The sequence below is a fragment of the Scardinius erythrophthalmus genome (genome assembly GCF_964197995.2).
Source record: "Scardinius erythrophthalmus genome assembly, chromosome: 9".
Taxonomy (NCBI): Eukaryota; Metazoa; Chordata; class Actinopteri; order Cypriniformes; family Leuciscidae; genus Scardinius; species Scardinius erythrophthalmus.
In genome coordinates, this window is record NC_138229.1 from 49356091 (window position 1) to 49613887 (window position 257797).

Consider the following 257797-nt stretch of genomic DNA (forward strand, 5'->3'; position numbering starts at 1 on the left):
TAAGCAGAACTTAAAAAAATTGATGTAACTCGTTGCCTCAATTTTTTTAAATTCATGAACTTAAATAAAAAAATATTTCTAAGGTTAAATATTTGGATTACATGCTACATAAACATTTTAATTACAGTTAAATTAAAACTTGTTATAAAATCAACTTAAATATTTTCAGTTATAGTGACTCAAAAAATTTACTTAACCACTCTCATGGTATTAAGTTAACATTACCAAAAAAAATAAGTACACAAAGAACCATTTTTAAGTAGCATCAACTCAATATTTATTAGTCTTTGTGATATGTTTTACAAGTACAAATAACTCAAAACCTTTGACACACAAGACTCAAAATCGTATGCCTCAAAACTTAAAATTTTTGTTGTAACTCGTTGCCTCAAATATTTTGAGTTCAAACAACTTCAACAGTTTAAGTTACAGTGAGTTACACTGAATTATTGCCATCTTCTATTTAACACTGCAGTGTTAATTTAAAAGACAGAAACATAAAACAATCCAGAGATGCACTAGGCTAAAACCTGAACACCAGATTAAAATAGCACCTCTAAAATTACAAATTTATGAACCTGCATGAAACTTTCTGATAAATCTCTACATGCGCATCAAGTCATTTTTGAGACTCTAACTTGGGTGACAGTTTCCCATCGTCAAGACCAAGTAAAATCTTCTGAACGAATTCAAAAGTGTTGGTCAGTCCCCTGGGATAGCTGAGGTGTAGTGCATAGATCAGTCCAAACATTACCAGGAAGGCATCAGCAAATCTGGGGAGGTTGCCCACAATCTCGCTTTCAATGACAACAGAGATTTTCACAGGCTGGAAGTGAACTGGACTTGTGTCATTATCTTTGACGACTGTGAGGAGGGCCACTGAAACATCTAAAAGCTCTGGCTCATCAGATGTGTCCTGTAAAATAAAATGGATATAAAAGGATTAAAGATTTTTTTATTAACCACATAAACGTACTCGGTTACTAACGTAACCTCGGTTCTCTCTAGAAGAGGGAACGAGTATTGCGTAAGTAGCTTACGCATCGGGAAAGTCTTCTTTCTTCGAGATCTGAAGCCAAAAAATTATCCTTAATTTTGTATTCATTGTCAACGCAGTGCAGCAGCCGACAGACCTAGGCAGGCTGTATAAGCGTGCTCATTGGCTGCTCGGCTGCAACTGCTTAAGCCTATCGGTGAGCGCTCTGAACGCGGCAACCAATGAGGGCGCTTCGCGCCCTCCACACCCTTCTAACCGTCAGAATGGGTGTGGCCAGCGTGTATATATTCAGCGCTCACAGGCTAAAATTCTGGTTTTCGCAGTCTGAAGCGCAAAAGCTCGTGGCGCGACACGGCAGGTTACGCAATACTCGTTCCCTCTTCTAGAGAGAACCGAGGTTACGTTAGTAACCGAGTACGTTCTCTTACGAGAGGTTCTCTCGTATTGCGTAAGTAGCTTACGCATCGGGAACCCTTTGTCAACGCCGTGTGCGCCGAGCATCCAGCCCATGAATCCCAGGGGAACCGGGGAAAACACTCTGCTGGGAAATGTGGCCGGTCGGAGAGACGGGCTAGCGTAGTACATGCACTTCATGCAGCATATGAAATAGAGCGGCGCGGCCGGTCTATAAACATAGCAGTAAAAACAGTAGGGCCGGCGGAGCGAGCCCATACAGTACATAAGCACTCATAAGGGTAGGAGAAAACGACATAGTCGGTCTCACATGAAGAGAAAAATTCCCGTGCGGCAGAAATAAATGCGGGCGGCCAGCAGCGCGGGCCAGCACCGATAACAGCGCGTAACGGGAAATAGGAAACAGAACGGATCAGCCGGTCTGAGTCAAACACTTCACCCTGAGTAGTTACCAGAATAGCGCCAGCATATGAACGTAGTCTGCACACGGGAGCTGGGCAGAGCATACATGTCACTTATACCGACAATATTTTTGCCTGTAGGGCAGGAACTTCCAGGTTATAAAACCTCACGAATGTAGACGGGGAGGCCCAGCCCGCCGCCATACAAATGTCGTGGATAGAAATTCCGCTGGACCAGGCCCACGACGAGGCCATGCCTCTAGTGGAATGGGCTCTGATGCCCAGAGGGCACTGCAGGTGTTTGGAGGCATAAGCTGCTGCTATCGCGTCCACTATCCACCTGGACAAGCTCTGCTTCGAGGCGGCAAGACCTTTGGTGCGTCCGCCGAAGGAAACAAAGAGCTGCTCTGAACGCCTGAAAGCGGCGGAGCGCGTGATGTAAACTCTCAGCGCCCGGACAGGGCATAGGAGGTTATCACTGTCCCCACTATCGGATGCTGGCAGAGCCGAGAGGGAAATAACTTGTGCCCTAAACGGGGTTCCAATCGCTTTGGGGATGTAACCGTGTCTCGGTCTGAGAATGACTTTCGAGTCATTCGGCCCGAACTCGAGACATGCAGGGCTAACAGATAGCGCGTGCCAATCACCCACTCGTTTGACTGAAGACAGAGCTATCAGAAAAACGGTTTTAAGCGACAGATACTTTAGATCCGCGGATTCAAGTGGTTCAAAGGGAAAAGCCTTTAGGGCCGCCAGGACCAAGGACAGATCCCACGAGGGAACCGAGGGGGGCCGCGGGGGGTTCATCCGTCTAGCTCCTCTGAGGAAGCGGATAATGAGCTCATTCCTTCCCATTGCCCGGCCGAGCGTCGTCTCAGCGAACGCTGTAATAGCGGCCACATATACTTTGAGCGTGGAAGGGGATCTGCCCTTTTCCAACAGCTCTTGCAGGAAGGAGAGCACCCGCGGGACCCCGCATGCGCGCGGATCCAGGTTTTGAGTAGCGCACCATTTAGAAAACACCGACCATTTAGACGCGTAGAGCCGTCTCGTGGAGGGGGCTCTAGACTGCGTGATCGTGTTCACGACCCCTTCAGACAGGTCAACGGGTATCCGTTGATCGCCCATGCATGCAGCGACCAGCGCTCTGGATGGGGATGCCAGATCGATCCAGCGGCTTGGGAGAGGAGATCCTTTCTCACCGGGATCGGCCATGGGGGTGAGTGCGACAGCCTCACTAGCTCTGGGTACCAAGTTTGGTTTTCCCAACGCGGGGCTATAAGCAGCACTGAGTGGTGCGTTTCTCTGATCCTCGAAATGACCTGTGGCAACAGGGAGATCGGAGGAAAAGCATACAGCGGGAGGCTGGGCCATGTCTGGGACAGCGCGTCCTCGCTCTTCGAATAAAACTTCGGGCATTGAGCATTGTCTTTCGACGCAAAGAGGTCGATTTCCGCTCTGCCGAATAGGCGCCAGAGAAACTGGACTGTCTGGGGGTGCAGAGACCATTCTCCCGGGGGAATGTTGTCCCTGGACAGTCTGTCTGGACCGACATTCAGGTGGCCCGGTACGTGCGCGGCTTTCAGCGAGCGCAGCGAGCGGTAAGCCCACACGAGGAGGCGTTCTGTCAGCCTGCACAGGTTCCTGGATCTGACACCGCCCTGTCGGTTCACATAGGATACCACGGACATGTCGTCCGAGCGGACTAGCACATGGTGATCCTGTATGAATGGGAGGAAGCGCCTGAGCGCGTTCTCGACCGCTATCATCTCCAAACAGTTTATGTGGAGGCATTTTTCCCGGTCTGACCACAGGCCAAAAGCCGGTTTGCCCTCGAACAGAGCGCCCCAGCCTGAGGTGGAAGCGTCCGTCGAGATAACTTTGCGGTGTGAGATAGCTCCCATTGTCACTCCCCGCTGGTACCAGTCGGCCGCTAACCAGGGCTTCAGAGCTGAAACGCAGCTCTGAGTCACTCTGATGCGGATACCGCCGGAAGCCCATGCTCTGTGAGGCACTCGGGCATTCAGCCAGCGTTGTAGCGGGCGCATTCGTAAAAGACCCAGCCGAAGCACTGCTGCGGCTGAGGCCATACAACCTAGTAACCTCTGAAATATTTTGAGAGGTACGGTGCTGCCCGGCCGGAGGGACGCGGCCAGGCATCGAATGCAGCGCGCGCGCTGTGTCGACAGGCGGGCCGTGTACTGATATACCTGACCGTCGAAGGCGAATCTCAAGAATGGCCTGTGACGGGGTATTATCAGGATCTGAAAAGCACGCGTCTTTTAGATCGAGAGATATAAACCAGTCCCTCGGGCGAATTTGCGCGAGAATTTGTCTGGTTGTGAGCATTTTGAAAGGTCTTCTCATAAGAGCCTTGTTCAAACATCTCAGATCCAAAATTGGTCTGAGAGCTCCGTCCTTCTTGGGAACGAGGAAATAACGGCTGTAAAAGCCCGACTCGCTCATGGAAGGGGAAACCGGTTCTATAGCCCTTTTGCACAGAAGTGTAGCTATTTCTGCTCGAAGTAGATGTGCTACTTCCCCATTCACTCTGGTCTCGATACGCACTTGAAAGCGCGGAGGGCGGCGAGCGAACTGCAGAGTATAGCCCTGTTTTACTGTGCTTAGCACCCGTTCTGATGCGCCTGGAATAGTTTCCCACGATTTTGCGTGTGCAGCCAGGTGCAGAATGGCCTCCGGGCTCCGATCGCCGCGCATCGCGGGCTCGAGAGCTCGAAACGGAGGGGCGGGCGCGGCGCGCGCGCTCTTGGTGCTTAGATACGGCGGATCGCACGCAGCGATAGCTGGCCGTTTTACACACAGTGTCCCGGTGGCTTTAGACGGGGAACATAAAGTGTGAGGCGCGACGCGCGATGGCGGCGTCGGGGGCGAAAATGTTCGTTAGTATGTGTGAGCGCTCGAGGGCGGGCACAGGACATACATTCAGGGGCGGGCGCGGCGCGCGCGCTCTTTGTGGTTAGATACGGCGGATCGCACGTAGCGATAGCTGGCCGTTTTACACACAGTGTCCCGGTGGCTTTGGACGGGGAACATATAGGGTGAGGCGCGACGCGCGACGCGCGATGTCGGCGTCGGGGCGAAAATGTAGTTAGTATGTGTGAGCGCTCGAGGGCGGGCACAGGACTTACATTTAAAACATGACCGGTCATGCGAGGCCGTGTGACAGAGCGGGCAGTGAGTAGGTGTGGGCACGGAGAAGTGGACACGTGACCTACTTTTAACACTAAAGCGGCTTTTGCCTGCTTCATGGGAGTGGGCTCTGTGAGAGACACGGGATGTATAGTGCTTGTGTACAGGGGTGAGCACAGAACGTGGGCACATTCACTGTACTAGAAACACATACGGCGTCAGCCGTGCAACCAGACATATGCTCTTTTGAAATTTTTCTGGGTTGCCGTGAGAACGGCGGATGCGCGCAGGCGAGCGGGTAGATACCGGCTCGTTGACTGCGGGGTAAACAGCTGCAGTAGCCGTGGCAACGGGGACTGACAGAGCGTTAAGCTTCGACGGTGGTCCAGCCGCAGGGCTGCGGGATTTAACCGTCTTTTCTTCTCTCGTGTTTAGACGCTCAAAAATACTCGAGCACCCTGAGAAGGTGTGGTGCGAGAGGCGGGTTCGCTTTCTGTAAGTAAGAAAGACTGGCCGCGAGCTCGGAGAAGCAAGCAGCATAAATTTTTAACTTCCCCGAGAGCTGGGATCGAACGCGGATCTCTCGCATGAAAGCGTATGATTCTGCCACTGAGCCACAGGGGAAAACACATAAGCTTTCAGTAAGCGCGACCTCATGTGTCGCGTCGGCGTTTGTTTGCAGGCGTGCGTGTGTTTAAAACAGGCTCGTTTACTGCAATAGTAATATTTCCAGTCGCCTGAACTTAAGAGGGGACTGAGAAATGTGTGAGGATTGGCGGTTGTCCAGCTGTAGCGAGACTAACACACTCTCTTCTCTTTTCGCCGGTGAGTGAGGCGCGCACGCTGAACGCTGCTCGTGACTGTCCGCTTTGTCATCCCTTGAACGGCGCAATCTGCGCGGCCCAACGAGGGAGAGAGCGGGCTTGTTTTCTGTATGTAAGAAAAACTGGCCGCGAGCTCGGAGAAGCGAACAGCATAAACTTTAACTGCCGCGAGAGCGGGGATCGAACCCCGGTCTCTAGCTTGACAGTCTAGGATTCCGCCACTGAGCCACAGGGGAGAATACATTAGTACTCGGTTAGCGTCATCATGTCTTGTGACGGCGTTTGCTTGCAGGCGAGCGTGTATTTATAACAGGCTCGTATACTGCAATGGTAACAATTCCAGTCGCCTGACTTAAGAGGGGACTGAGAAATGGAGGTTATAGTCCAGGCCACGGCGGGACGAAAACACTCTGTTCCCCTTTCACCGGTGAGTGACGCGCGAGGACGGAGTAGCTTTCTTGTAACGTAAAGAGAGCTCCAAGACCGTCCGCTCCTGCCATCCCTTGTGAGCGGCGCAGTTTGCGCGGCTCGAACAGAGGGAGAGGAAACTCGCTCCGAGACCGTCCGCTCCTGCCATCCCTCGTGAGCGGCGCAGTTTGCGCGGCTCGAACAGAGGGAGAGGAAACTCGCTCCGAGACCGTCCGCTCCTGCCATCCCTTGTGAGCGGCGCAGTTTGCGCGGCTCGAACAGAGGGAGAGGAAACTCGCTCCGAGACCGTCCGCTTCTGCCATCCCTTGTGAGCGGCGAAGTTGCACGGCTCGAACAGAGGGAGAGTACGGGTATCTATCACATTCGCCTCATCTCCTTACGCGGCGGCGGCGTGGGCGAGAGCCGGCGGTTGAGCGGCCGGGAGGGAGAGGGCGAGAGAGAGCTCGAGGGAGAGGTTCCGGCGAGCTCCTCAGTCACAACAGTCTCCGGTGGTCGCTGCGAGCGGCGCTTCTTATTGCGCGGCCCGGCAGGGACAGGCGGAGCGACAGCTTGGTCGAAAGCTTCAAGTCGAGCCCGCAGGGTCGACATTGAAAGCTCTTCGCACTCGGAGAGTGCGGTGGCGGCGTGCCCGCGGCCCAGGCGGAGAGCGCAGAGAGGTGGCGGTCTCCGTTGCTGAGCGGGGCGCGGCACGAGCCGCAAAAACGAGGCGTTTTTACAAAAACGCCTCGTGCTCTTTTAGAGTACACACAGAAACAGTAATAATGTAAAGGATATGTCGCCGGATAGCGTAGCAGGCACGGATGGCTGAAGGCGGCGAAGACGGCCGGCTTCCTCAGGCGCTGTCCTAAGCTTGCTGGTCGCTGGTTTCAACGGCGGCGGCTCTCAAGATCCAGCGATGCGAAGAGCGTCGCTGAAGACAAGAAAATCAGAATTTTAGCCTGTGAGCGCTGAATATATACACGCTGGCCACGCCCATTCTGACGGTTAGAAGGGTGTGGAGGGCGCGAAGCGCCCTCATTGGTTGCCGCGTTCAGAGCGCTCACCGATAGGCTTAAGCAGTTGCAGCCGAGCAGCCAATGAGCACGCTTATACAGCCTGCCTAGGTCTGTCGGCTGCTGCACTGCGTTGACAATGAATACAAAATTAAGGATAATTTTTTGGCTTCAGATCTCGAAGAAAGAAGACTTTCCCGATGCGTAAGCTACTTACGCAATACGAGAGAACCTCTCGTAAGAGAACTCCACCGACCCGGTACCGGGATCGAAAATCTTTGTTATGATGTTCGTACGTTCTTTTAATAAACTTCCTTATATGGTATTAGACAATTCATGGTATCATTTGAAAGCTTAGAATCTAAGCTTTACAAAGAATACCATCACTTTAGTTTTCATGATACATGTTGAATGAAATATTAGCTTAAATATGCATTGGTCCCAGGCAAAAAATTCCACTTTATGATTGCGAAGAAATATTTCTACAAATTTTTTTTTATATATATTTCACAAAACAGTCAAGTCATACATCACAAGAAAGCTCTCATTCTAAGGAATTTGACGATGTAGATTATTATATTGTGAGACAATCATAGACCGAAATATCTTCAAAAGAATCGCGCAGTGAAATAAAATCAAACAGAGATGACAGATAAAAGTATCACATTCCTGCTCCGATGACGGCTTCAGTCAGCCGCAAACAGCCACATAATCTATATCACCTTTTAGATTAGGATGTTATCTTTCAAATGAGACCATTTTCACGTTTCTGTGAGCTTTCCTTGGTAAGAAAAACCTTTTCGAATGAACTGAGAGAAGACGCGCTCTGAGCGCAGGACACTGGATCTCCATGCCATCTGTACAGGCGCGAGCCTTACTCACAAAGCTACTGCTAAGGCAAGCATTTAGTATATATATCTAACCGGAACTAATCTCGCGTCGCATATCTGTTGACGGACCTTTCACAAAAGACGCGAGTTCAAGAGAGTCGGATGCGCTTCCTTGATCACTTCCGGGTGAGCGCGCGAGCTCTCTTGTTTTGAGTAAGATATCCGCGAGTTTGCGTGTGTTATTATAGTTTATGAACTGTTTTGATTTTTAAAATTGCATCTAGAAAGATACAAGCATAAATGTCATTGATAAAAGCGATCTTTGGAAGTGCAACTGGTTTCTAAATGGACGATTTGGAGTTGGAGAATGCGCATTCTCCAGACTCTCCAGAGCTTTTGGGTACGTATAACCTTATGGTTTTTCAGCATTTACAATGTTTATATACATTTTTTGATTAAGTTATTGTTAGTTTGAAATGTGAAAGCACAGCAAACAATCTGATAAACTATCACTTGAAAATAAATGTAAAACGTTTTGATTATGGAAAGTATGATTGCGCAATAGTTTACAACTTTGCATAAGTGGAATAAAATGGTCATTTCAGTAAATCTACATTTTGATATTGTGAAATGGATATTATTACAGTGCAGAAACTATGTATAAATAGTGTTTTTCTTTGTTTCATGTTCTGTTGAAGATTGGCACTGTTGGCACAGCTGGCACAGCTGGCATCAGATCTCCTGGAGGCTGGCTGGTGATGTTGAGGTGATGCACAACACAGGTGACAAATCTGATGCCCATATAATGAATGATATAAATCTGGAGGATGAGGATCCTGTTCTAGATTGTAATAGACCACAGATTTTAGGCAAATAATTTGTAAAATAATAAGTCTTGTATCTTCTGAAAGAATAAAATGATAAAAATCATAAAGCGCCTATTTTTTTCTTTCTGTTTATTATATCACAGACACCATATACTATAATATTTATCACATCCAGCAGTGTTTTATATAATTTCAAAGGGTTTTCTGTAAAATGACACTGGAATATTGCATATATTCTACTGTATATGGGTATGAGCAGAGTTTAGATTTGGGTAGGTGGATATTACATAAAAAAAAGTAATATTCCTCCCTTCAGATTAATATGCACATCTTTTTCATTTTTTAGTGTAGAGAAAAAAATCTTTTTTCCAGAGTTTTCTGGCATCTAGAGGAAACAGCCATAAGTGTCTGCATGTTGCTAGACCCCACAGGGCCTGAGTTACACACTTTCAAAAATGAATTTAAAATTAAAAATTCAAAAAGCGCCTATATTTTTTTGGTTTTATTACAGCTCAGACAACATATACTTAAATGTTTATCACTTTTAGCACTGTTTTATTAATCTGCAAAGGGTTTCCTGTAAAATGACACCAAAATTGTCTATTTTGGAAAAAATATGTGGAAATGGGAGGCTTTTCAATTTCAGTAGGAAAATCCAGGCGGAAATCCCCAAAAATGGTCGAGGAGTGTAAGAGGTTAAGATTTTTGTCAAAAATATTTACAGCAGATTTAGTGCAAAGATAAAGTCATTTAGTTAGTCATGAGATTTAACAAACAATATTGATTCAGACCAACTGACAGAAAGTTGTGTGAACAAACTACAGTATGACGATTTTAAACAGAAGATCAGTGTTCTACAGGACCCAGCTAAGCTACCAGTAAACAAGAAATTGATACTATGCTAAAAAAAAACTATAAAAACGCTTCATTTTGTTTAAAGCAATCTAGTACCAAAGTTTTTTTTTTACAGTGAGGTTAAAGAAAACAAATCGCTTCAAATCTCTTCAAATCACACAAACTATGTGATTTGAAAGACTGAGCAAGGGTAAGCGTGTAAGTATATCTGTATTCATATGAACCGTTTACTTAATATGGTCGTGAGATTAAAAAAAAAAAAACTCACTATGCAGGTCTTGAAAAACTCAGAGACGTCCTCACGTAGAAACACAGGAAGAGCATGAAGAACAGTAACACGCTTGGTGTGTATGTCATGAAACTCCTATAACGATAAAAACAGAATTGTAAATAACTTATTTAATGTTAAACAATACAATCAGATATACAAACATCAGACAAATACCAAAAAAGTGGACAAGTTGTTGTATTCAAAGCTTATTTGAATCAAACTTTTCAAATGTTTTCCAATGTTCCTCTTTTAATTAAGAATTAGACCTACAGTATAAAATAGGTATAACAATATTTGTACCTGTGCATCATGGATTTTTAGGATTTCAGTCAAAGCATCTGATGTCTTCCCGGTTCTGCCTGCCTTCTGTCTGAACAGGGTCATCAGTTTAGGAAGATGTCGGTCAAGCTCAGAGTAGAATGTGTTGGGCAGGTTCTGGTTTGTAATCCGTTGGAACTCTGCATACACCTACATTTTAAAACAAAGACAGACAGACAGACAGACAACACAGCCATATTAACTATGTGAATCTGGTAAATGTACTACCCTTCCATAAGGCAGAAAACAGCCCCTGAATGTGGTATATGTTGTCAAAAAAAGAAATAACAGGAAAAAGTGCTTCTACATTACCTCAGATTCCATTTTGAGTGCAGGCCAGAGTTCCATGAGCTCTTTCACTGGTGTGCATGTCTTCACTATGGTTTGTCGCCGCAGAACTGTCTGACGAAACACTTGCTTGGTGTGATCTACTTTTATGAGAATTGAATGAAGAGTACACATTTGTGGTAAAGCTACTATCCTTATATGGGCAAGCCACTGTTTCATGATTTCTTAAATGCCTTCTAAGATGGCAGAAAAGAACAGATTCAGAAAATTGCTGCTGAAATGGGCATAAAGGGCATTTAAATAACAGAGCCTGCTGAGAGTGTTCTCCACTACTGCCAAATTGGCGAGTATGACATCTTGACAAATGAGTTCTAAGACTATTAAGTGTCTTAAATGTACACATGCAATCATTATAGATGCATGGAAGGGGGCTTACACTGGAAAAGTGACTGTGCTGCAGTCTGTAGTGCTTAAATATTTGCAATCTGTAAAAGAAGCTGAGCACAACTTACAATGCCAAATCATACTGTAGCCAACAACCTGAAAGAAAAACAAAATTAATGTTAGAAAGTGTATAGCTCCATCAAAATAGTTTAATTATTAAGTCAACTAACAGGTTACATGATCATGACCAGAGAATACAACTAACACTGTTCTCGTTATAATGTGTTTTTTCATGTGTACAGATAGAAAAATGTATGTTAATGTTACACCGAACATAGAGGGGAGTACTATATAATAGACAAGCAGGAAAATGATAAATGTGGACCTCTTCATATAGACATCTCAGCGCTGTTTTATATTTAGAAACAGACGTCATCAGTCAATACTTTAACACATAACGGCTAACGTTATATTATTTTGCCAAATTACAGGCAATGGCATGCTCTCCAGTTCCCTAGTTTGCGTATCAGTGGCACGCCAACACATTGGGAAAAGTATATTCTTAGTTATCTAGTTTTGTGCACACCAGCCAAAATTAACAATGGATGCTTTTTTAATTGCACGTCACACATTGGACATAATCTCAGCGCCTAATGTCAATAAAACACATGTAACGTTAGGCTAAATCGTACACGCGGAATTATAGACTATGGTCCGTTTAAAAAATTATAAAAGTTAGCTGATGTGTAACATATGCTTCGTCGTTCATTGTTTTTATTAGGCCTATTTCGTCAGTTATTCCTTGCTAGACATCCATGAATTTTGAGTGTAAATATAACTGACGAACGCTGTTTAAAGTTTTGTCTTGATTAAACTGCTGCAACTGTTCACTAGATAAACCCCTGTTTAAAAACACACTTAACACTTACCGTGACACCGAAGTTGCTGATAACTGCCGACAGCTTGAAGCTTACATCCTCCTCATTGCAGTTACTTGTGGCGCCAACGTAACTTAAAAACTATCCACGTGTTCGTGTTGCGCGTTCCCACAACGTCGCAAGTCTCACGTTGACCTTGGGGCACGTGAGCCTCGCAAGCCAATAAAATGATCATCCTTACGTCAACCGAGTCGTAACTTTTTAATCAAACATTTTTAATTGCTTACGTTATTATCTTAAGCAGTGATTCCTTAATATTCTTTGTGCTCACATTAAACCAGCTGTAAATGTACAATTAGTGCTTAGAGTGAATTGAAAATTTTTCTTGATAAAATCTTTTACAGCTGAATTTATGAAGACCCAACCATTATTAGGAAAATTAAGTATTTTTTTTTAAATATTAACTTATTTAAATAAATATAATTTAATTAAAAATGTCAAACAATTGGTTACACACACAAACACACACACATGCAAGCACTACACACAAGGTTGAAACAACAAGAAATAAGTGCAGTTAAATTATACACCTAAGTGACACTTACTTAATAAGCAAATTGTTTAAGTTAATTAAAAATAATCAGTTTAATTCACTCAAAACTATAAAAAAGTCACATAAACTCAAAATATTTAGGTTAGTAGAACTGTTTCAGAAAATTAAGTTTATGCTACTCAATAATTTTAATTATTTTGAGCATTTGGGTTTACAGTGTACTATGCTGCGAAATGCCAACCAGCACAGTTACACCAGCAGATCAGCAGTCCTCCGTGGTGCGGCGATCTTGACCTGGAAGACCCGAAAGATCACCCCGTAACCTCGGACTTCACCACAGAGGAGATATCAAGCGTGCTCTGCAGCCTCCCGAACAACAAAGCATGTGGGGCAGACGGTGTGACTTATGAAGTACTCAAAGCAACAAAACAATTTTCAATAGTGACACTCACTCAGATTTTTAATGTCTGCTTAAACAACTGGAAAGTTCCCGATTCCTGGAAAGGGACTATTATCTACAGGATCCCCAAAAAGAACAACATTCCTGAGGACCCTTCCACTTGGAGAGATATATCGCTGCTTCCCACTATATATAAGGTATTTATGAAATGTATTTTATGCCGAATTTTACCCTGGCTGGTGGAACCGGGAACATTGACAACAAAACAAAAAGCATACATAGAGAGGCAAGGAATGAATGAGCATGTATTCTGTTTGAAAACTGCCATCGATGATTTTAAACATGAATCCTCCCGCTTTTATGCGGTATTCCTTGACTTTCGAGACGCTTTTGGCTCTTTACCACATAGTGTAATGCTTCATTCTTTAGAGGAAATAAGTTTGCTGGAACAGTATATACATATAATTAAGAATGTATATGATAATTAATTTCTACAAGTCATTTGCGGACATCAATTAACAAAACCGGTTAAACTTGAAGTTGGGATTAAGACGGGGTGTCCCTGGAGTGCTGTGAATTTTGTACTGGCCTTAAACCAGTGGCTGAAATGATTATGTCCCCTTGCCACGCCTGGCATTACATCTCCAAACCCAGTTCAGGCCTTTGCCGATGACGTCCTCATAGTATCAAGAGAGGAGAACGTCATTACTAACATGCTGTCATACACCAATCGCTTTCTACAATGGTCTGGACTTGAAGTTAAGAACAACAAATGTGCGGTGTTCTATGAACTACGCAGCGGTGGCAATAGATGGTATAGGGCCAAGTATGATCAGCCTCCATCATTCACAATTGCCGGAAGCACAATTAGAGTTTATTCAAGACATGAATCATACAGTTATTTAGGACACATGTTTAATGTTGCAGGAGAATGGCAAGAGCAAGTGAGCGATATCTGCAAAGAATACTCCAGCAGACTAGACCTGATTGACCAGTGTCCGCTACCGATCTGCATGAAACTCCAGGCGGTTCGGGATATCGCTTTATCGAAGATCCAACATCTGTTTGCCAACGTCCACATCGCTAAAAAACATCTGATGGAGCTGAACAATAAGACCGTGCAGCTCGTAAGAAAATGGTTAAATCTTAGTACACACACGACAAGAAGTATTCTCTTTATGAGCAAATCCGAAGGAGGACTGGGGATCCCCAACATTGAATGGATCTATACAGCCACCAGAGTAAAGCATCTACTGCATATGTTGAATAACGACGACCTTACAGTTCGCGAAGTGGCCCGGCGCTCACTGCTGCTGGATCTGAGCAAACGTAAGGTCCCCTTTGCTGCAGACGGAGAACCAGGCTTTCTCGGCTACCGAAAGAAACCTATCGGAAAGCTGGACACCAGGGCTAAGGGATTCGGAGTACGTTCGGATTGGCCCGATCTGAATGACTTGTGCAGCAACAATAATATACAGTTGAACTGGGCACATACTGGCGGGGAGAAGGTGAATATCAGCCAGGGGCAGATTATGGATCTAAACGTGCATGCTGAGGCGACTATTCATCACGGTAAGAAGATGAGCAGCCGGACGTGCAGGTATGAAATCCTTCAGTACTTTCAAGCACAACAGCGCGATTACTGGGTTAACCTGCGCCTTCAGGGAAAACTCGCATGCCTGCAGAGCGCGGATCATGTAGTCTCACACTCTGCGTTACAAAACTCAGCCGTAAACGAAGGGATCTTAAAATTTGTTATTAAAGCTAGGCTGCAAACTCTCCCGACCAAATACAATCTTTCTTTGTGGTTCCCAAAACATCACGAACCATTCTGCTTATTACACAGCGATAAGATAATGGAATCTACAGCGCACATAATGAACGGGTGTCCTGCGTTTAAAGGACTTTGCCACGATCGCATCGTAAACACAATGGCTCAAGAACTGCGCAAAGTTTCTGGACAAAGTGTGATACATACAAACAAGACTGTACAAACCAGTTGGTTTTTAAATTTGAATGATAATAATATAGACGGTCTTAAAAGTGTTCTTAGGGAACACCCTAATACTCCAGACATTGTGGTCATCAATGAACATTCTAAGAACATTCTGATTCTGGAAGTGGGCTGTTGTTTTGATGCTTACATGGACTTGTGTTTTTCTGAGAAAATGTTAAAGTATCAGTCATTAACAAACGCTCTAGCAGTGTGTGGCTACAGGACCAAACTAATCATTCTTATTTTTGGTAGCTTAGGACATGTCCATAGATTATGCGTCAGAGGCTTGCAGATTGCTAGACTGAGTAAAAAGACCTCTAAGCAAATAGCCAGATATTGCTCTGTGTCAGCAATCATAGGCAGTCTGCATGTGTGGAGAAGGCGATGTCACCTCTATCCATAGCCTATTTATTTATGGGGTTGTGACTATTTGCATTGTCTGTATTGTGAGGTTAAACATGAAAAGCTCTTTGTGAATATTTGGATGCTGTGTTGTTTTAATCAGTATTTGTCATTCCAAATAAAATAATCAAATGTGTGTGTGTGTGTGTGTGTGTGTGTGTGTTATTAAACATGATTCCTCTGCTGTGGGTTGTGTGTGTGTGTGTGTGTGTGTGTGTGTGTTATTAAAGATGCTTCTGCTGTAATATAGTGTGTACTGTACTAAACCTGTTAGTGGGGGTTCTGGACTGATCTTTATCTGTTTATTATTATCTTTATTTTCTCTCTTTTATTCTGACTCTATTGCTGTGAAAATAAGACATATTCAAGAGAATGAATCAATATCACAGTTTGTTGATCAGTGAATGTGTGTGTGAAGGATCTCGTGATTCTCTGTGGAAACTGATCATACTGTAAACACTTGATCAATTATTGTAATATAACCCAGTTTACTCTAAATAAACCTCCTCCTGAACAGAAATGAAAGCGTAAGCGAAAGTTCTACTAGAAAGACTCTACTGTCACGTCATTAATTCACAATTACACGCTACCAATCACAGCCTGACAACAAATATAAAAGACTGTTCTTACCGTCCCATTTTGTTGCCTGCAGGTGTCGTAGTAAAGTTTCCCCCATCCTCCCCACCACCACCAGAATGGCTCCCGTCCACTCGTCGGGGGGTAGGCTCCGCCCCTGCCTCTATCATCAGGCAGGACCTACAAGCTAACTTTCAGACCCGGACGGAGGACGGGGCCTACGCCAAAGAACTGAGACGGAGCTTGTCGTGCATCTATATTTATTTTTTCTGTAAAACCTTTCATAAAATAAATTCTATTTCATTCGAGAATCCTCCTGAGTCTTTTTGGAAGAACTGAATTACTGACCTGCTGTTATTGATCAGATGTCTTATCTTGAACTATGATTTTGGTCATATTGCCAATCTCACAATGACACATAAAATAAACTTTTCTTTATTAATTCATACTCTATTTTAACATGTATATTTAACTTGTTAACAACATTTGTAACTATTTGCTTATTAATACTGTAATATCTGGTATAAATGGTTTCTGCACCCAAACATTACAGTTTTGCCTATTAGACAGAATCTCACACTCTTTCATTGCCAGAGTTATTAATATTTTTTTGGATGCAAAAGAAAAACAGCATCATGTGAACAGGACTTTTATTTTGGTCAGGGTGTGTGATGTCATCAGGCTGCGCCGTGCTCCTGCGTCTGTTGGGATTCAGCATAGACAATAAAAGAAATGGACACAGCCCGTCTGTCTTCTAGTAGCTGTGCCGAGAGAAATCTGAATCATTCCCTTCCGAATCTCACAGAGACGGAGAGTGTGAGTAGGAGCTGTCCATGAGCTGGAGCAGGAGACACGTTTGCTAAGTATTCTGATTAATTATTTTGTCACTTTGCCTCCACGTCCCCCCCGATCGCCCGCGAGCTTCTCCTCCCGTCTATACGGTAATCTCTCTACTGTGCGACAGAGAGTCGTGTGGTTATGATGCAATCGTTAGCCTATTTTTACAAAAATGTAAATTTTGGAAGTCACGTGGTGAGGTACCAGGGAATGGCCGCGCCGTAGCAAAGCTCCGAACCCCGTCAACCTAATACTGGTTTTAAACAACTTAATCTCCCCCAAACAACACGTTACTGAACGGTGGTAACTTCTTAAGTCACTAATCTTGATATCGATGTAAAACATATCCATGGGGTTCAAGAAGAAGAGTGTACAAACTCGTTTGCCTACAGTTAGGGTGGGTGATGCTAATGTTAGCTCTGCAACAGCTAGTAATACTAACGCTAATGTCACAGGTCGGGGTGGGGCGCCAGCGGGCCGCCCACCCCTCCGCTTGCGTGCCGCCCCTGAGGAGCTGACCGTGGGCACAAAGGAGACAGACACAGAATTAAAAAAATAAATGTTCTTTATTAAATAAATAAAAACAGTTCTCTTCAGCATTTGGCAGGCTCTTCCAGCATTAGCAGGCTCTTCCAGCATTAGTAGGCTCTTCCAGCATTAGCCGGGTCTTCACTAGCCTCAAACAGAGAGTGGAGAATACGTATTACTCACAGCATTAGCAGGCTCTTCCAGCATTAGCCGGCTCTTCCAGCATTAGCCGGCTCTTCCAGCATTAGCAGACTCTTCACTAGCCTCAGGCAGAGAGTGGGAAATACGCGTAACTCACAGCATTAGCAGGCTCTTCCAGCATTAGCAGGCTCTTCCAACATTAGCAGGCTCTTCCAGCATTAGCCGGCTCTTCCAGCATTAGCAGACTCTTCACTAGCCTCAGGCAGAGAGTGGGAAATACGCGTAACTCACAGCATTAGCAGGCTCTTCCAGCATTAGCAGGCTCTTCCAACATTAGCAGGCTCTTCCAGCATTAGCAGGCTCTTCCAGCATTAGCAGGCTCTTCCAGCATTAGCAGACTCTTCACTAGCCTCAGACAGAGAGTGGGAAATACGCGTAACTCACAGCATTAGCAGGCTCTTCCAGCATTAGCAGGCTCTTCCAACATTAGCAGGCTCTTCCAGCATTAGCCGGCTCTTCCAGCATTAGCAGACTCTTCACTAGCCTCAGACAGAGAGTGGGAAATACGCGTAACTCACAGCATTAGCAGGCTCTTCACTAGCCTCAAACAGAGAGTGGAGAATATGTTTAACTCACAGCATTAGCCGGCTCTTCCAACATTAGCAGGCTCATCCAGCATTAGCAGGCTCTTCCAGCATTAGCAGGCTCTTCCAGCATTAGTAGGCTCTTCCAGCATTAACCAGGTCTTCACTAGCCTCAGGCAGAGAGTGGAAAATACGCGTAACTCCCAGCATTAGCAGGCTCTTCACTAGCCTCAAACAGAGAGTGGAGAATACATATAACTCACAGCATTAGCCGGCTCTTCCAGCATTAGCAGGCTCTTCCAGCATTAGCAGGCTCTTCCAGCATTAGCCGGGTCTTCCAGCATTAGCCGGGTCTTCCAGCATTAGCAGGCTCTTCCAGCATTAGCAGGCTCTTCCAGCATTAGCCGGCTCTTCCAGCATTAGCCGGGTCTTCCAGCATTAGCAGGCTCTTCCAGCATTAGCTGGCTCTTCCAGCATTAGCAGGCTCTTCCAGCATTAGCCAGCTCTTCCAGCATTAGCCGGGTCTTCCAGCATTAGCAGGCTCTTCCAGCATTAGCCGGCTCTTCCAGCATTAGCCGGGTCTTCAAGCATTAGCAGACTCTTCACTGGACTCGGCAGAGAGAGGAATGGATAATGGTATTTCCCAATGCAGCTGTAACTTCACAGGGCTTAGGTAGAGAAGAGGTTAATGAACAGCTGTGACTGCGAGTGAACAGCAGAAACAATTCCCACACTCGCATATCCACCACACACTGCAAGGCTTCACTCGTGCTCATTTCCACAATAGAACTGCAATTCAACAGACTCACGGTGCAACCAAGGCTTCCACCCGCAATCCAGCCGAAGTTTTCTCTGTCTCTCTCTCTCTCACGGCCTCCCTCCGCGGCCGCTCACGTGCTGCGTGTCTCACCTCTCCTCTCTCTCCTCGTGCCTCCTCCTCCTTCACGACTGCTGCATCTCCCTCCTATACTCTGTTTTCTTGGAAACCACATCCCAATTGCCGCTTAAACTCTCCTCCTCTCACACCTGTCCGCAATTCCACTCATCAATAGCCCTGATCGGCCATAGCACACGGGGAAAACCGGAACCGGCCTGGTGTCGCACCGGAAGCATTCCGGCGGGGAAACCTCCTCATAACAAATGGTTCCGCCTTTCTCTCGTCACCCCGTGACACTAACCAAGAAGAAACTCCGAAGATGGACATAAGCGTTCTGTTTGCAGAAATGACTAAAATGGGAGCTATTTTGAATGGTGTTGCAGCAGATGTATCTTTTATTAAGTCAGACATGACAGAATTAAAAAACGCTGTGACTGCGACCCAAATACGGATGAGCGAGGCTGAGGGGCGCATTTCGGATGTGGAAGACAAGGTGAGAAGCATGGCTGCAGACAACGGCAAATGTTCTAAACAACTCAAGCAACTCTGGGCTCGTGTTGACGACCAGGAAAATAGAAGTCGCAGGAAGAATATTCGGCTTATTGGTGTGAAAGAAGGCATGGGAAGAGGTGGCAATATGAGTGATTTTGTGAAGAAGATACTCGCTGATGGCCTGGGGCTGCGTGGAGACGAGTTTGAAATTGAAAGATGCCACCGTAGTTTGAGACCTCGCCCGGACCCTGGGCAGCCCCCTCGGTTTATTCTTGTGAGATTTCTTCGTTACTCTGCACGACAGAAAGTTTTGGCTGCCGCAAAAAAGAAGAAAGGCATAAAGGAAGACACACACCGTCACACACACACACACTGATGTCTACATGAGGAAGACACACACCGTCACACACACTGATGTCTATATGAGGAAGATACACACCGTCACACACACTGATGTCTATATGAGGAAGACACACACCGTCACACACACTGATGACTATATGAGGAAGACACACACCGTCACACACACTGATGTCTATATGAGGAAGACACACACCGTCACACACACTGATGACTATATGAGGAAGACACACACCGTCACACACACACACTGATGTCTATATGAGGAAGACACACACCGTCACACACACACTGATGACTATATGAGGAAGACACACACCGTCACACACACTGATGTCTATATGAGGAAGACACACACCGTCACACACACACACTGATGTCTACATGAGGAAGACACACACCGTCACACACACTGATGTCTATATGAGGAAGACACACACCGTCACACACACACACTGATGTCTACATGAGGAAGACACACACCGTCACACACACTGATGTCTATATGAGGAAGATACACACCGTCACACACACTGATGTCTATATGAGGAAGACACACACCGTCACACACACTGATGACTATATGTGGAAGACACACACCGTCACACACACTGATGACTATATGAGGAAGACACACACCGTCACACACACTGATGTCTATATGAGGAAGACACACACCGTCACACACACACTGATGTCTATATGAGGAAGACACACACCGTCACACACACTGATGACTATATGAGGAAGACACACACCGTCGCACACACTGATGTCTATATGAGGAAGACACACACCGTCACACACACACTGATGACTATATGAGGAAGACACACACCGTCACACACACTGATGTCTATATGAGGAAGATACACACCGTCACACACACTGATGTCTATATGAGGAAGACACACACCGTCACACACACTGATGACTATATGAGGAAGACACACACCGTCACACACACTGATGTCTATATGAGGAAGACAAACACCGTCACACACACACTGATGTCTATATGAGGAAGACACACACCGTCACACACACTGATGACTATATGAGGAAGACACACACCGTCACACACACTGATGTCTATATGAGGAAGACACACACCGTCACACTCACTGATGTCTATATGAGGAAGACACACACCGTCACACACACTGATGTCTACATGAGGAAGACACACACCGTCACACACACTGATGTCTATATGAGGAAGACACACACCGTCACACACACTGATGACTATATGAGGAAGACACACACCGTCACACACACTGATGTCTATATGAGGAAGACACACACCGTCACACACACACTGATGACTATATGAGGAAGACACACACCGTCACACACACTGATGACTATATGAGGAAGACACACACCGTCACACACACTGATGTCTATATGAGGAAGACACACACCGTCACACACACACTGATGTCTATATGAGGAAGACACACACCGTCACACACACTGATGTCTATATGAGGAAGACACACACCGTCACACACACTGATGTCTATATGAGGAAGACACACACCGTCACACACACTGATGACTATATGAGGAAGACACACACCGTCACACACACTGATGACTATATGAGGAAGACACACACCGTCACACACACTGATGACTATATGAGGAAGACACACACCGTCACACACACTGATGTCTATATGAGGAAGACACACACCGTCACACACACTGTTGTCTATATGAGGAAGACACACACCGTCACACACACTGATGTCTATATGAGGAAGACACACACCGTCACACACACTGATGTCTATATGAGGAAGACACACGCCGTCACACACACTGATGTCTATATGAGGAAGACACACGCCGTCACACACACTGATGTCTATATGAGGAAGACACACGCCGTCACACACACTGATGACTATATGAGGAAGACACACACCGTCACACACACACTGATGTCTATATGAGGAAGACACACACCGTCACACACACTGATGACTATATGAGGAAGACACACACCGTCACACACACTGATGACTATATGAGGAAGACACACACCGTCACACACACTGATGTCTATATGAGGAAGACACACACCGTCACACACACTGATGACTATATGAGGAAGACACACACCGTCACACACACTGATGTCTATATGAGGAAGACACACGCCGTCACACACACTGATGTCTATATGAGGAAGACACACACCGTCACACACACTGATGTCTATATGAGGAAGACACACGCCGTCACACACACTGATGTCTATATGAGGAAGACACACGCCGTCACACACACTGATGTCTATATGAGGAAGACACACGCCGTCACACACACTGATGACTATATGAGGAAGACACACACCGTCACACACACACTGATGTCTATATGAGGAAGACACACACCGTCACACACACTGATGACTATATGAGGAAGACACACACCGTCACACACACTGATGACTATATGAGGAAGACACACGCCGTCACACACACTGATGTCTATATGAGGAAGACACACGCCGTCACACACACTGATGTCTATATGAGGAAGACACACGCCGTCACACACACTGATGACTATATGAGGAAGACACACACCGTCACACACACACTGATGTCTATATGAGGAAGACACACACCGTCACACACACACTGATGACTATATGAGGAAGACACTATATGAGGAAGACACACACCGTCACACACACACTGATGTCTATATGAGGAAGACACACACCGTCACACACACACTGATGACTATATGAGGAAGACACACACCGTCACACACACTGATGACTATATGAGGAAGACACACACCGTCACACACACTGATGTCTATATGAGGAAGACACACGCCGTCACACACACTGATGTCTATATGAGGAAGACACACACCGTCACACACACTGATGACTATATGAGGAAGACACACACCGTCACACACACTGATGTCTATATGAGGAAGACACACGCCGTCACACACACTGATGTCTATATGAGGAAGACACACGCCGTCACACACACTGATGACTATATGAGGAAGACACACACCGTCACACACACTGATGAATATATGAGGGTTTATTACACAGTTATTCTGACATGATATTTCAGGTACAGAAGTTCAGCTGTTATTAATGTAATGAAGAGACAATAAGAGACTCTAGAGCATCATCTCACTGTCACTGATTTATCATGAAGCTCAAAGCATTATGGGTAGAATCTCTCTACAGGCTTTTCTCATTCATCAACAGTTTCACTGATGATCCATACTGAACCCCAAACCCCGGATAGAGCGGCTGAGTGAATGTGGTGTTCTCTGTGTGGAGGAGGCTCATTGTGTCTCCGTCGATGTTGTAGAAGGACAGAGTTCCTGCACTGGGATCCACATACACTCCCACTTTACGAATGCTGCTGGACTCTACAGGGAGTTTAGTCTCTATGTTATTGTGCCAGAATGAGTAACCGGAGGGAGTGCAGCACAAGCTCCAGGACTGATCATTCCATCCAAACACACACTCTTCATCCCCGTCCTTCCTGCAGATGCTCTTATATGACACTGATATTAGCACAGCACGTGGACCACCACTCCACTCAACCTCCCAGTAGGAGCGTCCTCTCAAACTCTTTCTACACAACACCTGATATTCATCAAATCTGTCTGGATGATTAGGATACGGCTGACGCTCTAGGTAAGTGCCAGTAATCACTCTGTTCCCCTCAGACAGACGGAGGTATCTATTCACTGTGTTCAGATCCAGAGTGAGCTGACGGTAATCTGATGGAGATAAAACACATCAAAATCAGGAGTCATGAATCTGATCTTTTAATGTCTCTGAACTCTTCATGTTCAGTATATCAGCAGTGTCTCAGTGCAGTGTAATCATCATTCACATGATCAACTCTAAAACTCTTCTGTCATGTGTTCTTTCAGCTTCTCCAGGAAGAACATGAACACAATCAGTGAGTTTCTCTGCTTGTTTTCTGACTTACATTGAAGGAACTCGCTCCTGGTCTTGGGAACAGGGTCTGTGGAAATCAACAGACATGAAGAGAGTGATTATCATGTGGAGAGAAAGTGATCCTGCATCCACTGCTAACACATGCAGAAATCCTCCAACACAGAAGATATTTAGAGATGTCTCTGCTGTTTACTGAGCCCAGATCCTGACACAACCACTGCTGAGGGTTTGATATTAGTGACATGGCACCATATTTGATTTGGCTTCTGTAGACATGAACTGAGCACAGATTTGATCAGAGGAATTATGGTTAATCATATTAATCATATACAGAATAATCATATCGCTTCATAAGACTTGGATTAAACCTCAAACCTCCATTTTATTATTTTTCAAAGAGACATCAATTGATCAATACATGTCTAATGCTCAATCATTTCAATCACTCTACTGCTTATTATGAGAATTTCTGTAAATACATGAAAGCCACATTTAGTTCTAATTATTAAAATCATAAACATGCATCATTGATGTTTGGTTTTAAATGCTGATATCACAAAATCATATCTCTTAAATTCTTAAAAACATATTGTTAGCAGATATTCATTCAACTTTTGGCATCAATAGGATCAGCAGTATTTAAATGTGTGATTGTAACAGTAACTATCAAAAGTTTCCTTCATGTTCATAAATGCATTGCTGTCATCAATAGTGTCTACTTAAAGTCACAGAGTATGGGGATTTAATGTCAGATATACTGGTTTTAATTATTGGCTTAAAGCACGTTCAACTCTATCAAGTATTTGCAATAAGACAAGCTGGCAACAGAGAATACGGTGAGTTGTGTTGTCTGTAATATTGCTGTCATGATGCGGTGAACTAATTCATACAGTATATTAAGATTTAATCTGCTAAAATATTGAATCTGTTCTTGTCTTTCTCATTTTATCATTGAACAGCCTGGTTCCACTGTTAATACGTAGGTATTAATACGTATGTTTTTTGTACATGTGGATAGATGCTAAAATGTATAATGTGGACGTATCTGCAACATTTAAACATAGCGTTATTACGCTTTTACAGCTACAGAACGTCACATATTTACAAATCTTCCATAGCATAAAGATATCTGTATAATTTTCCTTTTACCTAAACATGCCCTTTTTATACAGAATTTAAACAGAATAAAACGTAATGAACAGAGATGTGGCGGAATTTGGAAAATTACAATTTTAGAAACAATATAGCATTAAAAAGATGTTTTGAGCTGCTAGGTTAGGCCGCTACACCTAACACATAACCATTTCTTCAAACTACGTAACGTTATGAAGAAAAACATAACAGACAGACAAGTGTAATCACAATCATTTATTTATTGTGAAAATGTCAAAAGTGCCACCAAAAGTCGTTCATATGACGATGTGTCAGTCGCAGTATGGATTCTAAAGATTTGGATTACAGCGAGCGAATACAATTGATGTCTTTTGTGAATTTCTGTTGTGTTTTGGTGTTATACGAGCGTATGGGACGCTCAGAGGGTTCGGGTAAGCACTAGTAGAAATGGTGGTGGGAGTTCTCTTACGAGAGGTTCTCTCGGATTGCGTAAGCTAGCTTACGCTACGGGTTAAGTTGTCTTTTCTCGAGATCTGAAGCCAAAAAATTATCCTTAATTTTGTATTAATTGTCAACGCAGTGCGGCACCCAGCAGACCATAGCAGGCTGCATAAGCGTGCTCATTGGCTGTCCTGCGGCAACTGCTGCATTCTACCAATGAGCCCCGTGTGACGTCACGCCCAGTGGGGGCGCTTCGCGGCCTCCACACCCCTCTAACCGTTAGAATGGGTGTGGCTAGCGTGTATAAAGGAAGGGGTCACAGGCAGGAAATCTGATTTTCATGTCTTCACCGAAGCTCTACGCATCGCTGGACTCTGAGAGAAGCCGCCACCGTTGAATTCAGCGACCAGCAAGCTTAGGACAGCGCCTGGAGAAGCCGGTCATCTTCGTTGCCTTCAGCCTGCCGTGCCTGCTACGCTATCCGGCGTCATATCCTTTATCTGCTGCGACACACATTCTGTCTAAAAGAGAAATTTCCTCCGAGGCGTTGTTTCAAATGCCTCGCACCTCTCTCCCCGCTCTCTCCCTCCCTCTGTTCGAGCCGCGCAACTGCGCCGCTCACAAGGGACGTTAGAAGCGGACGGTCACGGGGCTAGCCTCCTCGCATTCTCGCCCTCTGTTCGAGCCGCGCAAGCTGCGCCGTTCACAAGGGTTGGCAGAAGCGGACCGTCTGAGCTAGATTCCTCGCGCTCCCCCTCTGTTCGAGCCGCGCTATGGCGCCGCTCACAAGGGATGTCAAAAAACTTTACGTTACAAGAAAGCTACCCCGCTGGCGAAAGGAGAAAAGAGTGTTTTAGTCCCGTCGAGGCTGGACCAACCTCCAGTTCTCACATATTTCTCAGTCCCCTCTTTAGCTCAGGTCACTGGTAATACCATTATTGCAGTTAACAAGCCTGTTATATTACATGCACGCCTGCAAACTAACACTGACGCAAAACACGCGCTCTCCCCCTCTGTTCGAGCCACGACGCCACTCACAAGGGATGTCAGAAACGGACGGTCGCGGGCTACCTTCCTTTACTTTACAAGAAAGCTACCCCGCCCCGTTCGCACGCGTCACTCACCGGCGAAAGGCCGGAAAGGAGGAAGAGAGAGTGTTTTAGTCCTGCCAAGCCTGACCAACCTTCAATTCTCACACATTTCTCAGTCCCCTCTAAGTTCAGGTGACTGTAAATACTAATATTGCAGTAAACGTGCCTGTTATAATACACGCACGCCTGCAAACGAACGCTGACACATAACATGACGCTCTCTTATATGCTCGCGCTACCGAAAGCTTATGTGTTCTCCCCCTGTGGCTCAGTGGCAGAAACTTAGTTTTTCGCGCCAGAGACCCGTATTCGAATCCGGGTCTGATGGCAGATAAAAGTTATGCTGTTCACAGGATGGTGCTTGAGTATTTTTGAGCGTCTAAACATATGAGCCGTCAAAGCATTTCGCTCTGTCAGTCCCCTTAAAAAGGCGACTGCAGACGTGTATTTTGCAACCAACAAGCGCGTTATATAACCCGCCTGCCTGCACCCAAACACCGTCTTTACGGCACCCCCAAAAAAAAACAAAAAAAAATGCTCTGTCAGTCCCCGTTGTCATGGCTACTGCAGATGTTTACCTCGCAGCCAACAAGCCGGTAAATCAACCCGCTCGCCTGCACACAACTGCCGTTATCACAGCGACTCAGAAAATTAAAAAAAAAACTGAAAAATCTCAAAAAGGAGTATAATGTCTGGTTGTACGGCTCACGCCGCATGTGTTTCAAGTGTAGTAAATGTGCCCACTTTTCTGTGTTCACCCCTACACACAAGCACTATAAATCCCGTGTCTCTCACAGAGCCCACTCTCATAAAGCGGGCAAAAGCCGCTCGAGTGTTAGAAGTAGGTCACATGTCCACACCCCTGTGCCCACACCTACTCACTGCCCGCTCTGTTACACAGCCTCTTACTACCGGTCATGTTTCAAATGTAAGTCCTGTGCCCGCCCTCGAGCGCTCACACATACTAACAAACATTTCGCCCCCGACGCCGGGGAAAGTAGCACATCTACTTCGGGCAGAAATAGCGACACTTCAGTGCAAAGGGGCTATAGAACCGGTACCCCCTTCTCTGAGCGAGTCAGGCTTTTACAGCCATTATTTCCTCGTTCCCAAGAAGGACAGAGCTTTCAGACCGATTTTGGATCTGAGATGTTTGAACAAAGCTCTTATGAGAAGACCGTTCAAAATGCTCACAACCAGGCAGATCCTTGTGCAGATTCGCCCGAGAGACTGGTTCATCTCCCTCGATCTGAAAGATGCTTACTTCAGATACAGATAATAACCCGTCACAGGCCATTCTTGAGATTCGCCTTTGACGGTCAGGTATATCAGTACACCGTCCTGCTGTTCGGCCTGTCTTTGGCACCCCGTACATTCACGAAGTGCATGGACACGGCTCTCGCTCCCCTGACAGGTCAGGGAATGCGAATTTTAAACTATTTGGACAATTGGCTGATTCTAGCACAGTCAGAGGAATAACTTATCGCTCACAGAACAGTGCTTCTCAGCTACCTGGAAAGCCTGGGTCTCATGGTCAACTGGACCAAGAGCTCATTACTGCCCAGTCAGTCAACCTCTTTTCTGGGTTTGGAACTGGACTCTGTGGCATTGGCGGCCCGACTGTTGACACAGCGCGCGCGCTGTATCTGACACCTGGCTGTGTCTTTCCAGTCGGGCAGCACCACACCTCTCAAAACATTTCAGAGGATGCTGGGTTGTATGGCATCAGCTGCAGCAGTGCTTCAGCTGGGTCTACTGCGTATGCGTATGCGATGCGTATGCGAAATACTGCGTATTTCAGCACTGAAGCCCTGGTTAGCGGCCGACTGGTACCAGCAGGGAGTAACAATGGGAGCCGCCTCGCACCGCAAAGTTATCTCGACGGACACATCCAACTTAGGTTGGGGCGCTCTTTTCGAGGGCAAACCGGTCTTTGGCCTGTGGTCAGACCAGGAGAAATGCCTCCACATAAACTGTTTGGAGATGATAGCGGTCGAGAACGCGCTCATGCGCTTCCTCGCACACATATGGGATCACCATGTGCTAGTCCGCTCGGACAACATGTCAGTGGTGTCCTATGTGAACTGACAGGGCAGTGTCAGATCCAGGAACCTCTGCAATCTGACACAACGCCTTCTCGTGTGGGCTCATCACTCGTTGCGCTCGCTGAGAGCCGCGCACGTGCCGGCTAACCCTAACCCATCTGAACGTCGGCCCAGACAGACTGTCAAGAGACATCATTCCCCCGGGAGAATGGTCTCTGCACCCTCAGACAGTCCAGTTACTCTGGCGCCTATTCGGCAGGGCGGAAGTCGACCTCTTTGAGTCAGGAGACAACGCTCACTGCCCGACGTTTTTCTCAAAGAGCGAGGACGCGCTGGCCCAAACCTGGCCCAACCGCCCGCTGTATGCTTTTCCTCCAATCTCCCTGTTACCACAGGTCATCAAGAGAATCAGGGAAACACACCACTCAGTGCTTCTCGTAGCCCTGCGATGGGAGAACCAAATCTGGTACCCAGAGTTAGTGAGGCTGTCGCACTTAGCCCCATGGCCGATCCCGGTGAGAAAAGATCTCCTCTCTCAAGCCGGTGGCATCCCCATCCAGAGCGCTGGTCTCTGCATGCGTGGATAATCAACGGATACCCGTTGACTTGCCAGAAGGGGTCGTAAACACGATCATGCAGTCTAGAGCTCCTTCCACGAGAAGGCTCTACGCGTCTAAATGGTCTGTGTTCTCTAAATGGTGCACTATTAAGAGCCTGGATCCATGTACATGCGGGGTTCCACGGGTGCTCTCCTTCCTACAAGAGCTGTTGGACAAGGGCAGGTCCCCCTCCACGCTCAAAGTGTATGTTGCGGCTATTGCAGCGTTCGCAGAGACGGCCGTGCAATTGGAAGGAACGAGCTTATCATCCGCTTCCTCAGAGGAGCCAGACAAATGAACCCCCCGCGGTCCCCCTCGGTTCCTATTTGGGATCTGTCCTTGGTCCTGGAGGCCCTGAAGGTTTTCCCCTAGAACCACTAGAATCCGTGGATTTGAAATACCTCTCGTTTAAAACCATTTTTCTGATAGCTCTGTCTTCAGTAAAACATGTGGGGGATCTGCACGCGCTGTCTGTTAGCCCCGCATGTCTCGAGTTCGGACCGAATGACTCCAAAGTCATCCTCAAACCGAGACACGGTTACATCCCCAAAGCGATTGGCACCCCCTTTGGGGCGCAGATCTTCTCCCTGTCGGCTCTGCCAGCATCCGATAGCGAGGGCAGTGAAAACCTCTTATGCCCCGTCAGGGCGCTGAGAGTTTACATCACACGCCTTTAGGCGTTCCGAGCAGCTCTTTGTTTCGTTTGGTGGGCGCACCAAGGGTCTCGCCGCTTCGAAACAAAGCCTGTCCAGGTGGATAGTGGACGCGATTGCAGCAGCTTATGCCTCCAAACACCTGGACTGCCCTATGGGCGATCGTTTCTCTAGATTAGACTCTTATTTCTCGACTAAATGGTTGTGATGAGTCTTTGAAGCGGCATTGAGACGAACATTTGAACCTTCAAACCATTGGTTGCCATTGAAGTCCATTATATGGAGAAAAATCCTGGAATGTTTTCCTCAAAAACCTTAATTTCTTTTCGACTGAAGAAATAAAAGTCATGGATATCTTGGATGACATCGGGGTGAGTAAATTATCAGCAAAACCTTTTTTTTTTAAAGTGAACTAATCCTTTAAGAGTCAACAGTTTTTGTGTTTTAAGTTGATTATTTGTTTTTGTGTGTGTGTTTTGTTTATGATTGTTGTTGTTTATTTATTTTATTTTTATGTCAGCTATATCATCTGGTGCTCTTTGGTCTGTTTTAGTTAAATTGTCTGTTTTATTTTTATTTTTAAATCACAGCTTCATCAGAATGGTACGAAACCTGGTGACTTTTATGGCATTTGTAATGTGAACACACAAAAAAATTGAGGGCATGGTTCGAGCAGGCTAAGTGGTCATAAAAAATGTAGTCACACTTGTGCCTAAAACATCAATAGTGCAAAACAGATCCACCCACGCACACACACACACACACACACACATTTTTCTTACCCCATTGACGGATCATGTTTTGCTTGTTTTAAGCAAAAACTCAATTTTAAGTCTTTCACTCAATTTTAAGATATTAAGTCTTGTTTTCTGGGGAGATAAAAAAAAAATCCCCTGAAAACAAGACTTAATAGCTTATGTCATTTTACCACTTTGTTAAAATAACGTTATGCATCTTTAAGAAATGTTTGATATTTGGACTGGAAACAAGACAAAAATACTAAGTAAGAAAAGCATTTTTTGCAGTGTAATTGTAATAACTGAACTTGTAACAGTTTTATTGCAAAGAACAATATTATGGTGAAATTATAGATCTCGTGTTTGAGTTAAAACCGAATTATTGTTAAGCATAGCAAGAATCATAGGAAAAAGGCTAACAAATAAGAGTTATACCCACCAATTGCCCCTTCATGACATGGATACCGTAATCATACAAAGAAAACATAGTTGCATACCTTTATCTTTCGCTCGTTTCTAAATTGGGCACCTGATGGCTGTCGACCTTTCTTGTCCATCTCTTATTTGGCGCTTGACATCGACAATCAACAGATTTCCCCTGATCCCCCCCATACCAACTGACACTCACGAGTCACGACCAGAAGTCAAGACTAAACCAATTCACCTTGGTGGTGGTGACCAAGTAATGGTTTTGTATGACCTATTTTTATTAGCCATTCAGACCATTCAGAAAAACAAAAATGTGCAGGAAATATAGAGGCCTGTATTTATAATATTATGAATGAAATGTGCGTTATTTGGAAGAAAGTCGAGGTGTGACTGACTTAGATAACTATATGGATCCCCCTCCTTGTCCGTTCCATTTGGGAGAGACCCAGAGGTGAACTGTCATCAGCGCCCGCGCCTCCGCCGCGCCCCCTCCCTTTTCCCCTTCTCAAACAAACAGCTTCTGTGCACGGCATCTTCTTAGTAAGCAAAGGGCGCCTGCAGCTTCAGGGGGCGCAAATTTGCTAATTCCCCACACAGTGAAATGATAGATAATAGAAAACTGTTTCGCGGCGCAGATTTTTTTTTTTTTTTTTTTTTTTGCTCGTGCCGGCGGCGCCGCCCCCCCAAAAATGCCGCCCCGGGCGATTGCCCGGTTCGCCCGTGCCTAAAACCGCTACTGAGCATTCCTGTTTATTTTTGTTACATTTTTATTTTATTGTTATGTGTAACAAAATGTCTCTGTATTCAGGTTTGGCTATAGTTATGATAATGCAAAAACTTGTACACTTCAAATCGACATTAAAAAAAGTATTATTTGAGAATTTCTTTAAAAAAAAATAATAATTCAAATCCACATCTTAAAAGTAAGTAATTTTGTCCAAAAACTACTAAAGAATTCACAAGCCTCTCCATAGAGAGCTATACAGGCATCTTGTGGTAACACCATGAAATGACAACAGATGGCGCTAATCTGCCTTCAAAAATTGATTTAAAAGGCCTAGTCTCTATTAATCTGAAATACTGCATTAATTGAAAAAATATTTAAAATGATTTGAATTTGTTTTTAAATTATTTTCAATGGCAAAAATAGACCATAATTATTGCATAAACATGAATAATTACCATCAAATCCTCTCAAAATACAATTTTACATTTTACAAATTTGACAAAATAAAAAAAAAATTCAGGTGTCTGGTCACTTTTGACCACGAAGAGAATAAGAGTGACTCCCAAATGAGGAGCACCAGAGGGTTTTAAATGTCCTATTGGTTTTCATACAGAGAAATGTACGTGTCACTTGTTCAAGGCTTTGTATTGTTTATTGTGAATGTCATATGATTAAGTACACTAGCCTACATTAGACATCAAATACACACTATACTCTGCGTCTATAAGGACTATTTGTAACAACATGAACAAAGGAAATAATACGTTCATATATACAGTCAAGTGGGAAACACTTTACAACATGTTACACATTTAATTATAGCCACACATGTTAGGAAATATGGTTGTCAATGCAAACATTGACTGAGAATGAAGCGAAATATAAATCTTTTTTAAAAGATAAAGATTAATGCAAAAAAAAAAAAAAGTGCATATAACACTTACCTGAAGACGGTATGGGGCCGATAGTGTCACTGGCTTCACTCACTCCCACTTTACCCACTATCCTGTAGCGGATCGAGTACTGCTTTCCAGACTCCAATCCAGTCAGATTAAAGACTTCATCAGCGGTGTTTATGATAATCCACTGTTCCTCAGCACCAGAATCTGCTTTCACCTGCTGGTACTCCACTCTGAACTGCACAGTTTCTCCAGTTGGGGACTTCTGCAGTTTCAGGGTCACACCGCGCTCCAGGATCTTCATCACTATTAGTGGAGGAGGCTTGGACACGGGCTGGAACTGTGTGTCCGTCAGGTTCCCTGATTCATACAGATAGATAGAGGAGCCAGGATTGGAGGGATCAGAGATGGCAGAAATAATGAATCGATATCTTTTTTCATCTTTATTAGCCTCAAAAAAAATTCTTAAAACAGATAAGTTCTTTCTCATCTTTGAGATGATAGCACGATCGGTGAACCACTTTCTGACAGATGATAATGTGCTAGAATTGTGTTTCATTCCCACATCTAGCCCTTTAAACTCATCAGATTCCAGAAACTTCTTCATGGCTGAAAGGTCTGGGTCTTCATACTTCAGAGATGTGAAGGTCAAGCACACCACAACATCAATATTAGGATCAAGGAGGATGGTGTTGAGACGGTTTGAGTCTACAGTATCGATTTCCTCCAGCCTCATGGTTTGAGAACTCAAGCGCCTAAGTTCAGCCTTTCCATGTTCTAACCACTGGTTAAGCATGCTAGCATTAAAGGGGGAGCTGTAGTGGATCTTCAGGATGTCTTCCAATGAATTTAGCTCCTTCTCTCCTCCTCGTATAGCAGGCAAGACCCTGGCCACTGCTTTCAGGAGCACCATTTTGTAAGTGCTAAGAGAGCCCTGAAATAAATGGAGCCTCTCTTTGATGTCTTTAAAAACATTTACCAGTGTTTTTCTGGAGAGATCGTTGCATGTCCTCTCTACTTCTCCCAGCCCCTCTATTATATCTTCAGTGTTGGAAATCAGACTTGTGCTAATTTCTCTCTCCAACTGAGCTGCTTTTGTATCCAGTAGAGAAAGAGGATAGAGATTGACTTTTATTGGAACTGCACTCTGTGGATTCTTCTCCAGTATAGTGGGGAGCTTCTTGTACACCTCTAGGGCCTCTCTGAAAGTGGTGGGGTTTTGATCAAGGCGGACGTCACCATAAAATGTGCAGGCAATATTCTCAGCCACTTTCTTTTGAGCATCTGTCATATCTACAGCTCCTTGTCCCTCAATGGAAAATTGAGAAATATTCGTGACCATGATATTCAGTTCTCCCTCAATCTCCTGCTTGTCTTCCTCTTCTGTAAATGTCCGATCAAACACCATGATGGCCTGAGCTCCGTATAGAACACCTGTGACCACATGAGTTGCAGTTTTCTGGTCAAAGACCGGAGGGTAGGTGATCTGTCCCAGCTGAGTCATAGTGAGCTGTTCGAATCTAGAGGTTTCACTGTAATACATTGTAACTCTGGACTGTTGGTTTGAGGATTTGGTGTCACGCAGGAACTTGGCAGATCCTCCCACCTCCACCAGCCCTGCCAAGAAGCTGGCCTTCAGGGAAGCACTCACATCCAGGAGACTGGACTTACTGGAGAGAGAGTCGGAGGTACTGAACTTCACATCTGTCCTGGGCTGTGGACGACTGTCCAAATCTTCTCTCAATGATTTCTTATCCCACAGAGTGACAGCTGAAATGAGAAAATACTTTTAGAGTTACTAGTGCAAAATACCCGTGCAAAATCAGTTTTTGTGTGTGTTTTTAGTAATTGTTGGTTTGGTGTGTTTGAGTGCTCATTGTTACAATTACACAGCAAAAGTTCAGTGACATTTTTATTTGTGCATGGTAGAAAGCAAATACTGATACTGACATAATGACATACAATAAATGGGGAAAGTTTAACCCTCTGGGGTCTAAGGTGTTTTTGGGGTCCTTGAGATGTTCTGACATGCCCTGACATTTTTGCTTTTTTCAGTTGCTTATAAACATATTAACCCTTAGAGGTCGGAGATCACGCCGGCGTGATCTGCTCGCTTTTTTCCTTATGAGTTGAATTGAGACCTGAAATACTCTTTTGACTTTGATTTTACAAAACAAGTTTCATACATCAATCGATTCTGTTAAATGTGTATTATTTTTGTGTATACTCACAATAAAAACAAAGTGTTGTGCTTTTTGCCAAATAAAGAAAAATAAACGTGATGCGAGTTCTGCCTTCTCTCTGCCAGTGTAGTCCATTCTGAAACGCGTCCGAAAATGAACTGTAACTCAGCGAATACTTAGTCAAACAGGCATACAGACACACAGGCATGAAGCTTGAATTCTCTTCTTTTAAATGAAGTAATTTATATAAAAAACAAATATTCTCATCTTGTGAAATCTGTATTAAAAGAGAGCGATTCCAGTCGAGCTCATTACAGCTGATTCAAATGTAATGTGACTCCGCCTACGGAGAGCGCGCGCTATTCAAACGCAAATTACTGAGGCAATCCACGCAATCCTGTGAACGCCCCCATATCAGCTCGAGAAACACAAGTTTATTCAGAACATTACTTGTTTACACCATCTCGCAGCGCTGTGAGGAATAATAATAATAATGGAAAAAGTCCCTCAGAAGTGCGGGTATATCGAGGAGCGAGCTAAGGAATACTAGTAAGTGTTTTTTCCTTCTCACGTTCTTCACGTGGGTTTCTGTTTATGATGAATGAACGGCAGAGATGCGCGCTGTTTACCACAACTGGCAAAGACAGTTTAAATTTAAATCGCGTGTGTGAATGAATGATGATGTTTTAGCAAACTGTATTGCTATACTGTATTGCTGTATTGCTATAATGAGTAAAAATCGACTGAAATATGTTGAAATAAAATGTAGGCTATTTGTATAAGCAACGTATTAAACTGCAAATGAACAATATGCCCTAATATTTCATGAAAACAACGTTACAGTCAGGCGAAATATGAAAGACAACATCTTGTTGACTAGATTTGGGTATAGTTTTTACTGTACTGTATACTAATTTTGTCAAAAATAAAGTCATCAACTAAGATGTTAGCTGTTCCAATGTTGATTATATTCAAACTAATGAATACAGATAAAATGTAGGCCTATAATCTTTTTTTTTTTACAAAGAAAGAGTACACTTGAAATATTGTTGAAATTGTAATTATTGTTGTAATTGTAACCTTTTTAATAAAATAGCAAAACATATTTACAAGATAGATGTAAGCAAAATCTTAAATGGTCAATATAAGTCTTCTTCTAAATATATCTTTTGCCCTTGCATTGTGGCTCAGTCAGTTATCACACCTGTGTGAATGGCTCATCATTATACAGAGTCATTATGCAGAGTCATTATGCAGAGTGGGATGGGACATTGTAATTTCAGGTGTAAACCACTCCTCGTTCACGCCCCTTCGCATACATACGATGTTTTACATCAATTTAAATCAATGTATGGTTTTATTTGAATGATAAAGCAAGACTATTTTCACATAATTTTGAAGAAAATACTATAGGCGACGACATCCATTAGTCAAAAGTCTTATTGACACATATTTACTATGTGTTTTGTGGCCTTATTTCAGAAATTTTAGTTTTTAGTTTTTTCAATATCCACGCATAAACATTATTCTCTCAAAAATGAAAACATGTACATACACGTGGCTCACATATTATGGTAGCCCTGTTTGTGCTTTATAGAGTGAATTTACACCTTTGCCATTAATATGTTTATAAGCAACTGAAAAAAAGCACAAATGTCAGGGCATGTCAGAACATCTCAAGGGCCCAGAAAACCGCTCAGACCCCAGAGGGTTAATGGCAAAAAAAAATTACACACTATTTAGCACAAACAGGGCTACCATGAAATGTGAGCAACAAGAATGTACATGTCTGCATTTTTGAGAGAATAATGTTTATGCATGGTTATTGAAAAAAATAAAAAATAAAGTTTCTAAAATAAGGCCATAAAACACATTCCAAATATGTGCCAATATGACTTTTGTCTAAAAGATGTCATCGCCTAGTGTTTTTTCTTCAAAATGAAGTGAAAATCACCCTGCCTTATCATTCACACAACACAATACATTGATTTGAATTTTGCAAAGCACTTTCTGTTTGGAAAGGCCATATGCGGAGTGGGCGTCAACGGTCATGCATATATAGTGGTTCACACCTGAGGAGACAATGGGGCCTGCATACATAATTAGCCATTCATTCAGGTGAGTCACTGAGCCACAAGAATGCAAGAGCAACAGTTGGAAGCATCTGTTTAATTACTGAAGTATTTTCAGTTTTGGAATATTTATCCTCTCCCCAAATTTGTCAATAATAAAACACAATAAAAGTTATTTAAAGAAAAGGCTTATATTTACCTTTTAATAGTTTGTTTAGATCTACCTTGTAAATATATTTTTTGATTAAAAAGGTTACAATTACAACAACAATTCAAGTGTAATCTTTCTTTGTAAAAACTAAAGTATACATTTTATCATACATATTTCAAAGTTAAGGATTTGATTGATTATTTGATAACTTTATTTTTGACAAAACATATTATATTTAACATAAGCAAATATTGGCAAACAAAAGCTTATTTGAGGTGGCAGATATTTTACATATTTAACATAAGCAAATATTGGCAAACAAAAGCTTATTTGAGGTGGCAGATATTTTACATCCCCTCCTTGAACTGCCACCTTACCGTGGTGGAGGGGTTTGAGTACCCGAATGAACCTAGGAGCTATGTTGTCTGGGGCTATATGCCCCTGGTAGGGTCTCCCAAGGCAAACAGGTCCTAGGCGACGGGTCAGACTAAGAGCGGTTCAAAACCCCCTATGATGCCCAAAAAAAGGAGGACCGTGACGTCGCCCGGTATGGCGCAGCCGGGGCCCCACCCTGGAGCCAGGCCCGGGGTTGGGGCTCGTATGCGAGCGCCTGGTGGTCGGGCCTCCCCCCATGGGGTCCGGCCGGGCTCAGCCCGAAGGAGTGACGTGGGGCCACCCTCCCGTGGACCCACCACCTGCAGGAGGGACCGTAAGGGGCCGGTGCTAAGTGGATCGGGCGGCAGTCGAAGGCGGGAGCCTAGACAACCTGATCCCTGGACGTGGAATCTAGCTCTAGGGACATGGAATGTCACCTCTCTGGCGGGGAAGGAGCCTGAGCTTGTGCGTGAGGTTCAGAGATTCCGACTAGAGATAGTTGGGATCACCTCCACGCACGGCTTGGGCTCTGGAACCACACTCCTCGAGAGAGGATGGACTCTTCACCACTCTGGAGTTGCCCATGGTGAGAGGCGGCGGGCTGGTGTGGGTTTGCTTATAGCTCCCCAGCTCAGCCGCCATGTGTTGGAGTTCACCCCGGTGAACGAGAGGGTCGCTTCCCTACGCCTTCGGGTCGGGGATAGGTCTCTCACTGTCGTTTGTGCTTACGGGCCGAACGGCAGTGCAGAGTACCCGGCCTTCTTGGAGTCTCTGGGAGGGGTGCTGGAAAGTGCTCCGACTGGGGACTCCATCGTTTTACTGGGGGACTTCAACGCCCACGTGGGCAGCGACAGTGACACCTGGAGGGGCGTGATTGGGAGGAACGGCCCCCCTGATCTGAACCCGAGTGGTGTTCTGTTATTGGACTTCTGTGCTAGTTACAGCTTGTCCATAACGAACACCATGTTCAAGCATAAGGGTGTCCATCAGTGCACATGGCACCAGGACACCCTAGGCCGGAGGTCGATGATCGACTTTGTGGTCGTTTCATCCGACCTCCGGCCGTATGTCTTGGACACTCGGGCGAAGAGAGGGGCGGAGCTGTCAACTGATCACCACCTGGTGGTGAGTTGGATCCGATGGCGGGGGAGGAAGCTGGACAGACTCGGCAGACCCAAACGTACTGTGAGGGTCTGTTGGGAACGTTTGGCCGAATCTCCTGTCAGAGAGATCTTCAACTCCCACCTCCGGCAGAGCTTCGACCAGATCCCGAGGGAGTCTGGAGATATTGAGTCCGAGTGGACCATGTTCTCCACCTCCATTGTCAACGCGGCCACTCGGAGCTGTGGCCGTAAGGTCTCCGGTGCCTGTCGAGGCGGCAATCCCCGAACCCGGTGGTGGACACCGGAAGTAAGGGATGCCGTCAAGCTGAAGAAGGAGTCCTATCGGGCCTGGCTGGCTTGTGGGACTCCTGAGGCAGCTGATGGGTACCGACGGGCCAAGCGGACTGCAGCCCGGGTGGTTGTGGAGGCAAAAACTCGGGCCTGGGAGGAGTTCGGTGAGGCCATGGAGAAGGACTATCGGTCGGCCTCGAAGAGATTCTGGCAAACCGTCCGGCGCCTCAGGAGGGGGAAGCAGTGCCCTACCAACGCTGTTTACAGTGGAGGTGGGCAGCTGTTGACCTCGACTGGGGATATCACCGGACGGTGGAAGGAATACTTCGAGGATCTCCTCAATCCCGCCGTCACGTCTTCCATTGAGGAAGCAGAGGCTGAGGGCTCGGAGGCGGACTCATCCATCACCCAAGCTGAAGTCACCGAGGTAGTCAAGAAACTCCTCGGTGGCAAGGCACCGGGGGTGGATGAGATCCGCCCTGAGTACCTCAAGTCTCTGGATGTTGTGGGGCTGTCTTGGCTGACACGCCTCTGCAACATCGCGTGGCGGTTGGGGACAGTACCTTTGGACTGGCAGACCGGGGTGGTGGTCCCTCTTTTCAAGAAGGGGGATCGGAGGGTGTGCTCAAACTATAGGGGGATCACACTTCTCAGCCTCCCTGGGAAAGTCTATGCCAGGGTACTGGAGAGGAGAATCCGGCCGATAGTAGAACCTCGGATTCAGGAGGAACAGTGTGGTTTTCGTCCCGGTCGTGGAACACTGGACCAGCTCTATACCCTCTACAGGGTGCTGGAGGGCTCATGGGAGTTTGCCCAACCAATCTACATGTGCTTTGTGGATTTGGAGAAGGCATTCGACTGTGTCCCTCGCGGCGGCCTGTGGAGGGTGCTCCGGGAGTATGGGGTCCGGGGCCCTTTGCTAAGGGCTATCCGGTCCCTGTACGACCGGAGCAGGAGCTTGGTTCGTATTGCCAGCAGTAAGTCAGACTTGTTCCCGGTGCGTGTTGGACTCCGGCAGGGCTGCCCTTTGTCGCCGGTTCTGTTCATAATTTTTATGGACAGAATTTCTAGGCGCAGCCAGGGGCCGGAGGGGGTCGGGTTTGGGGACCACACGATTTCATCTCTGCTCTTTGCGGATGATGTTGTCGTGTTGGCCTCATCAGACCAGGACCTCCAGCATGCACTGGGACGGTTTGCAGCCGAGTGTGAAGCGGCTGGGATGAAAATCAGCACCTCCAAGTCCGAGGCCATGGTTCTCAGTCGGAAAAGGGTGGCTTGCTCGCTTCAGGTTGGTGGAGAGCTCCTGCCTCATGTGGAGGAGTTCAAGTATCTTGGGGTCTTGTTCACGAGTGAGGGAAGGATGGAACGGGAGATTGACAGGCGGATCGGTGCAGCTTCTGCAGTAATGCGGTCCCTGTACCGGTCTGTCGTGGTAAAGAAGGAGCTGAGCCGCAAGGCGAAGCTCTCGATTTACCAGTCAATCTACGTTCCTACTCTCACCTATGGTCATGAGCTGTGGGTCATGACCGAAAGGACAAGATCCCGGATACAAGCGGCCGAAATGAGCTTTCTCCGCAGGGTGGCTGGGCGATCCCTTAGAGATAGGGTGAGAAGCTCGGTCACTCGGGAGGAGCTCAGATTAGAGCCGCTGCTCCTCCACATCGAGAGGGGTCAGTTGAGGTGGCTCGGGCATCTTTTCCGGATGCCTCCTGGACGCCTTCCCGGGAAGGTGTTCCGGGCATGTCCCACCGGGAGGAGACCCCGGGGAAGACCTAGGACACGCTGGAGAGACTATGTCTCCCGGCTGGCCTGGGAACGCCTCGGTGTCCCCCCGGAAGAGCTGGAGGAAGTGTCTAGGGAGAGGGAAGTCTGGGCATCCCTGCTTAGACTGCTGCCCCCGCGACCCGGCCCCGGATAAGCGGTAGAAGATGGATGGATGGATAGATATTTTACATTAAAAATGTATAATCTATCCAAAACTAATCAACGAAATGTTGTCTTTCATATGTCTGTAACATAGGTCTTTCATTTTTATTATAAGAAATATAAATGTTAATTTGCAGTTTAATACGTTGCTTATACAAATACATTTTATTTCAACATATTTTAGTCGATATTTACTGAGTGTAGCAATACAGTTTGCTAAAACCGAAACATTCATACACAAACAGAAACGCCTTACTGTAACGTTGTTTTTATGAAATATTAGGGCATATAAATGTTAATTTTCAGTTTAAAACGTTGCTTATACAAATAGCCTACATTTTATTTCAACATATTTCTGTCGATTTTTAATCAACTCAGTACAGCAATGCAGTTTGGTAAAACATCATCATTCATTCACACAGAGACGCAATTTAAATTTAAACTGTCTTTTTGCGAGCTGTTGTAAACAGCGCGCATCTCTGCCGTTCATTCATCAAAAACAGAAACCCGATTCACGTGAGAAGAAAAAAAAAACTTACAGTATTCCTCAGCTTGCTCCTCGATATACCCGCACTTCTGAGGTACTTTTTTCATTATTGTTATTCCTCACAGCTGTCATGGTGCGCTCAACAACGCCACCTCCTGGTTTCTCTAGATCACTCTCCCCTGAATTCTAGAACTCATCACACTCATCACCTTCCATCCCTGTCTGATCCTCATCATCACTGCCACCTGTTCTCACTCAACTTCCCTTTATCAGGACCCCGCTCCCTTCTGTTCCCTGCAAAGTCTTGTTTCTGCCACGGCGTACAACTCTGAGCATTCTACAGCCTTTCACAAGTATTTCCTGGTTCTAGATCTTAGCCCGTTTCCAAGGACATTTTTATGAACGTTTGCTGCCTGCCCCGACCCTTGCCTGTTATCGACTACGAGTTCTGGACTTCCCCTGGGTGCTTCTGCATTACCGTGTCTGTTTACTGTTTATTTGTGTGTTCCAATAAAGTATCTGCACATGGATCCGAATGTCTCTGCCTCGTCATCACAGAAGACTTCGCCAGCAAAGGATCCAGCAGCCATGCATCAACTAACCACAGAGGTCTCCAATCAAGCTTCAATTCTGGTAACCCATCAACGGCAGCTTGAGAAATTAACCACACTTACCGAGGAACTGGTGAGATCCATGCGGGCTCTCTCAACTCAATCCGCCGCTGCTGCTCAACCCGCTGCACCTCCAGTTCAACCGTCTCCTAGTGTGAGTACATCTTCCAATAATCCTCGCCTATCCCTTCCGGATAAATACGATAGCTCATCGGCAACATGTAAAGGGTTCCTGCTACAATGCACTCTGTATATAAATCAACAACCCAACCTCTTTTCTAACAATGACGACGCCCGTGTGTCTTTCATATGTTCGTTGCTGACTGGAAGGGCCCTGGAATGGGCGACAGCGCTTTGGGCAGGAGGAAATCTTGCTTTCCCCTCTTACGACAACTTCCTCGCCCAATTCAGAGAGGTCTTTGAGCATCCTGCTGGCGGAAAGGAACCGGGCGAGCTGCTATTGTCTTTACGTCAGGGAGGATCCTCCGCGTTGGATTACACTCTCACCTTCCGCACTCTCGCGGCACAGACGGGCTGGAGGGATGATCCGTTGAGATTACTCTACCGCAAGGGGCTCAATTCAGATCTGCAGGGGGAACTTGCTTGCCGGGATGACGGAAAATCTCTCAGTCAACTAATGGATCTTGCTATTCGTTTGGATAACCTCATGCGTGCGCGCCGCACACCGCTCAAACCCCGAGTGGGTGAATATCCATCCGCCAGTTCGGAACCAGAGCCCATGCAGATCGGCTTTACACGCTTAACTTCAGAGGAGCGGGAGAGAAGGAGACGCAACAACCTCTGTCTATACTGTGCTCAACCTGGCCACTTGAGGGCGACATGCCCTGTGAGACCCACTTCAAGAGACTCTGCTGCGGTGAGTTCCTGTGTTCCCTCTTCCAATTCTCTCACTTTAGAGGTTTCTCTCAGGTCTGATAAAGAGATTGTTAATATAAATGCTTTGATTGACTCAGGGGCAGCAGGAAATTTTATTGATCTCGCTTTTGCTAAAGCTCATTTTTCTCTTATTCCATGTGAATCCCGGGTGGCAGTGGCAGCATTAGATGGACGACCCTTGGGAACTGGCAAGATTCAATATATCACTCAGCAGTTAACCCTCAATACTGGCACTCAGCACTCGGAAACCATTCAACTCTTCACCATAAATTCACCACAACACCCTGTGATTCTGGGTTTTCCCTGGCTGGAGAAACACAACCCCTACATTTCCTGGTCCGAGAGAAAGGTAATTCAGTGGTCCCCTCTCTGTTTAACTAACTGTCAGCCCGCTGTCCTTGGTTCTGATTCTGGTTCCAGCCGTTCCGAAGATCCCGATCTCCTGGGTGTACCTACAGTTTATCATGATCTCGCTCAGGCTTTCAGTGAAAGAGAGGCGTCTCAACTTCCACCACACAGACCTGGGGATTGTGCCATTGAACTTCTTCCTGGAGCTGTACCGTCCCGTGGGAGAGTCTATCCGTTATCCCAGCCTGAGACCGACGCTATGAGGTCTTACATTGATGAACAACTCTCAAAGGGCTTCATCACTCCTTCCACTTCTCCTGCTTCTGCTGGGTTCTTCTTTGTGAAGAAAAAAGATGGAGGTCTCCGCCCCTGTATAGACTATCGCAGTCTTTACGAAATCACTGTCAAGTACCGCTATCCTCTGCCACTGGTCCCCGCTGCTCTGGAGATGCTCCGCACCGCCAAATATTTCACCAAGCTAGACCTGCGGAACGCCTACAACTTAATTCGTATTCGAGAGGGTGACGAGTGGAAGACGGCTTTCTCCACGACTACTGGTCACTATGAATACCGGGTGATGCCTTTCGGCCTTTCCAACAGTCCTTCTGTCTTCCAGGCCTTCGTAAACGAGATCTTCCGTGACATGCTGAACCTGAGAGTCATTGTCTACATTGACGACATTTTGATTTATTCTGATACCCTCGAAACACACGTCCAGGATGTGCGAGTTGTACTTCAGCGGCTCATTGACAATCAGTTGTATGCCAAGGTCCAGAAGTGTGAGTTTCACCAGACTCGGATCGCGTTCCTGGGGTATGTTATCAGTGCTGAGGGAATCATCATGGATGACAGTAAAGTGAGAGCAGTAGTGAACGGGCCTCGACCCACCACCGTGAAGGAGTTGCAGCGTTTCCTGGGCTTTGCCAATTTTTATCGAAGGTTCATTCGGAATTTCAGCATCACTGCCGCTCCTCTCACATCCCTCCTACAGGGGGGGGGGCAGCATTTGAAGTGGTCACCGGAGTGCACTTCTGCGTTCGAACGGCTCAAGGAGAAGTTTACTATGGCCCCTATCCTCCATCATCCAGACCCCGAATGTGAGTTCATCGTGGAGGTGGATGCTTCTAATTCAGGAATCGGAGCCATTTTGTCGCAGCGGCATGGTACTCCTGCTAAAATGTTTCCCTGCGCCTTCCATTCTCGTAAGCTCACTCCTGCTGAACGTAACTACGACGTGGGTGACAGGGAGCTTCTGGCCATGAAGGCTGCCTTTGAGGAGTGGAGGCATTGGTTGGAGGGTGCTCGTCAGTCTTTTACGGTTCTCACTGATCATCGCAACCTCGAGTACATCAAATCAGCTAAACGTTTGAATGCCCGACAAGCCAGATGGTCTCTTTTTTTCTTAAGGTTTAACTTCAAGATCACGTATCGCCCAGGATCCAAGAATGGAAAGGCTGACGCTCTGTCTCGCCAATTTGATGGTACCTCTGATCATTTCAAGCCTGAGTTCATTCTGCCATCTACCCTCATCGTCGCTCCTGTCCAGTGGGACATCATGTCTGAGATTGCAGCTGCCCAAAGAGATCTTCCGACTCCTCCTGATTGCCCTCCTGATCGACTCTTTGTACCTTTGAACCTCCGCACTCGTGTTCTTCAGTGGGTACATTGCACACCTAGTGCTGGTCATCCTGGGATTTCAGCTACATTACAACTAGTCACTAACCGTTTCTGGTGGTCCACTCTCCACGCAGATGTAATCAAGTTCGTTCATCAGTGTACCACATGCAATATCGTAAAGGCTTCCCACTTAAGGCCTGCCGGACTTCTTCAACCACTTCCTGTTCCTCAGCGGCCATGGTCCCACATTGCAGTGGATTTTGTCACTGATCTGCCTCGTTCTCAGGGTTTTACCACCATCCTCTCAGTAGTTGATCGATTCTCCAAGACATGCAGGTTTATCCCCTTGGCCGGGCTGCCCACAGCTCTTCAAACCGCTAAGGCCCTCCTCCATCATGTTTTCCGTTTGTATGGTTTACCCGAGGATATCGTCTCAGACAGAGGATCCCAGTTCACCTCCCGGGTTTGGAGAGCTCTCTGCAGTCAACTAAACATTAATGTCAGTCTGACTTCTGGTTATCACCCGCAAGCGAATGGACAGGTGGAGAGGCTGAACCAGGATCTCACTCGCTTCCTCCGAACGTACTGCCACCGGAATCAGCAGGACTGGAGTCGGTTCCTTGTGTGGGCAGAATATGCACAGAACTCTCTTCGCAAGCCATCGACCGGTCTCACGCCCTTCCAGTGCGTGCTGGGATTTCAACCTCCTCTGTTCCCCTGGTCAGGTGAGCCTACGGATCTCCCAGCAGTGGACACATGGTTACGGAGGAGTGAGGAGACCTGGAACACCGCCCATGTTCATCTCCAACGTGCGGTACGTCAGTTCCGGCTGCAGGCTGATCGACGCAGAAGAAGCGGCCCCGTCTTCAGACCGGGCCAGTGGGCATGGTTGTCTACCCGAGATCTGCGTCTCCGTCTCCCTTGCAAGAAGCTGTCTCCCCGTTTCATTGGACCCTTCCGAATCCTGAGACAGATCACCCCTGTCTCATACAGGTTAGCACTCCCTTCCTCATACCGCATCTCACCCACTTTCCATGTTTCCCTTCTCAGACTCGCTGCTACACCCAGAGGAGAGGACGACCGGGAGGAGGTTGCGACGAGGAGTGCTCCCCCCATCGACATCGGAGGCGAGGAGGCTTACCGGGTGCGTGAGATCCTGGATTCCAGGCGCCGTGGCGGGGTTCTTCAGTATCTTATCGACTGGGAGGGGTACGGCCCTGAGGAGCGCTCCTGGGTGAGGTCCCAAGACATTCTGGACCCGGCTCTGCTCACCACCTTCCACCAGGATCACCCTGATCGCCCAGCTCCCAGGCCCCGTGGGAGACCCCGTCGTCCAGGCCCTCGCTTCCGGAGCCGCTCGCAGGGGGGGGGGCTCTGTCATGGTGCGCTCAACGACGCCACCTCCTGGTTTCTCTAGATCACTCTCCCCTGAATTCTAGAACTCATCACACTCATCACCTTCCATCCCTGTCTGATCCTCATCATCACTGCCACCTGTTCTCACTCAACTTCCCTTTATCAGGACCCCGCTCCCTTCTGTTCCCTGCGAAGTCTTGTTTCTGCCACGGCGTACAACTCTGAGCATTCTACAGCCTTTCACAAGTATTTCCTGGTTCTAGATCTTAGCCCGTTTCCAAGGACATTTTTATGAACGTTTGCTGCCTGCCCCGACCCTTGCCTGTTATCGACTACGAGTTCTGGACTTCCCCTGGGTGCTTCTGCATTACCGTGTCTGTTTACTGTTTATTTGTGTGTTCCAATAAAGTATCTGCACATGGATCCGAATGTCTCTGCCTCGTCATCACAACAGCGCTGCGAGACGGTGTAAACAAGTAATGATCTGAATAAACTGATATGTGGGCGTTCACAGGATTGTGTGGATTGCCTCATTAATTTGCGTTTGAATAGCGCGCGCTCTCCGTAGGCGGAGTCACATTACTTTTGAATTAGTTGTAATGAGGTCGACTGGAATCGCTCTCTTTTATTACAGATTTCACAAGATGAGAATATTTGTTTTTTATATAAATTACCTCATTTAAAAGAAGATAATTCAAGCTTCATGCCTGTGTGTCTGTGTGTCTGTTTGAATGAGTATTCGCTGAGTTACAGTTCATTTTCCGACGCATTTCAGAATGGACTACACTGACAGAGAGAAGGCAGAACTCGCATCACGTTTATTTTTCTTTATTTGGCAAAAAGCACAACACTTTGTTTTTATTGTGAGTATACACAAAAATAATACACATTTAACAGAATCGATTGATGTATGAAACTTGCTTGTAATATCAAAGTCCACAGAGCAAAATTAATTTCTTTTGAACTGAACTGAAAAAAAGCGAGCTGGTATCGCCGGCGATACCGTCGACCCCAGGGGGTTAAGTACACAGCTGTGCTCACTCAGTGTCAGTGTGAGAGGGGCCAGCTGTGCTCACTCAGTGTCAGTGTGAGAGGGGGAGGGGCCAGCTGTGCTCACTCAGTGTCAGTGTGAGAGGGGGAGGGGCCAGCTGTGCTCACTCATTAGGTGTGTTCGACATCGGCTGCGGCTGGATGTATCCACAGGGGGGGCTCAAGCCCCTGCCCCTTTTGTCTCAAGTCAAGTCAAGTCATCTTCATTTATATAGCGCTTTTAACAATGTAGATTGTTAACCGGGAACACTTCCCATAAATCCTGATGTACTCGTTACATCATAAGAAGAATGGCATCTACGCTAATTTTAGTGTCTGTGTTTATCCTGAGGTTTTCCTGCAGCCTGCCGGATCCAGGCCGTATCCAGATCTGATGAAGGACCTTCGCCTGGACCGATGACAACGCAGTGCTGAAGTGCCAACTAGTCTCTCCCTATGGAGGATCCCTCTACCACTATACAGATAAGGCGTTGTCGGGAAAATTAGTTTCGCGTTCCTACCCCAAAGCAACAAAACAAAATAAAATTCTTTATTAAAATTTATAAGGAAAGACAAGTACTTTGTTTAGGCTTGGCTTGTAGGGAATTCCAAACCTGCGTATTTTCAAACGCACATAACTATAGAACCCATTCTAAATGCGCATGTGAACGCCATCAGTGTTTCTCACAGGTTCGCGTTTAAAGTCTGTGAAGAGGTAATGGTGTCGTCTTAGCGCCCCCTAATTTAATAACAAATGATCGTTGCGATGGAAGCGAATCAATCAAAACTAACTTTAGCTGGAAAATAACTTAACTCTGCTATAAAGCCAAAACAATCTCTGTTACCTTAAATTATACGCTTATCTCTGTAAAGCTGCTTTGAAACTGTCATCTGCTTTGAAACTGTCATCTGGTCATCTCTCAACTGGTCTCTTCCTTCTGTTTGTTTACCTTCATTCACACACGTGCACACACATACAGCTGATTCCTATTTTTTCAGCGCTTGCGCTGCGCACACACTCTAATCATTCCCATTCATGTTTCTCCTCCTCACCTCTCTCGCAGATGTTTCCCATTAGAATCAACACCTACACTGATTATCTCTCACCTGATCCTTTTCTCTCTCTAATTCTCTCGGCTACTTCTAGTCACTGTTTGCTCTGTCTCTTTGTCGGATTATTGTTGAACGTTGAGCTTTCGCTCTGTCTCTTTGTTACAATCTCATCAGCATTTACTCTCTTGAGTAATACCCTGTCTTGTCTTGTCTTGTCCTGTCCTGTTGATACGTGAGTAAGAGTTGGAGATTCACCTTTGTTCTCTGCCCAGTTCACCTTCTGTCTGTGGACCTTCACTCACCTGCCGTCTGCAAGTCATTTGTACCGGGCACGAGGACGGAGGACTGTTGTTGCTCGTTTATCTCCTGGCACTGGACCCTGGTTCCTATCATCTGTCTGTCAAGGATCTTCATTTTTGTTATTCACAGATCTGCGTCTGTTGACGGCAGTCTCCTTGTTTGAGATTATTGAACAATAAACTGTACTGCATAACCTCTGCTTTTGGGTCCTCTATTCGAACTCCGACAGAATAATCCGACCAGGATGGACCCAGCGGGGGAAGGACCGTTTCGTGCGGCTATTGAGGTGCAGGGAGTTGTGCTGGGCAGGCACGATGCAGAGATTTCTGAAACTCGTCGCTCCATGGAAAGCCTGACTGCGCAGGTTGCTGACTTAACCGCACGTCTTCACCGCTATCAGCTTGAGGCTTCCGCTCCTCGCGGGAGTTCTGCTGAACCCAGGATTAACAACCCTCCCAGCTATGCCGGTGAGCCCACACAATGCCGTGCTTTTCTCACTCAATGCGAGGTTGTGTTCTCCTTGCAGCCAGCCACCTATGCACAGGATCGAGCACGCATCGCCTACATAATCTCACTACTAACCGGCAGGGCACGTGAGTGGGGAACCGCCGTCTGGGAGACGAATTCCGACCTGACTAATCGTTTCCAGCTGTTCAAAGAGGAGATGGTCAAGGTGTTTGACCGTTCAGTACATGGTCATGAGGCTTCCCGCCAGCTCGCTGTGCTTCAACAGGGAAGACGTTCGGTGGCTGATTTTGCTATCGAGTTCCATACTCTAGCTACCTCATCAGGCTGGAATGAACCTGCTCTCATTGCTCACTTCCTTGAGGGTCTCAATTCCAATTTTAAGGACGAGATTTATGCCCGCGAGATTCCTGAGCAGTTTGATCAGTTAGTGGAGCTGGCAATCCGTCTGGACAAGCGCTTTGAGATGCGTCATCACTCTCGCGGTCTGAGAACCGAGCGACCAGTAACTCCGCCCACACCCTCTGTTCCTGTTCGGAGCGATCATGAAGCGGAGCCTATGCAGCTGGGTGGTATTCGGATCTCGACGGCTGAACGTCAGTGACGGATAGTAAACCATCTCTGTCTCTACTGTGGCTCTGATGGCCACTTTGTGTCCACCTGCTCTGTAAAAGCCAGAGCTCGCCAGTAACCAGGGGAGTTCTGGCGAGCGCAACTTCTCTTCTCCCCTCGTCCAAGATGCGCACTACCCTCCCGGTGACTCTCCGCTGGTCCACCTTTTCTGCTTCGGGTTTGGCTCTCATTGACTCTGGTTCAGAAGCAAGTTTCATTGATGAGAAATGGGCACGTGAACATGACATTCCTTTAACTGACCTTGAAGATTCCACCTCTGTGCTTGCTCTGGATGGTAGTGTCATTTCTAAGGTTCGTCGCACCACCCGACAGGTGAGTCTCACCATCTCAGGGAACCATCAAGAGACCTTTTTTTTATATATTTTTCAATCTCCTTTTATACCTATTGTTTTAGGCCACCCCTGGTTAGCTAAACAAAATCTCCATATTAATTGGACTAATGGTTCTATCTTGTCTTGGAGTCTTTCGTGTCATGTTGATTGTTTAGTGTTTGCTATTCCTCCTGTTTCTTCTGTTTCTGTGTTTCAGAAGGAGGCTGGGGATTTGTCTGGAGTGCCGGGGGAGTACCTCGATCTGCGAGAGGTTTTCAGTCGCTCCCGGGCCACTTCTCTCCCTCCCCATCGACCTTACGATTGCGCAATCGATCTTCTTCCTGGTACCACTCCTCGCGGTCGGTTGTATTCTTTGTCTGCGCCCGAACGCGAGGCCTTAGAGAAGTATCTCTCAGAGTCTATTGCGGCTGGTACTATCGTTTCTTCCTCCTCTCCCGCTGGTGCTGGATTTTTTTTTTTTTTGTGAAAAAGAAGGACGGCTCCTTACGTCCCTGCATAGATTATCGGGGGCTGAATGACATCACTATTAAGAACCGCTATCCTTTGCCTCTCATGTCTTCAGCCTTCGAGATCTTGCAGGGGGCGAGGTTTTTCACAAAATTAGATCTACGCAATGCGTACCATTTAGTTCGAATCAAAGAGGGAGATGAATGGAAGACCGCATTTAACACGCCCCTCGGTCACTTTGAATACTGGGTTCTTCCTTTCGGATTGGTCAACGCTCCTGCTGTATTTCAGGCTGTCATTAATGATGTCCTGAGAGATATGCTTAACGTCTTCGTGTTTGTTTACCTTGACGGCATACTTATTTTCTCACCCTCCCTCCAAGTGCACGTCCAGCATGTTCGTCGTGTCCTGCAACGTCTCTTAGAGAACCGCCTTTTTGTAAAGGCTGAGAAATGCATATTTCATTCTCAGTCCGTTACGTTTCTGGGATCTGTCGTTTCCGCTGATGGAATAAGTATGGACTCATCCAAAGTTCAAGCCGTCATTGATTGGCCAGTACCTGATTCCCGAGTCGCTCTTCAGCGCTTCTTAGGTTTTGTACATTTTTATAGACAGTTTATTCGAAATTTTAGTCAAGTGGCTGCTCCACTTACTGCGCTCACCTCGGTCAAGTCCCGTTTTACTTGGACCGAGGCGACCCAGTCTGCGTTCTACCGTCTGAAGACATTATTTACCTCCGCTCCTATTCTTAACAATCCTGATATCAAGAGACAATTCATCGTCGAGGTCGACGCGTCGGATGTGGGGGTGGGGGCGGTACTTTCACAGCGCTCTCCTTCGGATGATAAGGTTCACCCGTGTGCATTCTATTCGCATCGTCTCTCTTCCGCGGAGCGCAATTATGACGTGGGTAACCGCGAGTTATTGGCCATTCGACTGGCGTTAGGTCAGTGGCGCCATTGGTTAGAGGGCTCATCACAGCCATTCATTGTCTGGACAGACCACAGGAATCTGGAGTATATTCGATCCACTAAAAGGCTCAACACTCGTCAGGCTCATTGGGCGCTTTTTTTCTGTCGATTCAATTTCACGATTTCCTATAGACCTGGTTCTAAGAACATCAAGCCTGATGCTTTATCTCGCCTGTTCGGCTCCTCAGAGGATGCCTCAGCCAAGGAGAACATTCTCCCCCGGGAGTGTGTGGTTGGGGCTACCGTTTGGGGGGTTGAACGGATAGTCAAATAGGCTCTTAACCGCGCTACCACTCCACGACTATGTCCGAAGCAATTACTATTCATCCCCGAACCCGTCCGTCCGGCAGTTCTCCGTTGGGGGCATTCGTCTAAATTGTCTGTTCATCCTGGTGTCAGGGGTACGCTCGCCGTCATTCGTCAAAGATTTTGGTGGCCTACTAGAGAACGTGATATCCGCCGTTACGTATCCGCATGTCCTGTCTGCGCTCAGACTAAATCTGGCAATTTACCTCCCGCCGGTTTACTTCGACCCCTTCCGACTCCGTCACGTCCTTGGTCGCATATCGCCTTAGACTTCGTTACGGGCCTCCCTCCTTCAATGGGGAACACCGTCATCCTCACTGTGGTGGACCGATTTTCTAAAGCCGCCCACTTCGTTCCGCTTCCCAAATTGCCCTCCGCTAAAGAGACTGCTCAGGCGGTAGTAAATCATGTCTTCAAACTTCATGGCCTCCCTACAGGTGTTGTTTCTGATAGGGGTCCGCAATTTATCTCTCAATTTTGGAGGGGTTCTGCCGGCAGATTGGTGCCACCGTCAGTTTGTCGTCAGGTTATCACCCCCAAACTAACGGGCAGGCCGAACGGGCTAATCAGATTTTAGGTTGTATGCTCCGCAGTCTAGCATTGCAGGCTCCTTCATCCTGGTGCGAACAGTTGCTGTGGGCAGAGTATGCGCATAATTTGTTACCGTCTTCTGCCACGGGGCTTTCTCCTTTTAATTGTTGCCTAGGCTATTAACCCCCGCTTTTCCCCTCTCAGGAGCTCGGGGTTTCCGTTCCGTCGGTTGAGGCATTCATTCAGAGATGCCATCGTACCTGGAGGAGGGTAAGATCTGCTCTTTGTCGGACCAAGGCTCGCTCTCGCCATGCAGCCAACCGTCGTCGCGTTAAAGCCCCAAGATATATTTGCGGCCAGCGAGTCTGGTTATCCACCATTAATCTTCCTCTGCAGTCCAGCTCCCGAAAACGCTCGCCTCGGTATATAGGACCTTTTTCCATTATTTAGGTTCTCAACCCTGTTACTGTCAAACTCAAACTTCCTCCTAGTCTTCGACGTATCCATCCCGTGTTTCATGTATCTTGCTTAAAGTCCGTTATTCGTATGCCCGCCCGCCCTGTCCCTCCGCCCCCTACCCTTGTTGAGGGTTCTCCTATTTATACCGTCCGCAGGCTTCTTGATGTTCGCCCTCGTGGTCGCGGTTTCCAGTATCTGGTCGATTGGGAGGGATACGGTCCTGAGGAGAGAAGCTGGATTCCATCTCGGGACATCCTGGACCGCTCGTTCATCGAGGACTTTCATCGCTCTCGCCAGACTTCACCTTTGGGAGCGCCAGGGGGCGCTCGTTAAAGGGGGGGTACTGTCATAAACTGGTCTCTTCCTTCTGTTTGTTTACCTTCATTCACACACGTGCACACACATACAGCTGATTCCTATTTTCTCAGCGCTTGTGCTGCGCACACACTCTAATCATTCCCATTCATGTTTCTCCTCCTCACCTCTCTCGCAGATGTTTCCCATTAGAATCAACACCTACACTGATTATCTCTCACCTGATCCTTTTCTCTCTCTAATTCTCTCGGCTACTTCTAGTCACTGTTTGCTCTGTCTCTTTGTCGGATTATTGTTGAACGTTGAGCTTTCGCTCTGTCTCTTCGTTACGATCTCATCAGCATTTACTCTCTTGAGAAATACCCTGTCTTGTCTTGTCTTGTCCTGTCCTGTTGATACGTGAGTAAGAGTTGGAGATTCACCTTTGTTCTCTGCCCAGTTCACCTTCTGTCTGTGGACCTTCACTCACCTGCCGTCTGCAAGTCATTTGTACCGGGCACGAGGACGGAGGACTGTTGTCGCTCGTTTATCTCCTGGCACTGGACCCTGGTTCCTATCATCTGTCTGTCAAGGATCTTCATTTATGTTATTCACAGATCTGCGCCTGTTGACGGCAGTCTCCTTGTTTGAGATTATTGAACAATAAACTGTACTGCATAACTTGATTGTTTCAAAGCAGCTTTACAGAGATAAATGTATAATTTATACGTTACACTGCTTCAAGTCAGCCGCTGATCGGTCTGCGCAGAGCTGCATGAAGTCAAACAAAACTTGAGTAAGCACAGCTGGCCCCTACCCCTCTCACACACACACTGAGTGAGCACAGCTGGCCCCTACCCCTCTCACACACACACTGAGTGAGCACAGCTGGCCCCTCCCCCTCTCACACACACACTGAGTGAGCACAGCTGGCCCATCCCCCTCTCACACACACTCTGAGTGAGCACAGCTGGCCCCTACCCCTCTCTCACACACACTGAGTAAGCACAGCTGGCCCCTCCCCCTCTCACACACACACTGAGTGAGCACAGCTGGCCACTCCCCCTCTCACACACACACTGAGTGAGCACAGCTGGCCCCTCCCCCTCTCACACACACACTGAGTGAGCACAGCTGGCCCCTCCCCCTCTCACACACACACTGAGTGAGCACAGCTGGCCCCTCCCCCTCTCACACTGACACTGAAGGCTTGTTCGACTTCATGCAGCTCTGCGCAGACCGATCGGCGGCTGACTTGAAGTAGTGCATGCCGGTTAGAAATTTTGTCCGACTTGATCCAGTGCTGACACTCCCCCCTCAGTGTGAGAGGGGGAGTGGCCAGCTGTGCTCACTCAAGGTGTGTTGGACATCGGCTGCGGCTGGATGTAACCGATCGGCGAGAGTAGCCGCGTACCGGTGGGGAGGAGCTGCAGACGGAGACGTGAAGTCGGACACTTTCTGGTTCCCGTAGTTACCGCTCACGTGGTGTTTGCATACTTTACCACAGCTGAAGTGAAATACATGCAATATTTGCCTAATAATACACAGATGTTTCAGAGACATTTTCATTCAATATTTTATGTACTGCTTCATACAGGTCTGTTTGAACAAGAATAAAGTTCAACATAAGCTTCTATCAATGAAGTGGAGTCTACGTTTTTTAATCAGTTTTAATTTGATAAACATGACACAATATAACATGACAACGACATCAAAAGAGTGTTTACTGTTCTAAAAAACTGATTTGTGAACTTTAGAGGAACTAAAGGTGTTTGAATAAACACGAAACACACGTGATCGTTGTCATGCGGTGAATCCGGCCAATCGTGGAACAGCTGTGTCGTCATCAGCCAATCGTGCAGCCGCTCTTGAGAAGCTGCGCTGGCTGAGTTCTCCGGCTACTCTCGAGTCGCTCTCGCGGTGCTTTGATGGCATACGTCACAGTCACGTGGCGTCGGTGCTGGATCAAGTCGGACAAAATTTCTAACCGGCATGCACTGCTTCAAGTCAGCCGCCGATCGGTCTGCGCAGAGCTGCATGAAGTCGAACAAGCCTAGTGTCAGTGTGAGAGGGGGAGGGGCCAGCTGTGCTCACAGATATATTTTACTATATCTTTGCATTTCTAATCCAAACAACGTCAAATTTGGAACTGCACTTACTCTTTGCCCATAGCAAGACACCTGTCAAGTTTGAAATCCATTGGACTAACTCAGAGAGATCGTTCGAGAGATATGCGAATAACACACACACACACACACACACACACACACACACACACACACACACAGATGCACACACGCACACACACACACACACACACACACACACACACACACACACACACACACACACACACACACAGACTGACTGACAGACAGACGTTGCTGTAATTTATATATAGATGTATGAGGACGTGATGTACTGTTGAAGAAACGTGCAGGTTTTATAGTGTTGTTAAACAAGGATTAGTAATTAGTGATGCAATATTTGATGAAGAGGGGAAAATAAACTTTTATCTATTTATATATTTTAGGTTTGTAAAGCACCTGGAATGAAGGTATCCTTGCGGCAGTCATACAGCATACCAGGAAACAGAGGTCTTCCTAGAGCTGCCACTTCAATGGTCTGTGATGCCAGGGCTGCAGTAAATAACAAATAAAAGGGATAATTTATACTTAGAATATTTATCATATATTAACAAAATTGTATCTGATGGTAATTGTCACGGGTGTACTTTGTATTATCTTTTCTGCCGTGTGTGTGTGTGTGTGTTTGTGCTCCCCCCTACAGGTGCGCTGCGGAGCTGTGTGGTAATCAGGTGGATTGGGTGCACCGGTGCACAGGTGTGCCTATCGATAAGAGCTTCCTGTTTGGCGTGCTCAGGGAGCATTTCTTCTTGTCACATCGATCTCTGGCCAGGACCGAGATGTTGATCGGCGTTGCGGCGTATTAATAGAGTCTGGAGACAGACTTTTTTATGAAGAATGGAAAATAAAGAGAGGATTGTAACCGCCGAAAACGCTTCCTCCTCCTTCATTGTTGCTCCCTAATAAGGGCGTAACAGTAATGAATACTATTTAACTCTTTACCCGCCAGCATTTTTGAACAAAGTTGCTAGCCACTGCCAGCATTTTTGATCATTTTCACAAAATTTTCATGACCCCCAGAATATTTTGTTGGGTGAATATCTCAAACATGCAAAATTTCAAAATAAAGAGCACACCCTCAGCTTTAAAAAACAAAAAGGTTTTATTCTAGCTTTATGCATTTCCTTTTTAAGTTCAATCTGAGCAAAAAGCTGAAAAAATCACGTTTTTGTCAAAGACTACATCTAGATCTAATTCAGAATGATGATCAAAACATAGATGGATAGAGTAGATTGAGTAAAAAAAATATGGACGTAGTGTCCGTGACGTCACCCGTAGGTTTCTGAAGAGCATTTTTGAAGGCTAAAGTGGGCGGAGCCGGCCGTAGCCATCTTGGCCTTGCGTCACTCCCGGATAACAGAAAATGGGCAAAGAGGCGGGGCGTGAGTGGAGCTGAGGAGCTCAATTAAAAGTTCCTATTTTTGCCCTTCGAAATATTATAATAGTTAAAAGACATGGCTACAAGTGAGACTGTGTATCGTGATTCTGTACTATTCTGCTAGTTGAAAATGCATTATGCAGTAACGATCTCGGTTACTTAGCTGTAACCTTGTTCCCTGAGAAAGCGGAACAAGATGCTGCGCTGCTCAGCGCATTGGGAACGTCTTTAGTCGTGACCAGCTGTGAATATTGTGTGTAACACGTCGATAGAATTGACCCGGAGGTAATATAGCCTCGGTCGATGACGTCATCGGCGCGCACCCGCAACACGAGGCTATAAATAGATGAGCCACAGGTGCATCGTCAGGATATTATGTATTATATCTTATGAATGTGTGCGGAGAGGACCAAACTGCCGCATCACAAACCTGTTGTAAGGGGGCACCTCTTGCCAAAGCACTAGAAGAGGTGACCCCCCTGGTGGAGTGAGCCCTAAGACCTCTAGGCGAAGCTTGACCGCGCGCCTCAAAAGCAAGAGCAATAGCATCCCTGACCCAATGAGACATGGTCTGCTTGGTGGCAGCTGCTCCCCTGTTACTACCACCATAACAGACGAACAATTGCTCTGACTTACGCCACTGGCTAGTGCGGTGGACGTAAGCCTGAAGAGCACGGACTGGACACAGTCTGTGAGATTTCTCCTGCTCCGGCGTTGCGAACGGTGGAGGACAGAAGGCTTCTAGAATGACCGGATGTACAGCCGAAAATGGAACCTTAGGCAGGTAATCAGGATGAGGATGCAAAATCACTTTCACCATTCCTGGGGCAAAGTCTAAGCAGGATGGAGAGATAGACAGAGCCTGCATATCCCCAATTCTCTTCAAGGAAGTTATTGCCATTAGAAAAACCATTTTTAGAGTCAGAAGTTTATCAGACGCTGATTCTATAGGTTCAAAGGGGGTGTCAACCAGACCCTCGAGAACTGTAGCTAAGTCCCATGAAGGGATCTTGGTTTTTACTGGAGGCCTCAGTCGCCTGGCCCCACGAAGGAAGCGAGAGGGCAGAGGGTGTCTCCCGAGCGGTGCCCCGTCTACCAAGGCGTGGCAAGCCGAAAGAGTGGCCACATAAACCTTAAGAGTAGCAGGGCATGTGCCCGTTGATAATTTCTCTTGCATGAAGTCCAGAACTGAAGCAACCTGGCAGTTGACTGGATCTACATTGTGTACAACACACCATCTTTCAAAAACACCCCATTTATTGGCATAACTTTGTCTAGTGGAGGAAGCCCTAGCACTTAGAATGGTCTCAATAACGGCAGGCGAAAGCCCAGTGTCCCTCAGTTGGTTCCCATCAGGGGCCAAACGTGAAGATTCCACAGGTCGGGCCTGGGATGGAATATCGTGCCCTCCGCCTGAGACAGAAGGTCCCTCCTCTCCGGAATCGCCCACGGCGAGCCGTCGAGGAGAGATATTATCTCCGAGAACCACACTCTGTTCGGCCAACGTGGCGCTATCAGCAAGAGGCAAGACCCTTGTTGGCGAACCCTGGCTAGAACTCCCGGGAGCAGAGAAACTGGAGGAAACGCATACAGGCGGATCTTGGGCCATGTGTGCGCCATCGCATCCAGACCCAGCGGAGCTGGGTGACTCAGAGAGAAGTAAAGGGGACATTGCGCTGTCTGTTGTGAGGCGAAGAGGTCCATCTCCGCTTTGTAAAATTTGGTCCAAATCTGTTTCACTACTTCCGGGTGGAGTTTCCATTACCCCGTCGGTAGTGTCTGTCTGGACAGTAAATCTGCTCCCACATTCAAATGCCCTGGAATGTATATTGCCCTGAGTGACAGGAACTTGTCCTGGGCCCAGAGAAAAATCTGCCTCGCTATTCTGTTCAGATTGCGTGAGCGCAGACCTCCCTGGTGATTTATATAAGAGACTGCCGCTGTGTTGTCCACCCGCACTAGGACATGACAGCCTCTCAATTGATGGAGAAAATATTTCAGAGCCAGAAATACAGCCATCAGCTCGAGGCAATTGATGTGCCAATCGAGCTGATGGCCCTCCCATTCCCCTTGAGCTGGACGGCCATCTAAGACCGCTCCCCAGCCCATCAGGGAGGAGTCTGTCGTTAGCAATCTGCGACGACACGGCGCCCCTAGAGTGGGACCCAAGGTGAGGAACCGGGGTCTGAGCCACGGAGATAGTGTACGAAGCCTGTGGGGCGTCACTTTTATTTGCCTTTGAGGATTGGCTCTTGGATGAAATCCTCTGGCTTTTAGCAGACGGCCCCTCCGCTTGAGTGCGGCGAGGAAGGAATTGAACGAATGCTTCTTCGTGTTTCTTCACCTCTTTAAATCTGGTCACTACGGTGTTAACTGAGTCGCCAAATAAACCAGAGGGAGAAACAGGGGAGTCTAATAGAAACAGACGATCCTTCTCTTTAATGCCTGTCAGATTCAGCCACAGGTGCCTCTCCGTGCTGACTAAAGCACTCATTGAACGGCCGATGGCACGGGCCGTTTGCTTGGTCGCACGGAGAGACAGGTCTGTGGCTCGACGAAGCTCAGAGAACGCTTCCTCGTCGATCGTACTGCCCACACTCAAATCCTTCAATAGGTAAGCCTGGTACGCCTGTAACACTGCCATAGTGTGCAGCGCACCACCAGCCTGACCTGCAGCTTGGTAAGCTTTACCCACCAGTGAAGGTGTAGGCATCTCCGTATACCCCCGCGACTTCGCACCCACGATAGTCGAAAAAGTCGACGTCGAAGGCACAAAGACACGAGAAGTATACGGTTTACTCCATGACTTAGACAGCTCATCATGGAGGTCCTCGAAAAAGGGAAGAGACTGATGTTGTGGTCTCTCCCCCCTGCCACCGGACAGAAACCTATTCTCTAGCTTACTACGTTTGGGGGTCTCTTGTTCGTGTGGCCAGTCAAGCTGTAACCTGGCCACCGCGCGAGTAACCACCTCTAGCAATTCCTCGACAGATTTCTTTTCGCGAGAGGAATGCTCAGAGGCTGGATGCTCGCGATCTGAGGAACCAAGAGATATCTCATCCCCCTCGTGAACCGAAGAAGCACTGGAGCGCGCTTCGAGATCACGAGAAGGGATGTTAGGATCTGGTGACGCAGCAAGCGAAAGGGACGGACCCGTCTCTTGCTCGTAATTCAGATCCATACGAGAGCCCCACGATGGTAATGCGGGTGCGGACTGGATATAGTTCAGACGGCAGCGAAGCATCTTAACTGTGAGCTGGTCACAATGCTCGCACCCGCCTTTCTCTATAGCCAGAACCGTGTGCTCTTCCCCCAAACAAACAAAACAGTAATAGTGTGTATCCAGCTCAGACATGGGACGGGAGCATGGAGGAACACAACGCTTACTGATTTGTTGGCTCATTTCTCTTTCTTTTTTTACTTTTTAAACTCTTTGTTGTAACGTGAGAGAAAAAGACTTGAGAATGAGAAATTTCTGCACACTGCCTGACAAAACTAACTCCTAACACAGATCTGTAGTCAGATAAGAGGTAGAGAGTGTTTGCGTACACACATGCACAGAATGGTCTGAAGACAAAAGACCTGACGATGCACCTGTGGCTCATCTATTTATAGCCTCGTGTTGCGGGTACGCGCCGATGACGTCATCGACCGAGGCTATATTACCTCCGGGTCAATTCTATCGACGTGTTACACACAATATTCACAGCTGGTCACGACTAAAGACGTTCCCAATGCGCTGAGCAGCGCAGCATCGATTGTAGCTTTCGAAAGGGAACTTAATATTACTCTGAGACGTGTGTGTGTGAGACAGTGATTTATGTGCATACATGTCAGTCACTCTTTTTTATAGTCTATGGTCCGTCAGCGCGGCATCGCTCGTCAAGTTCGTAGAGAGCTTATTCAGTTCATTTTAAATTCTGATTTTGGCCACCTCTCCATAGATATATTGCCTATGAAGTTCAAGTAAATGCGCTAGAAAATCCGCGCTCATTCAAGGATGTGCATTTATAGCATGAACAGAGAAAGCGCCGACGCCTGCAGGATTTCATCTGACAGTACATAAGCATATTATAATCTATCTGTTCCGTGAGAGCAGAACGAATGAGCCTTTATTGACGTTTTTAAATCTGAAAACTCCAAAAAGCAACGAAATTGTAAGACATCCATTAGTGCATGTTCACAGAGGAAAACAACTGACATACAGCGCTGGTTGTTCTCTCGAATGATACTCGACGACAACGACGGAACCCAAAGCCGTGGGCGAAGTAATGGGTGTTTTAAATTGTATGAAATAATCCCGAAAAAAAGCACAAAACACTGCAGAGGTGGCAAGTTCAGCAGCTAAAATTTGCTGACAATCCACCTGTCACTCAAGTGGCCACACCCTTGCAGAACTTTAAATATTAATCAACTACACGGAAGAGTTATAAAAAAATTCACCCCCCGTCACAGTTGTCATGAAGGGCAAAATTAGCTGTATAGACCAAAGCCACATACAGACACCAGGCTGTAAACATGTTTTTTTCTGCAGTAAAGTTGGTCATTTTAACATGGGGGAGATACAGATTTGACTCACTTCTGACAACAGCCTCAAGTGGCCAGTCAACGAATTGCAGTTTAACTCACTTCCGTGTTTGTTTCAAGAGAGAGACAGGGAGGTTGCCGCTTGGTCAACACCCTCAAAGTTTGCATAGTCCTATAGCTTGTCCTGGGTCGACTTTTCATTCGATAACATTAGGCAGTTTGATTAATGTGATGTTTAATGTTGATGAATGAATGTGCAGGAGATTCGGTACTCTTTCAGAAGATAAGTAATAGTGCCCCCTACCGTAAAACAGTGAAAACATGAAATCAGCCTCTGAACCAATTTTGGGTTGACCTCGTCAAGTTTGCGACACCATAACTTTTGAACAAAGATGAATTAAAAACATCTGTTCAGTCATTTCTGTGCGGCTCAGTCCAAAGATCATTTGAGCAAATTTTGGACAAAATTGGACAAATTTTGAAGGAGGAGTAGCAAAAAAACTGCATACTGTACTTTTCAAAATGGCCACTACTGTAATGGGCGGAGTCTTAATGTAAGATATTGATTGTGATCACCATAATGAGTGGAATCAGGTGTACTAACTTACTTTTTCTAGATCAAAGGGATCAAAAGTTATAACCATTTCAATGTTGAATTTTTGAACTGGTGGTGGCATTATAGAGTTGGTCCTAGAGACTCAAAAATTGGTCCAATTACTATTCATTACCATCACTAGAAGTGTACCAAATTTCATCATTTTCCTATGTTCTGTTGATAGGGCTGCCATTGACTCCCATTCGGGAAAAAGTAATAATAAGTAAACTAACAATTTTTGCTGCATACCCTAATAATAAAGGGTTATTATTATTATAAAGGTATTATAATAATAAAGGTATTATTGCTGCATACCCTAATAATAAAGATGCAAGCAGCAATATGGGGTCAAGCAAGCACTGAATCCATAGCAAGCACATGGCATGGCAAATAAAATGGTCATAGGAAATACAGAATTAAACTTTTGACCTTCAGGTCAGTATAATTACATAATTTAAAATGTTTTTAAAATACGCTTTTATCCAAAGCAACTTACAATAGAGTGTCTTACATCAATCACCAGACCCAGATAGCAGACGGATGTGGGCCACTTCAGGCAATGATGCGGCACTGCTGGCCTACTTATGGCCCGGACCAAATGTGTCTGAGCCTGAAGTGGCCCACATGTAAAATGGCAAATATGGCCCAAATATGTTAAATCACATGTGGGCCTTTTTAGGCAAAGATGCGACACTCATGGCAATGTGTAATCTGAATGTGAGCCTAAAGTGGCCCATATGATAAACAATGAATATGGCCCAAATATCACAAACCAAATGTGGGCCACCTATGGCAAAACCGTGGCACAATCGACAATGACTAATCTGGATGTAAACCAAAAATGGCCCACATATGTTTCAGCAAATGTGGCCCAGTTTTCTTAAAACATATCTGGGCCAGTTTGGGCAAAGATATGGCACAGTGGCACTGTCTCATCTGGGTGTGAGCCAAAAGTGGCCCACATATGATGCTTCAAATGTGGCCCAGTTATCTTAAAACACATCTGGGCCAGTTTTGGCAAAGATATGGCTCAGTGAGCACTGGCTCATCTGGGTGTGAGCCAAAAGTGGCCCACATATAATGCTGCAAATGTGGCCCAGTTATCTTAAAACATATCTGGGCCAGTTTGGGCAAAGATATCCCTCAGTGAGCACTGGCTCATCTGGGTGTGAGCCAAAAGTGGCCCACAAATAATGCTGCAAATGTGGCCCAGTTATCTTAAAACACATCTGGGCCAGTTTTGGCAAATATATGGCTCAGTGGCACTGTCTCATCTGGATGTGAGCCAAAAGTGGCCCACATATGATGCTTCAAATGTGGCCCAGTTATCTTAAACCATATCTGGGCCAGTTTTGGCAAAGATATGGCTCAGTGAGCACTGGCTCATCTGGGTGTGAGCCAAAAGTGGCCCACATATAATGCTGCAAATGTGGCCCAGTTATCTTAAAACATATCTGGGCCAGTTTGGGCAAAGATATGCCTCAGTGAGCACTGGCTCATTTGGGTGTGAGCCAAAAGTGGCCCACATATAATGCTGCAAATGTGGCCCAGTTATCTTAAAACACATCTGGGCCAGTTTTGGCAATGATATGGCTCAGTGAGCACTGGTTCATTTGGGTGTGAGCCAAAAGTGGCCCACATATGTTTCAGCAAATGTGGTCCAGTTATCTTAAAACACATCTGGGCCAGTTTTGGTAAATATATGGCTCAGTGGCACTGTCTCATCTGGATGTGAGCCAAAAGTGGCCCACATATAATGCTGCAAATGTGGCCCAGTTATCTTAAAACACACCTGGGCCAGTTTTGGCAATGATATGGCTCAGTAAGCTCCGGCTCATTCGGGTGTGAGCCAAAAGTGGCCCACATATGTTTCAGCAAATGTGGCCCAGTTATCTTAAAACACATCTGGGCCAGTTTGGGCAAAGATATGGCTCAGTGAGCACTGGCTCATCTGGGTGTGAGCCAAAAGTAGCCCACATATAATGCTGCAAATGTGGCCCAGTTATCTTAAAACATATCTGGACCAGTTTTGGCAATGATATGGCTCAGTGAACACTGGCTCATCTGGGTGTGAGCCAAAAGTGGCCCACATATAATGCTGCAAATGTGGCCCAGTGATCTTAAAACACATCTGGGCCAGTTTGGGCAAAGATATGGCTCAGTGAGCACTGGCTCATCTGGGTGTGAGCCAAAAGTAGCCCACATATGATGCTGCAAATGTGGCCCAGTTATCTTAAAACACATCTGGGCCAGTTTTGGCAATGATATGGCTCAGTGAGCACTTGCTCATCTGGGTGTGAGCCAAAAGTGGCCCACATATGATGATCCAAATGGGGCCCGGTTATCTTAAAACATATCTGGGCCAGTTTTGGCAATGATATGGCTCAGTGAGCACTTGCTCATCTGGGTGTGAGCCAAAAGTGGCCCACATATAATGCTGCAAATGTGGCCCAGTGATCTTAAAACACATCTGGGCCAGTTTGGGCAAAGATATGGCTCAGTGAGCACTGGCTCATCTGGGTGTGAGCCAAAAGTGGCCCACATATAATGCTGCAAATGTGGCCCAGTTATCTTAAAACACATCTGGGCCAGTTTGGGCAAAGATATGGCTCAGTGAGCACTGGCTCATCTGGGTGTGAGCCAAAAGTGGCCCACATATAATGCTGCAAATGTGGCCCAGTGATCTTAAAACACATCTGGGCCAGTTTGGGCAAAGATATGGCTCAGTGAGCACTGGCTCATCTGGGTGTGAGCCAAAAGTGGCCCACATATAATGCTGCAAATGTGGCCCAGTGATCTTAAAACACATCTGGGCCAGTTTGGGCAAAGATATGGCTCAGTGAGCACTGGCTCATCTGGGTGTGAGCCAAAAGTGGCCCACATATAATGCTGCAAATGTGGCCCAGTTATCTTAAAACACATCTGGGCCAGTTTTGGCAATGATATGGCTCAGTGAGCACTGGCTCATTTGGGTGTGAGCCAAAAGTGGCCCACATATGATGATCCAAATGGGGCCCGGTTATCTTAAAACATATCTGGGCCAGTTTGGGCAAAGATATGGCTCAGTGAGCACTGGCTAATTTGGGTGTGAGCCAAAAGTGGCCCACATATAATGCTGCAAATGTGGCCCAGTTATCTTAAAACACATCTGGGCCAGTTTTGGAAATGATATGGCTCTGTGAGCTCTGGCTCATCTGGGTGTGAGCCAAAAGTGGCCCACATATAATGCTGCAAATGTGGCCCAGTTATCTTAAAACACATCTGGGCCAGTTTTGGCAATGATATGGCTCAGTGAGCACTTGCTCATCTGGGTGTGAGCCAAAAGTGGCCCACATATGATGATCCAAATGTGGCCCGGTTATCTTAAAACACATCTGGGCCAGTTTTGGCAAAGATATGGCTTAGTGAGCCCTGGCTCATCTGTGTGTGAGCCAAAAGTGGCCCACATATGATGATCCAAATGTGGCCCAGTTATCTTAAAACACATCTGGGCCAGTTTTGGCAAAGATATGGCTCAGTGAGCACTATCTCATCTCGATGTGAGGCAAAAGTGGCCCACATATGACATGGCAAATATTGCCCAAATAATTAATTACATTTTGGGCCACGTTTGGGAAATATATACGGCATATCAACGTGGCAAATATTCTTTGTGTTTCCCAAAAATTAAAACCTACGTGGTAAGTACATTTCTGGATTGGATGCAACAATTCTGAAAATGGCTAATTTAGCTTAAAAGGGACAAAGTTTGAAACTGTAATGGCCTGAATAATTTTTTTTTTTTTAATTTAACAACATTTAACAATATTTTTTTGGTATGGATGGAGCAGACACTTAGGCTGGATGTGAGGCTACATGTACTTACATCTATGACATATATGCTATTGCTAACATATGTTTTGTAGGTAGAGTGTCTAGAAAAGTTCAAGTGTCTAGGTTCAAAGTTATGAAGACTTTTTATGGTTTTGGGATGTGCAAGAAGATACTTTAGTTGCTGTTTGTGCAAAGCTTGGGGCACAATGATTTTGCCAAGTACATGCTCCTGTATAAATATATTTTGTTGTAACATACATGTAACATGTAACATTTTGTAGCAATAACATTCCTGTCCATAAAAATAGTCCTAACCCTAACCCTAATCAGAGGGAAATTATAATAACATTGATCTAAAAGCATGGTTGTAAGCCTAAACTTGACATAACTGCAAACTTCAAATCTAATTGGTCGAATGCTGTTCCAGGATCAACAAAGATGTTGAGCCAGGGACATGTTGTAGCCTACTCGGTGTAACCTTGCTTATCTTGCTAGCAGTGCCATCTAACTTCTAGAGCAGACCTGGACAAACTTCCACTGGGGCCTCAAGATGACTTAAAATTATGACAAAACTATTATTTGGCTATTTTTATAACAAATGTACAGGATTTGTTGTGGAGAATATAAGGGGACATTGAGGTTGCGATTCACTGTTCCTAGGTGTGTCAAAGTGGCCCCACAAAGGGTAATATTTTAAACTCCCTTAAAATATTTAAATATGTAAAATATTTTATATATATCTTCATCTTCATTTAATTGTATTTCATTTTATATATATATACACACACATATATATATATATATATATATATATATATATCTTCATCTTCATTTAATTGTATTTCATCACTTATAGTGTCAATTAGTATTATAATTATATATATATATATATATATATATATATATATATATATATAGCCTATATATATATATATATATATATATATATATATATATATATATATATCAAAAATATTTTATTCTAAATAAACCTTACATTTTTCTTACATTTCTGGCTAAATATAATTTACATTTATACAACTGTCATCTTTAGGCTATAAACAATCTTTATTAAAGATTAAAAAATTATAATACTAATTGACACTATAAGTGATGAAATACAATTTAATGAAGATGACAAATCAGCAGAACCTGCTATGAGAAAATATTATTTTGATATTTTTTCTTGAATACTTTTTCAAAGCCCTGCATTCATGACAAAATGTTCCCACTTTTTTGCTGATTAGAGATCTATTATGTTTAAATATAATATTTACTGCATTTGTAGTTGTCTGTGAAGAAAAAAAAAATCTAACGGACGATTTTCCAGTTCACGGCCCTTTAAATTTAAACGTTGCCGGAAAGCGCGAAAAAGGCGCTGAAAACCAAAACGTCAGAGGATTGTCAGGACAGAGGACGGAGGACGGATACCGGTACTGCAAAAAGTCAAGGTAAGACATAATAGAAATGTTTATTTTTGTTAGCGATTACTTCGTTATATCAAGTTGGAGTCTGCATGTTGTGTTATATAGAGTCGATGGAATCATTTCTATTCGAAGTTACATTATTTTGGCAGTTCAACTCTAAGCTAGATCGGTTGTCACGAATGCGAAATGAACAAGTATCGATTGCTCGGCGCGCCTTTAACGTTACATTTAGATTGGCTCATGTTGCTCCCTATCACTCTCCCAACCTTTAGTCAGTTCTGCACGGTTAAAGTATTTAACTCGTGTCTTATTTTGGCACAACAATGAAAAGATAAATATATATTATAGTGTAATTTGACATTCATACATTGGACATAATACTGCACTAGTTGTATTACTTTGTGACAGCAATGTTTCATTAACCCTAGGAATAATGCACAAATTAAAAAAAAAAAACTACATGCTTTTTCTTACAATAAAAGCTTTTATGAGATGATTACAAAGTAACAATAATAGATGTTTTGGGTTCAGGTAGACTATTTAAAAGTTGGTTCAGGTATTAGGCTATTCCTCTATGTATTTCACATTTTTATTATACCCTAGTAATTATAAAATTAACGTTAGGTGGCCTGCTTTATGTTTTTTTTTTTTTTTTTGTGTCATTTACTGTTTTGAGTCAGGATGTTTTCACCTTAATAACATGTGTCAATGTGATTTGCTACAGAAAACTGCTGGTGGGAATAAAATAGCCTACAGTTTAAAACACATCTAGTGCATTTGCTGCCAAAAAGCCCCTTTTTTTGTTTCATCTGACCATAGAATCCGGTCCCTTTTGAAGTTCCAGTCATGTCTGACAACTGAATATGCTGGAGTTTAATTTTAGCGGAGCGAGGAGGATTTTTCTTGAAACCCTCCCAAACAACATGTGGGGATGTAGGGGTTGTTTGATTTTATTTATTTTTTTTAGGCTTTCTGACCCCAAGACTCAACTAATCTCTGCAATTCTCCATCTGTGATACTTGAAGAGTCTTTGGCCACTCAAACTCTCCTCCTCACCGTCCATTAAGACAATATAGACACACGTCCTCTTCCAGGCAGATTCGTAACATCATTAGTTGATTATAACTTCTTAATTATTGCCCTGATGGTCAAAATGGGGATTTTCAATTCTTTAGCTATTTTCTTAGAGGCACTTCTAGTCACCCTGTTGTGCTAAAAAAGATAAATATTAATGGGAATATACTTCTGAGATATTTTACTCGTAAACAAAATCTAGAGGTGCCAATAATTGTGGCCAATGTGTTTTGGAGATAAACATTTATTTCAGAATGTGATTTCCATTTTTTGACGCAGTCCGATCTTCCTAGCAGGCATCAAACTTGTTCCTTTTGGACATCTGGAAGCAAAGAGTGTCCTTGGCCATGGCCAAAATGTTCTTTACATTGGCGCTGGCTAGCTATGCATTAACTATGCGCTAATGCTTGTGTTACCTAATTGGGTCCTAAGATTTTAAAAGTTGTGTAGTCCATCCTTGCATTTACAATGTTATATTTTTTTAGGAACTGTCAGAAACAACAGACTGACAGCTGCGGCCACCGATCAAGAGATCGAATCATTTATTAAAAAATGGCTTCATCTTGCAAGTGACCGAGACGGAGGGAGAAGAGAAAGAAAAACGGAGGAGGGTCCAAGACACCAGTAAGTCAGTTACATTGTGTTTTTGCTATTGTGTATAATACCATGGTCTGTCTGAATACTTTATTCTGATTGGCTGCAAGGTGTAGCCATTTGTAACACTTTACAAGTTAACATTAGTAACTACTTAAGTTAACATGTGGCATGAACAATTCTTCTACAGTATTTATTAGGGGTGGAACGGTACATGTATTCGTATTAAACCGAAACGGTACGGGCGTCATGGTTCGGTGCATGAATATACACAGAGAATACACGGTATAAAAATAAATAAAACTTGCGTGCAAATTAATTAATGTAATGCGGAACTACTGTTAGATACGCGGGTTATTTAGGGACACCTAATCTGTAGCTCCGCCTTAGCTCTGAAGCTCTGTGGCTATAATGAACAGGCTGCGATGTCAAGATTGCAATGCTGGAATATGTTGTGTGCGTGCGTGTGTGAGAGAGAGATCGAGGCGTGGGCGCGATCGAACAGTGGAAACATAAAAACATACTCCATCATTTTGTTCATACAGGACATCATTCAAACTGCAAAGTGTTTACTTATATTTGTGTACACTCGCAATAAAACACAACATTGTGCTTTCGTCAAACTATAAACTCTTGTCAAACTGTAACCTACAACTGTCACCCAACCAAAATCTCTCTCTCTCTCTCTCTCTCTCTCTCTCTCTCTCTCTCTCTCTCTCTCTCTCTCTCTCTCTCTCTCTCACACACTGTTTAAAAGCAAAAAATATTTATCCAACCCCATTTAAAAACAGTCTGTGGGTGCCATCTTTTGGACATTCATCATATTGCATTGGTTTTCATTTCTTGTCCTAAAAATAAACAGAGCAGTAATCCGTTTATTTTTAAGTTAAACATTCTACATTGATTAAAAAAAGAAAATCAAATGTGTTTTTAATGGTAGTATTATTTTATACAGAAATAAATTATGTATAATTAACTTAGTTAGAATAACTTAGAATAAAGTTTGTGTTCATTAAAATTTTAAGGAAAACAAATATATTGATCTGAAATGTAGCAAATTTATTTTAAATTCATTCAGGTACAATTACAAAACACATCTCAAGTTCTTTTTGTCTTTTTATTAATTTAATTAATAAACTAATTATATAAAACTATTGTCAATGCACTACAAATAAACTGGTTCTATGCCTTTACTTTATTAATAAAACATTTAAAAAAAAAAATACAAGGCTTAAAGGAGAACTCCGGTCAATTTTAACATTGAACTCATTTTTTTGTAAATTTGGAGTGCTGTCAATACAGAGAACAACAACAAAAATCGGTGTTGCCTACACCGTGTTATCCTCTTTAAAATTTGCACCCTGTTGACTTAAATGGGGCAAGTACTAAACCTGCTTTTAGCCTCTTAACATCCTTGATGTGTCATTACAAGTGCACAGTCATGTGAGTGATTCCTTCAGAGTGAACACGGGTGAATCTGACTGCAGTAGATGAGAAAGATATGAATAAAAGTGATTTTAATTCAGCCAGCGCACATACCTGTATTTACATCCTGTTTTCGGTCGAAGTCCACAGTAGTCGATTGTCGAGTTCACACGCGTGATCATAGGTAACTAAGCAACAGTGGAGAATAAATTCACTCTGAATAAAATCACTCACATTGGCTGGTGCACTTGTAATGACACATCAAGGATGTTAAGAGGCTAAAAGCAGGTTTAAAACTTGCCCCTTTGAAGTCAACAGGGTGCAAATTTTAAAGAGGATAACACGGTGTAGGCAACACCGATTTTGTCGTTGTTCTCTGTATTGACAGCACTTCAAAATTACAAAAAAAATGAGCTCAATGTTAAAAGTGACCGGAGTTCTCCTTTAAGACATTTATTTTCCTTTGGTGGTACAGCCTACAGACATGCACAAGAAAAAAAAAATTGCTTTCTACATTTTTGTTTTGCTTTTCCCTCCATTGTACCGAACTCGTACCGAACCGTGATGTCCGAACCATGACTTCTGTGTACCGTTCCACCCCTAGTATTTATTAATCGTAATTAATGCTAATTGTGATGCTTACTAATGCATTACTAAAATCAAAAGTTGTATTTGTTAACATTAGTTAATGCACTGTGAACTAACATGATCAAACAATGATTGACTGTAACTTTAAGAAAGCTTAATACATAATGTAGTTAATGTTAGTTAATACTAGTTAATACATTAACTAATGTTAACAAATAAGACCTTACAGTGTTACCAAACCGTTTAATGCACTGGTAGTTCCAGTCCATTTATTCACCATTCAGTATTAATGTGCTGCTTTGATTAAAGCACAGAGACAGCCGTTTTTAAAGTTTTTAAAACTTGCAGCTTCACTATTAGTAAATAGACGGTGTATAGACGCAGGTAATTCCTGAACGCATCTCTCACTACAGTGCGGTGCCTGCTTTTTTTGTTTTGTATTTATTTATTTTATTTTTTAATTATATTTTGTTTAGGGCTTTTTTATTTAATTTGGCTTCTAAGTAGTTGTGTGTGTGTTTGTTTTGTACTTCAACACTATTGTATTATCAGCGTACTGTTACTGATTCAACAGTTTTTGTTTTCATTTGTGTATCCAATAAAGGCTTGCAAGATTGCCATGATGCAGATGGGCCCAGTCAAGGAGGTCAAATTCTATCATTTTGGATGGATCAATTTGCCAAATTTTTGTAGTGTGTTAACTTCTGTGTTTGTCTGTTTGTTTGTTTTTTGGATGACCAAGGCTACTGGAAACATGTTTTGTTTTTATTTAGTTTTTACTATGCTTTCTATGCATATATTGTGTTTGTTTATTGTTGGTGTTTTTTTTTTTGTTTAGATTGCTTTCCAGTTTTGAAAATGTGGGTTGGGTTGTTCTTTGGCAATATTAATAAATGATGCAAATGTTTTCAGAAATGTGTTTGAATCATCTGTTGTAACTTATCTTAACATAAAGAGGGACCATTTTTACATTTCTCTTTTCTGTATGTTGGATATTGTTGATGCAGAGTTCACTTAGTGTCAGTGATATTCAGTCACTGAGTTTCCCAAAGTTTAAATGGCACAGCATGCACACACAAAAACACACATTTAAGGCTTATTTAGTTAATTCTTGGCTAAAATGTGGCTGAACAAATGGCCTGCTTGTGGCCCAGATCTGTTAAACAGGAGTGGACTACCCAAGTGCTATCATTTCAGGTATACATACAAGGTGTCGAATCTGGGCCCGAATTAAAATGAACTGTGGCTCAGATATGGGCCAGTTCTGCTTCATTTGTTTTGTTTATGGCTGACATGTGGCATTGCTATGGCTTAATTGTGGCCCAAATCTGGCAAACAAGAGCGGACCGCCCAAGTGCCATCATTTTCATCTGGCCCACATACCGCGTGGAATGATGGCACTTGGGCGGTCCGCTCTTGTTTGCCAGATTTGGGCCACAATTAAGCCATAGCAATGCCACATGTCAGCCATAAACAAAACAAATGAAGCAGAACTGGCCCAGACACCAAAGTTGCTGTGGCCCAGATCCGGCCCACACTTGACACTTTCATCTGGCCCACATACCGCGTGGAATGATGGCACTTGGGCGGTCCGCTCCTGTTTGCCAGATGTGGGCCACAATTAAGCCATAGCAATGCCGCATGTCAGCCGTAAACAAAACAAATGAAGCAGAACTGGCCCAGACACCAAAGTTGCTGTGGCCCAGATCCGGCCCACACTTGACACTTTCATCTGGCCCACATACCGCGTGGAATGATGGCACTTGGGCGGTCCGCTCCTGTTTGCCAGATGTGGGCCACAATTAAGCCATAGCAATGCCACATGTCAGCCATAAACAAAACAAATGAAGCAGAACTGGCCCAGACACCAAAGTTGCTGTGGCCCAGATCCGGCCCACACTTGACACTTTCATCTGGCCCACATACCGCGTGGAATGATGGCACTTGGGCGGTCCGCTCCTGTTTGCCAGATGTGGGCCACAATTAAGCCATAGCAATGCCGCATGTCAGCCGTAAACAAAACAAATGAAGCAGAATTGGCCCATATCTGGCCCAGACACCAAAGTTGCTGTGGCCCAGATCCGGCCCACACTTGACACTTTCATCTGGCCCACATACCGCGTGGAATGATGGCACTTGGGCGGTCCGCTCCTGTTTGCCAGAGGTGGGCCACAATTAAGCCATAGCAATGCCGCATGTCAGCCGTAAACAAAACAAATGAAGCAGAACTGGCCCATATCTGGCCCAGACACCAAAGTTGCTGTGGCCCAGATCCGGCCCACACTTGACGCTTTCATCTGGCCCACATACCGCATGGAATGATGGCACTTGGGCGGTCCGCTCCTGTTGGCCAGATGTGGGCCACAATTAAGCCATAGCAATGCCGCATGTCAGCCGTAAACAAAACATATGAAGCAGAACTGGCCCATATCTGGCCCAGACACCAAAGTTGCTGTGGCCCAGATCCGGCCCACACTTGACACTTTCATCTGGCCCACATACCGCGTGGAATGATGGCACTTGGGCGGTCCGCTCCTGTTTGCCGGATCTGGGCCACAGCAACTTTGGTGTCTGGGCCAGATATGGGCCAGTTCTGCTTCATTTGTTTTGTTTACGGCTGACATGCGGCATTGCTATGGCTTAAATGTGGCCCACATCTGGCAAACAGGAGCGGACCGCCCAAGTGCCATCATTCCACGCGGTATGTGGGCCAGATGAAAGTGTCAAGTGTGGGCCGGATCTGGGCCACAGCAACTTTAGTGTCTGGGCCAGATATGGGCCAGTTCTGCTTCATTTGTTTTGTTTACGGCTGACATGCGGCATTGTTATGGCTTAATTGTGGCCCAAATTTGGCAAACAGGAGCGGACCGCCCAAGTGCCATCATTCCACGCGGTATGTGGGCCAGATGAAAGTGTCAAGTGTGGGCCGGATCTGGGCCACACCAATTTTGCTATCTGGGGAGCGAGCTGTGCTTGCACCTCCTATTCAGACAGGCACAGCAGTTCCTGCTTTTGGCAGAAACCAAACTGCTCTTCCAGAGGGCAGTTTACTTTCTGGCTGAAGATTTGGAAACTTTGTCTTGTCCCTGAAAGGTAACAACAGCTCATAGATTCTGATCTCTCAACTGAGGATGTTGAGACACTTTTGACTTACAGAGCTCCCACCACAAGAAAATTGTATGACTTAAAATTGCAGAGTTCCATTGTAGGATCTTTCTGTGGTCCTGGAAAGTTTTTTTTTTTTATTAAAGGCTCTATTTATATATTATAACCTCATTGCATCTGCACATGCAAATATTTTGTATATTTTGTGTAAATCTGCTTTGTATTTTATATTGTAATTTATTGTCTTGCAACCTATGATTGAACGTGCTATACAGGACTCCCTTGTAAAAGAGACTGTGTCTCAATGGGACTTTTCCTGTTTAAATAAAGGTGTTATATATATATATATATATATATATATATATATATATATTTATTTATTTGAGCCCTTAGAGTCAGCCTTCTCACTTTTAAGGTGGCTCTACTATTTGCATTGACATTGCTCAAAAGAGTAGGAGATCTGCAGGCCCTGTCAGTAGACTTTGCCCCAGGTATGATCAGAGCTATTTTGCAGGTTGGAGTAATGAGCATGACAAAAGGTTGGGGCATGCCAAATGGTAGGCGCGCGTAGAAGGGTCTTTATTATTGGTCACGAAAGCTGTCGACCAAGGTGTGCGGCAGGGTTAGTTTCTGATCCCATCGGATTATAGATGCGATCGCTCTGTCCTATGAGGCTCTCGTAATGGCTTTGCCTCTGGAAATCCACAAGGAGTATAGCATCTTCTATAGCTCTATCTAGGGGTGAGCCCTTACATAAGGTTTGTGCTGCAGCCGGCTGGCCCTCTCCACACACATAACTCAGGATTTACAGTCTGGACATGGGCTCAACCCCACCCAGGGTCACAGGTCCTTCAGGGTTTACCAAGTCATGTCTGCATTCAACAGTTGTCTGTGCCAGTATTACACAGCCTTGTTGAGCAGACAATCTTCCTCAGTGTGGCAGCGTTGGTAATGACATTCCCATAGTGTCAATGCCATGACAGAGTTGAGTTCCGAAAGGGAACGTTTCCGGTTACGCATGTAACTTGGTTCCCTGAAAGGGGATCTAGATGCTGTCATGGTTTTCACACTATGGAAATGTCATTACCAACCCCTCTTAGGGAACCAAATTATATACGTAACTTGAGACAATTTTTCCTTCAAATGATATTGAATCTGTCCAGTGATATTTTTAATAGCACATTCATATTTTGTAACAACATTTCAATCTTACCTGGATGTTTTATGTTTCCTTCGTCTGCTAAGAAATAAAGTCCTCTGGTGTCTTTATTTGAAATCTGAAGTTCATCAGGTTTGGGTTGTAACACTTCCTATTTTTGAAGGAATGGTTCATCATAAAAAAAAAGTAAAAAAAAAACTTTTTTTATCCTTAATCTCATGAAATACATCTGCACATTTTGTCTGAGGGAGTGCACTTACCTGTGCATTCACCACAGCTAGGGTCGCCAACCATAGATATGTACAGTAGATGTAGCTCGGCTGCTTCAGGTACGTCAAAAGGCCCACCATCTTGGAATCGTCAACAAGGAGACCTGTTTCAATGTGAAGGAGATGCCTGTCATGACCTTGTCTTGTTTAGTCTCATTGTCATATTCTGCTTAGTTTTCCCTGTCACCATTTGTTCTCGTTCTTTGTTTGTTGTTTCTTAAGTGTTCCTTTCTAATTATTTATAGTTATAGGCTGCCTGCATTTTTCTTATAAAATAAAGGTAAAATTATTATTATTATTTTAATTACTATATTATATTTATTCTTAAATACTGTAATTTGAAAATAATGAAATAGTGCAACCCTACAAGTAGGCACAATGTGAATGTTAAATCGCAATTTTAACCAGAATTTAACCAGATTTCCCCCCTAAACTATGCAGCCTTAGTTGCTCCTGATTTCAGTATGTTCACAGTTGTTGTTTTTTTTTTACAGGGACCAGATGCCACTGACGAGTCCTGCTGACTCCTCCTAACCTTCTCTGATCAAGTAAAGTCAACCTTTATTTTTATAGCATATTTAAAAACAACAGAGTTGACCCAAAGTGCTTTACAGATCAAGCAAGTATATATATATATATATATATATATATATATATATATATATATATATATATATATATATTTTTTTTTTTTTTTTTTTTTAAATACAACATCATACATTCTATCAGCTTCAAAAACCCATTTCATGATCTATTCAAAGCCAAAGAAAACAGATATGTTTTTTTAAAATGGCTAGCGATGAAGATAACCTCACATGGAAAGGAAGACTATTCCATAATTTCGGACCCTTCACCGAAAAGGCACGGTCCCTCTTAGATTTATAACAGCAACGAGGAACCGTCAATAGCAATTGGTCAGAAGACCTGAGTGCTCTAGTTGGAGAGTAAGGCTGGGCATACACTGTGCGATTTTCGTCCAATTTTGAGCCGAAATCTGACTCGTGCGACTCTTTTTTGGGTCGGGACGATTTTCAGCTTTCGTGCAGCTTCCAGTGTTCGTGCAGTGTACATGCTGAAATGAGAGGCGATAAACCTCTCCCGACCAGCAATCGGATGGTCGGATGAATTTCTGGCATGTCAGCTCAAGTGAAGAATTCTCTTCGAAGTATGAACTATTAAAGGTGCCTTGTGTAAAAATTGAGGTAAAAATATAAAAAAAATGAGCTACACGCATCAAAAGAATGAGAAGAAATAAGGGCGATGATGTCATTAAAAAAATGACAAGTTATAGTGCTGCGGAGATATCAACCTAAATTAGCTTTAGCATTACTAGCCACGGCCCGACAGATGTCGTAATACCAGTTTCGGCCATGGGAGGCGGTATGCGGGCAACATAAACACCAGCCAACCTGCAATACACGAATAACTCGCACGGCTTGTGGGCGTACTTGAACCTGATGTCAATCAAGTGGAAAGTACAGCCCACTACTTCGTTTCAGTTCAGGGAAGAGAGCGGAAAAATGTCTGAAGCCCTAGGCAAGAGACCATTACCACCACCACAACCACCCGCGGCAGGGAAAAAACCGCGCTCGGAGTCACAAATACAATCAGATAAAAAACGGAACAGAACTAGAGTTAACCTTGGGACTGCTTTCCATCGCTGGAGGCAACTGCTGGACACGGAAGAAATGAGGTTCTACTCCGAACTTGCAACATTTCTTTTGGATTGGTAAGTAAGATGCTGTTAGTATTTCGCTAGAAGTTTGTTTTATATGTTTGTGTAGTTTTTTCGGGAAGTTATAACATGACTTGCGCGAGAGTTGGCAGCTCTGGTTACGTTGGCGCTAGCTTGGTCAACATCAGCGAATGCTGTCTGTCAAATTAATGTAATTCAAACTAACAATAAAAATGTAATATGAACAAAACGAATATGAACATATTCACTGGTAAAGGTGAAGGGGAGTAGCTTGAAGATGTCATAATTCAAAATCACTTGACACTAACCAACTCTACAGTCAAAACGTCCTCTATTGGGAGTGGGCTCGGCTTCGGCTATGGCTCTAGGGTGGTTGTGAAGGTAGGGGCGGAGCATAGAGACTATGCCGTTACTCGGTTGTTACTCTAGAGTAGACCAACTCACTTTCTGGAGGTATACTGCCCCCATCTGGTATGGAATGTGGAGTATGAACTGATTTTTTTGACGGACATTACACAAGGCACCTTTAAGTGCTACTCAGGTTATGAACTCTTTCACCTGTTGCTTGGATGCCAATGAACATCTTAGTATTTTTAATAATAACTGTTTAAATATCTTAAATTCTATTGCACCACTAAAGGCGAAAAAACGTAAGCATAACTCAGTATTTTGGCATAATGATACTACTCGTTCCCTTAGAAAGGCTTGCAGAAAGGCAGAACGAAAGTGGAAAAAAGACAAATTACAAGTTTCGTATGAAATCCTACGGGACTCTCTTTCTGCCTTTCAGCGAGCCGCGAAGGCAGCAAAGTATAAATATTTCTCAGAGTTAATAACACAAAACAGCTATAAGCCAAACATTTTATTTTCTGCCATTGAGACTGCACTTCATCCAAATGTTAATCTTTTTCCTGAGGTATCTGTCACTCTATGCGAGAATTTTGCTGTTTACTTTACTGATAAGATTTCTGAAATAACAGCTGCTTTGTCACTGTCATCATACAAATTGTTTGATGTTCCATAATCTGATTCTATTTGGTCTGAATTTGAGTCTGTGAACCTGAACACCTTGATCAGAATTATGTCCAGTCTGAAATCCAAAATGTGTTCCCAGGATGTTATTCCATCACGCTTTCTCAAGCAGATTATTGACACTGTTGGCTCTAATCTGTTATTAACCCCCTGAGGTCGGCTATCGCGCCGGCGCGATAGGCTAGTTTTTTTCCGTATGAGTGCAAAAAAATAATAAAATAAAAATATTAATTTTTATCTTATATGCTTGTTTTGTACATCAATCTATCCTGTTAAGTGTGTATTATTTTTGTGTACACTCACAATAAAAACAAAGTGTTGTGCTTTTCGCCAAATAAAGAAAAATAAACATGATGCGAGTTCTGCCTTCTCTCTGCCAGTGAAGACCATTCTGAAACGCGTCCGAAAATTAACAATAACTCAGCGAATACTCAGTCAAACAGGCATACAGACAGACAGGCATGAAGCTTGAATTCTCTTCCTTTAAATGAAGTAACTTATATAAAAAACAAATATTCTCATCTTGTGAAATCTGTATTAAAAGAGAGCGATTCCAGTCGACCTCATTACAACTAATTCAAAAGTAATGTGACTCCGCCTACGGAGAGCGCGCGCTATTCAAACGCAAATGAATGAGGCAATCTGCGCAATCCTGTGAACGCCCACATATCAGTTTATTCAGATCATTACTTGTTTACACCGTCTCGCAGCGCTGTGAGTAATAACAACAATGAAAAAAGTACCTCAGAAGTGCGGGTATATCGAGGAGCGAGCTGAGGAATACTGTAAGTTTTTTTTCTTCTCACGTGAATCGGGTTTCTGTTTTTGATGAATGAACGGCAGAGATGCGCGCTGTTTACCACAGCTCGCAAAAAGACAGTTTAAATTTAAATCGCGTGTGTGAATGAATGATGATGTTTTAGCAAACTGTATTACTATACTGAGATGAGTAAAAATCGACTGAAATATGTTGAAATAAAATGTAGGCTATTTGTATAAGCAATACATATTAAAGGGATAGTTCACCCAAAAATGAAAATTCTGTCATCATTTACTCACCCTCAAGTTGTTCCAAACCTGTATGAATTTCTTTGTTCTGCTGAACACAAAGGAAGATATTTGGAAGAATGTTTGTAATCAACAGATTTCGGTCACCAATGACTTCCATAGTAGGAAAAAAATATACTATGGTAGTCAATGGGGACCGAGATCTGTTTGATTACAAACATTCTTCCAAATATCTTCCTTTGTGTTCAGCAGAACAAAGAAACGCATACAGGTTTGGAACAACTTGAGGGTGAGTAAACAATGATAGAATTTTAATTTTTGGGTGAACTATCCCTTTAAACTGCAAATTAACATTTATATGCCCTAATATTTCATAAAAACAACGTTACAGTCAGGCGAAATATGAAAGACAACATTTTGTTGACTAGATTTGAGTACAGTTTTTACTGTAGAATATACTGCCACATCAAATAAGCTTTTGTTTAGCAATTTTTATAGGCTATATATATAAAATAAAGTCATCAACTAAGATGTTAGCTGTTCCAATTTTGGCTATATTCAAACTAATGAATACATAGATAGGCCTAAAATGTAGGCCTATAATCATTTTTTTTTTACAAAGAAAGAGTACACTTGAAATATTGTTGAAATTTTAATTATTGTTGTAATTGTAACCTTTTTAATAAAATAGCATAACATATTTACAAGATAGATGTAAGCAAAATCTTAAATGGTCAATATAAGTCTTCTTCTAATTTTTTGTCCTTGCATTGTGGCTCAGTCAGTCAGAGTCACACCTGAATGAATGGCTAATTATGCAGAGTCATTATGCATAATGGGTGGGACATTTTGTATTCCAAGGTGTAAACCACTCCTCGTTCACGCCCACTCGCATATTGGCTTTCCAAGCAAAACCTGTTTTACATCAATTTAAATCAATGTATTGTTTTATGTGAACGATAAAGCAAGACTATTTTCACGTAATTTTAAAGCCAGAACATGAAGGAAGAAGATCCATTAGTCAAAAGTCTTATTCATGCATATTTATTATGAGTTTTGAGGTCTTATTTCAGCAACTTTCATTTTTATTTTTTTCAATAACCATGCATAAGCATTATTCTCTTAAAAATAAAAAAATATACATGCATGGTGATCACATATTTTGGTAGCCCTGTTTGTGCTATATAGAGTGAATTTACACCTTTGCCATTAACATGTTTATAAATAACTGAAAAAAGCACAAATGTCAGAGCATGTCAGAACACCTCCAGGGCCCAGAAAACACCTCAGACTCCAGAGGGTTAATAATCTATCTATCTTTATAACTAATGTAAAAACAATGGGTCGTACATTAATATTAATATTAGCTCAAATGATCTATAGGGAATTTTAATAATTATTCATGAATATGATTAATATTTTGTATGTTACAGTTACATTAATTTATCGCAGCTGTACTAGATTGATATATGAACGATTACCATAACGGGTTATGGTTCGTCATTAATACATCAATTGTTCTTATTTCAGCTCGAAGTTATGGGATAACTTTAATGGAATTAATTTAGTTATCAAACAATCTGTTTGTCCAGCGAACAGATTGTACGTAAGATTAAATTAACTCTCAAGGAAAATTATCCTTCTTACAAACACGAGAAAGAGTATCTTTTCCAGGCCTTGAAAAGACACTCTCGGTGTTTGTAGACTAAAATTAGGTTACTTAAATCGTAGCCAAGGTAAAGCATATAGCTAAGATCGAACATTTCAGGGACTAAGTAACATGGGCAATTAAATCAGAGTCAGTCAAGGGCATATGGAATTTAATAATTGGACTAATACATCGACCTAAGGAATATATCAAACTACACAATACACACGGATTATATGTCTATGTACATAAAATACAGTTAAACAATACAAGATAACGAATAACAGTGAGAGAGAATAAAATGATCAGAATTAGAAAAAGATAGAATGACAGAAAAGGATGAGAGAGAGAGAAGGATGGGAGACGAGATCGGAAGTGAAAGCAAAAATCTGTGATCAGAGATCGCAGTTGGCTATGGCAAAATCACAGACAGTAACCCTTAAGACACAACAAATAAATCACATCATAAGTTCAATTCAATAATCGATACTTGCATGGCATGGTTCTCTTTGTATGAGGTGTGTAGGACCGCAGGGTTCTGCGTGTCTTTAAAAGCAGCGCGAGTCGTCTGAGGGGAGGCGTGCGCGTGCTGTCTTTCGGCGCGCGTGCGAGCGCGGGAGCTTCAAAGAATCTTCCTTTGTGGTGAAGTTGCCGGGAATGATTCAGGCTAAGTTCATTCAGCTCGTGAATGAACAGAGGCGAAGAGGAAAACGAAACTAGACTATAGAAAAACATAAAAGAAATAAATAAAAAGAAAAGAGAAGCAGGCCGAAGCCGGTCCGGACTTGGGTTTTGGAGGAGGAAGGAGAGAGCGTAGGCATGAGAGAGAGAAGGGTTTTCTGAGTCGGTCTTTTATGGACAATATGGGTTGACGCCTCTGTTCGCGCGAACAACCAATGAACGTCCAAAGGTCTGAAGCGGGAAAAATGTCTTTGTCTTAGTTCCCAGTTTAATTTGCATGTTTTATGGCAGCGTTATTATGTGATCAGTTATAATCTAACGAGGGTAAAAATAGTATCATACATTTTACCAGATCCTGATGCATACATTTGGTTCCAGTACAAGGAGAGCTTTACGTGGATACCGAATTAGATATGTTTCGAAGGTACACGTCGAGATAGATTATTATTCTGTAAAAATAAGCTTAAAAGTTAAACTAACAACCTAGGAATAAAATGAACCCAACATGTGGTGTACATCGATAAGTGGGCATTGAAGATTGGACTTTAGAAAGATCCACATGGCATATCTATGATTGAAAAAGGGTGCACATCTGAAACATTATTCCTTTACGGTTTACAAGAATACAAAAACCCATCACAGAGAAGAACAATCATGAAAAAGAGAAATTACATTCAGGCTTACATATTTCTTCAATGGTTATACATATAAAATATCTAGGATGAACACCTAATTCTGCTCTTCTGGCTAACATTCCGTTAGGTAATAAAACACAGTTCCACACAGGGGGGAAGGGATTGCCAGAGAATGTTAGCGAACCCTCTCTAACTAAAACACTATTGATTAAAGAATACATTTCAAAACCACACCTCTAGAAAATCATAATTATATGGTCAAACGAATTAATAAAACATGCGTACAGGAAGATCAAACCCAAATCTGAGTTACATACATTAAAACTATATTTCTATAGGAGGATGTTGTGTGTGTGTGTGTGTGTGTGTGTGTGTGTGTGTAGAAGGTTTCAAGTTTCGTTATCTCTCTGTGGTCCAGAGAGGGGAAAGGGGGGGTTTGGAATGTCTCTGAGGTGACATTAGTGTCGTAAAAGTCAATTGGTTCCAATCTTTATGGAGCCAAAGCCTGATTTGCACTCACGAGTTCAAAGTGCACCAGCTTTTGTATTCAGGAAGAAATGTTTTTAGCAACACAGAGTATTTGAATTTGTTAATTCAAACCAACGACGAATGATTCGATAGCCAATGTTGTTACACTAATTTAGGCTATCTATCTTTCTTTCTTTATAACTAATCTATCTATCTTTCTAACTTATCTAGCTTTCTTTCTTACTAATCTATCTCTTTCTAACTAACTTATCTATCTTTCTTTCTTTTTAATAAATCTATCTATCTTTCTAACTAACTAACTTATCTATCTTTCTTTCTTACTAATCTATTTACCTTTCTAACTAACTTATCTATCTTTCTTTATTTCTTACTAATCTATCTATTTTTTCTAACTAACTTATCTTTCTTTCTTTCTAACCAATCTGTCTATCTTTCTAACTTATCTATTTTTCTTTCTTTTTAACTAATCTATCTTTCTTTCTAACTAATCCATCTTTCTTTCTTTCTCTTTCTTTCTTTCTTTCTTTCTTTCTTTTTTCTAACTAATCTTTCTTTCTTTCTAATTTTTTTCTTTCTCTCTTTATTTCTAACTAATCTATCTTTCCATATATTCTAACTCCATATATTCCACTAATTCTATTTCTTTCTTTCTTTCTTTCTTTCTTTCTTTCTTTCTTTCTTTCTTTCTTTCTTTCTATCTATCTTTTTTCTAACTAATCTTTGTTTCTTTCTAATATTTTTTTCTTTCTCTCTTACTAATCTATCTTTCTTTCTAACTAATCAGTCTTTCTTTCTTTCATTCTAACTAATCTATTTTTCTTTTTTTTCTTTTTAACTAATCCATCTTTCTTTCTAACTAACTAATCCACCTTTCTTTCTTTCTTTCTTTCTTTCTTTCTTTCTTTCTTTCTTTCTTTCTTTCCAACTAATCTTTCTTTTTTTTCTTTCTTTCTTTCTTTCTTTCTTTCTTTCTTTCTTTCTTTCTTTCTTTCTTTCTTTCTTTCTTTCTTTCTCTTCCAACTAATCTTTCTTTCTTTCTTTCTTTCTTTCTAACTAATCTTTCTTTTTTTCTATCTTTCTTTCTTTCTTTCTTTCTTTCTAACTAATCTTTCTTTTTTTCTATCTTTCTTTCTTTCTTGATTTCTTTCTAACTAATCTTTCGTTCTAATATATCTTTCTTTCTAACTAATCTTTCTTTCTTTTTCTTTCTAACTAATCTTTTTTCTTTCTTTCTAACTATTCTTTCTTTCTAACTAATTTATCAATCTAAACTACTTTAAACTTCAAACTACTTCAAACTTCTAACTACTTTTAACTTCTTCAAACTCTCTGGTCAGGCTATCTCAAGCCAACTTAAAGTTTGTCTCAACAAACTTTTTTTTCTAGTTATTAATAAGTGTCTCCGAACTGGGACTGTTCCCCATGATTTCAAACTATCTACAGTGAGACCTCATCTTAAAAAAAACAAATCTTGACTCCACACTGCTGTCTAACTTCTGTCCCATTTCAAATTTGCCTTTTTTATCTAAAATCCTTGAGAAAGCTGCTTTAAACCAACTTCAGTCATATTTGTCTTATAATTCTATTCACGAAAAGTTTCAGTCTGGTTTTAAATCTTGCCATAGCACAGAGTCATTAATACTTAAGTTAATTAATCAATCAACAATACTATTGATCAGCATTATCAAACATGGATGTTTTACACTAGAAACAAACACTGATGTACTATTTTATTTAATACTGTGAAGCTGCTTTGATACAATCTGTATTGTGAAAAGCGCTATATAAATAAAGTTGACTTGACTTGACTTGACAGAGTCAGCCCTATTACGAGTTTTAAATGATGTCATGTTGACTACGGATTCTGGCCAGTTTATGGATTTGGTTTTGTTAGACCTCAGCTCTGCCTTTGATCTGGTCAACCATAACGTTCTAATTTCTCGTCTTGAAACTTGCGTTGGTTTACGGGGCAAAGTATTAGAATGGTTTAGGTCGTATCTTATTGATAGGAGGTTTGTGGTCAATATTGGGCCCCATTTCTCTTCCAAGATACAGTTAAGATCTGGTGTAGCTCAGGGATCGATTCTTGGTCCAGCGTTGTTTTCTCTTTATCTGCTTCCATTGGGGTCTATCTTTAGTAAAAATGGGGTCTCTTTCCATCTGTACGCAGATGATACTCAGATTTATATTCCTTTAAAGCGTGGTAATAAGAATGCCTTTAAGCCCATTCTGGATTGTCTGGAGGAGCTAAAACTTTGGCTGGCAACAAACTTCTTGAGCCTCAATGAGAGTAAAACTGAATTCATTGTGTTTGGTCCAACTGAACAATACATATACGATTTCGATAGTACATCTCTGTCACCGTACAGTACCTCATGTGCAGTGACCCTAACCTAACCTAACCTAACCCTAACCCTCTAACCCTAACCCTAACGCATTGTGTTTGGTCCGACTGAACAATGCATATACGATTTCGATAGTACATCTCTGTCACCGTACAGTACCTCATGTGTCAGAAATTTGGGTGTTTTGTTTGACAATAACCTCAAATTTGATCAGCAGATAAGTACAGTGGTTAAGTCTTGTTTTTACCATATTCATCTTCTTTCAAAAGTAAAGCCATTTCTATCTCTAAAGAAGCTTGAAATAGCTATGCACGCATTTGTAACATCTCGGCTCGACAACTGAAACTCTTTGTATGTCGGTGTTTCTCAGTTTTGTGCTTCTCGCTTGCAGTTAGTCCAAAATGCAGCAGCCCGGCTTCTCACAGGAAAGCGCAAATACGAGAATATTACGCCGGTTTTAATTTCACTTCATTGGTTGCCAGTTAAGTATAGAATTGATTACAAAATCTTAATGTTTGTTTTTAAATCTTTACACAGTCTGGCCCCACAGTACTTAACTGATTTGTTACAGCCTTACATTCCATCAAGATCACTCAGATCTACTAATTCTAATGTGTTGCAAGTGCCTAGGACAAGACTAAAAACCAGAGGTGACCGTGCCTTTTCTGTTGTTGGTCCAAAGTTATGGAACGATCTCCCGCTTTACATCAGAACTGCCCCAACCTTGTCTGTTTTTAAATCAACTCTTAAAACCTATCCGTTTTCCTTGGCGTTTAACATCCCTTGAACTATTGCTCTGTGTTTCTGGCCTTAGGAACCTCGCCTGTGTTTACAGCTTGTATGTTATTATGTTTTATAAATTTGTGTCTTTCTTACTGTGTATTTATTTGTAGTATATATAGTGTAAAGCACTTTGGTCAACTTCGGTTGTTTTTAAATTGTGCTCTATAAATAAAGATTGTATTGTAAATAAAGTTTGTAATGAAGAACATTAGAAAAGATGTTGAAAGAGGATGCATAATATAATTTTGATTGTTGAAGTTTAAGTTCTGTGCTTACATGTTACCATCGTTGGTATAAAAGAAATTGTATAATTGTGTCATCTTTGGACATAGTGTCTCAGTTGTAAAAGGGGTTAGGCAAAATAAGCCTGACTTCAGCCTAAACCCCTTCGGTCAGGCATTATTTAGCATTTAAATTCCTAATGTACACATTTTGTATTTTTCTTTTTAATGTACACATTTTTTTTTCTTTCTTTTTTTTTTTTTTTTATTGTTTTATGTACAGGATCTTTGAATTACATGTGACCTAAGATTTAAATGTTCATAATGACCGAAGAAATAAACTACTACTACTACTTTATTGCACCTTGGAGGATAACTAGAAAAACACATTCCCTTAGCTTTGCAAAGTCGTGCAATCCCAACCTCCTTCCTCTCTGCACCAAAGAGATAACGAAACTTTCAATAGACATTCCGAACACACAAAACTTACCTTACATTTAATTCAGAATGATTCAGAACCTAAGATGATATATTAAGGCCTACATGTTTGGTTAGCCCTTTCATGCCATAGTCATGATTTTCTGATTTGTAACTTGGAAGTGTTTCTCCTAAGTAACTGTCTCAAATAGAATCATGGTCTTGTAACCTAACCCCCCCTGCTCTCTCTATATATGACATTCCAGACTGAGAAGTCACCTCACACACATACATACACACACACACACACAAACCTTTGTGTGTAACTTAGGATAGAAATATCCTTTTAATATATGTACAATTCCATTATGCATGTGTGGTTAGTTTGCTTTATAATAGAGGTGTGGTTTGCTAGTGTATAGTTTTGAATTCTAAGTGTTTATTGAAAGAATGTTCCCCAATAGTGTCTTGTAACCCGACCTCGGACGAGGTCATAAACTTTATGACTCCCAAGCTGCAGCTCATCCAGCTCATCTATTTGAAGGAACAAACCTTAAAATGCTTGTAATATGCATGTCTTATGTAATTTTGTATTCCTATGTATTGTATTCCTATCTTCATATGACGTGTGTGATATCTTTGAAATTCTAACGGAATTTAATTCCTATCGGAATTTAAATCTAACGGAGTCGAATTCCGATAGCAGAATGCAGTAATGTATATTATTTTACAAGTTTCATATTTCTGGAGCCGAACGGCTCAGTCCCATTTCCTCATGACTCATTCCAGTGGACGTTGCCTACAGGACAAAGGAACTTCTTCCCGCTCTGAAATCTCTGAAGGTGATTGGTTCATGTACGCGAAGTAGGCGTGAACCCATCGTCTCCATAAGAGACTGACACCGAAGTTTCTCAGTGAGCACTTTTTCTGTGAGAGGTTTTCAAGATCCATGGCTCCTTTAGGAGCTTTTCTCCATTTCTCTTTTATTTTTCTTTAAGTATTTTCTTTATTTTCGTCTTTGGACTCTCCCTACGTTCAGTGAAGCGAACGTAGCCGGCAACTTCAACTCAAAGAAAAGAACTCTGTTGAATTTCCCGCGGCTCAGCTCCTCTTCCTTAAGGACGCACGCACAAGCACTCCGTCTGCACGAGAACTTCCGGTTCCATGGCTCTTTAGGGAGCTCTCATCTCCTTTTTATTTTCTTTACTAAGTTTTATTTTCATATTCGCCTCTCCCTCACGAGAACTCTGAATTGTTTCGTTGGTAACTTCACGTACCTTTAAATCTTCCTGGGAGTCTGCTTGCCCCAGAAGACACGACGGAACATGCACGCTGCTCTTAAGGACACACGCACGAGCACGACTCTGCGTTCTTCAGCAACAAAGAGAACCATTTTGCAAGTATAGTTTTATGGAACTTTTAATGTGATTTGATTTCTTGTTGTCTCTCTCAAAGGTTACCTGGTCTGTGATTTCTGCCATACTGTGATCTCTCTTGGATTGCACATTTTGCTTTCACTTTCTCTCGCTCACCCTTTCATCCTCTCTCACTCATCTGTTACCCGTTTTGTCTTGTATTGTTTTTACTGTTTGTACTGTTAAATGCATACTCGTGTAAATTGTAGAATTTGTATTATATGACCATTTAATGCTTGATTGTCTCTGTTTTAAATGCTCATATAACCAAGTCAATGAGATGTTTCGATCTTAAGCTACAAAGCCGATTTGTTACTTTTCAGTAACCTTAATTTTATAAGGACAGGAGAATAGTTTCACGGCCAGAAACTGTTCTTCCTGATATTATAAGAAGTGATAACTTTATTGAGAAGTTGATAAGTTAATCTTACGGCTGTTTGCGGGACAAACAGATTGTTCGATAACTAAATTAATTCCATTAAAGTTTATCTCATATAATCGATCTGAAATAAACCATTGATATATGAATGAGGAATTATAATTCGTTGTGTTTGATTATTCATATATGCAATTGATCTATTTTCAACTTCGATAATTTAATGTAACTGTAATATGCAAATATAAATTAATCATATTCCTGATTAATTAGTAAAATTCCCTATATATCATTTGAGCTAATGCGTTTACGTTACATGCTAGTTTTGGCAATATCTCTGGATACATGATATCATGGTCTATTGGCGCAAACCGGCACGGTGGTTTATCGCACATATTTCACACGTATAGTGTGAGCAGTCAAGTCACAGCTCGATGATCGGACTATATAGTGTGAGCACATAAAACGTGAGCTTTGGCTTTACATCTACTCATTCAGTTCAAATCGCGCAGAATTCGCACAGTGTATGCCTGCCTTAAGAGTGTAAAAGGTCACTAATATATTTGGGTGCGAGACCAAACAAAAGTCACAATTTTAAAATCCACCCTGAATTTCACCGGGAGCCAGTGTAGAGATACCAAAACTGGAGAAATATGATCCCTTTAATCCTGGATGCCCCCCATACATTCTAAACGATTTAAAAGACTATCATGGTCGATTGTATCGAACGCAGCACTGAGATCTAACAAAACTAGGACAACAGGCGAACCATGCAGTCCATGGAGACTAGAATATCATTTGTGACCTTCAATAATGCAGATTCAGTGCTGTGCAACACATCTGAAACCAGACAGAAATGCTATCCAAAATGTTAAATGTATTTATTTAGGAGTAGAGCTGGGAATAAACAACTCTCTTCCAAAATCTTTGACATGAAAGGCAGTTTGGAGATCGGTCTGTAGTTGTCATGTATTGCCCGATCCAGAAAAGGTCTTTGTAACAAGGGATGTAAGATTGCGTGTTTAAAACTGCTAGGAACAATTCCACTTGCTAATGAGCTGTTAATTATAGCTGTCACACTGGTACCGAAAGTCATAAAAACTTCTTTAAAAAGATGTGTAGAGGGAGAGGTCATGCGTCGCGTCTGAACGTGTTGTTGTCTTTGGAGCTCCATCGATTGATTTATAATTCTTGATTTCTCTTTAAACTCACTTACAACGAACATTTTCTACTTTTCCTCACCTCATAGTCACAACGCGGACTGTTGAGCAGACGCGTCTCAAGCCTAGTGATCCAACGCTGGATACTCTTATAGGTTACGTCCGTGGATCACGGCTGAACGCGTCTTCTCCACACTCACTTACAAACAAACATTTTTTCGCCTATCGTGCGTCTACTCCACACCCGTACCACTAAAAAGACGGATTACATCCAAGACTTAAGCCATAAATTAGTATTAATATTGATAGCATCACTGGTAGCGTTGTTGCTAATTTAACTTACTGTCCATCTGTTAAAATGGCGAATATATCAGATGTAAGTAGTCTACCTTTTGGTGCAGGTGAGGACACATTTGAGCTGCACGCGGTACAGTCTGAGCTTGAAGCTGTTGAGAAACAGATCCACGACCTTTTAGTGAGACAAGCTGAGCTGATAGACCGGCGTTTGGCTCTTGAAACATCACGCGCCGATGCACAAAAATCAGTGATTAACGTTACTAACCCGCTGACTCCGACCTCGTCTACTCCATGCGTTTCTCAACATCGGTCCCGAGCGTCGAGGTCGCAATCAGCCATGGTCTCGTTCACTCCGGCTCCAACATGAAGCCTGGATATTTCCGCAGCGGAAGACGCGAGTCAGGTCTAGACCAAGAAAACTCTCTCCGACCCTCACGGTTTTCGAGATATCCACACAAAACCGCTTCTCCCCTCTTCGCGAAACAGAACGCGATGCTGTGATCATCGGCGATTCCATCGTTCGACACGTACACGCAACGTTAAATAAAAGTAAGGTGCATAGTCACTGTTTTCCTGGTGCTCGTGTTTCTGAAATCGCTACTCACGTTCCCGAGATTCTGAACGAGCGCGTCGGAACTGTTGTCCTGCACGCGGGAGGGGCAGACATCAGACTGCGCCAGACGGAGGTTCTGAAGAAAGACTTCAGGAATCTGATCGATACGGTACGCAGCACATCGCCTGATATAATGATCATTGTGTCAGGACCGCTTCCCACGTACCGACTAGGTCATGAAAAGTTTAGTAGATTATTCGCGCTAAATGAATGGTTAATGTCATGGTGCAATGAGCAGAAACTGCTCTTTGTAAATAATTGGAATCTGTTTTGGGAGCGTCCTAGGCTTTACCGTGCTGATGGCTTACACCCAAGCAGATTCGGATCGGATCTTCTGTCAGATAACATCTCCAAAATGTTAAATACCTTTTGACTAGTAACCAAAAGTCCAAATCATAGTCTCTGCTGCACCAATTTAACTGATATCAATAGTGTAGAACATTGCATGAAATTGTGTCTATTCCTCGTTTAGTGAGATCAAATAATAAATCTACTGCAGGATCTAGAAAAAATCTAATTGTTATTAAACCAGAAAATGTTGCTATTAGTAATCAAAAACAATTTCTAAAGCTAGGTCTTCTAAACATTAGATCACTCACACCTAAGGCAGTTATTGTAAATGAAATAGTCACAGATAATAGCTTCGATGTACTTTGCCTTACTGTAAACCTGGCTTAAACCAAATGATTATTTCGGTCTAAATGAGTCTACTCCATCAGGATACTCCTATAAGCACGAGCCCCGTCTGATTGGTCGTGGCGGCGGTGTTGCAACAATCTATAGAGATGTTCTCAATGTTACTCAGAAAACGGGTTATAAGTTTATTTCATTTGAAGTACTTGTACTAAATGTTATGCTCTTAGATGTTTGAAAAACATCCCTATTATCTCTAGCCTTGGCTACCGTATATAGACTGCCTGGGCCTTACGCTGATTTCCTAAAAGAGTTTGCAGATTTTCTCTCAGACCTATTAGTTAATTTCGATAAAGCATTAATTGTTGGAGACTTTAATATCCACGTAGATAATCAAAATGATGCGTTAAGGGCTGCGTTTACAGATTTATTAAACTCCTTTGTGGTCAAGCAAAACGTTACCGGACCAACTCATCGATTTAATCATACACTCGATTTAATTATATCACATGGAACCGATCCAACCAATATAGATATCATTCCACAAAGTGACGATGTCACTGACCATTGCATGGTAACTTGCATATTATGTACTCCTGTAATATATCATGCTGCGCCGCGTTATCGATTAGGCAGAACAATCCTTCCATCCACCATAGATAATTTTTCAAATAGCTTATCGGATCCAGGGCCGGAGTGGGGCCACTTTTTAGCCCTGGAGTTCAGGCCCAAGACCGGCCCACTTTTTCCATGGTGGAATTCCAAATTAGCACTTTTTCCAATTTGGATAAATGAAGCAACATTTCAGCTCTTACTATTGTGTAGTTTGTATTAATACCATAGTTCAAGAAATAATGTAAAGGTTAAATAATAATTCACTTAGACATTATAAGAAGCAATTGCGACTTTATATCACACAATTCTGACTATATCTCGCAATTCTAAATTTCTGACTTTAAAAGGAAGCAATTGCAAGTTTATTTCACGCAGTTCTGACTTTATATCTTGCAATTTCTGACTATAAGAAGCAATTGCGACTTTAATTCACACAATTCTGACTTTATAACACGCAATTGCGACTTTATATCTCACAATTTTGACCATCTCGCAATGCTGACTTTATAACGTGACATTGAAATGTGAAAAAAAATAAATAAAAATCCTCGACCGGCCCAAAAGTGAAGCGGCCCACCGGGAATTCTCCTGATTCTCCCGATTACCCAATCCGGGCCTGATCGGATCTGTCTCAGCTGCTCAGTAAACCCAAACAAACAGATGAACTTGAGGAATTACTTAGCACTATGAGCACCATTCTCTCTGGATCATTGGATATTGTTGCACCCATTAGATTAAAAAAGGTCAGAGAGAAAAGTAAAGCACCATGGTACAACAATACTACGCATGTTCTAAAGAGAGAAACCCGTAATTTAGAGCGTAAATGGAAATAAACTAACTTAGAGGTCTTTAGAATCGCATGGAAAGACAGTATGTCACGTTATAAAAAGGCCCTAAAAGAGGCCAGGGCTGAGCATCTCCGCAAACTAATAGAAAACAACCATAACAATCCTAAGTTCTTATTTAACACCGTGGCTAGCAGGGATGGAAATGAACTTTTTTGTCCACCGGCCACTGTGGCTGGTGGATTTCAAAATCTACCAGCCACTCAATGTTTTTACCAGCCACTTTCTTGTTTTTAACCGACAATGTGTAACTGCATGTGAAAATGAATACTACAAGATCTACTATACTCAAGCAGTTTATTTAATCTCAAGTCTCAATGAAATACTGACATTTTCTTTCTCTCTTATACACACACACCATGAACTGATATACATTTCATTAAATGAGTAGGGCAGATTAAACATTTGGATGATTCATGGTCTTTTATGGCTTTCCACAAAAATCATATTTGTCGATTATTCCCTTGAAATTGTAATTATGATTATTAATTACGATTATCATAATTCACATTGAATGATGTTTTGAATAGTTTGGCCATGGAACCCACATTTCCCCATGGTCATCAAGCTGCGACCCACCTTTTTAGGAATTATGTAGGCCTATTATAATACATTTGTTTACACAAAAATTGTTGACACAAACAAGTTCTGTCCCCCTTTACTTAACATAATAGAATATAAGAATATGACTAATACTGATAAATAAACAGTATAGGCCTACAAGGTTAAGCTATTAAATAGCAGTCCCAAACTAGTTTTTGTTAATTCAATCTTGGTATGAGCCACCACAGTCATATAAAAATATAGAAATAACCAATAAGTGGCATTTTGGGGTTATGGAAACAACAGTTTGGCTACCATGGTGATACACAATACTTACAAGAACTGTTAAAGAAACATGGAAGCTGCTTCTGATAAATAGAATGAAATACCTGCATGCAAAACACATGACGTACCAATAATCTGATGTATTGGTATTTTACTTTTATTTCGTTACTTACTAATTTACGACGTTGCATGCTCGTATTTCTTTTGCGCTTTAGTGAAGTGATACAGCGCGCGCCGGCGCATTTGCGCGTGCAATTAAAGAGTGCAGGCTACGAGCACAGTATAACGATGACAGGACATGAAATTTCGTTTTTCTGAGATGAGATTTTTTTTTTCGTAACAAGTTATGAAAATAACGATGGAAAAATGACACTGACATATAGCCTGACACCATCTCGTCTGACCGCAGATACTGAATCTGGACAACGCGGGTATAGTGAAGCGATATACAGCGCGCTCCACCGCATTTGCGCTTGCAATTGAAGAGTGCGCGCTACTGCAATATAGCGGCTGAGAGGACAGGAAAGTCTGTTTTTCTGAAGTGAGTTCATGTTTTCTCTGCAGAACTCTTAACGCCTGCGATGTAACGCCACATTTTTTTTGAAGGGTGTGCCTCCTCTAAAAGTGTCCGCCGTCCGGGTGAAACAGTATGCTATTTTTATTTACCCGCCACGGTGGCCGGTAGGTGAAGCGAGTTTACCCGCCACAACACAAAATCACCCGCATTTGGCTGGTGGCGGGTGCTAATTTCCATCCCTGGTGGCTAGACTAACAAATAAACAGATGTCTCCTGAACAAAATATTCCGTTACAGTTTAGTAGTAATGATTTCATGAAGTTCTTCACTGAGAAAATAGAAAACATCAGAACTACAATTGTAAACGTTGTAACGCATATGACTTAGCTCAAATGATTATAGGGAATTTTAATAATTAATCATGAATATAATTAATATTTTGCATAATGCCGTTACATTAATTTATTCGAATTTGAACATAGATTGATTTGTATATATGAATAATCAATCACAACGAATTATAATTCATCATTCATATATCAATAATCCTATTTCAGATCGATTATGAGATAACCCTTAATGGAAATTAGTGTAATCCTCAAACGGTGTTTGTCCGGCAAAACGGCCGTAAGATTGCTCCCCAATGCTCCCCAAAACGGGAGCCATACCTTGCAAACCTTTCACGGAAAAAGTGCTCTCTGAAGATTTTCTGAGTTGGTCTTTTATGGAAAGACTTAATGTACGCCTACTTTGCGTACACCGACCAATCAGAGTAGAGCATCTTGGGCGGGAAGATTTTCTTTTGTCTCGTAAGCCACGCCCACTCGAATGAGTAATGAAGGATATCAAATTTGAGCCGATTTGCTCAAAACATGAAATATGTCAAATGATACAAATTTCTGCATTCTGCTATTGAAATGCGAGGATTACAGAGATATGAAGCTTGTCATATGAAGATTGTAGTAACCCCAAGTTACATAAGATATGCATAATTACAAACATTTTAAAGTTTTGATTAATACATGATAACATTGCAGATACACAAATTTGATATGGGAAAATCAAATCCTTGTTTATACATTTCTTAAGTGGTTATACATAAATGTAGGATTAACACTTCATTCCTACTCTCAGTTTGCTTGACATTCCATTAGGGCAATAAAAACAAAGTGGGGGGAATGGCAATTGTCAGAGAATGTTAGTGAACCTTCTCTAACTTAAACACTATTGATTAAAGAATACATTTCAAAACCACACCTCTATTATAAAGCAAAACAAATCACACATGCATAATGGCATTGTACTTATATGAAAATTATATTTCTAAGTTCTAATACAAAGGTGCAGGGCCGGCGCTAGCCATTTGGGTGCCCCAAGCACAAATGCTTGGTGGTAACCCCCCTCCCCCCATGGGGGACATGTTACCACCACTTTTTAAAACATCTCGCGACACGAATGTACCAATTCTACAAATAAATAAATCGTCTCGGTTACGGATGTAACCCTCGTTCCCTGAGTGGGAACGGAGACGTTACGTCGGATGACGACGATTGGGGTTTCGCTTAGAAAGCCTATCACCTTCGAGTATATAAAACGAGCCAATGGCAATGAAATGCCATGGGTCTGCGGAATTTGCATAGCGTATCTCCGCCCACCGCAGGGGGTATAAAGGAAGTACGCTGGCATAATGCAGATATGTCTTCGCTGAGAAGCCGAGACTGAACTCAGGCGTTTTTCAGCGGTACAGCGGAAGTGGCAGGAAGACGTAACGTCTCCGTTCCCACTCAGGGAACGAGGGTTACATCCGTAACCGAGACGTTCCCTTTCGTGGTCACTCCGAGTTACGTCGGATGACGACGATTGGGGTTCCAGTCTAATCACGCCACCTCGGCTGTCTTCCAGTGCCCTGCGTAAGTCTGAGCTCCCTGTTGTGAGACTAGCACGAACGAAGGAGTCCTACTTAACACAGGGATACCAAGGTACACTGGGAAGCATATCTCCAGAGAGAAATATGCAATTATGCCCAGCCATTGATGGGGGGGACTAAGAATACACATATGACCCAGAGGGATGCATATGGAACATCACTGGGGTGTCCAGCCGCAGGTGGAATTTTTAAACCCCAGGGGTGGCAAGGTGGCTTGCCAAGGGAAAGACACACGCTCACAAGGAGACTTACAGTGGAATACACATGTGGGGGTCGCCCAGAGGGGGAACCATGCACATGGAGGCACCTAGTCAAGCGCAAAAGCTGCGTTATGGCAGAATGGCATAAGTCAGGCGTTGACGTCACCAGTGCTGGAGGAAACTCAGAGCTTATCAGACTCACCTGAGAAGAAAATCGCACGTATCCCGTCCGTGGAGAGGAATGGCGAGCAAGCGAAGACACCTGAGCAGAATCTAGCACCGGCTGGTTGAAGCGAGTACATGAGAAAAAAACTGGCTCTACGCGGAGATTATAGAATCTCACGAATGTGTTGGGTGTCGCCCAGCCTGCAGCTCTACAAATGTCTGTTAGCGAGGCGCCATGCGCTAGAGCCCAAGAGGAAGCCACACTACGTGTGGAGTGGGCTTTCACACCAAGGGGGCACGGACGACCTTGCTGCTGGTATGCCAAAGCAATGGTATCCACTATCCAGTGAGATAACCTTTGCTTTGAGAGAGCCTTTCCCTTCAGCTTCCCACCATGACAGACAAAGAGCTGGTCTGAGGTCCTGAAACACCGCGTTCTGTCTACGTAAGCACGGAGGGCGCGTACTGGACAGAGCAGTGCCAAGGCTGGGTCTGCCTCCTCCAAGGGCAGCGCTTGCAGGTTCACTACCTGGTCTCGAAAGGGTGTGGTAGGAACCTTGGGCACATATCCAAGCCGGGGTCTCAGGATCACGTGAGAGTCAGCCGGCCCGAATTCCAGGCACGCTTCGTCAACCGAAAATGCCTGCAGGTCCCCTACCCTCTTGATGGAGGCCAGTGCAACCAGGAGCGCTGTCTTCATTGACAGGAACTTAAGCTCCACTGATTGCAAAGGCTCAAATGGAGCACTCTGCAGGGCAGTTAGAACCACTGAGAGGTCCCAAGAGGGAACGAGGGGAGGACGAGGAGGATTTAGTCTCCTCGCTCCCCTCAGGAACCTGACGATCAGGTCGTGCTTCCCCAAAGACTTACCATCGACTGCTTCGTGATGTGCGGCAATGGCGGCAACATACACTTTCAGGGTGGAGGGAGACAGCCTTCGCTCCAACCCTTCTTGCAGGAAGGAAAGCACGACACTGATCGGGCATTTCGTGGGTTCTTGATGTTTAGAAGAACACCAGTTGACGAAGAGGTTCCACTTCAACGCATAGGCATGTCTCGTGGACGATGCTCTAGCGGAAGTGATGGTAGCCACCACCGCAGGTGGTAGGGTACTCAAACCTGCCTCGTCCCGTCCAGGAGCCACACGTGGAGGTTCCAAAGATCGGGACGAGGGTGCCAAAGGGTGCCCCGTCCCTGAGAAAGGAGGTCCTTCCTCAGAGGAATTGGCCAGGGAGGTGCTGTCGCGAGGAGTACTAGTTCGGAGAACCAGGTCCGGTTGTGCCAATACGGGGCAACCAAAATGACCTGCTCCTCGTCCTCCCTGATCTTGCGCAAGGTCTGCGCAAGAAGGCTCACTGGGGGAAACGCATACTTGCGAAGGCCCCGCGGCCAGCTGTGCGCCAGTGCATCCGTGCTGAGCGTGCCCTCGGTCAGGGAATAAAACAGGTCGCAATGGGACGAGTCGTGGGAGGCAAACAGGTCTACCTGTGCGTCGCCGAACTGATCCCAAATCAGCTGGACCGTCTGGGGATGGAGTCGCCATTCTCCAGCGAGAGGCCGAACTCGAGACAGCTCGTCGGCCGCCTGGTTCAGGTGTCCCGGGATATAAATGGCTCGAAGCGACCTCAGATGCTTCTGACTCCATATGAGGAGGTGGCGAGCGAGTTGCGACATACGGCGGTAGCGTAGACCACCCTGATGGTTGATGTACGCTACTGTTGCGGTATTGTCTGATCGGACTAGTACGTGCTGACCCCTGAGCAGCGCATGGAAGCGGTGCAGGGCGAGACGTACAGCCAGCAACTCGAGGCAATAGACATGCCAAAGGCGCTGGGGTCCTGTCCAGGAACCCGCGGCAGCATGACCATTGCACATGGCGCCCCAGCCCGTGGTGGAGGCATCTGTTGATACAACAACATGCCGGGAAACTCGTTCTAAGGGCACTCCGGCCCGTAGAAAATTGAGGTTCGTCCACGGGGTGAAGGTCTGACGGCAGGCTGGAGTCACTGGGACTCGGAGCGTGCCGTGTTGCCATGCCCACCTCGGGACTCGATCGCGAAGCCAAAGCTGAAGCGGTCTCATATGAAGCAATCCCAGCGGCGTTACTGCGGCTGCGGATGCCATATGCCCCAGGAGCCTCTGAAAAAGTTTCAGTGGAACCGCACTCTTGCCCTCGAACTGACGAAGACAAGTCAGCAGTGACTGCGCGCGCGCGCTCGCTCGTAAGCTGCGCACACATGGCGACCGAGTCGACCTCCATACCGAGAAAAGAGATCCTCTGCACGGGGCAGAGTTTGCTCTTCTCCCAGTTGACCCGAAGGCCCAGACGAGCTAGGTGCCGGAGCACTAGGTTCCTGTGTTCGCAAACCTGGTCTCGAGAGTGAGCTAGGATCAGCCAGTCGTCGAGATAGTTCAGGATGCGAACCCCGTGTTCCCGGAGGGGAACAAGGGCTGCCTCGACGACCTTCGTAAAGACGCGAGGAGACACGGCTAGCCCGAAAGGGAGAACCGCGTACTGGTATGCCTGCCCCTCGAAAGCAAACCGTAGAAACGGTCTGTGTCGAGGTAAAATGGAGACATGGAAGTAGGCGTCCTTCAGGTCGATCGCTGCAAACCAATCCTGCGGCCGCACACACTGGAGGATGTGTTTGGCCGTTAGCATCTTGAACGGCAGCCTGTGAAGGGAGCGGTTCAAGACGCGCAGGTTGAGGATTGGCCGTAACCCACCGACTTCTTGGGTACAATGAAGTAAGGGCTGTAGAAGCCGGACTTCATCTCGGCTGGAGGGACAATCTCGATCGCACCCTTCGCCAGTAGGGTGGCGACCTCCGCTCTCATGACAGGGGCATTGCCACCGACCATAGTGAAGCGGACTCCCCTGAAGCGGGGAGGAGATCTCGCGAACTGAATCGCGTAGCCGAGCCTGATGGTTCTCGCGACCCAGCGGGACAGTCTGGGAAGCTCTAGCCAGGCCTCCAGAAAGTGCACCAGCGGGGTCATACGAACCACAGACGTACCGTCGGTGGGGCAGCGAGGCGGAATGACCGGCACCGGCGAGGGTGGCATAGCGGCCCTGTGCGGGGGCACGGTCATTAACCACGTCCTGCAAGAGGAGGCCAGGGGAGGGCGCGCGTCCCACGGGGGCGTGCTCTGGCAGGGGTCTGGCGACAGAGGGGGATGAGAGGAGCGTGGCCCGTGGGCGGCGCGTGCTGTCATCCCGCACCTCTGGGACAGAGGAGGGCGGCAGTGGCGGGACCCGAGGGTGGCGCGCACTGCGGCCCTCGGACTCTGTCGGCTCAGGATTGGGGAATTCAGTTCTGTCTTCAACCACATCAGAGTACTGCTTGTCGTTGGACGAGCAGCGGGGAGTGGAGAACAAAAGATTCTCCCCCGGCCCTCCACCGGGGGAAGGAGTGGCCCTGCTACCAGCTCCTGGGACAGAATTGAAGCCAACCCTGAGCAGCCCGTCTCAGGAGCGCCGCTTGGCCTGGCGTTTAGTGGGCGGCGGGGCTGGAGAGGGCTGTGGCGCCTTCCTGCGGCTTCCTCCACGACGCGGCCCAGATGAAGGCTGCTACTGGGGCCGTGCGGGAGGAGCGGGAGCCGCGGGAGGGCGCCCTCGGCGGTGGGCAGGCTGAGGATTCTGTGCCGACGGCTGAGCAGCGAAGCGTCGGGGCAGAATGTGCTCGCCTCAGTCTGCTTCTGGTGGCCGAAGCCACCCCGCCGAAGAGCCCAGCCTGGGACATGGGGGAGCTGAGAAAGTGAACTCCCAGACCCCCTCACATCAACCTGGCTAAGCCCATAACTGGACCACTCTTGTGGACACCACCTGACCCAGGAACACGCAGGTACCGATGTCGCCCGAGAGCGAGGTCAGTAGTGTGCGTGGCGGAATGACCAGGCCAGGTATGGGAGGCATAGCGTCCCAGCTAAGGGGGCGTGGTCGAGTTTCCGCATTCTGTCAGTGTTGGCCAGGGAAGGACCAGCGTTCCACTGCGGCCGGTTCTGACAGAACTCCACAGTCAGCACTGCCTCGAAGGCGAAGGCGACACACAGGACTGCATGCCTGTGTCATAATAGTGACAGAGAACATACAGACCAGGATCGCCTCACGATCAAGGGCAGCGAAGGCGGAGGACGCCCGCGGGCCGCAAAAGTCACGTGGACTCCCGCAGGCCGGAAGCGTCCTGATGCACATCCGGGAAGCCTACAGCGCTCGGGGGGAGGATGCCACTCCAACCGATGCTTTCAGCTGCCCGGGAAAGCATGGCCATCAGCTCTGGATCTGACTCGACTAACGCTGACACTCCCGAGGGAGGCAGCGCAGTCGAATCCTCATTTCCAGAGGAATCAAGCCCGCCTTATGATGCTGTGAGTGACATGACACCATCTGCTGGAGTCCCGAATGAAAACACTGGGTCCCTGAGAGGAACCAGGCACACACGGAAGCTCCACAGTTTGCGATGTGGAGGGGGGCGTGGCCCGAGGAAAGCTCGTCGGAATTATGCCACACTATAACCCTCAGATCACCCTGGCCATCAGCCAAAGTATCCTTCACGTTTTAGGAAGAGATAGATTGGGGTGTGGCAGAGGGGACTCTCACACAAAGATCATTGAGTCTCGATCTATAAACATCGCGATGGTCATGTTTCCGTAATGAAAACATAACTCATCCACGAGCGCTGCCGAGCGCGATTAAGCCCAACACGCAAAACAGCGCTCGCGACCGTTAAACAGATGAGTCACGCGCCCACATCCAGTAATACACGGGCGAATTATGCCAGCGTACTTCCTTTATACCCCCTGCGGTGGGCGGAGATACGCTATGCAAATTCCGCAGACCCATGGCATTTCATTGCCATTGGCTCGTTTTATATACTCGAAGGTGATAGGCTTTCTAAGCGAAACCCCAATCGTCGTCATCCGACGTAACTCGGAGTGACCACGAAAGGGAACTCCAGTTAACTGACAGAGCATTCATTTCGTTCGTTTTTTTAAATAAGATACTAGCTGAAATTTGTTTTGTTTTTTAAATCAAGTGATCAAAGTGCTCGTTGCCGCTGCGATCAGTGGCACGGATACAGTGTTTTCTTGTGTGGCTTGCGCACACACTGCACTGTCTTCACTCGACGCGCGCTTCAATCCATTGTGTTGCGCATACTCTCTATTCGTTCTGTTGAAATCACAAAACATAATGCAAGCGTGTCCCTGCTTGATATACAACCACTGATGAACATAATCGTTTTGCTAAGAGAAAAAAACTATACGAGAAAAAAAAACCTATACAAGGGTGGATTCGAAGTCACACCCTCTGACACGGCTGGCGAAAACTCTACCACTGGACCATCAAGGCTACATCTCATTAAATGACAAATTAAACCCCATGTAACCTACTATTTAAATCAATTGCTGGACATCGTAATGTTATTGGCGTCCATCTTCATTGAATTTTGAAATCAGATAGAGCCGGCCAGAGCGCTGCATAATAAGTAGCCACGCCAGTTTTTTCAGTATGGAAATACACACCGACAATGACACGCCCCTACTGCGTGCTAGAATCTCCGAAAAACAAGCCGATTTCAAACTCAAAACGTATGCTTTTAAATATACCAATACTGCTATCTCAAACATGCAGAGGCTTCTTCGTGATCTTAACTGACAGATTCTGCAAAAAAAAAAACGAAAATCACCAATTTTGAAAAAAACAACAACAAAAAAACGCTTCTTTCTCATTTTGCTCGAAAGTTGTGCTGCCGACTTATGTCCCTGGTTTCCGTGACGGATCACATATTTTATTTGTTATTTATACTAGTAGCCTGTTGTGATTGATTTTTCACGACCCAGATTTTTTGGTGCCCCCCCAAGGACTTGGTGCCCTACGCGCAGTGCGTGATGTGCGTGTGCGGAGCGCCGGCCCTGCAAAGGTGTGTGTGTGTGTGTGTGTGTGTGTGTGTGTGTATGCATGTATGTGTGTGGGATGACTCCTCAGTCTCCGAATTTGTTAATTCGGAATCAAACGAACGAATGATTCAAATAGCCCAGTCGCTACAACGTTCAATCCTCAATCGCGCCTTATAATTCAGCCTCAATTATCACCCCGCAAGAACAATTACAGTGCTTTACAACTATAGAACAAAAAGAGTTAAATAAACTTATCACTTCATCTAAAACAACAACATGTTTACTAGATCCTATACCAACTAAACTATTGAAAGAAGTGTTTCCTGTAGTGGAAGAGCCTCTCCTCAATATTATTTACTCGTCTTTATCTTTAGGTTATGTTCCAAAAACATTTAAACTGGCAGTTATAAAACCTCTCATTAAGAAACCACAATAAGATCCACATAATCTAGCAAATTATAGACCCATTTCAAATCTACCTTTTATGTCTAAAATACTAGAAAAAGTTGTCCATTCAACTGGGCTCTTTCTTACAAGAAAATGACACCTATGAAAAGTTTCAGTCTGGGTTTAGGCCCAAAAACTGCGCTCGTTAAAATCACAAATGATTTACTTTTAGCTTCTGACCAAGGCTGTATCTCAATATTAGTTTTACTTGATCTCAGTGCTGCGTTTGATACTATAGATCACACAATACTTTTAGATCGATTACAAAATTATACTGGTGTTCAAGAACAAGCATTAAGCTGGTTTAGATCGTATTTATCTGACCGCTACCATTATGTTTATTTGAATGGAGAAAAATCGATCATAACTCCAGTAAACTATGGAGTGCCGCAAGGATCTGTGTTAGGCCCTCTATTATTCTCAATATATATGCTGCCACTTGGAAATATTATAAGGAAACATGGAATTAGTTTCCATTGTTATGCTGATGACACTCAAATCTATATTTCATCACGGCCGGATGAAAACGCTAAATTATCCAAATTGACAGAGTGTGTTAAAGATATAAAAGATTGGATGACGCGCAATTTTCTTTTATTAAATCCAGACAAGACAGAGGTACTAATCATCGGTTCAAAAAACCACCCACAAAACCTCTCACAATATAACATTAAGATAGTAGGATGTCCTGTTACTTCATCCTCTACAGTAAAAGACCTGGGTGTTATATTAGACTGCAACCTGTCTTTTGAAAAACATATTTAATATGTTACAAGAACAGCCTTTTTCCACCTTAGAAACATTGCTAAGCTACGTAATATGCTATCTGTTTCTGATGCAGAAAAGTTAGTTCATGCATTCATGACCTCGAGACTAGAATACTGTTATGCTTTATTAGCCGGTTGTCCTGCATCCTCAATAAACAAGCTACAGTTAGTCCAAAATGCCACCGCTAGAGTTCTAACTAGATCAAGAAAATATGATCATATAACACCGATTTTATCATCACTGCATTGGTTACCTATAAAGTTCCGTATTAATTACAAGGTATTGCTACTGACTTATAAAGCCCTAAACGGCTTAGCTCGAGTCTATTTAACGGATCTTCTATCGCCCTATAATCCATCGCGCTCTTTAAGGTCACTTAATTCGAGGCTTTTGGTCATACCTAGGATATCCAGATCCACCAAAGGAGGGAGAGCATTTTCACATTTAGCACCAAAACTCTGGAATAGTCTTCCGGATACTGTTCGTTGCTCAGACTCGCTCTCCCAGTTTAAAACTAGATTAAAGACGCATCTCTTCAGCCAGGCATTCATATAATACTTTTAATCTTACAGTTAAATCCAACCTCTAGTTCATAAACGCCAGAGAACTGGCCCCCGACTGAGCCCGGGTTCTCCCAAGGTTTTTTTTTTCTCTCCATTAGGTCACCTGATGGAGTTTTTCGGTTCCTTGCCACTGTTGCCTTTGGCTTGCTCAGTTGGGGATATTTGGGGATATTTAATTTAATTAATCAATCAACGATACTATTGATCAGCATTACCAAACGTAGACGTTCCACTAGAAACAAACATTGATGTATTGTTTTAATTTTTTACTGTGAAGCTGCTTTGATACAACCTATGTTGTGAAAAGCGCTATATAAATAAACTTGACTTGACTTAATAGGCTTGTTTGAGATGCGCCTTGCCTCGCCTGAAATGTATGCGAGAGTAGGCAGCTGCAGTGAGAGGAGGAGAGAAAAAAGCGCAGGCAAGACGGACAGTTCTCACTTCTCGCAGTGGATCTGACACCTGTGAGATCAAAGATGGATATCGCGGGATTCACGCTCGTGCACAGTGTTGATAATAAACTGGATGTAATTCAAGTTTTGTTGCTTTTTTATGAATAAATAAAATGAACAAGACACCCAAAGTACTTGTTATTTAATTCCATTCCAAATACATGTTTATCAATATTTTTTTCTAGACATATGTGTTTTATTTTTTTATTTTTTTATAAAAATTAAATTGCAAAGCCCAAAGAGATCGCACTGTCAGATAGTTTGGGAATATTCACACATAACATATACACATAAAACATGATATTAGAGTTTTAAAGTCAAACATTTTAAAAGAGAAAAATACATCATGGTTGTTTAAACCAATAAGCATTAAGCTGTGTCGTCAGCAAGTCGTTTCCCATCGTGCTTTTGATCAGCGCAGTCGGTGGAGAGCAACTGCGCGCGACTGCAGAATCCGACACGTGCGCCTTGCACTCGCGAGAGATTTTTGACATACGTCAGCATGACATCAGAGCAAGGCGGACCGCACTCGGACACATTTCTAACTGGCATGCATCTTGCGCTGATCACCGGTGATCAGTTCTGCGCAGATTTTGCTAATCTCAAACAAGCCTATTAAGTCGTGGGAACGTGATTATAAGTCGTGGCCATGAGATCATTTTGTTGAGGTAACGATGTCGTGGCCACGCGATGCAAAGTTGTAGCCTCGAGATCATATGTTGAGGGAACGATATATTTTTCTCGTGGCCACGACTTCATATTTTGAGAGAACGACATCTGTTTGTCGTGGCCACGAGTTATGTTGAGGGAGCCACAGCAGCCAATACTGTAACCGTATAGCATTGACTGGGCTACAGCAGAGATGGAGATGACAGAAGAAATAACATTTTACTTTAAATTAGGAATGTCATAAAAAGATATAATGCGGCCTTTGGCATTCTTAAATTGAATGGGCTTTTTTGTCGCACTTTTGCACTGGCATGAAGTTGGTTTGATGTTGAACGTTCGATATTCGCATATTTAGGGACCGTCTCAAAATTACATGCGACATTGGCATAAACGATTCTAACTTCAATAGCATTTGAAGACAATGATTTACAGTCATAAAACCAACTGTACATTGTTCACCCAGGTCTCATGTATGATGCACACCTTTTAGATTTTTTATATTTATGACAATAAACTGCTAAATCATATGCAAATATTGCTATGTATTTCACTGTCACATACCTGACACCTAGATGAACAATGTACAGTTGTTTTATGACTGTAAGTCATTGTCTTCAAATGCTATTGAGCTTTAAATATTGCCATATATATATATGATCCCATACAGTAGTGAAATACATAGCAATATTTGCATATGATTTAGCAGTTTATTGTCATAAATATCAAAGATATTAAAGGTGTGCATCATACATGAGACCTATATGAACAATATACAGTTGGTTTTATGACTGTAAGTCATTGTCTTCAAATGCTATTGAAGTTAGAAACGTTTATGCCAATGCCGCATGTAATTTTGAGACGGTACCTAAATATGCGTGCGCCAAAAAAGTCCATTCAATTTAAGAATGCGCTTCAGGGGTCTCATTTATAACCGTTGCGTACGCACAAAACAGGCCCTGAAAGAGGCGTACGGCGCTTCCAACGCATAAGTTGTGATTTATAAAAACAAACTTGACGGGAAAATTTGAGCACCTGCACGCAAACTCTGACCCATGCGTACGAACGTTTTGGAGATGGAGCAGTTTGGCGACACCGATGGTGAGCTGGAGTTAAATGTCTTTTTGGTCACTTTTAGACGGAAAATTTAAAGAAAATTAAACATTTACATTAAGATAATACAAATAATTTCACTCGCCAAAGCCTGTCACTTGAAGCAAATATCCATCCCTTCTTAAATGTCCGCGCCAGCGAGCGCGTTGGGTCGTTTAGTGAAACTAACGCAAATAACAGTTTAAATAAATAAAATAATGATTTAAACTATGTTTTACTTCTGATATAAACATTTTGATTAAATAAGCCTATGCCATTCAAATTAATGGAGTTAAACACTTAAACATGAAATCATTACTGAGAAGTTAGGCCTACAACATTTTTTATATTCAAACAATTTATTTGTTGTGGGATGTTTTTGAACACTTTTCCTGTGGCATGCTGTGTTTTAATGTTTTAACCACAGATATAATTGCTTATCATGATAACCAGATTGTCTGAGAAAAGAATGTATTTTACAACTACTCGATTTTTATTAATGTAATGTGTCTTGTACCGTTAAGCGTTATCACGTGAATGAATAATCCTATGCAAATGATATGCAGATGAGGATCTGCATAGTAAAACTAGGTGTTGTAAGCTCCATATATGGTTATTTCGGGTGGAGACGCATGTGCGCACAATCTTCCGCTGCCTGGGATTTATAAAGTGAATTCTGAGCAGGTTCTGGCGTACGAACGGTTTTATAAGTCTGAATATTTATTTGCGTACGTCATTTTTGGCTTTCGGGCGCACGTACACTTTTAGTAAGGTTCCTACGCACAGTTTTATAAATGAGACCCCAGGTGTCTTTCACTTATAACGTACCCATGTCTTAATGCCAAAGACCGCACTATATCTTTATATGACATTCCTAATTTAAAATAAAATGTTATTTCTTCTGTCATCTCCATCTCTGCTGTAGCCCAGTCAATGCTATACGGTTACAGTATTGGCCGCTGTGGTTCCCTCAACATAACTCGTGGCCACGACAAATAGATGTGGTTCTCTCAAAATATGAAGTCGTGACCACGAGAAAAATATATCGTTCCCTCAACATATGATCTCGAGGCTACGACTTTGCATCGCGTGGCCACGACATAATGATGTCGTTACCTCAACAAAATGATCTCGTGGCCACGACTTATAATCACGTTCCCACGACTTAATATGACATTCCCACGAGTTTATATGTTGTGGCCACTACAAAAATAAGTGAACCGAACATGTCCCCTCCCGGTCACCATATTTGAGTGAGCAATCTTCTATCACTTGTTTCAGTTTCTTCTTCTCCTGTGTTTTGATCCGGAGATTCTGTACTAGAAGATGTGTCATAGCGCCCTCTACCGTATACCAGTGAAAACATGGATAGCTGGAAAATTCAGTCAATAGCTGCGTTTCCACTGTCGGGCCAGGGCCGGGCTGTGCTAGTGCGTGCCAGGGCCAGTCGCCTTTCCATTGTCACTTCTGGGGCTTGATCGGGGCTTACTCGGGGCCAACGTCGAATACCTTGGGCCAAAGTGGGCCAGCTCGGGCTAGAGGAGTGGTTACGAACAGAGGTGGAGTTTACCTGAGTCTGGAGACGGCAGCGCCGGATGATTCTGTTTTTTAACAGAATTTAAACAGAATTTAACTCACCTTCATGTTTGAATGCCTTTTGTGATGCAAAAGACTATGCGCGCTAACCATTACCATAGTAAACATAGTAAACGCTTGTAAAGATACGCATAGTAAAAAAACATAGTGAACGCTTGAAGAAATCAGACCAATCAAAGGCTATCACAATCATGTTTTTATTTTATCTGTCAGTAGCCTACGTCTCGTCTCTTTATACCGGATTATCATAAAATAAAGTAACGGAGCTTTTCGGGAGCTTCTGTTTCTCTGACTGAAAATATCTAACGTTATGGGAGTCGAGAGAGTGCTAAAGCGCCTCAGGTCGTATTTTTGGTGGCATATATTTGTAGAAATTATCATTCTTTCTAAATGTGATCTAAATATGTCCTATAACTACCAAATAAACAGAAACAGACACGACTGAAGAAGTAAGTGTGTCCTCTTTCTTTTGTGAAATAGACCTAACAGTAATTTATTTCTGTGACTAATGTGCAATTTTGACATAAATTAATTAATAATGATCAATGTAAAACATCGATGCTTGGGTTTTAAATATTCAAGTAAACAACAAAAATGCCAGCAAACGGTCGCTTTTATCATGTTTGTTTTCAACGCTGTCTCCAGTGATTTCTGATTCGTTTTCTGATAAAACTTCCATTTGTTGGTGAAATGATGGGTTAGTGTGACGTTGTTCCAGAGAGGCGTGTTACAGGCGTGTTTTAGTGAAGCGCTGCTTATGACGAGTGGATAGTGCCACGGATAACATACCGAAGTCGACAGTCGTGTAGTTTTACGTGACAGAAGGGGTACGCCGCACCACAGACGCGTGACACCAGCGTGTGACTCAAACGTTGCACAACAGCACGCCGCACCACAGACACGTGACACCAACATGTGACTCCAACGTCGCACCACGGATGCGTGACACCAACGTGTAACTCCAACGTCGCACCACAGATGCGTGACACCAACATGTGACTCCAACGTCGCACCACAGATGCGTGACACCAACGTGTGACTCCAACGTCGCACCACAGATGCGTGACACCAACGTGTGACTCCAACGTCGCACCACAGCACGCCGCACCACAGACGCGTGACACCAACATGTGACTCCAACGTTGCACAACAGCACGCCGCACCACAGATGCGTGACACCAACTTGTGACTCCAATGTCGCACCACAGATGCGTGACACCAACGTGTGACTCCAACGTCGCACGACAGGCGCGTGACACCAACATGTGACTCCAACGTCACACCACAGATGCGTGACACCAACGTGTGACTCCAACGTCGCACCACAGATGCGTGACACCAACGTGTGACTCCAACGTCGCACCACAGATGCGTGACACCAACGTGTGACTCCGACATCGCACCACAGATGCGTGACACCAACGTGTGACTCCAACGTCGCACCACAGCACGCCGCACCACAGACGCGTGACACCAACATGTGACTCCAACGTTGCACAACAGCACGCCGCACCACAGATGCGTGACACCAACTTGTGACTCCAATGTCGCACCACAGATGCGTGACACCAACGTGTGACTCCAACGTCGCACCACAGCACGCCGCACCACAGACGCGTGACACCAACATGTGACTCCAACGTTGCACAACAGCACGCCGCACCACAGATGCGTGACACCAACGTGTGACTCCAACGTCGCACCACAGCACGCCGCACCACAGACGCGTGACACCAACGTGTGACTCCAACGTCGCACCACAGCACGCCGCACCACAGACGCGTGACACCAACATGTGACTCCAGCGTCGCACCACAGATGCGTGACACCAACGTGTGACTCCAACGTCGCACCACAGACGCGTGACACCAACATGTGACTCCAAAGTTGCACAACAGCACGCCGCACCACAGATGCGTGACACCAACGTGTGACTCCAACGTCGCACAACAGCACGCCTCACCACAGATGCGTGACACCAACTTGTGACTCCAACGTCGCACCACAGCACGCCGCACCACAGATGCGTGACACCAACGTGTGACTCCAACGTCGCACAACAGCACGCCGCATCACAGATGCGTGACACCAACGTGTGACTCCAACGTCGCACAACAGCACGCCGCACCACAGATGCGTGACACCAACGTGTGACTCCAACGTCGCACAACAGCACGCCTCACCACAGATGCGTGACACCAACGTGTGACTCCAACGTCGCACAACAGCACGCCGCACCACAGACGCGTGACACCAACATGTGACTCCAACGTCGCACAACAGCACGCCGCACCACAGATGCGTGACACCAACTTGTGACTCCAACGTCGCACAACAGCATGCCGCACCACAGATGCGTGACACCAACGTGTGACTCCAACGTCGCACCGCAGCACGCCGCACCACAGACGCGTGACACCAACATGTGACTCCAACGTCGCACAACAGCACGCCGCACCACAGATGCGTGACACCAACGTGTGACTCCAACGTCGCACCACAGCACGCCGCACCACAGATGCGTGACACCAACTTGTGACTCCAACGTCGCACCACAGATGTGTGACACCAACATGTGACTCCAACGTCGCACCACAGATGCGTGACACCAACGTGTGACTCCAACGTCGCACCACAGATGCGTGACACCAACGTGTGACTCCAACGTCGCACCACAGATGCGTGACACCAACGTGTGACTCCAACGTCGCACCACAGATGCGTGACACCAACGTGTGACTCCAACGTCGCACCACAGATGTGTGACACCAACATGTGACTCCAACGTCGCACCACAGATGCGTGACACCAACGTGTGACTCCAACGTCGCACCACAGATGTGTGACACCAACATGTGACTCCAACGTCGCACCACAGATGCGTGACACCAACGTGTGACTCCAACGTCGCACCACAGATGCGTGACACCAACTTGTGACTCCAACGTCGCACCACAGATGCGTGACACCAACATGTGACTCCAACGTCGCACCACAGATGCGTGACACCAACGTGTGACTCCAACGTCGCACCACAGCACGCCGCACCACAGACGCGTGACACCAACATGTGACTCCAACGTCGCACCACAGATGCGTGACACCAACGTGACTCCAACGTCGCACCACAGCACGCCGCACCACAGATGCGTGACACCAACGTGTGACTCCAACGTCGCACAACAGCACGCCGCACCACAGATGCGTGACACCAACGTGTGACTCCAACGTCGCACCACAGCACGCCGCACCACAGATGCGTGACACCAACGTGTGACTCCAACGTCGCACCACAGCACGCCGCACCACAGACGCGTGACACCAACATGTGACTCCAACGTCGCACCACAGATGCGTGACACCAACATGTGACTCCAACGTCGCACCACAGACGCGTGACACCAACATGTGACTCCAACGTCGCACCACAGACGCGTGACACCAACATGTGACTCCAACGTCGCACCACTGACGCGTGACACCAACGTGTGACTCCAACGTCGCACCACTGATGCGTGACACCAATGTGTGACTCCAACGTCGCACCACAGATGCGTGACACCAACATGTGACTCCAACGTCGCACCACAGATGCGTGACACCAACGTGTGACTCCAAAGTTGCACAACAGCACGCCGCACCACAGATGCGTGACACCAACTTGTGACTCCAACGTCGCACCACAGATGTGTGACACCAACGTGTGACTCCAACGTCGCACCACAGCATGCCGCACCACAGACGCGTGACACCAACATGTGACTCCAACGTTGCACAACAGCACGCCGCACCACAGATGCGTGACACCAACTTGTGACACCAACGTCGCACCACAGATGTGTGACACCAACGTGTGACTCCAACGTCGCACCACAGCACGCCGCACCACAGATGTGTGACACCAACTTGTGACTCCAACGTCGCACCACAGATGTGTGACACCAACGTGTGACTCCAACGTCGCACAACAGCACGCCGCACCACAGATGCGTGACACCAACTTGTGACTCCAACGTTGCACAACAGCACGCCGCACCACAGATGTGTGACACCAACTTGTGACTCCAACGTCGCACCACAGATGTGTGACACCAACGTGTGACTCCAACGTCGCACCACAGCACGCCGCACCACAGATGTGTGACACCAACATGTGACTCCAACGTCGCACCACAGATGCGTGACACCAACGTGTGACTCCAACGTCGCACCACAGCACGCCGCACCACAGACGCGTGACACCAACATGTGACTCCAAAGTTGCACAACAGCACGCCGCACCACAGATGCGTGACACCAACGTGTGACTCCAACGTCGCACCACAGATGTGTGACACCAACGTGTGACTCCAACGTCGCACAACAGCACGCCGCACCACAGATGCGTGACACCAACTTGTGACTCCAACGTCGCACCACAGATGTGTGACACCAACGTGTGACTCCAACGTCGCACAACAGCACGCCGCACCACAGACGCGTGACACCAACATGTGACTCCAACGTCGCACCACAGATGCGTGACACCAACGTGTGACTCCAACGTCGCACCACAGCACGCCGCACCACAGACGCGTGACACCAACATGTGACTCCAAAGTTGCACAACAGCACGCCGCACCACAGATGCGTGACACCAACGTGTGACTCCAACGTCGCACCACAGCACGCCGCACCACAGATGCGTGACACCAACTTGTGACTCCAACGTCGCACCACAGCACGCCGCACCACAGATGCGTGACACCAACGTGTGACTCCAACGTCGCACAACAGCACGCCGCACCACAGACGCGTGACACCAACATGTGACTCCAACGTCGCACCACAGATGCGTGACACCAACGTGTGACTCCAACGTCGCACCACAGCACGCCGCACCACAGACGCGTGACACCAACATGTGACTCCAAAGTTGCACAACAGCACGCCGCACCACAGATGCGTGACACCAACGTGTGACTCCAACGTCGCACCACAGCACGCCGCACCACAGATGCGTGACACCAACGTGTGACTCCAACGTCGCACCACAGATGCGTGACACCAACGTGTGACTCCAACGTCGCACCACAGCACGCCGCACCACAGATGCGTGACACCAACTTGTGACTCCAACGTCGCACCACAGCACGCCGCACCACAGATGCGTGACACCAACGTGTGACTCCAACGTCGCACAACAGCACGCCGCACCACAGACGCGTGACACCAACATGTGACTCCAACGTCGCACCACAGATGCGTGACACCAACGTGTGACTCCAACGTCGCACCACAGCACGCCGCACCACAGACGCGTGACACCAACATGTGACTCCAAAGTTGCACAACAGCACGCCGCACCACAGATGCGTGACACCAACGTGTGACTCCAACGTCGCACCACAGCACGCCGCACCACAGATGCGTGACACCAACGTGTGACTCCAACGTCGCACCACAGATGCGTGACACCAACGTGTGACTCCAACGTCGCACAACAGCACGCCGCACCACAGATGCGTGACACCAACGTGTGACTCCAACGTCGCACCACAGCACGCCGCACCACAGATGCGTGACACCAACGTGTGACTCCAACGTCGCACAACAGCACGCCGCACCACAGACGCGACACCAACATGTGACTCCAACGTCGCACAACAGCACGCCGCACCACAGATGCGTGACACCAACTTGTGACTCCAACGTCGCACCACAGCACGCCGCACCACAGATGCGTGACACCAACTTGTGACTCCAACGTCGCACAACAGCACGCCGCACCACAGATGCGTGACACCAACGTGTGACTCCAACGTCGCACAACAGCACGCCGCACCACAGATGCGTGACACCAACGTGTGACTCCAACGTCGCACCACAGCACGCCGCACCACAGATGCGTGACACCAACGTGTGACTCCAACGTCGCACAACAGCACGCCGCACCACAGACGCGACACCAACATGTGACTCCAACGTCGCACAACAGCACGCCGCACCACAGATGCGTGACACCAACTTGTGACTCCAACGTCGCACCACAGCACGCCGCACCACAGATGCGTGACACCAACGTGTGACTCCAACGTCGCACAACAGCACGCCTCACCACAGATGCGTGACACCAACTTGTGACTCCAACGTCACACCACAGCACGCCGCACCACAGATGCGTGACACCAACGTGTGACTCCAACGTCGCACAACAGCACGCCGCACCACAGACGCGTGACACCAACATGTGACTCCAACGTCGCACAACAGCACGCCGCACCACAGATGCGTGACACCAACGTGTGACTCCAACGTCGCACCACAGATGTGTGACACCAACATGTGACTCCAACGTCGCACCACAGATGCGTGACACCAACGTGTGACTCCAACTTCGCACCACAGATGTGTGACACCAACATGTGACTCCAACGTCGCACCACAGATGCGTGACACCAACGTGTGACTCCAACGTCGCACCACAGATGTGTGACACCAACATGTGACTCCAACGTCGCACCACAGATGCGTGACACCAACGTGTGACTCCAACGTCGCACCACAGATGCGTGACACCAACTTGTGACTCCAACGTCGCACCACAGATGCGTGACACCAACATGTGACTCCAACGTCGCACCACAGATGCGTGACACCAACGTGTGACTCCAACGTCGCACCACAGCACGCCGCACCACAGACGCGTGACACCAACATGTGACTCCAACGTCGCACCACAGATGCGTGACACCAACGTGACTCCAACGTCGCACCACAGCACGCCGCACCACAGATGCGTGACACCAACGTGTGACTCCAACGTCGCACAACAGCACGCCGCACCACAGATGCGTGACACCAACGTGTGACTCCAACGTCGCACCACAGCACGCCGCACCACAGATGCGTGACACCAACGTGTGACTCCAACGTCGCACCACAGCACGCCGCACCACAGACGCGTGACACCAACATGTGACTCCAACGTCGCACCACAGATGCGTGACACCAACATGTGACTCCAACGTCGCACCACAGCACGCCGCACCACAGACGCGTGACACCAACATGTGACTCCAAAGTTGCACAACAGCACGCCGCACCACAGATGCGTGACACCAACGTGTGACTCCAACGTCGCACCACAGATGCGTGACACCAACGTGTGACTCCAACGTCGCACCACAGATAAGTGACACCAACGTGTGACTCCAACGTCGCACCACAGCATGCCGCACCACAGACGCGTGACACCAACATGTGACTCCAACGTCGCACCACAGACGCGTGACACCAACATGTGACTCCAACGTCGCACCACAGACGCGTGACACCAACATGTGACTCCAACGCCGCACCACAGACGCGTGACACCAACATGTGACTCCAACGTCGCACCACAGACGCGTGACACCAACATGTGACTCCAACGCCGCACCACAGATGCGTGACACCAACGTGTGACTCCAACGTCGCACCACAGCACGCCGCACCACAGATGCGTGACACCAACGTGTGACTCCAACGTCGCACAACAGCACGCCGCACCACAGTCGCGACACCAACATGTGACTCCAACGTCGCACAACAGCACGCCGCACCACAGATGCGTGACACCAACTTGTGACTCCAACGTCGCACCACAGCACGCCGCACCACAGACGCGTGACACCAACGTGTGACTCCAACGTCGCACCACAGATGTGTGACACCAACATGTGACTCCAACGTCGCACCACAGATGCGTGACACCAACGTGTGACTCCAACGTCGCACCACAGATGTGTGACACCAACATGTGACTCCAACGTCGCACCACAGATGCGTGACACCAACGTGTGACTCCAACGTCGCACCACAGATGTGTGACACCAACATGTGACTCCAACGTCGCACCACAGATGCGTGACACCAACGTGTGACTCCAACGTCGCACCACAGATGCGTGACACCAACTTGTGACTCCAACGTCGCACCACAGATGCGTGACACCAACGTGTGACTCCAACGTCGCACCACAGATGCGTGACACCAACGTGTGACTCCAACGTCGCACCACAGCACGCCGCACCACAGACGCGTGACACCAACATGTGACTCCAACGTCGCACCACAGATGCGTGACACCAACGTGTGACTCCAACGTCGCACCACAGCACGCCGCACCACAGATGCGTGACACCAACGTGTGACTCCAACGTCGCACAACAGCACGCCGCACCACAGATGCGTGACACCAACGTGTGACTCCAACGTCGCACCACAGCACGCCGCACCACAGATGCGTGACACCAACGTGTGACTCCAACGTCGCACCACAGCACGCCGCACCACAGACGCGTGACACCAACATGTGACTCCAACGTCGCACCACAGATGCGTGACACCAACATGTGACTCCAACGTCGCACCACAGCACGCCGCACCACAGACGCGTGACACCAACATGTGACTCCAAAGTTGCACAACAGCACGCCGCACCACAGATGCGTGACACCAACGTGTGACTCCAACGTCGCACCACAGATGCGTGACACCAACGTGTGACTCCAACGTCGCACCACAGATAAGTGACACCAACGTGTGACTCCAACGTCGCACCACAGCATGCCGCACCACAGACGCGTGACACCAACATGTGACTCCAACGTCGCACCACAGACGCGTGACACCAACATGTGACTCCAACGTCGCACCACAGACGCGTGACACCAACATGTGACTCCAACGCCGCACCACAGACGCGTGACACCAACATGTGACTCCAACGTCGCACCACAGACGCGTGACACCAACATGTGACTCCAACGTCGCACCACAGATGCGTGACACCAACATGTGACTCCAACGTCGCACCACTGATGCGTGACACCAATGTGTGACTCCAACGTCGCACCACAGACGCGTGATACCAACATGTGACTCCAACGTCGCACCACAGATGCGTGAAACCAACGTGTGACTCCAACATCGCACAACAGCACGCCGCACCACAGACGCGTGACACCAACATGTGACTCCAACGTTGCACAACAGCACGCCGCACCACAGAAGCGTGACACCAACATGTGACTCCAACGTCGCACCACAGACGCGTGATACCAACATGTGACTCCAACGTCGCACCACAGACGCGTGACACCAACATGTGACTCCAACGTCGCACCAGAGACGCGTGACACCAACATGTGACTCCAACGTCGCACCACTGACGCGTGACACCAACGTGTGACTCCAACGTCGCACCACTGATGCGTGACACCAATGTGTGACTCCAACGTCGCACCACAGATGCGTGACACCAACATGTGACTCCAACGTCGCACCACAGATGCGTGACACCAACGTGTGACTCCAAAGTTGCACAACAGCACGCCGCACCACAGATGCGTGACACCAACTTGTGACTCCAACGTCGCACCACAGATGTGTGACACCAACGTGTGACTCCAACGTCGCACCACAGCACGCCGCACCACAGACGCGTGACACCAACATGTGACTCCAACGTTGCACAACAGCACACCGCACCACAGATGCGTGACACCAACTTGTGACACCAACGTCGCACCACAGATGTGTGACACCAACGTGTGACTCCAACGTCGCACCACAGCACGCCGCACCACAGATGTGTGACACCAACTTGTGACTCCAACGTCGCACCACAGATGTGTGACACCAACGTGTGACTCCAACGTCGCACAACAGCACGCCGCACCACAGATGCGTGACACCAACTTGTGACTCCAACGTTGCACAACAGCACGCCGCACCACAGATGTGTGACACCAACTTGTGACTCCAACGTCGCACCACAGATGTGTGACACCAACGTGTGACTCCAACGTCGCACCACAGCACGCTGCACCACAGATGTGTGACACCAACATTTGACTCCAACGTCGCACCACAGATGCGTGACACCAACGTGTGACTCCAACGTCGCACCACAGCACGCCGCACCACAGACGCGTGACACCAACATGTGACTCCAAAGTTGCACAACAGCACGCCGCACCACAGATGCGTGACACCAACGTGTGACTCCAACGTCGCACCACAGATGTGTGACACCAACGTGTGACTCCAACGTCGCACAACAGCACGCCGCACCACAGATGCGTGATACCAACTTGTGACTCCAACGTCGCACCACAGATGTGTGACACCAACGTGTGACTCCAACGTCGCACAACAGCACGCCGCACCACAGACGCGTGACACCAACATGTGACTCCAACGTCGCACCACAGATGCGTGACACCAACGTGTGACTCCAACGTCGCACCACAGCACGCCGCACCACAGACGCGTGACACCAACATGTGACTCCAAAGTTGCACAACAGCACGCCGCACCACAGATGCGTGACACCAACGTGTGACTCCAACGTCGCACCACAGCACGCCGCACCACAGATGCGTGACACCAACTTGTGACTCCAACGTCGCACCACAGCACGCCGCACCACAGATGCGTGACACCAACGTGTGACTCCAACGTCGCACAACAGCACGCCGCACCACAGACGCGTGACACCAACATGTGACTCCAACGTCGCACCACAGATGCGTGACACCAACGTGTGACTCCAACGTCGCACCACAGCACGCCGCACCACAGACGCGTGACACCAACATGTGACTCCAAAGTTGCACAACAGCACGCCGCACCACAGATGCGTGACACCAACGTGTGACTCCAACGTCGCACCACAGCACGCCGCACCACAGATGCGTGACACCAACGTGTGACTCCAACGTCGCACCACAGATGCGTGACACCAACTTGTGACTCCAACGTCGCACAACAGCACGCCTCACCACAGATGCGTGACACCAACTTGTGACTCCAACGTCGCACAACAGCACGCCGCACCACAGATGCGTGACACCAACGTGTGACTCCAACGTCGCACAACAGCACGCCGCACCACAGATGCGTGACACCAACGTGTGACTCCAACGTCGCACAACAGCACGCCGCACCACAGATGCGTGACACCAACGTGTGACTCCAACGTCGCACCACAGCACGCCGCACCACAGATGCGTGACACCAACGTGTGACTCCAACGTCGCACAACAGCACGCCGCACCACAGACGCGACACCAACATGTGACTCCAACGTCGCACAACAGCACGCCGCACCACAGATGCGTGACACCAACTTGTGACTCCAACGTCGCACCACAGCACGCCGCACCACAGATGCGTGACACCAACGTGTGACTCCAACGTCGCACAACAGCACGCCTCACCAAAGATGCGTGACACCAACTTGTGACTCCGACGTCACACCACAGCACGCCGCACCACAGATGCGTGACACCAACTTGTGACTCCAACGTCACACCACAGCACGCCGCACCACAGATGCGTGACACCAACGTGTGACTCCAACGTCGCACAACAGCACGCCGCACCACAGATGCGTGACACCAACATGTGACTCCAACGTCGCACAACAGCACGCCGCACCACAGATGCGTGACACCAACTTGTGACTCCAACGTCGCACAACAGCATGCCGCACCACAGATGCGTGACACCAACGTGTGACTCCAACGTCGCACCGCAGCACGCCGCACCACAGACGCGTGACACCAACATGTGACTGCAACGTCGCACAACAGCACGCCGCACCACAGATGCTTGACACCAACGTGTGACTCCAACGTCGCACAACAGCACGCCGCACCACAGATGCGTGACACCAACTTGTGACTCCAACGTCGCACCACAGATGTGTGACACCAACGTGTGACTCCAACGTCGCACCACAGCACGCCGCACCACAGATGTGTGACACCAACGTGTGACTCCAACGTCGCACCACAGCACGCCGCACCACAGATGCGTGACACCAACATGTGACTCCAACGTCGCACCACAGATGTGTGACACCAACGTGTGACTCCAACGTCGCACCACAGCACGCCGCACCACAGACGCGTGACACCAACATGTGACTCCAAAGTTGCACAACAGCACGCCGCACCACAGATGCGTGACACCAACGTGTGACTCCAACGTCGCACCACAGCACGCCGCACCACAGATGCGTGACACCAACTTGTGACTCCAACGTCGCACCACAGCACGCCGCACCACAGATGCGTGACACCAACGTGTGACTCCAACGTCGCACAACAGCACGCCGCACCACAGACGCGTGACACCAACATCTGACTCCAACGTCGCACCACAGATGCGTGACACCAACGTGTGACTCCAACGTCGCACCACAGCACGCCGCACCACAGACGCGTGACACCAACATGTGACTCCAAAGTTGCACAACAGCACGCCGCACCACAGATGCGTGACACCAACGTGTGACTCCAACGTCGCACCACAGCACGCCGCACCACAGATGCGTGACACCAACTTGTGACTCCAACGTCGCACCACAGCACGCCGCACCACAGACGCGTGACACCAACATGTGACTCCAAAGTTGCACAACAGCACGCCGCACCACAGATGCGTGACACCAACGTGTGACTCCAACGTCGCACCACAGCACGCCGCACCACAGATGCGTGACACCAACGTGTGACTCCAAAGTTGCACAACAGCACGCCGCACCACAGATGCGTGACACCAACTTGTGACTCCAACGTCGCACCACAGATGTGTGACACCAACGTGTGACTCCAACGTCGCACCACAGCATGCCGCACCACAGACGCGTGACACCAACATGTGACTCCAACGTTGCACAACAGCACGCCGCACCACAGATGCGTGACACCAACTTGTGACACCAACGTCGCACCACAGATGTGTGACACCAACGTGTGACTCCAACGTCGCACCACAGCACGCCGCACCACAGATGTGTGACACCAACTTGTGACTCCAACGTCGCACCACAGATGTGTGACACCAACGTGTGACTCCAACGTCGCACAACAGCACGCCGCACCACAGATGCGTGACACCAACTTGTGACTCCAACGTTGCACAACAGCACGCCGCACCACAGATGTGTGACACCAACTTGTGACTCCAACGTCGCACCACAGATGTGTGACACCAACGTGTGACTCCAACGTCGCACCACAGCACGCCGCACCACAGATGTGTGACACCAACATGTGACTCCAACGTCGCACCACAGATGCGTGACACCAACGTGTGACTCCAACGTCGCACCACAGCACGCCGCACCACAGACGCGTGACACCAACATGTGACTCCAAAGTTGCACAACAGCACGCCGCACCACAGATGCGTGACACCAACGTGTGACTCCAACGTCGCACCACAGATGTGTGACACCAACGTGTGACTCCAACGTCGCACAACAGCACGCCGCACCACAGATGCGTGACACCAACTTGTGACTCCAACGTCGCACCACAGATGTGTGACACCAACGTGTGACTCCAACGTCGCACAACAGCACGCCGCACCACAGACGCGTGACACCAACATGTGACTCCAACGTCGCACCACAGATGCGTGACACCAACGTGTGACTCCAACGTCGCACCACAGCACGGCGCACCACAGACGCGTGACACCAACATGTGACTCCAAAGTTGCACAACAGCACGCCGCACCACAGATGCGTGACACCAACGTGTGACTCCAACGTCGCACCACAGCACGCCGCACCACAGATGCGTGACACCAACTTGTGACTCCAACGTCGCACCACAGCACGCCGCACCACAGATGCGTGACACCAACGTGTGACTCCAACGTCGCACAACAGCACGCCGCACCACAGACGCGTGACACCAACATGTGACTCCAACGTCGCACCACAGATGCGTGACACCAACGTGTGACTCCAACGTCGCACCACAGCACGCCGCACCACAGACGCGTGACACCAACATGTGACTCCAAAGTTGCACAACAGCACGCCGCACCACAGATGCGTGACACCAACGTGTGACTCCAACGTCGCACCACAGCACGCCGCACCACAGATGCGTGACACCAACGTGTGACTCCAACGTCGCACCACAGATGCGTGACACCAACGTGTGACTCCAACGTCGCACCACAGCACGCCGCACCACAGATGCGTGACACCAACTTGTGACTCCAACGTCGCACCACAGCACGCCGCACCACAGATGCGTGACACCAACGTGTGACTCCAACGTCGCACAACAGCACGCCGCACCACAGACGCGTGACACCAACATGTGACTCCAACGTCGCACCACAGATGCGTGACACCAACGTGTGACTCCAACGTCGCACCACAGCACGCCGCACCACAGACGCGTGACACCAACATGTGACTCCAAAGTTGCACAACAGCACGCCGCACCACAGATGCGTGACACCAACGTGTGACTCCAACGTCGCACCACAGCACGCCGCACCACAGATGCGTGACACCAACGTGTGACTCCAACGTCGCACCACAGATGCGTGACACCAACGTGTGACTCCAACGTCGCACAACAGCACGCCGCACCACAGATGCGTGACACCAACGTGTGACTCCAACGTCGCACCACAGCACGCCGCACCACAGATGCGTGACACCAACGTGTGACTCCAACGTCGCACAACAGCACGCCGCACCACAGACGCGACACCAACATGTGACTCCAACGTCGCACAACAGCACGCCGCACCACAGATGCGTGACACCAACGTGTGACTCCAACGTCGCACCACAGCACGCCGCACCACAGATGCGTGACACCAACGTGTGACTCCAACGTCGCACCACAGATGCGTGACACCAACGTGTGACTCCAACGTCGCACCACAGCACGCCGCACCACAGATGCGTGACACCAACTTGTGACTCCAACGTCGCACCACAGCACGCCGCACCACAGATGCGTGACACCAACGTGTGACTCCAACGTCGCACAACAGCACGCCGCACCACAGACGCGTGACACCAACATGTGACTCCAACGTCGCACCACAGATGCGTGACACCAACGTGTGACTCCAACGTCGCACCACAGCACGCCGCACCACAGACGCGTGACACCAACATGTGACTCCAAAGTTGCACAACAGCACGCCGCACCACAGATGCGTGACACCAACGTGTGACTCCAACGTCGCACCACAGCACGCCGCACCACAGATGCGTGACACCAACGTGTGACTCCAACGTCGCACCACAGATGCGTGACACCAACGTGTGACTCCAACGTCGCACAACAGCACGCCGCACCACAGATGCGTGACACCAACGTGTGACTCCAACGTCGCACCACAGCACGCCGCACCACAGATGCGTGACACCAACGTGTGACTCCAACGTCGCACAACAGCACGCCGCACCACAGACGCGACACCAACATGTGACTCCAACGTCGCACAACAGCACGCCGCACCACAGATGCGTGACACCAACTTGTGACTCCAACGTCGCACCACAGCACGCCGCACCACAGATGCGTGACACCAACTTGTGACTCCAACGTCGCACAACAGCACGCCGCACCACAGATGCGTGACACCAACGTGTGACTCCAACGTCGCACAACAGCACGCCGCACCACAGATGCGTGACACCAACGTGTGACTCCAACGTCGCACCACAGCACGCCGCACCACAGATGCGTGACACCAACGTGTGACTCCAACGTCGCACAACAGCACGCCGCACCACAGACGCGACACCAACATGTGACTCCAACGTCGCACAACAGCACGCCGCACCACAGATGCGTGACACCAACTTGTGACTCCAACGTCGCACCACAGCACGCCGCACCACAGATGCGTGACACCAACTTGTGACTCCAACGTCGCACAACAGCACGCCGCACCACAGATGCGTGACACCAACGTGTGACTCCAACGTCGCACAACAGCACGCCGCACCACAGATGCGTGACACCAACGTGTGACTCCAAAGTTGCACAACAGCACGCCGCACCACAGATGCGTGACACCAACGTGTGACTCCAACGTCGCACCACAGCACGCCGCACCACAGATGCGTGACACCAACTTGTGACTCCAACGTCGCACAACAGCACGCCGCACCACAGATGCGTGACACCAACGTGTGACTCCAACGTCGCACAACAGCACGCCGCACCACAGATGCGTGACACCAACGTGTGACTCCAACGTCGCACCACAGATGCGTGACACCAACGTGTGACTCCAACGTCGCACAACAGCACGCCGCACCACAGATGCGTGACACCAACGTGTGACTCCAACGTCGCACCACAGCACGCCGCACCACAGATGCGTGACACCAACGTGTGACTCCAACGTCGCACAACAGCACGCCGCACCACAGACGCGACACCAACATGTGACTCCAACGTCGCACAACAGCACGCCGCACCACAGATGCGTGACACCAACTTGTGACTCCAACGTCGCACCACAGCACGCCGCACCACAGATGCGTGACACCAACTTGTGACTCCAACGTCGCACAACAGCACGCCGCACCACAGATGCGTGACACCAACGTGTGACTCCAACGTCGCACAACAGCACGCCGCACCACAGATGCGTGACACCAACGTGTGACTCCAAAGTTGCACAACAGCACGCCGCACCACAGATGCGTGACACCAACGTGTGACTCCAACGTCGCACCACAGCACGCCGCACCACAGATGCGTGACACCAACGTGTGACTCCAACGTCGCACCACAGATGCGTGACACCAACGTGTGACTCCAACGTCGCACCACAGCACGCCGCACCACAGATGCGTGACACCAACTTGTGACTCCAACGTCGCACCACAGCACGCCGCACCACAGATGCGTGACACCAACGTGTGACTCCAACGTCGCACAACAGCACGCCGCACCACAGACGCGTGACACCAACATGTGACTCCAACGTCGCACCACAGATGCGTGACACCAACGTGTGACTCCAACGTCGCACCACAGCACGCCGCACCACAGACGCGTGACACCAACATGTGACTCCAAAGTTGCACAACAGCACGCCGCACCACAGATGCGTGACACCAACGTGTGACTCCAACGTCGCACCACAGCACGCCGCACCACAGATGCGTGACACCAACGTGTGACTCCAACGTCGCACCACAGATGCGTGACACCAACGTGTGACTCCAACGTCGCACCACAGCACGCCGCACCACAGATGCGTGACACCAACGTGTGACTCCAACGTCGCACCACAGCACGCCGCACCACAGATGCGTGACACCAACGTGTGACTCCAACGTCGCACAACAGCACGCCGCACCACAGACGCGACACCAACATGTGACTCCAACGTCGCACAACAGCACGCCGCACCACAGATGCGTGACACCAACTTGTGACTCCAACGTCGCACCACAGCACGCCGCACCACAGATGCGTGACACCAACTTGTGACTCCAACGTCGCACAACAGCACGCCGCACCACAGATGCGTGACACCAACGTGTGACTCCAACGTCGCACAACAGCACGCCGCACCACAGATGCGTGACACCAACGTGTGACTCCAACGTCGCACCACAGCACGCCGCACCACAGATGCGTGACACCAACGTGTGACTCCAACGTCGCACAACAGCACGCCGCACCACAGACGCGACACCAACATGTGACTCCAACGTCGCAAAACAGCACGCCGCACCACAGATGCGTGACACCAACTTGTGACTCCAACGTCGCACCACAGCACGCCGCACCACAGATGCGTGACACCAACGTGTGACTCCAACGTCGCACAACAGCACGCCTCACCACAGATGCGTGACACCAACTTGTGACTCCAACGTCACACCACAGCACGCCGCACCACAGATGCGTGACACCAACGTGTGACTCCAACGTCGCACAACAGCACGCCGCACCACAGACGCGTGACACCAACATGTGACTCCAACGTCGCACAACAGCACGCCGCACCACAGATGCGTGACACCAACGTGTGACTCCAACGTCGCACCACAGATGTGTGACACCAACATGTGACTCCAACGTCGCACCACAGATGCGTGACACCAACGTGTGACTCCAACTTCGCACCACAGATGTGTGACACCAACATGTGACTCCAACGTCGCACCACAGATGCGTGACACCAACGTGTGACTCCAACGTCGCACCACAGATGTGTGACACCAACATGTGACTCCAACGTCGCACCACAGATGCGTGACACCAACGTGTGACTCCAACGTCGCACCACAGATGCGTGACACCAACTTGTGACTCCAACGTCGCACCACAGATGCGTGACACCAACATGTGACTCCAACGTCGCACCACAGATGCGTGACACCAACGTGTGACTCCAACGTCGCACCACAGCACGCCGCACCACAGACGCGTGACACCAACATGTGACTCCAACGTCGCACCACAGATGCGTGACACCAACGTGACTCCAACGTCGCACCACAGCACGCCGCACCACAGATGCGTGACACCAACGTGTGACTCCAACGTCGCACAACAGCACGCCGCACCACAGATGCGTGACACCAACGTGTGACTCCAACGTCGCACCACAGCACGCCGCACCACAGATGCGTGACACCAACGTGTGACTCCAACGTCGCACCACAGCACGCCGCACCACAGACGCGTGACACCAACATGTGACTCCAACGTCGCACCACAGATGCGTGACACCAACATGTGACTCCAACGTCGCACCACAGCACGCCGCACCACAGACGCGTGACACCAACATGTGACTCCAAAGTTGCACAACAGCACGCCGCACCACAGATGCGTGACACCAACGTGTGACTCCAACGTCGCACCACAGATGCGTGACACCAACGTGTGACTCCAACGTCGCACCACAGATAAGTGACACCAACGTGTGACTCCAACGTCGCACCACAGCATGCCGCACCACAGACGCGTGACACCAACATGTGACTCCAACGTCGCACCACAGACGCGTGACACCAACATGTGACTCCAACGTCGCACCACAGACGCGTGACACCAACATGTGACTCCAACGCCGCACCACAGACGCGTGACACCAACATGTGACTCCAACGTCGCACCACAGACGCGTGACACCAACATGTGACTCCAACGCCGCACCACAGATGCGTGACACCAACGTGTGACTCCAACGTCGCACCACAGCACGCCGCACCACAGATGCGTGACACCAACGTGTGACTCCAACGTCGCACAACAGCACGCCGCACCACAGTCGCGACACCAACATGTGACTCCAACGTCGCACAACAGCACGCCGCACCACAGATGCGTGACACCAACTTGTGACTCCAACGTCGCACCACAGCACGCCGCACCACAGACGCGTGACACCAACGTGTGACTCCAACGTCGCACCACAGATGTGTGACACCAACATGTGACTCCAACGTCGCACCACAGATGCGTGACACCAACGTGTGACTCCAACGTCGCACCACAGATGTGTGACACCAACATGTGACTCCAACGTCGCACCACAGATGCGTGACACCAACGTGTGACTCCAACGTCGCACCACAGATGTGTGACACCAACATGTGACTCCAACGTCGCACCACAGATGCGTGACACCAACGTGTGACTCCAACGTCGCACCACAGATGCGTGACACCAACTTGTGACTCCAACGTCGCACCACAGATGCGTGACACCAACGTGTGACTCCAACGTCGCACCACAGATGCGTGACACCAACGTGTGACTCCAACGTCGCACCACAGCACGCCGCACCACAGACGCGTGACACCAACATGTGACTCCAACGTCGCACCACAGATGCGTGACACCAACGTGACTCCAACGTCGCACCACAGCACGCCGCACCACAGATGCGTGACACCAACGTGTGACTCCAACGTCGCACAACAGCACGCCGCACCACAGATGCGTGACACCAACGTGTGACTCCAACGTCGCACCACAGCACGCCGCACCACAGATGCGTGACACCAACGTGTGACTCCAACGTCGCACCACAGCACGCCGCACCACAGACGCGTGACACCAACATGTGACTCCAACGTCGCACCACAGATGCGTGACACCAACATGTGACTCCAACGTCGCACCACAGCACGCCGCACCACAGACGCGTGACACCAACATGTGACTCCAAAGTTGCACAACAGCACGCCGCACCACAGATGCGTGACACCAACGTGTGACTCCAACGTCGCACCACAGATGCGTGACACCAACGTGTGACTCCAACGTCGCACCACAGATAAGTGACACCAACGTGTGACTCCAACGTCGCACCACAGCATGCCGCACCACAGACGCGTGACACCAACATGTGACTCCAACGTCGCACCACAGACGCGTGACACCAACATGTGACTCCAACGTCGCACCACAGACGCGTGACACCAACATGTGACTCCAACGCCGCACCACAGACGCGTGACACCAACATGTGACTCCAACGTCGCACCACAGACGCGTGACACCAACATGTGACTCCAACGTCGCACCACAGATGCGTGACACCAACATGTGACTCCAACGTCGCACCACTGATGCGTGACACCAATGTGTGACTCCAACGTCGCACCACAGACGCGTGACACCAACATGTGACTCCAACGTCGCACCACAGATGCGTGAAACCAACGTGTGACTCCAACATCGCACAACAGCACGCCGCACCACAGACGCGTGACACCAACATGTGACTCCAACGTTGCACAACAGCACGCCGCACCACAGAAGCGTGACACCAACATGTGACTCCAACGTCGCACCACAGACGCGTGATACCAACATGTGACTCCAACGTCGCACCACAGACGCGTGACACCAACATGTGACTCCAACGTCGCACCAGAGACGCGTGACACCAACATGTGACTCCAACGTCGCACCACTGACGCGTGACACCAACGTGTGACTCCAACGTCGCACCACTGATGCGTGACACCAATGTGTGACTCCAACGTCGCACCACAGATGCGTGACACCAACATGTGACTCCAACGTCGCACCACAGATGCGTGACACCAACGTGTGACTCCAAAGTTGCACAACAGCACGCTGCACCACAGATGCGTGACACCAACTTGTGACTCCAACGTCGCACCACAGATGTGTGACACCAACGTGTGACTCCAACGTCGCACCACAGCACGCCGCACCACAGACGCGTGACACCAACATGTGACTCCAACGTTGCACAACAGCACACCGCACCACAGATGCGTGACACCAACTTGTGACACCAACGTCGCACCACAGATGTGTGACACCAACGTGTGACTCCAACGTCGCACCACAGCACGCCGCACCACAGATGTGTGACACCAACTTGTGACTCCAACGTCGCACCACAGATGTGTGACACCAACGTGTGACTCCAACGTCGCACAACAGCACGCCGCACCACAGATGCGTGACACCAACTTGTGACTCCAACGTTGCACAACAGCACGCCGCACCACAGATGTGTGACACCAACTTGTGACTCCAACGTCGCACCACAGATGTGTGACACCAACGTGTGACTCCAACGTCGCACCACAGCACGCTGCACCACAGATGTGTGACACCAACATTTGACTCCAACGTCGCACCACAGATGCGTGACACCAACGTGTGACTCCAACGTCGCACCACAGCACGCCGCACCACAGACGCGTGACACCAACATGTGACTCCAAAGTTGCACAACAGCACGCCGCACCACAGATGCGTGACACCAACGTGTGACTCCAACGTCGCACCACAGATGTGTGACACCAACGTGTGACTCCAACGTCGCACAACAGCACGCCGCACCACAGATGCGTGATACCAACTTGTGACTCCAACGTCGCACCACAGATGTGTGACACCAACGTGTGACTCCAACGTCGCACAACAGCACGCCGCACCACAGACGCGTGACACCAACATGTGACTCCAACGTCGCACCACAGATGCGTGACACCAACGTGTGACTCCAACGTCGCACCACAGCACGCCGCACCACAGACGCGTGACACCAACATGTGACTCCAAAGTTGCACAACAGCACGCCGCACCACAGATGCGTGACACCAACGTGTGACTCCAACGTCGCACCACAGCACGCCGCACCACAGATGCGTGACACCAACTTGTGACTCCAACGTCGCACCACAGCACGCCGCACCACAGATGCGTGACACCAACGTGTGACTCCAACGTCGCACAACAGCACGCCGCACCACAGACGCGTGACACCAACATGTGACTCCAACGTCGCACCACAGATGCGTGACACCAACGTGTGACTCCAACGTCGCACCACAGCACGCCGCACCACAGACGCGTGACACCAACATGTGACTCCAAAGTTGCACAACAGCACGCCGCACCACAGATGCGTGACACCAACGTGTGACTCCAACGTCGCACCACAGCACGCCGCACCACAGATGCGTGACACCAACGTGTGACTCCAACGTCGCACCACAGATGCGTGACACCAACTTGTGACTCCAACGTCGCACAACAGCACGCCTCACCACAGATGCGTGACACCAACTTGTGACTCCAACGTCGCACAACAGCACGCCGCACCACAGATGCGTGACACCAACGTGTGACTCCAACGTCGCACAACAGCACGCCGCACCACAGATGCGTGACACCAACGTGTGACTCCAACGTCGCACAACAGCACGCCGCACCACAGATGCGTGACACCAACGTGTGACTCCAACGTCGCACCACAGCACGCCGCACCACAGATGCGTGACACCAACGTGTGACTCCAACGTCGCACAACAGCACGCCGCACCACAGACGCGACACCAACATGTGACTCCAACGTCGCACAACAGCACGCCGCACCACAGATGCGTGACACCAACTTGTGACTCCAACGTCGCACCACAGCACGCCGCACCACAGATGCGTGACACCAACGTGTGACTCCAACGTCGCACAACAGCACGCCTCACCAAAGATGCGTGACACCAACTTGTGACTCCGACGTCACACCACAGCACGCCGCACCACAGATGCGTGACACCAACTTGTGACTCCAACGTCACACCACAGCACGCCGCACCACAGACGCGTGACACCAACGTGTGACTCCAACGTCGCACAACAGCACGCCGCACCACAGATGCGTGACACCAACGTGTGACTCCAACGTCGCACAACAGCACGCCGCACCACAGATGCGTGACACCAACATGTGACTCCAACGTCGCACAACAGCACGCCGCACCACAGATGCGTGACACCAACTTGTGACTCCAACGTCGCACAACAGCATGCCGCACCACAGATGCGTGACACCAACGTGTGACTCCAACGTCGCACCGCAGCACGCCGCACCACAGACGCGTGACACCAACATGTGACTGCAACGTCGCACAACAGCACGCCGCACCACAGATGCTTGACACCAACGTGTGACTCCAACGTCGCACAACAGCACGCCGCACCACAGATGCGTGACACCAACTTGTGACTCCAACGTCGCACCACAGATGTGTGACACCAACTTGTGACTCCAACGTCACACCACAGCACGCCGCACCACAGATGCGTGACACCAACGTGTGACTCCAACGTCGCACAACAGCACGCCGCACCACAGATGCGTGACACCAACATGTGACTCCAACGTCGCACAACAGCACGCCGCACCACAGATGCGTGACACCAACTTGTGACTCCAACGTCGCACAACAGCATGCCGCACCACAGATGCGTGACACCAACGTGTGACTCCAACGTCGCACCGCAGCACGCCGCACCACAGACGCGTGACACCAACATGTGACTGCAACGTCGCACAACAGCACGCCGCACCACAGATGCTTGACACCAACGTGTGACTCCAACGTCGCACAACAGCACGCCGCACCACAGATGCGTGACACCAACTTGTGACTCCAACGTCGCACCACAGATGTGTGACACCAACGTGTGACTCCAACGTCGCACCACAGCACGCCGCACCACAGATGTGTGACACCAACGTGTGACTCCAACGTCGCACCACAGCACGCCGCACCACAGATGCGTGACACCAACATGTGACTCCAACGTCGCACCACAGATGTGTGACACCAACGTGTGACTCCAACGTCGCACCACAGCACGCCGCACCACAGACGCGTGACACCAACATGTGACTCCAAAGTTGCACAACAGCACGCCGCACCACAGATGCGTGACACCAACGTGTGACTCCAACGTCGCACCACAGCACGCCGCACCACAGATGCGTGACACCAACTTGTGACTCCAACGTCGCACCACAGCACGCCGCACCACAGATGCGTGACACCAACGTGTGACTCCAACGTCGCACAACAGCACGCCGCACCACAGACGCGTGACACCAACATCTGACTCCAACGTCGCACCACAGATGCGTGACACCAACGTGTGACTCCAACGTCGCACCACAGCACGCCGCACCACAGACGCGTGACACCAACATGTGACTCCAAAGTTGCACAACAGCACGCCGCACCACAGATGCGTGACACCAACGTGTGACTCCAACGTCGCACCACAGCACGCCGCACCACAGATGCGTGACACCAACTTGTGACTCCAACGTCGCACCACAGCACGCCGCACCACAGACGCGTGACACCAACATGTGACTCCAAAGTTGCACAACAGCACGCCGCACCACAGATGCGTGACACCAACGTGTGACTCCAACGTCGCACCACAGCACGCCGCACCACAGATGCGTGACACCAACGTGTGACTCCAACGTCGCACCACAGATGCGTGACACCAACATATGACTCCAACGTCGCACCACAGATGCGTGAAACCAACGTGTGACTCCAACGTCGCACCACAGCACGCCGCACCACAGATGCGTGACACCAACATGTGACTCCAACGTCGCACCACAGCACGCCGCACCACAGATGCGTGACACCAACGTGTGACTCCAACGTCGCACCACAGATGCGTGACACCAACGTGTGACTCCAACGTCGCACCACAAATGCGTGACACCAACGTGTGACTCCAACGTCGCACCACAGACGCGTGACACCAATATGTGACTCCAACGTCGCACCACAGATGCGTGAAACCAACGTGTGACTCCAACATCACACAACAGCACGCCGCACCACAGACGCGTGACACCAACCAACGTCGCACCACAATAAATTAATATCTATTTTTCCCCCTTAGCTTTTCTTATCTTTCCTTTGTTATCTTTCTAATCAATCAATATTTTCTTGTGTTCTGATGACATTGAAAATATCATTGATACAAATTTTGTATTGTATACAAAGTTGTGTATGTCATTAATGTCATCTCTGAATGGTTTACAAACATAATTTTTTTTTTAAATAATTCACTCACTTTCTATTGGATATAAGGACTATGCAAATGATACACAATCAAAGGCCTTGTCCACACGGACACGGGTATTTTTATAACCGTGACTTTTTTTACGCGGTTCGGCCGTTCGTCCACACGGAAACGCAGTATCAGGTCACTGAAACCGAACATTTTTGAAAACCCCTGCCAGGGTGAGGATTTTCAGAAACGCCGGTTGCAGTGTTGTCGTGTAGACAGTAAAACCGGGGTTTTTGCTTCTGATTCAGGCTTCTGATTGGCCAACGTGGCTTTACGATCGCCGCCTGCTGGTGTGGCATGTTCTTGACAGCGCGTGATAGTGTGTTTTTTGTGTTTTCATGTAGGCGGAGATTTCTTTTAAACCGAGCATGTGTGGACGGGATTTTTTTTAAAAACGCATGAGGGAAAACTCCGGTTATAAAAATACCCGTGTCCGTGTGGACTAGGCCAAAGTCACAACTTTTTGCACAATTATTAACAACAACTTTAAAGTTGAACAGATAAATTCATTAATTGTAATCTATAAACATAATATTCTGGAATGTGTCATTCTGAGTTTTTACTTTTGAAGGTGGTAATAATTTACAGTTGACCATAATGGGCGAATACACAATATGAAACTATTCACGATATTGTTTACAGGAGAAGGTGACAAGAAAGTATTTTAATAGCCTATTATTTTCAAGAAATCAACAACGAAAAAATATAAGACAGGAAAATAGTCTTTTAGTCACAAAATGCAAAACAATGTAGGTTCATGTTCAAATGTTCAAAACTAGGGCTGTCAGTGTCGACTATTTTATTTATATATTTTTTGGTCATAAAGATAGATCTGAAGTGAACAATAGCCTTTAGTATGACTTAAATACATATTACAAATGAGGCAATATAATTGGTTCAAATAAAGTATTAAAAGTAATTAATTATTTTATTTTATTTAACAACACTATTAAAATACATTAATCTTTTCACATTAAGCTTTTTCTTTATTATAAGGGTTTTCTATAGAGGAAAATGCTTAGCCTAATGTGCAATTAAACACAATGTTCGTATTCTGGGCTCATCTGCTATTAATAAGGTGTGTACAGAATTTGATCTTTTAACATGAATGTCCATTGGGGGCTGCTATTTCTTCAGCTTTTTGAGCGTAGATGTATGATAAAGATGATTGGCTATCAAATTTATGTGGATAAAGGCATATTTTGTACATGACTACACATTTCCTTATAAGGCCAAGAAAATATGACATTTTAACGGCATAAGATATCGTTATTACGAGAAAAGATATGTCGTTTTAACGACATAAGATATCGTTATTACGAGAAAAGATATGTCGTTTTAACGACATAAGATATCGTTATTACGAGAAAAAATATGTCGTTTTAACGATGGTGAAGAATTTTAAGTGATATTTCTTTTACTTTGTTTGTAATTAAAAATGCATGTGGGTTAGCCTACTCCATGCTCCAATTAATATTTTCATACAAGGGGGGCCATTTGTATCTGGAGGCAGGGATAGATTTTACACATAAAATAATTTGTATTACTTTGTTGTTAACTTTTCTGTCTAGAAAAGATAGACCATTTATTGAAACACTGTTGGAGAAAGATATATTAAATTGATCCAAATCTGTCTCATTTCTAAGTAGGGTGATGATCCCATGGGGTATAGCTCTGGTTACAATATAATTTTTTTTTCTTGGAGGATGGAAATTAAATTTATGGGTGAAGTCGTCATAAGGTAAAATTTGATTTGCGTTATTTAATAATTGGGATACCAGTAGAATGTCATGTTTAAACCAGTTTTCTATAAAGAGAGTCTTGTTTCTATGTTCATGTTGTTCCAGATAAAACATTTGTGAGGGGAGAAATTGTGCTTGTATAGAAGAGACCAACAAGTTAGAGCCTGTTTATGGAATATTCGCTTCTTATTTATTAAATCCATGCAATTGGTTGATGACAAATTGCTTAAAATTAAGATACAATTAAACAAAATTCACTTTAAAGAAAGGCTTCCTACAAAATCATGTCTCCCGATATAGCCTATTGCAAATCCAATCTTACTCATGCTATTCACTTTTCATTATCAACATGGGAAAAATAACATTATAATATTGGGACGACGTGTGTATCAGGCGTCTTATTAGGTGACGTACTGAGGGACTACGTGTGTATCAGGCGTCTTATTAGGCGACGTACTGAGGGACGACGTGTGTATCAGGCGTCTTATTAGGCGACGTACTGAGGGACGACGCGTGTATCAGGCGTCTTATTAGGCTACGTACTGAGGGACAACGTGTGTATCAGGCGTCTTATTAGGCGACGTACTGAGGGACGACGCATGTTGTAGCGACTATGGCTCGATGAGTAAAAATGGACTTTTAATTTATATACTAATTAAAAGTGAAGACACTTTCTAATTCCCACAGACTTGGCAAAGTCTGTATCTGAACCCCCTTTTACGACGCACTTCCCCCTCTCCACAGTGAGCTTCAAAGACATTACTGACATTCCGATCTCAACAGAAAACCCGCTCTGAATCACACACACACCAAACCACTCTGAAACTCCTAAAACACAAGTTACACACACGCATGAATCATTATCAAAATGTTTTTATGTAGTTTTCTTGTCTATGGGATGTGATGGGATAAATTGAGATATTTATGCCCTTCTGCAGATGTAATGGACACGTGTGTTGTTACATTTGAGATGTATCTGTTTCATTAACCCTCTGGGGTCTGAGCTGTTTTTGGGGCCCTTGAGATGTTCTGACATGCCCTGACATTTGTGCTTTTTTCAGTTGCTTATAAACATATTAATGGCAAAGGTGTAAATTCACTCTATAAAGCACAAACAGGGCTACCATAATATGTGAGCCACGTGTATGTACATGTTTTCATTTTTGAGAGAATAATGTTTATGCATGGTTATTGAAAAAACTAAAAACTAAAATTTCTGAAATAAGGCCACAAAACACATAGTAAATATGTGTCAATAAGACTTTTGAATAATGGATGTCCTCGCCTAGTGTTTTTTCTTCAAAATCATGTGAAAATAGTCTTGCTTTATCGTTCACATAAAACCATACATTGATTTAAATTGATGTAAAACAGGTTTTGCTTGGAAAGCCAATATGCGAGGAGGCGTGAACGAGGAGTGGTTTACAACTTAGAACACCTACTCTGCATAATGATGAGCTATTCACACAGGTGTGAAACTATGCAAACAATGCAAGGACAAAGGATATTTAGAAGAAGACTTATATTGACCATTTAAGATTTTGCTTACATCTATCTTGTAAATATGTTTTACCATTTTATTAAAAAGGTTACAATTACAACAATATTACAATTTCAACAATATTTCAAGTGTACTCTTTCTTTGTAAAAAAAGAAAATGATTATAGGCCTACATTTTATCTATGTATTCATTACTTTCATATTTCGCTTGACTGTAACGTTGTTTTCATGAAATATTAGGGCATATTGTTAATTTGCAGTTTAATACGTTGCTTATACAAATAGCCTACATTTTATTTCAACATATTTCAGTCGATTTTTACTCATCTCAGTATAGCAATACAGTTTGCTGAAACATCATCATTCATTCACACACGCGATTTAAATTTAAACTGTCTTTACCAGCTGTGGTAAACAGCGCGCATCTCTGCCGTTCATTCATTCATAAACAGAAACCCACGTGAAGAAATTCACGTGAGAAGGAAAAAAACTTACTAGTATTCCTCAGCTCGCTCCTCGATATACCCGCACTTCTGGGGGACATTTTCCATTATTATTCCTCACAGCTGCAAGACGGTGTAAACAAGTAATGATCTGAATAAACTTGTGTTTTCTCGCGCTGATATGGGGGCGTTCACAGGTTTGCGCGGATTGCCTCAGTCATTTGCGTTTGAATAGCGTGCGCTCTCCGTGGGCGGAGTCACATTACATTTGAATTAGATGTAATTAGCTCGACTGGAATCGCTCTCTTTTAATACAGATTTCACAAGATGAGAATATTTGTTTTTTATATAAATTACTTCATTAAAAAGAAGAGAATTCAAGCTTCATGCCTGTGTGACTGTATGCCTGTTTGACTGAGTATTCGCTGAGTTATTGTTCATTTTCGGACGCGTTTCAGAATGGACTACACTGGCAGAGAGAAGGCAGAACTCGCTTCGTGTTTATTTTTCTTTTTTTGGCAAAAAGCACAGCACTTTGTTTTTATTGTGAGTATACACAAAAATAATACACATTTAACAGAATCGATTGATGTATGAAACTTGTTTTGTAAAATCAAATTCAAAAGAGTATTTCGGGTCTCAATTCAACTCATAAGGAAAAAAGCGAGCAGATCACGCCGGCGTGATCTCCGACCTCTGAGGGTTAACTGATATTAATGTCGGGTGTGATATCCTACGGATCGTAATGAGATTCTTTATACAGAAATATAAACTATATTCCGCACAAATGTTTATTCCTAGACATAATGTGGTATTAAAGTTTTAATGCATTTTTCTGTGTACGATCAGAAGAGGCGTTCCTTCACAAACAATGAAACGCTCCCGCCTCAGAACCGAAAGATTTCATTGGGTCCCGTCATCAAACGGGGAGTTACCCCGCGCTGCTTTAAAAACCACAACACAAGCAGACGCCTCACTCTCTCTGCTCTCATACTCTCTCACCCTCGTGACTCCGAACTCTGAACTCTGCACTCTCACCCCTCCCTGCACCACGAGCAGCGGAGCGGGAGAAGGCACAGGGCCGTCATCCAAACGAACCGCGGATGTAAAAATCCAGTCTCGTCCTGTAACCAAGTTTTCTTGCCCTTTCCGCACCGGGAAGCGACTTCCGTACCTCTCAGTAATGTTACATTCAGTAAGCTTTTAAGAACTTTCGCGAAACGCCAGCACAAATCGGTGAGACACGATCCAGAAGAAGAACGCGCGTGATCCGGCTCTGCCAGCTTCACACACAGACAAAGGAACAGAATCGCAAGTACAAAAATGATCTCTCTCGAAGCGGCTTTCACAGTTGTCTCTTAAAAGGTCCTGTTTGTAAATTACCATACTTTTCCCCTCACTTTCTTCCTATTTTCATTCTGATCAAGTCATGTTTTATGTTTGTTTGTTTAAACGTTCGTGTGTCTTGTGTAATTTTGCGTACGTAGATTAGCCTATATTACTTCCTATATGCATATAATCCTTTGTGTGTCATTTTTGATTAAATAAATCTTTTATACTTTGACTGACGCTGTGTTACAATCCCACCAATGTAATTGTCAATGAAATTGCGATAAGATCTGGCTACTAGCTCTTTATTTTAATTCATAAACCCAGCAATTTGCATCCACGGCCAGGAGAGAATTTGTCTGAGGTTTGATAATATAAATATTCCTTCTTAACTGGTATAATCAAAGCATTCACTGGTCGAATGACTGATGAGAGACCAGTTATAGAACGAAACATTTTTGATAATTAGCAGGCAATGTAATAGCATATGTGAAATTTATGAATTATGACCATGAGTTATGATTTTAATATTTCCCCAAATTTCCTTACTGCTCGAGCTAATATTTCATATATGACCTAATTGTTACCATAAACGCTAAACCTTACAGTGTATCAGGCGTCTTCTGGGGTACTGAGGGACGACGCGTGTATCAGGCGTCTTATTAGGCTACGTACTGAGGGACGACGTGCGCATCAGGCGTCTTATTAGGTGACGTGCCTGGTTCAGACATTATGATTTTTTATACATTTCTCACGTACGCAGTCACCACGTCGCCGTAAGGTATCCGTTACTACTGTGACGTTGCCGTGACGTCGCCGCCCGTCTGACGTCTCTATCAATCCCATTCAAAAATAGACACGGACTGACGGCGATGGAAGGGTAGACTGCTCCTTCGCCTTCTTCAGTTTAGTCTTAGAAAAGTCACGTTTTACTCGCCATAAACCAGGGCTTAATTTGAGCCGGAACACGCCGGAACATGTTCCGTCACCTCCGACATTGGATCCGGAACATTTTTTATTGGATCCAGCACCTCCTGTGTCACTATGGAAAATTAATTGCCTAAATGAAAAAAATAAAATTACTGTTTGTGTAGTGTTCAATGTTTGTGACACATGACTTGCGCGCTTGTTGTACTAGTTGAGATTGCTGTTAGCCTCGATCGTTTCACTCAGGGGAAAAATGTCAAAAAGACAGAAAAGTTTGCTTAACTTTTTCAAATACGCTGGCCAGTCATCTCAAACAAGCAAAAATCGTTTCCGCTGATCAAGAATGTGGAGACCATGGTGTATGGAGATAGAATTGTGTCTTTATTACATGCGAGAAGTTAAATGATCTGAGAGAAAAAAAAAGTTTGAGAGAAAAAGTTATCACACTGATAGCAAAAAATTGTTTCATGAGAGAATTTTTTTTTTTGAAAGTTTTCATACCAATAGCAAAAAATAATAATATTTGAGACTAAAAAAAAGTTTTGAGAGAAAGTATTTTCTCATAGAACATAAAAAATATACATTTTAATTTTTTTAAATTATTTCTGAGAAAAAAAAATTTCTCTCAAAATACTTTGAAAAAAACTCTCAAATATATATATTTTGCTATCAGTGTGAAAACATTTTCTCAAAAAAAAAAAAAAAGTGTTTCCCTCAAAACGCTTTTCTTTGCTCTCGATGCAATTTCTTGCTCTCGTGTCAGGATTTTGCTTTTACTGTGAAAATTGTGTCATGGGCTGGGCCACGTTCTTATTGGCCAGTCGGGTGAGCATCGATTCGTCTTGTCTTGGGAGCCGAACAGAATCACCGGCATAGATGCCGCCTCTGCCTTAGTTGAGCACGGACACTCCAATGTTTGGGTAAGATGATTCACGGTGTTCATATGCCTGGTTCAGATTACAAGATTTTTGTGTCTGTTACGATAGTCACGGTGTCAGATTACACGATTTTGACTCCTTAAAATCTTGTCATGTTGTGGACAAGAAATATGTCAGAATACACGTTGCTTTCCGACCAGTCACCACGAGCTGTCTTACACACACATTCACTCGCACATACACGCACTCACTCACATACACACTCACTGTGCTCGCTCACTCACTCACTCGCGCACACACAATCGCTCACTCGCACACACACAATTGCTCTCGGGCACACACACACTCACTGTCGCTCACTCGAACACACACATACACTCGCTGTTGCTCGAACCCGTCGTGGAGGACCGTTAAGCCGGGTTTTCGCCTGGAAAGCTCTATAGAAATCTGGCACTCTGTTGAATGAAGTTAAACTGAGAGAGCGTGACGTTTACAGACACCAGAATGAACGAGTTCACAGTAACGTTTATCAGGCAGTAATACAGTAGGCTACTTTCAGTTCACGTTCACCCAAAATATGAACTATCGTTCAATGAACGCGTTCAGGCACGATAGTGCTCTATATAGCCTACCTATAGTGAGAGATACAGATGCTAAACACATTAATAACAATCATTTTAGGTTATAGTTAAGTTATAGGTTCAAACAGGAAATGTATCATATTGACCTTAAAACAAAATAGTTTATTCTGAGTCCATTGAGTAAAACTGTACAGGAGGTTGAATATGATGAACTAGGGCTGGGCCTGGGCGATATATCGGATGAAATTGTTATGCGCATCTCGTCAGTAAAGCCGGTTTCTTGATTAATAGTACATTTCCATCGCCTGCTTTCATATGAAGCGGCATTTACTACACAGAGCCGTAGTTCACTGACAAGCTGAGCAATATTGCTTTAATTATCGCAGGCAATACATCCGTGATCATCTATGATCACCGTGAATCACCTTATGCCGAGTTCAGACTGCACGATTTTAGCCCCGATTTTGGCTCACCGACAGGTTTTGAGAAATCGCCGACAAATGCCCGAAATCACAGGCAAATCGGTGCTCGTTCACGCGAGTGACAATCACGCAGTGTGAATGAGCAAAGACGCGATCTGAGAGAATCACCGACGAGTCGCCGACGCCCGTGAGATATTTGGCATGCTAAATATCTGGACCTGTCGGCGATTCAAAATCCTGCTGTGTGAAAAGTGTTCTGACTGAAAACTACATCGGCGATGACCGACAGCCAATGAGAGAGCAAGATACAGAGCAGCGGGGAGTTCGGGGAGGAGTTATAGGCCACAATATCAGTATTTTAATAGATATATTTACAATTATATCAAACAGAAACAAAGCACAAACATTTGCTTGACCAGCAGCAACAGCAGCACATTGCAACATTATTTATTTACCCCAAACTCTCTTTGCAGAACACACAGTCCTTGCTCCCCTTGTCTTCCCAGCCATTTCCTCATGCATAATATGCTTTTCTTTTTCTCCTTTTCGCTGCAAATCAGTGCACCGACAATTTGGATCGCAAGCTTCTTGCATGCTATCATTTTTAATAACAATTTCAGTCTCACGCACGTGGGATTTTGCGGTATTCCCTTATCACTTCTCGCGTGTGTTTGGTTGTGAAACGTAGTTTGCGGACCAGACAGAAGTTGTCGGCGATTCTTCCTCCTGAAAGTCATGCAGTGTGAAACCTCCTGTCGCCGATGCATCGTGCAGTGTGAACACACCAGCAACTGAATGTTACCCCAGATAGTCACGCTGTGTGAAAAGAACAGTGACCCGACTACTTTGAAAATCGTGCAGTCTGAACTCGGCTTTACCCAAACATTGGAGTGTCCGTGCTCAACTAAAGCAGAGGCGGCATCTATACCGGTGAACCGAACAATGGTATAATGATTCAGTTCGACTCCCAAGACAAGACGATGCTCACCCGACTGGCCAATAGGAACGTGGCCCCGCCCATGACACAATTCTCACAGTCAAAGCAGAATCCTGACATGAGAGCAAGAAATTGCATCGAGAGCAAAGAAAAGCATTTTGACAGAAACACTTTTTTTAGAGAAATGTTTTCATACTGATAGCTAAAAATATATATTTGAGAGTTTTTTTTTTCAAAGTATTTTTTTGAGTTTTTTTTTTTTCAGAAATAATTTTAAAAAGTTCAAATTAATTCTATGAGAAAATACTTTCTCTCAAAACCTTTTTTAGTCTCAAATATTATTATTTTTTGCTATTGGTATGAAAACTTTTTCTCTCAAATATTTTTTTTCTCTCATGAAATGCTTGCTATCAGTATGATAACTTTTTCTCTCAAACTTTTTTTTTCCTCTCAGATCATTTATTTTCTCGCATGTAATAAAGACACAATTCGATCTCCATAATGGTGGACACAGCAGTAGTATTGACATAATATGGGGACATTCTAATCTGCATTAAGCCACATTAAGCGTTCTTATAATGATTTTCTATGGGAGGAAAATGCTTAACGTGTAATTGCGTTCATATTCTGGGCTCATCTGATTTTTTGTACATAGCATAGCCTAGTTTGTTATGATTTTAGTATCATAATGATTAATAAATGCACGCACAATTATCCGTGAACTTGATTTGAACAAATAATGCCTTTCAATTTGTGTGTGCAAAATTCAGAATTAAATGAATGTGCAGCAATTTGTACAAATAGAGAGTATGTAGGCCTACTGTTATATGGATTAAAAAAGCGCATTTAGTTTCATATTTGTTAAAATATTATAAATGTTATTTATTTATTTTTTTCCATTTATGTTGAAACAGCACAACCGAGTATGGGATGCGCAATATGAGACATGGAGCGGGTCAGACATGATTTTGACCACTTCATCAAGTTTTGTTTTGTAGAAAGCCTTTCTTTAAAGTGAATTTCGTTTTGTATAAATTGTATCTTAATTTTAATCAATTTTTCATTAACCAATTGCCTGGATTTAATGAATAAAAAGCAAATATAACAGACAATCATGGAGGCGCCCACGCGGTCACTTTTGCATTGCACGTGAACTGGAGCGCATATCTCATCCTAACTTAACTAAACTCAGTGTATGCCTCACACAGACATGAGAAATACATCAAATACACAAAGCTTAAAATGTCTTTAAACGAAATAATAAAAAAATAAAATAAAAAAAAGGCTACTCTCTGATTATGTAATCCATTGGGCCTATTTATGTGCATTTCTCTCTATGGGCGCGTTCACATGGAGATGGCAATCGTCAACTTCATCTTTGCAGCCGAGTCGACACTATCAGAGAAAACACTTTTTTACTAATAAAAATCAATACAAACGTCACCGGATTTACAAATGCACATCTTGCTTGTTGCACGCACACATATTATGTCAAAATAACGAGATATTGTGTTGAAATAACATTATTATTAATAATAGCCTACATCTTTTAGAATATTTGATTGAATGCTGAATGTTGCGCTTGTTCAATTTAATAAAATTAAAACTTTAATTGTGATCATTAAAATAATTGAACATTAAATATTTAGTGGCCAAGTTTTGCAGCTCCCCCTGTCAATGATCTAGCACCCCCTCAGCACATCTGGCGCCGCCCCTGCAGAGAAGCTATAGGCAGTGTAATTTTTTTTTTTTTTTTTGTTCTGTTACCTCCAACCCCCGTTTTGAGTCGCCGGATCCACCACCCCTCTGCGCTCCGGGACCTCCCACTTTACAAATTAAGCACTGGGAGTAACATATAGGCCTACTCCGGGATATTGGTTTCTTTCGAGTCGAAGGGACTGTCAGGACTCAGGCATGTCCGAAAGTGAGTAACTTTAGTTCCCTTTCGTGGTCACTCCGAGTTACGTCGGATGACGACGATTGGGGTTTCGCTTAGAAGCCTCTCACCTTCGAGTATATAAAACGAGCCAATGGCAATGAAATGCCATGGGTCTGCGGAATTTGCATAGCGTACCTCCGCCCACCACAGGGGGTATAAAGGAAGTACGCTGGCAACATGCAGATATGTTTTCGCTTCGGAGCCAAGTTCAGTACTTCACTCCACAAGCCTTTTGAGTGTCTTCTCAAATCTCTTCGAGACGAGCGGCTCTTCAGTGTGTTGGTGTGACGGCGCTTTTCAGCGAGATTGCATTTCCTGCTGCTGATTTGTGCAGTAATCTGCCGACAGTGAGTGTGTTTCTCCCTGGGCGCTTCAGCACTCTGCTGAGCTTTTCCACTCTCTAAAAGAGCTGCACGCGGCACGTCTTTTTCAAGACGGTTCGCCCGTGTATTTTCTGGATGTGTGTGCGTGAGTCATCTGCCTAACGGTCACGAGCGCTGTTGTGCGTGTTGGGCTTAATCACGCTCGGCAGCGCTCGTTGATGAGTCATGTTTTCATTACGGGAATATGACCATCGCGATGTTTATAGATCGAGACTCAATGATCTCTGTGTGAGAGTCCCCTCTGCCAGGAGTTCTGTCGAACCGGCCGCAGTGGAACGCTAGTCCTTCCCTGGCCAACCCTGGCAGAACGCGGAAATTCTAACCACGCCCCTATGCTGGGACGCTATGCCTCCCATGCCCGGCCTGGTTTGTTCCGCCACGCACACTGCCGACCTCGCTCAGGCGACATCAGCACCTGCGTGATCCTGGGTCAGGTGATGTCCACTAGTGTGGTCCAGACATGGGCTTAGCCAGGTTGATGTGGGGGTGTCTGACAGTTCATTTTCTAAGCTCCCCCATGTCCCGGGCTGGGCTCTTTGGCGGTGTGGCTTCGACCACCTGAAGTAGACTCGGGTCCTGCACCGATTGTCATCCATCCATGTGGTCTCCTTAGTCTGCTTCCCGCCAAGGCCCCCTCCATGCGGTTGCTCCCCTCTGGTCTTCACCGGCCCTGAGCAGGAGCAAGTTGCAGGAGGGCGGCGCTGCCCGTCTCCGCCCCTTAGACTGCCACGCCAGCCTAAGCATCACTCTTGAGACGGGCAGCCTAGTCGGCGGTGTGGTTGAGGATTGCGCCCAACAGTCTTCGATCACTCTATAAGCAGGCGCAGGACCTTCTGCACCGACGGTCATCTGTCCGTGTGGTCTCCTTAGCCTGCTTCCCGCCGACACCGCCCCTCTGCGTTCCTCCCCTCGAGCTTTCACTGGCCCACAGCAGAGGAGGTCGCAGGAGGGTGGCACCGCCTGTCTTCGCCCCTTAGCCGGCTAAACGCCATGCTAAGCAGCACTTCTGAGACGGGCAGCTTGGGGTTAGGGCTCAGTTCTTCTCAGGAGCTAGTAGCAGGGCCACTCCTTTCCCCGGTGGAGGGCCGGGGGGAAATTCTTGTTTCAAGAACAGATGTCCCTTCCTCCAAGCCCCAAGAGGCTGTGGATGACAGCACGCGTCGCCCACGGGCCACGCTCCTCTCATCCCCCGCCAGACCCCTGCCAGAGCACGCCCCCGTGGGACGCGCGCCCTCCCCTGGCTTCCTCTGGCAGGACGCGGTTAATGACCGTGCTTCAAGATGCTAACGGCCAAACACATCCTCCAGTGTGTGCGGCCGCAGGATTGGTTTGCAGCGATCGACCTGAAGGACGCCTACTTTCATGTCTTCATTTTACCTCGACTCAGACCGTTTCTTCGGTTTGCTTTCGAGGGGAGGGCATACCAGTATGCGGTAGCCCTGTCTCCTCGCGTCTTTAGGAAGGTCGTCGAGGCAGCCCTTGTTCCCCTCCGGGAACACGGGGTTCGCATCCTGAACTATCTCGACGACTGGCTGATCCAAGCTCACTCTCGAGACCAGGTTTGCGAACACAGGGACCTAGTGCTCCGGCACCTAGCTCGTCTGGGCCTTCGGGTCAACTGGGAGAAGAGTAAACTCTGCCCCGTGCAGAGGATCTCTTTTCTCGGTATGGAGATCGACTCGGTCGCCATGTGCGCGCAGCTTACGAGCGAGCGCGCGCAGTCACTGCTGACTTGTCTTCGTCAGTTCGAGGGCAAGAGTGCGGTTCCACTGAAACTTTTTCAGAGGCTCCTGGGGCATATGGCATCCGCAGCCGCAGTAACGCCGCTGAGATTGCTTCATGTGAGACTGCTTCAGCTTTGGCTTCGCGATCGAGTCCCGAGGTGTGCATGGCAACACGGCACGCTCCGAGTCCCAGTGACTCCAGCCTGCCGTCAGACCTTCACCCCGTGGACGAACCTCAATTTTCTACGGGCCGGAGTGCCCTTAGAACGAGTTTCCCGGCACAGATGCCTCCACCACGGGCTGGGGCACCATGTGCAATGGTCATGCTGCCGCGGGCTCCTGGACAGGACCCCAGTGCCTTTGGCATGTCAATTGCCTCGAGTTGCTGGCGGTACGTCTCGCCCTGCACCGCTTCCATGCGCTGCTCAGGGGTCAGCATGTACTAGTCCGATCAGACAATACCGCAACAGTAGCGTAAATCAACCATCAGGGTGGTCTACGCTCCCGCCGTATGTCGCAACTCGCTCGCCACCTCCTCATATGGAGTCAGAAGCATCTGAGGTCACTTCGAGCTATTTATATCCCGGGACACCTGAACCAGGCGGCCGACGAGCTGTCTCGAGTTCGACCTCTCGCTGGAGAATGGCGACTCCATCCCCAGTCGGTCCAGCTGATTTGGGATCAGTTCGGGGACGCACAGGTAGACCTGTTTGCCTCCCACGACTCGTCCCATTGCGACCTGTATTATTCCCTGACCGAGGGCACGCTCGGCACGGATGCACTGGTGCACAGCTGGCCGCGGGGCCTACGCAAGTATGCGTTTCCCCCAGTGAGCCTTCTTGCACAGACCTTGCGCAAGATCAGGGAGGACGAGGAGCAGGTCATTTTGGTTGCCCCGCATTGGCACAACCGGACCTGGTTCTCCGAACTAGTACTCCTCGCGACAGCACCTCCCTGGCCAATTCCTCTGAGGAAGGACCTCCTTTCTCAGGGACGGGGCACCCTTTGGCACCCTCGTCCCGATCTTTGGAACCTCCACGTGTGGCTCCTGGACGGGACGAGGCAGGTTTGAGTACCCTACCACCAGCGGTGGTGGCTACCATCACTTCCGCTAGAGCATCGTCCACGAGACATGCCTATGCGTTGAAGTGGAACCTCTTCGTCAACTGGTGTTCTTCTAAACATCAAGAACCCACGAAATGCCCCATCAGTGTTGTGCTTTCCTTCCTGCAAGAAGGGTTGGAGCGAAGGCTGTCTCCCTCCACCCTGAAAGTGTATGTTGCCGCCATTGCCGCACATCACAATGCAGTTGATGGTAAGTCTCTGGGAAAGCACGACCTGATCATCAGGTTCCTGGGGGGGGGGCGAGGAGACTAAATCCTCCTCGTCCTCCCCTCGTACCCTCTTGGGACCTCTCAGTGGTTCTAACTGCCCTGCAGAGTGCTCCCTTTGAGCCTCTGCAATCAGTGGAGCTTAAGTTCCTGTCTTTGAAGACAGCGCTCCTGGTTGCATTGGCCTCCATCAAGAGGGTAGGGGACCTGCAGGCATTTTCGGTTGACGAAGCGTGCCTGGAATTCGGGCCGGCTAACTCTCACGTGTTCCTGAGACCCCGGCCTGGATACGTGCCCAAGGTTCCTACCACACCCTTTCGAGACCAAGTAGTGAACCTGAAAGCGCTGCCTTTGGAGGAGGCAGACCCAGCCTTGGCACTGCTCTGCTCAGTACGCGCCCTTCGTGCTTACGTAGACAGAACGCGGTGTTTCAGGACCTCAGACCAGCTCTTTTTCTGTTATGGTGGGAAGCTGAAGGGAAAGGCTTTCTCAAAGCAAAGGTTATCTCACTGGATAGTGGATACCATTGCTTTGGCATACCAGCAGCAAGGTCATCAATGCCCCCTTGGTGTGAAAGCCCACTCCACTCGTAGTGTGGCTTCGTCTTGGGCTCTAGCGCATGGCGCCTCGCTAACAGACATTTGTAGAGCTGCAGGCTGGGCGACACCCAACACATTCGCGAGATTCTATAATCTCCAAGTAGAGCCAGTGTACTGTATTCTTCTCATGTACTCGCTTCAACCAGCCGGTGCTAGATTCTGCTCAGGTGTCTTCGCTTGCTCGCCATTCCTCTCCACGGACGGGATACGTGCGATTATCTTCTCAGGTGAGTCTAATAAGCTCTGAGTTCCTCCAGCACTGGTTACGTCAACGCCTGAGTTATGCCAATCTGCCATAACGCAGCTTTTGCGCTTGACTAGGTGCCTCCATGTGCACGGTCCCCCTTCTGGGCGACCCCCACATGTGTATTCCACTGTAAGTCTCTTTTTGAGCGTGTGTCTTTCCCTTGGCAAGCCACCTTGCCACCCCTGGGGTTTAAATATTCCTCCTGCGGCTGGACACCTCAGTGATACTGCATATGCATCCCTCTGGGTCATATGTGTCTCTCAAGTCCCCCCCTTATTGGTGAGGCATAATTGCATATTTCTCCTGAGATATGCTTCCCAGTGTACCTTGGTATTCCTGTGTTAGGTAGGACTCCTTCGTTCGTGCTAGTCTCACAACAGGGAGCTCAGACTTACGCAGGGCACTGGATGACAGCCGAGGTGGCGTGATTAGACTGGAGCCCCAATCGTCGTCATCCGACGTAACTCGGAGTGACCACGAAAGGGAACGTCTCGGTTACGGATGTAACCCTCGTTCCCTGAGTGGGAACGGAGACGTTACGTCTTCCTGCCACTTCCGCTGTATCGCTGAAAAGCGTCTGAGTTCAGTCTCCGCTCCTCAGCAAAGACATATCTGCATGTTGCCAGCGTACTTCCTTTATACCCCCTGCGGTGGGCGGAGATATGCTATGCAAATTCCGCAGACCAATGGCATTTCGTTGCCATTGGCTCGTTTTATATACTCGAAGGTGAGAGGCTTCTAAGCGAAACCCCAATCGTCGTCATCCGACGTAACGTCTCCGTTCCCACTCAGGGAACGAGGGTTACATCCGTAACCTAGACGTAACTTGTGGATCAGTGCTGACGCAAGACGCAAACTGTTTTGAACGATTCAGTCCGATTTAGTGTACTGGTTCGACCAGTTCACTAAAAAGAACCGGTTCAAAAGAACGATTCGTTCATGACCTGGACATCACTACAGTTTATGCAAGCATATTCGTCAAATTCAAGTGCGCAAGGTTTTCATTCACATGTGTTTTTCGCCACTCGCACGCAGAGCACACACATAGCGGCGCCAACAGTCTGACACACACACATAGCATATTGTTTTGCCACATGGAGCTCGCATAAACGCACGGATTTACTCCAAAGCATATATCTGAGCATCTCTATCATGGATCGTCAACTACAGAAGAGATTTGGTGGTGTTTTGCAGAAAGTGATGATGAGCAGCGATGAAGAGCAGCAGAAAGTAATAGGATATTCATTATAACTAGATGTACCGCATCGCGGTACAAAATATGACCGCCGCTCAGGCCTACACTGGCTTTTCACAAAAATAAATGACGTGGAGTAATTTGGCTGTATTGCGTGTTTATGTATATACCTAAAAAAAGTAATAGTATGTGCATGTCTGTCTGTGTGTGTGTGTGTGTGTGTGTGTGTTTGTGTATGTGTGTGTCTGTGTGTGTGTGTGTGTGTGTGTGTGTGTCTGTGCGTGTATGTATGTGTGCACGTGTGTGTTTGTGTGTCTGTGCATGTGGATTTGTATGTGTGTCTATGGGTGTGTGTCTGTGCGTGTGGATGTCAGTGTGTGTGCATGCTTGCATTTGTTTGTATTCCTGCATGTGTGTGTGTGACAGTATCATCCTAAACCAGCAACCCTTCGCTCAACAGCACCATCTACAGGCCAATGAGTGTACAGTCACTAAATGTGCACATAAATGAATTTATTTTATACCCCCCCATGGATGAAATTCTACAAAACTTAGCAGAGGATACCCCCAGAGGATGTCAAGTTAATCATACACATGAAATATGGTGCAGTTCTGAACATCTCCACTGAAGATAGGGGCGATTAAAGCAGAATAATATTGCATTTTCATTTTTTATGGGAGGGGCGCAAATCACAAATGAGTGATTATGGGCTAGGTTGATGTGGGCCCTTAAGAGTGGGCCCTACATACCATAAAAATTTCTTCATCCTCGGTGCCACGGTTCAGGTAGTTATTTAAGAAGAACTGCATTTTTTTGGGTTTAGCGCGGGGGGGGGGAGAGTGGCCCCCGGGGACCAAACGAAATTTTTCCGTAGAAGTCTAGTGGGGCTACATGCCCACCAAATTTCATGTTCCCCGGTGTTTCGGTGTCCCTGGTATCGTTGACGAAAAATTTACGGGGGCCCCAGCGCGGGGGGGGGGGGGGGAAGTGGCCCCCGGGGACCAAACAGAATTTTTCCGTAAAAGTCTAGTAGACCAACATACCATAAAAATTTCTTCATCCTCGGTGCCACGGTTCAGGTAGTTATTTAGGAAAAACTGCATTTTTTTTGGGTTTGGGGAGGCCCAGCGCGGGGGGGGGGAGTGGCCCCCGGGGACCAAACGAAATTTTTCCTTAGAAGTCTAGTGGGGCTACATGCCCACCAAATTTCATGTTCCCCGGTGCTTCGGTGTCCCTGGTATCGTTGACGAAAAATTTACGGGGGCCCCAGCGCGGGGGGGGGAAGTGGCCCCCGGGGACCAAACGGAATTTTTCCGTAAAAGTCTAGTAGACCAACATACCATAAAAATTTCTTCATCCTCGGTGACACGGTTCAGGTAGTTATTTAGGAAAAACTGCATTTTTTTTGGGTTTGGGGGGGCCCAGCGCGGGGGGGGGGGAGTGGCCCCCGGGGACCAAACGAAATTTTTCCTTAGAAGTCTAGTGGGGCTACATGCCCACCAAATTTCATGTTCCCCGGGGCTTCGGTGTCCCTGGTATCGTTGACGAAAAATTTACGGGGGCCCCAGCGCGGGGGGGGGAAGTGGCCCCCGGGGACCAAACGGAATTTTTCCGTAAAAGTCTAGTAGACCAACATACCATAAAAATTTCTTCATCCTCGGTGCCACGGTTCAGGTAGTTATTTAGGAAAAACTGCATTTTTTTGGGTTTGGGGGGGCCCAGCGTGGAGGGGGAGTGGCCCCCGGGGACCAAACGAAATTTTTCCTTAAAAGTCTAGTGGGGCTACATGCCCACCAAATTTTATGTTCCCCGGTGCTTCGGTGTCCCTGGTATCGTTGACGAAAAATTTACGGGGGCCCCAGCGCGGGGGGGGGGGAAGTGGCCCCCGGGGACCAAACGAAATTTTTCCGTAAAAGTCTAGTAGACCAACATACCATAAAAATTTCTTCATCCTCGGTGCCACGGTTCAGGTAGTTATTTAGCAAAAACTGCATTTTTTGGGGTTTGGGGGGGCCCAGCGCGGGGGGGGAGTGGCCCCCGGGGACCAAACGAAATTTTTCCTTAGAAGTCTAGTGGGGCTACATGCCCACCAAATTTCATGTTCCCCGGTGCTTCGGTGTCCCTGGTATCGTTGCCGAAAAATTTACGGGGGCCCCAGCGCGGGGGGGGAAGTGGCCCCCGGGGACCAAACGAAATTTTTCCGTAAAAGTCTAGTAGACCAACATACCATAAAAATTTCTTTATCCTCGGCGCCACGGTTCAGGTAGTTATTTAGGAAAAACTGCATTTTTTGGGGTTTGGGGGGGCCCAGCGCGGGGGGGGAGTGGCCCCCGGGGACCAAACGAAAATTTTCCTTAGAAGTCTAGTGGGGCTACATGCCCACCAAATTTCATGTTCCCCGGTGCTTCGGTGTCCCTGGTATCGTTGACGAAAAATTTACGGGGGCCCCAGCGCGGGGGGGGGGGGGGAGTGGCCCCCGGGGACCAAACGAAATTTTTCCGTAAAAGTCTAGTAGACCAACATACCATAAAAATTTCTTCATCCTCGGTGCCACGGTTCAGGTAGTTATTTAGGAAAAACTGCATTTTTTTGGGTTTGGGGGGCCCAGCGCGGGGGGGGAGTGGCCCCCGGGGACCAAACGAAATTTTTCCTTAGAAGTCTAGTGGGGCTACATGCCCACCAAATTTCATGTTCCCCGGTGCTTCGGTGTCCCTGGTATCGTTGACGAAAAATTTACGGGGGCCCCAGCGCGGGGGGGGGGGGTGGGGGAGTGGCCCCCGGGGACCAAACGAAATTTTTCCGTAAAAGTCTAGTAGACCAACATACCATAAAAATTTCTTCATCCTCGGTGCCACGGTTCAGGTAGTTATTTAGGCAAAACTGCATTTTTTTTGGGTTTGGGGAGGCCCAGCGCGGGGGGGGAGTGGCCCCCGGGGACCAAACGAAATTTTTCCTTAGAAGTCTAGAGGGGCTACATGCCCACCAAATTTCATGTTCCCCGGTGCTTCGGTGTCCCTGGTATCGTTGACGAAAAATTTACGGGGGCCCCAGCGCGGGGGGGGAAGTGGCCCCCGGGGACCAAACGAAATTTTTTCGTAAAAATCTAGTAGACCAACATACCATAAAAATTTCTTCATCCTCGGTGCCACGGTTCAGGTAGTTATTTAGGAAAAACTGCATTTTTTGGGGTTTGGGGGGCCCCAGCGCGGGGGGGGAGTGGCCCCCGGGGACCAAACGAAATTTTTCCTTAGAAGTCTAGTGGGGCTACATGCCCACCAAATTTCATGTTCCCCGGTGCTTCGGTGTCCCTGGTATCGTTGACGAAAAATTCAGTAAGGTGACGGGAAAAAAAAAAAAAAAAACTTTGACAATCCCTATATGACCGCTTTCGCTAGCTATGCTAGCGGCGGTCATAATTATCAGTTTATTGTAATTTATTTGAGTAAAAACACTTTTGTAATTACAAATGTTCTAAAACATTTTTTTCTTCTTTTTATATATTTTATACATTAGTTGGAAAATGATCACTTCTGGAATGTCTATACATGTAGTATAGAATTAAGAGAATATAGTTCAAATGTTGTGCTGAAATCTCTTTTTTTTTTTCTTGTGTGGTTTGAAGGGCAGAACAGTTCTGAATTGCTATACATGTATGTAGTGGGCCTATGTAGTGTTTACTCCTTATGTCAAGTGGTTGGGTGCCAGGTGTCCATTTGGAGTCGCCAAATTGCCTTTTGGAAAGGACGCCTATACTTTTCTTGAATAAAAGCTTACAGAAACTACATTTTTGGGAGTATCATCCTCAAATTTGAATCAAAACATGGTCAGACATTCAATTTTATCTTTATGGTGTTTTCAGGCCCTTAACATAAAAGTCTGATCAAGTTTTCCCTAAGTGAAGTCCATTCAAAGAAATTGTGAGTCACTTTCATATAAATTTTACCTTGTTGTACTCTGTTCCTATGCTACTTTGAGTTATAATGACTCTTGGGCAACAAAGTTTCAAGTGTCTATTTTTAAAAAAAGATCTATTTTAAAAAGTTATGAATGTGGACCATAGGGTTTAAGAGCTACAGACATTTGTATATGTCATTTTCAGAAAATTCTCAAAAATAGGGGTGCTGGTTAAGAGATTAAATGATTTAGTGTAAGTTTGTCCGTACAAGCACAAGACGTGAAAGAGAATTCAATTTAGTACTCACGCGCTGTCCGAGACACAGATTTTCGGGCGCGCACTTCAGATGTTTGCGTTCATTAAACTTCTTGACCTGGAAACATCCCGTAATAATGTAGGAAACCACTTGTTATACATAAATCAGGAAACAGTTTATGTTCACTTACATATACGGTTTAGTTTTAATCAAAATGACACGTGCTGAGTGAACGATCAGCAATCATGAGCCTTCAACAGAAGTACTCTCTCTCTCTCTCTCTCTCTCTCTCTCTCTCTCTCGTCAGTTAACGTTATATATGCCTCGTTTTTCCTTCATTTGCCTTTGACATCCGACTGAACTACAAACTTTCCACTGTTGTCTGTGAAAAAGGGATGCGCTCAAATGCATCTGCCGCTGAGCGCTCAATCCGTTTTTCTCTTATCAGCTCGCGCACACAGCTATATAGCCGTTACTATATTTTGTTTAATATTCCACTAATTACATACATTTACTTCATAGACAGTCTTCTCTTTTATCCCCATTATACTCTCTGTTGTCTGTTTCTTTGTCTCTATCGACTTCAAACATGTGTTGCTCAGTCAACAGAGTTTTGAGAAAAATCATGTTAAATTGATGGATTGCTCCTGTCTGCCTCGCTGCCTGCTGTGAGTTTGTTTGCTTCGGTGCTGTAAGCTCCGTCTTAGCCTCATATTTCCTTGTTTTGAACCATCATTTACTAAAATTTCTAGTTGTTTATACTACTACTACAACATCTCAGATTAACCTTACATTGCTAGCTTCCGTTACTACTAGCACAACACGCTAGTAATTCGATAGCCTGTTAACGCGCCACCTGTGCGCTCAGCTATTTTTATTTATTTATTTTCTCGCGTGCGCCCGCGCCTTTGAGTTCATAAAAAGCTCAGGTGAGTAAGAATCACTCAACAAACACGGTGAGTAATGTCTTGTCCTGTTATTGTCACCTGCACTTCATGTCATATGTTTAGCATAGCCTTCTCTGTCGGCAATATAGGATTTATATGTGATAAATGCAAGGAGACAGTCAGGCTGACAGAGAAGATTTCAGAACTAGAAACACGCATCCAAATTTTAATTGAGGATAGTAAGAGTGCTAGAGCTTTAGATACTATTTTGGATGCGCCTAGCATAGTGAACACTTTACATGAGTCGGTTCCAGCTGAAGTAGAGCCTGTGCAGCCGGGCAAATGGGTGACAGTGAGGGATCGCTCTAGTCGCGGATCTAAAAACCACTCTTCCGTTCCGATTACCATAACAAATCCATTTGCCCCGCTCAGTGAAACACCCACTGAGAATGATTGTGCCCTAGTTATTGGCGATTCTATTACACGGAACGTGAAAATAGAGTACCAACCACCATAGTCACATGTTTGCCGGGAGACAGAGCGCCTGACATCAAAGCAAATTTAAAAGTGCTGTGTTAATATTAAAGAGGTGTGTGAACTCGCAAGTACGATGTCAAGCACTGTAATCTACTCTGGCCCCCTTCCTGTTTGCAGGAGTGATGAGATAGTCAGTAGATTGTGTTCGCTTAACGGTTGGCTGTCTAAGTGGTGTCCGCAAAATAATATAGAATTTATAGACAATTGGAAAAGTTTTTGGGGCACACCTGACCTGTTGAAAAGAGATGGTATTCATCCCTCCTGTGATGGTGCTGCTCTTCTCTCTAGTAATATGGCACATAGTCTTAGAGCTCAAACATGACAATCAGGGGCTCAGGTCAGGAAGCAGACAGACTGGCTAAACCGACCGTCTGCTAGCGGCCTCGCGTCACCAAGGTCAGATAAATCCCATCACATAGAGCCTCTTTCACCTAGCTATCATCATAAAGAGACTGTGTCTGTTCCCCGAATTTGGAAATCCAAAAAACGTTTAAACCCATCTAAGGTTAAAAATTTAATTGATGTTCAACAAATAAAAAACAGCTACAGTACTATGCATACGTTTAGACACCCATACTAAAGTTGACTAAAAAGAGGAATAAAAAAATCATCTTTTGGAAACTGAACTTAATGCCTTAATTAAAAAAATTAGGAAAAATCCAACCTTTAAGGACACTAATTTTCTTTGTGAATGAATAATGTATCGTAAATAAATAAATGTTCTTCCTTAAAATACAGGGTGCATAAGTTTGGACACCCCTGTGTTAAATTCCCATATAGGCAGGCAGATTTTTTTTAGGATACTATGCATCCTGATAAAGTTCCCTTGGACTTTGGAATTAAAATAGCCCCACATCATCACATAGCCTTCACCATACCTAGAGATTGGCATGGTTTTATTTCAGTTAGCCTAATAGCTTGATTTGCGTTGAGAGATGATCTTATGGAAAGTACCCCATGCCAATCTCTAGTTATGGTGAAGGCTATGTGATGATGTGGGGCTTTTTTAATTCCAAAGGCCAAGGGAAATTTATCAGGATGCATAGTATCCTAAAATTTTTTTTTTTTTAAATACTTAAAAATAAAAATCTGTTTGCCTCTATGGGAATTTAACACAGGGGTGTCCAAACTTATTCACCCTGTATTTTAAGGAAGAACATTTATTTATTTACGATACATTATTCATTCACAAAGAAAATTGGTGTCCTTAAAGGTTGGATTTTTCCTAATTTTTTTAATTAAGGCATTAAGTTTAATTTCCAAAAGATGATTTTTTATTCCTCTTTTTAGTCAACTTTATCATGGGTGTCTAAACTTATGCATAGCACTGTATAATACAGATGAGCAAATGCTAAAGCTTGGGTTGCTGAATATTCGATCGCTTACTTCAAAAACACTCGTTGTTAATGATATGATTTCAGATAATAACCTAGATGTGCTGTGTTTGACAGAAACCTGGCTAAAATTAAACGATTACATTACTTTAAATGAGTCCACCCCGCAAGATTACTGTTATAAACATGAGCCTCGTCTGAAACGCAAAGGGGGAGGAGTTGCTGTAATTTATAGTAATATTTTCAAAACCACTAAGAAATCAAGTTTTAAATGTAATTCTTTTGAAGTGTTAGTACTTAATGTAAAAATATATAGTATAAATTATAAATCACATTTGAGATTTGTGCTGGCTACTGTATACAGGCCACCAGGGCACCATACAGACTTTATCAAAGAATTTGCAGACTTTCTGTCAGAATTAATATTGACTGCAGATAAAGTACTAATTGTTGGTGATTTTAATATACACATCGATAATGAAAAAGATGCATTGGGATTGGCATTTAAAGACATTGTAAACTCAATTGGAGTTAGACAACACGTGTCAGGACCTACTCATCGTCGTAATCATACTCTAGATCTAATATTATCACATGGAATAGATGTTGATGCCGTTGAAATTCTGCAGCAAAGCGACGACATCTCAGATCATTATCTAGTCTCGTGTAAACTTCATTTAGCCAAGGCTGCAAAGCCGACTCCGTGTTTCAAATATGTGAGACCTATCACTTCTGCTACTAAAGATTGCTTTATTAATAATCTTCCTGATCAGTTTCATCATCTCAGCATCCCAGATAGCTTAGAAGAACTTGATATTGCAACATAAACTTTTAACTCTCTCTTTTCCAGCACTTTAGACACAGTTGCTCCGTTGCGCTTAAAAAAGATTAAAGAAAATAGTCCAACGCCGTGGTACAACGAGCACACTCGGGCCTTAAGAGAGCAGCCAGAGAGATGGAGCGCAACTGGAAGAAAACAAAACTAGAGGTATTTCGCATTTCATGGAAGGAGACCTCAATTGCTTACAGAGAGGCCTTAAAAGCTGCTAGATCTGCTTATTTTCAAACCTATTAGAAGAAAATAAACATAATCCTAGGTATTTATTTGAAACGGTGGCTAAACTAACGAAAAAATAAAGATTCAAGCCCAGAAATTTCCAAGCAACACAGCAGCAATGACTTTATGAACTTCTTCACTTATAAGATTGATAATATCAGGGAGAAAATTATAACTATGCAACCGTCTACTACAGTATCGCATCAGGCAGTGCATTGTAGTCTCCCTGAAGAAAAATTTGATTCATTCGTTTCTATAGGAGAGGAAGAATTTACTAAACTCGTTAAATCATCTAAATCTACAACATGTATGTTAGACCCTATACCGACTAAGCTACTGAAAGAGATGCTTCCAGAGGTCACAGATCCTCTTCTTAATATCATTAATTCATCTTTGTCTCTAGGATACGTACCAAAAACCTTTAAGCTGGCTATGATTAAACCGCTTGTTAAAAAAACGCAACTTGATCCTACAGAATTAGTCAATTACAGGCCGATCTCGAATCTACCTTTTCTGTCAAAGATATTAGAAAAAGCAGTGTCTTCACAATTGTGTTCTTTTCTTGAAAGAAATGATATCTGTGAGGATTTCCAGTCAGGATTTAGACTGTACCATAGTACCGAGACAGCTCTCGTTAGAGTCACAAATGATTTGCTCTTATCATCCATCCGATCGTGGTTGTGTCTCTCTACTAGTGTTACTCGATCTTAGTGCTGCATTTGATACTATCGACCACAACATTCTTTTAAATAGACTCGAAAATTATGTTGGCATTAGTGGAATTGCACTAGCATGGTTTAAATCACACTTATCTGACCGTTATTAGTTTGTAGCAGTAAATGAAGAGATGTCTTATCGATCACAAGTTCAGTATGGAGAACCACAAGGCTCAAAACCTAACGAAACTTAATTCACAAAAATTAACGGAATGCATAGCTGATATAAAAAATTGGATGACTCGTAATTTCCTACAACTAAATTCTGAAAAAACAGAGATTCTAATTATTGGACAAAGAACTTCCACACGTAATAACCTAGAATACTGTCTAACACTTGATGGCTGCTCTGTTAAGTCTTCGTCGTCAGTTAGGAACCTGGGTGTGCTCTTTGATACCAATCTTTCATTTGAAAGTCATGTGTCTAGTATCTGTAAAACTGCATTTTTCCATCTTAAAAATATATCTAAATTACGCCATATGCTCTCATTGACAAATGCGGAACAGTTAGTTCATGCGTTCATGACCTCAAGGCTCTAGCCTTGAGGTCATGAACCCAGTAGAGCCCAATAGAGCATTATTGTAATGCTCTACTGGGTGGTTGCCCTGCACGCTTAATAAACAAATTACAGCTAGTTCAAAACGCAGCAGCTCGAGTTCTTACCAGAACCAGGAAGTATGACCATATTAGTCCGGTTCTGTCAAAACTGCACTGGCTCCCTATTAAACATCGCATCAATTTTAAAATATTGCTGATTACTTACAAAGCACTAAATGGTTTAGCTCTGCAGTACTTGAGCAAGCTCTTAACGCATTATAGTCCTTCACGTCTATTGCGATCTCAAAATTCCGGCCAGTTAATAATACCTAGAATATCAAAATTGACTGCTGGCAGCAGATCCTTCTCCTATTTAGCACCAAAACTTTGGAACAGTCTTCCTACCATTGTCCGGGAAGCAGACACACTCTGTCAGTTCAAAGCAAGATTAAAGACACATCTCTTTGACCTAGCATTCACATAATACATTATAAACTTCTATAATTCAATGTTAGGCTGCATACAGCACCATACATACTGTGCATATGCATACTGCATAATGCACCTGTAGATTCGGTCAGCTGGAACCAGGAACACTTCCCATAAATCCTGATGTACTCGTTACATCATAAGAAGAATGGCATCTACGCTAATTTTAGTGTCTTTGTTTATCCCGAGGTTTTCCCGCAGCCTGCCGGATCCAGGCCGTATCCAGATCTGATGAAGGACCTTCGCCTGGACCGATGACAACGCAGTGCTGAAGTGCCAACTAGTCTCTCCCTATGGAGGATCCCTTTACTACTCTACAGATAAAGCGTCGTCGGGAAACTCAATTCGCGTATCTACCCCGAATTGATCAAATTAAATTAAATTCTGTATCAAAAATTATAAGGAAACACCAGTACTTTGTTTAGGCTTGGTTTGTAGGGAATTCCAAACCTGCGCACATATATTCAAACGCACATAACTATAGAACCAATTCTTAATGCGCATGTGAACGCCATCAGCGTTTCTCACAGGATCGCGTTTAAAGTCTGTGTAGAGAGAATGGTGTCGTCTTAGCGGCCCCTAATTTATTAACAAATGATTGTTGCGACGGAAGCGAATCAATCAAAACTAACTTTAGCTGGAAAATAACTTTATTAAAGAACTGCTATAAAGCCAAAACAATCTGTTACCTTAAATAATACGTTTATCTCTGTGAAGCTGCTTTGAAACAATCTAAATTGTTAAAAGCGCTATATAAATGAAGATGACTTGACTTGACTTGACTTAAAGTTTTCTGAAGGTTCCAAAACAAAATCACTAAGCAACTGTAAAATCCCTGATAATAACACATTTGAAACAAACCAAGTCAAAACCCATATCTAGATGAAAAATATATATTCAACTTTTTTTCCATAATACCACAATTGTTTGATAAACATTAATGAGACAGACAGCCTATACATTATGTCCTACTGTATACTATACACATCTGATGTTTTTCCCCAACAGTTAACCAAACGTTTATTTAAGACTTAACAGATAATGTTTGTGTGAATACTCACCAAGACAGATATTTTGAAATACTGTAATTTTGTGTATTTGTGTATGTCGGGATCGAGCTGTCTATGAATATTCACAGAGTTGGAATGCTGTGCTAAAACAGTATTTTGCATGGATTATTAAAACAATGGAAAGCTTTAGGAAGATATACTTCTCAGAGAACCTCAAATTCTACCAAAATTATATGTCAGTAATATAAAAGTTTAAATATAATATGTAATATAATATTTAAATACAACTTTGCACTTTCTAGTCTCGCCAGTTTCAACCTCATGGTTTCACAATTTCTAATGTCTATCCTCTGAAAACTTGCATTAACTTTTCCTTTCAGTGAACATGTAGATTGATTTGCTGTGCATTGTATTAATCTTCTCTCCAGTAATCTTTCACCAGTAAGCTGGTGTGTGGTGGGCGTTCTGGCGCAATATGGCTGCCGTCGCATCATCCAGGTGGATGCTGCACATTGGTGGTGGTTGAGGAGATTCCCCCCTTCTATGTAAAGCGCTTTGAGGTCTCAGATAAAGCGCTATATAAATGTAACGAATTATTATTATTATTATTATTATTCTCTCAACCTTTACTCAACACATTCACACTGACACTGCCTGTTGATATTGTTTTAAAATCACTTCTTACCTGGAGTCTCTGTTCCTGATATGGTAGGACGTCTGAGGCTGTAGTTATAGTTAAAGTTCTGCTACTGAGGAAATGTCTCATGAAAAAGTGTGTTGTCAGAAAAAAGTGTTCTCAGAAATGTTGAGAAAGGTTGGAGGGGAGGTGGCCCAGTGGTCATTGCCCCTTTGACCTCGAAATGCTTTCTGGCAGTATATAATCATTTTGTGTGAGGTACAGAATGGAATTTATTAAAATGTTAATTTCTGAAAATTGTATCTAGATCCAATCAGTGAAGTCAGACATATCTCATTAGAACTCATTCATCACGCCTTGAGGCTTGAGGATTCAAATGCATGTTTAAACTGTTTTAACTGAAAGCATATCTTTTTCTAAGGCAGGTTTATAATAACTACGTAAATGTCCTAGTTTAACTAAGGCCTAATCCTGTTTAATCTAAGCCCTGTCTGTGAAACCAGGCCTATATGTACACTTGTGGTCTTGCTGACTTACAGTGACCAAACCCTGCACATTTTCACGACTGGGTGTCCCATTTGTCATTTTAGGTTTCAGAAGGGTGCTCACAACTGTAAAAAAGTAGCTGCGCTTATAAACATGACTTTATACGGAGGTAAGAGGAAAAGAAAAGGTAATCGCAACTATTCTGAAGACAGTCAGTTTCCTTCAGAGATACATGCATATAAATCCCCACCCTATTTAATATTTATCTTTCTTCCTATTTATTTTTCTTCCTATATTCTTCCTGGGGCGTATTCCAGAAAGCAAGGTTAACTTACCATTTGGTAAATCATAACCTCTGGGTTGATTTACCCCAAACCCGCATACCATGAGTATGTCGGTTCCAAAACACCTGAGAAGAGTTAGTTTAATCAATCTCCTACTGGTAACCGGCAAACAGGTCCTAGGCGACGGGTCAGACTAAGAGCGGTTCAAAAACCCTTATGATGACAAAAAAAAACGAGGACCGTGACGTCGCCCGGTATGGCGCAGCCGGGGCCCCACCCTGGAGCCAGGCCCGGGGTTGGGGCTCGTATGCGAGCGCCTGGTGGTCGGGCCTCCCCCCATGGGGTCCGGCCGGGCTCAGCCCGAAGGAGCGACATGGGGACACCCTCCCGTGGACCCACCACCTGAAGGAGGGACCGTAAGGGGCCGGTGCTAAGTGGATCGGGCGGCAGTCGAAGGCGGGGGCCTAGACAACCCGATCCCTGGATGCGGAATCTAGCTCTAGGGACATGGAATGTCACCTCTCTGGCGGGGAAGGAGCCTGAGGTTGTGCGTGAGGTTCAGAGATTCCGACTAGAGATAGTTGGGATCACCTCTACGCACGGCTTGGGCTCTGGAACCACACTCCTCGAGAGAGGATGGACTCTTCACCACTCTGGAGTTGCCCATGGTGAGAGGCGGCGGGCTGGTGTGGGTTTGCTTATAGCCCCCCAGCTCAGCCGCCATGTGTTGGAGTTCACCCCGGTGAACGAGAGGGTCGCTTCCCTACGCCTTCGGGTCGGGGATAGGTCTCTCACTGTCGTTTGTGCTTACGGGCCGAACGGCAGTGTAGAGTACCCGGCCTTCTTGGAGTCTCTGGGAGGGGTGCTGGAAAGTGCTCCGACTGGGGACTCCGTCGTTCTACTGGGGGACTTCAACGCCCACGTGGGCAGCGACAGTGACACCTGGAGGGGCGTGATTGGGAGGAATGGCCCCCCTGATCTGAACCCGAGTGGTGTTTTGTTATTGGACTTCTGTGCTAGTTACAGCTTGTCCATAACGAACACCATGTTCAAGCATAAGGGTGTCCATCAGTGCACATGGCACCAGGACACCCTAGGCCGGAGGTCGATGATCGACTTTGTGGTCGTTTCATCCGACCTCCGGCCGTATGTCTTGGACACTCGGGTGAAGAGAGGGGCGGAGCTGTCAACTAATCACCACCTGGTGGTGAGTTGGATCCGATGGCGGGGGAGGAAGCTGGACAGACTCGGCAGACCCAAACGTACAGTGAGGGTCTGTTGGGAACGTTTGGCCGAATCTCCTGTCAGAGAGATCTTCAACTCCCACCTCCGGCAGAGCTTTGACCAGATCCCGAGGGAGTCTGGAGATATTGAGTCCGAGTGGACCATGTTCTCCACCTCCATTGTCAACGCGGCCACTCGGAGCTGTGGCCGTAAGGTCTCCGGTGCCTGTCGAGGGACTCCTGAGGCAGCTGATGGGTACCGACGGGCCAAGCGGACTGCAGCCCGGGTGGTTGTGGAGGCAAAAATTCGGGCCTGTCAGGAGTTCGGTGAGGCCATGGAGAAGGACTATCGGTCGGCCTCGAAGAGATTCTGGCAAACCGTCCGGCACCTCAGGAGGGGGAAGCAGTGCCCTACCAACGCTGTTTACAGTGGAGGTGGGCAGCTGTTGACCTCGACTGGGGATATCACCGGACGGTGGAAGGAATACTTCGAGGATCTCCTCAATCCCGCCGTCACGTCTTCCATTGAGGAAGCAGAGGCTGAGGGCTCGGAGGCGGACTCGTCCGTCACCCAAGCTGAAGTCACCAAGGTAGTCAAGAAACTCCTCGGTGGCAAGGCACCGGGGGTGGATGAGATCCGCCCTGAGTACCTCAAGTCGCTGGATGTTGTAGGGCTGTCTTGGCTGACACGCCTCTGCAACATCGCATGGCGGTCGGGGACAGTACCTTTGGACTGGCAGACCGGGGTGGTGGTCCCTCTTTTCAAGAAGGGGGATCGGAGGGTGTGCTCCAACTATAGGGGGATCACACTTCTCAGCCTCCCTGGGAAAGTCTATGACAGGGTACTGGAGAGGAGAATCCGGCCGATAGTAGAACCTCGGATACAGGAGGAACAGTGTGGTTTTTGTCCCGGTCGTGGAACACTGGACCAGCTCTATACCCTCTACAGGGTGCTGGAGGGCTCATGGGTGTCCCTCGCGGTGGCCTGTGGAGAGTGCTCCGGGAGTATGGGGTCCGGGGCCCTTTGCTAAGGGCTATCCGGTCCCTGTACGACCGGAGCAGGAGCTTGGTTCGTATTGCCAGCAGTAAGTCAGACTTGTTCCCGGTGCGTGTTGGACTCCGGCAGGGCTGCCCTTTGTCGCCGGTTCTGTTCATAATTTTTATGGACGGAATTTCTAGGCGCAGCCAGGGGCCGGAGGGGGTCAGGTTTGGGGACCACACGATTTCATCTCTGCTCTTTGCGGATGATGTTGTCGTGTTGGCCTCATCAAACCAGGACCTCCAGCATGCACTGGGACGGTTTGCAGCCGAGTGTGAAGCGGCTGGGATGAAAATCAGCACCTCCAAATCCGAGGCCATGGTTCTCAGTCGGAAAAGGGTGGTTTGCCCGCTTCAGGTTGGTGGAGAGTTCCTGCCTCAAGTGGAGGAGTTCAAGTATCTTGGGGTCTTGTTCACGAGTGAGGGAAGGATGGAACGGGAGATTGACAGGCGGATCGGTGCAGCTTCTGCAGTAATGCAGTCCCTGTACCGGTCTGTCGTGGTGAAGAAGGAGCTGAGTCGCAAGGTGGAGCTCTCGATTTACCAGTCAATCTACGTTCCTACTCTCACCTATGGTCATGAGCTGTGGGTCATGACCGAAAGGACAAGATCCCGGATACAAGCGGCCGAAATGAGCTTTCTCCGCAGGGTGGCTGGGCGATCCCTTAGAGATAGGGTGAGAAGCTCGGTCACTCGGGAGGAGCTCAGAGTAGAGCCGCTGCTCCTCCACATCGAGAGGGGTCAGTTGAGGTGGCTCGGGCATCTTTTCCGGATGCCTCCTGGACGCCTTCCCGGGAAGGTGTTCCGGGCATGTCCCACCGGGAGGAGACCCCGGGGAAGACCTAGGACACGCTGGAGAGACTATGTCTCCCGGCTGGCCTGGGAACGCCTCGGTGTCCCCCCGGAAGAGCTGGAGGAAGTGTCTGGGGAGAGGGAAGTCTGGGCATCCCTGCTTAGACTGCTGCCCCCGCGACCCGGCCCCGAATAAGCGGTAGAAGATGGATGGATGGATGGAAAATGGAAAATGACAACGGAAAAAAAAGAGCGGCATACTTTACTGAGGCGGAGTTGGAGGTTTTAATGCACGCATATGAAGAATTCAAGCCAATAATAATGAAAAAAAGCAATACGGCTGCATGGGCTAAAGAAAGAGAGTTGGCTTGGCAAAAAATAACAGACAGAGTAAATGCGTGAGTGTATTAAATTGCAAACTTGATATTGCCTCCCCTTTTATTATAGTGCACAATAATTACACACCCCTTCCGCATCCTTTTGACTGTTAAATCACTACGAAAGCATTTGCTTTTCCTGCCATTCATTTCTTCAGATTAAAATACCATTGTATATTGACTAGGAATATATGGTTTCTTATTTAATAAGGTGTAATCCTTCTGGAGCCAGAAGAACTTTGAGCCAAAGTCAAAGTCAAAATGAAACACAAAAACATTCTGCAAAAAGGTAATATTTGATTACACAATTACTGAACTATTTATTAAACACGATTTAGTATATTCTTTCTGTCATGTAGCTAATAGAAAGAAGGCTGAAGCCCGTCTAACTGGCGGGGGCCCACCACCACCACCTCCCCTCACCCCATCTGAGGAGCTGGCTCTGTCCCTTAATAAAGGGCGACCAGTGGTTGCTGGCATTCCAGGGGCACTTCATCACACACACCATGCACCACAAGTAACATGGTGAAATGTAAGTTTGCCACTGTGATTTGTTCTCATTATGACTTAATAAATTACTCTGTCACTTATAAAGGCTTTTTTGAACATGCTTAACGTTTTTATGCAGGCTTACTTTATTTAACTACATATGATGTATAGGCTACTGTAGTCTTAGTTATATTGCTTTGATATTTTTTTCCTGCATTATTGGTTTCTCTTTGATAATATTGAGAATTGTATGGGTTGTATTTTCTTATAGATACTGACAGAGGGATTGTATTATTGGACCCTACAGAAAGAACACAGTCTGTCACAGCTGTAAGTGTTTTGTTGTCAGGTACCTTTAGTTGCTTTTAGATATTTTTTTATGTTTATTTTTGCCAGATAATGTATACTTGCATATTTCCACTTAAGGATGAAGATGACGATGAAGAGACCACATCTGCTGTGACAGAAGTGGACAATGCTGGTAGATCCACTGAGGTATGATGCACACCATTATAATGCATGCCCCCTTTTTACATTAGAGTAACAAACTGTCATTGTCCTTTCACAGTACATACCTGGGGATTTGCCCACAGATGAAGGTCCTTCAACCTCAACGCACAATCTAACCGGAGTAAGAATTTGAGTGCAGCTGTCCATATTTTACTTTTATTGTCTGACAGAATCTCATTTATTAAACTTTTTTGCCTTCCTAGTTGCCAGCAAAGGAGCTGTATAAGGTCCATCTTCAAAAACAAATAAGAAAAAGTGACATGGAGATGGACCTTATACAGCTTCAAATTAAAAAAGCAAAACTTGAAATTTAATTACTGGAGCATCGCCTTAAGCTGAGAACTTCTGATTAATCTGTTGCATGTTAAAAGTGTTGTGTATATAAAGCATTGTAATAAAATGAAGCAAAACAAGCTTCAAATATATATATATACTTTTTTATTTCATTTTTACTTTCATTGTTTTGCAGGAAATCAAGAAATGAACTGCAGAGCAGACCAGTGCAAACATTTTAATAAAAGTAATTTTGACAAATCCTGTCTCTCAATAGTCTTCCATCTCTGTTGTGTGCAAAACCCTGTTGGGGTTCCTCTGGGCCATCTTCCTCAATCCAAGGAGGGTGGCTCTCTCCTCTTATAGTGGCAATGTTGTGAAGCGCAACACAAGCCACTATGATGTCGCATGCCCTCTCTGGACTGACCCGGAGCCCACGCAGACACTGAAACCTAGACTTCAGGATCCCTATGGTCATCTCCACCTTGGCCCGTGTTCGGCTGTGAGCCAGGTTAAAGCGGGTCTGTGGTCCGGGATCAGGTTCAGGGTAGGGTGTCATTAAATAGGGCAGACAAGGGTATCCTCTGTCCCCCAGCAAGTAACCATTGTACTGTCCTGCAATGATTCAAGTGTACAATACAAATATAGTAAAAAAAAAAAAAATTTATACAGCAAAACATACCCACCTGAAATGACTGACATAATGATGACTCGTGGAAAATTCTGGCATCATGCACAGATCCTGGCCATTTTTCCTCCACATTAGTAATGATGTGGGTTGCCTCACAAATTACCTATAGTTAGTGGGAAAAAGTGATGAGTTTAATGATTTTAACAAGACAAAAAATTAGGAACACAAAATGAAATTGTTACCTGCACATTGATACTAAGAATAGATTTCCTATTAACATAGTCTCCCTCATTTACTGAAGGAGCTTTAATAGGAATGTTGTGACGGAGAGGCAGAGACGGTTGGATCCATTTGCAGATATTTATTAAAGTTGATAAGGGGCAATCCAGAATCGTAGTCAGACAAGCAGTAGTCAGAGGCAGGCAGCAAAGGTTCACAAATGAGTTCAGAGTCCAAGTTCAAATACACGAGATCAAGTCAAATACAGAGTAGCAAGAGAAACAAACTGAGACTATAGCTGTGTCCCAATGTGAAGGCTGCATCCTCCGAAGTCCGTATTTGAAGACCGATTGCGTCACAGCGGCGCGACGAAACGTCACTGCGACGCGACGAAGGATGTCCCAATTCAAAGGCTGCACACTTCGGAGGTCGCATTTGAAGGCCGATTGCGTCACCGCGGCATGATGAAGGCTGTCCCAATTCAGTTCTGCATCCTCCGAAGGCCGTATTCGAAGGCCGGTTGCGTCATTGCGGCGCGACGAAGGCTAAAGCGACGCCAAATGCACCCTTCGTTTCCCCGTGAAAGGAAGGATACATAAATGGACACTTAGCGGACTATCCTACCCCATAATTCATCGCGCGCCGGTGACGACAGCATTTTTATTTAAAAAAAATGACGGCCGAGAGTTCGCTGGTGGACGGCAAATTCACATTTAAATGTAAGTATTATGTTTTCATTTAATCAAATAGCTAGTGAAACCACAGTTAAAAGTCTCAAGTTTTTCTTTCTTATAAACTTAACTCCTTCATCACCATTGCGTGGCTTCATTGTCAGGTGGCCTGAGGCAAAACTTGTGCTAATATTAGTTTAATAATTGTTTCAGGGAGCAAGGAGCATATAGCTCAATTTATTAAACTGCAATTAAAAAAAAAACTAAAATTAAATTTTATTGTAATATTTGCACTAGTCTGTCTAACTTGTGTAAATAAGAAATATCAAAAGCCCACAACAATAAGAAAAGCAGTAGATAAAGCAATGGGGTTTCACTTTTATGTGTTTTTGTAGTGCTTTCATGCAAGCTATAGGCTATCTACAAAGGTTTAACCAAATTTGAGTATTCAGAAATATGATTTCTGAATATGAATATGATTTTAAAAATACAAAGTAAGAAAGTTGAGATCACATCTTTGTTGAAATGTATTGTGCTGTTGTTGTTAACAAGCCATGGTTAATTTGCTCTGCCTTAGGATTGCACGTGTCCTGGGACAGGTGAGGGGCCGAGTTCAGCAGTGTGTGACCAAGAAGAGGAGGAACCAGGGGCAGCAGCACCAGCACCAGCATCAGCACCACGATGAAGGCAAGACAGAGAGGACGAGGTTTTGGACTTGATTAGAGAAGACATGGGACTGCAGAGGCGAGGAGAGCACAAGAGAGAATGGACAGGCTGTTTTCTCTTCTTGAAAGAATGATTGAGAAATATGTATATATATATATATATATCCTTGTTTAATTTTTTTTCACTTAGATTTTTTAAAAGGAAAAAAAAATTATGCAACTTTAAATGTGTAAATAAAAGAGAATTCATTGCTCTGGACATTGTTTATTTTTGTAATGACAGTCATAATTTCTACATGAAACAAATTCTTCTATAACTTTTTCCCCCCAACTATTTACAACATACGTTAAACATCTCAAAATCAGCATAAACATTTAAATTTACAGTAGCCTACATAAATTAAGAAAAAATTATGTAGACTTTTATTCAGCTGAGTGGGAGACCCTGGTGTTGCTGCTGGACTGGGATGGGCTCCACAATTAGAGACCCTGGTAAGAGACCCTGGTAAGGCCTCCTGCTGGTCTGGGACGGTTTCCAGAGTGTTTAACATCATATTTTCAATATCCACGTATACCAACAGGTTTGCAGGGCTGACTCATGGAATAAATATTGAGATACTTTATATATTTTTTTTAACCACTAATAACGCATTGGGGAAAAACTACTAGTCATATATTTCAAACCTTATTAAGCAAAATTATCTTGCATACTGTAATGTACTTAAGGCATCAAGAGTAAAAGTAAAGGAATTCTGGAGGAAAAAAACTTTGTCAGGGTTTTTATGATGGTTCTGCTTTTATATTACTGCATATGTTGCATTTTACTTCTGAATATTTTCAAGGTTGATACATTTAAACTATATACTTTTGTGTAGTTTAATTTAAAACAATGCATCATATTGTAAAATAACATAATTTTGTAGTGTTGCTGTCCTGTGTGGGAAAATCACTTCGAGTATTAACGATGTAGTTCCTTACATACCACCACTGGTTATTTTGAAAATTAAAGTAACAAAATGTAGGCCTATTGTCACAATATTAGCAAATTGTTGCTAACTACAGCTCCGTCCCATTTCAAAGGGCGCATCTGAAGCGCTCGGACCGGTCTAGCCTACGGAGGACTGTTCTTGTTGTCGCCTAGCAACAGTGACTGACAGCTGCCGATGACGAGCGGGAGTAACATTCGCACTGGACTTTTTATATTCAACTGGGTTTTATATTCAAATAGGGTTGAAAACCTGTGTAAATATATTTACCATGGTCCATTTATGTGCATAATAAAAATGATAGCCTACACTAGCCTACAAAATCGCATCAAGGTAAGATATAAATGACCATTTGAATCTTCGGCTAAGCCGAAAGTACATGACCTGAAACATCCTTACATGTCCTCCAATAAAATTATAAAACATAAAAATGACAATAGCCAATTCTGGCTCCTAGCTGTTTACTCAATTATATCAAATGATTTATCAGGATGGCAGCATACTCTCGCACCGTTGCTTGGCGCCTGGAGCGGTAATCGGGAACACCTGGCTGCACAATTAGGAAATCCTACGAAGGCTACATGGTGTGTCGTTCGGAGGACGCATAGGCTGCATCGTTTGAAGTCCGCAGCCTTCGAAGGATGCAGTCTTCACATTGGGACACAGCTAGAGGTTTGGTAAAACAAGACTTCACAAATGAGAACACAACAGAACAGTCCAGATAAAGGGTAGCTGAGGGTGCACAGGTGAGACTGATGAAATCATAATGAAGTGAACTGCAGTCCTAGGCTGCGTTCGAAACCGCATACTTCCCTACTATTTAGTATGGAAAAAAGAGTAGGCGAGCAAAAAAGTATGTACGAATCCAAAAGAGTAGGCGAGAATGACCTGGGTGACGTACTAATTATTGCGAGATTCGGACTTAAGTGCGTTCGAATATGCCTACTTTCCTACTATATAGTAGGCGAAAACAGTACGTGAAGGAAGCAGTACGTTCGAAACCTCAGTATTTACAAAAGAGTAGGCGAGAAGTTCCCGGATGGCTTACTGCTTCCGGACAGATTTTTGAGTGCTCAACCGATGGATACTCTTCTATCCCAGGAGGCCACGCGAGAGGATACGTCATTATCAAACATCGCAGAGATAAGCGACGCGGGTGCTTTCAAATGTGAGTAAACACGGTTCCTTGTGTTAAAATGGCATGTTTTGAACTACTGTAGAGTAAACTGATGAATTGTTGAAGGTGTAAAGATGTTAGACAGTATAGTATAGTAGTGATTTTGATGTAAAAACACGTTTTATTATGTAAATGTTAGCTAACAGGGGAGCTCCAGTAAGGACACGTAAGTTACGTCTCTAACGTGGATTTACATAAACCATATACATCATAAATACGTTTTTTTAAATATCTATTTACATCAGACAGGAAAATCTTCAATAAGTATTGCAGAAGAGCACATCACAACATGAAATAGACATCTGAGTGATGAATGTGTGCTATTATGTAGAACAAATAAAGTAACTAAACATAAGTTATCTATTTTATTTGTCTATTAGTAGTTGATAAATTGAGGAACATTTATGTTGAATAAAAAGTTAAAACAACCTCAACATGTAAATGTAGTGTTGAGCTCATAAATCACAGAGGTAACGTGAATCTCGTCTGGATGTTACAGGGTCAGATGAACAGATGTGTGTTTATCCGGTGGAGAGTGGCTCATGAAGGCTTTGAGTGAGTATACTACAGAAATGAATAACAACAACTATATAAATCTTAAGTTATAGTTTATTTTAATTATTGTAATTTCAAACAGAGCTATTACAGCACTTTTCTGATTCTTGATTTCTGTGCATTTGCTGCACAGCTTTTGTGGTGGAGCAGGACCTGCAAGGGAAGATGATGGCGGCATTTGTGGAAAAAAAGCGTTTTTGTCTTCTAAATAATACTGAAATCAAATGACATTGTGCGGTTAAAATGACTGCTTTTGTGTTATGTTTGTGCATTTTGTAGGATCTGAAATGCCAGCAGGCTGGTGTGAGCACTGAGGATGAAGAGCCCAGAGCTGAATCCTGGAGATGGTGCCATGGATGAGACCCTCCATCACTCCACCTGCCCTTACGAGACCCTCCATCACTCCACCTGCCCTTACGAGACCCTTGATCACTCAACCTGCTCTTATTGCCTCAGATTGTGAAGCACAACACATCACGCAACAACCTCAGCGCCTTCAGCCTACATACATGATTGTAGTTTCAATAAAGCTTTGTTTCATGTGTTGACTTGTATATGCATTTGTTTATTGTGTGATGGTGACTTTGATTCATTCTTTTACTAATTTATTGTAAAAAACATTGTCAGTAAATAAAATATAATTATTTAATTAATGCTTTATTTATTGTTTGAATGAAAATGCAGATATGTTCACTATATACACATCTAGAGTGTATTCATGCATAGCTATTTCATATGACATACATATTAATGATACTTTACCAAAGATTAATTTTTTGCATATAAAATCAACAGTTTTCTCCAAAGGCGAATCTTCGCACAGCTGCCCTTTGTGCAGACATTACAAATGCTGAGGAAAACCGTTCTAGGTAGAGCTGTCAAGTTACTGATGTTATGAGGTATATATATATATATATATATATATATATATATATATATATATATATATATATATATATATATATCTATCATGGGTTTGCATACATAATATGAAATGTTATACACAGGAAAAAATAACCTACAAGGTTGAATATCTTAATATATATGTTCTTAAATAATTCATTATAATACTTTTTTTTTGTTATTTATAGGCCTGAGGGATGAAAAGAGAGTTAAATTCAACAAGAAAAAGAGGACAACAAAGCAGTAATTGCCACCTTTGCTTGTGGTTGAAAATGTTTGGATATAAAATAAAGAAATTAGCAACATATTCAAGAGAAGACAATATTGAGATTTCGTAATAAAAATAAATATCGTTAAGGATAAAACGGTGGGTCACATTAGTAGGGTTAAATATAAAAACTTAAATCAACCCTAAATGTATTCACAAAATAAATGGGCAGCAGTTTCTTCAAAATGACCACAAAATGAGCAAGTTTAATCAATATCAAGATATTTACAGATAGATTAATTAAACGTGTCGTTCAAATCTTTTAAGTTGTTACGCTTGTGATAACGCGTCGTAGGTCACATGATAACGTCAACATGGCAGATGTCCGGTTCGCATTCATACTCAACGAGATCTGGCTATAAAGTACCTACTCTTTTAGCGCTCGTTAAGTAAGTACTTATTGAAATTAAGTACCTACTCACTGAGTATGCGGTTTCGAACGCAGCCCTAGTAAGCAGGAGAGAGGGACCTAGTGAAACCAGGAGGAGGCGCTGTCGTGCGTTCCGTGACAAATGTGTGTGCCCTCAATGCACCCAATTACATTTGGAAATCCTGAAATAGAAAGTCATATATGGAAGTTTAAAGTGTGTGTGTGTGCGTGTGTGCAGGATGAATACATGTATAGATATAAATAGTATGACTACATATTTAAAAGTGTGTGTGTGTGTGCGTGTGTGCAGGATGAATACATGTATAGATATAAATAGTATGACTACATATTTAATATGCGTCATAGATTTTACTACAAAGGACAAACCTGCCACTCTGTGGAATTCCTCTTTAATAACATGCAGAGGTTTATGGCCAGGGAACTGTACAAATGTGTGTAAGAATCGTTTAAGTGCCTGACATACTGTGCGAATGGCTCTACACACAGTTGCCTTTCCCACATGCTCTGCATCGCCCACATTGTACAAAAAAATGCCCTGACGCGAAAAACCGAAGTGATATGCACAGAATGTTCTCTGTTCTAAGCGCAGACCTGCGGTTTGTGACATTTGCAATATGTGGTCTCAAGAGATGTGTTAAATAAATTAACGAATCTTTTGAAAATCGATAACGCTCTTTCAAATAATCATTAGGAAATTAAAATACATCAATTCGCGGTCTTATAACTCTCTCCCGGCGAAAAAAACCTCGTATAATTTGTGCCTCCACGTCCACAGGATCGTCATCAAAAGGGCATGCCATACTCAGTAACCTTCTGAAACAAACTAACCCTGGAACATAACCTGCTACCGAGCAGGTTATCTTCAGAGAGTAAGTTCCTATGATTACATACATACCCAGAAAGTTACCTCCGTTTTTGGAACCGAAAGTTGAGGTTATCCACTAACTTACCCTTAAACTTACCCGGGTATGTCACATAACCTGCTTTCTGGAATACCCCCCAGATCTTGCGGTGTCTGTTTTTTCCCTAACCCTAACCTGCTGCGCGTCTTTGCATCCATCTTCAGCATGTCCTGTCTCTAACCCTAACCCTAACCCAGACTTGGTAATATTTTGTTATAAGTCGTCTAAAATTCAGTTTAATTCAATTCACGTTTATTTGTATTTCGCTTTTCACAACACCAGTTCAAAGCAGCTTTACAGAAAGAGTCCATATTACAATTTAGAGTGATCTGTTATCAGAGGTAACTGTCTAAGATAAGTATTTCAGAAATCGTCTCGGTTACGTATGGTAACCCTCGTTCCCTGAGTCCAGGGAACGGAGACGCCTCGTCGGGGGAGTTCCCCTGACGAATTGGGATCACGCTAGGGAGACCAATTGCCTTCGAGTGAATTAAAACGAGCCAATGAACATTGGCATGCAACATTTGCATTCCGCAGCCCGCCTACTAGTGCGGGTATAAAGGCGGAAGCAAGCGCATACACAAATGCTTTTCGCTGAGGAGCCAGACGGTGTCCAGTCCTCCGCGAAGGTACAGCAGCATGGCGACGGGATGAGGCGTCTCCGTTCCCTGGACTCAGGGAACGAGGGTTACCATACGTAACCGAGACGTTCCCTTTCGTCATCAGGGAACTCCGACGCCTCGTCGGGGGAGTTCCCCTGACGAATTGGGATCCCTACCAAAACGCCATGGTGCTGGCCCCTTCCAGCGCCCAGCTAAGCTACAGCCCTGCAGCAGTTTCCAGAAATTTTGCGGGAGCTAGCTAGGGAATCACACTGCTGTTCCGCAAGACCCAATCAGTGGATATTGGATAACACTGGGAAAGCGTGCCCATCCCCAAGGAAAATAATAAGGGGGGAACGCTGCGGAAGCTGAGGCAGCCTAGAGGAAGGCCCTCAAATACACACATGTACTAACCACGTAGGGTAGTGAAACATATGGCAGTCCTTGAAGGTAGTCCCAGTCCAGAGGAGTGAGGAGCGTACTCAACAGAGATGACAGAATGAGTCTGTCAAGGGAAAGACACGGCTGAACTGCTCGTGGCAATCATGGGTCGCCGCAGGGACCACTGGAAAAGCACCCAGTCTACTAGCAACTCCTTACTGAAGGTAGCAGACCTGGTGCCGGCGGTCCGCAACGCCTGACATCGGAGGGGGTGATGGAGGAACTCACAAGGTTAGCCGTTTGTTGGGTAACCAACGGAGCAAAAGACGCACGTATCCGCTCACGGAATGGCGTTGCAAGCCGACACACCTATTCCCTCTAATTACTGGCCGTAGCGAGTAGTCGGGAGGAAACAGGTTCCACACGTAGGCTATAAAACCTAGCGAACGTGTTCAGTGTCGCCCAGCCCGCAGCTCTACAAATGTCTGTTAGCGAGGCGCCTTGTGCCAGAGCCCAGGAAGCGGCAACACCCCTAGTGGAGTGAGCTCGCAACCTGGGGGGGCAGGGCTCACCTTGGGACTCATAAGACCTGGTGATAGCGTCCACTAGCCAGTGGGCTATCCTCTGCTTGGAGACAGCCTTCCCCTTCTGCTGGCCTCCGTAACAAACAAAGAGCTGATCTGAGGTCCTGAAGCCTTGCGTTCTGTCTACATAAACCCGGAGGGCCCGGACGGGACAGAGAAAAGCTAGGGCTGGGTCTGCCTCCTCCTGGGGCAGCGCTTGCAGGTTCACTACCTGGTCCACAAAAGGAGTGGTAGGAACCTTGGGCACATATCCGAGCCGGGGTCTCAATATAACATGAGAAAGGCTAGGCCCGAACTCTAGGCACGATTCGTTGACCGAAAATGCCTGCAGATCCCCTACCCTCTTGAAGGAAACCAATGCTAACAGGAGCGCTGTCTTAATGGACAGGATATTAAGCTCAACTGTATTCAAAGGCTCAAAAGGAGGACTTTGGAGTGCTCTAAGCACTAAAGTTAAGTCCAAGAGGGTGCAGGGTGCAAATTGCGAGGTGGATTTAGCCTCCTAGCACCCTTGAGGAATCTGATGACCAGGTCGTGCTTCCCCACGGACTTACCTTCAACTACATCGTGATGTGCGGCTACATACACTTTGAGGTTGGAGGGAGACAGCCTTCGCTCCAACCCCTCTTGTAGGAAGGAGAGCACGACTCTGATCGGGCAAGTTCGTGGGTTCTCCCCGTGGGAAGAACACCAGCCGACGAACAGGTTCCATTTCAGAGCATAGAGGCGCCTCGTAGAGGGGGCTCTAGCTGAGGAGATGGTATCTACCACTGCCTGTGGCAGGCCATCTAGAACCTCCGTGTCCCATCCAGGGACCAGACATGGAGTTTCCAGAGGTCTGGACGCGGGTCCCATAGAGTGCCCCGTCTCTGAGAAAGTAGGTCCTTCCTCAGAGTAATCAGACAAGGAGGGGCTGTCGCGAGGAGCATGAGTTCTGGGAACCAAGTCCGGGTTGGCCAATACGGGTCCACCAAAAGGACCTGCTCCTCGTCCTCCCTGACCTTGCACAGAGTCTGTGCAAGAAGGCTCACTGGGGGAAATGCATATTTGCGTAGGTCCCGGGGCCAGCTGTGTGCCAGGGCATCCGTGCCGAGAGTTCCTTCGGTCAGGGAGTAATACCACTGGCAATGGGTCGTGTCCGGAGAGGCAAACAGGTCTACCTGTGCGGCTCCGAAGATTCACCAAATCAGCTGGACCACCTGGGGATGGAGTCGCCATTCTCCCGGAAGGGGAGGCTGACGTGAAAGCTCGTCGGCCTCATGATTGAACTCCCCAGGGACATGAACGGCACAAAGCAACCTCAGATGCTTCTGACTCCATAGGAGGAGGTGGGAGGCGAGTCGCGATATACGACGGGAGCGTGGACCACCTTGTCGGTTGATGTACGCAACAGTCGCAGTGCTGTCCGTACGGACCAGTACGTGCTTGTGTTTGAGATGGCCCTTGAGGCGACACAAGGCTAAGCGTACTGCTTGCAACTCTAGGCAGTTGATGTGCCAATGCAGCTGGGGCCCCGTCCACAGACCCGAGACTGCATGCCCTTTGTACGTGGCCCCCCAGCCCTTGGCAGAAGCATCTGTGAACACCACAGCATGCCTGGAAACCTGGACTAGGGGCACTCCGGCCCGTAGAAACACAGGATCCGACCAAGGGGTGAAGGTTTGGCGACAGTGCGGGGTGACTTTGACCCGGAACGTGCCGCTCTGCCATGCCCACCTCGGGACTCGATCGTGAAGCCAGTGCTGGAGCGGTCTCATATGCAACAGGCCGAGCGGCGTTACTGCGGCTGCCATATGCCCCAGGAGCCTCTGAAATTGTTTCAGTGGGACCGCTGTCCTGCCTCGAAAAGACCTGAGACACGTGAACACTGACTGGACGCGCTCCTCCGTGAGGCACGCAGTCTGGGCGACCGAGTCCAGTTCCATACTGAGATAAGAGATCCTCTGCATGGGGCAGAGTTTGCTCTTCTCCCAGTTGACCTGAAGCCCCAACTGACTGAGGTGCCGGAGCACCATGTCCCTGTGATCGCACAACACATCTCGCGAGTGCGCCAGAATGAGCCAGTCGTCGAGATAGTTGAGAATGCGAACGCCTTGTTCACACGCCCACCCGCACCGCCGGCGTACCCGCGGAGGGGCAGCGAGGCGGAAGGCAGGGACACGGCTCCGGAGGCATTGTAGCGGCCGAGAGCGGGGCCTGGGTGTGTGCTTGGACAACACCTACCTGCTTCCACCGGGGGACAGACGGCAGAGAAGACCCTAGAGTGTTCTGCTGAGGGCTGTCGCCTGGTGAGAGAAGGGGAGGAGACGAGGAGCGAGGCCCAAGGGCGGCTGCTGGTCTCCGTACCTTCGCGCCCAGCGGCAGACAGGAGTAACATGACCGGTGTGGTGCCACTGCTATCTGAGAGCTGGGGAGAGGGGAACGAGAGCGGCGCAGCTCGGGGGCGGCACGCACTGCCATTCTGACCCTCTCGGACGGAGGAGACTGGTCTTATTTTACTGCCAGTCTCGACCGTGAGGGGAAACGAGGAGCGAGGCCCGGGGGCATCGAGTCCTGGTTTCCGCCTCACCCAGCGAGAGACAAGAGTGACGAGGCCGAAGCCCTCACTGCCATCTGAGCGCTGGGGCCCGTGAGCAACTTGGAAGTGGACTGCTCAAACTTTGGGTACCGCTGACTGGATGACCAGCGGCGGAACAGAAACAAAATTCTCCACCCGGCCCTCTCCCGGGGGAAGGAGTGGTGATGACACGCACTCCCGAAGAGCAGAGCGTCACATACTCTGGTCACTTCTCTCAGAGTCATTTCCCTTCCTTTTGCTAGGGGGAAACAAACTGAGCGGGCTGGTTTTGAGGCGCTCCTGGACCACTAGTGTGGACATCATCTGACCGAGGGCCAGCGTTGTGACTAATCACGGTCAGTCACTAAGCGCAGCTCCACCCCGAGTCAGAACTACCCACGTGCAGTGAAAGTGCAGGGGTAGTGAGAGAGGAAAAACTTCTGCAGATTTAGGCATGTTTGGCTTGCCATATTGGCACCAAAAAGCTTCCGTACTGCCAAAATTTTTCACACACATCCAGGCACTTTAGAATAGCCCAGGAAACTGTGGCTGTCAAGTCTGAACCTTCAGCATGAGAACACACCATTATAGTAGGAACTCAGCATCATTTTCAGAGTATAACAGCCCTCTCTCCGATGTTGCAATCGACATCTGTCCTCCCTGGAGCCCCGAATGAAATGCTCAGTCCCTCATAAGAAGAACCAGAACCCCATCCGAAAGCCTCGACGGCACACGGCACGCTGAGCGGCTGAAGTCTTTACGAGAAAGAGGAGACGAACAACGTGCCGACGTGGACATGCACTCATGAGAGAACATGAACCACCCACGAACACGGTCTCAACACACTGATAAGGCATGTGAAACAGTGATCGTGGCCGTCAACCAGGCATGCAAGACAGTGAACGTGGCCATCGCCTCGATGACACACGGCACGCTGAGCGCTCAAGCCTGCAGGCAAGGCGAACAACATGCCGACGTGGTCATGCTCTCATAAGAAAGCATAAACCACCCACGAACACAGTCTCAGCATGTTTGCGATGCACTAGAGGAGTAGGAAGCTCGTGAGGGTCTTTCACCTGGCGAGACGTTCCACACTGTAACCCTCAGACCACCAAATGCTCATTAACCAAAGTAGTCCTCTTTTTAGAAAAGGAACTAAATTGGGGAACAAGCAATTGGGACTCAACCTTGTAGAGGTACACGAGTCTCGGCCGCGCATCTAGAGCGCCGAATGACGCGCGCTGAGTTGCCGTGACAACCCGCGCTGTCAGCCGGCGCTCGACGGCACACGGCACGCTGAACGGCTCGATCCTTTAAAAAGGGAAAACGAACAACGTGCCGACGTGGTCATGCACTCATGAGAGAACATGAACCACCCACGAACGCAGCTTCAACACACTGATTAGGCATGTGAAACAGCGATCGCGGCCGTCAATGAGGACAGGAAACGATCGCATCCAGAAACACACGAGTGAAACGTCATCCTGAAAAGGACGCGATCTTCACCCGTGTTGCTCTTTCAGGAAGAAAGTATTCTCTTTATTGTGCTGAAGTACACAGGGATCCAACGCGGCAACACAGCGGGGAAACTGCAAGCCCGCTGTGCGCACTCAACCGTTTACCAGCTGTGAAAACAGCTTTTGAATTAACAGTGTAGACCAGGGGTGTCAAACTCATTTTCACTGAGGGCCACTTCAGCATTATGGCTGCCCTCAAAGGGCCGGTTGTAACTGTAAGACTTTTAAAATGTTAATATAGTGTCTCTTTATTTGATTATTACTTATTTAAGTTACAAATATTGTATATGCATTTGGAGGGGTGTTTCTAGGTTTTAAAAACATCAGGGGCTGGGTAATAATGATTTGATACAGAGAATAATGTATTATTGTATATATGCAAGGGTAAACTGGCTCAAAAATTCAGCCCTGGCACTGTAGCCACACCAGCACACATTACCACACAGTCATGCTTATTCAAATGTGAGGTAGTTAGGGGGGTTCGGGGACATGCTCCCCCGAGAAAATTTGGATTTCTCGGACCTACATATGTGCATTTTAAGGTGTTTAAAGGCCAAAAAATTTTGATAACAATAGCTTTAAAAGCATGTCAGTGGGCAGTAGCATAAATTATTTGTCAAGATAACAGATTCTTAAAAATGAGAATGAGGATAAATATTGCAATGAATGATCCACACTACAAAATGGAAATGCAGAATGTTTCTGCTTATTGTTGACAATACACAATCACATATTCCAAACAGGAATGGCCTTAAATGAGAAATCTTTCAAGGATTATTTTGCATAGATGTTACATTTCAATCGAACACCAGTGCAATCTTTTTGTGTCCAGAGGCAAATGAGCAATTTATATTAGCATTAAAGATTGGTTTCAGCAACTTGTTTCTTTCCTGAGTTAATCGTTGTTTTTGGCACTAATCAGTTTTAAGTTCAATTGTTCACTCATAAAGACAGTCACTTGTCGCCACCTACTGGCTTAATGATGCAAGTGGCGCAAACACAGATAAGCCGAGTGATCCAAATGGTGCAAAGGTTAAGTATACAGTATATTAAAATATATTAAAATAATATAAAATATCAATATATTATTCTTCAATCAGTTCTATGCAGCAGAATCAGATTTAACAGATTTATTTTTTGACCAATTGTCAAAATAAAGTATAGTCCTACAAAGCTATTTTTAATCAAACCATGAGCAGAGCAGGGAGAGGACCAGTGAACGAGAGTAATTTTACCAGTGTTGCCCTGCACGGCTATACACACCATGACTATACACATGTTACAGCACAGTAGTGCTATTGCAAAAAGAAACAAGTCCAGAGAAATTTCATGTCGGCACGTTTTTTTAGCGGACTTTGCCTTTCCGGTGAGCGTGAGCAGAGCTCGCAACACACACACACACACACACACGGAGGTTGCTTGCGGAACATTGAGCAGAACGCGCTGTGAACACGGAGCGGAGAGCACAGCGCACACACACAGCGGAACGCGCTTAGAAGTTATGCATCTTCGGAAGCGCACTCGCACGCAAAGTCATAAAACACGTTGAGCCAGAGTCAAACCATCGCCGAACACGGAGGGGCGCGGCGGCTTTTTAGTATCTTTCGGCCAAAAAACGAAAATGTTATTTTCGGCCGAAATTTTTCGGCAGCCTAAATTTCCATATGCTCTCGCGGGCCATATAAAATAACGTGGCGGGCCGGATTTGGCCCGCGGGCCTTGAGTTTGACACATGTGGTGTAGACGCAGCCGGCAGACAGGAATCGCGTGGTCACTGAAGCGCCGTCTCACCAACACAGAAAGATCCCCTCCTGAAACAGCAGACTCGTAGAGCGTAAGAAAGATACAATCTTAGCTCATTCACTCAGAGAGGACACAACCGGTCGGCTCCGAAGCAAAAAGCATTTGTGTATGCGCTTGCTTCCGCCTTTATACCCGCACAAGTAGGCGGGCTGCGGAATGCAAATGTTGCATGCCAATGTTCATTGGCTCGTTTTAATTCACTCGAAGGCAATTGGTCTCCCTAGCGTGATCCCAATTCGTCAGGGGAACTCCTCCGACGAGGCGAGTTCCCTGATGACGAAAGGGAAGCACATATACAAAGACAAAGTATTATTACAAAAATATTCATACAAATACACAGTATTATTACAAAAATATTCATTTAAACAATGTAATTTTTTTTTGCAGAAACAATGAGCTCATTGAATAATGAATACTTGTTGGAATAGAAATCATCCAAAATTAAACTAAAACCCGTCAAGTTGACGATCGTCTTTTTTTACAATTTATGGCCGGTCAACCGGTGCATCCCTAGAAAAAAGGTTGCACCACAACAATTATTTTTACTCTCACAAATGCTCCCAAATAAATTGAGGTTGCACAGATTTATTTTTGGGAGCATAAGTGACCACTTAGAGCACTAACACTTCAAAAGAATTATATTTCAATCTAGACTTCTTAGTAATTCTAAAAATATGACTATAAATTACAGCAACACCTCTATGGAAGCGGATTAGTCTAAAATATAATTCACTCAAAAAACATGATTCACACATGTGTAGACAATTTCACATGCATGAAACTGTTAGATGTTGGTGTATTTGGCCGAGCAGTGGTTTGGGTGGCTCGCCAATGTATTAGATTTCTCCAATACATAAAATAAGTAAGCTTGACCAGAGTTCTTGTGGGGAGAAGAATTTATTGAAGGTTTGTAGTGTAGCAGTCCTTCAGCAGTGATGTTAGCATGTCACCCTTCAACAATCTTAACCCAAAGTTCTGTCTAGTGGTGCAACGGATCATCATTGATCCGTTCGGATCAATATCTTCAGTTCGGCACACACGTGATCCGCGGATTAATTTATGAAAAAAAAAAAAAGTTGTGCGCATATTCAGTCCACGTGGTCATGGCGAGCGGAAGAACGGAGGAGCTTGAACGCCCCGCGTCATTTAAATCCCCTGTATGGGAGCATTTTGGCTTCCCTGGAACACGCATCTATTTCGCTTCAAACGCTCGCTTTATCATTATACGCGCGCGGCGCGTCCTATTCGCTTTGGACGCGCGAAAGGATTCAAACTGTTCAAGCATCGAACTAGACGCGAATTTGACGCTCTATTCGCGCATGGTGTGAACGCAGCAAAATGAACAGGCTGCGATGTATGCTTGTGTGTGTGTGTGTCAGAGAGAGAGAGAGAGAGCGAGAGAGGCACGGGCGCGATCGAACAATCACACACACACACATATATGCTGTTTAAAAGCAAAAATGATCTCATCTTTTGGACATTCATCTTGCATTGGTTTTCATTTCTGTGTTTTTAATGGTAGTATCATTTTATACTGAAATAAATGTTTTATAATTCAGATGAGAATAACGTTAAAGTTAATTAAAATTTTAAGGAAACAAATATATTGATCTGAAATATAGCAAATTAATTTTAAATTCATTCAGGTAGCCTACAATTACCAAACATATCTCAAGGTCTTTTGAATAAAGGCTGGCAGTCTTTCATTATCAACTGTTGTTGTGGACTATATGCTGGAGAAGTATTTGTTATCCATTTGAGTGAGATGTTTTTATGTGGATAATTGAGCAAAGTGCTTCCATATATTTTATTATTAGTAGTATTAGTTCAAGAATAAAATAAAAATATCGGATTGATATCGGTGTCGGCAAAAAAAGCTAAGGCATCGGTATCGTATCAGAAGTGAAAAAGTGGTATCGGGACATCCGTGGAAACACATCAAGCATGGCCACGCATTTGAAGCGACATCATCCCGGTGTTTCACTGACAAGAGTGAAAACGAAGGCTGCTCAACGTTGCACAATCAGACCGGTCTAAAGGCATCACAAACGCTATCAGTGTGTTTATAGTCACGCTTCATGGAATGACGCGCACCCACTGTTGATTTTATATATTTTAAAAATGTTAATAAACAAAAAGACAAAACTTGTGTTTATTTGTCTTTTTTTTTTTTTTTTTTTTGCTGATCCGAAAAATGATCCGATCCGTGACTCTGATCCGAGAAACGATCCGAACCGTGAGTTTTTTGATCCGTTGCACCCCTAGTTCTGTCTGTGTGACTGAACTTTATACATGAAGACAAAAGGGCTACAAACATAGGAAAACTGTTAGGACCTCCCACAGGAGATCGATCTAACTTGCTAATCCACTCTGAGCAATGCTGATTCTTTTTATTCATTCACACCAATCAGTTTCTATGGGCCATACATCTGAATGGGCCATTCATCTGTATGGGCCATTTGGCACACACCTTTGCAGACACAGACTGAGTGGATTACATCTGATACACAGTCACAATGTAAATTAATCTGATGACTGAAAATACAAAATCTTTCAAATCCTAATTCACGTACACACAAAAAAATTCACGTGCGTGAAAAAAAATATATATTCACAAAAAGCAATTCAAATGCGGAAAATAAAATTATATATTCACAAAATACACTTCACAAATGCAAAACACAATTCGTAGATATACAACTGTGCACAAAAACCTTTGAATGTTTAAAATGTACGAGTTTATCCTTGAATGTGAATGTGCAAATCATCATTCACGTGTGAATCGCCTTGTGTGTGTGTTTGAGACTTTCCTGGCAGCGTCTCCTCCTACACACAGGGCAGTCATACTCTTTAGCCAATCAGATTTAAGCTTATCAATCGACCAATCAGTATCACGTGAGGGCGGGCCTACCTGCATGTGATGTCATCAGCTTTCGACCAGTTCATGTCAAGTCAAGTCAAGTCATCTTCATTTGTATAGCGCTTTTAACAATGCAGATTGTTTCAAAGCAGCTTTACAGAGATAAACGTATAATTTAAGGTAAGATGGTTCTTTAATAAAGTTATTTTCCATCTAAAGTTACTTTTGATTGATTCGCTTCCGTCTCAACGATCATTTGTTATTAAATTAGGGGCTGCTAAGATGACACCATTCTCTCTGCACAGACTTTAAACGTGAACCTGTGATAAACGCTGATGGCGTTCACATGCGCATGAAGAATTGGTTGTATAGTTATTTGCGTTTGAATATATGTGCGCTGGTTTGGAATTCCCTACAAGCCAAGCCTAAACAAAGTAATGATGCCTTATAACATTTTGATACAGAATTTTATTTTATTTTATTTTATTTTATTTTATTTTATTTTATTTTATTTTATTTTATTTCTTCGGGGTAGGTACGTGAAACGAATTTCCCAAAAATGCTTTATCTGTAGAGTGGTAAAGGGATCCTCCATAGGGAGAGACTAGTTGGCACTTCAGCACTGCGTTGTCACCGGGTCCAGGCGAAGGTCCTTCATCAGATATGGATACGGACTGGATCTGGCAGGCTGCGGGAAAACCTTGGGATAAACAAAGACACTAAAATTAGCGTAGATGCCATTCTTCTTATGATGTAACAAGTAAATCAAGATTTATGGGAAGTGTTCCCGGTTCCGGCTGATCAAATCTATGCAGCCTAATCATTGAATTATAGAAGTCTATAATGTATTATGTGAATGCTAGGTCAAAGAGATGTGTCTTTAGTCTAGCTTTGAACTGACAGAGCGTGTCTGCTTCCCGGACAATGGTAGAAAGACTGTTCCAATGTTTTGGCGCTAAATAGGAAAAGGATCTACCGCCAGCAGTCGATTTTGATATTCTAGGTATTATCAACTGGCCGGAATTTTGAGATTGCAGTAGACGTGAAGAACTATAATGCATTAAGAGCTCGCTCAAGTACTGCAGAGCTAAACCATTTAGTGCTTTGTAAGTAATCAGCAATATTTTAAAATTGATGAGATGTTTAATAGGGAGCCAGTGCAGTTTTGACAGAACCGGGCTAATATGGTCATACTTCCTGGTTCTGGTAAGAACTCGAGCTGCTGCGTTTTGAACTAGCTGTCGTTTGTTTATTAAGCGTGCAGGGCAACCACCCAGTAGAGCATTACAATAATCTAGCCTTGAGGTCATGAACGCATGGACTAATTGTTCCGCATTTGTCAATGAGAGCATATGGAAAAATGCGGTTTTACAGATACTAGACACGTGACTTTCAAATGAAAGATTGGTATCAAAGAGCACACCCAGGTTCCTAACCGACAACGAAGACTTAACAGAGCAACCATCAATTGTTAGACAGTATTCTAGGTTATTACGTGTGGACATTTTTTGTCCAATAATTAGAATCTCTGTTTTTTCAGAGTTAAGTAGTAGGAAATTACTAGTCATCCAATTTTTTATATCAGCTATGCATTCTGTTAATTTAGTGAATTGGTAAGTTTCATCTGGGCGTGAAGAAATATAGAGCTGAGTATCGTCAGCATAACAGTGAAAACTAATGCCATGCTTCCTAATGATATCTCCTAAGGGTAGCATGTACAGAGTGAACAGCAGCGGTCCTAGTACTGAGCCTTGTGGTACACCATACTGAACTTGTGATCGATGAGACATCTCTTCATTTACTATTACAAACTGATAATGGTCAGATAAGTATGATTTAAACCATACTAAAGCAATTCCACTAATGCCAACATAATTTGAGTCTATTTAAAAGAATGTTGTGGTCGATAGTGTCAAATTGCAGCACTAAGATCGAGTAACACTAATAGCCAGATACAACCACGATCGGATGATAAAAGCAAATCATTCGTAACCCTAATGAGAGCTGTCTCAGTACTATGGTACGGTCTAAATCCTGACTGGAAATCCTCGCAGATATCATTTCTTTCTAAAAAGGAACATAGGGACGAGCGTAGCCGTGACGTCATTTACAAAAACAGCTGTGTGGCACCACGCTTAGTCATATGCACTTTAGCTTTGTTCTTTGTGTTATTTTAAACATGTTATCCATGTTGCATTGCATCATGGAGGGGCTAAGCTGTATTATACGTTTTTTTAGAATATTTTTTTATTGAGGACTTCCAGTGTCTGGGCACGAGTGATGCATGCCTAAAACTGAGCTCCGTCTCAAAAGTCCGAAATTTCAAGAAAATATATTTACAATCAGAAATTAAGCTAGCTGATTTTAGTCGGAAGTGTCCCTGAAGATGTCTGGATCAAAATCCGCAAAGAATAAGCCATCGCAAGACGAGACGGCAACGAAAAAGAAAGGGAAAGAAGGGCCGAATGAAGACTAGCCGAACTCAGCCATTTTAATGGCTTTGCAAGAACAAGAGGAGAGGTTCGCAAAAAAAGTAAAATTAGCAGTGAGAGAGGTAATGGAAGAGGTACTTTCTGGAGAAATTCAAACTTTAACCCTCTGAGGTCTGAGCTGTTTTCTGGGCCCTGGAGGTGTTCTGACATGCTCTGACATTTGTGCTTATTTCTGTTACTTGTGACATTTTCATGGCTAAAGTCTAATTACACTGTATTCAGCACAAACTCTGCTACAATAATATATCAGCAGCATATGTGTAAAAGTTTGTTGTTTTGAGATAATGACATTTATGCGTGGTTTTTTAAAATACAAAAAAAAATTGTCACTGAAATAAGGCCATGAAACCCCTACTGATTATTTCTTCACAAGACTTTTGAAAATTGTATGACATAGCCTAGAATATTTGCTCCAAAACTATGTGAAAATCACCTTGACTGCTCATTCAGATAAGACAATATATTGATTTAAAAATGTTATGACGTGTTTTGTGTGAATAAGCCTTATGCGAGAGCTCATTAATATGTATGGCTTTTCTCACCTGAGAAAGACAAAGACACTCCCTAATGGCCCTATTAGGAGCTATCAGGGGCCTATCATTCTGAGCAACCTTGCACAATACTGTAAATGAGGAGATTTAAAAAAGAATGGCTTTTAAATTGTTTGGCTTTATTTACAACACAACATAATCCAAAGATACAAAACCAATGACAAAAAAGCACTCATTGAAAACTATTATCGAAAGACAGAGACCTTTGTGCCAATCCAAAAAAGATTGTACATACCTTTTATTTCCAAGGTGTTTGATTTTCACTTTACCATGTTCATGAGACTCATGTGAATGTTGAAGTCAGCAGGAGTGGCATCTGGGCCCTGAAAGAAAAAAAAAAAAAGTGAACATACTGATATCAAGAGAAACTATAGGCCTGCACGATTTTGGGAATAAATTTTAGATTTTTCTGGTTAAAATTGCTTTTTAAAATTCACAGAATACACACACACACACACACACACACACACACATAAATGTTTCCAATAATAATGAACATCAGGTTTATTGTGCCTTATAGGCATAGGCTATGCGCAGTGCTGCATAAAATAATAACAATAACCATATTAGCAGCCTATAAATATTCCAAAATAAAACAACTAAGCTAGAGAAAAATATATTGATTATCATGTTACTTCAAATGTTTCCATTTGTTATGATGATATGGCATGAGATAATAGTAAAAACATGAAGCCGTTTGGTGCTTTTCACCAAATATGATACATTCAAACGCGATCGCGCTCCAAATATGATACATTCAAACGCGATCGCGCTCCAAATATGATACATTCAAACGCGATCGCGCTCAAAACATTATGATTACCAAATCTACATTTGAGCAGATATCCACAAACACAGTAACAGTAAAGCCGGGTCTAAATATTATAATATTCACCATATATCTAGCAACAGTTCAACTGCAATGTGAAATGTATGCAACAATAACAAACTAATATGTAATAATTTCTTACCTTACATCTTCCTTGTCAAATCGCGTTCTTCTTCTTCTGAGGTATAATTCCAATGTAAGCTCAGGCGCGTCTTTCAAACTGGACGAAAAGCAGAGACTTGTGAAGTGTTTTGGTGTTTTGTTTTTGAGGTAACGAGCGCGTTCGCGTCCCATGTGGAGATTTGCATGTGAATCTCTTTTGCGCGAGTGGGCGTGGCCAAATTAACTTTAATGAGCAAGCGTTTGAGAAGTTGGACATCTTGTTGGTTTTATACAAATTACTTAAACAGAGAATATTTGTTTTTGTTTTGAATCCGATCATTTAAAAGTACACACTTAAATGTTTATAAAGGTATATGGCTCATACATGTGTGACAAGTATTCGCTGAGTTTTGTTTCAGTTTATAGACGTGCTCAAGAAAAAAAAGTTCACCGCGACGGAGAGGCAGAACGCACACCCTGTTTATTTTCTTTATTTTACAAAAGCACAATGTTTTGATTTGATTGTAAGTGGACACATACAAAAGGAGAAATATCACAGATTCTTTTTTTATATTTCTTTTTTCTGTATGACTATAAATCATGGAGTAATTTAAGTTTATAGTGCTACAATGTGGAGAAAATCCGGCAAAACGCGCCGGCGCGTTTGCCGACCTCAGAGGGTTAAAGAACATGATTGAATCCTCGAACTCAGCCGTTAACGAACTACGACAGGATTTCACCCGCCAAGCTGAACTTGGCAAAGCATTACAAGGACGGATGGATTCGATGAATGCAAATATGCGCTTGGCTAAACAGGAGCTTAATACGCATCAGCAAGAGATAATTAATCTCCGAGACAAAATTGTTGAAATGGAGGACAGATCGCGAAGATGTAACGTCAGACTCGTGGGCCTACCTGAGTCAGCGGAGGGCGAGAACGCTGTTCAGTTTCTTCAGGAAAATCTACCGAAGTGGATCCCCTCCCTCCAAGTTGGTGGAAAGATAGAAATTCAGCGGGCTCACCGTATTTATGGCGGTCGTGATAAGGCAAACCGACCCCGAACACTCATCTTTCGGCTCCTCAGATATCAGGATAGGGAGAGAATTCTTAACGGAGCCAGAGCACTTCAGTCCGAAATAATCCATGGTCCATCCAAGCTGTTATTTTTTCCAGATTTTAGCAACGAAACGGCTCTAAAGAGAAGATCGTTTGATAGTGTGAGAAGGAAGCTTGCAGACAAAGGATTGCGCCCGTTCCTGATATATCCAGCGACCCTGAAAGTGAAGTTCAACGGAACGCTGCATCACTTTAAGAGTGCTGAGGACGCTGGAAAGTTTCTACTGGAATTGGATCATGCTCCGCTCTCAACGCCTGCTACGCCGAGCATCTCTGCCTCTTCGTTTCCAACTGGATGTGACGACCAGGAAAACCCTTCCTTCGGTATTTCAGAGTCTAGTTAATCGGTACAAATCAAACCGGTAAACAAAAAGTCCTCGTCTAAATAGGTCTGATGGGTTATTTACTAGCGTTTCTGATGTTCGTTTTGACTCGGACTTGGGACGTGCTGCTTTAGATAGCCACAGGCAGTAACACCTTAAATTTTGTTTATTTTTCTCCACCCAAAGAGAGAGAATTCAAGGTCTTGTCTCTTGCGGATGGATTGTAATGTTCTTTGTTCTTTTGTCAATTGTTCTATCGCCAAAGCCTAGAAGTTTTTGTGTAAGTTATGTGCATTCATTATTTTACTGTTTTTAAATTCACGTTTTGATTTTGTGGAGGCCCATCTATATCCTGAATATTATACGTTAAAGCTCCAATTATGAATATACCCCTTAATGTAATGTCGTGGAATGTCCACGGCCTAAACTCGCCGATTAAACGAACGAAGTGCTTAGAATTTCTTAAACGAAAAAAGATCTCAATTGCTTTGATCCAAGAAACACATTTAAAAACGAATGATATTCATAGATTTCAGAATAGATATTATAAATGCATAGTTCATTCCTGTGCCCCAAATAAATCTAAAGGCGTTGCTATTCTGTTTGATAGGAAATTAGCATTAAATATTGATAAATTTGTCAGTTGGGAATATCTTTGGTTAGTTCTAGAGGAATTTGGCTTCGGAAAAACATTCATATCTATGGTCAAAACACTCTATACTAACCCTTATGCAGTAGTATCAACAGGTAACATTCTGTCAAAGTCATTTCCTCTGCATCGTGGCACCCGCCAGGGCTGCCCACTATCCCCCCTACTTTTTGCATTGTCATTAGAACCACTAGCACAATCGATTCGACTTGATTCTCTGATATCACCCATAGTCATACAAGGAACTCAGCATAAAATTTCTCTTTATGCAGATGACATACTCTTATATTTTTCTAATATACATGTCTCCTTACCTCAAATAATAAAAGTATTCTCCCAGTTTAATAAATTCTCTGGCTATAAAATAAACTGGGATAAATCCCTTCTTTTTCCATTGAATGCCTCTGCAAAATGCCTTCCATTACCACCTATTCCTCATATTCAGTGGCATGACACAGCATTTACATATTTAGGGTTAAAAATAACAAATTTGTCGAATATATCACGCATAAATTATGATAAACTTCAACTTGAAATCTTCGCAGATATGCAGAGATGGTCCAATCTCAAAATGTCACTACAAGGTAGAATTTCAATAATAAAAATGAATGTTTTGGGTAGGTTAAATTTTCTTTTTTCTATGATTCCTTTAGCTCCACCTGTAAAATATTTTGAGGAGCTGCAGTCTCGAATCTCTCATTTTATTTGGGAGGGTAAAAAAACCTGTATCCGTCTTAGTACTCTTCAGCGGATGAAATTGTCTGGTGGTCTTGCACTGCCTGACTTTAAATTGTATTATTGGTCCTTTCAGGTGAAATCACTTACAAATTGGTGTGACAAACACTCTGTACTTCCCTGGCGTCAGATAGAACAAGAAATTGTAAGACCACATAGAATTGAAGATCTGTTATTTGCAGGACTTAAAACTAAATCTGCACATGAGATGTTCGGGCCAATTATAGGTAACTCTCTGCAGGTTTGGTCAGCTGTTCAGAGTCAAATGGGCTGCACTACTAAACTCTGTGATCGCTCCCCTATATGGCACAATTATAATCTATTGCAGAAGCATGGCCCATATTTCAATACAAGTTGGGCCTCTAAAGGAGTTTACACTTTGCAGGATCTATATGGACAAAATGGCTTAAAATCATTTCAGGACCTTAAAGAAAAATACTCTCTTCCTGGATTTTCCTGGTTTTTGTACTTGCAACTAAGGTCAGCTATCAAAGCTCATGGAGTTCCCTGGGACTCTCCCCTCTGTGCTCATCCGCTGAGTCTGTGGATTTATCCAGGAACATCGTGCAGCGGACTGGTGTCTAGAATATATGCACAGTTAATCACAAAATGTGATAAACCCCTGGGAGTGATAAAATCGTGGAATCATGACCTCAAAGAGAGACGCATGGAACTGGACTGGGACAATGTATGGAACAATTTGTTTTTGTCATCAAAGAATCCAGCACACCAATTAATCCATTTTAAGTTTGTGCAGAAATTGTACCTTTCCCCTTACAGACGTTTTAAAATGAAGCTTATAGATACCCCAAATTGTGAAAAATGTGATTTAAATACGGTTGGCACTTACTTGCATATCTTCTGGGACTGCCCAGATGTCTCTAACCTTTGGTCTCAAGTGGCAGCTTTTCTTGAAGATATATTAGAGTTCCCAATTCCTAAACGGCTTACTTTATTTTTATTTAATGATGACTCATCACTTATTATTGGTACTAAATTGGCTTCTAAGAAAATTATATTTGCAGGTTTAACTGCTGCAAAAAAGACCATAATTCATTCTTGGTTTTCTTCTCGATCCCCATCAATAAAAGAATGGTATAATTACTTCAGAGATATTGTTCTTATAGAAAGATCACTGGCTGTCATTCATAAAGCACGAAGTTCAACTTTGGATGTTTGGGACAAAGTTATTGTCACTCTTTTGAAACCACCTGTTTTTCCTCAGGTTTAATGCATAATTTAAATGGGTCTTAACAATGCCACAAATTGCATTGCATTTTATTTATTTTGCATCTATTAGTATTATTATTTATGTTTCAAGGCTTTGGCAACTGTAAATAGTTTTAATTTTGATGTTTATATACTTGATGTATAATAACATAAAATGTATATATCCTGTGGTAGTGAAATAAAAAGATAATCACAAAAAAATAAAAAGGAACATAGTTGTGAGGATACTGACTTTCTAGTATCTTTGACAAAAAGGGTAGATTCGAGATCACAGCACAGGTGGACCGCCGGTATGCCACAGACTCACAGTCGACGGCTGAATGGGGGGGGGTATTCCAGAAAGCTTGGTTAACTTACCATTTGGTAAATCATAACCTCTGGGTTGATTTACCCCAAACTCGCATACCATGAGTATGTCGGTTCCAAAACACCTGAGAAGAGTTAGTTTAATCAACCTCCTACTGGTTACCCAGAGTTAATGCGCGCGCACGGTGAGTACATAAAGACATTTTCAATGGATCGCCGATTTCAGGAGTCACCATGGAAACCCAGGGAGAAAAAAATCGAGCTACATACTTAGGTGAAACTGAGTTGGAGGTTTTAATGCTTGCTTATGAAGACTATAAGCCCATTATAAAAATATATATGTATATATATTAATACTGCTGCATTAGAAAGAGAAGAGAGTTGGCTTGGCAAAAAATAACGGACAGAGTAAATGCACGAGTTTATAAAATTATAAATGGGCTATTTTCCCCTCTCATTGTGAGGCAAAAATTATTTGGGGCATGTAGTAAAAATATACAAGTATTTACTTGTTGGCCTCCATACATTTCTTAATATTACAGTAGTAATGCACATAATTGGCTAGTAATATGTTGGCTTTGGATACGAATCCTACTAAAGAAGTGTGAGCCAAGTCAAAATGAAACACAAAAACATTCTCCAGCAAGGTAATATTTTCTAAACTTGTTACTGACGCCATGTAATTTAGTTTTCTATGTAGCCAATAGAAAGAAGGCTGAGGCCCGTAAAACAGGTGTGGGTCCACCTCCACCTTCCCTCACCCCAGCTGAGGAGCTGGCACTGTCCCTTAATAAAGGGCGACCTGTGGTCGATGGGATTCCAGGGGCAATTCATTGGACTCAGCTACCAAGACAAGTGGCTTAGTAAAATGTAGGTGTACCATATTAATACTTATGATTTATTGATGTTTTCACTGTTTTTGTCAGTGTTTTAATAAAGAAAATCATCAACATTGTCACCATTTTAAATAGGCATTTTGAATGCATTTTACGGTCATTGATTCACTTGTGCAGTATGCATGCTGCTTTGACTGCATATGCTGTATACTGTAATCTTATAACTAGTACTCTTAGATGTTCCTATTGTCCTTCTTTATTAGTTGTATTTGTTTAAGAAAATACATTGAGTATTGAATATGCATGATTATCTTATTGGTTTAATTATCTTGCAGTTGCTGATGGCCACATTGTATTATTGGATCCTCCTGCAACACCACACTCTGTCACAGTTGTAAGTGATTATTGTCTTTAGGTTTCTGTTTGCTAGACCAAGCATCCTTCCTTATTTTCACTGTAGGATGACGATGAAGAGACCACTTCTGCTGTGACAGAAACAGAAAATGTGGGGAGGCCCATAGAGGTATGATGCACAGAATGAATTCCCCCTTTTTTGCATAAGAGAATAAATAAATTGTCATTGTCATTTTACAGAATATGGCAGGAGATTTGAATACAGATGAGGGTCCATCTACCTCCACACAGAATCTTAGCAGTGTAAGAAATGTTCTGCAGTTCTCCTTCCTCATTTAAATATTTGGTCTGTGTTTGTATTACAGACTTTATCAGTCATGTTTAATTATTCTGTCTTTCTAGTTGCCTGCCAAAGAGCTGTATAAGGTCCACCTTCAAAAGCAAATCAGAAAAAGTGACATGGAGATGGACCTTATACAGCTTCAGATGGAGGAGAAAAGGCTTAACCTAAAAAAAGGCCAGACTTGAATTGCTGGAGCACCAGCTTAAGGTGGGAAACAGAATGTGAACAGTAATCTGTCATTGGTTGATGAATGAAATCTAAAGCAATAAATACAAATGTCTTTTGTCACAGAAAATAAAGAAACAATGAACAACACTTGACTGTTAACTGGTTTTAATTAAAGTGATTTTGGCAAATCATGTCTCGTACCACTCTGCCATCTCTTTGGTCTACTGGGTTCACTGGGGGTTCTGTCACGGGGTGACTAAAAGCCGGAACTTTTCTTTTGTTGTTTCTTGGGAAAGATCGGCAAGTGCAGTGTTGAGAGGACGCGCTCAGTTCATCTGGCCAGCTTTTTCCAGTGAATCCGTGCATGTGGTGATGAATTACCAGCCGTGGAGTTGAGGAAGGAAGGATTATACATCGGAGCTACCACTAGAAAGATAAGTGTTCCACTTTGTGTTGTGAGAAACGAGGCGACAGTAAAGGAACATCTTTGACTATTATCAGGAATAAAACTGTTGTTTCACTAGATGCCCGCCATCGACCGGCATGGAAATATCTCGCTGGATTTGAGCATTGTTCTAGTTTTGGGGTATTGGAGTGATACTGTGGTGTCCGTTGAACTTTGCACGATTAATGAGAGTGATATTGCGGTGATTGCACGTGTGGGGCGGAGTACCGTGCTTGCAGCGAGGGAAAAAAAAGTGCAATAACAATGTGTTGATGGGCGGAGGGTCCAAGCATCTAAGTTGAACGCAATCACAGCTGAACGCCCATTGTGAGTACTCTCTCTTGAAGCTACACTGAACGCCCTGAATGTTTCCTCTCTCCATGCTGTTGCATTGATGTCTTCTATGCTGAGCTATCACAACTGAATGCCCATTGTGAGTACTCTCTCTTGAAGTTACACTGAACGTTCTGAATGTTTCCTCTCTCTATGCTGTTGCATTGATATCTATATGCTGAGTCACCACAGTTTACAGCGCTGTCTTCTATGCTGAGCTATCACAGCTGAATGCCCATTGTGAGTACTCTCTCTTGAAGCTACACTGAACGTTCTGAATGTTTCCTCTCTCTATGCTGTTGCATTGATATCTATATGCCGAGTTTACAGCGCTGTCTTCTATGCTGAGCCACCACAGCTGAACGCCCATTGTGAGTACTCTCTCTTGAAGCTACACTGAACGTCCTGAATGTTTCCTCTCTCCATACTGTTGCATTGATGTCTTCTATGCTGAGCTATCACAGCTGAATGCCCATTGTGAGTACGCTCTCTTGAAGCTACACTGAACGTTCTGAATGTTTCCTCTCTCTATGCTGTTGCATTGATATCTATATGCTGAGTCACCACAGTTTACAGCGCTGTCTTCTATGCTGAGCTATCACGGCTGAACGCCCATTGTGAGTACTCTCTCTTGAAGCTACACTGAACGTCCTGAATGTTTCCTCTCTCCATGCTGTTGCATTGATGTCTTCTATGCTGAGCTATCACAGCTGAATGCCCATTGTGAGTACTCTCTCTTGAAGCTACACTGAACGTTCTGAATGTTTCCTCTCTCCATGCTGTTGCATTGATATCTATATGCTGAGTCACCACAGTTTACAGCGCTGTCTTCTATGCTGAGCTATCACGGCTGAACGCCCATTGTGAGTACTCTCTCTTGAAGCTACACTGAACGTCCTGAATGTTTCCTCTCTCCATGCTGTTGCATTGATGTCTATATGCTGAGTCACCACAGTTTACAACGCTGTCTTCTATGCTGAGTTATCACAGCTGAATGCCCATTGTGAGTACTCTCTCTTGAAGCTACACTGAACGTTCTGAATGTTTCCTCTCTCCATGCTGTTGCATTGATGTCTATATGCTGAGTCCCCACAGTCCAAAGTGCTGTCTTCTATGCTGAGCCATCACCGCTGAACGCCCCCTTGTGAGTACTCTCTTCTGAAGTATACCGAGCAGCCTGAAGGTCCTTCGTCGTAAGCTGTATGCTTTGAGGCCGCAGTCTTGCGCCACTACCTCCAAGAGCCTTGTCCCCTATGTTGAAGCACCACCATTGACGGCTTGACCTGACTATCCGAACTACGATCTCTGCCTACCTGGAGCGGTGACCCGAGTTCGATCCAGATCCCCAGAGGCCAGGGTGGCGGTTCCACGCAGCCTTCGAAGAGGTGCACAACCCGAGGCCGTTCCGGTGGCGCATTGGTCCTGAAACACAAAAGCCAAAGAATAGAGGATATAGCTACTTACCCACATCGACGTCGTCCCGAACCTTCTGTAGTGCCGTTTCTGTCCAAGCCGACGATCCTTCCCGGCAGTGGTCCAGGCTGACCCTGTGGAACAGATACTTCACGTTAGTGCATTTACTCTCATCCAACTGCTGCTGTGGAATTAGTGCTGCCACTTTCCTGTCCTTCCCTTGCTGGTTCTGGCCCATCTTTGGGAGAGTTCCCACCTCCTGTAGCGGTGCCTCGCTTGGCCAGCCGAATCCCAATCCTGTGAGGTAGAAAACAACGATAAAGAGTACCACCATCGAGTCCCCTGTGCCCGCCCCTTTGTCAGAGACAGAACGGCCACAAAGAGTGAGGATCTGCGCCCCTGTGTTCGAGAGTCTTTCCTTCAGTGCCACATTCGCCCACCAACGGGCCTGACCTTAGTGTCCAGATACTTACCCCCCGTCCACGTTCAGAGCAGCCTCCAGTTTTAGAATCATTTAAATAATAAAGTCTTTTAAATTGTTACTCTGTTGTCTGTCGTCTCTGGGCTGTGGGGTAGCTCCTCGGAAGGGCTCTGCCGAGGGGTTAACGGGGAGGTCGGTCGGCGTGGTGCCACCGTATCCCTGACCTGTGACAGTTCCTCTTGGCCATCTTCAAGAGAAGGGGGGGCCCTCTCACCTCTCAGTGTGGCAATGTTGTGAAGAACAACACAAGCAGCTGTGATGTCACATGACCTTTCTGGGTTGACCCTGAGCCCACGCAGGCACTGAAACCTTGCCTTCAGGATGCCTATGGTCCATGTTCTGCTGTGGGCCAGGTTGAATTGTGCCTGTGGTCCAGGCTCAGGTTCAGGGTAGGGTGTCATCATATAGGGCAGACAGGGGTACCCTCTGTCCCGCAGCAAGTAACCATTGAAGTGTCATATAAAGGTAGTTAAAGTGTATAATTGCATTAAAAAAAAAACATTAAAAAAAAAAACATTGTGTAAGGCAAAACATACCCTGTTGAAATTTGTGGCACAATGATGACTCCCTAAACATTCTGGCATCATGTACAGACCCTGGCCATTTGACTTCAACATTAGTGATGAGGTGGGTTGCATCACATATTACCTAGTTAGTGGGGACCAGTAATGAGGGTGGTTTAAACACCCAAACATTTAGCACCCAAAAAATCTATTGTCACCTGCACATTGATGCTATGGATTGTCTTCCTATTAACAGTCTCCTTCATTGAGTGAAGGAGCTTTAATGGGAATGTGGGTTCCATCAATGCACCCAATCACATTTGGGAACCCTGAAATTGAAAGTTATATAATTAGAAACTTTTTAAATTATTGTGACTGTCACTGTATACAGTATGAATAGATTAAGTATAGTGCTATGTAACTAAAATGGTCTTTCATAGAATATCATAGAATGACATATCACATCATATCACATCAGAATGGACAAACCCGCCACTCTGTGGAATTCCTCTTTAATGACCCTCAGTGGTTTATGGCCAGGGAACTGCACAAAAGTGTGTAGGAACCGTTTGAGTGCAATACATACTGTACGAACAGCCCTACACACAGTTGCCTTTCCCACATGCTCTGCATCGCCTATTGTATACAAAAAACTCACCGTCGCAAAAAAGTTAAATAAATGGAGTTAAATATTTAACTCCATTATCTTCATTTGATAAATTAACGATTCTTTTGAAAAACGGCAACACTCCCGCAAATATTCATTTGGATACGAAAACACATTGATATGTGGTCGTATCACCCTCTCACGGCGGAAAAGTATCTGTGCTTCCACATCCACTGGATCGTCTTTAAAACGGCATGCCATGCTCAGTAACCTTCTGAAACAAACTAACCCTGGAACATAACCTGCTACCGAGCAGGTTATCTTCAGAGAGTAAGTTCCTATGGTTACATACATACCCAGACAGTTACCTCCGTTTTTGGAACCGAAAGTTGAGGTTATCCACTAACTTACCCTTAAACTTACCCGGGTATGTCACATAACCTGCTTTCTGGAATACCCCCCAGGGCTTCTCCAGTACAGGTGGGTTACAGGGAGGTAACAGACTCGAAGTCGCCAGACGGTACGGGTTTCGTCTGGTCAGACAGAATGAATGCTTCAAGCAGAGTGTATAGTTCTCATGTGCGCTGTAGAGGGACGAGCACTTCTCACAATACAGGCAGATTACAAAGATGCAACAGACTCGAAGCCGACAGGCTGGACGGGGCTTCTTCTGGAACAGACAGAATGAGTACTTCAAACAGTATACAATTCTCACGGTTGTTGCAAGGGGACACGCACTTCTCACAATATAGGTGGATTGCGGGGCTGCAGCAGACCCGAAGTCGACAGGCTTCACGGGGCTTCTTCTGAGGCAGACGGAATGAGTATCTCAGACAAAGTGTGCAGTTCACGTGTGTTGCAGGGGGGATGAGAACTTCTCACAATATAGATTATTATGATTATTATTATTATTAGACTTTATTGTCCACCTTAGTGGAAATTTGTCTTTGACTTCTCTGTACAGAAATACATCAGTGACACCACATTTAGACTTACATTAAAATACACACAGTTAAGAGTACAATACTACCACCATCCACATACAACAACAGAAAATGGAAAGCAGCGCAAACGATTAAATTAAGGTATGTTTCAAAAAAAAACAATTTCAGTTTAGATTAAGTTTCTGTATGGCATGGGGAATAAAAGATCTCTTATAGATGTTTCGGCTCGCCCTTGGGACCCTGAATCTACGGCCAGATGGAAGCAATTCAAACTCTGAGTTTAGTGGGTGTAGGGTGTCTGTTGATATCTGTCGGGCCTTCCTGAGTACCGCCTTATCATATACATCCCCAAGCTGCCTTTGTGACTTGCCAATCACCTTCCCTGCTGTATTAACAATTTTAGAAAGCTTGTTTTTATCTTTCACATTCAGGTTACCATACCAAGCTGTTATATTAAACTGTAAAATACTTTCTACAAGGCCCCTATATGCCATCTCAAGAATATGCTGACTGACCCTGAAACTCCTCAGTTTTCTAATTAAAAACAATCGCTGGTTAGCTCTCTTAAAAATACTCTCTGAGTTAACATTAAAACTTAAAGTGCGATCAATGATTGTACCCAAGTACTTAAAATTTTCAACTACTTCCACAGGCCGGCTGTTAAGTACAACAGGATTGATGTTACTGGCCCCTCTTGGTTTCGTTTGTATTATAAGTTCTTTTGTTTTAGTCACATTAATTTCCAATTTAACAGTCTGACACCAGTCCTGCAGTAAAGTGACTAGGCTAAAATAAGCTTCCTCATGTGCTGCATTATTTTCTGTGAGAAGTCCTACCAAGGCCATGTCATCAGCATATTTAAATAAACTAACATTGGTGCTGTGCACAGTCATATCATTTATATAAATTGAAAACAACAAAGGTGACAACACAGCCTTGTGGTGCTCCAGTATTTATAACAATCTCATCTGAGTAGACCCCATTCATTAAGACTCTCTGAGGGCGGTCAGTTAAGAAACTTCTAATCCAGTGAATGAGCCCACCATTTACATTCATCCTAAGAAGTTGTTTTAAAAGAATGTCAATTTGCATAGTATTAAAAGCAGAAGTAAAATCGATAAAAAGAACCAGAGCAAGTGATTTTGGTTGTTGCAAATGTTTAGCTATTTGATTTACAAGTGTAAGAGTTGCGTCCTCTGTGCCCCTATGTGACCTATAGGCAAATTGAAGGGGGTCAAGTTGATTCCCAACAGAAGACATAAGATGGGTGCTGACCACTCTCTCCATACACTTAGCTAAGAGTGGAGTGAGTGCCACTGGTCTAAAGTCTCCAAGGGCTATAGCCTTAGAGACTTTAGGCACAGGTATTATTGTGGATTTCTTCCATGAATTTGGAAAAACACCGCAATTCAGCAAAATTTGAAACAGCCGAGTGAGAACCCCTTTAAGCTGTTGAGAACATACCTTTAACACCCTTCCTTGGAGGCCATCAGGCCCAGGGGCTTTGTTTGGTCTAATTTTAGAGAGACACATGGCTACTTTTTCTTCAGAAAGCTGTATATATTCATAGCTACCAATCTGATCACAGGTAATACTACAGCCTATTTTTGGGTCTCTCACATCATATCTTCCATAGAAAATGTTTAAATCATTAACAAATTTACCACAATCTGCCACGTTTACACTTTGTTTTTTTCCTTCCCTACCCATTATTGTGTTTAATCCCTCCCATGCTTGTTTTGCATTGCCTGTACAGAATCTTTGTTCAACCTTATTCTTAAAATCTATTTTTGCTGTAAAAACCTTACGCTTAAATTCCTTCTCTTTCTCCTTTACTACATCATTTTCTCCTCTCAAAAAGGCAGCCCTTTTCTCATTCAGACACGTTTTAAGATCCTTTGAGAGCCCTGGCTTGTTATTACTAAACACCTGAACTATCTTAGAGGTGATAACAGTTTCTTCACAAAACTTAATATAGCATGTGATTGTCTCTGTCAATTCGTGATAATCAGAGCATGTGTCAAAAAACACGCACCAATCTGTAGAGTCAAAACAATCTCTGAGCTCCTCCTCCCCATCCTCAGTCCATTGACGTACAGTTTTCAGGAGTGGTTTTTCATACAGTTGGAAGGAGATGAATGACGTTGTGATCTGACTTACCAAGAGGAGGACGACTCACTGCTTTATATGCATCTGGGATGTTACCGAAGCATTGGTCCAGTATGCGAGTGGAGCGAGTGGGCGTGGTGACATACTGCTGCAGAGTGGGTAGATGAGGTGACAGCTGACATGTGTTGAAATCCCCCAAAATAAAAACCGGCTGATCTGCCGATCGGGAGAGAGCAGCATTAAAGCTGTCAGTTATCATTTCCGCAGCTTCTTTATTATTAGGCCCTGGGACATAGACAAGGATGATGGTGATTTGTCCGAACTCCCGTGGAAGGTAAAAAGGCCTGATAGATTCAGACAGCAGTTCATAGTCTCTAGTGCACACTCTCTTGAGCACTTTAAATTGCGAGGCCCAAGCATTGTCAATAAACATGCAGAGTCCTCCCCCGATGGATTTTTGAGATGACACCTTATCACGATCTGCTCTTATAACTGTAAATCCCTCCATGTCAATGCATGTGCTGTCCTTGTGAAGCCACGTCTCTGTGAAACAGAGCAAATTACTCCTCCTAAAATCCTCATCAAACCGGAGGCGTGTTGTGATCTCATCCAGTTTATTATTTAATGATCTGACGTTTGACAGAGTTATGATGGGAAGCGGGTGTCTGTTTCCTCGCCTTCTAAACCTGTTACGAACGCCTCCCCTCGAGCCTCTTTTCTTCCTTTTCCTGCCCTGGGCTTTTCCATGAGGGGTTGATGATACATGACTTAAGTCCACAGGCACAGCTTCACTCCGTAGGGCAAGAAGAAAATCCCTCGAATATGTAATCACTGGCGACGTTCGTATCTGGTGTTCACTTCCCTCATTATTCCCGGCTAGGGCAAAGTTCTCTCTTATGACAGCATATATAATAAATAAAATCACCACTGCGCGCAAATAATCCATTTCCATGTTGATTGACTCAAGGACATTAACAAACCATAAGTTAACACACGATTAACGCCAAAAATTCACAAAACAAACAAACAAACGGAGAAGCACTGGGTCAGCAGCCGTGCCGCGCCCCGGAAGGGAAAAAGCAAGGATGCAGCAGACTCGAAGTCGACAGACTGCACGGAACTTCTTCTGAGACAGACAGAATGAATGCTTCAAACAGGGCGTACAGCTCTCACGCTTTTTCTGAGGGGGACGACCACTTCTCACAGTACAGGTGGGCTACAAGGATGCAGCAGACTCGAAGTCGACAAGCTGAACGGGGCTTCTTCTGAGACAAACAGAATGGATGCTTCAGGCAAAGTATACAGTTCACGTGCGTTGAAAAGGACGAACACTTCTCACAATATAGATAGATTGCAGGGATGCAACAGACTCGAAGTCGACAGGCTGCATGGAACTTCTTCTGAGACAGACAGAATGAATGCTTCAAACAGGGCGTACAGCTCTCACGCTTTTTCTGAGGGGGACGACCACTTCTCACAGTACAGGTGGGCTACAAGGATGCAGCAGACTCGAAGTCGACAAGTTGAACGGGGCTTCTTCTGAGACAAACAGAATGGATGCTTCAGGCAAAGTATACAGTTCACGTGCGTTGAAAAGGACGAACACTTCTCACAATATAGATGGATTGCAGGGATGCAACAGACTCAAAGTAGACAGGCTGCACGGAACTTCTTCTGAGACAGACAGAATGAATGCTTCAAACAGGGCGTATAGCTCTCACGCTTTTTACTGAGGGGGACGACCACTTCTCACAGTACAGGTGGGCTACAAAGATGCAGCAGACTCGAAGTCGACAGAGTAAACGGGGACTCTTCAGAGGCAGACAGTGAACAATTCAACAGGGCATCTCCTCTCCTATTAGCCCAAACAGAGGGGTTTAATTCTATTCCCAGATGATAATTCTTCGACATCCAGACAGATAGAACAGATCAATGTCACTGAGCTCTCATTATTGACAGTAGACCAGCATGACACATGGGGAGTGCACGGCAAAAAGAAATATATCTTCCACACACATGGCAATTCCACTTCAAGCATATAATGTGGGGGGAAACGTCAATTTTAGGCACTGCAAACTCACTTCACAAAGTGCAATTTAAGGCCAGCACTCACCCTTGGGTCTCTGTCCGAGGGGGCCGCGATCATGAATGCTGCAAAGGATGTTTTGGGATGTTTTTCTTCACAGACACAGGCAGAGGCAGAGTTCACATCACCATTTATAATGGAGGAAGAGATAAGAGGTCGGTAACGAATCAGTACAATCCACTCAGTGATATTTATGATCGTGATCCAAACACTCCAAACCACATCAAATTCAGTGTCGAATGCATGCAATTACGAGACTCAGTTCTCAGTTACTTAGCTCCTCTCCAATGCAAACGGGGTACTTCACTCTCCCTCTGTTGCCCTCGAGTCCCTCATCAAGTCAACACTCTCCTCTTCATTCAACAGCACTTCAATAGCTGCAACCACCCGATAAAACGACTTCGCACGGGGGAGAACCACCCCAACAGTCTCTTTCTCTTGTTTTTTATACTCTCTCAAATGCTGACGGGGCCTCACCTAAACTCTCAGAGTAAATTCCCCACACCTTTTGTCAATCTGTCATTTGGGGTTGTCATGGCAACAGACGCACACACAGGCCTGGGGACGGTGTTACACTCAAAGTGTCCCAGCGGGAACACTACTTCAGCGGGAATAAGTTCCATGTGCTATTTGTCACACTGTGACATTAGTAAAGAAGTTCATAAAGTCATTACTGCTGTGCTGCTTGGAAACATCTGGGGTTGAAGATTTATTTTTTGTTAGTTTAGCCACTGTTTCAAATAAATACCTAGGATTATGTTTATTTTCTTCTAATAGGGTTGAAAAATAAGCAGATCTAGCAGCTTTTAAAGCCTCTCTGTATGCAATCGAGCTGTCCTTCCATGAAATGCGAAATACCTCTAGTTTTGTTCTCTTCCAGTTGCGCTCCATTTTTCTGGCTGCTCTCTTAAGGGCCGAGTGTGCTCGTTGTACCATGGCGTTGGACTATTTTCTTTAATCTTCTTTAAGCGCAACGGAGCAACTGTGTCTAAAGTGCTGGAAAAGAGAGAGTTAAAAGTTTCTGTTGCAATATCGAGGAGTTCTAAGCTATCCGGGATGCTGAGATGATGAAACTGATTAGGAAGATTATTGATAAAGCAATCTTTAGTGGCAGAAGTGATAGGTCTAACATATTTGAAACACGGAGTCGGCTTTGCAGCCTTGGCTAAATGAAGTTTACATGAGACTAGATAATGATCTGAGATGTCATCGCTCTGCTGCAGAATTTCAACGGCATCAACATCTATTCCGTGCAATAATATTAGATCTAGAGTATGATTACGACGATGAGTAGGTCCTGACACGTGTTGTCTAACTCCAATTGAGTTTACGATGTCTTTAAATGCCAATCCCAATGCATCTTTTTCATTATCGATGTGTATATTAAAATCACCAACAATTAGTACTTTATCTGCTGCCAGTACTAACTCTGATAGAAAGTCCGCAAATTCTTTGATAAAGTCTGTATGGTGCCCTGGTGGCCTGTATACAGTACACTCTGACAGACACAGAGTGTCTGTCAGATTTTAGTGTAATTTTAGTGTCTGTGTTTATCCCGAGGTTTTCCTGCAGCCTGCCGGATCCAGGCCGTATCCAGATCTGACGAAGGACCTTCGCCTGGACCCGATGACAACGCAGTGCTGAAGTGCCAACTAGTCTCTCCCTATGGAGGATCCCACTACCACTATACAGATAAGGCGTTGTCGGGAAAATTAGTTTCGCGTTCCTACCCCAAAGCAACAAAATAAATAAAATTCTTTATCAAAATTTATAAGGAAAGACAAGTACTTTGTTTAGGCTTGGCTTGTAGGGAATTCCAAACCTGTGTATATTCAAACGCACATAACTATAGAACCCATTCTAAATGCGCATGTGAACGCCATCAGCGTTTCTCAGTTTCAGTTCAGTTTGTTTATTTATATAGCACATTTACACACGGCCACTGGCCGACCAAAGTGCTGTACAGTAAATAACATTAATAAAAATTTGTAAAAAATAATACTACACAGTTTAGAATGGATCAATCACTGTAAGCTAAAAGCAGCAGTAAATAAATACGTTTTGAGGCATGACTTGAACTCAGACAGAGAGGAAGTCGATCTAATATAGAGTGGGAGCTTATTCCACATTGTGGGGCCAGCCACTTCAAAAGCTTGTTCTCCCCTTGATTTTAACCGGGTTTTAGGTATCTGAAGAAGTTTCGCTTCAGATCTAAGACTTCTAGTAGGAGAATAAAGATGGAGTAGGTCAGATAGATAAGAAGGTGCTAAATCATTTAAGGATTTATACACCAATATTAAAATTTTGTATTCAATTCTAAAACTTATCGGTAGCCAATGGAGGGATCTCAGAAGGGGGGTGGCATGGTCGAATTTCCTCTTTCCCTTCAGGAATCTCGCCGCAGCATTTTGGACAAACTGTAAGCAGGCCATTTGGGACTTTGATATACCAAAATAGAGCTGGTTGCAATAATCTAGGCGTGAGGTAATAAGAGCATGGATCGCAGTCTCCAGCGAACGTTTCGGGAGATAGGATTTGATTTTCGCTATAAGAAAAAAAGCTAGATCTGATAACAGCACTAATTTGCCTATCAAATTTAAGGGAACTATCTAAAATCACCCCTAAATTCCGTACCTGTGGAGCAAGAGATAGATCTAAAGATCCAAGGTCAAAATCATGTGTTTGCCTGGATTCAGAGGGGTTAAACATAATAACTTCTGTTTTGTCTGAGTTCAAAAATAGGAAATTGTTGGTAAGCCAAGCTTTAACCTCATCAAGACATGCTGTCAAACTGTGAAGAGCACTCTTATTTTCCTTAGACAAAGGCATATAAATCTGCATGTCATCGGTACATGTACATGTTCATGTACATGAACATTTACACTCACAGCTCCAATGTGAAAACCTGTAAAACAAAAATCTGAAGTAAGCACAAATGTGTAAAATGCCATTCACAGAAATACAGCGACAGACACAAACTTGTAATATATATTTTGCGTTTAATCTTACGTTCACAATCGCAGTACTACCTCAAATAGGCACTTGCAACTTCTCAAAGCTGTCACTGCAATTTCAAATTTCGCGCCTTGACTTTTGCTACTCTTTTCGCGATATATCAGGTGCAAAACTAACTTGTGCACTTGAAACTCAGAGGCGGCGAGAGAAAGGGGGGCGGGAGCTGGGGTGTTCAAAGGAGCCGTTTTATTGGTTGGCAGTTAGCCAATGAAATGGGACTTCGATGATATCACGAAACCCTCGTCCACTGAAACGTTAACATGGCTTAATGCATTAGACCAGGGTTCACCAATCTCGGTCCTGGAGGGCCGCTGTCCCTGCAGAGTTTAGCTCCAACCAGCTCCAACACACCTGGGGCATGTTCAAGTTCAAAACGGTGCGCAACGTTTTGCTACGGTTTCCGGGTTGAACGTCATGTTTCCTGGAAACGGCGTGCACCGGTGTGCAACGGGGTTTGAGATGCGTTTTCTCTTGTTTGATGGGTGTGTCAGAACTGCAGTCCAATCAGCAGCAACATGTATATAAAGCACGTGGTATTAAAGTGAACTCGCACAATGGGTTCAAGGAAAGTATTAAATTTACAAATGTGTTCGATGCAGCTCGGTATACGCAACAACTGAGGATATTAGAAGACATGTTTGTCGAAAGTTTTATTGTAAAAAAATATAGGATATCAACAAAATGATGTAGTTGTTTATATTTTTAGCTTCATTGCAAGTGTATTGGTATAGAAATAAACAATGGTAATTAAGTGCTTTTCCTAAAAATGAGAAAGAAAATACAGGTTATTAAAACAGTATGAACTACAAATAAAGTATCTGTGAGGCTAAATAGATGTGTTTTAGTCTGAATTAGGTAAGATGTGTGTTTCCATTTCAGTTTCAGCAATCCCTTCACTCGATTGGGATGTTCTCTTTTGTTCTGGGCGGCAAGTGCAGTAACTGTAACATCGGGCATATTTTGTAATATTAAACACATTCATCAGGCTCCGAAAATTCTTCACAAAAAAACACAAAGAATGGCCTTCTCAGCTGCCGTAGTTGAAACTCTTGCGTCATCAGAACAGTGTGTTCAACGCATCACCATTTCTGTTTAAAAAACGTTGTGCAACGTTTTGTCAGGGCTGAACACAGCCCTGTTTGAAAGTTTCTAGTATGCCTAGTGAGACCTTGATTAGCTGGTTCAGGTGTGTTTAATTGGGGTTGGAGCTAAAGTCTGCAGGACAGCGGTCCTCCAGGACCGAGATTGGTGAACCCTGCATTAGACTGATATTAAAAGAAATAAACGATATTATCAAACTCAGTAAACACAAAGCTTATAATGTATACTACAGAAAAGCAGATGAGCACAGAATATGAACACAACGCGTTTAATTGAGACAGTGGTATTAAAAGACCAAACTCAGGAAACACCATACAAATAAAGCAAATTGAGCTCTGAATATGGATGCAACGAGTTTAATTGTACGTTTTCCTCCCATAGAAAACCAAGAAAACGCTTAATAAGGCTTAATGGACCAACAGTTATAAAATAAATAAATAAATAAAAAACAAAAAAACACATAAATCGTTAAATTATTAATAAAACACAGGCAGCAAGTTTATTTGCACTGAACACACATTTGCTTTCTTTCGTCATATTCTGTGCTCATCTGCTTTTCTGTAGTATACATTATAAGCTTTGTGTTTACTGAGTTTGATAATATCGTTTATTTCTTTTAATATCAGTCTAATGCATTAATCCATGTTAGCGTTTCAGTGGACGAGGGTTTCGTGACATCATTGAAGTCCCATTTCATTGGCTAGCTGCCAACCAATAAAACGGCTCCTTTGAACACCCCAGCTTCCGCCCCCCTTTCTCTCTCGCCGCTTCTGAGTTTCAAGTGCACAAGTTAGTTTTGCACCTGATATATCGCGAAAAGAGTAGCAAAAGTCATGGCGCGAAATTTGAAATTGCAGTGACAGCTTTGAGAAGTTGCAAGTGCCTATTTGAGGTAGTACTGCGAATGTGAACGTAAGATTAAACGCAAAATATATATTACAAGTTTGTGTCTGTCGTTGTATTTCTGTGAATGGCATTTTACACATTTGTGTCTACTTGTCTGCAGCTTCAGATTCAGAATACAGGTTTGTGACTATTGTATGCGAGTGCAAATTTCAACATTCAACTTCAGATTTTTATTTTACAGGTTTTCACATTGGAGCTGTGAGTGTAAATGTTCATGTACAAGTACGAATATTTATTGTACAAGTTCTCAAATTCACATCTACGTGCTCTCGAGTTTTGCTACTATTTTACCTTCATAGAACCCTGAGGCACACCGCAAGATAAATTTCGGAATGAAGAGGAGAAACATCCCATTTTTTTCAGAAAACCGTCTATTAGTTAAAAAAGATTTGAACCAGCTTAAAACTTCGCCCCCTAGGCCAACGTAAGACTCCAGCCGAGAAATGAGAATCGTGTGATCTACAGTATCAAAAGCAGAAGACAAATCTAACATTATTAAAATGACGGAATCTCCCGAATCTGTACCCATATAAATATCATTAAGAACCTTTGTAAGGGCAGTTTCTGTGCTATGCAGAGTTTTAAACACTGATTGAAATTTTTCAAAGATATGGTTGTCATTTAAGAAAATCTGGAGCTGTAAGAATACTATTCGTTCTAAAACCTTGGAAATAAACGGCACAATGGATGTGGGACGAAAATTTTATAACATGAAGGCATCGAGTGAGGGTTTCTTTAGTGCAGGTGTAATTGAGGCAATTTTCAGACTAGAAGGTATAGCCCCTTCAAGCAAGGATTTATTAAATAACGAAACCAATCCAGGACCGACAGTGTCAAATAATTGTCTCAGGTATCGAGGAGGTAAGGTGTCATACGTACAAAAGGAAGGTTTGAGTTTAAACATAATTTCCTTTAACGAATGTAAAGAGACAGAATTGAAAGAGGTCCAAATAGTAGGTGAACTCATTTCAGTCGGTATTTCCTGATCGGAGACATGAAATTCGTCTCTCAGGTTAGAAACTTTATGGCCAAAGTAACTAGCAAAATCCTCACATAGTGCCAAAGACGGGCAGCGGAAAGAGTTTATTGGATGATTTAGAACAGAATTAATGACAGAGAAAAGTGTTTTTGGAGTGCGGTGATGTTTCTCAATCAATTCAGTAAAATATGAAGCCTTAGCTTTCTTAACCGCATTCTGATACACCAATAGACAGTCTCTTAAGAACTCGTACGAGATCTGCAATTTGTCTTTTTTCCACTTCCTTTCTGCTTTCCTGCATGGCTGTCTCAACGAGCGTATGCTATAATCAACCCATGGCTCAGAATTGGACTTAACTTTTGGCTTAAAAGACTTAAAAGGAGCAGTGAGACCTAAAGTATCTTCCCAGACCGTATTTAGGAGCAAAAAATGATGCTCCACATCAAGGTCAGGTAGTGGGGATTCTAAAGAAAGTAGCGGACTGACCTCATTGTAAAATTTAATAAAGTCTACTTCAAAATTGGGCAAATAAGCACGCACTTGTGTGGTATTTGAGACAGGTGCAATAGAAAGCAGAGGAAGAGACATTTGGAATAGAATAGGAAAATGATCAGAAATAGCAGAATCAACAACTTCAACTTCAATTACAGGAAACCCATATGATAGAATTAGATCCAGTATGTGTCCATGAATATGTGAGGGATAACAAACCCACTGCTGAAGGTTAAAAGAGTCCATGATATTTAAAAACTCAGGGTTTAATCGCTTCGAAGGGCAACATATGTGCACGTTTAGATCACCTAAGATAAGGATGCGATCATAGTTAGTGACCAAGTCACCTACAAATTCTGAGAACTCCACTATGAAGTCTTTGAATAGATGTGGAGGTCGATAGATCAAAGCTAATACCAAGGCTTCAGGCCAGTTCAAAAGTAAAACAAGTGCTTCAAAACTTGAGAAAGGGCTGGTATATAGTAGTCGACATTGAGGTCTGAACGATTTTTTAACAATGACAGCTAGTCCACCACCTCTGCCAGCTGCTCGCGGGCCATTGTAATAATAATACTCGGCTGGAACAAGTTCAGAAAAAGGACTAAGGTCTCCTACCTTCATCCAAGTCTCGGTAATAAACAAGAAGTCCAGATTATGATCTGTGATGAAGTCCTTGAGGATAAACGTCTTGTTTACAAGAGAACGAGCATTTAGCAGCGCAGATTTTGGAGAGCGTAGAGTAGTAGATTTTGGAGAGCGTAGTATGTTTCTCACAGGTTCGCGTTTAAAGTCTGTGTAGAGGGAATGGTGTCGTCTTAGCGGCCCCTAATTTGATAACAAATTATCGTTGCGACGGAAGCAAATCAATCAAAACTAACTTTAGATGGAAATAACTTAACTCTGCTATAAAGCCAAAACAATCTCTGTTACCTTAAATTATACGCTTATCTCTGTAAAGCTGCTTTGAAGCAATCTACATTGTTAAAAGCGCTATATAAATGAAGATGACTTGACTTGACTTAACAGTAGCCAGCCCAAATCTCAAATGTGATTTATTGTTTGCACTGTATATTTTTACATTAAGCACCAACACTTCAAAAGAATTATATTTAAAACTTGATTTCTTAGTGGTTTTGAAAATATTTCTATAAATTACAGCAACACCTCCCCCTTTGCGTTTCAGACGAGGCTCATGTTTATAACAGTAATCTTGCGGGGTGGACTCATTTAAAGTAATGTAATCGTTTGGTTTTAGCCAGGTTTCTGTCAAACACAGCACATCTAGGTTATTATCTGAAATCATATCATTAACAATGAGTGCTTTTGGAGTAAGCGATCGAATATTCAGCAACCCAAGCTTTAGCATTTGCTCATCTGTATTATATCTGTTTTTTATTTGTTGGACATCAATTAAATGTTTAACCTTAGATGGGTTTGGACGGTGAAAGAGGCTCTATGTGATGGGATTTATCTGACCTTGGTGATGCGAGGCCGCTAGCAGACAGTCAGTTAAGCCAGTCTCATTGGTGAATTCCTCCTCCTCGTTGTTCAAGTTCATTGGTGAATTCCTCCTCCTCGTTGCTCTCCTCCACTTCTCCCTCTCCAGCCTCCGCTAACTCTGCCTGCCTTGTTTGCGCTAACAGCTCCAGATGCGCAGGGCTCTCTTGTGTGTGCAATCTGCTCCATAGAACTGGCTTAAACAGACGATCTGACGGGTTTTAGAAGATTAAATACAACCCAAAACTAAAAAACAGACCAGGCCTCTATTAGAGACCGGCCTTTATTTATTTATTGGATATGTACCGAAAACTTTTAAGCTGGCTATTATTAAACCGCTTGTTAAAAAAACACAACTTGATCGTACAGAATTATTCAATTATTGGCCGATCTAGGAAGATACTAGAAAAGGCACTATCCTCACAACTGTGTTCCTTTTTAGAAAGAAATGATATCTGTGAGGATTTCCAGTCAGGATTTACACCGTACCATAGTACCGAGACAGCTCTTGTTAGAGTCACAAATGATTTGCTCTTATCATCCGATCGTGGTTGTATCTCGCTATTAGTGTTACTCGATCTTAGTGCTGCGTTTGACACTATCGACCACAACATTCTTTTAAATAGACTAGAAAATTATGTTGGCATTACGGGAAATGCACTAGCATGGTTTAAATCACACTTATCTGACCGTTATCAGATTGTAGCAGTAAATGAAGAGATGTATTATCGATCACAAGTTCAGTATGGCGTACCACAAGGCTCAGTACTAGGACCGCTGCTGTTCACTCTGTACATGCTACAATTAGGAGATATCATTAGGAAACATGGCATTAGTTTTCACTGTTATGCCGATGAAACTCTGTTCCATATTTCTTCATGCCCAGACGAAACTTACCAATTCACAAAATTAACGGAATGCATAGCTGATATAAAAAAATTGGATGACTAGTAATATCCTACTTCTAAATTCTGAAAAAACAGAGATTCTAATTATTGGACAAAAAACTTCCTCACGTAATAACCTAGAATACTGTCTAACACTTGATAGCTGCTCTGTCAAGTCTTCGTCGTCGGTTAGGAACCTGGGTGTGCTCTTTGATACCAATCTTTCATTTGAAAGTCACGTGTCTAGTATCTGTAAAACCGCAGAGCCAAGTGGAGAGCGTGCATCTGAGACGCATCTCTCTGTAGGCAAGGGCGTGGTTAGCTGGTTCCCTCTGACGTCACAGGCCACCACAACTTCCAATAGGAAAATTCAACTGCAGTAGCCACTGTTCATCCTGAAGAGGGCAGCACTCAGCCGATTTTACACCATATATTGTAGAATTAAAACACTTTAAACCCAAATGTCAAAACAATTACTTGAATCAATGAACAGCATTAATAAAGCCCCAGTCTTACAGATCATTAACTTTAAAAAGTAGTTTTAGGGTTTAGTACCCTTTAACAAACAAACTACAGCTGGTCCAAAACGCAGCAGCTCGAGTTCTTACCAGAACCAGGAAGTATGACCATATTAGCCCGGTTCTGTCAACACTGCACTGGCTCCCTATTAAACATCGCATAAATTTTAAAATATTGCTGATTACTTACAAAGCACTAAATGGTTTAGCTCCGCAGTACTTGAGCGAGCTCTTAACGCATTATAGTCCTTCACGTCTATTGCAATCTCAAAATTCCGGCCAGTTGATAATACCTAGAATATCAAAATCGACTGCTGGCGGTAGATCCTTTAGATCCAGCCGGAACCGGGAACACTTCCCATAAATCCTGATGTACTCGTTACATCATGAGAAGAATGGCATCTATGCTAATTTTAGTGTCTTTGTTTATCACAAGGTTTTCCCGCAACCTGCCGGATCCAGGCCGTATCCAGATCTGATGAAGGACCTGCGCCTGGACCCGATGACAACGCAGTGCTGAAGTGCCAACTAGTCTCTCCCTATGGAGGATCCCTTTACCCCTCCACAGATAAAGCGTCATGGGGAAAACTCAATTCGCGTACCTACCCTGAAGTGACAAAATAAAATAAAATTCTGTATCAAAATTTATAAGGAAAGACCAGTACTTTGTTTTGGCTTGGTTTGTAGGGCAATTACAAACTCGTGCACATATATTCAAACGCACATAACTATAGAACCGATTCTTAATGCGCATGTGAACGCCATCAGCGTTTCTCACAGGTTCACGTTTAAAATCTGTATAGAGAGAATGGTGTTGTGTTAGCGGCCCCTAATTTAATAACAAATGATCGTTGCAACGGAAGCGAATCAATCAAAACTAACTTTAGCTGGAAAATAACTTTTTAAAGAACTGCTATAAAGCCAAAATAATCTCTGTTACCTTAAATTATACGTTTATATCTGTAAAGCTGCTTTGAAACAATCTACATTGTTAAAAGCGCTATATAAATGAAGATGACTTGACTTGACTTGACAAACACAAGGAAAGAGAGAGAGGCAGTGAAATCATGAACGTGACAATAATTTTTCTTGGTCACTTCCCCTTTTTAAACATAAGTGATGTTTAAATACTTAATTCATTCATCCTGCAAAAATGCTTGTACAAATATCTAAAAACTCTTAAAATCAATATGCATTTACTATATAATAAAAATGATTTGCGGGGGCAGGGGGTGTAACTGAAATAATTTTTTGAAAAGTGAAGACTTTACTTTTGCCACAATTACCTTATCAGAGAATACATAAGCTTGAGTAGGCACTGATATTTATCAAAATACGTAGGCAGAATCTGTGCAGTTCAGTGGAATTTTAGCTTGAAATTGTTTTAAACTATTATTATAATTATCATTTTTTGGTTTAAGCACACTGTTTAATACAATTAAAATGTTCTCTCTCTGTTTGTAACAAATTGTGTGGATAATATAAACATCACATTGATCTGGTGCCCTTTTACTTCATTTGCTCAACTGTCCTTTTAAATATTTGAGAACAGCATTTGTTGGCACTGCAAACATGTTTATTGTATGCACAGTACATACAAGGTTATGGATTATGGCCTCTGCCCCAGAGTCCATGCGAGCAACAGATTGTTGCAAAATGCTTATAGAATGGAGGGAAATCCACTCGGATCAAATACAGGACTATGCCTACTAGAGGGGCAAAATGATAGGATATCAATGCACAAGAGAATTGTTTTGTTTAGTTTTTTTTGGTCAGAAATGAGTGTGATGATAACTGTGAATGCCTCTACTCGTGTGTTTAATTAAATGTGTCTCTCCTATGCTCGAAGTGGGCCGGTACTGGTAGTGATTTCTACATACCATTAGCTCTCATGCACTGCTTGAAAAGTGGCCTGGACAAGTAGGTCATATGCTGTATGATGCTTTGTGATTTTGTGAAGCATCTTGTATCTTGATCTTGCATATGTATCATGATAGTGTGCATATTGTATCATGTGATAGCCAACAGTACCCAGCCCTGATATAAGCTATATATATGCAGACTTCAAGCACTGAGTACTTCTAAATGATTACAATAATATTTGTATTTAAATTTGGCAAGTTTACTGCAGTACATTTCCCTACCTTTGCTTCTGGATATCTGGATATTTCTCTGTAAGGCATTTGTTTTATCTCTTCTAATATTTTTTATTTTATTTTGTATTTTTATTTTTGTATTTTTGGAATATCTCTGCTTAAGGTAAGACTGAATGCTTTTCCTGTATCAAACAGTAAATGATGCAAGTGAGTAAAACCTGCCAGTGTTATCAAAACCTGTTACAGATCCATCCAAGTTGAGAAGCATCAGGGGTTTTTCCACAGTACAATGATAGTTGATGACAAGATGAGTACATTGCTCTGCAAAAATGCTCTTTGACACAGATAACATGTTCAAAAATAACCAGAAATTGAGCTAAATATTAACAGGACAACAAACTAGTTGGGTTTTCTGCAAATTCATCATATATGCATATGGGAATGTGTCACAATGTCTGGTTTGTGTATTCCTGGTGTCCACTAGAGGTCCTCTTCCCCACGGTGTCATCCACATTATGAACTGCATTCCCCACAATCCTTGTCTGTTAGGGGTGCAACGGATCAAAAAACTCACGGTTCGGATCGTTTCTCGGATCAGAGTCACGGATCGGATCATTTTTCGGATCAGCAAAAAAAACAAAAAAAAGACAAGACAAGACAAATAAACACAAGTTTTGTCTTTTTGTTAATTAACATTTTTAAAATATTAAATTAAAATATATAAAATCAACAGTGGGTGTGCGACGGGTTCATTCCATGAAGCGTGACTATAAACACACTGATTGCGTTTGTGATGGCTTTAGCCCGGTCTGATTGTGCAACGTTGAGCAGCCTTCGTTTTCACTCCTGTCAGCGAAACACTGGGGTGATGTCGCCTCAAATGCGTGGCCATGCTTGATGTGTTTCCACGGATGTCCCGATACCACTTTTTCACTTCCGATACGATACCGATGCCGCAGCATATCGGCTATTTGCCGATACCGATATCAATCCGATATTTTTATTTTATTCTTGAACTAATACTACTAATAATAAAATATATGGAAGCACTTTGCTCAATTAGCCACATAAAAACATCTCACTCAAATGGAGAACAAATACTTCTCCAGTATTTAGTCCACAACAACTGTTGATAATGAAAGACTGTCACCCTTTATTCAAAAGACCTTGAGATATGTTTGGTAATTGTAGGCTACCTGAATATATTTGTTTCATTAAAATTTTAATTAACTTTAACGTTATTCTCATCTGAATTATAAATCATTTATTTCTGTATAAAATGATACTACCATTAAAAACACATTTGATTTTCTTTTTTAATCAATGTAGAATGTGTAACTTCAAAATAAACAGATTACTCTGTTTGAGGACAAGAAATGAAAACCAATGCAATATAATGTCCAAAAGATGAGATAATTTTTGCTTTTAAACAGCGTGTGTGTGTGTGATTGTTCGATCGCGCCCGTGCCTCTCTCTCTCTCTCTCTCTCTCTGTCTGACACACACACACACACACACACACATTCCAGCATACATCGCATTCGCAGCCTGTTCATTTTGCTGCGTTCATATTTTTTACAGTCTATGGTTCACACCATGCGCGAATAGAGAGTCAAATTCGCATCTAGTTCGATGCTTGAACAGTTTGAATCCTTTCGCGCGTCCAAAGCGAATAGGACTCGCCGCGCGCGTATAATGATAAAGCGAACGTTTGAAGTGGAATAGACGCGTGTTCCAGGGAAGTCAAAATGCTCCCATACAGGGGATTTAAATGACGCGGGGCGTTCAAGCTCCTCCGTTCCTCCGCTCGCCATGACCACGCTGTGTGTGGACTGAACATGCGCACAACTTTTTTTTTTTCATAAATTAATCCACGGATCACGGATCAATGATGATCCGTTGCACCACTATTGTCTGTACTGTAGGAGATCATGGCGACCAAATCCCCCGAGCCTCCTTCAGTTAGGCATGAGCAATCATTTGAGGGACCCCGTCTGGCCAAATTTTCTGGGACCCGTGGAGGCCGCAGGGGAGGAGGTACTAGAGGCGACTTCCAGCACCACTCTCCGCCTCAGTCTCTCCTCCACCCTGGGCCGGTGATGCTTGACCCAGAGCTCCCTTCACAGTTGTTCCTGTCCCGCCCGGAGCCTACTCCTCGCCATCAGAAACGACGGAGGAGGAGGACCTCCAACCTCCCCAAAGATCCAGAGGCCATGCCCGAGCAGGCCGCTGTCATCCCGGAGGTTGTCCCCATGCAGCCCGCTGTCGTCCCGGAGGTCGTCCCTGTGCAGCCCGCTGTTGTCCCGGAGGTCGTCCCTGTGCAGCCCGCTGTCGTCCCGGAGGTCGTCCCGGTGCAGCCCGCTGTCATCCCAGAGGTCGTCCCCGTGTAGCCCGCTGTCATCACGGTCATCCCCGCTGTCATCCTCCTCTATTCCATCCGCTGTGACAGGTGTTATTAAACCTTCCCGTATCCGTAAATCCTCCGTTTTGTTAGATGAATCTACACTTTGTACGGTGACTTTCAAGAAATTTATCTTCCTTGTGTCAACTGGAGATCTAACGGACCTCATCCCCTCCAGTCCTTCCTCCAACCACAAATTTCTGATCTTATCCATTGCCATCTCAATCGTGCTTTGCAGAATTTTCTTCAATTTTCTACGAGTCCATCTAACTGCTACTATCAAAGCCTCCTCTCCTCTGTGTAGATCCATCTTTTTACATTGAGCCAAGGTTTCCTCCTGTATTGAAGTATAATGCTGTTTCAATATATTCAAGCTTTCCTGGAGCCATCTATTTTTGCACAGCCATGCAGTTGCCAACCCACCACTGGTGTCGGAACCCGATGGTAACACCACCGATCCTAACCAGCTAGCCACCTTTCATAAGGATCTAGACCCTGGGTCATCCGCTGTTTCACGTAGATTAATCAAGTGATGAGTACTCTTGATGTACTTATGCATGATCCTAACCAATGTTCTGAAGCAGTCGTCTGGATCCATTATGAAATCTAAAAATAAAAATTTACAATATTAATCCCCAAAAATTTTTAATTACAAAGTTAGCTCCACAGTTTCCATCTGATGTACGAAATCTTTAACAGGATTAACTCCTAACCAGGGAACCTCGCCCCACCCCGAAAGGTTAGGGTCCGATAATCCTGGCCAGGCATCGTACTCAGAAGAGGGTTAATTCTCTTTGGGAAATTGATTAATGACAAACTCACAAAATAATAAAAACAAAATAAAATAACAGAGTGCGAAATCTTCAACTAGATTTACTCCTGACCAGAGAACCTTCCCCCCACCCCGAATCCTGGCCAGACATCGCATCCCCAAAGGATCGATTCCCCTTTTCTTTTATTTTTTAGAAAAGAACAAAACAAGCTACCAGCCAATATCCTGGACAGGGCTAATGTTGAACCTCATGGGAAGAACGAACTGGGGAGGACCACAAAACTACGCAGTGCTCCCCCAGGCGCCAAACACAGCTTCCTGTTTTTCGCTCCCCCACTCGATTCCTACCCGGATCACCCGGTTCAGAACCGAGTGAGGCAGCATTGTCGTATTTTAGGAAAAGAATACTAGGTTTTACTAGGACACTAGGTTTTTTCCAGTCCCTCAAGGTCCGAAGGAACACGCTAGGTTAGGTTTTTGTCTTAGGCCAACGCCTTCCCCCGGATCGCTCTCCTGGCTCTCCAGTTTAAATTAGGAAGGACGCAGAAATGCACTGGCCACCGCATGTTTTTGTTGAGACTGAGTCACCCATGTCAATAACAGATTCCATCCTTTTCTTTATTAAGGAGCACAAAATCTTTGATTAGATTTGCTCCCAACCAGCAAACCAAACCACACCCCAAAGAGTCCTAGCCCGGTAATCCTGGCCAGGCATTGTACTCCCAAGAATTCCTTAATTTTATCCTTAAGTTTCCGATTTCAGAATCCAGCCACTGGCTGTATCCAGCCCACTCAGATCCCATCTTGTGAGCCGGAATTCTGACCGAGCTCCCCCCCCCCCCAATTTTTTTTTAAAAATTATTATTATTATTATTATTATTATTATTATTATTATTATTAATTACCCTATATTAACTTTTCTTTATTCAAGAGTACAAAGTCCTTGATTAGACCTATTCCTAGCCAGCGAACCAAGCCACATCCCACTGAATCATGGCCCGATAATCCTGGCCCAGCATTGCACTCTCAAAAAGTTATTTTATCCACCATAGAAAAAAAATCCCTAACAACCAGTCTTAATCCATATCCTTCCGACTGCCTCAAGAACCATGGTAGTCATATCAAAAATCCACCTTCCCTATACCCCACCAATTTTTATCCTATACCTACTAAGGAACATATCTTCAGTAGTATACCTCAGGATCATTGGGTGTTTCGGCTCTTTAAACACCAAACACCCTCCTATGAGGCGGCCCGCCAAGGGGGATCAATCCTTGGCGTGTGTCCTTACAACATCTAAAATTCTCAAAAACTCAAAAACTCACTCAAGACCAATCTGAATTGCCAGCAACCTCCCATTCCCCATGAACCCATTACTCAATACTACCAATTCTTCTGCCTATCAACCCCAACACCTCAACCAATTATAAATCTGTACCCTCTAATGCTAGCCATCGATAGAAAATTGGGTACCAGTTACGGCCTGTCAACCCAAGGCCACCGTCTCTGCATGCTGTCCAAGTGGACCCAGAGGGATTGGATACTTACCTCCCTCTACAAGTAACCCCTTCGTTAACACCGCAAGGTTTCCCGGGGCACCCGAAAAGGGCCTGTGTCACGAAGTTCAGATTGGCGAGTACTCAAGTCTAGACCCAAGCACCAAGCTTCTACCAATCTTCACCTCTAAGTAAATGCCAACCCCAACAGACATCACACTTACCTCAGCAAGTGCAACCGTAGAGCAGCAAATACCTTAACACATCCCTATCTTCCCTTACCACCTCTCCAAATCACCCTGCTACCACTATCCTGGTAAACATCATTAGCTACCTTCCCAGGTGATCAAGAGATTCCCCCAACCCTTCATCGTTATTTATTATCGTGCCTCACGTCCATCACTTGAATCCAGATCCTTTGTAAAACCGTCACTTGTATTCAACTTTCCCGTATCCTACTCCTCGATTTTCTATTTTTTTGTCACCATCCTCGTGTCACCCATCCCCCCAACCTATCCTTTTACTCCGCCACTACATAAATCTATTATGTATCAGAACTGAAAACTGATACATGCTCCCTCCATCTCCGGCTCGAACCCAGGACTCCCCTTCCCTAATCACATACACCCTACCACTATGCCATCCCACAACCCTAACCCTAACCCTAACTCTTTTTATATTTTTATACATCTCTCTGGACATTATTTTGGTCCATCCTTGTGTGTGCGAAGCGGCCAGTTGTGTTAGGGCCCGTGCACAACCAGATTTAGACCTCAGGTTTGGATCTTGGATCTTCTCTCACCTAACTCAGCCAGTGCCTGATACTCTGGACTTCGTTCACGACGCTTGGGTGTTCCTTGTGATGTTTGTGGGTGTTTGTATACATTTATAAAAATATTTAAAATTAAAAACAAGAAGGTTGATAGCAGAAAAATGACTCATGACGCATTATTTTATGCTGAAAGGTGCTTGTGTGACAGTTAGAGGGGCCACGCCCCCTTTAAAAGCTATAAAGCAAAGGGGAACAGAGACAGTAGTCATTCAAAATCGCCTGACGAGAGCTGTGGTCGAGCTCGAAACGCGTTGCGAAGTGCTCCTGAATGACGCAGACTGTAAAACATAAAATGGCCGCCATCATTGGTGTGTGGTGATGTAGCAGAGCCTAATATAATTTTTTCTCAACGCCCAAACAGGCGTGAGTTGGTCTGTTTAATGTTTAAATGTCTCCCTTCGTCCAAACAGACGTGGGTTAATAATACTGATGCCCCTCTCACTTTCTCACTAAACCTACCCATCGCTTTTCTTGCATCAAGCCCTCATTGGCGTACCCCACGGTGAGTTAACCCTCTTTTTATATTTTTATACATCTCTCTGGACATTATTTTGGTCCATCCTTGTGTGTGCGAAGCGGCCAGTTGTGTTAGGGCCCGTGCACAACCAGATTTAGACCTCAGGTTTGGATCTTGGATCTTCTCTCACCTAACTCAGCCAGTGCCTGATACTCTGGACTTCGTTCACGACGCTTGGGTGTTCCTTGTGATGTTTGTGGGTGTTTGTATACATTTATAAAAATACTTAAAATTAAAAACAAGAAGGTTGATAGCAGAAAAATGACTCATGACGCATTATTTTATGCTGAAAGGTGCTTGTGTGACAGTTAGAGGGGCCACGCCCCCTTTAAAAGCTATAAAGCAAAGGGGAACAGAGACAGTAGTCATTCAAAATCGCCTGACGAGAGCTGTGGTCGAGCTCGAAACGCGTCGCGAAGTGCCCCTGAATGACGCAGACTGTAAAACATAAAATGGCCGCCATCATTGGTGTGTGGTGATGTAGCAGAGCCTAATATAATTTTTTCTCAACGCCCAAACAGGCGTGAGTTGGTCTGTTTAATGTTTAAATGTCTCCCTTCGTCCAAACAGACGTGGGTTAATAATGTTTAGGCCCCTCTCACTTTTTCACTAAACCTACCCATCGCTTTTCTTGCATCAAGCCCTCATTGGCGTAACCCACGGTGAGTTAACCCTCTTTTTATATTTTTATACATCTCTCTGGACATTATTTTGGTCCATCCTTGTGTGTGCGGAGCGGCCAGTTGTGTTAGGGCCCGTGCACAACCAGATTTAGACCTCAGGTTTGGATCTTGGATCTTCTCTCACCTAACTCAGCCAGTGCCTGATACTCTGGACTTCGTTCACGACGCTTGGGTGTTCCTTGTGATGTTTGTGGGTGTTTGTATACATTTATAAAAATATTTAAAATTAAAAACAAGAAGGTTGATAGCAGAAAAATGACTCATGATGCATTATTTTATGCTGAAAGGTGCTTGTGTGACAGTTAGAGGGGCCACGCCCCCTTTAAAAGCTATAAAGCAAAGGGGAACAGAGACAGTAGTCATTCAAAATCGCCTGACGAGAGCTGTGGTCGAGCTCGAAACGCGTCGCGAAGTGCTCCTGAATGACGCAGACTGTAAAACATAAAATAGCCGACATCTATGAAGATAAATCAGTAGCAAAACTCGAGAGCACGTAAATGTAAATTTGAGAACTTGTACAATAAATATTCGTACTTGTACATGAACATTTACACTCACAGCTCCCATGTGAAAACCTGTAAAATAAAAATCTGAAGTTGAATGTTGAAATTTGCACTCGCATACAATAGTCACAAACCTGTATTCTGAATCTGAAGCTGCAGACAAGTAGACACAAATGTGTAAAATGCCATTCACAGAAATACAACGACAGACACAAACTTGTAATATATATTTTGCGTTTAATCTTACGTTCACATTCGCAGTACTACCTCAAATAGGCACTTGCAACTTCTCAAATCTGTCACTGCAGTTTCAAATTTCGCGCCTTGACTTTTGCTACTCTTTTCGCGATATATCAGGTGCAAAACTAACTTGTGCACTTGAAACTCAGAAGCGGCGAGAGAGAAAGGGGGGCGGGAGCTGGGGTGTTCAAAGGAGCCGTTTTATTGGTTGGCAGCTAGCCAATGAAATGGGACTTTGATGATGTCACGAAACCCGTGTGCACTGAAACGTTAACATGGCTTATAGCATAATGCATTAATGCATTAGACTGATATTAAAAAAATAAACGATATTATCAAACTCAGTAAACACAATGCTTATAATGCATACTACAGAAAAGCAGATGAGCACAGAATATGAACACAACGCGTTTAATTGAGACAGTGGTATTAAAAGACCAAACTCAGGAAACACCATACAAATAAAGCAAAGCAATTGAGCTCTGAATATGGATGCAACGAGTTTAATTGTACGTTTTCCTCCCATAGAAAACCAAGAAAACGCTTAATAAGACTTAAAGGACCAACAGTTATAAAATAAATAAATAAATAAATAAATAAATAAAACACATAATTCGTTAAATTATTAATAAAACAAACACAGGCAGCAAGTTTATTTGCACTCAACACACATTTGCTTTCTTTCGTCATATTCTGTGCTCATCTGCTTTTCTGTAGTATGCATTATAAGCATTGTGTTTACTGAGTTTGATAATATCGTTTATTTCTTTTAATATCAGTCTAATGCTTTTTTTTATTGCATTAACAACAATTACAGAACATGAACAAAAACAAAATATATATATAAAAAAAAGAAGAGGCCAGGGTTAAAGATATACAAATACACAATACAAACATTAAATGAAAACAAAACTAAATAGACCTAACAAACAATAAAAGGCTTTGACATTTCACAAAATCTGAAAAGTGTTCAACAAATACATGGTTTTATATCAGTCTAATGCATTTCAGTGCACACGGGTTTCGTGACATCATCGAAGTCCCATTTCATTGGCTAGCTGCCAACCAATAAAACGGCTCCTTTGAACACCCTAGCTCCCGCCCCCCTTTCTCTCTCGCCGCTTCTGAGTTTCAAGTGCACAAGTTAGTTTTGCACCTGATATATCGCGAAAAGAGTAGCAAAAGTCAAGGCGCGAAATTTGAAACTGCAGTGACAGATTTGAGAAGTTGCAAGTGCCTATTTGAGGTAGTACTGCGAATGTGAACGTAAGATTAAACGCAAAATATATATTACAAGTTTGTGTCTGTCGTTGTATTTCTGTGAATGACATTTTACACATTTGTGTCTACTTGTCTGCAGCTTCAGATTCAGAATACAGGTTTGTGACTATTGTATGCGAGTGCAAATTTCAACATTCAACTTCAGATTTTTATTTTACAGGTTTTCACATTGGAGCTGTGAGTGTAAATGTTCATGTACAAGTACCAATATTTATTGTACAAGTTCTCAAATTCACATTTACGTGCTCTCGAGTTTTGCTACTGATTTACCTTCATAGACATCATTGGTGTGTGGTGATGTAGCAGAGCCTAATATAATTTTTTCTCAACGCCCAAACAGGCGTGAGTTGGTCTGTTTAATGTTTAAATGTCTCCCTTCGTCCAAACAGACGTGGGTCAATAATGTTTAGGCCCCTCTCACTTTTTCACTAAACCTACCCATCGCTTTTCTTGCATCAAGCCCTCATTGGCGTAACCCACGGTGAGTTAACCCTCTTTTTATATTTTTATACATCTCTCTGGACATTATTTTGGTCCATCCTTGTGTGTGCGGAGCGAGTTGTGTTAGATTTTTTATAGAAAAGGCAGTCCAACAGTTTAACAAACAAAACAAAAACCCTTCACTATGAGGTAGACTTTCTAAAAAAGGCAGTCCAACAGTTTAAAAAACAAAACTAAAACCCTTCACTATGAGGTAGACTTTCTAAAAAAGGCAGTCCAACACTTCCAATAAAAGCAAAAAAAATGGTAAACTATGCGTCTTGCATGAGGCGTTGGCGTTTCCTCTTGAACGCACTGAAAGTACGCACAAGTGTAGAATTATCCTTACACTGTCTCATGTATGCCTGGTATGCCTGGACATGGTTCAACTCGGGCTTCACATCAATATAGCTCAACTCCAGATTTGTCCACCTAGCATGAGCATTCGCGGATAGTGTGGTTGGTGGGATACGTACAACCATCTCTTCTTCTGGTACCTCATCAACCTCAAAATCCAAGACTTCAACCCTTTCCTTTGGTACAGGTGGACGTGGCCGGGCTGGTGTAGCTGGTACAACAGGAGGCGTGACCAGTTTTGCTGGAGCAGATTCATGAAACCTCCAAACTTGTGGAGACTGGACCAGAAGTTGTGACAATATGCGTAACTCTTTCATGTGCCTTTGGGTTACTGGTAGCTGACGTTCTAGCTCTCCAAGTTTTTTGAATGACACAAAGTCACCGTTGTGAATCATGCCAACACAGCCGAGGAATGTTAGCACAATCATGAGTCGTTCTTTTGGCATAGCTTTTGGTAGCCTTTCAATGCATGTTTCGAACCAAGGCATCCCATGTTCACGGTATTTCACCAGGTTCCTTGAGTATGACAAATCCAAAGACTCAATTTTGGCGCAGACATCTCCAAGTAGCGCTGCTGCTTGTGACGCAGCAGATGGAGTTTCAGATGGACGACAGAGCTCCACATAGTCTTTGAAGTTCCAACATGCCTTCCGGTGCCAATTCTCGTCCCAATACTTGATGAGCGGGAAGAACTTTAACTTTGACAACCCAAACTCCATGCATCGGACAGGATCCAAACCCACAGAAGTTACCATTTCCACTGCCCTACCGGATGTGTGTGGATATCCAAAGCCTTCCTTTCAACCAATTCCCTTGCCAATTCTCCCACTGTACGGCAGTCCATTAATCGACCTACTGGATGGTTAGGCCCTTTCCATTGATCTGTTGGAATTCTGTCATTCCGTTCATAAATGTCTGAGAGCAGGACCCTAACTAAATCATCACCCACCACTGCTGGGCCAGCCAAAAGGCAATCGCTCAGTGGGAAGATTCTCTGAACCCTTAACCTCTGCAAATCATCCCTAAACCATGTGTCTGTCACGGATACATCAGCGTCAGCGCCAGCTCTCTACACTCCGCCCACCCGATCAGCATCCCCGGAATACTAATCACCTGCACCTGTCTTCACCACCTGTCATCAATCTCCTGCCACTTCCCGCACTCCTTATATTCACCTCCAGTTCCCTCAGTCCCTTGTCAGGTCTCGTTGATACCTACTCAACTTACTGACTCTTCTATACTCCTGCTTATGCAAAACCCCTACTTACCTTCATCGACTTACCTGCCATCAGCCAGTCCTCTGGATCCTCCGTCTTCGTCTGCCATCCTGCTGCCGTCATCAAACCCCATCTGGTCATCTACAATCCTGAAACAGATAAGAGACTCAGTCAGATCCATATCATCCATAAACTCTGCAACCGTTATTCATATCTCTTCAAACTCACCTGCCGTGACTGTTCCCAGTGTTAATAAACATCATTGCAACTTACCAGTTTGTTCTGTGCTGTTTTGTGACAGTGTCCAGCGGAGGAGGGCCTTCCCCGACACTAGCAGATCCAAACGGACTCAGTCCAAGAAATCCCCTCACCCGTGACAAACTGTTGTCATTGATACAGCAAACACCAAGAGGTGAGGCATACTGTCTGGTTTTTGGACAAATTGGCCGTCCAAAAAAAAACTGCTCAGCAGCCAGTTCCAGTTGGAAAGCCTTCCATGAACTTTCGAATCCACCCAATCCTTTTTCTTTCTTCAGAAGATCAGAGAGAGTGTTCCTCAGGTACCAGGCAACCGGAACTATGATGTTCCTTATGCCCAAGCCATCATTGTTGTCCTTAAATGGTGTCAGCATTGGGAAAACTTCCAGCATGTTATCCAGCATCATCTGATCGAAGAAACTTGCGGCTTCTACGACCTCAGGGAAATCTTCACAAGCCAGGAAGACACCCTCAATCCTCACAAAGGTTCGGGTGTCTGTTTTTACAGCTAAGTCTTCTAAATGATCAACGTACTTCTTGGCATCCCTGAGAAGCATCTTACGGTGTTTCTGAATGTGTAAATCACATGTTGTGATGACTCTGCTCACTGGATGCTTCGCTGGGGTGGCCTGATGGGTGTGAGGAGTCACTGCATAAAGCTGCAAGAAGTTGAGTTTGCGGTTAGCCTCACAAAACACCTGAGAAAGTGTTCTTCCGACATCAAGTGGCTTGTGGTCGATGTTGGTTTGGAAGTTTACTGTTTCAGCCATACCATATACTGGAAACAGACTCCCACGCTGTCCCACAACCTCCTGTAAGCCAGACCGTGACCAAAATAGGTCAATTGATTGGTCCCGTGGGTAGATGTTACATGCTACATGATATGACACATTTGCAATCCCATCTTTGGACACTAGGCTGCTTACATCGAACCGCCTTTCATTCCTCTGTCCAAATTGTGTGATGGTCATTATCATGGCCATGTCAATGTCAGTGTTTACTGACAGAAAGGACTGCTGGAATAGTTGCAGGATGAATTTTTGTTCCTGGTGTAAAATATTCAACCTGCCTAGTGTGACCAAACTGTTTTTTTGAATCGTTGGTCTCTGCAGATCCTTTGGTGGCAGACTTTTCAGACGTTCAGAGAAGTTCTGAAACAATGCATTAATGAGACCAATGGCATGGGCCAAGAGGGCGCTCTAGTTGGCGGAGTTATTCAGAAGCGACACCGTATGAAGAAAATTCAATGGATTCAGTGATGTGCAATGAGATCGCGGGAGCTTGGTGAACTTGTTTACTGGTAACTTGCTTGTTGGACTCACTGGCTTATGTTAATTTAGCCTATTCAGCCTCCCAGGTATATGTTCTTTATGCTATTGTGTAGCTGAATAACTGTTAATGTGTTGCGTTAACACACCGGACACCTTCTCAGCCTGTTGTTCTGTGTGCTACTGTGTAGTTGAATAACTTGCCTTTCCAGATTAAATGTCTGTTCTTGGTCTTGGATTTTGTGAAATAAATTTCTAAATAAATGCGACTTATACTCCAGTGCGACTTATATATGTTTTTTTCCTCTTCATGACGCATTTTTTGACTGATGCGACTTATACTCTGGAGCGACTTATAGTCCGGAAAATACGGTACTAGATATTCACACTAAACTTACCCTAATCCTAACCATTACCATTATTGATGTTATTCAACCTTTGTAAAATTGCTGAATGCTTATTTTTACTTTCATATTTAATTCGTTTTATACAATACACTATTGCAAATGTAATTACATGTTACACTACAATATTACTCATCCAAAATGCAACAAAAACACACTAAACATTTTTTTTTTTAATCAACCTTAAAAAGATCGTTGATATGTAAAAACACAAATAAATCAGATTAACTACAAGATTTGTCACACTAAACTTACACTAACCATAACAATTAATATTATTGATGTTATTCAACCTTTGAAAGATCGATGAATGCTTATTTTTACTTTCATTTTCAAATCGTTTTACACCTGACACTATTACACATATAATTACACTACAATTAAGCTTAAACATGCACTAACCTTTCCATTTTTCTTTCCAATTCTGCATAGAAAGAAAGAATGTGATGTTAAATCTTATTTCAGCCAATGTTACACTTCTTTAAACTAAGATTTAACAACTATTCGATGCAAAAACACAGGTGAGTTAACTTTCACTATTGACTTTCAGTTCCTTCAGTTTTCCGGTTTTATCATAATAAAAGTCCCGATTTTTTAATTCACCTGTTCATGTTAAATTAAAGGGAAAACAATACCTATAATTTTTCAGATATTTTATTAAGATTGCATTTACATTATAAAATAAATTTATAACTTTAGAATAAAATAAAATGCACTTTTATTCATTTTAAACTTCCTGTTAAAATTTGACTATCAATATCTCTTGACCCGTACATACCACAGAAGTCTGACTAGACTCGTTGGAAAGGTCTGAGAAAGACCTTTCGAATGATACCTATTTCATGTCGTTGACACCTTCCTGGGCGGAGCTATAAGTACACTTCCGGGTAAAAATAGAGTGTCAATATCTCTTGAACCGTACATACCACAGAAGTCAGACTAGACTCGTTGGAAAGGTCTGACACATATCTTTCGAATGGTACCTATTTCATGTCGCTGACAACTTCCTGGGCGGAGCTATGGGACAAAATATATTCATGTTTCAAAAATGTATCTCGGTCTAGGAAGGTTGCAGCGACACAAACAAGGTGTCATTGGAAAGCACTCACGAAGACCTTTCCAATGACACCAAATACAAGCAGTTATGACTTTCCGAAACCGAGATAATTTTGGGTTACATAAAAACATTAGGTCAAATAGCTCCGCCCCCAAATGTCAGAATTACATATATCTGGTGTCATCTTAATGGCCTCAGCGGCACCTTACTGTTAACCCTGCCCATGTTCCCCCAATTAGTATATGGGCTGAGTTTCAGCTCTCTGATATAATAAGGGGTGCACTACTGTATCTTGGCGCCTGGTGGCGCTAGATCTCCAAAACCATGTGCAATCGACTCGGCGCCCCCCAATTAGTATATGGGAGGTGTTTCAGCTCTCTGGGTGCTATAATAAGGGGGGTGCAATAAGGGTGCACTACTTTATCTCGGCGCCTGGTGGCGCTAGAGCTCCAAAAACAAGTCTAATCAACTTCCCGCACCCCCACTTAGTACATAGGTGGAGTTTCAGCTCACCGGGTGCTATAATAAGGGGGGTGCACTAAGGGTGCAATACTGTATCTCGGCGCCTGGTGGCGCTAGAGCTCCAAAACCAAGTGCAATGAAATCCCCGCCCCCGAATTATTATATGGGCGGAGTTTCAGCTCACTGGGTGCTATAATAAGGGGGGTGCACTGAGGGTGCAATACTGTATCTCGGCGCCTGGTGGTGCTGGAGCTCCAAAAACAAGTGCAATGGAATCCCCGCCCCCGAATTATTATATGGGCGCAGTTTCAGCTCATTGGGTGCTATAATAAGGGGGGTGCACTAAGGGCGCAATACAGTATCTTGGCGCCTGGTGGCGCTAGAGCTCCAAAACCAAGTGCAATGGAATCCCCGCCCCCGAATTATTACATGGGCGGAGTTTCAGCTCACTGGGTGCTATAATAAGGGGGGTGCACTAAGGGTGCAATACTGTATCTCGGCGCCTGGTGGCGCTAGAGCTCCAAAACCAAGTGCAATGGAATCCCTGCCCCCGAATTACTATATGGGCGGAGTTTCAGCTCACTGGGTGCTATAATAAGGGGGGTGCACTAAGGGCGCAATACTGTATCTCGGCGCCTGGTGGCGCTAGAGCTCCAAAACCAAGTGCAATGGAATCCCCGCCCCCGAATTATTATATGGGCGGAGTTTCAGCTCACTGGGTGCTATAATAAGGGGGGTGCACTAAGGGCGCAATACTGTATCTCGGCGCCTGGTGGCGCTAGAGCTCCAAAACCAAGTGCAATGGAATCCCCGCCCCCGAATTATTATATGGGCGGAGTTTCAGCTCACTTGGTGCTATAATAAGGGTTAGGTTTTTTGAGGATATTACAACAGCCCATCCCCCTCCTGGTTTTTCAAAAGGGTTCTGGGACTGAGGATATGCACTGGCCGACGCTTGTCTGACTACCTGTCGGGCTCAACTTCAGGACTTATAATGGGAGATCCCTGCCTCCCCTGTGGGTGTCCAATCACCAGGTTTTTGTGATTCTACCACTGGACCAAGTATGGACCCCATTACACTTGGACAAGGGTCCCACTTGATCCCATAGTTTTTATCCGACTCAGTTTATTAAGGAGCCACTATGGGTCGCTACTGAGTCACTATGGGTAACTTAGAGCAGGAAAAATAGATAGATGCTACCTCAGAATCAAAAAAGATTCTATATGCTAACCACAGAACTCCTTTTGGTTAGGGCAGAACAATAGTGATAAGCCTAAATCTAACTTGACAAGGCCAAACTAAACTCTATCCACATGAATCCACTTACGGTCAAGTTAAAAAGCTTCCCTTGGTACAACTCAACCTTCCTGCTTCCGGATGATCAGTCCAGGACGAGTGTCCCATAGCCAATTTCTAATCAAACTAGACCAGATCCTCAAAACACCTGTGGTTGGGTTCTGGTTACAGGATTTTACCGAGATTGAAACTAACCACTCCTTTCCTTTTCCATCAAAGGACAACTACTGGCCGTGCTGATCCCCAAATTGGAACTACCAGATAAAAACATAGATAATTTCTCCTGAAACTAACTGCTCTTTCCTTTTCCATTACAGGACCTCTGCTGGCCGTGCTGATCCCCAGATTGGAACTACCAGGTAAGAACATAGATAATTTTGCCAACTTGCCACCTCCTGAAACTGACTGCTCTTTCCTTTTCCATTACAGAACCTCTGCTTTAGGGAAGAAATCGGTGTAGACTATCCGACAGTGCTGTGGGTAGGCTTAGGGAAAGAATCGATGTCAACTACCCAGTACTGTGGGTAGGTTTAGGGAAGAAATCGGTGTAGACTATCCGACAGTGCTGTGGGTAGGCTTAGGGAAAGAATCGATGTCAACTATCCAGTACTGTGGGTAGGTTTAGGGAAGAAATCGGTGTAGACTATCCGACAGTGCTGTGGGTAGGCTTAGGGAAAGAATCGATGTCAACTATCCAGTACTGTGGGTAGGTTTAGGGAAGAAATCGGTGTAGACTATCCAACAGTGCTGTGGGTAGGCTTAGGGAAAGAATCGATGTCATTCGATTCTTGACACCCTAACAGGCAAAGTATAAAAGGGGCTCAGATTGAGAAGTGGCTTCTGGAACAATTTCTTCCCAGAACATTTCTCATCATCATATTATGCCCCTATTTAGATACATTACTCCGGAAAGAATTCCTTAATAAATACAAGAATCGGCTTGTTTCCTGTCCGAGATACAATCCTCCTGATCCAGTCCTGATTTTTTTTTTTTAAATTTATGATGATGATGATGATGATGATCATGATGATGATGAACCAGAAGATGCTGAACCCGCTTAGGAACAACATCTCCCTAAGGGCCGGCTTAGGCCCATATTCATCCTCCTCGTCCGGCCCCCACCCTGACCCAGTGAGTCGTAGAGGGGCCGGAGAGGGTGTTTTGTGGTTTCTTCAATCCAACAACCTCCGTTCCTCATTAAGTTACCGATATCTCTCTTCTCTCATTAAGACCATTCGGAATCCAAGTACTTAATTTTCCAATCCAAATGTATTCCTTGCACAACCTCTGCCTTAAAGTCCACTTTGGGTTATGCTCCAAACCTCTTATTCTCAACTTCTGCAATCCATGTCGCCTAAAGTGCTCAACCAGTACTCGCCTGCTGGCACTGAATATCCCCTTCCGGATCACATATCTATGTTGATATAGACGAGTCCTGATGGAATTCTTTGTCTGACCGACATATTGTTTACCACACCGGCTACATTGAATCGCGTAAATACAATTCTTCGTCTTCAAAGGAATCCTGGGGAGAAAGAACGCCCTGGATTGACCCCGAGCCTTAATAGTCCGAGGTCTATTTATCTCTGGCGGTTTCCTTCCCTTCAGTCTAGGGAGCCGACTGTGGACCAGCAAATCTAGCAAATTCGTATTCCTTTTGTAGGCTGCAAGGAGAGCAATATCCTGACCTTCCGGGATGTCCCCCAACGTCTCCTCGAAATTATTCCTAATCTCTTTATTAAGTCTCACTGCCTCCGGAGCATATGAAAAAATGGCCGGAACTAGAACCTTACCTGTTCCTGCCTTGGGCTCTGGATTAGCCTGCAACCGACAATGCTCTTTATAAATCCCTCTAAGCCGCGATCTCGAGTAACCTCTTGCCCGAAGTGCACAGAACAAAGTTCGTTTAGCTTCCTGAAAATCATCCTCCCTCGAACAAATTCTCCTAAACCTGAGGAGCTGAGATAACACTATCCCTCTGAATGTATGTCTCGGATGATAACTGCGATGATGCAATAGGGCATGAGTATCTGTTTCCTTAAAGAACATCTTAAAATCCAATTGACCCGTAAAAAGGAATTCCGGTCCCTTATATACCGTTGTATCCAGGAACTCAATTACCTGCTCCTTAACCACCACCTGTACCTTAATTGAGGTATGAGCTTCAAAGTCCTGCTGACTATGGCTCCACAACCCCCAAACATCATCCAAAAACCGCAAATATGATAAGGGAGTCTTTTCACATTTGGGAAAGACCGTCTCCTCCCATTGGGCCATGTATATATTTGCATAGGCTGGTGCAAATCTTTTCCCCATGGCTGTCCCCTTGATCAGAAGGAAAAACTCCCCTTCGAACTCAAAATCATTACAGGTCAAACTCAGTTCCAAGAGTTCTAGGATTGCTTCGTCTGGTCTAGAGGCGTCAGGATACCGGGAAAAGCAGTCCCGTACTGCCTTCAGCCCCAAAGGGGTCTCAATATTTGTGTAAAGACTCTCTACATCCAATGAAAACAACAATGCCCCTGATGGCACTCTCAGACCCTTTACTTTATCCAAAAAGTCATAAGTGTCCCTAACATAACTAGAATGTCTAGTAGATAAGGGATTCAAATAGAAATCGATGAATTCCGCAATCCTATGACTCTCACTACCACAATCCGATACTATTGGACGACCCGGAGGCATGAAGGGATTAAGCCATTTCTCCCTAGGCTTGTGAACCTTCGGCAATAAATAAAACCGTCTGGGTCTCGGCGTAACTTCCCCCAATAGGTAATTTGCCTGCCGTCTGCCAATAAACCCTGCCGTCTGTAAAGTATCCACTAACCTCTCAATGTGAGGCACTGACTCCATAAAAATGGGAGCCGCTAACTTACGGTAAAAGGACCCGTCCATCAACTGTCTATGTCCTTCCTGTACATAACGCGCTCTATCCATAATGCCCCCTGTGCTCCCCTTATCTGCCGGCTTAATCACAATGTCACGCCTGGAGATCAACTCCTCTAAAGCTTCAACCTCCTCCGGGGGCAAGTTCTGCTTCGGAGTCCCTGCCCCTGATAAGGCTCTCTGGACCCCCTCCACGTTCTTATCAAAAAAGTCCCATACTTCACCTGGTAACTGCTGGGGCTGAGGCACCCAGCCCGATCTTTCACAAAAAGGCAACATTTGAACCTCCCCTTCCTCCCCAGGGCCAAAAAACACTGCTCTCTGTATCTTGGCATGGAAATGACCCAAGTCTGCCAGAAGAGACCCCTTATCAGCCTTCTTCATTAAATGGGAAGGAATAAAGGATAAACCCCTATCCAATAGGCTAACCTGTGCCGCTGTCAATTGAAAACTCTGGGACAAATTGATTACAGAATGCCCTTTTATTTTGTCGTTTTTCAAAATTTCTGAACCCTTCAAATCCTGCTCGGGGCCCTGGCGGAATGGCCCCTTTAGATGTTTAAATGGCTCTGCCAATGGCGCAGAATCGCCCGTGCTGTTGCCGGCGTCCAATGGATCTTATCTCCTCCCACCCTGAACTGTCCCTCCGGGAGAAGGGGAATGCTGTACCCTGACTCCAGAATAATTTTATTGAGAGCTTCCAGGTTGGCCTTCTGATTACCCGGCAGGGCTTGGTCAAAATTGACCAAAGGGACAAGAATTTTTGCCCCTGGAAATGCTGTCTTGGCCGCCTCCACCAACTTCCTCAAGATCTTACCCAAAACTACTGTATTACTATTATGTCGGTCGTTCAGACCGAACGCCAGGATCACCTGCTTGGTCACACCCGTCCCCTTGGTCCTGTGTCTTAAGATGGTGTAACCGTCTGCTATTGTGGCCCCAGTAAAACTATGGACTTCCAGTTCCCATGCCTCCGTTCTCGGCAGGCGGCTGAGATTAGAAGCTCCCACAAACAGAATGGGATTTACCGGGGCCAAGGACCACTTCCCGGCATTCTCTCTCCCCTCATGATTAACGTGGATGCTTCGTGGAATCTCTTTTTGTTCCGCACCTGGGGCCTTCCTTTCCGCTTCCACTGCCTGAGGAGTTGTTATTGGCCCTTCCTGGTCCTCTGAAAATAACCACTCTAGGGTTCCCTCCTCCACCTCAATGACTTGCGGACTCCCCTCCGGGCTTCTGCTTCTGCGGCTGGAAGGGAGTCAGGGATGGCAGAAATGGACCTGCCTTACTCGTACTTGGGCCCAAGCCCTTCCTAGCTCTAGGTGTCCTAGGCACTTTCCCTTCTTCGGTTCCCAAAGGGATCCCCCTCCCTTCTGTTCCATCTTCTCCTGCCGGCCTTACCGAGGGTACCGCCCACAGAGGCTGGTCCACCTCCATGGGAACCGCCACTTCCCCCTGATCCTGCTGGCCCTGTTCCTGCTGGCCCTGTTCCCGCTCGGGCTCAGGCTCAGGCCCGGTTTCGGCCTCAAGGTCTCCGCTTGTGTCCTCCCCTGCCTCTACCTCAGGCTTTCTCCTGGACATGAGGGTCCTCACTAATCTCCAGGCCCCCTGTACGGTGTCCTCCCCCATCCTCCTGTATCTTCTACGTGTCCACTTCACCGCCACCTGCCAGGCCTCCTTCCAATCCACGCCTAATCTATCTACCACCTCCCTGCTTGCCTTCCGCAGGGCCCCCTGATAGTGCTCTTCGAGGATCATCAGGCCGTTCTGCAACCATTCATTCGCACTGTTTTCCAGCCTACATTCGGTTCTCACTGATGTACAGGCCGGCTGGATTCTCTTTGCTTGTGCTGCCAAACTGACCAACCTACCGGATGGGCCCCCTCGACCCTCTTCTACCTCCACATTAAGGTGGAACAGCTTCAGGAAGGCGTATAAGGCTCGGACTGTGCTCCTAAATCCCGGATCTCCTTCCTGCCTCCCTCCATTCTTCTTTTCCTTTTCAGCATCTCTTCTTCCTCCAACACCCCTGGACTCATTGTCCCTTCCCCTGGCATCTCTCCTTCTCCAACCCCTCTCCGATTCTCTTCTCTCTCTTTCTCTCTCCCTCCTTCCAAGAATCCCCCCTCTCTCTCCATTCATTACTCCTTCCTCCCCGAATATTCGTCCATCCTCTTCCTTCAACCTCTCTTCTACTCCACTCTCTTCTTTGATCCGAATATCCAACTCCTCTTCTACTCCTCCTCTCATCCGAAAATCCTCTTCTTCTCCCCTCCTCTCTTCTGCTCCTCCTCCTCTCATCCGAAAACCTTCTGCTATTCCCCCTCCTTTCCTCCAAATTCCTCCATCCCGCTGGTTCTCTGCTCCTTCCTCTCCTTTCCTCTCGCCTCCATACTTGTCTTCTTTCCATGCTTTTAACTTCTCCCTCCTAAAGGGAAACAAGACATGAACATTACTACACATCTGCTTCTTCGCTCTATATACACTCTAACCCCCATTGGGTCAACAACCCGTGTCCCCAATATCCACCAACTGGATACGCCCCGGTATGTCATGTCCGATGGCTCTGGCTAGGTTAGGTTTTTTGAGGATATTACAACAGCCCATCCCCCTCCTGGTTTTTCAAAAGGGTTCCGGGACTGAGGATATGCACTGGCCGACGCTTGTCTGACTACCTGTCGGGCTCAACTTCAGGACTTATAATGGGAGATCCCTGCCTCCCCTGTGGGTGTCCAATCACCAGGTTTTTGTGATTCTACCACTGGACCAAGTATGGACCCCATTACACTTGGACAAGGGTCCCACTTGATCCCATAGTTTTTATCCGACTCAGTTTATTAAGGAGCCACTATGGGTCGCTACTGAGTCACTATGGGTAACTTAGAGCAGGAAAAAGATAGATGCTACCTCAGAATCAAAAAAAGATTCTATATGCTAACCACAGAACTCCTTTTGGTTAGGGCAGAACAATAGTGATAAGCCTAAATCTAACTTGACAAGGCCAAACTAAACTCTATCCACATGAATCCACTTACGGTCAAGTTAAAAAGCCTCCCTTGGTACAACTCAACCTTCCTGCTCCCTCTAAAATCGTGTGAGAGGGAAATATTCAGGACACTCTCTACAGTGATGTACCTCAGGCTCCTTGGGTGTTTCGGCTCTTTAAACACCAGACACCCTCCTCCGAGGCGGCCTATCCCGGATGATCAGTCCAGGACGAGTGTCCCATAGCCAATTTCTAATCAAACTAGACCAGATCCTCAAAACACCTGTGGTTGGGTTCTGGTTACAGGATTTTACCGAGATTGAAACTAACCACTCCTTTCCTTTTCCATCAAAGGACAACTACTGGCCGTGCTGATCCCCAAATTGGAACTACCAGATAAGAACATAGATAATTTCTCCTGAAACTAACTGCTCTTTCCTTTTCCATTACAGGACCTCTGCTGGCCGTGCTGATCCCCAGATTGGAACTACCAGGTAAGAACATAGATAATTTTGCCAACTTGCCACCTCCTGAAACTGACTGCTCTTTCCTTTTCCATTACAGGACCTCTGCTGGCCGTGCTGATCCCCAGATTGGAACTACCAGGTAAGAACATAGATAATTTCTCCTGAAACTAACTGCTCTTTCCTTTTCCATTACAGGACAACTACTGGCCCTGCTGATCCCCAAATTGGAACTACCAGGTAAGAACATAGATAATTTCTCCTGAAACTAACTGCTCTTTCCTTTTCCATTACAGGACCGCTGCTGGCCGTGCCGATCTCCAAATCGGAACTATCAGGTAAGAACATGGGTAATTTTCTCCTGAAACTAACCACTCTTCCCTTTCCCATTCCAGGACCACCGCTGGCCGTGCCAGTCTCTCAACCTGGTCAAACACAGGACTACTTTTTCGCTGCTATTTCTAGGCTGACTGGAACTTCCAGGTAGGCAAAACATTCGTCCTAACTCTCTTTCCCCAAGCTCTTCACCCGGTCAAAAAAGAAAACTCACAATGAGGCGGGCGTCGAGACTGGCGGATGCCGAAGCATCAAGCTTCTACCAGTACTTCGCCCTAAGAGACAAGACTAACCAAACCGACATCATCCCATTACAGGACAACCGCTGGCAGCATTGACTCCTGAATTGGAGTTTCCAGGTAAGAGATCCCGTCCCTCTACCATAACTGGAAACGATGCCACAGTCAGTGTGTAAGTATGTTGTTGCAAGATGTGCTGTTGCATGGAAGGCGCTAACCACCCATAGAAAATTGGGCACCATTTAAGACCTGTTCGCCCCAGGTCACCGTCCCTGCAGTGCTGTCCAAGTGGAACACAGGGGGGCTGGATACTTACCGCCTTCCCAAGTAACCCTTTGTTAACACCGCAAGGTATCCAGGTTACCCGAAAAAAGCCTGCGAGGAATAGTCTACTTCTGGGGCCCTTTGTTAGCCTTGCTGACTTAACTCAGGAAATCCTGCCCAAAGAGTCCCCCGATAACAACGGGTTGCCACCAGGTTCCTCCCATCGGCAGAATCCCATGTACCCTACACCGAGGTTCAAAGATTGGCGGATGCACATTTCTGCACACCAAGCTTCTACCAACCCCTTCCCCCGAGAGAGCAAAAGGAAAAACAGCTGAACAGATCAAATCCTTACCAAAAAGGATGAGTCCGTCAATTGCTGATGCCACCAGATGGCGCATCTCTGATATCTACCATTCCAAAATGGTTACCTCGACCGCGGTAACTTAAAAAAATTATATATTATTCCCAGTTCGTGCTCAAAACCAATTAAATCTGACCATCCTTATCAGAAATGAAGACAAACGATCCCTTTTCATAAACACTCGCCCTGGGAACGGACCACTTCCCCCTTTTTTTCAGTTTAGCGAAAAACGTTTTTTTCAAAAACTCGAACTCCCGACTTTTTACAAAAACCTCACTGCCCATAAACTCAGGGCGGGGATTAGTGCTTGGAGAGAAACCATTTTCTTACAAAAACCCATTGCCCATAGATTTCGGGCGGGAATCGGTACAAAATCGGTAAAAACATGCCGAAACCAAACATTAACACACCCGGGTGTATTCTCCCTAAGGCTGCACATAAATCCACATTAAAACAGAAATGACAAACCATCAGGGGTATTATCCATAGGGTTTGTTATGGGTAGGATTAGGAAAAGAATCGGTGTAGGCCTATCCAGTACTGTGGGTAGGTTTAGGGAAGAAATCGGTGTAGACTATCCGACAGTGCTGTGGGTAGGCTTAGGGAAAGAATCGATGTCAACTACCCAGTACTGTGGGTAGGTTTAGGATTGTGAAAAGACAACGTCAGGTTAGGATCATACTCTCACAAATAATTTCCCTTTAGCCTTACCCCCCTTATACAATCGATCTCGATTATCCCCCCCCGGGGCAAAAGAACTTTACAATCCCTCCCCCACCTAAGCATAAGGCTAAAGGCCCTTTCACACTGGACGCGATTTTTAGGCACGAATAATTTGCGCGATGGTTTTATTTTTTGATCAGCTGTTTGTGTAATGAGTGCTTTCACACCGAACGCGAATGTGCTGCGGCAAAAAAACGACTTTTTTTTTTTTCGTTTCCATGTCGATTTTTTTTTTCTTTTGCGGCGACAGAAAAGACTTCAGCCAATCATATACTACAAGGACAATGACTGTGTGGCGTAGCATTACCAACCAACTCGGTTATCACGACTGTGAGTGTGTTGTGTGATAGTTTTAGTTGTTGTATAGTCCTGTGCTGTTTAGGCTAGCAGGCTAAACTACATTTGGGATAGAAAGCTAATCGTCAAAGATAGAGATAGAGCCCGTGTTTACGCGGCTCATGTGATGGGTTTTGACGCGAACTATTCGCACACGAACTATTCATTTTTCGTTACGCATCCGGTGTGAAAGAGCAATGCAAATCAAACTAGCTATTAGGCTAACTGAAATACAACCATGCCAATCTCAAGGTATGGTGAAGGATATGTGATGATGTGGGGCTATTTTAATTCCAAAGGCCAAGGGAACTTTATCAGGATGCATAGTATCCTAAAAAAAAAAAAAAAAAAAATACTTAAAAATAAAAATCTGCCTGCCTCTATGGGAATTTAACATAGGGATGTCCAAACTTATGCACCCTGTATTTTAAGGAAGAACATTTATTTATTTACGATACATTATTCATTCACAAAGAAAATTGGTGTCCTTAAAGGTTGGATTTTTCCTAATTTTTTAAATTAAGGCATTAAGTTCAATTTCCAAAAGATGATTTTTTTTTTCCTCTTTTTAGTCAACTTTAGCATGGGTGCCTAAACTTATGCATAGCACTGTATATATATATATATATATATATATATATATATATATATATATATATATATATATATATATATATATATATATATATGAAAAGTAATACACACATCTTTGCTGAAATGTATTGTCCTGTTGCCAAGCCATGGTTCATTTGCTCTGCCTTTAGGATTGCAAGTGTCCTGGGACATGTGAGGGTGTGAGTGGGAAACCCACTGCTGAAACTTGGCCCTGGTTTGTCCTCATGGATGAGATGTTGGGACAGAGGCATTGCACCAACCCCCCTGTCCTCATCGCCTCAATCCCTGAGGACACACCAGGGCCGAGTTCAGTAGTGGGTGCTCACGGTGAGGAGGAGCCAGGGGCAGCAGCACCAGCACCACCAGCAGGAGCACCAGCAGCGTCACCAGCACGAAGGCGGCGAGACAGGACGGGTTTTTGGACTTGATCAGAGAAGAAATGCAACTACAGAGGGAGGCAGAGGCGAGGAGTGCACAGGAAAGAAGGGAGAGGATGGACAGGCTGTTTTCTCTTCTTGAGAGAATGATTGAAAAATATATATATTTTCTACATATTCTTGTTTAACTTTTTTCACTTTTATTTTTTAAAAGAAAAATTATGTACATTTATTTTTATGCAACTTTAATTGTGTAAATAAAAGAGAATGAATTGTTCTGGACATTGTTTATTTTTGTAATGACAGTAATACTTTCTGCATGAAACAAATTCTATACCTTTTTATTTTTTCAAATAAAATTGGTAAATGAAAATCATTTGTTCTTTAGGCTACATTAAAGTACTTTTTCCAACTATTTAATTTTACAATACATAAAATAAGAAAAAAATGATGTAGACTCTATTGAGCTGAGCTGCTGGACCGGGATGGGCTGCCCCTGGTAAGGCCTCCTGCTGGTGGGACATCATCTGGGACAGTCTCCAGAGTGTTAAAGTGCATATTTCCACTATCCACTAAGTTGTCTACCAACAGGTTTGCAGGGCTGATTCAATCGACGGCTTTCTGAAAAAAGTACTTTTAATAACTACTGCATTTATATTAGGCTACTACTGCATTACTGCGTAGGCTATGTTGCATTTTACCTCTGTATATTTTCAATATACAGTAATATCTGGTTGTTACATTATATACTTTTGTGTAGTGTAATGTAATCACATTGTGATGTGAGGGAAAAAAGTATTTCCGGTTACTTCACATTTGTAAGTGAATACTTAACGAAATATGCAGTGCCGAAAATTAAAGTAACAGAATGTAGGCTTATTGTCACAATATTAACAAATTGTTGCTAACTCCAGCAGCGTCCCATATCAAAGGGCGCTTCTGAAACGCTCGGACCGGTCTAGCCTATGAAGGATTGTTCTTGTCGCCTGGCAACCGTGACAGCTGCAGATGACGAGCGGGAGAAATACTGGACTTTTTATATTAAATTGGGTTTTGTATTCAAACAGGGCTAAACCGAAAATACATGATCCGGCAGCGCCGGGGCACACCATGACCTCCAGTAAAATATAAAACATAAAAATGACAATAGCCAATTCTGGCTCCATAGCTGTTTACTCAGTTATCAAAATGAATGATCAGGATAGCAGCTGTCCTCTCGCACTGTTGCTTGGCGCCAGGAGCGGTGATCGGGAACACCTGGTTGCACAATTAGGAAATCCTAGGAAGGCTACATGGTGCGTCCTTCAGAGGACGCATAGGCTGCATCCTTGAAGTCTGCGTCCTTTGAAGGATGCAGCCTTCAACATTGGGACACAGCTTATGACACCCATCTTTATCAACCATTGTAATTTGTCTATATGAATCTAAATAGAGTCTGATTTCCTAATAACAACAAAGTAGTTCGCTAACATCTTACTGTTTTGTATGTGAAGAGAAACCAAATCATAAAGACTGTATTTGGTTAGCAGACACACGAATCGTGAGACACACGAAACTCTTAGCAGTGTTCTTGTGAGTAATTCTCAGAGGCTTGATAAATACGGGCCCAGACCTTTATCTGGCACTTCAGCACTATCAGCACTTCTACCTTTACCCAGGGCTCGACATTAACGCTTGTCCGGGACAAGTGGATCTTTTGCAGGGACAAGTAAAAGAGAATTTTACTTGCCCGACCTGACAAGTAGCCTGATTAAAACGTCCTGATTAAAACGTTCCACATTTTGATTGGCCAAATGTGGAAGGGAGACACTTTAAAAATGGGGATACCAACAACAGTCCAAGTAAGTAAAAGGTTCAACTGGTCTGGATCATTTAGGGGATCTACAAGGCACCATCAAATATATCTTGAACAGCTTTTGGCCCTGGTCCATTTGTAATTCAACCTCCTCTAAATGCTGAATCTAACATCTTTTCTTCCAATTGTTTTCTAATTGATACTTTCATAAAAACGTCACCTGATTTAACAAGTGAGTTCATATCCCCAGGATCAGACCCACATGAGGCACAGCTGGGATTTCATTTCCAAAGTAATGATGACATTCAGGGCAGATTTACATAATCTCAGAAGAGTTACAGTCAGATTTTAAGAAACTTATGTAGGCTACTACCTTCCCTTACAAAAAAGAAGTTTATTCAAGTGTGCTATTTGTTTACATCTTTTAAACTAAAAAATAAGAAAGTATACTTTCAGTCTACTTTTTATGCACTTCTCAGAACTATACTTCAAATTCCACTTAAGTATACTTGACTTATACTGACAGAAAAGTCTAAGTATATTTGGCTTATACTTGTTGATCGAGATATACTTTAAAGTATAATTAAGTATTCTACGTATTCTTGGCTTGTACTTGTGTGTACTATTTTGATTGAGTAGCTTAAGTTCTTTTTTAAAAAAACATAATATTATTCACTGTCTTATAAACTAACATGTTCAAGTTTATATAGTAACAAGCTTTCGGGTGGAATAGTTTAAAGAGTAAATAAATAAGCATGGAACTGAACCTGATCTTGTACACAGCGATAATAATTCCCTTACGAAAAATAAGTTTATTCAAGTGTTCTATTACTATACTTCTTTTCAACTAAAAAGAAGAAAGCATACTTTCAGTCTACATTTTATATACTTCTCAAAAATATACTTTATGTACTTCTCAGAAATATACTTAATTACACTTAAGTGTACTTGACTTATACTGAGAGAAAAGTCCAAGTATATTTGGCCTGTACTTGTACTCAATCTTTTGATCGAGATATACTTAAGTTTAATTATTCAAAGTATACTTGGCTTGTAGTTGTGTTAACTCTTTTGATCGAGTAACCAGATACTTTTTTATTTAAGTAGCCTATGTAAAAATATACTTTTTTTTTTATATAGTTTTTCATATACAGTCTTATGAAACTTACATTGTTTGAAAATATTGATTAAAATATTGATATAAAACAGATATGTTTCTAATTCTGCGTATCTGAATTTTTGGGTTGGCTAGTCCACTAGTAGTGCACATAGGAATTTACTTTAATACTACTTTACTCTTCACTCCATTGACTGAATTTTCCAGCTATCCATGTTTTCTCTGTTACACAGTAGGGGGCGCTATGACACATCTTCTAGTACAGAATCACCAGATCAAAACACAGGAGAAGAAGAAACTGAAACAAGTGATAGAAGATTGCTCACTCAAATGTAAAATAATGAACTGTCCCAGTTCAAAGACTCCTTCGAATGCAGCTTACCGCCCTTCTTTCTCCAGGCTGTGAAGGACAGAACGAGATCGAGTACATCCTTCACAGACTAGCCTATCATTGCGTGCCGGTGACGACAGGTGGGTGATAGTTCTTTTGTGGTGGCAAGAAATACACTTATAAATGTAAGTATTGTGTTGTAATTTACTCAGATATCTAGCAAAACAAGTGTTACTTTCTTAAAAACGTGAACTGAACTAGGGCTGGGCGATTTAAATCGTGATATTGTTATGCGCATCTCGTGAGTAAAGCCGGTTCCTTGATTAGTAGTAAATCGCCATCACCTGCTTTCAGATGGAGCGGCATTTACTACAAAGAGCCGTAGTTCACTGACAAGCTGAGCCATATCACATTAAAATCGAGGACGTATCGCCAGCGATAATTAATGCGATATGGCTCAGCTTGTATCTCTAAACTGAACCTGAGTTCCCACTGTGCAGCTTCATGTGTAATGTGGTCTGAGGCAAAACTTGTTCTAATATTTTGTTATATTTTTGGGAGCAAATGCGAGCCAAAAAAGTTTATTTACCGGGACCAAAAACTCTGCCAGCGTTACTTGGAGGGAAGGCAACAACCCATTTGTAATATTTCCACTGGGCTCTCTTGTGTATTATAACAAATAGGCCTCACCCCGTAAAACAAAGCCCACAACAATACAACCAGTAGATAAGACAACAGTCTTTCACTTTTGTTGTTTTTTTGTAGTGTCTTCAAATGTTTTAACCAAATTAGTGGATCCAGAAAGGATTTCTTATTTTTAATTCTGGAGAAAATGGGCCTCCTGCAGGTAGCAGAGGCATTCCAGTAACCCTCTGTCCTCATTCCCTCTATCCCTGAGGAAACACCAGGGCTGCGTTCGAAACCGCATACTTCCCTACTATTTAGTATGGGGAAAAGAGTAGGCGAGCAAAAAAGTATGTACGAATCCAAAAGAGTAGGCGAGAATGACCTGGGTGACGTACTAATTATCGCGAGATTCGGACTTAAGTGCGTTCGAATATGCCTACTTTCCTACTATATAGTAGGCGAAAACAGTACGTGAAGGAAGCAGTACGTTCGAGTATTTACAAAAGAGTAGGCGAGAAGTTCCCGGATGGCTTACTGCTTCCGGCCAGATTTTTGAGTGCTCAACCGATGGATACTCTTCTATCCCAGGAGGCCACGCGAGAGGATACGTCATTATCAAACATCGCAGAGATAAGCGACGCGGGTGCTTTCAAATGTGAGTAAACACGGTTCCTTGTGTTAAAATTGCATGTGTTGAACTACTGTAGAGAAAACTGATGAATTGTTGAAGGTGTAAAGATGTTAGACAGTATAGTAGCCTATAGTGATTTTGATGTAAAAACACGTTTTATTATGTAAACGTTAGCTAACAGGGAGCTCCAGTAAGGACACGTAAGTTACGTCTCTAATGTGGATTTACATAAACCATATACATCATAAATACGCTTATTTTAAATATCTATTTACATCTGACAGGAAAATCTTCAATAAGTATTGCAGAAGAGCACATCACAACATGAAATAGACATCTGAGTGATGAATGTGTGCTATTATGTAGAACAAATAAAGTAATTAAACATAAGTTATCTATTTTATTTGTCTATTAGTAGTTGATAAATTGAGGAACATTTATGTTGGATAAAAAGTTAAAACAACCTCAACATGTAAATGTAGTGTTGAGCTCATAAATCACAGAGGTAACGTGAATCTTGTCTGGATGTTACAGGGACAGATGAACAGATGTGTGTTTATCCGGTGGAGAGTGGCTCATGAAGGCTTTGAGTGAGTATACTACAGAAATGAATAACAAAATCTATTTAAATATTAAGTTGTAGTTTATTTTAATTATTGTAATTTCAAACAGAGCTATTACAGCACTTTTCTGATTACATCAGCCTACATACATGATTGTAGTTTCAATAAAGCTTTGTTTCATGTGTTGACTTGTATATGCATTTGTTTATTGTGTGATGGTGACTTTGATTCATTCTTTTATTAATTTATTGTAAAAAACATTGTCAGTAAATAAAATATAATTATTTAATTAATGCTTTATTTATTGTTTGAATGAAAATGCAGATATGTTCACTATATACACATCTAGAGTGTATTCATGCATAGCTATTTCATATGACATATTAATGATACTTTACCAAAGATTAATTTTTTGCATATAAAATCAACAGTTTTCTCCAAAGGCGAATCTTCGCACAGCTGCCCTTTGTGCAGACATTCCAAATGCTGAGGAAAACCGTTCTAGGTAGAGCTGTCAAGTTACTGATGTTATGAGGTATATATATATATGCAAACCCATGATATATATATATATATATATCATGGGTTTGCATACATAATGTGAAATGTTATACACAGGAAAAAATAACCTACAAGGTTGAATATCTTAATATATATGTTCTTAAATAATTCATTATAATACTTTTTTTTTTAAATGCATTTTTTGTTATTTATAGGCCTGAGGGATGAAAAGAGTTAAATTCAACAAGAAAAAGAGGACAACAAAGCAGTAATTGCCACCTTTGCTTGTGGTTGAAAATGTTTGGATATAAAATAAAGAAATTAGCAACATATTCAAGAGATGACAATTTTGAGATTTCGTAATAAAAATAAATAATATCGTTAAGGATAAAACGGTGGGTCACATTAGTAGGGTTAAATATAAAAACTTAAATCAACCCTAAATGTATTCACAAAATAAATGGGCAGCAGTTTCTTCAAAATGACCACAAAATGAGCAAGTTTAATCAATATCAAGATATTTACAGATAGATTAATTAAACGTGTCGTTCAAATCTTTTAAGTTGTTGCGCTTGTGATAACGCGTCGTAGGTCACATGATAACGTCAACATGGCAGATGTCCGGTTCGCATTCATACTCAATGAGATCTGGATATAAAGTACCTACTCTTTTAGCGCTCGTTAAGTAAGTACTTATTGAAATTAAGTACCTACTCATTGAGTATGCGGTTTCGAACGCAGCCCAGGTCTGACTTCAGCAGTGGACGAGGAGGAGGAGGAGGAGGAAGAGTAGGAACCAGAGCCAGAGAAACAGAGACCGAGTGGATCAAGCTGATCATGGAGGACATGAAGTTTCAGAGAGAGACAGAGGAGAGGACAGAGAGAATGGACAGACTGTTTTCTCTTGAGAGAGAAATAAAATGTATGCAAGTTCAAAATGTGTAAATTTAATTATTTTTCTATGTATATTTCTATGTATATTCCCTCATCCGGAAAGCAGAAACATTCAAAAGACAACTTAAAACTCCTCTCTTCCATGAGCACTTACCCTCTTTAAATTTAAAAATAAATAAATAAATAAATTCCTTTTCTTTTTCCCTTAATCCTCCCTTGTCTGACTTATGCTACTCTGAGCAATGCCTGAACTTTGTATTTTGAGCACTTCTTGCATTGTTTTTGCCTCTTCACGATGACTCGCTTAATTTAGTCCTAATTTGTAAGTCGCTTTGTATAAAAGCGTCTGCTAAATGACTAAATGTAAATGTAACTGTATAATTTTTTAATGTGACCTAAAATTTATAAAATGAAAAAATAATTTCTGTACATTTGTTTGTTTTTGTAATGCAAGTAATAATTTGTACATGAAACATTCTTCTAAACATTAATTTTTTTGTCATGTAAATAAAAATTTGTATATGAACATACATTGTTCAATACATTACTTAAAGTATTTTTTACAACATAAATTACATCGCTGGTAAAGCTTCTGTCGGTGGGACATTATCTGGGATCAGGGCATATTTCCACTGTCCACTAACAGGGTTGCAGGAAAGTTAACTCACATCATATCCCTCATTCTCTCCCTCATCCCTCCTTATCATTTTCCCCCTCATTCTCCCCCTCATCCTCTCCCTCATTCTCTCCCTCATCCCTCCTTCTCATTCTCTCCCTCATTCTCCCCCTCATTCTCACCCTCATTTTCCCCCTCATCCTCTCCCTCATTTTCTCCCTCATCCCTCCTTCTCATTCTATCCCTCATTCTCTCCCTCATTCTCCCCTTATTCTCTCCCTCATCCTCTCCCTCATCCTCTCACTCATCCCTCCTTCTCATTCTATCCCTCATCCTCTCCCTCATCCCTCCTCCTCCTCCTCTCCCTTAATCCCTCCTTCTCATTCTCTCCCTCATTCTCCCCCTCATTCTCTCCCTCATCTTCTCCCTCATCCTCTCCCTCATCCCTCCTCCCCATTCTCCCCCTCATCCCTCCTTCTCATTCTCTCCCTCATTCTCTCCCTCATCCCTCCTCTTTCTTCCCCTTCATTCTCCCCCTCATTATCTCCCTCATTCTCTCCCTCATCCCTCCACCTCATCCCTCCTTCTCATTCTCCCCCTCATTCTCCTCGTCATTCTCTCCCTCATTCTCCCTCTCATTTTCTCCCTCATTCTCTCCCTCATTCTCCCCCTCATTCTCCCCGTCATCCTCCCCCTCATTCTCCCCCTCATTCTCCCCGTCATTCTCCCCATCATTCTCCCCCTCATTCTCTCCCTCATCCCTCCTCCTCATCCTCATCCCTCCTCCTCATTCTCTCCCTCATCCCTCCTCCTCATCCTCTCCCTCATCCCTCCTCCTCATTCTCCCCCTCATTCTCTCCCTTATTCTCTCCCTCATTCTCTTCCTCATTCTCTTCCTCATCCTCTCCCTCATCCCTCCTTCTCATCCTCTCCCTTATCCCTCCTCCTCATCCTCTCCCTCATCCCTCATTCTCTCCCTCATTCTTTTCCTCATTCTCTCCCTCATCCTCTCCCTCATCCTCTCCCTCATTCTCTCCCTCATTCTTTTCCTCATTCTCTCCCTCATCCTCATCCCTCATCCTCTCCCTCATTCTCTCCCTCATTCTTTTCCTCATTCTCTCCCTCATCCTCTCCCTCATCCTCTCCCTCTTCCCTCCTCCCCATTCTCCCCCTCATCCCTCCTTCTCATTCTCTCCCTCATTCTCTCCCTCATTCTCCCCCTCATTCTCTCCCTCATCCCTCCTCCTCTCCCTCATCCCTCCTCCTCATACTCTCCCTCATCCCTCCTTCTTATTCTCTCCCTCATCCTCTCCCTCATTCTCTCCCTCATTCTTTTCCTCATTCTCTCCCTCATCCTCTCCCTCATCCTCTCCCTCATTATTTTCCTCATTCTCTCCCTCATCCTCTCCCTCATCCCTCCTCCCCATTCTCCCCCTCATCCCTCCTTCTCATTCTCTCCCTCATTCTCTCCCTCATTCTCCCCCTCATTCTCTCCCTCATCCCTCCTTCTTATTTTCTCCCTCATTCTCTCCCTCATTCTCCCCCTCATCCTCCCCCTCATCCCTCCTCTTCATTCTCCCCCTCATCCTCACCCTCATCCCTCCTCTTCATTTTCCCCCTCATTCTCTCCCTCATTCTCTCCCTCATTTTCTCCCTCATCCTCTCCCTCATCCCTCCTCCCCATTCTCCCCCTCATCCCTCCTTCTCATTCTCTCCCTCATTCTCTCCCTCATCCCTCCTCTTTCTTCCCCTTCATTCTCCCCCTCATTATCTCCCTCATTCTCTCCCTCATCCCTCCACCTCATCCTCTCCCTCATCCCTCCTTCTCATTCTCCCCCTCATTCTCCTCGTCATTCTCTCCCTCATTCTCCCTCTCATTTTCTCCCTCATTCTCTCCCTCATTCTCCCCGTCATCCTCCCCCTCATTCTCCCCCTCATTCTCCCCGTCATTCTCCCAATCATTCTCCCCCTCATTCTCTCCCTCATCCCTCCTCCTCATCCTCATCCCTCCTCCTCATCCTCTCCCTCATCCCTCATTCTCTCCCTCATTCTTTTCCTCATTCTCTCCCTCATCCTCTCCCTCATCCTCTCCCTCATTCTCTCCCTCATTCTTTTCCTCATTCTCTCCCTCATCCTCTCCCTCATTCTCTCCCTCATTCTTTTCCTCATTCTCTCCTTCATCCTCTCCCTCTTCCCTCCTCCCCATTCTCCCCCTCATCCCTCCTTCTCATTCTCTCCCTCATTCTCTCCCTCATTCTCCCCCTCATTCTCTCCCTCATCCCTCCTCCTCTCCCTCATCCCTCCTCCTCATACTCTCCCTCATCCCTCCTTCTTATTCTCTCCCTCATCCTCTCCCTCATTCTCTCCCTCATTCTTTTCCTCATTCTCTCCCTCATCCTCTCCCTCATCCTCTCCCTCATCCTCTCCCTCATTCTCTCCCTCATTATTTTCCTCATTCTCTCCCTCATCCTCTCCCTCATCCCTCCTCCCCATTCTCCCCCTCATCCCTCCTTCTCATTCTCTCCCTCATTCTCTCCCTCATTCTCCCCCTCATTCTCTCCCTCATCCCTCCTCCTCTCCCTCATCCCTCCTCCTCATACTCTCCCTCATCCCTCCTTCTTATTTTCTCCCTCATTCTCTCCCTCATTCTCCCCCTCATCCTCCCCCTCATCCCTCCTCTTCATTCTCCCCCTCATCCTCACCCTCATCCCTCCTCTTCATTTTCCCCCTCATTCTCTCCCTCATTCTCTCCCTCATCTCTCCTCCTCATCCTCTCCCTCATCCCTCCCTCTCATTCTCCCCCTCATCCTCCAGGGCCATGATGTCACCAACTCCAAGGCAGATGTTGTGGAGGATGAACTTAAAGTTCATTGTGAACTTAGCACATTTTAGAAAGATTTCAAAACAGATAAGTTTGGCTTGCATTATCCCTAATGCTCTCCCTCATCCCTCCTCCTCATCCTCTCCCTCATTCTCTCCCTCATCCCTCCTCTTTCTTCCCCTTCATTCTCCCCCTCATTATCTCCCTCATTCTCTCCCTCATCCCTCCACCTCATCCTCTCCCTCATCCCTCCTTCTCATTCTCCCCCTCATTCTCCTCGTCATTCTCTCCCTCATTCTCCCTCTCATTTTCTCCCTCATTCTCTCCCTCATTCTCCCCGTCATCCTCCCCCTCATTCTCCCCCTCATTCTCCCCGTCATTCTCCCCATCATTCTCCCCCTCATTCTCTCCCTCATCCCTCCTCCTCATCCTCTCCCTCATCCCTCCTCCTCATTCTCTCCCTCATCCCTCCTCCTCATCCTCTCCCTCATCCCTCCTCCTCATTCTCCCCCTCATTCTCTCCCTTATTCTCTCCCTCATTCTCTTCCTCATTCTCTTCCTCATCCTCTCCCTCATCCCTCCTTCTCATCCTCTCCCTTATCCCTCCTCCTCATCCTCTCCCTCATCCCTCATTCTCTCCCTCATTCTTTTCCTCATTCTCTCCCTCATCCTCTCCCTCATCCTCTCCCTCATTCTCTCCCTCATTCTTTTCCTCATTCTCTCCCTCATCCTCTCCCTCATTCTCTCCCTCCCTCCTCCCCATTCTCCCCCTCATCCCTCCTTCTCATTCTCTCCCTCATTCTCTCCCTCATTCTCCCCCTCATTCTCTCCCTCATTCTCTCCCTCATCCCTCCTCCTCTCCCTCATCCCTCCTCCTCTTACTCTCCCTCATCCCTCCTTCTTATTCTCTTCCTCATCCTCTCCCTCATTCTCTCCCTCATTCTTTTCCTCATTCTCTCCCTCATCCTCTCCCTCATCCTCTCCCTCATCCTCTCCCTCATTATTTTCCTCATTCTCTCCCTCATCCCTCCTCCCCATTCTCCCCCTCATCCCTCCTTCTCATTCTCTCCCTCATTCTCCCCCTCATTCTCTCCCTCATCCCTCCTCCTCTCCCTCATCCCTCCTCCTCATACTCTCCCTCATCCCTCCTTCTTATTTTCTCCCTCATTCTCTCCCTCATTCTCCCCCTCATCCTCCCCCTCATCCCTCCTCTTCATTCTCCCCCTCATCCTCACCCTCATCCCTCCTCTTCATTTTCCCCCTCATTCTCTCCCTCATTCTCTCCCTCATCTCTCCTCCTCATCCTCTCCCTCATCCCTCCCTCTCATTCTCCCCCTCATCCTCCAGGGCCATGATGTCACCAACTCCAAGGCAGATGTTGTGGAGGATGAACTTAAAGTTCATTGTGAACTTAGCACATTTTAGAAAGATTTCAAAACAGATAAGTTTGGCTTGCATTATCCCTAATCCTCTCCCTCATCCCTCCTCCTCATCCTCTCCCTTAATCCCTCCTTCTCATTCTCTCCCTCATTCTCCCCCTCATTCTCTCCCTCATCCTCTCCCTCATCCTCTCCCTCATCCCTCCTCTCCATTCTCCCCCTCATCCCCCCCTCACAGTATGCAAAAACATATTTCTGTGATTCATATTTCTCTGCAGTAAAGAACCACAGCTGACAGTCATATACATGGTTTAAGAATGTAAAACGCCCTTTATCAAATATATTAGTTAAAGAATAGAAAGTTCCAACTTTTCATTAGAATTTGTCTGAAAAAAGAAAACGATGAAAGAGCACAAGCAGCAGGAGAGATTCTGGAGATGCAGGTAAACTCGTGCATCATGATATCATTGGTTATGATGTCAGCTCGACTGAATGAAACATCAGCCAAAACAGCAGATATGGAAATAAATGGTAAATGGTAAATGGACTGCATTTATACAGCGCTTTCACAGACCCAATGGCCACCAAAGCGCTTTACAATATTGCCTCACATTCACCCATTCACTCACTCATTCACATACCGACGGCAGTGTCAGCCATGCAAGGCGATCCAGCTCGTCGGGAGCAGCTGGGGTTAGGTGTCTTGTGGACCCAGGATTGAACCAACAACCTTCCGGTTTGTAGACAATCTACATGAACCACTGAGCCACTGCCACCCCATAAATAAGACGAATAAGACCTTTTTTAAGGAGAACAGGTCATACTTTTTTCCAAAGTTCAACTTCAACGTAAAATGTAAAACAATTACGTTTGGCTAGAGCATGATTTACATTGAAAAATCAAACAAAACTGAGTTTAAGAACCTATCTAACAGCTTGCTGGAACCAGTTGAAAAACCAGAGCTGCTTCAAAAATGTTTTTTTTTCTTTTTTTTTTTCTTTGCTTAGGGTTAGGGTTAGAGGAATGAGAACTCCAAGATCTGGGACCCTGAGGTCCCAGAAATGGCTGTGCACTGGCCTACTTTCTGCTGACCACTAAAGGTTACCCAAGGTCAAGAAAGGGAACGATGCCGTGATCCAAAGTCCCACTATAATGTCCACTTGACAAATACGTAAATCTGTATATGATATTTATAATTAGTAATTGTAGTATTAACCCCTTATATAACCCGTCTCATACCTGTGTGTGTATATATTTTTTTATTATTATTTTTTAATTATCTATATGGTTGTGTTATGCTATAATGAGTGTAATAAATGAGATGACCCCTATTTTGTTTGTTTGTTTTTAATTTTCTCACAGGGGTCGACCAGAGAGGGCTGACAACAGTCGGGGCAGGCGATAGAGGGCCGTCCAGACCGGATTGACAGGTGAGTGGGGTAGATTTTAGTGTAGAAATGGCGTAATTGATATTTTTGTATGTTCGTTTCTCCCAGGGGTCGACCAGAGAGGGCTGAAAACAGTCGGGGTAGGCGACAGAGGGCCGTCCATACCGGACCAGCAGGTGAGTGGGGTAGATTTTAGTGTAGAAGATGGAGTAACTGATATTTTTGTTTGTCTGTTTTTGAAACTTCTTGCAGGGGTCGACCAGAGAGGGGTGAAAACAGTCGGGGTAGGCGACAGAGGGCCGTCCAGACCGGACCAACAGGTGAGTGGGTTAGATTTAAGTGTAGAAGATGGAATAACTGATATTTTTGGTTAGGGTTAGGGTTAGAGTTAGGTGAAGAGGAAATCCAAGATCTAGGACCCTGAGGTCCCAGAAATGGCTGTGCACTGGCCTACTTTCTACTGACCACTAAAGGACACCACAGGCCCAGAAAGGAGAATGGTCACACCATAGAGAGATACATATATAATTATTAAATAAAAAAATAGAGGGCTAAAATCGCCAGGTTTCAAATCAAACGGGCTATGTTGCCGTGGTTTATACCGCCAAGGGTTTAATTTAATGAAAAAACTTTTGGTAGGTTTTAGTCAGATGTGGTGAGGGGCATATAACTCACGTCTGTATGGACATGAGGAGACGCTCGACGTCACAGTGGACGGAGAAAAAATTATATGTGGCTCTGCAACATCATCACCCACAACAATGATGGCGGCCATTTTAACCAACTCGACGCCTGTATGGGCTGAAGAGAAAATTTTCCAAAGCTCTGCTACATCACCCACCTTCAAAATGATGGCAGCTGTACTCATTTTTACGGTTTTTGTGTCATTCAGGCATATCTCGCGACGCGTTTCGAACTTTCCCAAGGTTCTCATCAGGCGAATTGGAATGACAACTGTCTCTGTTCCCTCTGCAACTACAGAGTGCTTGAGGGCGTGGTCCCTCCAGACTTTATAGTGGTAGAGGGCGGGGTGCCCCTCCCACTACTAAATACCTTTCAGCACTGTATGGTGCTTCATAAATAGTTTTTTCACTATCAATAAATTTTGTTTTTAATTTTAATATTTAATAATCATACACCTACACTCACAGACATCACACACAATCCAATCCAGACGAAGGGCAATCCAAAAGCTCAGAGGCGGTGGCGCGGGCTTGGTTAGGTGAAGAGGAAATCCAAGATCTAGGACCCTGAGGTCCCAGAAATGGCTGTGCACTGGCCTACTTTCTACTGACCACTAAAGGACACCACAGGCCCAGAAAGGAGAATGGTCACACCATAGAGAGATACATATATAATTATTAAATAAAAAAATAGAGGGCTAAAATCGCCAGGTTTCAAATCAAACGGGCTATGTTGCCGTGGTTTATACCGCCAAGGGTTTAATTTAATGAAAAAACTTTTGGTAGGTTTTAGTCAGATGTGGTGAGGGGCATATAACTCACGTCTGTATGGACATGAGGAGACGCTCGACGTCACAGTGGACGGAGAAAAAATTATATGTGGCTCTGCAACATCATCACCCACAACAATGATGGCGGCCATTTTAACCAACTCGACGCCTGTATGGGCTGAAGAGAAAATTTTCCAAAGCTCTGCTACATCACCCACCTTCAAAATGATGGCAGCTGTACTCATTTTTACGGTTTTTGTGTCATTCAGGCATATCTCGCGACGCGTTTCGAACTTTCCCAAGGTTCTCATCAGGCGAATTGGAATGACAACTGTCTCTGTTCCCTCTGCAACTACAGAGTGCTTGAGGGCGTGGTCCCTCCAGACTTTATAGTGGTAGAGGGCGGGGTGCCCCTCCCACTACTAAATACCTTTCAGCACTGTATGGTGCTTCATAAATAGTTTTTTCACTATCAATAAATTTTGTTTTTAATTTTAATATTTAATAATCATACACCTACACTCACAGACATCACACACAATCCAATCCAGACGAAGGGCAATCCAAAAGCTCAGAGGCGGTGGCGCGGGCTTGGTTAGGTGAAGAGGAAATCCAAGATCTAGGACCCTGAGGTCCCAGAAATGGCTGTGCACTGGCCTACTTTCTACTGACCACTAAAGGACACCACAGGCCCAGAAAGGAGAATGGTCACACCATAGAGAGATACATATATAATTATTAAATAAAAAAATAGAGGGCTAAAATCGCCAGGTTTCAAATCAAACGGGCTATGTTGCCGTGGTTTATACCGCCAAGGGTTTAATTTAATGAAAAAACTTTTGGTAGGTTTTAGTCAGATGTGGTGAGGGGCATATAACTCACGTCTGTATGGACATGAGGAGACGCTCGACGTCACAGTGGACGGAGAAAAAATTATATGTGGCTCTGCAACATCATCACCCACAACAATGATGGCGGCCATTTTAACCAACTCGACGCCTGTATGGGCTGAAGAGAAAATTTTCCAAAGCTCTGCTACATCACCCACCTTCAAAATGATGGCAGCTGTACTCATTTTTACGGTTTTTGTGTCATTCAGGCATATCTCGCGACGCGTTTCGAACTTTCCCAAGGTTCTCATCAGGCGAATTGGAATGACAACTGTCTCTGTTCCCTCTGCAACTACAGAGTGCTTGAGGGCGTGGTCCCTCCAGACTTTATAGTGGTAGAGGGCGGGGTGCCCCTCCCACTACTAAATACCTTTCAGCACTGTATGGTGCTTCATAAATAGTTTTTTCACTATCAATAAATTTTGTTTTTAATTTTAATATTTAATAATCATACACCTACACTCACAGACATCACACACAATCCAATCCAGACGAAGGGCAATCCAAAAGCTCAGAGGCGGTGGCGCGGGCTTGGTTAGGTGAAGAGGAAATCCAAGATCTAGGACCCTGAGGTCCCAGAAATGGCTGTGCACTGGCCTACTTTCTACTGACCACTAAAGGACACCACAGGCCCAGAAAGGAGAATGGTCACACCATAGAGAGATACATATATAATTATTAAATAAAAAAATAGAGGGCTAAAATCGCCAGGTTTCAAATCAAACGGGCTATGTTGCCGTGGTTTATACCGCCAAGGGTTTAATTTAATGAAAAAACTTTTGGTAGGTTTTAGTCAGATGTGGTGAGGGGCATATAACTCACGTCTGTATGGACATGAGGAGACGCTCGACGTCACAGTGGACGGAGAAAAAATTATATGTGGCTCTGCAACATCATCACCCACAACAATGATGGCGGCCATTTTAACCAACTCGACGCCTGTATGGGCTGAAGAGAAAATTTTCCAAAGCTCTGCTACATCACCCACCTTCAAAATGATGGCAGCTGTACTCATTTTTACGGTTTTTGTGTCATTCAGGCATATCTCGCGACGCGTTTCGAACTTTCCCAAGGTTCTCATCAGGCGAATTGGAATGACAACTGTCTCTGTTCCCTCTGCAACTACAGAGTGCTTGAGGGCGTGGTCCCTCCAGACTTTATAGTGGTAGAGGGCGGGGTGCCCCTCCCACTACTAAATACCTTTCAGCACTGTATGGTGCTTCATAAATAGTTTTTTCACTATCAATAAATTTTGTTTTTAATTTTAATATTTAATAATCATACACCTACACTCACAGACATCACACACAATCCAATCCAGACGAAGGGCAATCCAAAAGCTCAGAGGCGGTGGCGCGGGCTTGGTTAGGTGAAGAGGAAATCCAAGATCTAGGACCCTGAGGTCCCAGAAATGGCTGTGCACTGGCCTACTTTCTACTGACCACTAAAGGACACCACAGGCCCAGAAAGGAGAATGGTCACACCATAGAGAGATACATATATAATTATTAAATAAAAAAATAGAGGGCTAAAATCGCCAGGTTTCAAATCAAACGGGCTATGTTGCCGTGGTTTATACCGCCAAGGGTTTAATTTAATGAAAAAACTTTTGGTAGGTTTTAGTCAGATGTGGTGAGGGGCATATAACTCACGTCTGTATGGACATGAGGAGACGCTCGACGTCACAGTGGACGGAGAAAAAATTATATTATGTGTGGCTCTGCAACATCATCACCCACAACAATGATGGCGGCCATTTTAACCAACTCGACGCCTGTATGGGCTGAAGAGAAAATTTTCCAAAGCTCTGCTACATCACCCACCTTCAAAATGATGGCAGCTGTACTCATTTTTACGGTTTTTGTGTCATTCAGGCATATCTCGCGACGCGTTTCGAACTTTCCCAAGGTTCTCATCAGGCGAATTGGAATGACAACTGTCTCTGTTCCCTCTGCAACTACAGAGTGCTTGAGGGCGTGGTCCCTCCAGACTTTATAGTGGTAGAGGGCGGGGTGCCCCTCCCACTACTAAATACCTTTCAGCACTGTATGGTGCTTCATAAATAGTTTTTTCACTATCAATAAATTTTGTTTTTAATTTTAATATTTAATAATCATACACATACACTCACAGACATCACACACAATCCAATCCAGACGAAGGGCAATCCAAAAGCTCAGAGGCGGTGGCGCGGGCTTGGTTAGGTGAAGAGGAAATCCAAGATCTAGGACCCTGAGGTCCCAGAAATGGCTGTGCACTGGCCTACTTTCTACTGACCACTAAAGGACACCACAGGCCCAGAAAGGAGAATGGTCACACCATAGAGAGATACATATATAATTATTAAATAAAAAAATAGAGGGCTAAAATCGCCAGGTTTCAAATCAAACGGGCTATGTTGCCGTGGTTTATACCGCCAAGGGTTTAATTTAATGAAAAAACTTTTGGTAGGTTTTAGTCAGATGTGGTGAGGGGCATATAACTCACGTCTGTATGGACATGAGGAGACGCTCGACGTCACAGTGGACGGAGAAAAAATTATATTATGTGTGGCTCTGCAACATCATCACCCACAACAATGATGGCGGCCATTTTAACCAACTCGACGCCTGTATGGGCTGAAGAGAAAATTTTCCAAAGCTCTGCTACATCACCCACCTTCAAAATGATGGCAGCTGTACTCATTTTTACGGTTTTTGTGTCATTCAGGCATATCTCGCGACGCGTTTCGAACTTTCCCAAGGTTCTCATCAGGCGAATTGGAATGACAACTGTCTCTGTTCCCTCTGCAACTACAGAGTGCTTGAGGGCGTGGTCCCTCCAGACTTTATAGTGGTAGAGGGCGGGGTGCCCCTCCCACTACTAAATACCTTTCAGCACTGTATGGTGCTTCATAAATAGTTTTTTCACTATCAATAAATTTTGTTTTTAATTTTAATATTTAATAATCATACACATACACTCACAGACATCACACACAATCCAATCCAGACGAAGGGCAATCCAAAAGCTCAGAGGCGGTGGCGCGGGCTTGGTTAGGTGAAGAGGAAATCCAAGATCTAGGACCCTGAGGTCCCAGAAATGGCTGTGCACTGGCCTACTTTCTACTGACCACTAAAGGACACCACAGGCCCAGAAAGGAGAATGGTCACACCATAGAGAGATACATATATAATTATTAAATAAAAAAATAGAGGGCTAAAATCGCCAGGTTTCAAATCAAACGGGCTATGTTGCCGTGGTTTATACCGCCAAGGGTTTAATTTAATGAAAAAACTTTTGGTAGGTTTTAGTCAGATGTGGTGAGGGGCATATAACTCACGTCTGTATGGACATGAGGAGACGCTCGACGTCACAGTGGACGGAGAAAAAATTATATTATGTGTGGCTCTGCAACATCATCACCCACAACAATGATGGCGGCCATTTTAACCAACTCGACGCCTGTATGGGCTGAAGAGAAAATTTTCCAAAGCTCTGCTACATCACCCACCTTCAAAATGATGGCAGCTGTACTCATTTTTACGGTTTTTGTGTCATTCAGGCATATCTCGCGACGCGTTTCGAACTTTCCCAAGGTTCTCATCAGGCGAATTGGAATGACAACTGTCTCTGTTCCCTCTGCAACTACAGAGTGCTTGAGGGCGTGGTCCCTCCAGACTTTATAGTGGTAGAGGGCGGGGTGCCCCTCCCACTACTAAATACCTTTCAGCACTGTATGGTGCTTCATAAATAGTTTTTTCACTATCAATAAATTTTGTTTTTAATTTTAATATTTAATAATCATACACATACACTCACAGACATCACACACAATCCAATCCAGACGAAGGGCAATCCAAAAGCTCAGAGGCGGTGGCGCGGGCTTGGTTAGGTGAAGAGGAAATCCAAGATCTAGGACCCTGAGGTCCCAGAAATGGCTGTGCACTGGCCTACTTTCTACTGACCACTAAAGGACACCACAGGCCCAGAAAGGAGAATGGTCACACCATAGAGAGATACATATATAATTATTAAATAAAAAAATAGAGGGCTAAAATCGCCAGGTTTCAAATCAAACGGGCTATGTTGCCGTGGTTTATACCGCCAAGGGTTTAATTTAATGAAAAAACTTTTGGTAGGTTTTAGTCAGATGTGGTGAGGGGCATATAACTCACGTCTGTATGGACATGAGGAGACGCTCGACGTCACAGTGGACGGAGAAAAAATTATATGTGGCTCTGCAACATCATCACCCACAACAATGATGGCGGCCATTTTAACCAACTCGACGCCTGTATGGGCTGAAGAGAAAATTTTCCAAAGCTCTGCTACATCACCCACCTTCAAAATGATGGCAGCTGTACTCATTTTTACGGTTTTTGTGTCATTCAGGCATATCTCGCGACGCGTTTCGAACTTTCCCAAGGTTCTCATCAGGCGAATTGGAATGACAACTGTCTCTGTTCCCTCTGCAACTACAGAGTGCTTGAGGGCGTGGTCCCTCCAGACTTTATAGTGGTAGAGGGCGGGGTGCCCCTCCCACTACTAAATACCTTTCAGCACTGTATGGTGCTTCATAAATAGTTTTTTCACTATCAATAAATTTTGTTTTTAATTTTAATATTTAATAATCATACACATACACTCACAGACATCACACACAATCCAATCCAGACGAAGGGCAA

General features: G+C 44.8%; 1 protein-coding gene across 1 annotated transcript; it reads right to left on the minus strand.

Moving 5' to 3' along the window:
- Positions 1-22673: 22673 nt before the first annotated feature.
- Positions 22674-159538, minus strand: LOC308695367 (stonustoxin subunit alpha-like). Its single transcript, XM_081373489.1, has 7 exons — positions 159467-159538; positions 74635-74747; positions 74429-74525; positions 55089-55181; positions 32351-34075; positions 23603-23638; positions 22674-23387 (listed from the first exon to the last, which is right to left on the minus strand). The coding sequence occupies exons 2-7, from the start codon at positions 74722-74724 to the stop codon at positions 22837-22839; spliced, it is 2592 nt and encodes an 863-aa protein (XP_081229615.1). The 5' UTR covers positions 74725-74747; positions 159467-159538; the 3' UTR covers positions 22674-22836.
- Positions 159539-257797: the final 98259 nt, after the last annotated feature.

What these genes read in the sequence shown, in the direction of transcription:
- LOC308695367 (XM_081373489.1), bottom strand. Translation starts at nt 74,724, where the DNA reads ATGGTGGGCCTTTTGACGTACCTGAAGCAGCCGAGCTACATCTACTGT. An exon ending in TAGCTGTGGTGAATGCACAG is followed by an intron (nt 74,526 to 74,634) that starts GTAAGTGCACTC and finishes CTTCAAAAATAG; the next exon opens with GAAGTGTTACAACCCAAACC. An exon ending in CAGGAGCGAGTTCCTTCAAT is followed by an intron (nt 23,388 to 23,602) that starts GTAAGTCAGAAA and finishes TATCTCCATCAG; the next exon opens with ATTACCGTCAGCTCACTCTG.